General features: G+C 38.2%; 12 protein-coding genes and 2 long non-coding RNA genes across 21 annotated transcripts in view; 9 read left to right on the forward strand and 5 right to left on the reverse strand.

Annotated features, from left to right (window-relative positions):
* The first annotated feature begins 2458 nt into the window (after positions 1-2458).
* il16 (interleukin 16) lies at positions 2459-64379 on the forward strand. Of its 3 annotated transcripts, none has more exons than XM_007258145.4 (22): positions 2459-2609; positions 17482-17855; positions 23015-23154; positions 23365-23497; positions 31205-31306; positions 32573-32681; positions 33999-34144; positions 35513-35623; positions 36828-36942; positions 37211-37284; positions 38587-38806; positions 39596-39713; positions 41852-41984; positions 42431-42518; positions 44202-44716; positions 47115-47217; positions 48735-49941; positions 50722-50908; positions 55927-56028; positions 59156-59411; positions 60276-60404; positions 61720-64379. In XM_007258145.4, the coding sequence occupies exons 1-22, from the start codon at positions 2597-2599 to the stop codon at positions 61884-61886; spliced, it is 4542 nt and encodes a 1513-aa protein (XP_007258207.3). In that variant the 5' UTR covers positions 2459-2596; the 3' UTR covers positions 61887-64379. The 3 variants fall into 3 exon arrangements, with proteins under 3 accessions (XP_007258207.3, XP_022525232.2, XP_007258209.3); XM_022669511.2 differs by having other exon boundaries at positions 60279-60404; XM_007258147.4 differs by having other exon boundaries at positions 23365-23485.
* Positions 64380-65499: 1120 nt separating this feature from the next.
* Positions 65500-76436, reverse strand: stard5 (StAR-related lipid transfer (START) domain containing 5). 2 transcript variants are annotated; one of them, XM_007258143.4, is made up of 6 exons: positions 75991-76422; positions 75858-75907; positions 73794-73926; positions 73080-73197; positions 72708-72801; positions 65500-71365 (listed from the first exon to the last, which is right to left on the reverse strand). In XM_007258143.4, the coding sequence occupies exons 1-6, from the start codon at positions 76078-76080 to the stop codon at positions 71221-71223; spliced, it is 630 nt and encodes a 209-aa protein (XP_007258205.3). In that variant the 5' UTR covers positions 76081-76422; the 3' UTR covers positions 65500-71220. The 2 variants fall into 2 exon arrangements, with proteins under 2 accessions (XP_007258205.3, XP_049321548.1); XM_049465591.1 differs by lacking the exon at positions 75858-75907 and having other exon boundaries at positions 75991-76436.
* A 303-nt stretch (positions 76437-76739) lies between these two features.
* Positions 76740-113905, reverse strand: LOC103029971 (transmembrane channel-like protein 3). The gene is made up of 23 exons (XM_007258164.3): positions 111976-113905; positions 110408-110554; positions 104802-104877; positions 103238-103319; positions 102731-102837; positions 101043-101141; positions 99502-99644; positions 98918-99065; positions 97994-98037; positions 95469-95616; positions 94202-94311; positions 94038-94116; positions 92270-92545; positions 91265-91393; positions 90189-90256; positions 89149-89277; positions 84907-85017; positions 84178-84303; positions 83931-84009; positions 82971-83013; positions 81403-81664; positions 80307-80384; positions 76740-79546 (listed from the first exon to the last, which is right to left on the reverse strand). Exons 1-23 carry the CDS (start codon positions 112080-112082, stop codon positions 78667-78669), a joined length of 3471 nt encoding a protein of 1156 aa, XP_007258226.3. The 5' UTR covers positions 112083-113905; the 3' UTR covers positions 76740-78666.
* A 12476-nt stretch (positions 113906-126381) lies between these two features.
* Positions 126382-128380, forward strand: LOC125782209 (trifunctional enzyme subunit alpha, mitochondrial-like). The gene has a single exon (XM_049465589.1). The coding sequence runs from the start codon at positions 126412-126414 to the stop codon at positions 127492-127494; it is 1083 nt and encodes a 360-aa protein (XP_049321546.1). The 5' UTR covers positions 126382-126411; the 3' UTR covers positions 127495-128380.
* Positions 128381-131557: 3177 nt separating this feature from the next.
* LOC125782211 (uncharacterized) lies at positions 131558-132387 on the reverse strand. Its single transcript, XR_007424813.1, has 2 exons — positions 132175-132387; positions 131558-131672 (listed from the first exon to the last, which is right to left on the reverse strand). It is a non-coding gene; the product is annotated as an uncharacterized LOC125782211 (long non-coding RNA).
* Positions 132388-135901: 3514 nt separating this feature from the next.
* LOC103029330 (trifunctional enzyme subunit alpha, mitochondrial-like) lies at positions 135902-138715 on the forward strand. Its single transcript, XM_049465586.1, has one exon. It carries the CDS (start codon positions 135939-135941, stop codon positions 137028-137030), a length of 1092 nt encoding a protein of 363 aa, XP_049321543.1. The 5' UTR covers positions 135902-135938; the 3' UTR covers positions 137031-138715.
* A 3298-nt stretch (positions 138716-142013) lies between these two features.
* Positions 142014-145289, forward strand: LOC125782210 (uncharacterized). Its single transcript, XR_007424812.1, has 6 exons — positions 142014-142258; positions 143248-143336; positions 143810-143923; positions 144403-144484; positions 144917-144988; positions 145114-145289. It is a non-coding gene; the product is annotated as an uncharacterized LOC125782210 (long non-coding RNA).
* A 5956-nt stretch (positions 145290-151245) lies between these two features.
* LOC111192562 (trifunctional enzyme subunit alpha, mitochondrial-like) lies at positions 151246-152487 on the forward strand. The gene has a single exon (XM_049465588.1). The coding sequence runs from the start codon at positions 151314-151316 to the stop codon at positions 152403-152405; it is 1092 nt and encodes a 363-aa protein (XP_049321545.1). The 5' UTR covers positions 151246-151313; the 3' UTR covers positions 152406-152487.
* Positions 152488-153375: 888 nt separating this feature from the next.
* On the forward strand, positions 153376-154769 carry LOC111192563 (trifunctional enzyme subunit alpha, mitochondrial-like). The gene has a single exon (XM_049465587.1). The coding sequence runs from the start codon at positions 153395-153397 to the stop codon at positions 154484-154486; it is 1092 nt and encodes a 363-aa protein (XP_049321544.1). The 5' UTR covers positions 153376-153394; the 3' UTR covers positions 154487-154769.
* Positions 154770-164476: 9707 nt separating this feature from the next.
* Positions 164477-219200, forward strand: sh3gl3a (SH3-domain GRB2-like 3a). 2 transcript variants are annotated; one of them, XM_007258141.4, is made up of 11 exons: positions 164477-164704; positions 196186-196254; positions 197389-197461; positions 199804-199947; positions 203002-203135; positions 204925-205083; positions 206361-206464; positions 206688-206812; positions 208622-208654; positions 210744-210803; positions 212990-219200. In XM_007258141.4, the coding sequence occupies exons 1-11, from the start codon at positions 164660-164662 to the stop codon at positions 213193-213195; spliced, it is 1152 nt and encodes a 383-aa protein (XP_007258203.3). In that variant the 5' UTR covers positions 164477-164659; the 3' UTR covers positions 213196-219200. The 2 variants fall into 2 exon arrangements, with proteins under 2 accessions (XP_007258203.3, XP_007258204.3); XM_007258142.4 differs by lacking the exon at positions 210744-210803.
* A 1494-nt stretch (positions 219201-220694) lies between these two features.
* On the reverse strand, positions 220695-224189 carry gjd6 (gap junction protein delta 6). Its single transcript, XM_022670139.2, has 2 exons — positions 223796-224189; positions 220695-221553 (listed from the first exon to the last, which is right to left on the reverse strand). Exons 1-2 carry the CDS (start codon positions 224185-224187, stop codon positions 220695-220697), a joined length of 1251 nt encoding a protein of 416 aa, XP_022525860.2. The 5' UTR covers positions 224188-224189.
* A 3980-nt stretch (positions 224190-228169) lies between these two features.
* zgc:158785 (RING_CH-C4HC3_MARCH2_like domain-containing protein) lies at positions 228170-239785 on the forward strand. The gene is made up of 5 exons (XM_022669515.2): positions 228170-228534; positions 230166-230371; positions 232488-232692; positions 235149-235349; positions 239070-239785. The coding sequence occupies exons 2-5, from the start codon at positions 230205-230207 to the stop codon at positions 239226-239228; spliced, it is 732 nt and encodes a 243-aa protein (XP_022525236.2). The 5' UTR covers positions 228170-228534; positions 230166-230204; the 3' UTR covers positions 239229-239785.
* Positions 239757-256718, reverse strand: lmnl3 (lamin L3). 2 transcript variants are annotated; one of them, XM_007258138.4, is made up of 12 exons: positions 255957-256718; positions 254613-254769; positions 252847-252972; positions 251734-251904; positions 251214-251339; positions 249885-250105; positions 248755-248974; positions 246680-246787; positions 244843-244962; positions 244270-244380; positions 243073-243139; positions 239757-241528 (listed from the first exon to the last, which is right to left on the reverse strand). In XM_007258138.4, the coding sequence occupies exons 1-11, from the start codon at positions 256319-256321 to the stop codon at positions 243101-243103; spliced, it is 1764 nt and encodes a 587-aa protein (XP_007258200.3). In that variant the 5' UTR covers positions 256322-256718; the 3' UTR covers positions 239757-241528; positions 243073-243100. The 2 variants fall into 2 exon arrangements, with proteins under 2 accessions (XP_007258200.3, XP_007258198.3); XM_007258136.4 differs by lacking the exon at positions 243073-243139.
* Positions 256719-259980: 3262 nt separating this feature from the next.
* Positions 259981-288358, forward strand: part of adamtsl3 (ADAMTS-like 3) — a 214658-nt gene continuing 186280 nt past the window's right edge. For all 3 annotated transcript variants that reach the window (XM_022669516.2, XM_049465585.1, XM_022669518.2), the window contains exons 1-2: positions 259981-260193; positions 262214-262343. In XM_022669516.2, the coding sequence (XP_022525237.2) occupies positions 262275-262343 (69 nt within the window). In that variant the 5' untranslated portion in view covers positions 259981-260193; positions 262214-262274. The remainder of the gene's footprint in view (positions 260194-262213; positions 262344-288358) is intronic.

Here is a 288358-nt window from a genome sequence, read left to right on the forward strand (position 1 = left end):
AATGCCCAAGAGAGAAACAAAACAGACACTGGATTAAGTTTTTTGTTTGTTTGTTTCATTATATTTTTTTTTAAATAAAAACAAGTTTGCATTTATTATACATAAATCATATACATATATTAAATACTGTTATTTTATAATAAATAATTAATATAATCGTTAATATAATTAGAATGGATATTAGTATTATTAGTTGTCATTTTTATATTTTTGTCTTGACAAAATGTTTGATTTCGGTGCAATAAAATACAACAAACATGATTAAAACAATACACATATGAGTAATTAAATAAAATAAAGAATTACATTCTCAAGTTAATAATAAAACAAGTGAAAACAGACAATTCATTATAAATTCAGTATAAATCATTGTACATGCTTTTTTCTAGACATTTCTTTTCTATTTTTTAATTAACATTACATAACACTGTATATAGCCTAAAAGGATATAAGGAAGTTATTATTATATTATAGTCCTGCCAAAATGTGTGAATTAAATAAAATGATCAAAAATACATCAGTGAATAATAAAATAAATAATTGAATAAATAATAACAAGTAAATCAATAGAATAAAGAATTACATTCATCATATAACAATTTTTCGAGTAAACCTCACCGCAAGACCAAGACAAGGCTGATTTCAAGGCCAAGACTGCCCTGAGTACTATAGCAAATATAATTATTATGATGCAGGTCAGTGCACAGCAGGGTTAGATCAACCCTACAGTTACCACTGTAGCTCTAACCCTGCAGAGCTTTATCAAAGCTGTTAGCATCCCGGCTTACATACTCCAATCCTGTGTCCAGTATCTTTAAAACTGAGGTACATTTATCAGTCAGATTTGACTGAAACACAGTAGGAGGGAAAAGCTTTGGGATGAATCAGAATGATATGTGGAACATATAGAAGAAATGCTTTAAAGTGCCTCACTGGCTGCTAATAGCGTTACTAGTGAGACGCTGTAACAGAGCTGATCTGGAGTAAAGGAGCATTGTGAAATGTAGTAGGTGTTAGTTCACTGGGGAAAGTCTTTCTCTCTCTCTCTCCCTCTCTCCCTCTCTCTCTCTCTCTCTTTTTTTTCTTGTGCCGTCTTTCTGCTCTTTTTGTCTGCATCTCTTTCTTGTCTTTTATGGTCTTTTTTCCCTTTTTCTATTCTATTGTATTCCCTTTTATTTTCTTTCCTTGTCTTTCTCTACTTTCTCCCCTGCTACTTCTCTTTTTCTTTCTCTCTGTTTTACTTTCTCTTTGTCTCTCTCTTTCTTTCTGTTTTTTCTACCCTTTCTCTCTTTCTGTTTCTCTCCACCTTTTTTCCATTTTCTTGAAATTTTCCTTTTTTGTCTCTTACCTGATTTGCTCTTCACTTTTATTTCTTTCTCTCACTTTCTGCCCCCTTTTTATCCTCTACTAAATTATATCTTTTTTCTCCCCTTTCTCTGTCTTACTCTTTCTCTCTTCTTCCTCCCCTCCTCTCTCTTTACTGTTTTTTCTTGTCTTGATTGTTTTTCCCTCCATTTTTCTTTTTCCCTTCCTTTTTGTCTTTTTCCTTTCCCCTTGTTGTCTTTTCTCTTTCCTCATTCTTTATTACACTTTCTCTCTTTATTTTTTATTCCCTTCGTCCCTGCTATATCGTATTCTTTATCTCAGCATTTGCTTTTTCCCTTCATCTCTTCCTTGTCATTTCGTCTCTTGTCTGTTGTTGTTTCCAGTTTCTTTTTATATTTTCATTGTCTGTTTCTCCTTTTTTATTGTATTTGTTTTTTTCCCCATTACTTCTACTTAGTCTTTCTCTCTCCTTCCTCCTGCTATTTCTCTTTCTGTTTATCTCTACTCTATTTTCGTCTTTTTTGAAACTTTTCTTCTTTTTGTCTCTTACCTAATGTGCGCTTCACTTTTCTTTCTTGCTATCTCTTTCTGCCCACTTTTGTTCCCCCTCTTTATTCAGTTCTTTCTATTTTTACTTTCTCTCTCTCTGTCTTACTCTTTCTCTCCTCTTCCTCCCCTGCTATTGCTCTCTCTCTTTGCTGATTTTCTTTCTTCTTTCTATCTTGTCACTTTCTTTTTTTATCCCTTTTTTTCCTCCACTTTAATTTTTCCTTTCTTTTTTGTCTTTCTCCTCTCTTCATGTGTTGTCTCTACTTCTTTCTTTCTTTTTCTTTCCCTTTATTCTTTATTACTCCCCTCCCTACCTGCTATCTCTTATTCTTTCTCTCAGTCTCTCGCTTTTTTTTTGCAATACTGTTTCTTCTCTCTCTCTCTCTGATTTGCTCTATGAGAGGACTCTGTGTTTAGCTGGCTGCTGGGCTGAGGAGTGAGTGAGTGAGTAAGTGAAGGAGGGAGGGTGGCAGCTACAAGTGCCCAATCTCTGACAGCCTCTGGCACTCATTTGAGCGAGAGTGAGGGAGAGAGAGAGAGAGAGAGAGAGAGAGAGAGAGAGAGAGGAAGGGAGGGAGAGAGGGAAAAGTTGTTCCACAGAGCACCTTTTATCACCTAGCACACAGAAACACATTCTCCTCCACTTCTGCTGGACTACAGCTCTGAAACACTCCACACACACTTCCCAGCAGGCTACACGTGGACGCTCTGGTCAGGTCAGATGATCAGCTTCGGTGAGTGATTTCTCTCCTCCGTCACTTTTCTGCTGTAGAAAAAAAACATATACATGCTGGTTTGAAATGTTGAATAGAATTTGCTGTTTCCAAAATATTTAATGTACAGATAGTAAATGAACACTCCAGTGTGATCTGCAGCTCAGCCCACATTACAACTGACTGTCAGTTTGATGTATTTTTCTGTTTATAAGATAATTAAGACTAAGCTTTAGGCTCAACCCTCAAAAATACATAACAGCAGCCAATGGGAAGTTGGTAAGTTCAGCACCTGCACAAATATCTCTATTGTAAGTACATTAGATGGATTAAAGATGGATTACTGTATATCCAATCCTATTCAATCCATACAGTCTGCCTTTAAACACACGTGAAGTGAACGAATGGGTGGTTATGAAGAGCTCACTTAACAGTGTGGTACTGTTATAGGTTTCCACCACTGCAACAAGTTCTCCCAGCTATGAGTGGTATTATTGAAAAGTGGACCATTTAGGAACCACAGCAACCCAGCTGTATGAAGTCACAGAGAGAGGTTGTGTGAGGTGGTTTCTGAAATTAGTTTTTGCATGGTGGGGTGTCTTTAAAAGCAAAGCGCATAAACTGTGCACTGGCTGCATGCAAACCTTAAATCACCAAGCACTATGTCAAACATCGGATGGAGGGATGTAAAGCATACCCTCAATGGACACTGGATGTGGTGATACATGATTGTTCTACATGATTGATGCATTGAGCTTCTCTACCTGAAAGTCTAATGGTTGAAAATGTTACCTGCTTGACTTCACTGTGCCAACAGTAAAGTTTGGTGGAGGAAGGATAATGCTATGGAGTTGTTTTTCAGGTATTGCTCTCTTAGGGTGTACTCTCACTAATCATGGTTTGGTTGAATCGTACTTGGAGCCCTTTCCCCTTGCTGGCCTGCACTCATACTTGGTTTAAACAATCCGTGCCTGAGCACGCTTACGTCACTCACTGCTCAGTGTGCTTGCTAGTGCTATGCTGAATTCAGCACCCCCACCATAAAAAGCACCCTCTCTGCAGTCTTTTGTCATCTCAAGACTCGACTACTGCAACTCCCTACTGGCTGGTCATCCACTGCGAGTCACCAAACCCCTGCAACTAGTTCAGAATCAGCGGCAGCACGACTTGTCCTTAATCTTACGAAGTTTAGTCATGTGACTCCTTTGGTGCATTCCCTTCACTGGCTTTATGTTGCCGCCCAAATCAAATTTAAAACCCTGACGCTGGCCTACAAAGCCAAAAACGGACCAGCTTCTTCCTTCTCGATGGCACTGATGGTCAAAGCTAGATCTGTACCAAGAGCTCTTAGAGCTTCCAGTATGGCTCAACTCAAACCACCATCTCTCAAGATTAACAGAAAACAAACATGGACTCTTCTCTGTGCTGCAGGACCAAAATGGTGGAATGAACTTCCACTGGGTGTGAGAACAGCAAATTCACTCGCGGTCTTACTTACTCGCCCCAGTTCACAAAACAAGATCATATAGGCATGGTTGCTTGAGTTTGGTGTGGAAGGGAAGGCCCTCACAGAAACCTAACATCAACCCAAACAAACACTGTTGGGGTGATGCACCAAATATTTGGAAACCAAAAAATGTGGGCAAATGTACCAGTAAATAAATAAGGGAATAAATAAAAAGATCAAACACATTTATTAAGGAAAGAGTTAGAAAATATCCAAGCTGTACAGGACTAGTATAGTAACATAAGCTGAGCATTTATTAGCATCTATTTTTTCAACAAAAGTCAGCTTAAGTACCACTGTTGAGGTAAATTCGCAACTAAAGTCAGTAGATAGAGTAGCACTGCTGAAGTATATTCACAATTTACACTTACTGCTGAGGATAATGTACTGTGTTTTGTTGGTGTATTAGTCATGTTAAGTGTTCAATACATATTTTATATGGTAGTTTTGTAAAAGCAAGAAAAAAAACATTTTGGCTATAAAATTAGTTCAATGTTGAAAAAAGTGGCAAACTTAATGAATACCTGTGGAAAATCATGTTAAGTATTCTGCCTTTGGCCAATTATGTCATTTTGTTTCATCCTTTTGGTTATGGCCACACAATTTCATTTTTGTGCATCCCTAATATGAATGCCTATTGACTCAAGAAACCTTGTATGTACAAGAAAACTTTTGTCATAAAGATATGTGTTAGACTTGCAACAGCTGTGACCTACAGCATAGACAATATTTAGTCGCTGTTTACATTTGTACACTTTGGGGGTGGTGGTGTTGGCGATTGTGTCATACAGTGAACTCCAAACACTGCTGTTTATTTTAATAAGATCAGACAGAGAGATTAGTGAAGAAAAAATGCATTACTCACTAATATAAACTTGGCATTAATGACCAAAGAGAAAAAACCCACACTCTGTATTTACTGTAATAAAAAAAACTGCTCTTATTCACCCATACCAGTGTGAATTGTCATTGTAAAATTCACACTGCAGTCATTCTTTTCTCTGAAAGGGGGAATTAAAATACAGCCCTGGCCTTTTGTATAAATGTGCATGTATATAGTAAATAATCATATGACTATAACCTACCAGTACCAGAATTAACCCTCCTGTTATGTTCATTTGTCAAGAACAGCAATGGTGTTCCAGGGTCAGTTTGACCTGGTGCACGTTTAATTATCCAAAATATGTCTGAAACAAACAAAAAAATCCTAACAAGCAGTGTGAATATTTAATTACTAACTCCATTATTTATTATTCTATCAATATTTGGTGCAATGGCTTTCCTTACCTCCAACAGGTAATGGTTCAATTAGGATAATTCACTCTTTTTTTTTCATAAAAAAAATAATGTTCAAACTTTTTTTTTTATGTTTTACTACTTTATAACTTTTAAAAGACCTACAGACATATAAAACACATTGGTTTTACATAACAATGAAACATAACATTGCAATTTTGTTTAAGTTTTTGTAGGGGCTGTTTGCAAATATTTAAGATGAACCATTTTCATTTTATATGTTGATTACACTATTTAAGCCAAGCAGAAGAAGTTTCATACTGGAAAAATACTTTTAACTATTTTTCATAGATCTTTAAACTTTAAAGCGGGTCAATTTAACCCTTAACATAACAGTACAATAAAACAATTGTAATTTTTGCACTATAAGGCACATTATTATCACCTGTAGACTGCTTATAACCCTGGCTAGCACTGCGGGAGCAGCATTAGCACTACCCGTTAACTAAGCGCTAGCTCTTTCGACATTCAGAGGTGAGCATTATCGGTTTGTAGCCTGTGCATTAACTGTTTAAACAAGCTACATGGGACTTACCACTACCTAACATCGCCCTGGCTAACCAGAACACTCAGGATTCCTCAGTGTAAAGCGGTAATGCAGCATTAGCCAGTAAGTGCAGCTAACGCTAGCATAAATCTGCAAATCAGAAGTGCATCTTATAGTGCAAAAAATACTCTATACCACTGTCAAATTTACAGTGCAGTGATTTGTTTTGGAGTCCTTCTCTCTAGGTGTTTAATTTTGTTGCACATAAATGCCAGTATGAATTATAAAAAGTCTTGGTTCTTAAAAAAAATGTATTATTACTATAGTACAGAGTGTTTCTCCCAAAAATTGCGTACTCAAGTTTTTAATTTTGCCCTTCGATGTATATTTACATTACTTATTATTTACATACTCACCTAACCCAGTATGAATTAGTCAATAAACCAACAATATCAACCAATACATGCTATTGTAATTACGATTGTGCCCTCCAGTGTTAGTTTGCTGTGTGTTATAATGGTTTATCTCAACACTCCCAGTAAGGCATCAAGAGTACCACTGAATTTTCTACACTTTCAAGAAAAAAATTAGTTGTATAAATATGTCCCATAGAATAACACTGTACTAACAGTACTACAGTTAGTAACAGTCTAACTACAGTGACCAACACTGGTATCACTGCCAGCTGTTCTCTCTGAATAAGCCAGAGCAAAATGCTAATTCTGTGATGGAGAACACATTCTTGATGTTGTCATGCAGAATAATTCAGAGCAGATTTTCTAGTCAGTGTTTTGTACTGGATTGTTTAAGGAGAAAAAATAGGCCAGTCTGAATATTACAGTCAGAAATAAACAAATCCAGCAATTTAAGCTTTAAGTATTTTATCTAATTGCATCCAAAGGCAGATTGCAATTCAGTTAAGTTTTTTGAAAAATATAGATTGTATGGACCTGATTACACTAATTGAATATACGCAAAACCAAACGGCAAAGCTTTAGAATCATCTGTCCAAAGCAAAGTGTTGCACAAGTCCTTGTGTCCTTTCGAGATGTCAAGCAATGAAGTACAAATACTTTGTTACCTTACTTAAGTAGACATTTTAGTTATCTATACTTTACTGGACTATTTTTTACTTCTACTTGCTACATTTTCACTCAGTTATTATTACTTTTGTTTCATTACTTTTACTTTCATACTTTAAACTGTTTTGAGACAGGAACTTTTACACAAAATACGATAATTAACCCAGGACAGCAAACTAACCATCAGTCAGTTTGGGAGTGTCTTTATTATTTAATCATAAGATATAATGTTTAAAATGTTTAACATTTCTCTAGTTCATGTGTTCAGTCACTCAATACTGTGCAAATTAAGATCTCTTCATCCTCTGTATATATGTTTAAACAAGTTGAACAAGAAACAGGTTTTCATCATGGTTTGATTTGTTCAAATGCCTGTAGCTGTCAATCATTATGAGATCTTTACAGAAAACCTTCTCAAATTAGACCACGTTATACGCTCATCTGACTCTGAGGTCACCGAGAAGAAAGAACAAAGTACTTGTGAAGGACGTCCAGTAAACTAACAGCTGGACAGTAATGGCTTTTTCATACACAGTCTGAATAAACACAGCTTATTCTGGCAGTGTTACAGTGTCACTAATCACAACTGTACACAGAAAGACATGTGCGAAATAAGAGTTGCATCGCAAAGCTTTTTATTCAATAATGACATGGAAAACAATGCAGGGATTAAATTAAATGTATATGAAATTAATGTGAGGCTTTGAAATCTGGACCCACCTGCTGTTATCTTAAATTAGACAAGTCTTCCACACTGTGAAACTCATTCAGTGAATTTAATTAAAAAAAAGTGGTAAAACAGATTACATAAAACATTAACTGACAGTAATGACATTTTGTAAGTTAAACAAATATTGTATATCAAGTAATATTTAAAAAAATAAGTTATAACTTTTTAAAGCACACACTAGATGCTAATAGATTTATTTATAATTTTTCTATGCAAATTAATTACGCCCTCAAGTTTGACCCCAACTTCTGCCGTAATCTGCCCCACCCAATGGAGCCGTTCACTTGTGGTGAGACGTAATCTGGTCTCGACCTGACCCATCTATTAAATATAATTTCTTTGCTGTGTTCTGCTCACGCAACTTATAATGTGATTTATTGTGTGTGATTGTGCTTAGGTAAGTGTGTTGTTGCCATAGTTAAAGGAAGTGAGCTTAGATTAAGGAGGGATTCTGTGTGTTCATAGGTTATTTTTTGGTAGGTCTGTTACTTGGCAGTTGAGGCAATGGACCATGAACATAGTGTTAGGCTGTGCTTCTGGATTCTTGTCGAGCCAGTATCAGATTGTGGTGGTTTTGCTATTATTGTTAGTTGAGTGAGTAGTAGATCCTGGCTGAGCCCTATGCATAACCCCAGCTGTTAGGTGCAGGATTTGTCAATTTCCTGTATTATATTACTAATTACTTTTAATATTTTGGAGTAGATGTTTTGTTGACAGATTTCGGTCACTGGATGTCAAAACCCACAGTCATCCATCTATATACCAATTGGAAAAGACATTTAAGAAACAAGAATCCTTAGTTGTTAAAGTGGTGATTAATATACCTAATGTGAAGCTGACGCTGAGATTTTGGGCCTACAGTATCATTTCAAAGACTGTTCCTGGTGCTGTGATACATGCAGGACTTTGTAAGGGTTAAAGGGTTAAACTCAGACTCAGTTTGGGGGAAATGTGACGCTGTTTCTTCTCGCTGGGGTTTTTATTCCAATACACTTCTGAGGGGTGATGAGAACAGTGTGTGCAAAACGAACAGCAAACACACAGCCTGGAACCCCCCCACAGACCCCCGTCCAGCACAGACCCCCGTCCAGCCAAACAGTGTGTGCCTGATTAGTCAACTGGTTTTAGAACATGGCTAAAAGATAAAGGGAAACACTCTCTCTCTCTCTTTCTTTTTTTTCGTCTATCTTTTTTCATCTTCTTTTTTCTTTCATTTTTATTTCTCTCTTGTTTGCTTGCTTCCTCTCTTTCACTTTGTATCTTACTCTCTTACTCCTCTCCATCTCAGTCTTTTACTTTTTGTTCATTTCTTTCCTTTTTTTCCTTCTCTGGTCTCCCACTGTCCCACTTCCCTACTTCTGTTTAACTTTTCCTTCTCTCTTTCTTTTTTTCCTCTCGTTCTTACATTGCTTTTGTATCTTTCTCTTCCTTGCACTTTGTATACTTTCTCATGTGCTCTCTCTTTATTGTATCTGTCTGTACTCTTCTTTCTATAATATCTTTCTCATACTGTCTCTCTCTCTCTTTCACTCTCTCTTATTTAATCTCTCTGTACTTTCTATTTCTATTTCCCTGCTTTCTGTACTCTCTCTCTCCCTCTCTCTCTCTCTATGATTTCTTCTCTCTGTACTCTACTTTTCTTTCCTTGCTTTCTGTAATCTCTTTCTCTCATGCAATCTCTCTCTTTCTCTTCCAGTTTTTCTTATTTAATCTCTCTGTACTTTCTATTTCTTTTCCCTTGATTCCTGTACTGTCTCTGTCTCTCTCTTTCTCTATTTCATCTCTCTGTACTCTGTATTTCTTCTTCCCTGCCTTATGTACTCTCTCTCCCTCTCTCTTTCTCTTTCAGTCTCTTTTATTTCATCTCTCTGAACTCTCTATTTCTCTTTCCCTGTTTTCTGTACTCTGTCTCTCTTTCTCTATTTTGTTTCTCTGCACTCTTTACTTTACTTTTCCTGCTTTCTGTACTCTCTCTCTCTCTTTCTGTCTCTTTCCTTACTTTCTGTAATCTCCATCTCTCATGATCTCTCTCTTTCTCTCTCTCTCTCTATTTCAGCTCTCTTTTCTCTCTATTTCTTTCTTGCTTTCTGAACTCTCCTTCTGTACTCTCTATATCTCTCTTTGTACTCTTTATCTCTCGCTTTCTTTCTATTTCTCTTTCTTTGCTGTCTGTACTCTCTCTGTACTGTCTCTCTGTGTACTCTATTTTTCTGCGTCTCTCACTCTCTAACATTTAGTTTTTTTCCCCTTGCTCTCTGTACACACTCTCTTTCTTTCTCTCTCTCTTTCTCTCTCTCTCTTTCTCTCTCTCACTCTCTTTCTGAGTCAGCTGGTGTTACAGCTGTGTGCCATTACCTCAGTGTTAAAGACAGACTGCTGCTGCTGGTTCAGAGAGCTGCTGTGTATCGTGTGTATTGTGTACTTTCATGTTCAGAACAGAACACAGCTATTCACACATGATGAAGATCTGATTAGGAAGACCCTGGTACGGCCCATTTAGGACGAAACTAGCTCTGCCAGTAATTAAGTGCCAGTAAGTTATTACTGCTTAAGCAGATCCGTGTGATTCACCCTGCAGTATACTGTGTCCTTAAAGAACTGGAACACTTTGACACTGTAAAATAGGACAAGTAAAGGACAAGTACCTGTTATATGATATATAGATTTTTTTTTTGTCATATTGATATTTTTCTGATTAAACTATCCAAACCAATTTAGCCCTGTGTGAAAATGTTTTTCCCCCCTAAACCTGATAACTTTGGCTGTTCCCCTCTTGGCAGCAAACACTGTACTCAAGTTTTACCGATAACTGGCAGTGAGACTTTCACATCTCTGTGGAGGAATTTTGGTCCACTCTTCTTTACAGATTTTTTTTTTTATTTCAGACACATTGAAAGGATTTTTGAGAATAAACGTCCTGTTTAATACTTTAACTTGTCCACTCCAAAACCATCCTTTTATTATTTTTAAGCCGTTCAGAGGTGAACTTGTTTGTGTGCTTTGGATCATTGTCCTAGCACTCCTGAGCTTGAGGTCACGAACAGATGGTCGGATATTCTCCTTCAGGATTGTCTGGTAAACAGCACTACCACCACCATGTTTTACATTCAGTATTATGTTCTTTTTCTGAGATGATGTTATTAGTCTAAGATGCCAGATGTAACAGGACACACACTTTCCAAGAAGTTTCTCCTTTGCCACGTCAGTCCAAAGAATATTTACCCAAAGTCCTGAGGATCATCAAGATGGGTCTCCCATGGATACCATTTTTGTCCAGACTCTTTCTTATTATTAAATCATTAACACTTTTTTTCACAAAGGGCTAGCTTGGTTTGGATATTTTTCCCTTAATAAATGAAATCATTTAAACATTGTTTTTTATATTTATTTGTGGTTTTATTTGTCTAATAGTTTATATGTTTGATAATCTGCAAAATGTAAAATGCAAATACAAAAAAAATATGTAGGGGGCAAATACGTTTTCACGCCACTCTATATATATACATAAAGAAAACAGTAATATTTTCTTATGGCCTAAAAAACAGAAGCCAGGCAGTCAACCATAAAAAAAAAATATCACTAAATACCCAAGGAAAGGTAGCCATGGTGGACAAGTAATGGTTTACATGTACATAATGCAAATTAACGATGCCAGGAACCAATAGGAAAGATGCATGTGTTAATAAGGTGCTACATCATTTAGGTAAAATTTACTCAGACACAGCAAGTTAAATACAGTTCACTAATGTTGTTTGAGAAAGTAGAGATGTAGTAGAGAGTGCGAGTGAGTGAAGAGTGTGTCAGTGAGAAAAGGGCTCTAGGCCAGAGTCCAGAACACATTCATGAAGCACCTCTGTTATCTGAAGCTCTGGGGTGTTAATGCTGCAGAGCGTTCAGCTCATAGCTCACAACATCCTCAACACTGATAACACATAGTCCTCAACCTCAGCTCCAGCTCAAACCAGTTCAGACCCTCCTCAGCAAAACAGCGGTAATACATTACACAACAAATACACAGCTTCAATATGATCGGCTAAGCCACGTTCACAGGCATTACACAGTATGAACATATGATGTATGATATTAGGCATCAACAAACGCTAATAACAGCAACAACATCTAAATCAATGATAATGGTACATTCCAGTGCGCTGTTCAAACAGGACAATGTTTGTCCACATACTGCTGCTATCTCAAGAGCTTGCTGTAAAGAAACAGAACTCCATTAGGAAAGCCTACAACTCAATGTCAAGAAATTTCACAATAAATAAAGTATTTGTTTTAATTAAACCATTATTATTATCATCTCAAAATCATCAGAAAACAATAATATCTTATTCAAATATAGTTTTCGTATCATACTGTTATCACATGTATTTATAGAATTGACCTCTGATGCACAATGCCATATTTCAGCTTCATTGGGATTATGATTTCTGAGAAACAGTGATTTAGCTTTAGCCATGCCCCCTTTTGGCATATCGCCATTTCCTCATAGCATGATTTATACAGTTGACCTCGGATGCACCATGCCAAATTACAGTGTGAATGGGCTTATGGTTGCTGAGAAAAAATCGTAATGATCATTGAGGTTCACACTCCCATGAATAGTTTCATACTAATTACATGGGGATTGCTCAAAAACCCTAGGACTAGTTTACAAAAATAGTTTTTGCGAATTATGCTAAATAGCAAAAAAATCTAAGCGGGCAGAGCTTCATTGTTCTATCAACCTTTTTTATCTACCATAAAGCAAGGAATCAAATAATGCAAGGATTTTGCTTCTAGCTATCAGGGCATGGAAGTTTCAAGGCCTAACCCAATTAGCACCCACCATAAGGCCGATCAGGCTCATGTCATGTGCCTGAGTAGGGGTGTCAACTATTACCATATGACCAAGTACTCTGTACTAAATATAAAAACTGAAAAATCCTCCAAAAATATATGATACAAAATATATAACTAAATTAAATTCTGGACACAAAGTGGCTCAGCAGAATAAGACCTTGAAACTATGGCTTGAGAATCACAAGTTAGAATCCTAAAACCATCAGCAGCTGGAGTCCGAGAGAGCACAACTGAGCATGATCTCGCTGAGTGGATAGATGGCTCTCTTTCCCCACATCACATCCATTGTAATGCTGTCCAGCACAGGCGTCTGTTGGCTGATGTATCAGAGCTGGGGATCTGGCACTTTCCTCTAATTGGATTGGTGAAACTACATTGGCAACTATTTTTAAAACAGGCAGTGACTGACTTGTTATTAATAATTAATTGATTTTTTAATTCTTTACTGTGTGACTCAAACAAATAAGCAGTGGTGTGCCCTTATACCCCCTTTATGATAGACTGTATACTCCATGGACTGCAGTCTTCCTAACTCACACCCTGCTGGATACAGGCCTGTTTGTCCACATTTGAAGTTGGGACTGTTTGTATTTGTGTCTCTCTGCCAGATTAAACAGCAGGCCTTTGCTGGCCGTGCTGGTACTGACAGAGCCAAGACTCAAATCTGCTGCCATAATATTCCCTCTGTGTGAGTCACAGTGCTGAAGACCCCTCAGGACCACTCAACAGAGATTTCCTAATGTTTAATGATGTTTTTTTAAACCAGAGGAACAAAAAAATATACTTTTAATGATGTTATGTAATAACAAAAGTTTGGGAGAAGGACCACGCCCGAACTCTACGTTCTAACTCCACCCCGTATCAATCAACCGTCCTATAAATACCTCCCCTAACTAACTACACCTCGTGACGAAAAATTCGCAACCCACCTCCTCCCCTGCAACCCCCCTTTTTTTTTTCTCTACTCTTCCACTTCTCGTTAAATAAAAAGGGGGGATATAACTGCACGCTTCTTCAAGCACGCAGTTCAGAACTCCAGCCCAAATTTCCCTGAGTTCCCTCCCCTTTTTCTTCCTCCTTTTCTACTTCTATAAGGCGTGGTCCGCACTTAGCAAATAAAGTTTCTTGTTAAATGTTGGTCTGACTAGATAACACATGCTCATTTTGACTCTTTAGTTGAATTTGTTCTATGGAGTAATTCTGCAGAGGTTTTCACCTAATGTTTGATTTAATCATTTTGCACATGTTGATGTTTCTCATCAGATACCTATAAATATCTGTAACTTGTGAGTCGGCTGTGCTTTTTAGATAATCTACAGGTGGTTTTGTGTGCACTACAGGCATTTTGAGTAAAACCTGCAGTACCTTCTTCCCATTGGTTCTTGGCAACATTGATTTGAATATTGGGCATGTCCTTAAACCTAGACCTAGAAGGACACTAAAATTTCCCTCAGGGATCAATAAAGGATCTATCTACTTATCCATCCATCCATCCAGCTATGGGATTAAGGTGTGGACTCCACTCAATGACCCTGCTTCTATTTCAGCCACTCATTTGTTGTTTTGGCTGTATGTTTTGGGTCATTGTCATGCTGAAAGACCCAGTCACAACCACAACCCATTTTTAATGTCCTGGCAGAGGCACTCAGGCTTTTACGGTACATTTTTGGTGACTCTGGTCCCAGCTGCCTTGCGACCATTAACAAGTTTCCCCCATGCAGTTTTAGGCTGGTCTCTCACCTTCCTCATGCCCCATGAGGTGAGATTTTACATGTCTTTGTCAGTGGGCAAACTTACAAAATTTCTCTATCCATTCATTTATCCATCCATCCATCCATCCATCTATCTCACTTACCATACGGGTGTAACAATTTTACCTCAGGCTACCCTTTCTTAGAGTTTAAGTGTGCTTTATGTTTGATTGCATAGCTTCTGTGGTGATTTTATTCCATAGCTTCTGTGGTTCTGCTGGTTTAGTGCAGCTGCGCTCTTGATTTGCTGCAAGCTTATATGGTTGGTGTTCAGGCAAAAATAGTATGAAATAGTTTTTAAGGTTTTTTTTAATTTAACTCAAACCAAAAGTGCATGCATTTTATTAGTTTACTTTTTTTTAGGTTGTCCTAAAAGTTTGCAGAATTTACATTGAGCTAACTGAAAATTTAAAGTGAATTTTTCACTTGAAATTTTTCATTTTTTATTTTTTTATGTTTTATTTTTAGCTTGATTTGCATGTAAAAATAAATTATCTTACCACAATGTAGTTAGTTGGTATTTTGTTTGGAATTATTGCTAAACATAATATTTAAGGTTGTTAGTTGCACTTATTACAGTTGTTAGCTTAACTATTTTTTTATTGTTGCTAAATGCAGTAAAATCTTCACAGCATTGCTCCTAAAATTAGTAATAACCCTTCTCCGAACCATAAAGCCAGCTATTACAACAAAGACAAAATAAACTCTTGTTTTAATACCCTTTGATTTAGAAGAAAGGAAGAATAAGCAGGTGTCCTTTGTATAGATATATACTGTAATACTCGAGCTCACCACTATAATTCCCAGTTGGATTTAGGTTTACACTGCAGTAATTCTCTCATTCTTTCCCATGCTTTTCCTCCATACATGTAGAACCATTAGCTTATTAGACACGGTTCTGCAAATGCATGTACAGTGGCTCATTTATAATTCACAGCCAATGGAGTTTTGACCATGAGAAGATCAAGTCATGTCATGGGGCACAGCTGCTTCGTTCACCACAATAACAGCACAGATATCAACACAGACATTAAGAATAACCAAAAAAGACTCTTGAAAATGCAGACATATGAAAATGAGTACCCATGAATGTCTTGATGAAAACATAAATATTTTGTTAAAATACGAATTGTAATGGCTCAAAGAATGGAAGGCTTAAAATGTCAAAAAAAACTCTCAACAATTTTGATAGCTACTCTTTTTGGTTTATTGGGGTTTTCTAAACAATGGAACATGAGAGGGAGTGTGTTATCGCGAATAACATCACGGCTGTGATTTGGCCGAAGATACAGTTTTTTTTTACAAAATGAATGAAGAAAAAAAAAAAATTGCTAATGAATATGCTTTATTTCTGCCAAAAAGTAGTGAACTGTATCAGAAATGTAACCACAAAACAGAGTTTGGTTTATACGTTAGCTTGAAATCAAAATTGGGGTTTAAGGGGTTAGTAAACGTTAGGACCGTGAAATAACGCTGAAAATCTCCTCTCCTGCTCCGCGGAGTCGTCTTCATGTGAAAGCTTCGCCTTTGCGAGCATTTCTGCTTGTTTGCTGGGTGGTGTTGGTTAGCTAGCCAGCTGGACTATGGTTAGGTTAATGTAGCTTGCTTTAGCTTAGCATTAGCTTAGCTTAGCCTAGCCTGGCTGGTTATCGTTCCGGCTATCAGACTGCGGCCGAGGAAACTGCTGGATTTTTCCACAAAAGACGAGCCGGGCTGTGAGTGAGCGTGCCGTGGCTGGGCGCTAGCCTGTGCTAAGCTAATGCTGGTTGTTGCTGGTGGAGGTGACGATGCAAAAACGTCTTGTGTGTATATGCTGTTACTCGGCAACGCGTCTACGGAGTGGTACAGATTTACAGATTTAGTGTGTGAAGGCTGTGCTGTTGTCCCACAATCAGCACAGTAAGAACATTTCTCAACCAATCAGACCGTGAGGTTGGAACTAACTGTTGTAGCCTATAATAAAGGATTTTATATTGTTTTGGGGGGGTTATGTATGTGTGTATGCGTTTGTTTGCATGTGTGTTTTGTCATCAAGTTGCACCAGATCAACTGAATTCCTCCTCCATTTGTGGGCCTTTGTTTTATAAAAGGTCCACACATTCTTGCTCTTTTCTGTTTTGAGTTTAAGTTTGCCCAACTTAACTATGGTCTGGTCTTGGGTGGACAATCCTAACGTACAGTTCCTGTATTTTTTGTGCCAAAACATACATTAAAAACTAAAATAATTTGGAATTAATTTACAGCGAATTACTGTTTTTATTACACAGCAGTATGCTGTAACCTTTTGCCAGATTGAATTACTATAATTTTACACTAATTTATTGACATCTTTTTACTGTTAACTTACTGTAACATTTACAAGAAACTTTTTTTTACAGTGTGGTGGTTGTATTTAAGATGTATTTAAGATGTTTACCAGAAACGAATGGCCTTTTCATGAGACAACATTAGCAGAAGTGCTGTTATCAGATAACATATTAACATATACAGGTGTGTATATATTAAATATAAGATATTTTAAATCAGTAATTCAAATGTATTTCAGTTCAAAATGTGAAACTCATATATTATATAGATGTATTACACACAGAGTGATCTATTTTAAGTGTTTATTTATTTTATTGGTGATGATTATGGATTACAGCCAGTGAAAACCAGTAAAATCAGTATCTCAGCCAATTAGAATATTCTATAAGACCAATTGGTACCTTTGGCAGTGTTGGCAGTGTGCCAAGTCCTGCTGGAAAATGAAATCCACAAAAGTGGATCTCCATAATCTCCATAAAAGTTGTCAGCAGAGGAAAACACTGCACTGACTTTAGACTTGATATAATACAGTGGACCAACACCAGCAGATGGTACTGTTTTATTTCTGAATTTGTCAAAATGACATCTTAACTCCAGTTCTAGCTGTGTACTAGAAGTTCCAGCAATTTTTTTTTATCAGAATCTCAATTCATTAAAAAAAAAGAAGTGTTTTTTCAGCCAAGTCATAGTCATGAGGCAACACACACTTGTTTTCTTTTTTTTCTGTGTGGAGGAGAAAAGAAAAGTGCTTTTATCTGGAGTCTGTAGCCTTGGCTCTTCCTGGGAACACTCAGGATAGAGGAGGACGTCAGAACGGGACTGCTAACTGAATTTTCTAATTGCTCTCTCTATCTCTCCCTCTCTCTCTCTCTTTCTCTGTCTCAGAGCGGACCCCTCCATTAGCGGCCGTGTGGATGGGGAGAGATCCTCCCTCTGCGGCCATCATGCCTCTGAAAACCACCCAGACGCAGCAGAGGAGGAGAATGAGGAGGATGGAGAAGGCCAAGGCTGGACAGCGCTCCAAAAAGCTGGCCATCCTCTCCCGTTCCCTCATCATCTGCAGCTCCAGGACCAGCGATGACCTCCCCAGCCCAGAGGAGAAGTATGTGTACAGTGACTGGAAAGAAGACAGCAAGGGATGCCATCTGGATGGACCAATGGGGCGCCCAGAGAAGGATCTGAGCAGGAGCGCAAGCCTGCAGGCACCGAGGAGCACAGAGGAACCCAAGAAGAACATCAGGAGGTCCTTCTCCATCAGGGTGAGTGCTGCTTTAGAACTGTATTGTGTGCATATCTTGTGTAGTTTGACTAGTCATGTTGAAGATTATGGATTGCAGGAACTTGAACTTGGAGGGGATGCATGTTTTTTTTTTTTTGACTAGAAAGTTGAGAGGGAAAGGATGCCGTAGTAGAAGAATTAGATTTAACAAACAATTATAATTTAGTTTTATATACAGCTAAAAAAAAAATAAGATACCACTTAAAAAGGAGTGGCATAAAGGTATCCAAAAGCAGTGTGTAAGACTGGTGGAGTAGAACATGCCAAGATGCATGAAAACTGTTAAATAAAAACCAGGGTTATTCCAACAAATATTGAATTCGAAACTCTTAAAACTTTATGAATATGAACTTGTTTTCTTTGCATTACTTGAGATTTGAAAGCTCTGCATCCTTTTTGTTAATTTGACCAGTTCCCATTTTCTGCAAATAAATGCTCTAAATGACAATATTGTTATTTGGAATTTTGGGAGAAATGTCTGTAGTTTATAAAATAAAATAACAATGTTCATTTTACTCAAACATATACCTATAAATAGCAAAATCAGAGAAACTGATTCAGAAACTGAAGTGGTCTTCAGTTCACCCCTAGCATTCCAAAATACACCACTTTTAGGTGATGGTCCCAACAGATTTCCAATGCTAGATATAGGGGTATAGTGTTGCCCATGCAAAGAAATTACTATTTTACACCATTAACAAGCTCAAAGTTGCTTCACACTTCATTGGTACATAAATAAGAAGATGACAGTCTATGATAAGTCAAATGACAAGCACAAATAAAACTACATCTGATATGTCACCTATGCCCTCGCAGTTGTTTTAATATATTGTTTGTAATATATCTGATATAATATCATGCATTTCCACAGAATTACTTTTGTAATCTGTTCCCCTGTCCTACCTTCCTATTTGTGCTTGTCAGTGTTATTATCGTATCCTAGTTTCAAGATAGCGCAGCGCTGTTATAAAGAGGGTACATGACTGTTAATATTTTAGGGTTAAAATCCTAAACGGAACAACAATTTTGTAACTGGTATTTTAAAAATTTGTTCTAAATCACCACGGAAAAGTACTTTTTGAAGAGTGTTAAAAAGTGATGCATTAAAAGCAAGAAAACCTTTAAGTCAAGTCAAGTAGTTTTATTGTCAATACTACATATGTACAGGGCATACAGATATAGACAACATTTTACTGAGGCAAAATACACAAGACAATAGTGCTATAGTGATGGGGTGTGATTAAAGAGGGAATGAGAGAGTTCAGCATCCTCACAGCCTGGTGGATGAAGCTGTCTCTTAGTCTCTCAGTCTTTAAGAACCCCCTTAAAGAGTCTAGAGGAGAAAGAAGTTCATGAAGGTCATTTTTAGATCTGTAGAGTAGAACGACACTTAAAAGTAGAGTACAGGACCCTTAAAGAACTGTTTTCAAACAGTTTCAAAGATTAGAGTCGATCTAGTGTTAAGAACCCCTAAAGAACACCACTTAAAGAACCAATTTTTTTAGAGAGAGAGAGAGACACCATACAGAACACTTTGAAGAGGTTCTTGATCAGTTTAGATCAGTTTAGATCTAGATCAGTCTAGAGTAGTTTCTGAGCACTGATGTGAGGTATAGTGTTTTTTAATGAGCAGGAAAGGGAAATCTGGACCCACCAGCATGTGCTCAGAGTTTACATCACTTTTACAGCATTTGGCAGTCTCTTATCCTGAGCAGCTTACAGCTGAATCACATTACAGAGGTAGCATTAGAAGTTCTGCCCAAGGAGTCTATAAGAGTATAGGGAATTGATCCACATTCTGCCATGTAAAAGGCAGTGGTGTTTTCCATCAGTACTGTAACCCATGGCAAATTTTGGGTGTTACTTTTATTTTATTTCATAAAGTGCCCTATGTTTTTAAATGTTTAAAACCTTTAAAAACTGTTTAATATGGTTAAAAGATAAAAGGTCTTTCAGACTCTTTGTCCATTACGGTAAACATCATGTATTTCTTTTTTTGTGTGTTTTGTTGCACATAACACTCATTGAGACCTGTTTTCCATAACAATAGACATTTACAAACCAATGAAATAGTTTACCAGCTAATGAAACAGTAGCTTGACACCACTAACTGCACTAGAAAAAACTACAGATATAGTACAACAAGGCAGCACTCTAGCCAAAAAGGAAATGTAAGGGCATATTTTTTTATTTATTTAATCTACTTTAAATTACTTCATTTTATGAAGTTAATTGTATGGCTTAATTATGGTTAATAAAAAGATCAATATCAGTTATGAGAGTAACAATGTTAAACACAGGCTTCCAATGCAATGAACATAAAAAATAAAATATTATAAAATAACATTTAGAACTGTACTGTATTAGATTTTATATTTAATATGTTTTCATTGGCTATGCATGGTTGTTAATCATTCTTAGTACAGCTTAATGTTGAAATATAATGTAAAACACCATATATATTTTTTGTATGGTCCTAAAATAATATCATGATATTTCATCATATTTTCGCGATAACAATACTTTTGGCGATATGACAAAACACTGAGTTAAACAAATATATATTATATATTTAAATATTTTTAACTATATATTTAAACATTTTAACTCTTTTAGAGCTGAATTATCTCCAGTGATGGAAACAAATACATAAATGCTGTTCACTGTCTGTAATGTTTTTGGTTAAAATGTATTAGTCTAATATTCTAATATAAAAACTATATAGCAAATTAATCCAAGCAACTAAAATATTTATTTTTTTATCATGTTTTATATTTATATTTTTTTCATTGCATTGAAAGCCTGTGTGTAGTATTTTATATTTCATAGCAGTGGTGAGAATAAAAAATATTTCAAGAATACACTACAGCAACAAAATAAACATTTAATTTTATTACATATTTATTAAACATGTTCAGACATTGGAATTAGAGTATAATAAATATAATGTTTAAATACTATACATGTATAAACATAAATATAAAATAAATACTCATACCGACTTATACACAGTAAAGAAAAGTAAATGGGCAATATAAAGTCATTAAATGTATTGCAGATATGTACATACAGCTCTGTAAAGAACTAAGACCACTTCAGTTACTGAATCAGTATCTCTGATTTTGCTGTTTATAGGTATATGTTTGAGTAAAATGGACAACATATCTCCCAAATTAAAAAAAAAAAATACATTTAGAGCATTTATTTGCAAAAATGAGAAGTGGCTGAAATAACAAACAAGATGCAAAGCTTTCAAACCTCAAATAATGCAAAGAAAACAAGTTCATATTCATAAGTTCAATAAATTCAGAAATCAATATTTGGTGGAATAACCCTGGTTTTTAATCACAGTTTTCATGCACCGCTAATGCCGCTAATTAGCACACCACTAACTGTGTTTAAATACGTTTCTTTTTTTCAATTGTTTTTGCAGTAATAAACTGCTTGTCTGTGACATATTCATATAATAACAGCTGTTTTTTGTATATTCCTTATATTTTATTTCACAGTTAGTTACCCTAAATTACAACTAAAAGCTGTTTAAAAGTAAGTAATTCATGTATTCCATATACTTTTCAGAGGTCTTATTTTCAAGTGCTCTTATATGTTCAGATCTGGATGGTATAGCCTATACATTATATACAGTGCACTTAAGAAGCACTTGTGTTATACAACACCTTTGCATATAACCACATATTAAGAGTGTATAGCTGTTTTCTGCTCACTGATTCACAATCACATGACTCGTATGTTTAGAGGCTCTGTGGCGGCACTCTGCCCATTAGACCTGCACAAAAGAGCGCTTGTTGCAGTCCACAGGGAGCTCTCAACTTGTGCAGGTCTCATAAGACAGCCGTAATGATGTCATGGAGGCCAGAGGCGAGAGAAGTCCCACAGGCCCATCGCTGCCTCGCTGCCTGATAGGCTGATAAAGCCCCCAGCTGACCTTTGCACAACATTTAAAAGAGGGCTGGAGCAACAGTGAGGCTGTAAAAGCTCTGTGCATATACCAGTTAATATCATTTATGAGTTAGGAGAACTTTACTGACAGTGGATGAGAAAGGACTGCACTGAATCAGGGGTGTTCTCGATCTCTACCTACTGGCTTAAATTACGCTGATGCTTTTTATTAAAGCACATTACTCTTCAAGGGTTCTTCAATCATCCTGTGTTCTAGGTTTTGGATGCACAGATGCAATGTAGTCTGCCTGTATGAACTTGAAGGAGTTAAACTCTGAATAAGGAAAACAAAAAGTGAGAACATTTAGTAACGTTATGTTAATTTGAACACTCATTGCTCTGCTCTCTGGAAAGATTTGTAACACCGTTTGTAAACTGGGTTCGTATTGTTGGTTGGATTTCCATCTTCATTAGCGATAAGAGCAAAATATACCCACACTTCACTACTTGAGCCCGTTTTGTCCACAAGTTGCGAACGAGAGAGAACGTCTTTTATCTTAGCTGTCGCCATTTGCCATCCAGCCGTGGTGTGAATAAGTTTTCTTGTGAAATTGCGACTTCTTATTTGACTCCTTTGAAGGTAGTATATATATATATATATATATATATGTATATATATATATATATATATAGCTACAGGCTATATATAATATAAATTATATATAAATAATAATAATAATAATAAAAAATACTGTGATATACATTGAAACCGTCAGAATCTTGCAAAACACCGTGATATACATTTTTGGTCGTACCGCCCAGCACTAGGTTGTACATATTCAAATAGTGAAATGTTGTATTAAACATTTTACATTACAAAGCTGTTTTAAAGACATAAAGGGTAGGGGAAATATGTATATATGAAAAAAAAGGCTCTAACATTTCCTTAAGTCTTAATTCTTAAATCTGAAAGCCTTGCAATAATTTGCTAGCCCTCTGGCTGGCATGCGTCTGCTGCTACTCTCTGAACAGTTCATTATCCTGAGGCCCCTTAAACATACCATAATTAACGCTCAGTCTTGCAGTTCATGTTCCTCTAAAGCAAAGCTATTGTAGTTGTGTTTTACAGGTGTCGGACTGGTGAGGCCTTGTTTTCTGGGGGTAAGAAGAAGTGGTCTCTGTGTGCTGGAATATAGTGGTCTCCTTGTCTGAGCAATCTGATGGTTTTCATTGGGACAGGAAAGCAGTTTCTGGAGAATGTGTGTGGCTACTGGAGAGGAAGGTGGGCCGCTGGGGCCTCGGGTGGGTGATAACGACCTCCAGCCCAGTGACAATATCCTTACTGTCAGCCATGTGCGAAACGGAGGGCAATTACACAGGTAATAAAAAACCCGGCATAATTTGATCATCAGCTCAGCATTGTTTTTATTACATGTGAGTGGAAGGGTTTAATGTTTTGTGTAAATATGCATGTTCAGGCCAATAAGCACACACACATATATGCACACTTGCACACACAAACACACACACTCTCTCACATAACTACAAGAGCACTAATGGACATTATTTGCTCTTTTCTCTTTCTCCAGGGACACTTATATCCACTATGGTGAGAGGCTGGCCCCGTTTAATGGGCAGGTTGTAAATGACCACACAAAACTCCAGGCTGAGCTGGAAAGGCAGTCTGCAGTGAAGACTGTCCCCGGAACAGTAAGCGCTGACGTAAACCATTGGATTCTTTTATATTTACATGCTGTACAAACACTGTCATTTACTCATAGACTAAAAAGATGGAGCACTGAATTTATTTGACAGTGTTGCATGAATGATACCTATTATATCAATGTAATTTTGTATTTCTGTTGACATAGGTTTGCCTTTAAATGTGTTGATGACATTTACTGTAATATACAGTTATATGTTACATTTTATTCATCACCTGCAATGATGTACCCACAACTGGAAATTAGAACTGTAAATCAGTTGGAGAGTTAGGTTGAAGGAAAGAAGTTGAATATACAGTTCTGGAAAGAAAATAAGAGACCACTTAAACATTATGCGTTTCTTTAATTTTACCTAATTGATAACCTCTGGAATATAATTAAAAGTAAGATGGATGATCACAACCCATCAAACCAAGCTGAACTCTTTGAGTTTTTGCACTAGGAGTGGCAAAAAGTTATCCAAAAGCAGTGTGTAAGACTGGTGGAGGAGAACATGCAAAGATGCATGAAAACTGTGATTAAAAATCTGTGTTATTACACCAAATATTCATTTCTGAACTCTTAAAACGTTATAAATATTAACTTGTTTTCTTTGCATAATTTGAAGTTGGAAAGCTCTGCGTCTTTTTGTGTTATTTCAGCCATTTCTCATTTTCTGCAAATAAATGCTCTAAATGACAATATTTTTATTTAGAATTTGGGAGAAATGTTGTCCGTAGTTTATAGAATAAAACAACAATGTTCATTTTACTCAAACATAAACTGTATCTATAAACAGCAAAATCAGAGAAACTGATTCAGAAACTGAAGTGGTCTCTTAATTTTTTCCAAAGCTATATTTGGGATAAGTTAAAGCAATGAGTTGGAGTAGTACAGATGACTACATTTGGGATCAGTTGGAGTGATAAATTGAAGTGATGAAGCTCCACTGAACATATTTGAGATGAGTTGGAGTAATGAAGCTCTATTAAACACAGTTGAGAGGAGCATCTATTGAACATCTAAGTGATGATTCTTTGCTCTACTGTACATTTTTTTGGTGTGCGTAAAGTGATAAACGTCAATTGAACTTTTTTGAGACATAATCCAACATCGGTACCCCATTTTACTAAAATGTGCGTAGCAAAAAATATCCATGTAGAAATTTCACCAAATATGTGGGTTTCTGATCTGTGACCAGTTTTGCTTTGTTTCAGATGGTTTACTGAGAAAGCCATTGTCATAACAGTGCAGAATGTCAGGCAGAATGTCAAGCCTCTATCAGCACTGCTTCAACCAAAAGCATTTCAAATATGCCAGAGCCTCAGAAAGAGAGGACACCTCCCACAGGCTCGGCTACAGAAACAGGCCTCACATTGCTAAGCTAATGCCCCAGCCATTTTCACAAACAAAACCACTGTTGTGAGATGATGAAAAAAATAGCAGGCCACAGACAACATGCTGTTCATTTGACCACAAAATTAATCAGATGCGTTATACAAAATAAGTGGACAAACGGGCGCATTTACCGAGCCTGAATAAGCACAGTGTGTGAAGGGGGGTTAGCTAGCCAACAAACTGAAGGATACAAACAGGAAAGGTCCATCTTTGAAAAGTGAAGCTGGTAGGGAAAATGTGAGTTGCTGATTTAACCCAACTACACAGTGCAGTCAACATATTATGATGTTCTCTGTGTTTCTACATGTATTGTCTATTTTTCAGCTCCACTGAGCTTATAGAAGAAGTTTGTAGCTTTATAATTACAGGCTAAAGTCCTTCTCTGTCTCTGAAGAAGACACCACAGGGCAGGTATTATTTGGGTAGTGTCCATTCTTAGCACTGCAGTGACACTGGCATGGTGGTGGTGGTTAGTGTGGATGAATGTCAAAAGTCAGGGGTGCAAAAATACCAGGTGAAAAAAATGAGCAAAAATGAGGGAATAATGTGCGCGCTGAACAAAATATCGCTCCCGAGCTTCATTTTTCTGGGATCAGGGTCACCTCCCTCAAGGAACGGTATTGGCTGATATCTTTAGGGTTTGTGACGGACCGCCTACTACCCACAGACGGAGAAGAAGAAGGACAGCAGGAGAGTTAGATATACTAGGTAGTAGGGGAGTGACGAGACACTAATACCACGAGACGAGACGAGACACGATATTGGGTTCACGTAGGCCTGGACAATAATTCGATATCGGTATTTATCGCGATAAGAAATGTTTCAATAACGGTGATATCAGTTTTGTGGTATATCGATATGTATTAGAATCACGGACAGGCGTTTTTTACTGGCGTCAGCTCGTAGAGCTCAACACATTCAGCCCCCGTAGCTGGGCTACGTCAGTGCGTGATGACGTAACCACACAGGCACGTAGCCAAATAGGCTAGGCTAGGCAAGGCTAGGTTAAAATGGCTAGGCTCGGGTCCGCTTCGTTACGCAGCAAAAATGTCTCGCGCTGGAGACAAACGGAGCCGGGACGAGCGGATCCAAGGCTAAGGTAGACTCGGTTCGGTCGGCCCCGGATCCTCGAGGCCGGCCGCGTGTCCGCTCGCTCGGCCGCGGGTCCTCGAGGCCGGCCGCGGGTCCGCTCCCTTGCCGCTTTGCTGCAAATTGTGCCGGAGAGTGCAGCCGACCAGCAGCGGTAATGTTAATACATCTAATCTGTTCCACCACTTCAAGCAACTCCACTACAGACAATATTTTTCTTATACTGACTGAAGCACTTTTATAGCTTATGTTGTAACTAAGTTATTCATAGTTGATAGAGCCTGTAGGTTTGTTTATTTGACGGGAAAATCTTGTTGCTTTTACGTATATAAAGGCTTATTGTATTCTATATCCTAGTTGAAACACTTTTGTTTTAATCTGTTAAATTTGTTCACAAAGAATAAGAAGTTCTGCCTCTGTTGTAATTTAAAGTTATTTTTATTGGTAATAGTTATATAGGCTTATGTTTAACAGGGATGTCATGTTATTATTTTGCTATATGCAAATAATATTGAGCATTGATTTATTTTGACTACTTGTATTTCTAAAGTATTAAAGTTTTTGTGAAAGGAGGTTTCAAAGGCTTAAATAAAAATTTCAGACAGTAGTAGGTACAGATTTCCATTAGATAGATAGATAGGTAGATAGATAGGTAGATAGATAGGTAGATAGATAGATAGATAGATAGATAGATAGATAGATAGATAGATAGATAGATAGATAGATAGATAGATAGATAGATAGATAGATAGATAGATTGATGTGCATATAATGAGGGTATCTGATGCCAGCCATACAAAAAGTGCAAATACACAGTTATATAATAATTTAAATTCGCAGTGCTGCAGGGATTGCAGGGCTTCTTAGCAGTTTTCTGAGGCCTTCAAAGTATTTATATCGATATCGAAATTATATCGTATCGACTGAAATTTAAGGAATATATCGTGATATAAATTTTGGCCATATCGTCCAGCACTAGGTTCACGATAACGAGACGAGACGAGATTTAAAAATAAAATTTTAAAGAAAACTTTTTTTTTTTTTGACAAAATCATATACCGCAAACTTAACAGACTGGTTTCTCTCACACATTGATTCTATAAGGAATAGGAATAAGAATAAAAAATAAAAATACATATTTTCTAGGTCTAATATAGTGCAAACAATAAGTGCAAACCACAACCAGTCATATTAAGCCTATGGTTTGTGTTTTTTTTTCTCCTAAATCTCTTGTAATTTAACTATTCATAACCATAACCAGTCACATTAAGATTATGCTTGAAGTGCAAACAGAGACAGAACATTTTTTTAAATACAGTACAGAGCTAAGGGATTAGTACAGCTGCATATGAAACAGTCATGTGTAGGATTTACTTACAGTATTTACATATGGTTTGTGTCTTGTTGGTCACTCTGTTACCGTTTATTGTTTCCACTGGAGCCAAAATGCAGCCAGACATACAACTTAAAAGTAGCAGAAGCATCTTCTATATCAGGGGTATTTAATTATATTTAATAATTAAGTGCTATATCCTGTAAGGTTGTTTGAACTGAATGATGTAAAAATATAGAAGAAGAAGAAGAAGAAGAAGAAATGCCTCTCTGGACAGATTTTGTTTACATTTATCCCCTGTCTCTCTGTCGCGCTCGGCGTGACTAGTTTCCGCCCGTTCTCGTTTTTCCACCCGTTCTCGGGCTCCCTATCTCCTTATATTATTTATTTCCTTACCACGTCTGCACAGATCTGATTGGCTGAAGAGAGCGTTTGGTGATCTTACCCCACACGTGATTGGTCTGTGAGTTTACTGCGGCGCACAATTAAATCCTTCTCAGTAGTTCATCGGTTTGGGTCCGCATTGGACAACGTTTGGGTCCGGACCGCGGTCCGCCCATTTTCCTCTTCTGCTGAGAGCTGCTCTCACACTCGCTGCTACTGGGTTGCCAGATCCCTCTTAAAAAGTCCACATTAAACTGTTTTTTTTTTCTCTCGCGAGACAGGTTTAAGCTTGACGAGAAATATCGTCATATTTAATCTCGCGAGATCTCATGGCACGATATCTCGTCACACCCCTACTAGCTAGCTATACTAAAATCCAAACAACCGTATCTCCAGCACTGTTTGCCTGGGTTTTATAAGGGTTATAGTTACTGCTCTTAAAGGTTTTTTGCATCTTTTATCCAGAGTTTTTGGAAGTTTTATCTCTTGTGCTGAGTAAATGATTCTGTACCCAAGACCGATTCTAGGCTCGTCTGGGGAACAACAGGAACTTTTGGCTGAGCTGTGGATTGATCGCGTAATTCATGACCTATCTTTTTCTCTGAGTGAATAATTCCGAAAGCTTTGGTTTGTTTGCTGTTGTTTTTGCTATTTTATTCGGATAAAATACTTACACAGTGAGAAGCAGCAGCAGGGTCTCCTCAGATAAAGTGCTGTTTTTATATCACATAATGTTTCTCCAGGTAGGACAGAGCGAGACCAACATTTGACTACACAGAGCTGAGCTACCAACAGTCCAGTGTGTTAGTTTGCTGTGCTAAATCGCTAGCTGTACCAGTATGTTCTTTGGCAGTGCTGTTCTACACAGTGCTCCGTATTGCCTCTAGCCGTTTGACAGTATGTGAAAAAATAATACCGGAATACCGAATGAACAGATATTCCCATATGCCCAGCAGTAGTAAATCCCCTCTTTACTACTCATTCTGTCCGGTAAGTTAATAGGTGTGCCTTTAGTTTTGGAGATGTTCTCACTCAGTTTGATTCTTCTCAGATGGTTTCCGATTCTTAAACATACATATTTGGTCAATAACTGACTGTTCACTTGCTGCCTCTTCTTTCTCCACCATTTGTCAGGTGTCACTGGAAGCAGATTGTCAGTGTGGCTTATTTAACATTTTCACGTCATTGGTTTTATTGTTCTGGCTTTTCACCACAAATCACGTTAGTGGATTGAGGAAGGGAAAATGTCAGGATTTGTGTTGGAACGTCATCATCCAAGCTTGTTTTATGTGGAAATTACTATTTTAAGCTTTAATGTTATGACACAGTAAAAAAATAATTCATACAAACGATTTCCAGAGCTCTACTTTGTAACACATTATGAAAACACTGCTGTTATGGAAACTTGGTAAACACAGCAGAGGACATGAGGAAATTATGTATATCAGGCCTGGCTGGACTAAATCCTAAAGGTTACCATTTAGCTCGGTTGAAATAATGTTAAAACTGGAAATGACTACAATCTACAGTTAAATATTCCAATTATATTACATTATTTCAATAAAATTACATAAAACAGTTTATGAACTTTTTTAAAAAAGGTTCTAGGAGGATTAGCTTGTAACGTTACAGAAACAGTGTTTCAGGAATGTTCTGAAAAGGTGTGACATAATAATGATTAGCATCACAATGTTATTAGAAAGTTCCTCACATAACATTACCAGTTACTAACAGTACTAACAGTATAAAAAGGTTAAAATCAACATTCCAACATTAAAACACTGACACGAGTGATATTGCAGCAATGTTACTAGATTGTTTAAAAACATTAAATAAATACAAAGAAATTAAGAAAAGTTATCTAAAGATTTCAAAGTTTACAACAACTTGGTTGACACTCATTTACCAGTGTTTTATGATATTTCTAACCAGAATATGTCCCACTTTTTATGTCCCAGGTTTTCATTGATAACATTGTCCCAGGATAGCACTATTAGTATGGTATTTTACAGTATTTGGACACCCAAACACCATGAAAACATGTTTACAGATAGAAGTTGGACAGAACTGTAATGAGACACAAATACCGTATTTTTCCGCACTTAATTTTCCCAAAAATCATCAGTGCATCAGTGCTTAAACAGAGTTGCCAGGTTCTATTTTTTTTTTCCGCCAATTTGTGCTTGTTTAAGAATGCAGTCGCGGGTGAAAATTCCTAACGTACAAGTGTTGACTTGTACGTTAGGTTAGCAGGCAAATGTATCGAAACTAAAATCCTTTTCGATTTTAACCATAAGAATGAGGAGAACATAATGACATAGACAGAGAGGACAGAGAGAAAAGAAGAACGGGAGGGGGAGAGAAAGAGCGAGAAAGAGAGAGAGAGAGAGAGAGAGAGTGAGAGAGAGTGAGAGAAATCACAATGTAACCACAATGCCATGAAAAAAAACAATGTTAAAGAGGAATGAAGAGAGTTCAGGAGGAGTAAGTAAAAGTCAGTTTTTATTTTTTTATTTTTTTTATTTTTGCTAATTATTAAATGTTTTTGAATAGGACATAAGAACTAATTAAACACATGTTTAATGGAAATAGTAATACTGATTATAAATCCTTTATAAACAAAATGCTAAGTTGTACACTTATAGTTGTTTTGTCATTTGCTTCAAACGTGTGACAGTCATATATTTTGGGCTGGTTTAAGCTTCTAAAAGGCGGATTATAGGCTGACTTTGGGCTGGATATTTTGTAGGACCTGGCAACCCTGTGTATGAATTTGACCAGTCAGGTATTAAGTAGCAGTAAAGCCACTCTGCTGAAGTAAATTACAGAGTTATATATTATACAGGAGTTTCAGTTTAGTTCTCCATCACCAAGGCTGGGGCAGTATTAGCATTAACTGCTATCCACCATCATTCAGAGGTGAGTATTATCGGCCTGTAGCCTGCTGCTAACCTCGGCTAGCACTGCTGGTTAACCGCTAATGCTAATGCTCCAGCCTTAATACTGGTAAATTTTGGAAACTAAACTTAGTGAAAAAAACAAAAGTGCTTTACTCAACCAATTAAACAGTAGATTTACACCCAGCATTTGTTTGACTTTAAAAGAAATATTTTTTTTATTACAGTTTTGTAACAGTTTTGCTTTACTTAACTTAGTTAGCTACCCCCCACCAACACAAAGCGGCGAGACCTGCTGAATTAGATGTGCTTTATAGTGTCTCTGTAAATTCGCCTTATAATCCAGTTCGCCTTATTTGTGAAAATAGTCCAAAAATAGACGTTTATTGATAGTGCGCCTTATAATACGGTGCGCCATATAGTGTTCTGACTGAAATGTAATTTTCTGGCTGTAATTTCAAATGGAACACAGCATAGACTATACAGTGTAAACCGAGTGATTTAATCTTTTTTGAAATTGAAGTGAGTAATAAAAGTCTTCCGCATTTAGGTGAATTGTTTTGACATTTTTGTCTATTAACTACACAGCACTCTGTACTAATGTGCCTGTCTCTGATGTCTGTAGGTTTTCTCCTCGTGTGAAAGCAGTGGACCATTGGTGAATGTTAATTCAGCTGATCTTTTGGCCTACAGAAAAGAAGCGGTGGGGAACTGCCTAAACCCAAAGGTAATTCATACACTTTCAGTTCTACTGTTGCAGTTACGGTTTAGGCATTTACCACATATCATCACTGCCAGAAGATAGTAGCATCTTCATTTAATATTTTTTTTAATATGTTTCTTGTGAATCTGACAGTCGGACAGAATATTTTCATTATGTCCAAATTTCATGCTAAATGGACCAATATAAATGATCCAAAAATATTTTTTAATTTACTTTAGAAATGTGTTACTTCTTCTGTAATGATGCAATTTTGGCTATACAATATATCATCCCAACAGCAATGATATAATAATACTTATATACTAATTATATACTACAAATACTAATGTTCATTTAGCTGGAGAAATTTGGCAACTTTTCTACATACTAGAATGATGTTATTGGACATTTTGGGCCCTATCATACACCCTGTGCAAAGCCTGTCGTGATGCTCATTCCTATCTTACACCCCTACTAAAGTCTATGTTCACGTCTTGGGCCCGCGCCATTAAAATAACGTCAGAGTTTAGGAGTATACATGCACTGATAGGCATGGTGTTCTGGAAGTGAGGTGAGTTTAGGTAAATATCTGGCATGTTTCTATCTTGGTGACAGAAAACTGACAGGTGCGCCACTGACTGATTTAAACCCTGACAACAGTCAATAGTCACCCATCCAAACCTATTGTAGCTACGCAGGTGTGCAGCATGCGTACACCCCCACTCTTTACACACACAGATGGAAGTGCTGCAGCACACAAATCCAGCTTTTACATCAACAATAAACAGAATAAAAAATAAAATAACATTGTTGTACCCGAAAATTACTTGCTGGCGTACCTTCACAGCGTAAATGAGCAGGTTAGTATCCTCTGCTGGGACACACAAAAGCACAATGCTGTTAAGATACTAATGTGTGAAAGTCAGAGCTCACCTGACTCTTAAAGAAAATGGCGAGTGAAATGCTGATTAGTTTATTTTCTGTTTTAGCCAAAACACACCCATGATTAAATAAGAGATTTAGTGCATGCTGCGCAGTGTGCGGTTGATGACTTGCCAATAGGTCGCTAAAATAGGGCCCTTTATCTCTTAAAGTTTGTCAGACAATTAAAACACACAGTGCTATAGAGTATAACATACTAAGCTAAAGCTATTTCTGAGAAAATATTTAATAAGAAGAAGATTTAATAATTTATTAGTCAGTTATTCTTATCAAGTGGAACATGTATAATTTGTTTGTGTGTGTGTGTGTGTGTGTGTGTGTGTGTGTGTGTCTGTGTGTGTTTTGAAGATGCCCATTATTGAGGTATCAGAGGTTGATATGAAAAGCTGTGAGGAGGATACCAAAGATGAAAACTCTGAAGAAACAGCCTGTAAGAGGACTCGCTCCAACTCCACAAGTAAATAACATTTCATCATTCAGTATATTTCAGAAATTATTAATAATTATTTCATTCAGGTAAAATTTTTGACCTCAAGATGTACGGTATGTTATATTTCTGTGATGAAGAGATATGAAGTTTTAAGAATATGGCAGTTATACATTTATTAATTTACGGTTCTGCTAACATTTATTTGAATTGCATGATTTAAAGCAAACAGTGATATATATACCATATTTTTCGAACTATAAGATGCACGTACATTTTTTTTTTTGTCCCAAAAATCAACAGTGCGCCTTATAATCCAGTGCCTTTTGTATGAATTTTACCAGTTAGGTATTAAGGAGCAGTAAACCCACTAGGCTTTTCAGAGTTTTGAGTGAAGTTTCTCCAGCACTAAGGCTGGGTGCACCAGCATTAGCATTAGCCGCTAACCACAACACTAGCTCTTTCGCTGTTCAGAGGAGAGAATATTGGACTGTAGCCTCCATATTTGCCATGTTAAAACAAGCTACGTTGGATGAACCGCTAAATGACAGCATCCTGGCTTACCAGTATTCCTCAGTCTAGCTCTATTTATTGGGCGTTTACCTCCTGCTAGTGCTGCGGTTAGCGGCTAATGCTAATGATGCTGCATCCAGGCTTAGTGCTGAAGAAAGTTTACTGAAAACTCACCTTTTGACAAAATATTAGAAATCTAAGTTTACTGTAAATAAACCAAAGTGCTTTACCTAGAATTACAGTTTTTTTTTTTGTTTACTTAGCTTTACTTGCTTCCCCCAGCTTCCCCATTAGAAGGGAAACATGATGACACCCTTGCTCACTTCGATGTAGGCATCCTTACTAGTGTCACTTAATGCTGCATATAATCCAGTGAGCCTTTTGTATGAAAATAGACCAGAAAATAGACGTTTGTTGATAGTACACCTCATAATCTGGTGCACCTTATTAATTGATTAATTTTAATAATCCCAGAGCAGGTAATTAATTGGGTATTTTTTTTAATCACTCAAAAGTTTAACATCCACTCTAGATTAGCATCCATAATCCAAACAAACATTCTTTTAAAACAAAAGTCTTTAACTGTTCCTGTTTTTGAACTGAACATACACCCACTCATACACACAGCAACTGTAAGTGATGTTTGTAATTTATTACATAACACTTTACCCTTCAGGGCCAGGGCAGCCCAAAACGCCCTCCAGTCCACACACTGTCTGACTGATCCGTTTGTTTTGATTCTCCCGTTTTAGCCACAGCGGGTCCTCTGTAGTAGCGCTCCCTCTGATCATGTGAGCTGTGCTTATGTAACTCTGCTGGCTGTCTTGGTTTTAGGCGTTCACCCGTACTGGATCGGAGACTTGGAGACCATCATTATGAAAACTCCAGAGTTCCCGTGTCATGTCCACAATACCACAGGCTTTTACGGCAACAGGAAGTCTCTCTCCCAACAGCTGGAATTCCCTCACAGCATTCCACAGGTGCGACAGTGAGATTATGTAATATCCGCTGAATTATGACAAAATGTATGTGCCAGTATTAAATAAACGCCAGAAGTTTTATGGTTTTCTACAAGTGCAGCAGCTCGATATGAACACAGCTTTTTGAACCAGAATATGAACATATGGTCAGTGGACAAATATACTAACATAGCACAAGTCATAGGTACACCCACATCTGTATAAGATTGATGTAAGGAACACTTATAGTACAATAACACACAAAGAATTCTAAAAACCAACATAACTTCAAATATGTAATGTCCTATCCACCTCATACCCACCATCAGGCCTCAATCAGACATGAGCATTCTGCCCAGTGTTGGTAAGATGGTAACTCTACCTTTCTCTTTAAACTCTGTCTACCTCACTCTACATTGATCTACCTTGCTTTACCTCACTTAACCTCCTTCTGCCTTGCTCTCCCTCATTCTGCCTTGTTCTACCTCACTCTACCCCTCTATAGCACCCTATCCCACTCTACCTTGCTCTACCTCACTCTTCCTCACTCTGCCTTCCATCTCTTGCCGTTATTTAAGGTGTTATCACTGCTATTTTGATGTGTTTATTCTAAAAACACATATTACAATAGGGATAAAAAATACAGTATAATTTATTTCACAGCCCTACTATTCAGTTATGCCTCACTTTAACCTTTCTAAGAGAAGAAGGATGAAATGTAGCTTGGTACTTTTACAGTAAAGCACTCATAAAATCAAACAGAGCAGATTTCCAGTCAGGGGGTCTTGCTCACTTCCTCACACTGCCTTGATTGTTTGTAAACAAAGCTGCCATTAATCACCAATGTCAGCCATGTTTACAGTGACTGCTTCTGCAGAGTTTGGGAGGAAATGATTGTGAAAGATCAGTGCCCTGCTGTTCTATATCTTCTCCCGCACTGATAACCATCTGCACACTTTGTTTGGTTTGCTGTTGACTCGTTTATTTGTTTACAGCACTGCTGTTCAGCGTGATGAGAAGATTGCACAACATTGAACTGTATTTCAGAATAGAAACTTCTGTGTCCTGGATTTGTATTGGATAATCAGAGCTCGGCAGGCTGTACTGTGTAATAAGACAGTAAATCACTGAGAAAGTATAATTGAATTGGGCTGTGTGGAACAGTGAGATAGTTCCTAAACAGCACCGTGTACATTAGATCATATTATAACAACAGTAATGTTACTAATATTTCTTTTTTGAAATGAGATATGAGATATAATGAACATGCAGAGCATGTATTTCAAAATATATATTACAGTAGTTGTTTAACTGTTGTTCATATTATAAAGTAGACTACTGTTATAGTAATGAAATGTAGGCAGTTTATATATTTTTTTTCCTCTGCAGGCCATTCCCAGGGCTTCTCGCTCTCTCAGCTCAGCTCATTTAGTCCACTCCTGCAGCAGCGTACAAGCATTCATCATCTGCAATATAGTCCTAATGAAGGCTCCTGGAAAGGTAAGACAGATACACTCTGTCACGTCTTTACCCTGTTTGATTTTCCACTCACCTGTGTTCATTTGTAGCTCCGCCCCTCATTAATCAGTCCCCGGGTGTTACCTGTTCCCTTTCCCGCCTTGTGTGTGTTTTTAAGCTTCTCTGTCGTTAGTGTTAGTTTGTCAGTTCTTGTGCGTGTATACGTCTGTAACGCTGTGTGAAGGAACGACGAGGAGAGCGGACGCACACGCACGTAATAATTTATTAAAATAGAAAATAAACCACAAACCAAACAGGAACTCTGAGAATGAAACTAAATAACAAACAGATCAGGAACACAGCCGTGACAGACGTATACACGCACAAGAACCGACAAACTAACACTAACGACAGAGAAGCTTAAATACACACACAAGGTGGGAAAGGAAACAGGGAACACCTGGGACTGATTAATGAGGGACAGAGCTACAAATGAACTCTAGGAAAGAAACACAGAGAAGCCGGGTCACGTGGGGATAACACACAGAGACATGAGAACAGACAGAAAACAGAGTAAAGATGTGACACACTCACAAGCAATACAGAATGGAGGTATAGTAACACAAATATCTAGAATTAATTATTGAGCTAAAATTACATTCATTGACCCAAAAAATTGACCAACAACTCTAGGTTAAGCGAAACGCATTAGGTTTGAAGCAGAATTATATATTTGGTTTAAGAATTTCCCAGGAGTGTCTCCGCTAGATTCCAACACTTTCTTGGCCTACCCGGTTGCCAGATTTATTGGTAATGAAGCATTTATGGGAAAAGCTCAGACCCCAGCTTCGGCCATTTAGGACTGTGCAGGATCTACATGCCCAACTGCAACATTTGCAGCAAAATTATCCTACGGAACCTTTATACCTCCATACCTAACCTTACTTTGTGTTGTATCTAGCCTAGAGGAAGCTTAACATGGTTCAATTTTAGTGTTTCTCTAATAAATGTATTATTTTACTCTAATATTGAAATCACGTACATATATCATCCTTACATTTACACATAAGAAGTTTAATTCCATTCCAACAACATCTTGGTGCATTGTTTTTTGTGCAAAATCTAGAACAAAGCTCTTATAATAGTATCATGGATATGTATATGTCATATTAAGTACTATTAAATATTAAGTATTGTATGCACTACTTTATGTACTGTCCTAAATACATTCTCATCCATCCTACAGGGTCTGGGCTTCAGTATAGTGGGAGGCAGAGACAGCATGTACGGTCCAATGGGAATCTACGTGAAGACGATTTTTCCTGGTGGTGCAGCTGCAGCTGATGGAAGACTGCAGGAAGGTAGAAAGAACAGCACTTATTAAACTCCAGCTACTGACTGTGCTTTGATTGACAGCATTATTTATTTAATTTTGAAGCCACATAGTAAATCTATTGATACCCAATACTGATCGATTAGGTCAGTAAGAGCATTGAGTCAGTTATCAGTAGTTTGATTGTGTGTGTCATGTAGATATATAACATATTGCAATTTATCAGTGTGTGTTGTGTGTGTGTGTGTTTTTTGCGTGTGTATGTTTCATGTGTGTTGTGTGTGCGTGTTTTGCAGGAGATGAAATTCTGGAGCTGAATGGAGAGTCTCTACATGGTCTTTCTCATGAAGATGCTTTACATAGGTTTAAAGTAAGCCATTCATATTTCTGTTTCCATCCATTTGTCAATCCATCTATTACTTTATCCATCTATCATCTATTCATCCGTCTATCTATATTGTATGTCCATCCACCCATTTATTCATTCAAACATCCGTTCACCCATCTGTCTATCCATCTATATTTTATGTCCATCCATTCATTTGTATTATGTCTATCCAGCTATACATTTATTCTTCCATGTCTTTCTATCCACCCATCCTTCCATATGCCTATTCTTCCACATTTATTTATATATTCAAATGCCTATTCTTTAAGAAACCCATCCATCCATCCATCCATCCATCCATCCACCCAGCCTCTATTCATCCATCCATCTACTTATTTATTCATCCATGAACCCATCTATCTATGGATTTTACTGTAAATATATATATTTCCTTTATACGTGGCTACTTCAAACTCCAATTATCAAATCATCTATCCATCAATACAATCATCCGTTATTTATTATTTTTAACTGGCTACTTTCATCCATCCATCCATCCATCCATCCATCCATCCATTCAAATGCCTATTCTTTAATGCACATATCCATCCATCCATCAATGTATGTCCATCTATCCATCCATCCACATGCCTATTCATCCACATTCATTTATATATTCAAATGCCTGTTCTTCAATACATCTATCCATCCATCTATCAATGTATGTCCATCCATAAATATCCATATCCATCCAACCCATATGCCTATTCATCCACATTTTTTAACTATACAAATGCACATTCTTCTATGCACCCATTCATTCATCCATTCATACATCCATCCATCCATCAATCCATTCAAATGCCTATTCTTTAATACACCTCTCCATCCATCCATCCATCCATGTATGCCCATCCATTTATCCATCCATCCATTCATTCATCCATATGCCTATTTATCCACATTCATTTCATTATATTCAAATTCCTATTCTTCAATACACCTCTCCATCCATCCATCCATCCATCCATCCATCCATTAATGTATGTCCATCCATCCAACTATTCATGTTTGTCCATTAATCCATGCACCCATCTGTCTATGAATTTTTCTGTAAAAATGTTCAACCAGTTACTTTAGCTTCCATCCATCCATAAATCCATCCATCCACTCATCTGCCTCACATCCATTATTTTTACTAGAACAAATTTATTTTGAGTTATGGATCACTCTTATTGATCAATACTGATTTAATCACAACATACATGTACTCCTCTATTTATCTGTTTATCTATTCCTGTTCAAAGCCTTCTCCCTCCCTGTCTCCCTCTCTGCTTTCTAAAGCAAGTGAAGAAGGGTTTGCTGACGCTGGTGGTGCGGACGAGTCTGCGGATGGACGCTCTGTCGGGCAGCGGGACGCAGGCTGCTCAGCTCTGCCGCTCCAGGTCACTCAGCTCTAGCGCAGGAATCAGCAGAACCAGCGCTGACCTGGCTGAATACACCTACCTGGGAAACGCTGTCAAGGCCAGAGACCGGATCATGATGGAGATCATCCTGCAGAAAGGTTTTAATATTACACATTAATATGAATACATTTATTTCCCAACAGCTCTGGAAAAAAATAAGAGACCACTTCAGTTTCTGAATCACTTTCTCTGATTTTGGTATTTCTCCCAAATTCCAAATAAAAATATTGTCCTTTAGAGCATTTATTTACAGAAAATTAAAAATGGCTGAAATAACAAAAAAGATTATTATTTTCAGACCTCAAATAATATAAAGAAAACAAGTTCATATTCATAAAGTTTTAAAAGTCAAAATTTGGTGGAAAATCAATATTTGGTGGAATATCCCTGTTTTTTAATTACAGTTTCATGCATCTTGGCATGTTCTCCTCCACCAGTCTTACACACTGCTTTTGGATAACTTTATGCCAATCCTGGTGCAAAATTTCAAGTAGTTCAGCTTGGTTTGATGGCTTGTGGTCATTCATCTTCCTCTTGATTATATTCCATTTGTATTATTATAAATTAAATTATCGTCAGTCTAAATTCGTAGTAATTTTTTGTTCCTTGTAATCTTTAGCTTCCTTCCCGAAAATAGCAGTTCAATCTGACACTTCCTTCTAGATGCAACTATTTTTGCAACTGTTTCTTTTATGGTCAATGTAGCTTAGCCGTTTTCTTGCTTTTTGGTTCTGTTTTTGGTTCCATTTAAGTTGGATGGTTTATAGTAAAATATAGTATATTGCCTCCAAGAACAACATATATTTTAGTATCAACATAATTAACAACATAAATCATGCAGTTCTAAGAAACATTGTACAGTGAGATAACAGCATGTTTGTGTATAGAGGTTGGCGTGGGCCTGGGCATCGGTCTGTGCTGTGTGCCCTCTGCTGAGGGCTGCCCGGGTATCTACATTCACACCCTGTCACCAGGCTCCGTGGCACACATGGATGGACGCTTGAGGTAAGTCAAGTACTTACGATATACAGCTCTGGAAAAAATAAAGAGACCACTTAAATTTCAAATCAGTTTCTCTGATTTGGCTGTTTATAGGTATATGTTTGAATAAAAAAAAACATTGTTGTTTTATTCTAAAAACTACGGACAGCATTTCTTCCAAATAAAAATATTGTCATTTAAAGCATTTATTTGCAGAAAATGAGAAATAGCTGAAATAACAAATAATGCCTAAAATAATGCAAAGAAAACAAGTTCATATTCCTAAAGTTTTCAGACTTCGGAAATCAATATTTAGTGGAATGACCCTGGTTTCTAATCACAGTCTTCTTGGCATGTTCTTCTCCACCAGTCTTACACACTGCTTTTGGATAACTTTATGCTAGTTCAGCAGTTCAGCAGTTCAGCTTGGTTTGATGGCTTGTGATCATCCATTTTCCTTTGATTATATTCCAGAGGTTTTAAATTTGGTCAAATCAAAGGAACCTTTTTATGGGATAACAAGCTTAAAAGGTGCTTTACTTACCCACATTTTTAGAAAAGATAAGTGAGTAGATTAATCCAGGGGTCTTCGGGACAATTAAGTATTTGCAGCTACTGGACATCAGCGTGAATCCTGCATATAAAAAAGTGCCAAAGGCAAAGTGCAATATAGACTAGGGTACTGGTAGCGACGCCTTGCAAAATCTGGACACTGTATTATACAACTGTACCAACAGAGCATCAATAAGCAGCAGGTTATAAATATAACTAACTGATGGTAATCACAGCAGCCTTGTAACAGATCAAAAGATGAAAATGCTCCTTTCCCTCCAAACTTCTTAAACTGGCAGCTCAAGTAATTAATCTACTTTTCCTGTTAATATTAACTTTACTCTCATGACTGTATTTATGTTGCAGCACTGTTTGCGGTCCTTAACGCTATTTGTGTACATAGGCTATTTAACTAAAAGTGTGACTTATAGTCAGGTGCGCTCAAAAACATTACGGAAATTACGGTACTCAAACAACAAACAAATAATAACACACCAAGAAGTAGATGCTGGAATGATGCAATGATCCTGTGTCACATTTGCACACAATTGTTGCAGCTGGGCCTGTAGATGCTTCACACTCGTAGCTTATCAAAGCTGCTGCTGGAATGTATTATAGATGAACAATCTGGCAACCAAGAAGGCCATGAAAGTGTTTCATTTTGGCACAAACATTCCAGCAAGGAAACCCTTGCTGCACATATTGCTGTTATTGCTATTAGTCAGCACAAGACAAAATTGAAGTCTTCACCATGAACCTTCATACTGTTGTCAGACAAAAACTGCTTTCTTAGTCATGAATGAAAAATCCACTTTTTCTTGTTCTTTGTAAAATACTATAGGTCTCTCTGAGTTGAGTATGCATGCTGCACATAAAACTTCTCCTTAACCTCCATTGTCTGCAGTAACTAGTAAAAGAAAAGCCTCAGAAATACAGAAAGAGTCAATCAGAGAGATGTTAGGTGTCTACTTCAACCAGTGAGTTCATGGCCTCGCCCACCTTGGCTCGGGAGCGCCCACAGGCAGAGCTGAAGGCCCGGGCTGGTGCAGAACTAAGGAGGAGCTTACAGATTCTGTTTACAGCTGCTAGTTAGTGTTAGCTATCTTGTGTAAGTAACTATAGGTTTAAATTGGATCTCCGGTGGATTTTTAGCACTTAGTGCTGTATCTTTACAACTAGGCCTGTATCTCTTAACATTTTGTCTATTGAGTTTTAGAGCTATACATTTGACTGGGGGGAAGGCAGGAATGTGTTCTCTGTGTTCTCTGCAGCGCTGTTAACCAATCAGAGGTGATATGTTTGCATGTATGAATATTCATGAGCAAGAGCCAAAACCTGTCTTTTTTAGAGACCAGTAATTCAGTGATCTAAAGCAGGGCTAAATAGAAACACCTGAGTGCCTTTTTTTTTTTTTTCACAAAAAACGGCTCACATGGAGACCACAACTAGACATTTTAAAATGAATGAAAAAACAATGGAAAGAGAACTTTTAACAGAAGATTTATTCCCCAAAAGTGTATTGTACTGTTGTTTTTCTTTGTTCTAATCATTAAAAGCAGAATTTCTGACACTTCCCGCTCTTTTACCCTCTCTCTAAATGTGCGTCTCAGATGTGGCGATGAGATCATGGAGATTAATGACACGGTGGTTTGCAGCATGTCATTAAATGATGTGTACGCGGTTCTGAGCCACTGCAGTCCGGGTCCGGTTCAGGTCATCATCAGTCGACACCCCGACCCAAAAGTAGGTTGAACATCTCATCACAAATCTGAGTCTGCTTAGCCCTTAACCCACATTATACTGAGTGACTCTAAAGACTATTATTATTTTAATGCACATTAATAATGCAGACAGGAATAGTGTAGCTACTGATTATGCATTCACAGCATTTACATTCCATCTCTATACAATTACACTTTTTATCTCGATTATTGTAGTAGCACATTCTTGCATCTCCAAAATGTCAAATTATGGATGATAGAAAAAACTTCTCTTTCAATGTAAAGTAATGTAAAAAAGTCATTTTGGACCATTTCTTCATTTGTCATGAAGATTTGCATGATGTTAGAACCAACAATGTTTTTGTTTGATTGGGAAAACTCTCTTATGATTTAATGGTGGGTAAAATTTTACAAAAGTATTTATTATGAACAATAACTGTGTGTGTTTTTGTCTGTGTGTATGTCCAGGTTTCTGAACAGCAACTGAATGAGGCAATTGCCCAGGCGGTAGAGAACAGCAAACTGAAGAGAGACAAGAGCCAGTGGAGTATAGAGGGTAAGGATGACTGAGCACAAGCACTCTCTATAGGCACGTTGATGTTCCATCACTGGCTCAGTTAAATACAAGCTGAAAAAAGAAAAAGCTGGGGCAGTACGGAAGAAGGCAAATCAAAATACAAGGTGTGAGCAAAAATATCTCATTGCTGTCTTACACCCCACCAACAGTCTATTTTCACGCCTTCCATCTGCTTTGTTTAAATAGCAAAGGCGCTTGTAAGTGAGCCTTAAAGTGAGATGGTCTTGAAGTGTTAAGGTAAATATCTGGCCTATTGCTAACTTAGCAACGGAAAACACAGCTGCACCACTGACTGAAAACAATGTAAGCAGACGCCAACAGTCAGGAGTTCATTGCTATCTTGGCAGTGAATTGTCAATAGGCGCTTCTTCAGTGTGCGAAGAAATTCCACAGCAAAATTTAAAGTTTTAAATTAACTATTTAAGAGTTGGATTTAATACTGTCCTTGATAACATATGGCCCACTCACTATATAGTTAAAATAACTCCACAAGACTAAAGTTGCTAGAGTTAAAGTTGTAGAGTTTAATTAATAAATGAATAAATCAGAAAACAAAACATGCTTTTTTCCAAAACATCTGATACAAGACCCATGTCTCTAAAATATGTACACTGTCTGGTAAGTCAATAGAATAAGTTTCTTCTTATAAATATTTAGGCCTTATGCTAGTTGATAATCTTTCTTTTAAAACACATATTGAGTATATCACTAAAAAGCTAAAGCTGAAACTGGGATTTTATTTTAGGAACCGTTCTTGCTTCACCCAACCGGCTAGGAAATGATTAGTTGAAGCAACCTTTTTACCAGTCTTAGATTATGGGGATATATTATATAGAATTGCCCCAAAGACAACACTGCAATCATTCTGCATTGAGATTTATAACAAGCACCAAATTCTTAATGCATCACTGTAGACTGTATGAAATGAGACCATGTTGGGATCCACTATCAGTAATAATAAAACACTGGGCTGTTTTTGTGTATAAAGTAATTATTGGTCAGCTTCCCTCATACTTGTCTGAATTATTGACCAGAAATAGTTCTTTGTATAAGTTACGCTCTAATAGTAATATAACACTGGATATTCCCGCTGTTCAGTCTGAATTTGGAAAGAAATCTTTCAGTTATGATGCACCTCCAACTTGGAATGATCTTCAGAAACATTTTAGATTAGATCAGTTTATCTAACTGAAGGAATTCAAATCATCTGTCACAAGTTTTTATACATATGCTTGCTCTTGTTAAATTATTTTGTTTGCATGTATATGTGTATTTAGTTGGTTAGTGTTTTTGTGCTGCTGTCTCGGCCAGGCCTCACTTGTAAAAGAGATTTTTAGTCTCAATGTGACTTCCCTGGTAAATAAATAACCACCGTATAGAGTCATATATTAAATGTATGTTCCTCTCATCTGTGTTAACACATTTTACCCCACAGGGTAAAATAACTCTTTTGTTTTTGTTAATTAAATTTTTTAAGTTAATTTGAATTTATTATTTTGTATGTTTTCTGAACTCCCCCCAAAACTATATACCAGAGTAAAATAAAATAAAACATGAGCTATGTAAAATATGACTTGTTAGCAACATTAGCCTTATATATCCAGTGCAAACCTAAACAAGCACACTGACTGTTCACCTACATGTGGACTTTTCCTATCGCAGGTTTGAGACGCCTGGAGCCCACACATTGTTCACATAGCCGGCAGAAGTGTGAGCACTGTCTGGAGCGAAGTCAAAGCCAGCTGACCTGCAGACGGGCCCAGAAACCCATGATCCGCTCATGCAGTGAAGGTGCCTACAGTCAGCGGTGTCCAACAGCCAGCACCAACACACTGCCCTATCTGCCCTCAGAGCAAATCACCAGGGTACACAGCATGGACACCTCAATCACAGCCAACTGTGAAGCTCCAACCAATGGGAGGTTGTCCCCGGCTTTGTACGCCGAGGACGACTACAACGTACCCTACAACTCTCCAGTGAACTTTGTAGGTCAGCAGGCAGTAGATGGAGCGGTTGGGAGGCCGAGGGGGTTTAAAGCCAGACCGCGCTCTCTTCCTCGGCGGTACTGCCGGAGACAGGATGTCACCAGCGAAGAGGCGTTAACCGACTCAAGCGGCTCCAGTCAAGGTTCACCAGAGAAAGAGGAAGACCATCTGCCTTCACAATCTTACTGCCAGGTAAGACTTTCACTTTTAGGTTGAAACTGATGGTGAGCTGCTGATTTTTTAATCAAGGGTCCAACTTTTGATTAGAAACGGATTTAAATTAGCTGCAAACATCATTTCATTCAAACTAGTGGAAATTAGTGGTAATACTAATAATATGTTTTCAAATTCATTGTTATATTTCTTCATTTTCTAAATATAGTATAACTCCTTCCCACAGCAGTCAAACATAAGTGATATCTAGTAAATGGTTCAGGGAAGTTTCTGTTGCTTATATGTTCTGCACTTCTGCATTCGCTTCACATCAGTAAAGAGCAGGATGTCGCAAATCGTGACAAGTCAATTGCCCATAAATGGTAGCTGAGTGAAAGCAGGAGTGAATTGCTTGAAAGACTTGCTATCTGGTCTGCTGTCAGAGTGTGAATGCACAGCATGCTTACAGCTTTCATGTTTACAGTTATTTTCACTTTTTGAACCAACGCCTCTAATGTCTGGGTATGCACACAGAAACCACATCCACCAGTAAATGCATCTACCAAGTTACTGTAGGCCTACTCTCAAAAAAAGAATAAATCACTAATTATTTACAGTGGTTTTACAAACTCTTGTGGTCAGTTCAACTTAAATTAGTAATGTTTACCTAAAATAATTAAATTAGCATAAAACATTCCTAAATAGCTGCTGATGGAAGAATGTTTCATTAGCGGTCACTTCAGCCACACTTAATAGCAGGGATAGTGGAAACTGGCTTCTAAAGCCTTTCACACATAAACTAAAAAAAAGTATAATATAATAGATAGATATAGATATATAACGGAATAGGTAAGGTAGCCTGAGGGGGAATGACTAGACACTGATGGTTGGAGAGGGGGGAAATATGCACTGCAATTATACATGCAATTCCTGTTTTTTTTTTTTTTTGTTTTTTTTTATACAGTAAAATCATTTAGTGAATACCTGTTTAACTATATTCAGTTGTAAAACTGTACAACGGAAAAGGAGAATTTTTGGACTAATTTAAATAAATTGCGTCAATTGGAAACACATATTTGAATTACGTTTTTTTTAAATCAACTCAGTTGTTAAACCTAAATATCGGATTGTTTTCAAGTCAGCAGTTTGCATTAATGAAATTTGCATTAACTTAAATGTGTGGCAAGACAACTTAAACTATTCAATAACTTAATGTCAATAACTTAAATGATTTGAGTTTAAATAAAACACTGAACTAAGTACAGACTACTTAAGGGAATTAAGTTAAGTGCACTTTTAAATAAACAAAACTATAATTCATTAAAAAAGTTTGAACATGTATTTTTTTATGAAGAACGAGTGAATAATCCTAATTGAACCATTATCTGTTAGAGGTAAGGAACACTGTAGCACTAGCTATTGATAAAATAATTAGCAATGGCGTTAGTAATTAAATATTTACAATGCTTGTTAGGATTTTTTTGGTTCCAGACATCTTTTGGACAATTAATCAAAAGGTTAATCAAAACAGATTTCTCTCCTGCCGCCCAACAGCATAACACTGAGGAACCCTGAGTGTTCCAGTAAGCCAGGGCGATTAAATAGCTAGCAGTTCATCCCACAAAGCTTGTTTTACCACGGTAAACATGCAGGCTACAGTCCAATAATACTCGCCTCTGAACTGCTTTTTTTCTGTTAATGTACTGGAAAATTTACTGGAAACATTTTTACAGTATAGTGTCAAGAGAAACTGGAATTCACACATTAGAATTGGTATGTAAACTTTTTTAAATTTCATGCCATCTCATTCACATAATGGGCAATATTGAGGTCAGCAAAAAATATTCAATCTAATTAATGTGACAGGCTTACTGTACATACCAGCATATATTTATTTATGTAAAATTGACAAAAAATTTAAAATCCATTTTTGGGTGCATATCACAACATTGCAGTTAGTTCACTAATTTTGTCATTTTGTCTGATTCTGATGTTTTTGGTCTCTCCACATGCTTCTAGTTTTTCTGCAGTATATACAAGGCTTTGAGAAAGATCTCAAGGCTTCTGTTTAAGAAAGTACGTGGGATTCTCGCATTTCCTCTTTCCAGGCTGGTGAATCTGTTGCACGTGGGTGAAACTGAATTGTGCAGATTTATGTATGACATGAATTATACTCGTTCTTTTGTAGCGTACACACCAAGATGCTCCATCTGCAACATGATGTTGTGCTCGTGATGTTGAGTCTGAATCTCTTGACTGTGCTGGTTGCAGCGTTTGGCATGGTGCATGCTTATGGTGCGTGTGGTTAGTTGTATTGGTGGTGTCTGCATCAGTGGTGCATGTCGCAATGATAGCAAGCGGATATGTTTCTACACCTTTGTAAAAGGCTATGCACAAAGTGTCAAGATCACCCAACCATTTCCTGTTTGTGTGACAGGAAGTGGACGAATGTTCAGAAGGAACTAAAACAGCACTCTCAGAACCTGCTACTGCTGCTGGAGCGCCTGAAAACTCACACAGGGACTGCAGACAACACAAAGGTACAGAGAATGCTTCATAAGGGTATTTTTAAATGTGTATCTGTATGTTATTGGTTAATGTATAGTTGTTTTATGAATTATTTAATAATCAGGATGATATAAATTTATGTACACTTTGAGCTGTCACTATTTTCTATAATAGGTTTTACAACGATCAAGCATAACATTATGACCTCCTTCCTGTGTCTACACCCATTATCCATTATTCCACAACTCCCCTGAAAATATATTGTAGGGTATATTTTGTGTAGTTCTATAATTATAGATTATAGAATTATAGATAATTATTGTAGTTCTTCTGTTAATCCATGTTTTTCAATGTTCAGGACCACCTCAGGGTACCTACTATTTCGGGGGTGGGTCATTATTCTCAGTCAGTATTATGTAGTGACTATACTGGCATGGTGGTGGTGTATGAGGTATTAGTGTGTGTTGTGCTGGTATGAGTGGATTAGACAGAGCAGTGCTGCTGGAGTTTTTAAACCCAGTGTCTATAAAGGATTATGGCTCTTCCTCATGAATATTCATACATGCAAACACATCTCGCCTCTGATTGGCTAACAGCACTGAGAAGCAGTGAGATGAACAACACTAAGAAATGTTTTAAAATAAAGTCTTTGCAAAGTCATATATGTTTCTTTACAACATGTGTAATAATGCCCTGCTAAGTGCAGTTTAGCCACTGACCTACTCTAAGAGTCTCTATAAAACGTAAAATCCACCGGAGATCCTATGTAAACCTAGGTAAACACACAGTGGTGGGTAGTCCAGATCCAGAAAGTAAAAATCCACCATGGGGTTTTGTTGGCTGAGCTGCAGCAGAGCCACCCAAGCAGTTGAAACACAAAATTCCAGGGTGGATTTTTACTTTCAACTATTTTTTTTAACTAGTAAACCATTGGTTCCTTAGCTCTGAATTACTGGGTCAGGCATATAACTTGTATGTGTTATTTGCACAAACCACACAGGAATGAACTGCCATGCTGTTTTCAACGCTGTCAGCTCCTGTCTGAGGAGACGTGTCACTGCCCGGCATCAGCTCTGCCTGCTGGCAATCACGAGCCAAGTTGGGCATGGCCATGAATGCTAATTAACATTTTCTTTTACTAGCGACAATGGAGGTTGAGCAGTTCATGTGCAGTATGCATATAGAACTCAGAGAAACCTATAGTATTTCACAAAGAACAAGAAAAAGTGGATTTTAATTAAAGGAGACCTTTAAAGATGTTGGTCATAATATTATGCTTGATTGGCATATTTCAATGCAGTCTGTAATATAAATACTTATTTTCACAAACATTGATTGGAAACTTAACAATTTAGGACCTAAGTAAAAGCTTCCCAGACAAGGATTAAGTCTAGCCTTGGACCAAACAGCATTTTGAATTTTGAGGAGTTTTGGTCATTAAAAGACAAGTATAGTCTACAACTAGGCTTAATCCCTGTCTGGGATTAAACTCATCCATAGTGTCTTCACGTTATAGTAAAGTATTTCTGACTTTTACTTCACGATTCAGGCTCAGAGACCTCCAATCACGTGTGCAGTCCAACAAAGCGAGCAGGCCTGAGACGTCAAGCCAACGTGGACTCAAGCCCAGATCAGCAAATCGACCCTTGGGTGAAGCAAACAGAAGATAGTCCAGAGAAGCACCTCTACCACCGTAAAACCATGAGTGACCACAATGGGAATAGTGAGATTAATGGCACAACATCTGAAACCACAGATACCATCTTAAGCTCCCAATCAGAGGAAAGCCCTGGTGCTAGAAAGGGGCCTCCAGTGGCTCCGAAGCCTACCTGGGTACGCCAAAGCCTCAGAAGCATTAAATCTGGGAAGTCGCCAGCAGAGGCTTTTAAACATCCAGACAAAAGGAGCCAAGACACGGGAAGGACCTTCGGCGTTAGTCTGAGAGCCACTTCGTCGGCAACGAATCAATCAATCAAACAAAAGATCAGCTCTTTTGAGACCTTCTCTAACTCTGATGGAGGAGACAAACACGAGAGGACCAGCAGAAGACTAGCAGCATCATCTTCATCTCTTCCTCCAGCGGAGAAAAGCCAGCCTAGGTTTGAGAGGACGCAGCCTGCAGAAACCAACAGTTTTATCAAGAGACAGGACTGTGAGAAACCTTCTGAGCCAGACACTTCAGAGCCATGCCCCATCACTGAAACATCTTCAGAAGCAGAGCAACCAACCTCAGATGAAAAATCAGATGTTATCCCTGAGACAAATGATCTGAATGAGGTTGAAGAACCCTCTGAAGATCCTACAAGCCCTCCAGAAGAGAGTACATCACCTGCCAAGGAAGAGGACGAAGCAAGTCCTCCTGAGAAGGACTTGCCTTCGATTGGACACTCGCCGAGAAGATCCAGCAGTTCCAAAGATCCACCTTCAGTGAAGACCTCAACACTGGAAGGTCAAGAAGATCAAAGAAGGACATCCGCAAGCCTAAGAACCAGGAGTCTACCTTTGAACACCAACCCACCTACTGATGCCCATAACCAAGGTGGTCTTGACGGGGATAGTCTTGAGATCATTCTGTCGTTCAGCAACCAGGTGTCCAATGCCTTGATGCGCTCTATGCAGTCCCTTCCCCAGTCACCATGCCTAAAATTGGGAAACCCCTGGAGCGCCCCACCTGGATCTTCTCACTCAAACCCCTCTGAAGACGAGACTCCACTATCTCCTGTACCAGACAGTAACGAAAAGGGATTCTCTGTGAGGTATTCTTTGATTTTTCTACTATTTTTACCACGACTGTACTGCATGTTGAACAGGTGGAAGCTACTGTATGCATTCATAAGATAAGGAGTCTGTAGAAGTTTAAGGTGTAGACGTTTTCCATATAATGTTACACAATGCTTTAATATTTATAAATAGCTTATGCCAGTACAACTTAATGCAGGTGTTACCGATGACAATTGTGCTACCACTTTAGTCTGAGGGCTTCAAAAACATTTACAGACCTTGTTTTGTCTTAAAAATTATACATCCTTTGGAAATTATTCAAATTCTTCCATAAAAGTTTATAAATCATATGCCATTTATAAATAGTCAAGCACTGCTTTCTGAATGCATTATTCAGTGTTTATGTAAATATAATGAAATAAAGTGCTACTGATTTCTTTTGTTGTCTGTGCAAGAGGCATAAAACATGATAAGCGCATTCGATTCTTTCATGTGAAACCAAAGGAGGAAATGAAGCTAGGCATCTTTCAACTGATACAAGAGGCAGGAACTTATCTGAAGTTCCTGTTCGTACAAAGATACCATCACGCTAGCTCTAGGCACAATTTAAGTACGCTTAAAGAAGGCATCTTTACCTTAAAGTAAATAATCTCAAGGAAGTGCTTAGAAGACTCTGAAATTATTGCAGTCTGCACAATTTAAAGGTGAAACAAAAGTTTAAAGCCTCGTTTGTGAACTGGGTTTTGTATGTTGGTAAAATACCAAGCACAGAGGGCCAGCTTCTTACTTACGTTCTGCTTCTGCTTGGCTTACAGCCTGGCTGAGCTGAGAGAGCGCACTATTGAGAGAGGAGAAGAGAGTGAAAAAGATGAGGGTAAACCTGAACGACCCCTCACCACACCCTCTGCAGTGTGTGCCCAGTCTGTGATATCAGCTCTTCCTTCACAAGAGATCCAGCGCATGATCCAGGAAGTCAAGGATCTTGATGAGGACACCCTAAGGGTGAGTCTTTTTTGGGGGGGGCTATGGGAGTGTTACACTAAAAAATTATTGATTTATTGAACTTAGGTCATTTCCACGTAATACCTAATGACCAGGCTAGGCTAGGCTTGTCTGATTTTGTTTAGTTAATGTATTGATATACCCAGAAATATTGTCAATTTAGGTTCAATACCAGCATAACAATATTCTGTATTTTTTGGACTATAAGGCACACTGTATTATAAGGCGCACTATCAATGGAAGTATATTTTCTGGTCTATTTTTATACATAAGGCACACCGGATTAAAAACGTCACTAGTAAGGTCCTCTACATTGAAGTGAACAAGGGTGTTGCCATGTTTTCCTTCTAATGGGGAAGCTGGGGGAAGTGCCTAAGTAAAGAAATCTGTAATACTTAAGAAAAGAAATCATTCAAAGTTAAATATACATAAACACTTCTGTTTATTAACAGTGAGCTTAGATTTCCAAGAGTGTAAGGGTGAGTTTTCTGTAAAGTTTCTCAAGCACTAAGGCTGGGTGCAGCAGCATTAGCATTAGCCGCTAAACGCAGAGCTAGTGTGACATAAATCCCACCCCCATAGCGCTAGAATGAGGAAGCCGGAGTTCCAGTAGCCCAGGGCGCTATCAGCTAGTGGTTTGTTTACGTAGCTTGTTTTAACATGGCAAACATGCAGACTACAGTCCAAAATACGCGCCTCTGAATGGGAAAAGAGCTAGCATTGCGGTTAGCAGCTAATGCTAATGCTGCTGCACCCAGCCTTAGTGCTGAAGAAACTTTATTAAAAACTTACTCTTATAACTCTGTACTCCATCAAAGTGGCTTTTTACAGAGGCCAACCTCTGTAACAGGAATATCCTTGTAGGGCTCTCTGGATAAGGGCATCTGCTTTAAATGTAAATTTGCTGTAGATTACTGTGCATTACATTACTGTAGTCTACAGTACTGTATATATCTAAATGTTTCTTGACACCCCTTCAAATGAATGCATTCAGCTATTTAATCGCTGACACAGAAGGTGTATATGTGTAAGTGCAGTTCTGCAGTTAAAGTGAATTAGAGAAGTGCATTGAAATGGCAAACTGGTCCCATCCTAATGAGGAAGGAGATGTAGACAACAGCTCATTGACACGACAGGAACCTGGGTCAAACCATCCAGTTCAAATGTAATTTTCTGCACATTGAAATCTATACCAAGTCTACCCTTATCTCCTCCGAGCCTGCCGTATTACAGGAGGCTTCAGACAGAATCACATTAGGGGCTGCTGGGACCATTAGTTGGGAAATCCAGTACATAGCATAGCTGCCATCACATCACACAACCCCCCAGCACTGAAGAAGACATGCCCTATCAAGCTTTCAAGCTTTCAGGCCTTTGCTGCTCTGAGTGTATCATTTCCTTGCCCTCGCTTCCACCAAGCTAGGTAATCAAAGTGCAGCTTCCACACCTCCACACTCCCCAGACAAGCACTTGGCTCAGCACTTTGCTGAACATCTATCTGTAGGCGTTCGGCTTCTCCTGTTGATAGAGTATGTCAGCAGTGCTTTAGTCTTAAAGTCTTTTAGAGCTATTGCCTACAGTATGTAGCCCTAACATCATTCATAACATCCTACAGGTTAAGGTACCAGAAGATTTAGAGAGATGTTCTGCCAGATCATTATTTTGATAGTGCTTAAAAAAAGCTAAGGAAACAGAACATTGGCACACTGTAAACCTGGATAAGTTGAATTGACAAATAATTTGAGGTAATTTATTTTTTTTCGGACTAAAGGCACACTTAAAATCCTTTAATTTTCCCAAAAATTATCAGAGCACCTTATAATCCAGTGCGCCTTATGTATGAATTCTACCCATCAGGTTGTAAGGAGCAGTAAAGCTACTCCGATTAATTACAGAGTATAAGGGCGTTAGCGCTGCTAACCACGACTGGGTAGCACTGCTAAACGCGTCTGGGCAGGTTTTGTGGGCATAGGCGATATGACGCTAAAATAAAATCACAATATTTCATGGTATTTTCGTAATAACTATACTCTTGGCGAGATGACAAAACACTAAATTTAAAGAAAATATGGTACCACTTTAAAACAAGACTACCTTTATAAAGGCTTTATAAATGGTTTACAATTAGTTTATTAATGGTTACTAATTAGGTTGTAAATGCCTTAAAAATCATTAATAATCAGTTATAACACATACGTAGAAAGGGCAGCAATATAGATGGCTGTGGGTTCACTATTTTAACAACAGGTCATTGTTGCCCTTTCTACGTATGTGTTACAACTGATTATTAATGATTTTTAAGGCATTTACAACTTAATTAGTTACCATTAATAAACAAATTGTTAACCATTTATAAACCCTTTACAAAGGTAGTCTTATTTTAAAGTGGTACCGAAAATATTTTAAGAATACACTACCGAAACAAAATGAGAATTAATTTTTATTATTGCATACGATGGCATATGGCACACCCTTAACTGAGATATTAAAAATACAATAATTTTATATCCAGAACTGTATAAGTAAAATGAATGATACTGGACAGATCTGTAATCTGTGTCTAGTAGATATATAATGGGAATTAATATTTATTTTGTTAAAAACAGCAAAAAAGTATTACCCTGTTATGATAATTTGGGGTGGGTGATATGGCACGATATTTCAGGGTATAATACTGTTCAAAATATTCAAAAATGTTAACAAAATTATTGCGAATGATACGAGATGGCACAACCCTACTGTGCATTCAGAAAAGGCTAGAGCTGGCTGCAGGACCTTATTGGTGACATGGTGACTTTACGCACTGATTCATTGGTTGTTTCCAGCAAGACAAAAGCATGAATTGTCATCCAATATTCAATCCATGATGGTCTAGCACAGGGGTGTCCAAACTTTTTTTGTTGGGGGCCAGAAGGAGAAATATATTTGAAGTCACGGGCCACACACTCTGTAATAAAACAAATAATGAAATATACCACTTTAAAAAATACTTTTTTTCCTGATTATTTCATTTACACACCATTTTACTTGACTTACTCTCTTTATCTTTGACAGTGTTGTGTAAACTAAGATTTTTCAAATTGATGTTTAATTTCATGATGTCTCTTAATATAAAACATCTTAATTATGGCAACTTTTAGACTCTTTTGCCCGTTTATCTGCACTAGAAATGCGCACTCTCTCCACTTTTAGACTCTTTTGCCCGTTTATCTGCACTAGAAATGCGCACTCTCTCCGCTTTTAGACTCTTTTGCCCCGTTTTTCTGCACTAAAAATGCGCACTTTCTCCGCTTTAAGACTCTTTGGCCCGTTTTTCTACCCTCTCCGGCTTTTTGGCCCGTTTCTGACACCTAGCGTTCAAACTTTGAATCTCACATTATAAAAACCTGCGGGCCAACTTTTATTCTATTTCTAAAATACCTCCGTAGTTTGGACACCCCTGGTCTAGCATGACTACCTACCAAGTGTCTGGGCTGTTGGTTGATAACTTCTGAGTGCAATTATTTTTTTGATGATAAGTGTATGTATTTTTTTCTAGGACAAAATATTGTCCAAAAAATCATAATCATGATTGGCTTTGATAAATGTACTGGCAAAATAAATTATATTAGTCAGAAAGACAGGAGCTCAAGAAGCTGATAAGGGCGTGCAGAGTGGACAGATGTATCTAAGGTCAGCCATTAGCTTCCCAGAAGCACGATAACATAGTTAGCAAAGCTGACAGAGCCGCACAGATAGGCCATACCTGTCAAGTCTCCCGTTTTGGCCGGGAAACTACCGTATTTTACTCTTCTTTCCCGCCGTCCTCCCGTATTAGTATTTTCCCGTAAATTTCCCGTATTTTATTAAAATAAAAAAATATATATTATTGAGGATACAGGGCACTGACCGCGCTGTGTCTCTTAACCAATCGTGGAGCCGGTTCAAGGAGAAAGTCCCGCCTTTCAGGAGAAACAGCCAATCAGCTTGCAAGGAGGGTCAGTGTGGGGAAGCCCCGCCCTCCTCGCTGTGAGTTCAGGCAGCTAGTTGGAGCTGCTGATGTTAAAACATACATGCAGCGATTTTTCTAAAAGAAAGGTAACGGTAGTCTAATCATGGAAACTGTGATGAGATTTTTCTGATAGCTGCTTAAAAATACTCCGAAATAAAACACACAGATTAAACCTTTTAAAATAAAAAAAATTACAGCTTGTGACTCAGTTTAACTAGAAATGTGGAGAGGACCGACATTAACTGAACTGACCAGGGGTGGAGTGATCAAAAGGAAGAAGTATTAATTAAAATTTATTGTGTAGGCCCCTTAGGACTAATTTTTACTGATGGAATATATCTGGTCCATGTCCTTTTAGTAAAAGCTCATAATACCATTTTTAGGTAACCAACCATTTTGCAGAATTTGTGCACTCTTTGTTCAATTATAAATCCATTAAATGAATAAAAAATATATCATATAAAAGAGTGCATTTATTACAAAAAAGACATGAAATCTTAAATAAAAAAAAGATATAGAAAATGGTTTTTAATTTGGCTGTATTAAAAGAATGACATATGTAGGAATGTCCACAACATGTTCAGATTCTGATAATCTAATTGTAGTGTGTAAGTGGTTCACATGTGGTTATTTTAGATTTTTTGTAAACCTGTTTTAAAATGTAAGAGATACTGAACCTTCGTTGGGCTGGTGGGACGGCTTTAAGCGGACAGAGGAAAATATCCCTTATTTTTAAATCTAAAACTTGACAGGTATGAGATAGGCTACACCCCCATCTGGAAGCCATCATGGAGGCAGCTGTTATTTACACAAGCAGTAAAACTATGATCTCTTCATGAATGCTAATATATCCTCATCCAGCACGTTGTATAACAGCAGCAACTCTGGCAAATGGGTTAGAAGTTCCGCACTAAATTCTACTCTAGTAGTCGTTCAAATGAACCATGTGTTTAATTGACTGGAACATTCCAGAAAGGCTTCTTTGCCGTCTTGCGCTAACAGATTTACCCTTACTGTCATTCATCAGCAACTGGAAGACATCCACGTAGTGATTCTTCACAAGGAGGAGGGAGCTGGCTTGGGTTTCAGTATTGCTGGTGGAATCGATCTGGAGAACAAAGCGACTACAGTGAGTACGACCTCCACATCCATGTTAGCCTCCCCCACAGCAAAGCTAATCCTCTCTCAGTTAACCACAGGATTTATTTTAGCCCGGCTAATGCTAACTGACAGCTGGCTGCAGTCTAATAGAAGCACAGTTCCTCAAATTCCACTTTTACCTACAACCCCAATTCTTTAAAGGTTGAGCAAAATTGTAAAATGTAAATGTATTTAAATAAATCTGAATGCAATGATTAACACATCTTCTGTACCCATTATAAAGGACAAACGTAAGTTAAGTCTAATTTACATTGTTATTATATGTTTCTTAATTGTTCTTGGTATTTTTCCATTACGTCAATTGTGTTGGATGCCCACATTTTATGCCTATATTTACACATTTGATTTGCTATTGCACTGAAAAAAGAGAATTGTTGGACCAGCTTAAAAAAATTACTTCAATTGGTAACACATAAATAAATTAAGTTTTTACAAATTAAGTAAAGTTAGATCAACACAATTCCTTTAAGTTAGCTCAACGTAATTATTTGATTACTTTCAAGTTGACAGTTTTCATTATCTCAACTTAAATTTAAGGCAAATCAACTTAAATTATCCAGTTTATCCAACTTAATTACGTGCTTCATAATTTTATAGTACAATGTAAAACATTTCAAGTTGTTTAAACTCAGCAATATAAGTTCTCCTGCTGCCTTAAAAGGCTGAGTTAACTCAATGTGGTATTCTCAACATATTTGGTATATTATTATTTAACTGCAAATACTGACAGTATAATATTGGAGTAAACTCAGCAAAGAGTGAACTCTGTAGCTCAAAGCCAGCATACTGTGATCACTAGAAACACAGAATCAAGTTAATGTGCTCTTACAGCCCACAAACACTGAGGCCTGGCAATCAACATATATTATAATATTGCACGCCTAGGATAAGGTAGCTTTGGGCAACAGACAACACAAAGATGGTAAGTAAGGAAGAGGCCACACCCAATATGCAGATATATGGTGCCAGGAGCCTATAGGAAAGCTGCATGAACCAACACTCTAGAAAGAGCATTGACACAGGTAGTGACTAAAAGTTGGTTCAAATCACATCTTTTCATTGGTTCAACCAACATTTTTAAGTTTTCAGGTTGAAGTTCTCTGAACTCATTTTATTGAGTTATACTGGCCGATAAGTTCACTCCACTTAATAATATTAGTTTCCACTGACTAAAACACAGAATCACTTTTTAGAGTGTGGTTTAAGGCACTTCTGAACCATGCTGCAGCATGATTTAAATAAATCGTGCCTAGTATCAGTACACCCTAAAACAATAAGCTATTGACCCTCAGCCTTTTGTAGATAAATTGTTTGATTACCGGTTTTCTAAGGATTGCTTTAGATGGAGTAGAAGACTTCAATTGAAAACATTGATTGAACACAATAATCCTGCAGTCTGAGAGGGAAATTTGACCCTCAGCTTGCTATGTTAGAGGAACCCAATGGCTATGAGAACTAAGTTTACTGTGCACTTCTGCAAGTGGCCAGATGAAAGTTATCAAAAGAACAAGTACCCAGCAATTACATTCATATTTTGATCGTTGGTGCCATCAAATTCTCTTTTATTATATTCTAATATATGGGTCAATAAATGTCAATAAATGCAAGCTGACAACATTTATTAGAGACTAAATGGAGATTATTTATTATTATTTAAGTTCAGCTAGGCCCATGTGGCGACATCACTGGGGTTTTGCACGTGCGTTAAAAACAATAAATCAGTGCATTCTGTATTTATTTACATTTACTTACATTTTACACAGTGTGCCAACTTTTTTGGAATCGTGGTTGTAAAGTGTAACTAGTTTTCTTCTTCTTCTTCTTTTTGTATTTCTGTCCGTGTTTATGTGCTTGATTTTCTTTTTTTATTATTTTATTTCTAATTTGGATTGATGTGGGGAGAGAGCGCCATCTACTCACCCAAAGAGAAAAAGGCCAATTGTGCTCTCTCAGGGCTCCAATAGCCAATGGCAAGCTTGCCTCTTAGCAATCACCTAGCAATACCTTAGTAACCACTTAGCAACACCTTAGCAACCAAAAGCTATACTGCTTACTAATGCCAAGCATCACTATATGCAATGTCCTTAATAAGCAATCCCTTTACACAGCAATCACTGAGAAACACTTGAACAATCAAATAGCAAAACCATAGCAACCACCTTTGATACCACAGCAGCACCACAGCAACCTACTAGCTATAGTATCAGTTAAAAGCTTGGATACGCCTCTTCTTATTAAATGTGTTTTCTTTTTTTTATATATTTTTTACATTTAAAATTTTACATTAAAGACATTAAAGCTATACAGGAACTTGTGTGGAATTATTTCATGTCTTCAATATTATTTTACCATGTTGAAAATAACTAAAATACAGAAATAAATAAAAAAATAAATAATGAGAAGGTGTGTCCAAACTTTTGACTGGTACTGTATTATATTAACCAATTAGGCAACACCTTGGCAACCACCTGGGATACCATACACCATAGCACACCATATGAACCACTTTGTATGGTGTAGCAACACCATTGTAACCACTTAGTATACCACAGCATCCACTTAGCAACAGCACACAATAGCAACCACCTAGCAACCATTTGTTACTACACCATATGAACCACCTGGGATATCACAGCAAAAATAACTAAGTGAACAAGGTTGGTTTGTTTAGGAATTTCACTTTTATTCACAAGTTCTTTAAAGTTCTTCAATGTCCTGAACAACAGCAGCCGCTCCTTTCAGAAGTTATTCGAGTGTATTTTCCTTTCTGGATCTTATTAACTTTTGAAATCCATTTCAGCTGCTATTACCAAGCTGTAATATAATCTCAGATGTGCATCTGATCTGATATCTTTTGGCAGTCTGGTCCTGACAGCGTTTAGCTGAGTCATATTGTACATCATGTTTAAAACCTTGAGAGCTGAAGGCCTTGAGAGCTACACATCTTACACCTTAATGCTTAGTGCTTATAATACATTTAATAAATGTTCCAAGATTTGATACACTTGACAGCACTTGATCACTGTTTGCACGGTTAGCAGCTCTTTCACACTGATTGTGTCGAGATTGTGCTGATTCATTCTCAAACCTCCCAGGTTCACCGGGTTTTCCCCCAAGGCCTAGCGGCTCAGGAAGGCACCATTGAGAAAGGAGACGAAGTTCTGTCCATCAACGGACAGACCCTGAAGAACGTGAAGCACAGCGACGCGACAGCAGCACTCCGTCAAGCACGCGACTTGAAACAGGCGGTGGTGGTGGTGTGCAAGAGTAAGGAAGCAGGAGCCAGCGGAAGCAGTAGCGCTAACGCTAACGACTCCAGCTGTAGCAGCGGCACAGAGCAGAGCTTCACAGGTACTTTACACCTGTGCTGTTACATCAGTAACTACTGAAGTGTGCTGTATAGGCTGTAGTTTTATGTGTTGGTCTGCCTGTGATGAGTGTATAATAAGGGATAAGTTTGGGCTTTGGGTTTTAGGTTTAGAACCAAGGTTAGGATCATGATTAATACAAGTTAATTAGGTACAGATCTATAGAGTTTTTAGGTCAAGGTGAGGCTTAGGATCAGGACTTTTGATTTATCATACCATATTTTTTCGACAATAAGGTGCACTTAAAAGGCTTAAAACTTTCCCAAAACTTGAATGAATTCTACCAGACAGGTTGTAAGGAGTAGTAAAGTAGGAAAGCACTGCTGGAGCAGCATTAGCTTTTTCGCAGTTTAGAGGTGATTATCGGTCTGTTGCCTGCGTGTTTATTGTGTTAAAATAAGCTAAGTGGTACGAACACTCAGGGTTCCTCAGTGACTAGCGCTAGCAGTTAGCAGTTAACGCTAATGCTGCTGCACCCAGCCTTAGTGGAAATCTGGAAATCTAAGCTTACTGTAAATAAACAGAAGCACTCACCCAAATAAACAGTTTTCAGGAGAAAAAAAATTGTAGATCAACTTCCAGTGCTCAGTTTACTTTGAAAAGTAAAAAAAAACTTTAAGACTCAAAGTTTTTTTTATTGACCTAGCTTTTACAAGACCTGCTGAATTAGAAGGAAAACATGGCGACACCCCTGTTCCTTACTAGAGTCGCTTAGTGATCTGTTCTTATACTCTAATACATTTTTTCAATCCATTTCCAAAGCTCAGTATATTTTCTTTGCTACTTATCAGCTGTTAGCTGTTAAACTATTAAATGAATATGATAAATATGATAATTTTCTTTTCAGCAGATGAAGGTGGTGAAGTTCTGAATCTGGAGTTGGAGAAGAATGCAGGTGGTGTTGGGTTTAGTCTGGAAGGAGGGAAAGGCTCTATTCATGGAGACAAACCTCTGGTCGTTAACAGAATCTTCACAGGTAAGACATTTTACACAGTACATTACACAGACCACTTTATTAGAAACTTCTCCCTTGTAGCTTCACCTTTCTGTAGAAATAGATGCTGTAGCTCTTCTATAGTGATTCTGAGCAACACCTGAGCAACACCGTGTCTAATACCAGCACAACATACACACATGAACATTAAATGAAGTGCTGAAGGGGTCAATTTACCTGGGACCGGTGTATATGTTGAGGGTTAAAGATCAATATCAGATAATTTAGAGGTCTCATTTCATTGTTTTTTCATTCATGTTAAAATATCTAGTTATGGTCTCTAGTATGAATGAATGCCATGTGAGCCTTTTTTGTAAAAAAAAAAAAAAAAAAAGCACACAGGTGTTTCTATTTAGCCCTGCTTTAGAGTACTGAATTAGTGGTCTCTGAAGAAAAACAGATTTTGGGCTCTTGCTCATGAATATTCAGAGAGCAGAGAACGCCTACCTGCCTAATCTTCCTCCATGTTGGCGATCCTGAAACCCGAGTCTGCGCAGTAGAGACCAGAGGAGGGAGAAAGGCTGTGGAGAGACAGCCTACTCATTTGAATAACCCCGCCCCTGAGGGCTGCAGAGCGGTCACAGGCTGCAGAGTGGAGCGGAGCTGACGGTCTGTTATTGGTCCCGCCCATAACCAGCCCTTTTACAATAACCACACCTTTTTTGAATAGAGCTGAATAACATTTTAAAAACGAATTCTGTGGGGATATAAAAATTGAACAATATAAGCAGAGGTTACACTAGCTGCTGCATTTAAATAATGGAGGTAGAAGTACAGTATATTAGAAAAAAACGTGATTGAAAGTTGTCTGTTTTGCCACTGAAACCTATGGGGATGGGTGGGGTTACACAACTTTCTGCAACCGAAGAGCAGGGGGCGCCCGACCTGTGGTGGCTTCACTTTTAAGAGACGATGCTCGGTGCTTGGGAACTGTCGAGTTGTGCTACCTTACCCTAGTGTATATTTAAGGCCTCTGTAAAACGCAGAATCACCCGGAGATCCAATTTAAACCTACAGTTACTTACACAAGATAGCTAATGCTAACTAGCTGGTGTAACGAGATCTGTAAGCTCCTCCTTAGCTTACGAGACGCTAACGAGAATGTCGGCTCTGCTGCTTCAGCTCTGTCTGTGGACGATCCCGAGCAGAGTGGGGCGAGGCAGTGAACTTTCTGAGCGCAGCTATTTTTTGATAATGAGTGTTTCTGATCAACAACAGCCCAGTGGTCAGAAACTGACCAAAGATAAGACCCATACCTGTGCAGTAGTTATTATGTTTTGTGTGTGTGTGTTTGCAGGCAGTACAGCTGAAGAGAAAGGTCTGCAGGTTGGTGATGAGCTGCTGCAGGTCCAGAGCTCCGTCCTTCAAGGCCTCGCAAGGTTCGAAGCCTGGAGTCTCATCAAAGGCCTTCCTGAGGGTCCATTCACAGCCATCGTCAGGAGAAAGAAAGAGGAACAGAACTAATTCCATAACTGAAGTACTGTAAACAGCCCCCCCAAAGAGATAACAATTAGCACCTAGATTAAGACTTGATTAGGTCTTAAACTACAGTATTGAACAACAGATTTAATTTAATATTACATTTAATCATTTAGATAAATGTATATAGCAGATTTCAATCACCCAGTGATGTTTACAGCGGACAGAAACACAAATGTAATGTAACATACAATAATAATGGTATGTCTGCTTCTCTCAAAAGGACATTTGTGCTTTTTTCCATCATGTTATGTTTTCATTAATGTAACATCTGCTTTTATTACAGTTTTCACAGTTAGTTAGATAACTTCAGCCAAAAGTCAAGTTTGTCCAATAGGAAAGAAGCTAACGGACATTTCTGCAAGACATTCTCCACTTTGGACATATTTCTACTGAGAAATAAATTTATATAAATCTAAAAAACCTGCTAGACATTTTATATAATTCAATCTAAGATTAATACACATCCTGAAAGCCACAGTAAAAAGTGCTACACTGAATTTACTGTGCCAAAAGTTATGGGATATGGTAAATGCAGTATGTAAATTGTTCATGAAGTAATACATTAGAGAACAGCTTGGAAACGTCCACATCTGTTTCTGTATGTTTGAAGCTGGTCAGCATGTTCATGGGAAAGTTATGTGAATTATGGGAGTTTTCAGAGTTGTGGCGGGCATTTAACATTCTTTAATCCATTCGATCTCCTGTGATCGAGATCCTACAGCGTCTGGCAAGAATTGTCCATGAAAAAAGACAAGCAAAAGTCACATTCACATTAATGCAGCATGAATGAGGCCCCACACACGTATCCCACAGGTCAGTGCAGCGTTTTTTTAGCAGCGATTTTTGTTGGTACTCATTTCAGCAGAATGATGCTTGTAGACAATGCAATGCAATCTTCACAAAGTTACTTCACATACTTGTGTTTGGTAAAATCGTCCTATTAAAAGATGACGTTTCTCCCAAGCTTTTTTCTCCTGCAGTATCTTCCTATGTTTTGTACCATCCATGTATCTGTTCTTTAATTTTAACTAGATGCCCAGTAATACTGATAAAATTATATATATATATATTGGCTTCTTTATTTCAATGCTATCACCACCATGCTTCACTTTGAGGAGTGTGTGTGATGGTTCAGAAATTGGCAGGGTTAAATACCGTATTTTTCGCACTATAAGCCGCACTTAATATCCTTTAATTTTCTCAGAAATTATCTCATGTATGAATTTTACCAGTCAGGTTGTAAGAAGGAGTAAAGCCACAGCAATATACAGGAGTTTAAGTTTAGTTCTCCAGCAGTATTAGCATTAGCTGCAAACTGCTAACTCTCACTTTGTTTAGCACTGCTGGGGCAGCATTAGCATTAGCCGCTAACTGCATTAAGCGCTAGCTCTTTCGCCGTTCAAAGGTGAGTATTATCGGCCTGTAGCCTGCTGCTAACCCCGGCTAGCACTGCTGGAGCAGAATTAGCATTGGCAGCTCAGAGGTTCAGCTCCAGTGCCCCTTATGTAAGAAAATAGACCCGAAAATACACGTTTATCGATAGTGCGCCTTATAATACGATGCTCTTTATAGTGCAAAAAATTAGGTAGTTGACAAAATTATCCCCTCAACATGATGCTACCACCACCATGCTTTACTTACAGTATTTGATACGGTTTGTTGAGGAATGGCTGCCCAATAAGCTTTTTTTTCAGATTGTTATGAACTCCAGATTTTTGTGGACAAATATAGTGGGACTCCAGGTAATGTGCATCAGTGCATGACATTTTTTTGGTCATTTTTGTGCTCTTTGATCAGATTTCAATTCAATTCAGTTCAACTCAAAAAGCTTTACACAGTCTTATTGTTTCTTTTTAATGGAAACAAAAAAAGCATAAGCACATGTAAACCGTGTTTTAGAACAAAGCTTCTATGCGTTGTGTTTATGAATGCACTGCTTATACAGTAATTACTGCCTTTGTACTGTCGTACAAACACAAGAGTCAGGGATTCATGGGAACTTGACTGCACTCAAGTTTGCCTGTTTTGATAAGGAGATTTGCACAGACTCTGTACATATAGATACACAAAAACATTTGTACGGTATCTAACCAAGAGTATTTAACCAGATTAACCATAATGAACCAGGTCGTTTTCATGGAATGTGACGTTTTCACAAATGCATGCAAAAAACAAACAATAAAGCAAATCAGGGTCTTTAAATTATGGTTTGAAGGACTTTTGAAGACAATGCAATAATTTCAGACCAAACAGATTTTATTTATTTTTAGGTTCTTAAAAGGAACAGTGAATGAAAACACAGGTCCAAAATAATTTGAATTGAAGCTCCCAGTAATGACTGGATGTTGTTTATCTTTTTTTTTTTTTTTGTACAGAGGAATTTCCTAATATATGAGATGATGCTGTTTGACTGAGTGTAAAAGATTACTGTATCATTTCTTTTCCAAAAATACCCCAATAAAATCAATGAATATGCACAGCAACAACCTGGTATTTCTTATTTTATTAGTTCGGAACAAGCCATCAACTTATGAATACTAGGAGGAAACTTAAAGATGGAACAAAGGAGAAGATGGGGGGATGGAGTTCAAGCAGGGGATGGAGAGAAACTCTCCAATTGAGCTAGTAATGAGAGAAAACAGAATTAAAAGGATGAGAGAGGGTGGTGGAGGGTTCTAAAAACTTGTCAAAACAGGTATGAAAGACAGATTGTATTTATAGGATGGTAGATAAAGAGGCGGGGCTTCATGCATGTTCCTCCTGCCAAACGTTTATTACGAGTTATTTAAAAAAGGAAAAACGCTTACACATAAAGACATAGCTGCAACAAGAAAAAATGTGTCAAGATATACCAATGGTCATGGAGTTCATGTGATTTTTCATTTCTTTTTCTTAATTATCATCTCACTTTTCTCCCTAATTAAGCTATGCCAATAATACCACCCACCCTTTTTTTGAGGACTAGGACATGCCTCTTCTGATACATTTGAAGTCAGACGCCTCTTTTCAAACTCCTGCTAATGCAGCATTGCCAAGCAGCATCACAGCGCGCTCGGAGGAAAGCGCAGCTACTTCACCCAGAGAGAGTAAGGCCAATTGCGTGCTCTCTCAGGGCTCCGGCAGCTGATGGCAAGCTGCATGACCAGGATTCGAACCAGCAATCTCCTTATTATAGTGGCAGCACCTTAATCTGCTGGGCCACTCGGAGCCCCTGCTCATGTGTTTTTTTTCATTATTGATTTGACAAAAATGCAACAGCTAGTATAACCTCTGCTTATATCGTAAAATTTTTATATCCCCACAGAATTCGTTTTTTAAACGTTATTCTGCTCTATTCAAAAAGGTGTGGTTATTGTAAAACACTTTTTCTTTAAGAAATAAAATTCTATTTATAAAATTCTATAATAACTCAGGTTATCTTTGTCTATATTAAAGTTTGTTTGATAATCAGAAAAATATCAGTATGACAAAAAAGCAAAAACAAGAGAAATATGTAGGGGGCAAATTCCCATTAAGGCCACTGTATATATACAAAGTCAAGTATACAAACAAAATAAGAAATAATAATACAAATAAAAATACAAAAACAATGATATGATGATAAATCTGAGACTTTATTTTAAAACACAGATACACTGTATACTTCAAGTTTACTTCAATTAAACTTAAAACTTAAAAACATTATTTGGAAACATGAACTTGAATTGCGTACGGTATGAACGTGCCAAAAACATGCAATCAATCAACTGGCACAAATGATCATGCTCTTTGATACAACACCAGTGAATACACGAGATATACACAAGATATACACAGTAATCAGACTTGTGTGTGAAAGAGAACATTGCAATGGACCAAACATCCAAATCACACAATCTTAAAAAAAAAAAAAAAGAAAAAAGAAAAGAAACAGTGATTTGAGTTGATTTATGATTACTATTGATTATCAATTACATATCAAAAACATCAACATACAGTAACTACCGGACAGAATGAAGGTTGATGCACTTCACTCAACATTGTGAATTAAACTTAACACAGCAGTTGTTTCAGTGAACACTAAAGACATGGTCCCTTTGTTATTGTGCAACTTGGACATTTTCTATTTGAAAGTAAAATACAGTCTATGACTAGATTTAAACTCCTTCTGAGAAACCAACCCATAGAGATACAAGCTTTTAGTCAGCAGTGTGTAAAATCACAGTGAGTTTTCTCATCCTGACCACTGATCCTTTACTATTAAAGTGACAATAAAAAATATGCATGGTCCCTTAAAACTCTGAATGTAGACAGACAAAACATGTCAAGACAAGTTTTGCTTCTTCAATTTTACACTGGATGTAGCTAACAAATTAATGGAAGTCTAATTCACTTTATTGAAGGGCAGCATTTATAAGACTACATGACAAAATAGCTTTTTAATGGTAAATAACATACAGCACATCCACATTTACATTTATAAATTCCTATTGCAACAAGTGTTAAGTTTTTTAATGATTAGATTTTTCATTTTAAAGTGCAAAGGGAAAATAAAAAAGTAAATAACCAGCAGAGAGCGCTAATCTTCTCTTGCATTTGCCTTTTGATTTTGACACTTAAAGCACCGCCCATGCCAAAAATAAATCACAAAATGTCAATTTGCTATTGATTTTTCCATTTAGTGTAATTTTTTTTTAAATAAGTTTATTTCACATTTTCCCCATTTTCTCCCCAATTTACCCCCTTGTGTTTTCATTTTAATTCTGTCAGACATGCAGCCTTATGCAAGGAACATTAAATTACATTTTTTAATTAATTCAAACATTAACATTGCATTTTGATTTAAGTTTGGACATTTTTTAATTTTTTTATTTATTAATTTATTTATTATGCACTTCATCAAGAAAAAGCAAGGGGAAAGTCAAGCTTTTAGTTTTCTTTTTACAATTAGATTTTTAATTTTAGATTTGACTGTGAGATACCCGTATGGTAATAAAAATTAAATGACAAAAATCCTTTTTAATTAAAATTTTATTTTTGTCACATACGGGCCGTGCTCAAGTGAAAAATGTATTTGCAAATTAAGTGATTTAATTTCGTTTTTAACTTTGTCATAATTTATTCACACATTTGAAAATAGAAAGTGCAAAACGGTATTTGCATTTTCATTTTAGTGTTTTTATTTAAGTATTATTTTTGGCAGGATTTGTCACCCATACACTTAATACTAGCATTAGGCTAAATGATGGGCAGACAAAGGGCTGTCTAACCTACCCAGTGAGAGAAAGGCCAGTAATGCTCTGGGTCTGGGACACCCGGTCATGTGTAGCTTTGACATCACCAGGGCCTGAACCAGCTATTTCCTTATGTAAGAACCAGCTCTTAGACAGATGGGCCACCCAGGACCACAAAGGCTGTCAATTCTGATGCCATTTTACAACAGAAAATGTCATGAAAAACTTATATAACTTCGTATAGCCTTACAAATGTTGCCCTTTAGTGAACTGACACTGTTTTTGTACTTTTGGAGACAGTGACTAGCCTTGTAGCTTCAGTGCAAAACTAAAGAAGCTAACTTCTAACACTGTATTTGCCTTGGCTAATTGACTACATCTGGAGAAGAGGCAGTGAACCACTCCTTTGTGGTTTTTTTATTACAATTCAGAAATCCTACCTGGCCTACGTGTTCTCCACAAGTTGCTGCCATGTTATCATCTTGTTAAAAAAAACTGGCAGTTTTACTAAAAGTGCAGGCAGTAATGTTAGTAAAATTAGTGGTTATTTCCAAATATTCAAGTTCAATTCAACTATTTATTTCTTCCTTTCTTTCCTTAACAGCATTAAACATGGACGTACATGTAAACAGAGAAAAAGGGCAGTATGTGTTCTAATACATTTGGAATGCCCACTAAACCCAGCACCTTTCTAGTTTCCCTCCCCTTTCAAAAAGTGTCTTGGTCCCTGATGGCTTTAATTAAAATGAACGAACATTTACCACAATTAATAAAATACCAGTTATGATTCAAGATGCAAACACATAATATCCTTATCTTAGCATGAAACAGTCATAAAAACAGATCAAAGTTTCATACATACATAAACAATTTTTTAAAAAGCCTAAAGTTGTTACTATCCTTTAGTAGTCCTATCACAGAAAAAAAGTGTTACTGACAATGTATATTAATTTCCCTTAACAACAATGAGACCTCTAAACATGTTTAAAAGGATGGAATGATAAAAGGACAAATTACACCACCCAACTTTTCACCAAAGTACAGAACACTTTGTAGTCCTTATCTGTAATCCTTGGTTAATTATTTTCAGTCCAGCAGTGACACTGAGGTGTTTAAAAACTCCAGCAGCACCGCTGTATCTGATCCAGCAAGTCACTGTCACCGCAGTGCTAAGAATGACCAAAATACCCAAACATTACCTGCTCTGTTGTGGTCCTATGGGGACCACCACAGGGTAAACGAAGTAACAATAAGGTATAAAGAGAAACAGAATGATTACAGTCTGTAATTAGTGGAGCTAAAAAAATTACATGAACAGCATGTAATTTGCATACACATATATAGAGCTCTGGAAAATAGAAACCACTTAAAAATGATGAGTTTCTTTGATTTTACCAAATTGAAAACTTCTGGAATATATTTAAGAGGAAGATGTATGATCACAAGCCATCAAACCAAACTGAACTGCTTGAATTTTTGCACCAGGAGTGCAGGCATAAAGTTATTAAAAAGCAGTGTGTAAGACTGGTGGAGCAGAACATGATGCCAAGATGCATGAAAACTGTGATTAAAAAAACAGGGTTATTCCACCAAATATTGATTTCTGAACTCTTAAAACTTTATGAATATGAACTTGTTTCATTTGTATTATTTGAGGTTTGAAAGTTCTGCATCATTTTTGTTATTTCAGCCGTTTCTCATTTTCTGCAAAAAAATGCTCTAAATGGCAAATATAAAATATTTGTATTTGGAATTTGGGAGAAATGTTGTCTGTAGTTTATAGAATAAAATGCTAATGTTTATTTTACTCAAATATATACCTATCAATAGCAAAATCAGAGAAACTGATTCAGAAACTGAAGCGGTCTCTTAATTTTTTCCAGAGCTGTATGTATATAAATGACATGCTGTTCACACATTCAAAAGTATATTACGTTCAGTTCCTTAATATAAACAATTCATTAACAATTTTCACCTAAATGTGAATGTGCACAATATCAAAATGATTAATTTATACAATAAGCAAAAACCTGCCTTACTTTTAAATGGATATTTAAATAAAATGTATTTTTGGTCAGTCTTTTCACTATGAAATTCTGAGGTCACAAAAATGGAGATACTGGGTTTTTGTGGGAAAAGAGAAAAGATTAAATAACATACACTTTTCAATCAAGTAAACTTTGTGCGTCAAATTCAAAATGCAATATGTATATATAAACTGAGGTATGAAATGGTTGAAATATGATGACCGACTGCAAAATGGGGTCACATAGTTGAGCAACAGTAGCTGTTTTTCTTTACAACAACATGGCTAGATATACAGTACTTTAAACTCTCCTGCAGACACCTGTGCATGCGTACCTACTGCAGGAAGAAATCAAGGCAACTGGACCTGCGGTGGCATTTAGAGGAAGTTTCACTGTACGTTTAGGGGCTACATCAGTCCGTCCTCAGATAAAGGAAAGAATATTTTGAAGCAAGCAAATATAGGTTCTAATTTGTTGTACTGTAAGACTGCAAATATAATTTCATGTAATTTTTCAGGACTTGAAATGAGATAAACTGTTGCAGCTAAAACTACATTGGTTTAATAAAAGAAAATCATTAAAGACGCATTGCATGACCTTCAGTGATCTTTCAGGCTATATTCACACAGCAAATAAAAGGGTCCCAAACTAAATCTTTTTCATCATGTGTAACACAGATACGTTATTTGAGTGGCACTGGAAACAGCACAAACTTTTATAATTCAAATTTGGAAATTTAAATTAATTTGACTTTTATGTCCAGGACACGAAAATAAAAGCAATGAGGTGATGGGAAATGGACAAAAGCAATGAATAAGGGGTTTAATTTGTTGGATAGCAAGGTAATATTTGGGGTGATGTCTCAGTTTCAATAATATTACAAGACTAGGAACACTGTAAAATGTACTTAAATTCTACAGAGAGTTAAAGTTAAAGTAAGTTTAAGATGCATTGTGCCCTATCGTACACCCTGCGCAAGGCATGTTGTCGTTATGCTGTTAAAATAGTGTTGGACTTTATGAATATATCTACGCCGAAGGGTGTGGTGTATTCAGGTAAATATCTGGCGTGTTTTTATCTTGGCGGTGGGAAATACGGGTGCGCCACTGACTGATTAAAACCCTGACAACAGTCAACAGTCAGCTGCGCAAACCTATCTTAGCCATGCAGGAGCGCATGTACAACTCAGCTTTTACCTCAACAATAAGCAGAATAAAGAATAAACTAACATTGCTTTTTTCTTTAAATAAGCTGCTGGTGTACCTTCACAGCATGAACACGCAGGTTGGTATCCTCTGCAGAAATGTGCAAAAACGCCGCACTGTTACGATATAAACACGGAAAAATCAGAGTGCACCTGCTTCTTAAAGGGAATAACGTCTGGCACACTGATCAAATACACACTCATAATTAATTAAGAGAATTAGTACGTGCCTTTTGCACGTTTGTGAGTCATGCAAGGCGTGCTTTTTGCACCTTCACAATACCAAAGACACGCCCTAAATCAATCTGCGCTATAGATCAGTAAAAAAAAGGTTCTACAGTTTTAAAAAGGATAATTTTTTTGTATTTTTTTTTAATACAGCCACTTTAAATCACTGATAGTGCCTGTGATGCTGGCAAAGATGAAACCAAAACTTCTTGTGAAGCAATGTTCTTTTGTTCATGCAATTTAGTATATGTGCCCAAACTGTTAAGACGTATGTCAGATATGGGTCAAATAAATGAAAAAGTATAAACATGGTGAGACTTGGTGGACTTTAATTAGATGTAGGCCACTTTTACCTGCAGTGTGAATGTAGCCTTCGACACGGACTGATCCTACTGTTCTGCTTTCATTAAGAGCATGGGGAAGTTACAGTTACAGAAGAGCTTTTTACTTCTAGTAGGGTGGAAAGGGTTTAGTTTGGATGGAAATATGATATTATTGGTTAATACTAGTAAGCCCTGCCCATTTGTACATAGTGAAATAATCAAAAATCTAAAGTAATTTTATCTCGATTAAAGGTTATGCAAAAACAACAACAAATACAGGATGAATCCTGCTTAGATTTTGTAGAGAAAGTGCTTTTAGTGCTATTTGAGAGATTTGACCACTTTAGTGAGGTTACTGTAAAATTCAGTCATACTGGACGGAAAGAACGAATCCACGACTGAACGGGGAAGCAAACCTCCGAGATCCGTCTGGAAAAAGCTGATCAGCTTGGTTTTATTTGCTTCCCTGTGGCCCAAAAGAAACAAAAAAACAGAGAAAAAGAAGGTTTTATTAACCGTTAATATTATAATTAACTAACATTAAACAGACGTAGCTAGTTAACAATAAACTTCAATATTGTAAACAAAATTCTGTCATGACAGAAATCAATTTCATGACATGGCAATTATAAACTTCAAAAACCCATTCCAGTAACATTTTAAAAATATAGCACTGATAGATAAAAAAATCTATATTTAAAATTACAGATGAATACATTTTATTAACACGTCTTTGTTTGGAAAAATAATCTATGCAAAAATATGGGACAGTTAGTAAGTCTAAGCAAATATGTCCAAACACAGCCTGTAGTAAATACTGTATTACAAACAGTAGAATGTAAACTATAAAACAAGTATATTATCACGCAACTGTTTATTTACCTGCTGATTTTACTGAAATGGTCAATTATAATAATACTATATTTTTTGCACTATAAGGCACACTGGATTATAAGGCGCACTATCAATGAACGTCTATTTTCTGGTATACTTTCATACATATGGCGCACTGGATAATAACAAGCATTTTAGGAGACACTATAAGGAACTTCTAATTTAGCCGGTCTTGAGGAACCCGCTGGGTGGTGGTGGTCACGGGTAGCTAAATAAGTTAAGTAAAGCTAAGCTGAGCAAACGATATTAGCTAGTGGTTTGTCACACGCAGCTTGTTTTAACACAGTAAACACTCAGACTACAATTCAATAAACTTACCTCTGAACGACAAGAGAGTTAGCAGGGTTAGTGGCTAATGCTAATGCTGCTCCAGCAGTGCTAGGCGGGGAAGGCAGCAGGCTACAGGCCGATAATACTCCCCTCTGAACGGGCAAATATTGAGCACGGTTAGCGACTAATGCTAATGTTGCTCCAGTCTCTGTGCTGGAGAACTAAATTGAAACTCCTGTATAAAGCTGTGCTTCAGCAGAGTGGCTTTACTGCTCCCTACAACTTGACTGGCCAATGCATACTGATGATTTTTGGGATGCAGGATTTTAAGTGTGCTTTATAGTGCAAAAAATATGGTAATTTATTATAAAAAATCAACCCAAAACTGCACACTTTTCATAAAAATGTTTTAATTGTATACATCTATAAGACTTATATATATAAGAATAACTTTATTCCTATTCATTTAGAAATGAACAAGCTGATCTGAGCACTGCTGAAACTATTTTAGATGAGGCAAGACAGGTAAAGTAATAGTATAGTTTAGTGCTGCCACCTGCTGTGTGCTACTGGAACTACACCATGTCAATGCAGACACTATAACTGGTCAGTAAAACAGGGGGGAGACTGTTGGTATTTCTTACCCAGGAACTGGCACACAAAAGCAGCCGCAAGGATGATTAAACCCTCGTACGTAGCCAGGCTGAGGAGGACAGGATGGATGGTTTACATGAGTGGCTAATAAGACACAAACATAAACCCAAATAAATAAAAAATCAGTGGGCAGTGAGTGTGTCTATCTGTAAAAACATCTATATAAACATTAAGTGTACAAAAAGTACTTATATAGTAATAATCTAACATATTGTTTAGATGCAATTCAAAGGCCACTGCATAGTCACATTATAAACTCACTTTAAGTTTTCAGATAAAATATGTGTATTTAAATAATTTCTAGAGGGTTGGCTTATCTAATTAGAAAATGAAACAAACAAAAGCAGAAATCCTTCACGCACCATTTGACGTAACTGTGCCGTCTTCATACTGCTTAACTAAAATAACATCCACAAAGTCCCGCGGTGATATAATGCCCATAGCAGCAGAGGGAGTGACAGTTCTGCACACCGTTACGTCCTGAGAACAACAAAAAAAAAGAACCTGTTACACTCAAACAGAAACATGTAGGGCAACAAATCCCTTATGAGAAAGAAGCACTAATTCAACTGATATGCTGAGAAGGAGCAAAGGAGGTGGTCTTAGTCTGGTCCCAAACAAACTCTGGAGCGGTCCGCTTGCAGTGAGAAAGTGATCCAGTCTCAATCTGACCCAGAAATCAAAAATCCTCCTTTTTTTTTTTAGCTAAACTGCTGATAAGGTGCAATTTAATCTGATATATTAGCCAGATAACGCTAATTAACACAGCTGTGAACAAATGTTTTCTCTGCTCCATGCTGTTTACACATTTATTGCAAATGCTGAATTATTCATAAAAGATATTGAATAATGATTGACAATGTAAATAATACACAGTGATTCTAAAATAATACTAAATACTCCACAGCAGCTACTGAATATATTAAATTAGATATTAAATAATTTAGATTAGATACAGTATGTTACAATTATACAATAAAATGATAGTAGAGTAAATAATTTATGGTAGAAACTGGAAAACGCACAGAAAATACTGAACTACTGAATACACTGGACTGTATGCAGGAGAAACTTACTGAAGAAACTTGTTCAAGCAGCTCAAACTTCTTTACATTGTTGTCCCATTTCACACGAAGCCCGTTGGGGTCCGGTTTCAGGCATTCCCACACTTTCTGCGGACTGCCATTCACTATCCCCTCTCCTTTATACCTGCCAGAGCCAGACAAGTACATCACTGACCGAGCATCGGCACAGATCACCACTAATTCTACTGATACTGGACTAGGAATAATAAGAGATACTAACAAGAGCTGTTCATATTATACACAATTCACAGGGACGATACACATTTACAAAATATAATCAACATTATATAGGATTACTTTTCATCTGCATTTCCTGGACAGGTTAATGTTACAAGAGGAACCGTGCCACACATTTATAACACACAAATAAATAATCAATGAAGCACAATTATATAAAATGCAACAAATACACATTTTTAGATGTCATACGCAGAAATAGCTGTGTGTTCAATAACCATGTTTATGGGGTAAAGGTAACAGTCTAGTGCGCTAAATTTGCTCTGGCCAAATCAAACAGTCCTCAGGGACCACCTTTGGACAGTCCTGCCATATACCATCTTCAATTTTAATTACATGTATAGTTTTTCTGTGCAATTTTACAGTACACGCTGAATTATTCACAGTTCATACTAAATATGTCCAGAGCAGTTACCAAGTAATACATAGTATACACTGAATAATTCAAAGAGGATCCTGAATTATTCATTGTAGATATTACTGAATAATTCATTGTGAATCCTGAACGTTTTATGGAAGGTACTGAATACTTCAAAGTCGATATTGTGGAACCTGAATACATACTTCAGATTCTTAGTAGATACTGAGTAGGAGTGGAAACCACAGGGCATCTCACGATACGATACTATCACAATATGTTTCTCACAAAAACGTTATCAGGATACTGTGATTCTGCGATTCTTAATATATTGTAAGACAATTCCTATGATACTTCACAGAATTTGTGTTTCTGAAGAGGATAAATACTACTAAATAATTAAATACCAGGAATCATAGATTTTCAAAGAACTTGACAACCAATGTTCTTCACCACAGGGGGTTTCAATAAAAATAACAATATTTGATGCCACTTATCAATAATGTATTGCAGATATAAAAAAAAGATGTGATATCACAACATCAATAATCCAATTTCACAATTCCAGCCTGATAAATTCTGGCATTGCCACCTTGGAATATGCCTGTGCCATTAGGGGAGAAAAAATCCATTGATGGAATAACCTGGTCATTCAGTATATTCCTGTAGTCAGCTGACCTCTTTCTAAAGCCCTACCCGGACGAGATTTGTTTCTCAAAAGGTCCTGGGGTAATTTTCTCTTTTATGCGGGGTCCTCTTGGGATTTCATTCCTTCCTGGAATGACCATCTATGTGTTTTTCTCAGATGTCCTATTAGAAAATTACAGGCTGAATTATCTACTGTTTTTCGCTGAACTTTGTGGTCCTCCAGTAACTTTATTCCCGTCGGGACTCACATCTCTGAGTTTTGTCACCTCGCGTTTAGTAAAATACCTATTACACTTTGGGCCCATGTTTACACAGAGATCCATGTAAACAAAACAGTGAGTGGAAATGGAGGAGCTACTGAATGCGATGTCGTGACCGAGAAAGCCAAAAAACTATTTTCAGTTCCAGTCCATATGCAAGAGTTTTATCACTGAATATAAGTGTGAAATATTTTTTTACCGACGTCCCTGAGAAATTAATCCTGTCGGGTTAGGGCTTTTGAGCACATACTGTTGCTGAACCTAGACCTGACCAACTGCAGCAACCCTAGATCATTTGCTTAGTAGATTCCAGGTGGCGACTTTTTTTTTTGACCAGGCAAATGATTTATAGTAGATGCTAAATAATTCATAATGGATACTGAATAATTCAAAGTTGACCTGAATGATTAAAGTAGACATAATTCATATCATATATTATATAATATTTAATATTTTGCACAAACATCAAAAAAATAAGAATGGGGTCATCCAGAGAGAGAGAGAGATTATATAATCAGTCGTTTCTTCAGTAGCTAGCGTTGGTGTACTTACACGTTTCCAGTAAACTCGGCCGATGGTCTCCAGTACACCACAACTTCACTCTGGACACACAGCAAACACGGTTGTGTAACTTTAACACATCACTGATCACCGGTAAATCCGGTAAACGCGGAGGCTGACTCACCGTTTTCTTGCAGCTTTTCCAGCCGGACTGGTCTCTGCTGTAGCCCAGAAGCAGCTCCGCCACCCAGTTCGCCTTCTCCTCATAATCCATTACAGCTCTGAACCAGATCCTCCAGCACTACACACCAGATGTCAGTGCACCACACACACACACACAAGCACACTAAACTACTGCGAAACCCCTAATGGGAGCTCACCACTCATTCATTCCAGTTCAGCTGCTGTGATCACTAGTCCAGATCTCCTGTTCCAGAAGCTGATCAGGACGGTCGATCACTGACACGCTGATAATCCTGTAAAAGATCTCCAGCAGGATCACAGAGAACCTCACTGTCCTGCTCTGCTTTCTCTCCCTATAGAAAAATTCACTTTTTTTCAGGACGGCTCTATTTCCTCAATGCGCTGCACGTGACAGTGCTGCATTCTGGGAAATGTAGTTCCTCCTGCCTGTGGGTTCTGCACCGAGGTTTAAAGGTTAAACCAGAGAATCTCAAATAAATAAAACATTAAATAATACATTAAATTAATTAATAAAATGAATAAAGGGGTTAACATAATAGTCTAAAACATTTATAATGACTTATAAATAATATTAAAATGATATGTCATGGAAAACAAAAATTATACTTAGATTTTCCTCAAAAAAACTGAAAGTGTTGTAAACAGTGAGTAAACATTGAGACATTCAAAACAATCTATATACCTGGGCTTGTTTCTGTCCGACATCTGATTTTGTTCAGTGCATTTCCAAAAAAAAAAAAAAAAAAAAAAAACGTTGGAATCTCTAATGAAGAAAAACCCACTAGCTAACAGTGTTAGCTACTCGGTTAAATATAATGCTGTTAACTTTAGCTATCTAGCTAACAGTGTTAGCTACCCGGTTAAATAAAATGCTGTTAACTAGCTAACAGTATTAGCTATCCGGTTACATAAAGTGCTGTTAACTAGCTAACAGTATTAGCTACCCGGTTAAATATAATGCTGTTAACTTTAGCTATCTAGCTAACAGTGTTAGCTACCCGGTTAAATAAAATGCTGTTAACTAGCTAACAGTATTAGCTATCCGGTTACATAAAGTGCTGTTAACTAGCTAACAGTATTAGCTACCCGGTTAAATATAATGCTGTTAACTTTAGCTATCTAGCTAACAGTGTTAGCTACCCAGTTAAACAAAATGTGGGTTGTAAGATTCTTATGGCATTTGTCCTGCTTCAAGCACATCAACTTCATGACAGGGCTGTTCTCTTGCTGCCTACTACTGTATATCCCCCCCTTGACAGGTGCCATTGGTCCAAGATAATCAGTGCCATTTACTACATCTTACAGTGGTTTTAACATTATGGCAAATGCCTTTTAATCTTTGCATTGCATCAGTACAACTAATATTGTACAGACTAAATAATATGTATCAAAAAATGACAATGTACTTTCAATCATTGCAAAGTAGAACTCCTATATTTTGGACACTGTGGTCTGGCATATGTGCTTTACAGTAACCTCTACTGTAATAAATGTACTTTGTTCTTACATTGTACAGAATATATCAACATCACATTTAAACAAAATGTACATTTGAGGTGTTCAAAATAAAGCTCTTACATTTTGTTCAAGGTGGCATTCTCTACTGCATGTGCTTTACAACAAAGCAATGAGAATCTATATACTACCCAAAACCCACATAACAATGAACCATGTGCTCCATTTATAACACTATTATGAAGCTTAGGCTTCTAAAACATTTATAATGACTTCTACCAATAGTATTTATATATTCTAAAGGCTTATTTTTCATATGGAAGACTCCTTTATAAAGGTTTATGTCTGTTGGAAAATGTATTTGTAAAGGGTTTATAAATGCATACATAGGTTTATATCAGTAGGAATAAGTGTTTTAAATTATTCTGTATGTATGTATGTATGTATTTATGTATGTAAGTAGATATGTCAGTTGGAGTTTTTAATGTTTTTCTAGGTATATATCAGTGGGAATAAGCCTTTATAAATATTTATGTAGGTTTATGTCAATTAGAATCAGTGTTATAATAAAGGAAACAGATACAACATTATACCCTTCATAAACAACTGTTGTTACAAATACTTACCCAAAGTAGCTGTCGTTTGTTTAGGTGTTGCTCTGTAAGTACATTATTCAATGTTTATACAGGTGTTATAAAAACATATATTGTTGCTGTGCTCAACAAAGGGTTTATTTCTCAGGCAGATATATACATAATCACTTGTGTGGTCTGATTTTAGACACTGGGTTTTGCCACAAGAGGGCATTAAAGTGGTTCTTCTGTTTCCCTATATGAAAGTGCTTTACTTTTGGGTAGTGTACCTCTTGGTAAGAGATTGTTGACTGCTAGACATGCCTTTACTACACAAAAATACAGTTTGCCTAGTTGACAGACTTTGAAGAGGGGCATCGCTGGACATTGGACTGAGAGAAACATTATGGTAATTTTTTGAAGAAGTGCCTGCAATCAAAGCCATCCATCAGCCAGCTACCTTCACCCTTGTTTGTAGTAGTAGCTATAGACTGGAACTATGTTGTCTTTACATATATCATTTTTACATTCACACATACACAGTTTCGTTCCTTTCCAATTCCATTCCAACCTTTACAACTCTTTTACGGTGTGTCATATTTATTTTGTCTGTGAGCATATCACACAAATCAAACATTTGAGCATACAAGGTCATTGGATCCAGTTGTATTAATTTCTTCACTGGTTTTGGACTTCTTTTTTGTTAGCTTGCCACTGTGCTTCAGATATTTCTCTTTGTTGTGGATGACCTGAATGTACTGGTCAGTGCTGCTGTTCTGCTGATCGCTACTAGATGCTAACGAGGCAGAATCAGATTCGGTTAGCGATGGTTCCCCCTTACGCTTGCTCTTTGGCTTGACATGAGGTTCTGCATGCCTATGGGCCGTCTCCGCAGCCTTGAGGTTCACCCAGGAGCTCTTTGGATGAGAACTTTCTTCCTCCCAGTCTTCACCATAGTCCTCCTCTTCCTCTTCTCCTCCGTATAAGCTTTGCGCTAGGCGGCTATCCATGGTGTCTCCGATGTAAAAGCGAGCAGGCTGGTGGAGGTCAGAAAGTGACCTTTGCCTGTGGGACTTCCCAACCGACACTCGTCTGCCTGTGTTCTTTGCCTGCGCTTCTTCTTCCTCTTCTTCTTCCTCGCTGAGGTGTGGCTGTTGGCTGCGGTGGGGCGTGCGAGGGATGTAGCGCTTGATGTTTCGAGGGTACAGCTCCACAATCTCGGGTTCGTCCACCAGACGATAGTGTCGTGGGATGCGAGTGGTGGAGCGAATTAGCTTCTTGCGAGGTTCTTGCTCATTTACAATGACGTAGCGGGTGGTGTGTGCCCGTCGACCTATATAGCTCTGGGCCGTGACGATGCCAGGCTCAGGCCGGACAGGCCTGAGGCTCTTTCTGAAGAGCGGATCTGAGTGGATGTTCTCTGTGTAGCGCATGGTGGGATTGTAGGCCATATGCTGATAGGACTTGGAGCGGCATGAACCAGTCATTCCACCCAGATAGCCTGGATGCCTGAGAAACACAGACAGAGCTTAGCTAATGTGTGGCTAATGATAAATAGACAAATAACTAGGATTAAATCAGCAAAAAACTGAATTTATGCTACATTTCTGCTACACTTTATAAATTTAGCCAATTAGTCTAGCCATGTTTACACACCAAAATAAGAAAAAGTATCATATAAAAAATATTTTATATTGCATAGCAAACTGGCATGATTTGAGGTGAGTGTGTAATGATTTAAGCATGCAGGTAGCATGATGCTAATGTGTAATTGTAAGCTTTTGTTACTTTTTTTTTTTTAGCTACAATAGCCTTGTAGCTCCAGTGCAAAACTTTATATTAATGTATGTCTTAGAAGCTGCAGTAATGTCCATACTAATGGTTAATTGTAAATGTAAATATTGTTTTATAGGTAGTTTTGACAACTCTCATCAGGTCTAGGTAACCCCCTTAGCCCCTTAAAAAATTTAACAGCCTTTAGTGTCTCTCTACATGGTGGTAGATGGTCCTAGATGTCTTGTGTTGAGCAAATGAATGATGATTCTGCCATGAAGCCTTTGAATGAAATCTGCTGGTGATACATTTCTGACCTTGTTGAAGACATTCAAAGGCAACACAATGCACATTTAGGGTTCAAGGGTCAAATACTAAGCTGATACACTTAGTGACTGCATTAGTGTCACCATTAGTCTAGAAAGAAATGTCTGAATCTTTGCATGATTAATTAACTGCACTGTAACTTCAGGATATGTTGAAGAGAAATCCAAACCTGACGGGAATGGGAATGTACTCCACCCTGTGAATCTGCCTCTGGGGAATGGAGGGGCCGCCAAACATTCTGTAAGCACTACACACGCAGAGATGGAAGCCAGTGGAACTTAGCAGAGCAAAGATGAATGGGAAATAAAAAGCAATGTAATGATGTTTGATAACTAGGAATGGGACAGTAGACAATTATTACCTATAGAGAGAGAGTAAATTTGCTCTTACAGCCTCATTGGTTTCCCTGCGGTAATGTTACTTTAAGCATTTTTGCCTCACTTTAGAACTCTCCTAAAATAGCTATAGGCAAGGAGAGTGAGCCTGGGAAGATGAAATAACTAGCAGGATGCTAGCCAGTTGCTAGATTAAATACAAACCAAAACAGACCATACAACAGTCTCTTTAGCTAGCTAATAGTGCACTGTGCACTTGACCCAGAGAAGACTACAACACAATATTTCTCAAATGTGCTTGTGGTGAGCCATATGGGGTTCAAACATCCAGTATGCAAATATATGGTGCCAGTTCAGGACATGACACCTGAAATTATCCCCAGCTCCACAATATGGCAACCAGTCCTGTTTAGAGCAGGAGCCTGAGTGGTGCTACTGAGCATGCTAACATCTAAGTGACGTATTTATATTTTCCTAATAGTTTAAAAGTATCTGAACTCAAACAATGAAGTTATTGTTTTAATTTATTTTTTTATTTATTTAAGTCATTACAGCTATTTAGCAGAGTTTGCAGTGTAGAGGTTTAAATGCAGTTTCTAATATTTGCTATTTTGTTTACTTTTTTCTGCATTTATATAGTAAGGTTTTCTATAATATGTAACACTGTTTTTTTCTCTGAATGATAAAAACATACTTTTTATTTATTTCCATTTTGTAGAGGGGAAAAATCTGAGTTACAGTAACCACATGGCTTAGCACAGAATAGCAAAGCATAGAACAGTTTTTTGCTTTAGCGCAGAGACAAGAAGCTCATTTAAATTATTTAGATTCGAATTGGTATGATGGAAATTCCTGGCATAACATTAAAATTGTCAACCGTACCATCCCTAATGGTTAGTCAGTTACGTGTAAGGAGTTATGAGGTCAGACCTGTTGGGTATGTGCTCCAGTCTGGGTTTGGGTCGGACCGGGACAGAGGGGCTCCTGGAGGCCCCAGCAATCCTGACTTCAGCCCGAGAGGCAGACTGGGTGATGGTGCGGATGCTGTTGCCCTGCCGAACTGGGGACTGGAAGTTGGTGACGGTGCCATTGCGGCGTGGTGGGGAGGTGGAACGGGCAGGTGACTCCATGCTGGTGATATCACTCTCCTGTTCGGGCTTTTTGTCACCACCCTCAGGGGAGTGGAGACTTGCTGGTGGAAGACATGTACATAGAATAAAAGCACCATGGGACAGATTTACAAAATAGTATTCAAGTCCTTTGCATATTCATAGAGGAGCTTACTTGACACTTGACAACTTGCAAACAAATGCTCAAAATGACAATATTTTTATTTGGAATTTAGGAGAAATGTTATCCGTAGTTTATAGAATAAAACAACAATGTTCATTTTACTCAAACATATACCTATAAATAGCAAAATCAGAGAAACTGATTCAGAAACTGAAGTGGCTCTTTTTTCCAGAGTGATGGGATAAAAAAATAACCTCGATATATTTAAGAGAAATTGCGATATACAACACAAAATGACAAAAACCTTAAAAAATTATAATTTTAAAGTATTAGTATTTATTTATAACACAAAAACATTGCATGTTTAAATAGCAAATGTATATCTCTGCGTCAGATGTGATATTTTCCTGACTCAGGACACTGCACTGAATTATGTCGTACAAGATGAGGAAATAATAAAGTCATGCTGCTATCTTTACTGGTGATGTTCCTGATGATGGCAGAGCTCTTATCCACCCTTTACCCCAACATCAGGAGAATGCTGGGAGCTCACCATCAAGCCACTGGCGCTCAGAGGGAGCAAAATTGGCCCTGCTCCCTCCAGGTGGGTAGATGGCACTCTCTCCCCACATCACTCCTAGGGTGATGTCCACAGCACAGGGCATCTGTGAGCTGATGTATCAAAACCGAGCCGCTGCGCTGTCTTCCAAGCGCACTAGCTACTCGGCTCAAAAAGAAGCGGTGGCTGACTTCACGTGTATCGGAGGAAGCATGTGCTAGTCTTCACCCTCCTGGTGTGTTGGGGCATTACTAGTGATAGGGGGAGTCCTAATGAGTGGGTTCGGTAATTAGCCATGTAAATTGGGGAGAAAATAGGAAGAATTAGAAATAAAATTATATAAAAAAAAGGAAGATCTGTAAATACATTTCTGTTGCCATCAGCATCTTCCATTATTTTGTGTGTGATGTATTGTCTAATTTCACAAATACAGTGAAACCTCCAGTAAAAACCACTGCTATGTTACTTTCCAAAGCTAAAGCCTATAATTTATAGGACCTAAAGCAGTATATTAACAACTCATACACATGCACATACACACACACTGAATTATGCTGAGATCTGTCTGTAGAGAGTGTATACAGTAGCTGCAGATCTGTCTGTACTAGTAATGTTATTGGTATGGGATTTCGACAGTTTTAATGCAGTAATTTGAGGTAATTCATTTAACCAATACTAGCAACCACAACAATCCTGAGAACTTTACCTGCTGCCAACTGGAACACTTTCTTTTTGTCATCAGTGCGTTCCTGTGGCAAAGAATATTACAGAGATTATTTTGCACACCATTTAAATACCAACATAAAAATCAATATCAAATCTTCAAAATAATTTGAATAAAACAATAAACATTTTCATCACATTTCAAAGCTAAATACCTATTTATTTTCTGAAATTTCTGTATAATGCTTGCAGAGATGCACTGAAAATATTTCGGGACTCATGTCAGTCCTGATGCTGTCAGTCTGCCTGCTCTAGACTCTGAATTTAACAAAAACTCCAATTCCCAGCATGCCCTCTGACTCTGCTGATCACGTGACGCTACAGCGTTCATATTCTCCGAGCTTCCGATTGCACACACCTGATCTGTCTTGTATAAATACCAACCTGTTTCTATTATTTCCTCGTCGGTTATTGCATCTAGGTTTCTAGCTCTTCTTCTAAGCTTGCAACAACTCATATAACTCAAATAAACATGAAGCAACTATAGATGGCAAAAAAACATGGACATGGGCTAGAGGGGTATAAAGCAGTAAAACTATGTTTTCATAAATGATGGAGCTCCAATCCCAATGTTTTTGTCCAAATCCACAGATCATGAAGTGTTTCCTAAGGTGATGGCTTGGGAACACTAAGTTGAGAGGTATTATCTTGCGAGTGAGGACTGGCTTTTTCCGATCCACAGTGTCACGTGTGCGTGATGTGCATAGTGGACAACCCACTGGGTGGTTATGGTCGTGACTGGAGGCATCTGGCTAGAATTGTCCATGTGAACAGACATGCGAATGGCAGATATTACATCCACATTTAGGTGAGAATTCTTTAGCTTCAATGGAGCAAGGCAAAAGCCATGGGACACAATAGTTCCTGTTTCATGATATGCCGTCAGTGTTGAGTACATACTAACCCCAATTACTCAGTACTTAATGTTCATGGTTTTACTCACAGTCTGTAGCTGAAGTCTCAGCTGGTTATTGGTGAATTTGAGGGATCTGGCGATGGCCTGCAGGTAGTAGATCAGCATGCTGAGAAAAAAATGACAGTGAGGAAGTGCTTTGTAAACAACAACCTTGGAGAGGTCAAAGGGCACTGATGCATAAGCAGAACCAGAACATTTGTCTTGTAATGACCAGGATATTAGTTTTTTTTTTAATTAGCTAATTTAGCCTAGCGTGACTGAGAGGACCACTTACAAGAGCAGCAGAACGGCAGGCAGGACGACCACTGGACTGGTGACGTAACCCATCACCTTACTGAACCACAGCGGGAAGTCATTGTCTATGGTCTCCGATATGATGTCATAAATCTTCTCTTGACCACTACAGAGACGAGAAGGGAGATGTTTTATGATTCATGAAAAGTAAAAAAAAAAAAAAAAAAAAAAAATCAGCTAAAAGGCCAGTTTTCATTTTACATACATGACACACTTAGTGGTTTATTTCACGTTACACCCAAAACAAAAGAGAATTTATACATATGCCTTTTTTTGATCGTTTTGATCAGAGCAAGCCATATTTTTACGCTGTGTGATGCATAATTGACAATGCACTAAAGATCACTAAAATAGGGACCCTAATGTTTTGTCAGGTCATCTCAATACTAGCCCTTACCTGCCCCTCAAATGTGTTGCAGGCCTGCAATGCAGGAACTGATGCATATTAACAAATAAATTAAGCTACCAGACAAAACATGAATATTCATACTGTCTACAATCAAATAAAAGTCAACGTAAATGTAAAAAATACTACATTTTCATTAATCTTGCACACTGTCCCATTTCTTCTAAACTGGGTCTATAAATGTAATCTTGTTTACAGTCAGTGCGGTCTCTGGCAGAGATTAATTGTTGAGGCTTTAATGAAAGTGGTTTAAATTGTGCATATTTCCCTTCAGATGGAGCTTTATTAGGCTGGTTCATTTACCTAAAAGGTCCGCAGTGCTGCGACGGCCGGTACCTCACTATTGCGAAGATGGTTGGCAGCATGCAGAGAAAGAGCATGAAGAGGAGCATGGCGAGGTAGAAATTATTTGATCTGCAAAATAAAGACACAAACCAAAAAAACATGTTATTTGCTATATAAATTGTATATGACATTGTGTTTGGGGAGAAAATGCTCAAATGCAGTGTTATGTTTTACCACCCTTTTATGGATTCTCAGAAAAAAATGCTGATTTTCCTTTTTTAGAGGTATTTTGGGAAAAAAAAATAAAACTCTGCTTTTCTTGTTGGTTTATTGCATCACAGTGGCCTTCCAGACAGTGCAGCACAATCTCTCACCAATGCAGTATCTCTGCTTGTGTGATGCAGACCCTTTATAGACCCGTGGCTTCTGCAAACTGCAGAGCAGACCCCCAGCTACACAGTCCTTGAGCTTTTGCACACTGCAACAGGCATGATAGTTTAAATATAAATCAGCTATTCATCTGTTTTGTTAAATTTCAGCCAAAATATGCAATCATTTCTGAAATTCAGTTGATCCTGCAATCTGATCAGATCCTATCTGCAAATTAAGGATTACAGGAGCTTTGAATGAGGCACAATGTAGAGACTCCTTGGTCACAGGAAACTGTAGATTCTTATTCAACTGCTAAACTATGGAGCAGGCAAACAGCTACAGAAACTCACAGAAACTAACAGTTTGGTTTAGCCAGTCTGGCATTTGTTTTTTTTTATGCGATGTCCGATTCATTCTGTAGAATGTGTAAAAAATAATGTGACTTGGGGTTGAAACAGAGGACTTTTAACACCATTGACTGGATACCCCTTTTAAGAGTTTAAGAGTATCAGAACTCAGTGGGGAGCTAATAAACACCAAAACAGTAAACAGTGCAAAATAAGCCGCTCATTTCTGCTGTGTTTTCACTTTGTGCACCGTAGTGCAATTCTACACAGGTGTGCTTGAAGTTCAAAAGCATTTTAAACGTGTTTGATTCCAATACTTAATGTACATTTCATCTTGGGAAATGATGTACAAAATAAAAATCATGAATGATAATGAATTTCAAGTTTGACTGCTGGAAAAGTTACATCTAACCTCGACGATTGATACTGGTCCCCAAAATCTTGATTCAGATCATGTTTAGTCAAGATAACTAAGAGTGTTTCTATTCTAGGGCCCTTTTATGTTCTTAATGTCTGTTGTGTTAAATTCTCTATCCACAAATTTAAACAATTATCCCTTTGGCCTGGATACATAAGCACCAGTTATGCCAAGACACATTTTGCACGGGATTCCACTTACAAACATTAACTTTTCAGAATCTGCTGCTCAATGTGACAACCCTGTTCAAAAAGGCTTCCACTGGTATCACACACTTGACTGGAGAAGATCCACTCAGTCTCTGATGAGCTGTTTCTGGTTCTGTGTCTGCAGTGGAGGCTCTCTCTTTGCTCTGAGAGGGAAGGAGATGCCAGAGAAAAGGAGAGCGTGAGTAAATGAGGTGTGTTTGAATAAGTGGAGGTCTCGCCGTCTCAATTCACATCTGCAAGTGACTGATAAGCCTGGGAGAGCACTCGACAACACAGCTATTAAATATATCAGCGAGAGAGAGAGAGAGAGAGAGACAGAGAGAGAGAGACAGAGAGAGAGAGACAGAGAGAGAGCCAGAGAAAGAGAGAGAGAGAGAGGGGGGGGCAGAAAGAGAGCCAGAGAAAGAGAGAAAGAGAGAGAGAGAGAGAGAGAGAGAGAGAGAGAAAGAAAGAGACAGAGAAATTCAGAGATAGAGAGAATGCCAGTGAGAAACAGTAAGAGAGAGAGAAAGGGAGACAGAGAGAGAGAAAGATACACAGGACAAGGGAGCAAGACAGAAAGAGAGATTGCGAACAAGAGAGCAATGAGGTGTGACAAATGACTGCAATGATTACATCCCTCCCTCCTTCCCCCACCTCTTTTTATTACTTCTTTTCTTCGCTCCATTTCTCCCTCTTCTTTTCTGTACCTTCCTTTTTTTATAATCCCAAATCAGAAACTGTCTTGTACATTTACTTTGACTCCTTGGACTATTTATTTAATTGACACTATAAAAACCCCAAGATGTTTCATGTTTAGAATTAGCATTAGCATAATTTAGCATTAGTGTAAATAGCATAGTTAGCATGAGCAGCTAACATTCATAAATCTGACTGACTAAAATAATTTCTCATATTTTCTTCTAGATTTAAATGAGAAAAACTCAGCTAAAGCTATTGGACAGAAAGCAAAAAAATGGTCAGTTTATCAGCTTATTATTTTCATTGTCTCTCCATTTGACTCTTAATTTAAAAATAGAAAATTGGACATAATGAGGTTTAAAACGCATTTAATATGAAAAAAATAAATGTATTTTCCAGTTTTCTAGTTTTAAATTTCTGCCCTTCATTGTCTGAATTGAAAAAATAATTTCTACATATTTTTAATTGGTACAATCCAGCCTGTTTCTCTTATGATGCAAAAATAAAGAAATCTCTGAATACACTGAGTATATTTTTCCCCTGATTTCCTCAGGTTTTCCAACAAAATCTTTTTTTATCATTTTGGGCTGTTAACTTTCTGTTCTTTTCTCTTCTGTCTAAATGTAGTTCTCATTCTTTCTCTCCTTACTCACTCAATTCATCTTTTTCCATCTCTATCTCTGTCTGTCTCTCTATTGTTTCTCTCTCTTATATCAATCTATCACTCTTACCCTTATGCTCATACTCTCTCTACCTCTTTTTAGCTGTCTCATTGCATTCGCTTTGTTCATACACTTTTATTTCCCTTTATCTCAATCTGTCTCTTCTTCCTCTTACTTTTATCTTACTTTCTCCTTTTTTCCCTTCACTTCTTTCTCTTTATCCTTATGTTCATGCTCTCTCCCCCTTTCTCTTTCTTTACTGCTTACTCTCCTCATTCTCTCTCTCTCTCTCTTTCTCTGTCTTTAGTATATTGAAGGTGTAATGGGGCATTGATGGTCTCAGTGCTGAATGCTGGCTGATAAAGTTGTGGCTCATGGAAAATTAATTTTAAGTGGTTGAAGATGAGAAATAAAATAGAATAAGTTCTCCTCACTCATCCCACACTGACTGAACTCACTGACACTTTTACCAGCAGAACATCCACATCAACCTCTCTTTTAATCTAAAATGTATGGACACACTTGTCCATTCTTATCTAATTTCTTAAAATGCAATTTTATTTTGTTCCTCTCAAAGTTCAAAGTTTATCAGTCTGATGACTGTTAAAGCAACACAGTCACACACAGTAGCCCTCCCCCCCCAAATAACATTGTGCAAACCACAGACAGAAATTAAAGCACACTCTACCCAAACTGTGGTTTCTGACACTGTATGACTATTACTATGGCTTATCTATGAACATGGACAAATGTGAAGATTTTACACTAATAGACAACTACTACTAAAGACTACTAGAAAAAACTATAAGAGAAACAAACAGTCAGTCGTCAGAGCATACACCCCTGTTAAACACACACACAGAATAAAAAAACATTGCTGCTCCCTTAAATGAGCTGCTGGCATTCTGTCACAGCATGATCGCGCAGGTCATTATCCTTCTGCTGAGACGTGCAAAAGTGCTGCGCTGTTAATATATCAGTGCACCAAAGCCAGGGCGCACCTGGCTCTTCAATGAAATGGCATGTGAAACACTAATTGGTTTATTTCCAATTATGCCCAAACCACTCCCAAGATTAATTAAAAGAATTAGTTCATGCTTACTATACCAAAAAACACAACAACACGCCCTAAATCCAGCTGATTTAATAATTGTTCAAAAACTAGCTTCTAGGCCATCAGAAACCTGCCAGTTTCTGATGTTTCTTCTCTTCTTAGATATTCCAGCATTAGCTGTCAGTGATTATTATTGAAATGTAAAAGCCTTTAGGAACCACGGTCATGTAAAGTTACAGAGCAGGGTGTCCGAGTACTGAGGAGCATAGTGAAGAAAAGTGCCCAATGTTCTGCTGACTCAGTAACTGCTGTTAGAGCTGCAAAGGAAAGACTGACAACACTATAATGCCTGTGGAGTGAGAATGGGTTATTTGTATTCAGGTGTGCCAATGTTCTTGTCCATTTAGTAAAACACCAAACATGTCTTGTCTCTTCAACTAGACCTGGGCAAAGGGTAAAAAGTAAGTGAATCCATAAAACTGCTCTCAGATCATCAATAACCAACATGTCTCCTGACCTGGAGGCTCGGAAGACCTGCTGATGTGGCACATTGCAGGTGAGCACAGCCCAGCTCCTCAGGTACATGAGCCCAATCAGCTTCAGGACATTAAAGGCTGGCAGACAAGGTGAGAAAAACGCCCCCATCCTGCAGGGAAAGAAAAGACATAAAGAAAAGATTTATACACACTTTTATCTGAGCTCTCTCCTACTGTCAGCTTTGGCCAAAGACAAGTTGTTATAAAGAGATTAGAAAGCTGAGGACCAGTGGAGCACTCTGACCTTGTGAGCAGTGTTGGTAAAATCTGCTGGAGTGAATAAAAGGGGAGGGGGGGGGGGGGGGGGTTACAGCAGTGTACTATGTATAAGTCAACAGATACCTCATATATAAGTGTTCACTGGATGTTGTTTCAAGCGTAAAAAAGAGGCATTATAATTCAGTTTCTGAGCTTAAGTGGAACCTTTTGTTAATATGTAATATTCTAGCTCACGTTTTCTGACCGCGTGAGACTAAATTTCTTCAGGAACTATAGAAACAATCCTTGCCAGCACTGCTGGAGCAGCATTAGCATTACCCACTAACCGCAGCTCGTTGTATCAGGCTATAGCCTGTGTGTTTACCGTGTTATAACAAGCTACGTGGGACGAACTGCTCGCCCTGGCTTACTGGAACACTCAGGGTTCCTCAGTGTAGCACTGCCAGACGGCATTGGCCGCTAACCGCTAGCTGCTAATGCTTATGCTCCAGCTTTAGTGCTGGAGAAAATTGGGAATCTAAGCTTACTGTAAATAAACAGAGGTGCTTTACTTACCCAAATTAACAGTTTACAGAAGAGAAATTTGTGTAGATTAACATCCAGCGCTCGTTTGACTATTTTCAAACTGCCGAGCCTCACAGAGCACTCAGAGGAAGGGACAGTGACCCTTTGCAGTGATTTGGGGAACAAGTGCCATCTACCCACCCAGAAAGAGCAAGGTCTTTCAAGGCTCTGGTAGCCGATGGCAAGCTACATAAACAGGATTTGAATCTGCAACTTCCTGATACATACAGATACGTACCATATCATTCCCTGGTTGTATATCAAGTGAAGGACATTTTCAGCTATCTTGAATTCACCATATTCAGGCTGTAAAACAGGGGCAGATGAAGGTCATTTAATATAAGAATGAAAGATATTGAGGACAATGAACATAATATCACGAAAGCATAACTTAGACTAATACCTCTAAAACTGAAGTGCTTTTGGTGCTGCATTGATTTTCTGAGAAGATTATTTTGTGAGTATTTATCACATATGTAATTAGAACAGACACCCATGTCAGAAGAAACTACATACACTGTAGATGTATACTGCACAATTATTACTGACAGACTGTAAAATAATATGATAAATAATGAAAAATATGAGTACATGCACTGTAATACTGGATAATAATTCTAAATTATAACTGTCAAAATTAAACACTACACACACTGGATTCAAATAATGCTACATTTGTTGATACTATACTGTTACTGTAAACACTATACACATTGCTGATTCATACTGGATTCCAATCGCTGCATAGTTAATACTGTGATATGGTATAATCTACACACACAGCAGATTCATACTGGAATAAAATTACTCTCCAGTTATTACTGTCATACTGTATAATCTATACTGTGAAAATTACATACATTGAAAATACATACTCTCAGAATTAAACACTACACACACTTTACAAATTAGTACTGGAATTAAAGGATGCCTTAATGTTTATATCATAAACACTACACACATAGTATATATTCATACTGGATTAAAATCACTCAACAATTCTTGCCATCATAGTGGTAAACTGCAGATTGTAAGTTCATACTGGGTTACAATCCCTTTATAGTTAATACTAAAATACCATGAAAACAGAACGCACTTGAGATTCATACAGGAATAAAATAAAAAAAAACACAATTATTGTTGCCATATGGTAAAACTCCACACTCTGCAGATTCATACTGGATTAAAATAGAAAAATACACACTCTGAAAGTAGTATTTTTGAAGTGATTCACAATCTATAAAAATACACACTGTAATCCATACTGGATTAAAATTCATACTGGAAAATCTTCTGGAAAAAGGTCATACTTACAAACTTGCTCTCCAGATCCCAACAGCAGCAGTCACTCAGGTATCGAACCACCAGGCCCCGAATGAAATCGATCAGTAAAATACTCGCCACGGTAAAGATCATGTCTATGATTGAGAGCTTCAGCATTTCCTGTGGAACAATATAGGCAGTAAACACATTTAGCTACTCTTCTAACTACTATTCTAGCTCTGCTCTATCCTTTTCCTCTGTAACTCTACTCCTCCAGATGAGCCTCACAAGGGCTCCTGAAGGAAGACTATTAAATCAGCTCTATGGATTTCATCCAGCAGAATTGATGCATGCTGTCTTAGTCTACTGATAGTTTCATTAAGTAACTGTCTGGCTGTACGATTCAATCCGTGTATCCAATCCATAGCCATTTCATTCCCATCCAAGGGGAAACAATTACTACAGGACAATACATTTTCATTTTTTTTCTTCTTGTCAGTGTTAATGTCCTATTTACGGTAGCTGTTCAGCCAACACAGGGACGTTGGTCAGCTAAGACGTGATCTAGTGCTGCGGCAGCTAAGTGCTTGTTAGCTTGAGTGCTAGCATTAATGGCTTTGGGTTAATGGGGAGTAATGGTCCAGATACTGTATGTGGGACAAAACAATGGGAATCTTTCATATTGAATGAGACAAGAAAACACTGTTGGTGGTGGAACATTCTGTGCACCTATTTGTATTTATGTGTATTTAATATCTTTTCAACAACTGCCTTGTATTTAGCATATGGGTAAATTCGCTTATTGACTTTTGTTTTGTATTGTTTGCTGAAAGAAATTATTTAATCAAAGTTCATTTTGTATTAAATCAATAGTACGTTAAAATAATATTTAGCATAAATTAGCCATACCCAGTTAGCTGCTGATTAGCTTGCTCGGTATCTGAAAAAATCATATTATTACCTATTAGTAAGCAATTGAGTTGTACACAGTGTTTGACATTGTTAGCCCCCCTAGTGCAGTGTTAAGTGTTCAGTTTCTGGTTCAGGGAAACACACCTGCCCAACGTACGTCTCCCAGCACTGGTCCTGCTGACTTTTGGTATTGAACCCAAACGAAGTCGTCTGGTTCTGCAGGGTCAACGCTGGTGCTGGTGGAGCAGACAGTAAAGCCCTCTTGATGCTGATAACGGTACGGTTCAAGTCTACAACAGTTGTGGTGAAGGTCGTATTCCTCCCCTCTGTGATCTCTGGAACAATCGTAGACAGGTTTGTCTCGGCAGGCTGGGATATGGTGGCGAGGTAAGATGTGGAATCAGACCAGTTCCCTTGAATCTGAGGCAAACAATAAGAAAATGTTCTGCAATAGCCCCCAGTCACACAAGACTTGTATTTCTTCTATTGCCATGGAGGGAGGGGCTTGGGGTCCAGAGTACTGGTCAAATTACTGTTTCAAAAACTTTTTTTTTTATCACTGATAGACTTGTCAAGATAACCGCAAATTTTTAAATGACATTATGTCCCAGAAACACATGTGATAAATTATATTATTGTCCTTTTATAACCAATTAATGAGCATTTAATTAATAATAGTTGGAGAGAGGTATATATTTTTTGGGGTGTGTGGCACATCGTTTTTAATGCATTGGTCATTGCATGAGTCGCTAAAACATTAAAACACGAATGGAAGTTTTTTTTTTTTACGTTTAACATGTCATCTGTTTACAAATCATATCCATCCATACCTTTAAAAGAATGTGTTTTACTCAAGAACAATTCCGTGTTCATTTAGCGGTATAAGAATAACCCCATCTGCTGATGTTAGTTTTACTTTGCACTGTGAATTTGCGTACCTCCATGTTTATATCCGAATTCCGCTTTTATTCCTAAATTCCGTGATCCCGTCTGTGTTCTCTACATAGCGCTTAGTGTCTAATTCTTGTGAAACCAGCAGGCCAAAATGGCGGATCTTCAACTAATCTAGTGGGTGGAATTCTGATGAGGGTTGACAGGTGAGGGGAGGTACCAGGGTGGTTCTACTCAAATTTCCTTTTTCTGACATCAGATTAAGAGACATCAACCCAATCGGCTTTCTCACACCAAAATCTTTCAACTGACTTAAACAGAAAGACAGAAAACAGGTGGATGGTGTTTATATGAACATTAGAGATCCAAGTGGAAATGCAAAAGCATGCAAAAAGAGTGAGTATTGCATAATACACTGCCTGGCCACAAAAAAGGTTGCCACAAAAAAAGGTCACACACTCTAATATTTGGTTGGACCACCTTTAGTTTTGATTGCAGCCTGAATTTACTGAGTTCGGTAACATCACAAGGTTTATTTCAATCCAGTGTTGCATTAATTAATTAAAGATCTTGCAACAGCATTGATGATGGTAGAGTCTGACCGCTGCACAAAGCCTTCTCCAGCACATCCCAAAGATTCTCAATGGGGTTAAGGTCTGGACTCTGTAGTGAACAATCCATGTGTGAAGATGATGATCTCATGCTTCCTAAAGCATCTTTCACAATTCCAGCACCATAAATCCTGACATTGTGATCTTGGAAAAAATCCATTGATATTCAGTATATTCAGGTTGTCAGCTGACCTCATTCTTTCAGCACATACTGTTGCTGAAACTAGACTTGACCAACTGCAGCATCAACCCCACATCATTTACTCATTTGAAATGCTTTTTTTGGAATTCTTGTCTTGGCATTTTCCCCGACAAATCCCTAAAACTTTATCAAGCATAGTTTTCTCTAGAGGAATTCAGGGAAAGCACATATTCATCAAGTAAAAGAAGAATAAAAAAAGATCACTTACACCAGAGCTCATGCTGTTTACTTTGTCCAACAGGGCGATTATCAGACTGTAGAGGTTTCCAAGATACAACACCAGCACCCTATTCAAAATCAGATCAGAAACTAATATTAAACAACTATGCTATCAATTTTATTTGATTTTTGGACACTTTTGATAGCTCAGACCTGCCCAGCTGGAAGCGGAGGCTGGTCCTGGGGTGGTACATCTCCAGCTGAGCCACCAACTCAAAGGCAGATGGAGCGATCATAGTGATGAGAGAGACCACCACACTCACCTATAGGAATGAGATGGCATGCAATACTTTTACATCATGCATTTAACAACATTATGACAGTGATCACATTTGAGCAATTTGTAATTCTATAATTAGAGACTGAAGTCTTGTATCTGTTTTTTTGCATATTATTTTAGCATATTCTCCTCATACTTTGTTCTTCAATGGTCAGAATGCCACAGGATAGATCACTACAGAACAGCTAATATTTAGGTGATGGATCATTCTCAGCATTGCATTAACACTTGCATGGTGGTGTGTGTTAAGCCCTATCCGGTTGAGATTAGTTTCTCAGGGTGTCCTGGGGTGATTTTCTCTTTTATGGGGGGGTCCTCTGTGATTTTATTCCTGTCCAGAATGGCCATATATGTGTTTTTTTCTCAGACGTACTCAAAGAAAATTGCCTACTGCTCGCGTTTAATAAAATAGATATTTGTCCAGTGCTGCACACTGTAATTACACTTTGGGGGTGCATTTCCATGGAGATCCAAGTAAACATAACAGTGAGTGGAAATGGAGGAGCTACTGAACGCAATGCCATGTGACCCAGAAAGCCAAAAAACTCACCTGAGAATCTAAATATTGTGCTGATACAGCAGTGTTGATGAAGTTTCTAAACACCTCAGTGTCACTGCTGGACTGAGAAATGTCCACCAACCAGAAATAGCCAACTGACCAGCATCCTGTGACCACTGATGAAGCTCTAAAGGATAACCTACACAAACTGTGCAGCAACAGATCAGAGCTACTGTCTCTGACATTACATCTACAGTGTAAAGGAGTGTATAATAGAGTGGACAGTGAATCCACGCAGTGTTTAAAAACTCCAGCAGCACTGCTGTGTCTGGTCCACGTGTACGAACGCAACACACTCTAACACACCCCCACCATCTCAGTGTCAATACAGTGCTGCAAATGATCCACCAGCAAACAATAGCCACCCTTTATAAAGTATGCAAAGAAACAAAGGGACTGTTGTCTTTAACTCTAAAGTGAACAAGTGAACTTATATGCTCAGTGGAGCTGAAAAAATGGACAATAATTGCAGAAACAAGAAGGGGATTATAATATTCTGACTGGACTATTCATTTTGGATCACTGCCTGAATGTGTGCCACATTAGGAAATAAAACATGGTGAGCCATGCTTTGGTCAAACCTCGTTTTTTTCCCACAGTGTTAGCTCTGCTTTCTGCTGCTCTAGCTTCTGCGAGCGGTCCACCACAAAGTAGATGATGTAGATACTGCCTGCCAAAGACAGCAGCACCAGGATATTGGCTAAGATCCTCAGACTGATCAGAACCGCTCTGTGTGAGGAAAGAAAGACAAGAGATTACACTCATTCATAAACATGAGGACGATTTCACAAATGTTACACATTAGGGAGGTCTTGCAAAATGAATTGAATTATTCCAGATGACGTGACCTGAACCCAATCCAGATGGTTTGGGGTGAGCTGGACCACAGAGTGAAGAAGGCAAAGGGGCAACAAGTGCAAAACACCTCTGGGAACTCCTTCTTTCAAGACAGTTGGAAAACTTTTCATTTCAGGTGACCACCTCTTGAAGCTCATTGAGAGAATGATGCCAAGAGTGTGCAAAGCAGTGATCAGAACAAAGGGTGGCTATTTTGAAGAAACTAGAATATAAAACATGTTTTCAGTTATTTCACCTTTTTTGTTATGTACATAACTCCAGATTGTGTTCATTCATAGTTCTAATGCTTTCAGTGAGAATTTACAATGTAAATAGTCATGAAAATAAAGAAAATGCATTAAAAAAAAGAAAAGGGGTGTTCAAACTTTTGGCCTGTACTGTATATCCATATGTTAGCTATTTGCACCAATATATTATTTTGTTGCCTCAATGTGGTAATGTGTGTCTCAATATATTATCTAATGAACTCAAAATAATAATTTGCAGCCCCAAATACATAGAAATTTGGACATATTGGTGGAAATGTCCCCTAAAGTAATTTATGTCTCACTGCTAGACAGTGTCTAGTGCTTACTGTTAAAGCCCTGGGTTTTAGAGACTCAAGTTCCTGTTGAGAGAGAAATGCCTTGTTCTACGGCTGCCTAGTTTGGGGAATAACCGGTGGAAAGGCCGATGTTGAACAAGATTTTTCCAAGCTGCTTGGGATTTGCTGACTGTAGCACACCCAGCTGTGCTCCTGTTTTCTCAGATGTGCTCTCTGGTGACCAAATTTAAGTCATTGTTTTCTTTTCAAGAAGCGAGCGATTGTATCAGTGTGTGAACGAGTGTGATAGCGCTGCTCTTGGCGTTAGGCCTCAGACTGAGCGCTCTGATTTACTCGCCTCCACATCGACTGCAATCGCAGCACAACAGCAGCCGCCGCAAAATCGTATTTCATACAAACGGCCTGCGCTGGATGACTACTGCTAAATCCTCACTGAGCTGCTTACACATTAAAGTGGATTAATACCCTGTGAATATTCATATATCTACAGTACCAGTCAAAAGTTTGGACACACCTTTTTCATTCAGTTTTCCTACTATTGAAATGAATACTGAAGTCATCCAGACTATGAAGGAACACATAAGGAATCATGTAGTAACTTAAAAGTGTTAAACAATCCAAAATACTCTGTGAAACATTTTGGTTACTCTTATTTGGGGAACTGTTAACTTGCGCTTTTCTGATGATCTTGTGCAACAGAGGTCAATTTTGGGACCCTATTTTAGCGATCTTTAGACGAGTCGTCAATCACACACTGTGCAGCTTGATTTAGGGTATCTTAAAGACGTGAAAAATGTATTTTCCCGTGGGTAGAAACACGCAAAAAAAGGCATGTACCAGCAAGACAATTGTGTGCTCACTGCCCGTAGTCACTAATAAATGTGTTTACTGCCATATATGGGTAAAATGTGAAGGCTGAATTCCACTGTACTGCTGTGCAGCTATAAAGAATGAATTCAACATAAACCAGACTGCCGTTAAAAAAGTTGAAAAAAAAAAAAAACTGCACCTTTAAGGATGTGTTGGATTGCAATGTTGTTCAGAAGAAAGATAAAAGAAACCAGAAACAAAAAAACTGTTAAAAATGGCTAAGCACTGCCTCTATAATCGGGAGACCGCTGGTTCGAATCCCGGTTATCCCGGCTTGCTTTCTACTGGTGGGTAGATCGTACTTTTTCCCCTTATCACTCCTACGGTGATGTCAATCAGCACAAGGAGTCTGTGAGCTGATGTATCAGAACCGAGTCGCTGCGCTTTCCTCTGAGTGTGCTGTGATGCTGCACAGTTCGAAAAGTTGCGGTGGCTGACTTCACATGTATCAGAGGAGGCATGTGCTAGTCTTTACCCTCCTGGTGTTGGGGCATCACTAGTGATAGGAGGAGTCCTAATGAGTGGGTTGGGTAAAAAAATAAAATAATAAAAAATAGAAAAAAGGTAGGGTCATTTATGCTGGAGCATTAATGCATTCAACATAATGTTGGGCTTTCAAAGTGTCTGTAATGAAGACCACTACACACACAAATTTGTTGGCTGTCTCCACCAAGACAAAAATGTGACTTGACACTGAAGATAACTCGCTATCAATCGATAGAGTCGCTCTATGACTTCCCTTTAGTTTGCAACTATTTTATAAGAATGAATGAATGTACATTTAATAAAAAGTGATACAGAGAAAAATGCTCAGAAACTGGAAAAGGCACCTACAGGCTTGTTTCCTTCTTTCTCTCCTGCTCTTCCACAATGGCTTCCTGCAAAACCGTAAGTCAAGACTGTTTCAGACAAAAGAAATGTTCACTTAACAGTAAGAAGGAAAAGCAGATTCACAAAAAACACACATCACACGCAAACAAATCCAAACTAAATGCCCCTGCAAAGTTGTCATTTGCATATACTGTGTGTAATACACTAAGATGCCAAAAATCACTGTATAGGAGTATGTATATTGCTCATTATGGGCCCTATTTTAGCGATCTATAGTGCACTAGTCAATTGTGGATCTTGCAGCTGGATTTAGGGTGTGTCGGTGTGTCTATGGTATCGCATGGCGCAAAACATACTCCTTGCGCAGTTTGAAACGTGCAAAAGGCATGTACTAATTTTCTTAATTAATCATGGATGTGTTTTGGGTGTAACGTGTAATAAACCAATCAGTGTGCCAGTTGTCATTCCCTTTAAGAGCCAGGTGAGCTCTGACTTGTGTGTATGCATCTTAACAGTGCGGCACGCTGTGAAGGTACACTGGCAGCTCATTTAAGGGAACAACATAAGCTGCTGGAACAACACCTATTTTTACACTTTTTTATTCCTTATATAATGTAAAGCGCATTGTTTCCCCAGTAAGTTAAATAGTGCTTTTGTTGGGTGTTCCTAAAAAATTCTACAACTTTTTTTTTTTTTACTGTAAAATCAAACACACTCATGCAGAACTCAATAATCTCCAAGTGCATGACAGTGTTTTTGATGTGTAATAAGCCCCTAATGGTGCGCTCCCCTTGGGGAAATCATCACTAATACTACAGAACATAAAGCTCATGGGTGGATAACGCTGTAATGAATTGGATCATGGAAAAATGAACACTGAGAGACTGAGCGCAGCGGGTGCTGCTGTGTGTTATGGGGAGCACTCACTCTGATGTTATTAACGATGGCCGCTCCTTTGCTCTCGGCGGCCTCGGGGTTGCCGATCAGGTAGTCCCAGGCACAGAAGATTCTCCAGCAGAAGGTGTAGTTTTCGTCGGACGCGCTGGCCAGACTCAGGCGCGAGTTTCTAGCCATCCTGAAAGGAAAGAAACACAGCATAGCACTGGACTTTAAAGGTTGGATCTATAATTTCTTTGTTTAAAAAATGTATATGTATATATACAGTGGTATAAAAAAAGTTTAGGCACCGCTTATAAATCTTTATAAATCATTGGTTGTTGAGATCAGTGATTTCAGTTAAATATATCATAAAGCAGACGAACCCAATGATACCCAAGAAGTTAAAAATTAAGTTTATAGGAGTTACAGAAAGTGTGCAATATTTCTTTAAACTTAATTCTTCCATAAGCTTTTTTTGTCTAATATGCAAGTTCAATATGAGATTAATACAGTTAATAAAGTTCATTTCATGTGCTGTTACAATTACATGACTGATGTCTCAGTGTTATCTTTTCTATTGATTCTATATATTTTATATAATCAGTGATTATAATGATTACTCTAATGATTACTTTCTTAACAGAGTGATGAAACTGTAGGCAAAAACAGCCATTCCAACCAGAAAATAGGCCAGGGGCAGGCGGTAACCAGCGCTGCCGATCTTACGCACATTCCCATAGTACCCATAGAAGAGCACTGAGTACTGCAGATAGCCCTGAAATTAAATAACAATAAAACACTGAATCAGAGAGAGAGAAATAGGCACAACATAGAGTCATACATCATTCAGAAGTGTAGTTCATTATTTTGTTTTTATTTATTGTGCAGTATTTAAGTAGCTTTTTATACATTCTAAATTATGAAGAAATATGAACTAGTAAATAATGATATTTAAAAATTTAAAAATTACTCAAACCATTTAAACAAATAGATTTGAAGTACAGATACACTGAAATAAAAAATCCCTAATCAGTAGAAAGATGTAGATGAATCTTAAGATTTAAAGATTTTTTTTTACCATAATATTTAGGTTCTACAAAAAAAATTAATACAGAGTAAAGTTACAAAAAGCTGAACAAACTTTTTTACAATTATTTCTACAATTGCTATAAACATTCCTTTAAAAATTAACATTCAGACTAAAAGTAATTTAAAAATAATTTTCAGAATAAAGTTATAAATATAATGGTACCCAGAATGACAATTACATGAAAAAAGTAATATTTAACATATGCATATGAAATAAATATATAAAAAAATATATTAAAAATTAAGTTATAATGCAATTATTTCTTAGAACTGAATTCTTTTAACATCTTTTAACATACAAAAGTAAATCATCCAAAGTATAAATATCAGAAAATTAACATCCAAAACAAAGTTGAGTCATGGCACATTTGTTACCATAATAATTATTTATATATTATATAATTATTTAAAGAATAATATTATAAAGCATATCTAGGATAATTAAGTAGTTATATTTTATTATTATACACCAAATATAAAAAAAAACAATTGATAGATGTATGGATAAACATATAAACAAACAAAAGATTTAAATTTGTGAGTTATTGCTTGTGAGTTTTGTTTATATACTTATTATACATTTTTTGCAGCGCCATTAAGCATACAGGACCACATTGTTTTAAACACAAGGTTCTCTGAAAGACTCTCCTACCTAGCTGCTCCACATTTTAGATGTAAAATCATACAGGATGTTGCCCACAGGATGCTGTTGAGTCCAGCTGTGACACTAAAGGGTTTAAAAACTCCAGCAGCACTGCTGTGGCTGATCCACTCATGCCAGCACTACATACACTAACATGTCGCCAGAATGACCCACTACTCAAATAATAACTGATCTGTGGTGGTCTTTCCTATGGGATCCTGCCCACTGTAGACCAGGGTGAAAGGTGGATAATAAAGTATACAGAGAAAGAGATACAGGACTACAGTCTGTAATTATAGAACTACAATGTGTCCTATATGCTCAGTGGCGCTAAAAAAAAGGATTAATGGGTGCAAAAACCTCCTCGGTGGTCATAATGTTATGCTTAATCAGTGTATATCAGTATATTTTAACATAACATAGAAAAAAAATAAGTCTTGCCCCAAGTGACCAGATGGTGTCCAGGTCCTGAGCCGAGGCAACCTGGTCTTTAGGGATGGTCTTACTGCGAGTGGTGCCAAACGGAGCTCCGGCCAGCAGCTGGAGGAGAGAGAGAAAGAGAGAGAGAGAACCGGAGGGACAGAGGGAGGATGAATGATAGAGGAGAACAGCTGGTACCTGCGCAGGGAAATTGCTTTGTGTCCCTGTGTCAGAGAGGAGATAAATCTCACCTGTTTTTACTGACAAAACACCACAGCCGCAGATGAGGGGTCACAGTAAAGCCCCCAAACACAAAGCAAACTTTTGATGGTCGAGTTTAAAGGGACATATAACATTTTAACACCCGCTGTTCTGTATTAATGTCATAAATTTCTACTCCTAGCGAAACAAAGGCAGCTGTGATACAAGCTAAGAACTTTCTTTGCAGTAATTCTATATAATTCTATCTTTTATAGATAAACAAATAAATACTGCAATAATACAGCAATATTAGGGGTAGAGTTCTGCTCTTTTAAGAGAAAAAATTCATTAAAATTTTTTATCGACACAACAGTAAAATTAAATGTAATAAAACCCAATCTGCACTAACCCAGCAACAACTTTTATTTAGTGCCAGGCTCCAGACTAACATGGTCCCACCATCCTCGGTACAGGAACATTAGCACTTTTTGGACACTTCATGCAATAAAAAGTTGTTTATTTGGACGGATATGAGTTGCTTATGAGGAGACCAGTTTCTGATTGAAATATAACTGGAAGGTTTCCTTTTGTTAAGCGCAGAGTCTGTTTACAGGTAAGGCCAACTTAAGGCCTATCCGGACAGGATTAGTTTCTCAGGGGAACATCTGTAAAAAATATTTCACACTTCAACTCAGTGATAAAACTCTTGCATCCGGACAGCAATTGAAAAATCAGGAGGGCCAGTGAGTTCTTTTGGCTTTCTCAGTCATGTGACATGACATCGCGTTCAGTAGCTCCTCCATGTCCACTCGCTGTTGTATTTACGTGGATCTCCATGGAAATGTGCGCCCAATATGTGATTACAGTGCGTAGTAGTGGACAAATAGCAATTTTATTAAAAATGTAAAAAAAAATTACAGGTCGCCAAAAATTAGGTAATTTAGCTTTTTCAGAGGAATAAAATTACAGAGGAGCCCTCATTGAAAAAGGAAAATTATCGCAGGACCCCCTGAGAAACTAGTCCTGTCTGGATAGGGCTATAGAGGCAATCACCTTGCTGGTAACTCTACGCCAACCTTAGTTCTCTCCCCATTAATGTTAGCTAGCTCGCCGCTGATGTTAACTCCGCTAACCTTAGTTCTCTCCCCAGTAACATTAGCTAACTAGCCGCTAACGTTTGTATGTGTTTTCCCATTGCCGTTAAACGCACCATCTAAAAATATAATACCTACAGCAGATTTACAGTGAATTTAAGACAATTTAAAACGTTTTTAAAAGATTCTGCTCTTACCATTACATGAAGGAAAATTGAAATGTTCCTTTACATGTGTAAATAATCATTTTATATGATAGAGAATATTTTGCTTATGGTTCAACAAACTTTGCAAGTTTCAATATATGACATCCAAAAAGGGGTCCAGCTGTTTTCATAAATCGATGAACCTTTGCTCAATTTAAACTATTTATTTGTTAAAACATGGTAATGAAAAGTATGAGGAATCACCAACCTCAGGCAGAACGATAAATGCTCCAGTCATTATGGTGAGGACGATATTAATGCCGAAAAGCCACCGCAGGAAGATGAAGTAGGAGGCCACACCAGATCCAAAGTGACCTGCAGACAGAGCAAAACGCACTTTGACTCCAAAACAAAGATCAGAAATTATGTGGAGTGTTCTCCAGATTTAGCTACTTGAACACTGGCAACTAGCATAGGAGAAACTGTGTTCTCTGGAATTGTGATGCTCCATTCACTAACTAGAGAGGAGGTGTGGAGTTACTACGCCTAATTTTGTAAATAATTTTTTTTCTCTTCCTAAATATCACTGTTTTCCTCTGCTATATGATATATTTAACTGAAATTGCTGATCAGAACAACACATGATTTATAAAAGAAAATCATGAAAATTATCAGGGATGCCCAAACTTTTGTTAATACCAGTGTATGTCAGTTAAGTTTTAAATACTCATCGTAATAAAAGATTAGACCAAAATACACTGTAAAACATTCTTACTTTCAATCTTTTTAATCCTCATCTCCCATGGAATAAACAACACAAGAATATTGTAGAGAACTCTTGAAATCTTCTTCAGCAGCTGAAAAAACAAACAAACTCATTCAGCTTTATACAAATACAAAATTGCTATTTATAGGTATATGTTTGAGTAAAATGAAAATTGTTGTTTTTTTTCTATAAACTGTGGAAAACATTTCTCCTAAATTCCAAATAAAAATATTGTCTTTTAGAGCATTTATTTGCAGAAAATTAGAAATGGCTGAAATAACAAAAAAGATGCAGAACTTTCAGACCTCAAATAATGCAAAGAAATTAAGTTTTAGAAGTTCAGAAATCAATATTTGGTGGAATAACCCTGTTTTTTAATCACAGTTTTCATGCATCTTGGCTTGTTCTCCTCCACCAGTCTTACACACTGCTTTTGGATAACTTTATGCCTGCACTCCTGGTGCAACAATTCGAGCAGGTCAACTTGGTTTAGTGGCTTGTGATCATCCATCTTCCTCTTTATTATATTCCAGAGGTTTTTATTTTGGTAAAAATAAAGAAACTCATAATTTTTAAGTGGTCTCTTATTTTTTACAGAGCTGTACATCAGATGTGTCTTTAGTTAAATGGATTAAATACATTTGGATTAAATTGGAAAGACATTTTCCTCCCTTTAAACAATTAATTAACTGTGAACATGTTTTTCACTTATTCACTTTATTTGTTGTAATAATGAAAACACATTTCTGTGTATTGAGTTTATAATAATAATAATAATGAAGTAGATCGTGATCGGGCAATATCAAATGTAATAATCACGCCAGGCCTATTGTTACCAGTATACAGGATATAGCTGAGCCATACTGCCCTTTACAATCTTTCATCACACACACACACACACACACCGCATAATGGATTTCATGATGCATCAACCAGATGTGTTTCAATCTTGGAGATAAGACACCCAAGAAAAGCACACATTTTCCAAATAAATGTGAATTGTTTTGGATCTCAATAAACCAAGAAGCCATCAGCGTAATTAATAATTCATCATCGGATCCACTCGCTGAAAAGTCAATTAATTTTAATGCTGCCTGGGTAGCCTCTGCGAATGCCACTGGAACATTTTAATTAAAACGAGCCGTAACACCAGGCCGTAAATCTGAGCACAGTGTCGGGGAGAGGAGGAGGGCGAGAGAGAGAGAGAGAGAGAGAGTGAGTCATGAAAAGGTGCAGGACCTTAACCCAACACATTAACAACCAATACAAGAAGAGAACCTTTAAACGTCTACAGTTCATACTGCCATTTTCATAAATTATTAAATGTAACTAAATAATGTAGTCTCATGCAAGTCCTTGTATCTCCATTATAGCTGTTTTACTTTTTGACATAGTGTAAACCTTGCAACTGTTTTTTATACTGTCTCCAGTTTTATTAAACATAAAACCAATAGAAATGCTTTTTCTGTGAGATTTGATTTGACCTCAAACACATCATCCCTGGCAGGAGTTTTTGACAGAATGGGAGCTGAGAGTAGCTAAACTGAATTAAAATAAGTATTTTTATACATACATCTGCCCCTGCAGCCTGGTAGCCCCGAGTCCTGGTCAGTCTGCCCTCATACTTCAGCACGATTTCTCTGGCCTGCCTGAAACAAACAATTACACGCACATATTAGAATATGGGGTCATGTCTGTGTCCCATATGCAAAAGTCTTGAGCCTCTGGAAAATAATGCCATTTTTTTATGTAAACTGTAATTTTCAATTAAGGTCTGTTTATGTTCCTTTTTATTTTCCTGTGAAGCAGCAATTTTAGGAGATAATAAATAAATAATAAAACCTTATATACACCGACATGTCAAAAGTGTAGCACAGGAGTACATGAATTAATTATGAAGTGTTTTTTGGGGGACAGCTTGGGATCACACACACCTGTATAAGTTGTGAGGTGTTATCTTGTGAGTGAGATTGAACACTGGCCAGCATACTCATGGCAAGACGTTGTGAATATCTGGAGTTCGAGTGAGGCTTGAAATTGGGTGTCACCAGACTGTTTTGGGAGGAGGAACTTACCTGAAGCTCCTCCTCCTTCTACTTTGTGTCATGATGTGTCTCTATAAATGCAAACAATCAAGAGTCTGTGGCAGAAACTAAACCCACATTCAATGTGGGAAGTTCCATGCACATTTTTAGGAGGTCTATGCAGTGTTTTGTAGCTTCAATGACAATAATTTTGCAAAACAACAAAAGTGGCTGACCTAATTTAATAGTATTTTTTACATATTTGTTTGATGCCAATTTTCCTTTGGTTGTCCTAGATTACATTTTCGGTTCTAAACATGTATATCTATAACAAAAAACACACACACACACACGTATGTATACATCTCAAACACAAGCACACCTACACACACACACACACACGCACACACATAAAAAGATAGATGTGCACACACACATGCAGATTTCCAGAATCAGCAGTCTGGGCAATAACACATTATTCCTCTCTGTGATCCTAGCAGGGATTTACTGCAGTGATAGGCTCTGATGAAGCCATTAATACTGAGCTTTACTGCCTTACAGGCCTCATCACTACTGTAGGCATTCCTTCGGGACTCACACCTCGTTCTCAGCTGGGTTTACTCTCAATGCAAGTTTTACACACAAAAAAACCTGTAAAAACCCCATTCTGGCTCTCTCCTCAAATGGGTAATAAACACATTACTGCATTACTCCATTACAGCAGGCCATTATCTGCACCGTGAGAGCTCGATGAGGGGACAAACGGACAGGCTAAATGAATATAAAGGGCTCAGGCTGGGAAGAGCCTTTTTAGATATATTTATAGGCTGCTGGTTGTTCTTTCTCAGGCTGGGGGGGGAGGGGTCAGTGGTCAGAGCTTAATATCAGAGACCAAACGCAAAAGCGCTGCATCTACTGCTTGCTTATGGACAGCAATAAACTTGTCAGGTCCTGGGTAAAAGTTGCAGGGCTAGTCGGCCGGTCAGCAGCTTTGTGCATTATTGCCGGGTCTGAATATCGCAGACCTTGGGATGAATAAAACGGTGCGCGCGGTCTCAATCCTTTTTATATAGTAGTGCTTACGACTGCTGGGACACGTGGTCAGCATGTAGCAGGAATTTATGGCTAAGATGCCACATAAATTCCTGCGATAATGCATAAAAATTGATTTTACTTAATGATATGTCACTGACAAACTGCAAACAATCAATATATAAAAGGCTCTACATGTGACTTAGGTTATATATACGTAAGTAACTGTTTTTTAAAAAATCAACTGGATCAAACAACACAAGCAAATTAATAAATAAATAACAAAACATGGGGCTCTATTTTAGCGATCTATTGCGCAGCAGTGAATTGCACATCGCACAGCCGGATTTAGGGAATGTCAGTTGTGTCTTTGGTAGTGCTGGGCGATAAAACGATATCGATAGTTATCGAGGAAACTATATATCGCGATAAGTCGGGGCGAGAAATTCGATAAACTAAATTTTCTATTTCCCGTTTAAGTAGCGTTGTGAAAAGGCGCAGCACGAGATCAGGCAGCACGCTGAACTGCTGCTCAGCCCAGTACAACCCCTCCCCTCCCCTCTCCACCATCCCCCTCCGCCCCACCCCCCGAGCCCCTCCACTCTGAACTCCTCACATAGCGGCTCCTTCTCTCCCATTTACTGGATAAACTTCATTTATACTATTCAGCGGCGCTACACTGGAAAACTCACCTTTTAAATATGAGGCATGCGTCTCCAAGATATTTAGAGAGGTGAGCTTGTTCAGATTTCTGAAGGCAGGTAAACGCTGCTCTGTTTGCTGCTAGTTAGATTAGCTTGTCTCCAGTTTAAAGTTAGCGATGTTTAGGTGTAAAAGGGATCTGTGCAATCTGTCATCATTAGCTAAGATGCTTTCACTGCTTTTTACATTCTAATAAACTAATGGGTAACGCACGTTAGCCGTGTTAATCCACGTTTCGTGTAAATTAAGGTTAACTTCAGCACGAGTGAGGGGTTAGTATATAAACACACAGAAAGGAAGCACTTTCCATCTTTTTTCCTAACTCTCACTGTTTCTGTTAGAAAACCCTGAGGGCAGCATTCTCCTCTGTCTTTGTGTTTTATAGTTTTTAACAGATAGAGAGTCTGTTATGCTGGATATTTTACTAAATACAGAAGATTATATAATCTGTCTAGCTGTATTTGAACTGAGCTAAACATTGCTGTTACTGAACTGGAGTTTTAAATACACTTAAGTAATGTAAGTCTAGTCTACTGAAAGCCAGTAATGTTAGTATAAATCTGTACTGCAGTAGAAGTGGATCATTTCAGAAACTTGACTTTATTCCTCCCACCTCCATTATAGGCCACTTTTTTTTTTAAATATTTAAATGTTAGCTTAATTTAAATGAAAAAAAAAACTAAAGGCTCTTATTTAAAAAAAAACATAAGCAGTAAATTATCTAAAATTACAACAAATAGAAAATAGAAAAACAGTAAAACATATGTAATACATACTTTTTATATGACCAAAATTAAACTAGACTGAAATCTGACTAAAACTAATAATATCCGATAGACTAAAATGTAACTAAAACTATTATACATTTTAGTGAAAAGACTAAGACTGTATCAAAATCACCTGTCAAAATGAACACTGTGATATACTCTTGTATTTTGCTTTATGTAGTTGCCTGCATTCAGGGAGGGGAATGATCTTTTGATTAAATATAATTTTATAAAAATAAATAAAGTGTTATTGCAATTTAAATTAAACAGACATATAATGTAAAGGGTCTTACATATTTTTTAGTTTATATATTTGTCCCCTTTTTAAAATTAATTTAAAAGCTGTACCCACCTGGCAAGATGTTAACATCCTAGTGTCTGTCCACAAGGCTCTGAGCCTGCTAGTGATTTTGGCCGTAACTCCCTTATTCTGTCACTTCTGAGTAAAAATAGAAACCTTTAAGTGTAACAGAAAGTGATTTGATTTATATCGTGATACATATCGATATCGGCTGATATGAAAAACTATATCGTAATAAGATTTTTTTCCATATCGCCCAGCCCTAGTCTTTGGTATCGTAAAGGTGCAAAAAATACGCCTTGCGCGGGCAGTACTTATTCTCTTAATTGTGAATTGGTGTTTTGGGGGTAACAGGAAATAAACCAGTGTGCCAGTTGTCGTTCTGTTTAGGAGCCAGCTGCGTAATTATATGTATATACAGCTCTGGAAAAAAGAAAAGAGCGTTTAAAAAATTATCTTTGATCTTTTGTCTTTGATTTTACCAAATTAAAAACCTCTGAAATATAATCAAGAGGGATCACAAGCTATCAAAACAAGCTGAACTGCTTGAATTTTTGCACCAGGAGTGGCATAACTTTATTTAAGAGCAGTGTGTAAGACTGGTGGAGGAGAACATGCCAAGATGCATTAAAACTGTGATTAAAAACCAGGGTTATTCCACCAAATATTGATTTCTGAACTCTTAAAACTTTATGAAACTTTATTTTTTTGTTATTTCAGCCATTTCTCATTTTCTGCAAATAAATGCTCTAAATGACAATATTTTTATTTTGAATTTGGGAGAAATGTGCGTAGAATAAAATAACAGTGTTCATTTTACTCAAACATAAACCTATAAATAGTAAAGTCAGAGAAACTGATTAAGACACTGAAGTGGTCTCTTCATTTTTCCAGAGCTGTATACTACACAGTTAAATGTGCATGCATAGGAACACAGTGTGCTTTAGCAACCATTAGCATTTTTTGCGAGGTAATAATCACGGCTGCTGCTCATCCCCAACGAGTAATAATTGTGTATTTACCCTGCAACGCTCTGTTAGCATTACACTGCACTTAATGCTGCAGCTGTGAGTTCACAAATTAAATAACCTTTTGCTACATAATTAATTAAGCTCAGTTTGATCATACTAAAATAATTTAGCTGCACAACATTGATAATATGCAAGTGATAGTGTCCGTTTATTGAGATGGGCCGTTTCCCAAAAGCTTTGTATTCTTAAGAACATCTTAACTAGTAGAGATAGTATTTAATGTGAAACCAATTACTAATTATTTAACTAGTTTTCTTAGCCTGCATCAACTTTAAGTGGTTGTTAAGGTGCCTAAAAAAAGGTGGTTGCTGAGTTGTTGTTAAGTGAAAATTGTGATGGTGCTAAGGTGTTTCTTAGTGGTTGCTATGGTGTTAACCATGATATCGCTGCTTTTGTAGTGCTGTAACCTTGCAAAGCTGTGTCTTGGTAGTTGTTTGAAATGGTTCATATGGTTGATATCAAATGGTTGCTCTGGTACTTCCTGTGGTTGTTTTATGTAACGAGTATACAAATAATGCAATTATAATATATATTGTCTACATACAGCTCTGGAAAAAATAAGAGACCACTTTGTTTTTACCAAATTGAAAACCTCTAGAATATAATGAAGAGGAAGATGGATGATCACAAGCCATCAAACCAAACTGAACTGCTTGAATTTTTGCACCAGGAGTGACAAAGTTATCCAAAAGCAGTGTCTAAGATTGGTGGAGGAGAACATGCCAAGATGCATGAAAACTGTGATTAAAAACCAGGATTATTCCACCAAATATTGATTTCTGAACACTTAAAACATTATGAACATGAACTTGTTTTCTTTGCATTATTTGAGGTCTGAACGCTCTGCATCTTTTTTTTTTATTATTTCTCATTTTCTGCAAATAAATGCTCTAAATGACAATATTTATCTTTGGAATTTGGGAGAAATGTTGTTCGAAGTTTATATTTATATTTATATAAATAACTCAAACATATACCTATAAATAGCAAAATCAGAGAAACTGATTTAGAAACTAAAGTAGTCTCTTAATTTTTCCAGAGCTGTATGTACAGATCATAATGTTTTATTGCGATTATTCTTTAAAGTTTGGAAAGTTGCAAAGTAATCATGTTACAGAAAGTTTACAAAGGCTGGGAATCTATTGGAGGTTTTAATCAACTAACACCACTAATTATTACATAAATAAATTACTATTCATTTTTTTCATTTGAGTTCTACATTCCATAATACACTGCTTTATACTGGGTGCATTTAAATGCATAACATAAACATATCAAGCAAATACAGTAAATACATTTAACCCCTGCAGGTACTCACTCACTTTAAGGCTTTGAGTTTGCGTCGCATTGGCCACGGTCGTGTTCGTATGTTGGCGATGATTTCCTTCTGTACCTGAATATTCTGGAAAAGCTCTTCGGGGTCATTACTGTCCACCCGCTCTTCATCCTTATCTTCATCATCGGAGGGTCTGGAGAGAAGATATTTAAATTAGAATGTATAAAATAGTGAAATGACTAAACATTTAGAATCTTTGTCTTTAGCAATCTTTCACTGAAATAATATAATTTGTGATCAGCAGTTATTTACTTTTTACACATTTTAAAGCCTTTCAACATGTGAACCCTAACAGTTGCTGCTACATTCTTTTTATTTGGCAATAAAATGTTTTGGCTTTGATTTATGGCCACAGAAATTATTATGGCATCAAACTGTCAAATAAAAGGTAGGCCCCTTTTTTATGCGCGATGATTGCATGTAAAACGGCATGATTATTAACTTTATGATTCTCTTAAGACATTTCACGTACCTGAAGCCACATAAACTACTGTATGTGTGTGCATTTATGTTCAGCACTTATGTGCATTTATGTTTAGTGGCTTAAAATGAAGCTTTTAAAAATGTGTGAAACAATATGTAGAAACATCACATAATGTTATTGGTTCGCATTTGTATGCATTTGAATTGGTTTAGAACTCTTATATGATGTATCGGTTGTATTTAATGCTTTAAAGGCTCTTTACAAGTATAAATATACATAAACCTCATAAATATTCTCAAAATATATTTTTTAATAAAATAAATGCTCACATACAGAGATGTACACATTACACCTACCAGTGGAAGGCTATGATTAACCTCTTTTTTCATTTAAATTCTTTAGATTCTATGGCACTGGAACTGCAAAGATAATTGACAGATAATGGTATTTACATGTTTGGACATTTCTGCACATAATGCACTTTATATCCAACATACTAATATTGCCTAATTCTTGTTACTTGCAGTGCACGTTAAAATTACTACTTTTAAATCCCAATTTCTATAAACTTCTGATTCCTATGTATTTTTTATTCTTATCTTTACATTATGCAACATGGGACAAACAGTATACAATCAATATAGAATTAAAAATGTCTATATAAAAATGCAAAACGAGATAAAATTGAGAATAAAACAAGATTTGACACACTGCCTTATTAAGCATTCTAAGTAGAAACCTTTTTTTTATAAACAAGAGAATAAACCTATTAAACAGGTATAGAAACGTTACACCTTAACAGGAACCAAACTTAATCATAAACATTTCTATTTATTTTTTTTTAATTTAACGTTTAATATGATTTTTCTTTTGCACACTTCACGTATATTATTTATTTATTTGCTAGCTTATTTATTTAATATGCAATGTGCTAAATTAATCAAACAGGCAGGTTTTAGAACGTACGTATTTACACTTTCACAGAAACTCTCATATTGTGATTTTACTCACTTTCCACCTCATTAGAATCACCCACCCTACATCTCAATCAGCCATAACATTAAAACCACATTATTAATATTGAATATAGACTCTGCAGGTCTAATTATAATAAATTATGTAAAACTCACCCTGTGTTGTCCTGGTAAGGTGAATAAATCCTTCTGCAGCTCTTCCTCACACTTTTGTGCCGTTTGGAGGATGTTAGGGGTCTGGTCAGTGCTGCTGTTTCACTCATGACTCCAGGGTTTAAACTTTCCTTTGAGTGTGCATGTGTTAATGTGTGTGTGTTTGTGTGTGTGCAGCTACCTGTCTGATTCGATGCTGTACTGAAAGGCTGCTCTGAGCTCTTGGCTGTCAGTTTAAGCAAACCCACTTCTGTCCAATCACAACTGCTTCAGTCTCTTAAAGGGCCAGTGCTGCATATTAACCTCTTAGTGGGCCAACACTGATTTGCTTTTATAGTTCTGCCCTGGAGGTAATGAGACAAATGTATACTGCAAAACAATTATTTAAAGATTCTTCTTGAATACAAATAATGGGAACTATAAAAAAAATGCTGAAAGTCAGATAAATGTCATTTATTTATATCACATTTTTTTATGTTTTTTTATTATTATTTTTTTTTACAACTGACATTGTCACAAAGCCGCTTTACAGGAATCTTGTATCCACAATATATAGAAAACCAATATAATCGCAGATAGCAGGAGCAGGACAGCCCAGTGGTCAGTCTGGTAGACATGCAGTTGGTCTGACATGGGTAGTGGACGAGTACAGTGATAAATCATTAAAAGGGTAAAGGGATTTAATTATTACTGATTACATATATGAAGTATAGAGAATGTTAACATCATTAGAACAACTCAGCAGGACTGATTATAAAAGCCTAGCTAAAAGAAAAGAGAATTCATCCATTCCATGATCCACACACCATTAAAGTCCATAACGTCCATCATTTGAAAAGTCCATATATAGGATGATTAGAATTGAATGCTCATTGGCCGCTTTATTAGAAACAATTATCTTACATCTCAACTAAAGCCTACTCCATTCAGCTATAACATTAAAATCACCATTCAACCAATCCAGTTCTGGCTCATTCAGAAGCTTGTACCTGGGCAGAATCCTTTGAAAGGTTTAAAGCTGACCAGAAGCCTGTGGCTAAAATAAGCCTGTTATTCGGCAGAAGCCTGTATTTAGACAAAAGCTGGGCAGAAGCCTGGGTCTGGGCAAAAGCCAGTGAAAAAGCCTGTGAATGGACAAAAGCTAAGCTAAAACCTCTGAATTGACAGAAAACTGTGGCTAGCAGAAGCCTTTACCTGTGCAGAAGCCTCCGAAAGGGCAAAAGTTGGACATAAGCCTGTTCCTGGAAAAAAGCCTGTAAATATGCAAAAGCTACAAGCCTACAAAAGGCTTATCATTGGGCAGAAGCTTGTGAATGGGCAGAAGAATAAAGGTGAGGAGATGCCTCTGCCTGGGCAGAAACCTGTGAACGAGCAAAAACCTGTAGTTGGGCAGAAACCTGTCTCTGGGTAGACGCCTCTGAATGCACAATAGCTGGACAAATGGAAAAGCTGGACAAAAGCCTGTAAATAGGAAGAAGCCTGCCGTTGGGCAGAAGCCTGTGAAAGGGCAAAAACCTGAGGCTGGGCAGAAGCCTGTGACTGGGAGAAGCCCGTAAATTTGCGAAACTGGAAAAAAACAAGTGAATGGGCAGAAGCCTGTATCTGGGCATAAGCCTGTAAATAGGCAGAAAATATGTGGCTAGGCAGAAGGATTTAAATGGGCAAAAGACTGTAAAAGGACAGAAGCATCTGGCTGTGCAAACTGGCTGGGCCTGTGAATGAGCAGAAGCCTGTGGATGGACAGAAGCCTGTGATTGGGCAGAAGACTATGAATGAGCAAAAGCCTGTGAATGGGCAGAAGCCTGTAAAGGGGCAGAAGCCTATGAATTGGCAGAACTCTTACGGCAGGGCAGAAGCCTGTGGATGGGCAGAAGCCTGTAAATGGGCAGAAGCCTGTGAATGGGCAGAAGCCTGTGAAGGGGCAGAAGCCTGTGAAGGGGCAGAAGCCTATGAATGGGCAGAAGCCTATGAATGGGCAGAACTCCTATGGCAGGGCAGAAGCCTGTGAATGGGCAGAAGCCTGTGAAGGGGCAGAATCCTGTAAATGAGCAGAAGCCTGTGAATGGGCAGAACTCCTATGGCAGGGCAGAAGCCTGTGGATGGGCAGAAGCCTGTGAATTGGCAGAAGCCTGTGAAGGGGCAGAAGCCTGTAAATGAGCAGAAGCCTGTGAATGGGCAGAACTCCTATGGCAGGGCAGAATTCCTATGGCAGGGCAGAAGCCTGTGAATGGGCAGAAGCCTGTGAATGGGCAGAAAATATGTGGCTAGGCAGAACCCTGTGATTGGGCAGAAGACTATGAATGAGCAAAAGCCTGTGAATGGGCAGAAGCCTGTAAAGGGGCAGAAGCCTATGAATTGGCAGAACTCTTACGGCAGGGCAGAAGCCTGTGGATGGGCAGAAGCCTGTAAATGGGCAGAAGCCTGTGAATGGGCAGAAGCCTGTGAAGGGGCAGAAGCCTGTGAAGGGGCAGAAGCCTTTGAATGGGCAGAAGCCTATGAATGGGCAGAAGCCTATGAATGGGCAGAAGCCTATGAATGGGCAGAACTCCTATGGCAGGGCAGAAGCCTGTGAATGGGCAGAAGCCTGTGAAGGGGCAGAATCCTGTAAATGAGCAGAAGCCTGTGAATGGGCAGAACTCCTATGGCAGGGCAGAAGCCTGTGGATGGGCAGAAGCCTGTGAATGGGCAGAAGCCTGTGAATGGGCAGAACTCATATGGCAGGGCAGAACTCCTATGGCAGGGCAGAAGCCTGTGAATGGGCAGAAAATATGTGGCTAGGCAGAAGGATTTAAATGGGCAAAAGACTGTAAAAGGACAGAAGCATCTGGCTGGGCAGAAGCCTGTGAATGGGCAGAAGCCTTTGAATGGGCAGAAGCCTGTGGATGGGCAGAAGCCTGTGAATGGGCAGAAGCCTGTGAATGGGCAGAAGCCTGTGAAGAGGCAGAAGCCTATGAAGGGGCAGAGACCTGAGAATGGACAGATGCCTGTAAATGGACAGATGCTTGTAAATGGACAGATGCCTGTGAATGGGCAGAAGCCTGTACCTGGGCAGAAGCCTGTAAATGGGCAGAAACCAGTGAATGGTCAGAAGTCTGTGAACTGGCAGAAGCTTGTGAATGGGCAAAAGCCTTTAAATTTTCATATGTAAAAATTGATTTTTGGTGTAAAAGGGGGTTTACTAGAGTCCTTTCATCTCTTTTCCATGTCCTGTGCTGCCTCCTGCTGCTTAAACCCAAGGTAGTGTAAGTCTATTTGTGGCTGGAATGTGGAGCCTGTCTTCCTCTGGATCACATACATCCTACTGTGTAAACACATATAATTCAATATTTGCTCTAACATTAGCCATATATCTTTTGGTATTCTGTTATTAACTGTTATTTTCGCTTCTGTTGCCATTGTTTTTTTTTTAAGTGTTATTTCAAGACATTTTATTTTAATTGAATACAATACATTTGGCAAGTATATTTTCTGTAGCTTCATTTGCTAATTTTACTCAATAACATATGTACACAATAGAGACTTATTTTTTTCAGTTTCACAGTTCTGAGATGTTGAATGAGAGAAGTTGACCCTATAAGCTTTTGTCCAAAGGTTTAAATAGACAGACTGTATTTCCTCTGTATATGTGAATAGAATTTTAAGCAGACCCACATGCTTTAATACATCCAGTTTTCCTCATAAAGGGGCCTCAGGGTCTACTTATATTGTAGAACATTGCTGTGTAGAAGAAAGTAAGAGTTAATGCCCCTCTTTAGGGAGAGAAAATGAAAGCTCCTGCATGATAATGTGGTAATGTGCCATATGCAGCTATGGCTGTCCGTTTCATTCTGCTGTTCAGTGATATAAAGCAGACGGTGCATGGAGCAAAATGGCAATAAACGAGCAAAGACTCTTTCATTTATACAATTAATATATGCAATATATGGAAATGTAATCATCATTTGAACAACATTGACAGACGGAAGTAATTTAAATGAAAACCAAAAATCAAAGAAACGGGTAAAAAATCAGGGCATTATTTTAACATACATTCAAAGTCAGTGTTAAGTGTGTGTGTTTACCTGTAATAAACTCCATATATGATGAACTCTTTATGGGATGGGTTATCGCAGGATACTATTAGGAACTTCTACAACTCCATGATGAGACACCTGGCATGTTGCGTTAAACATGTGTTGCACACTACTTCTATATGTTTAATACGACAAATATTGCCCACACCAGTCTTAATTACTAACAATTTATTGTTTCTGGTAACCTTTTTTTGCTACTCAGCTGATCGACATCACTCTAGGAGTGATGAGGGCAAAGAGCACCATCTACCCACCCAGAGAGAGCAGGGCCAATTGTGCTTTCTCAGGGCGCTGGCAGCTGATGGCAAGCTGCATGACCAGGATTTGAACTAGTGAGTTCCTTGTAACCTTTGACTTCCTTTTGAATTGCATTCAAATCTGACCATTCCTTCTTGGAGGTGTTGTTGGGCTCAGGTGACCAGGTGAGATCCTCAGAAATGTGGACACTGAAAGCTGCCCACTCTCTCCACTGTCTCCTGCTTCATGCTCAGGGATGTGTCCACTCTGTTCTCCAGCATAAAGTCCACAATCAGCACATTGCGATGAGATGCGCATATGCACACAGGTTCTAATATAGTCTAGCCTAGTTTAGTTTATGCAAAGAAATACTGCCAACAGGATAGGACTTTCTGTTTTAAAAGTGCTCCATCCTAAACTAACGAGATGAGTTTGAAACTGGGGGATGAGAGTGTATGGTAGTCATCCAATGCCTTAACTTCACTAATGCCTTTGTTGCTAAATGCAATCAAATCCCCACAGCAATGTTCCAACATCTAGAGGAAATATTTCTTTGGACAGTAGAGACAATTAATCCAATAATGAAACAACGAAAGATCAAGTGTCACAATTCTTTTATTCACACAGTGTACTTTGGTCTGTAGTGTCACCTGGTCAATTTGAAAGTATATAAAGAGACATGAAAAGAGTGAAAATAATTCTGAATGCAGATTTGAAATCACACACACTGCACACACACACACACACACACGCACACACACTGCACACAAAAGGATAATGCTAATAGGATTTACAGTTACTCTAAAAATACCTTGTAGCTTTCATCATATTAGATTTAGGTTTATTGGGCCATTGTGTTGTGCCTTGGTGTCTAAAGGGAGGTAAAAAGCTCAGATATCAGCTCTCAGGGTGGGACATAACTGAATCTAAATGAATCATACTGGAGTGTGTGGGACAAAACAATCAATCAGTAGGAGTTCCTGTTACAGAATTTAAAGGGGCCCTCAAATGGCAAACTATATTTACAGTTAGGCCCACAAATATTTGGACAGTGACAACAATCTTCATGTGCATGCAACCACCCTGGATTTAAAACAAAACATGAGATATAATTGAAGTTATAGGTTTAATTTAAAGGGTTGAGCAAAAATATCATATGTGTTTAGGAATTAGTCATTTTTCGACAAAACCTTCTCATTTCAGGGGCTCATAAGCAATTGAACAAATTACCTTTACCAAAAATAAAATGTTAATTTTTAAAATTTTCGTTTTAAAGAATCGTTTGCAGGCAATGACATCACCAAAGACTGGGTTGCTTTGCAAGGCCTTTACTGCAGCTGTATTCAGGAAGCATATTACTTTTTCAAAGTAATTATGTCATCACTGCTTCTATACCACATCTGGCATTAGAAATCGCGCCGATAGGTTCAAGGTTTTCTGCTCCGGAGAGTTCTGTTTGATGAGAAATGCTTTTGTACTGGGACCAGACAAGCTTTGTATGTGCATTTAAGTCACATCTAAGTCAGAAAAAGGGACAAATTTACATAGTTTAATAAATGCATTCATTATAAAAGGGTGTCCACAAACATTTGAACATGGCACGTGGAAGCCACCAAAAATGTGTTTAGTGTTTTAGTGCGTGATCTTTGGGTTCCATGCCAAAAGTCATGGGATTGCAGTTTGTAAAATGATCATGAAGTTTTACCTCTGGGAACAGCCATAGATGTATATGTTGCGAGGTGTTGTCTTGTGAGTGAGATGGAATAAAGGCCAGTGTGCTCATGGCAAAGCAATGTGAATTATGGGCGATTGAGCGCAGATTGATAGTGTGTGCCAGAAAGCGTCAACCATCCATGTTTAGTGTAATATTCTTTAGCTGTCTTGTGTTCAGAAGGTTGTCTATACCTGCATGTCAATATTAGAGTAATGATGAAGAATTCAAACATGTAGAACTGCAAGCAAATATTATGGCTCCCCTATTGAATGTCTGATTATTGGTGAATGTCTAGAAAATGACTAAAACAAACTGCATCAACCAGCACAGTGGAACTACATTAAATGGGCTTTTAAAAGTGTGCAGTAAATATATAAAAATCCTGATTTGTGACCTCTCGTGTCTATTCAAGGTCACGCCCAGTGATCCAGCTTTTAACAAGTCCTGTTACTTGATGGCAGGAGAGAATATCATCATCGTCTTTATGGTTACTGAGGGAGCTCATGAGTGAGGACAGCAGCCGTCGCTATAACTCTCAGACACAATCAAGCCGGGGTAAATTGAATGGCGAGGCTGTGAAAGATCCAGCGGTGGGGTGGCCGTGCCCTTCTATAAATACAATACTGGCCTTTATCTATTTTACAATAAAGTGGATTTGCAACTAAAGGACAGGTCAAAGACATTACAGGCTGATAGAGTGAGGACTGTGATACTGGTGTTCAACAGCAAAAAAGCAATATGCATAGTAGCTATTAAAAAAAGATCCGTTTTTACAGACATTATTAACCCTTAATTAAAATGTATTTGTAATTAAATAGTCAATTACATATTGACCATTTGTTGTCTTTCCACAGAACAAGACACCGCACAAAGATTCAGCATGGCAGATACTATTATACACAGACACTCTATAAGACACTTCTATCAAGCTGTCTACCAATAGTCAGAAGCTCATCTCTTGCTGCACAGTTTCTGTTGATCAACCTCTAGTTCACAAGACGCTGCCCACAGGAAACTGTTGGCTGGATAATCCTGGTTGGTGGACTATTTTCTGTCTAGCAGCACTTCTGTCTGATCTATTCTGATCCACTGACACTATTAGTGTCGCTGTAGTGCTGAGAATGACCCATCACCCAAATAATAGCTGCTCTGTGGTGGTCTACACTATGGGGTTCTGACCATTAAAGAGCAGAGTGAGAGAAAGATAATAAAGTATACAGAGACACAGAAGGACTACAGTCTTTACTTATACTACAAAGTGCTTCTACATGATCAGTGTAGCTGATACCTGCCCTAATGTTATTAACAAAATTAATCCAGTATGTATCTACTGTGTGTCAAAGTAGTGTTTATTTGAGATTTGAGATTAACCAGTTAGAATCTAGTTTTACAGCTTGGTTTGAACCCAGTATGAGTATGCAGTGTGACTTATTTTCGCATACTGAACAAAATATCTGCAAATTAAACTATGGATCAGCAGTTTTTACAACCGGCAGTGTTAACTGTGGAGGGATTTTAAAAATGTACAGTCTTACTGTATTACAAATGAATCTGCAGTGTGTGTACCATTGTATGATCTACTAATTGTATGAATCCAGTATGAATCTGCAATCTGGCTAGTTTTTACATTCTAAACAAAAAAACATGGAATTATCCACTATAAATCTGCATTATTAAATTGGCTTATTGGCTTGGAAAAGCCAACTTACTGTTCTTCCTAATCTTTTTCTCCTTATTATTATTATTATGATAAAATGCCAACTTATTGTTATTCTTAATCTTCTTCTAATTGTTATTCTATTTGCATTTTTTTTACGCTACTCGTCCTACAGCTTTCAAGTTACAACCATGCTGCTATTGCTGGACCTATTCTGAATACGTTGCTTGTGCTTTTTGAAACGATACTTTGTACAGTTTTCGTACATTTTCCCATAGGATTCCATTCAAAAGTGACCGTAAACTTTTGTCAAGAATTTTAAATGGCTCTACAATTCCTAAATGAGAATACTCGTAAAAGGTTTTACGAAGTTTCAAATGATATTCTGTGTGAACTGATTCGATTAAGGGTTTACGTAAATTATTGTACAAATTTTCCTCCTTGGAATGAATGGGGGACCCTATCGTTATAAGCACACTTTTCTAAGCTAACTTTTAAAGTTCGTTCTTGCACTTTTCTGCCTAGTTTACAATCTTTGCAGTGTTTTAACCCAGTACTATGCAGCTTGTGTAGGTTTTACAAACATAGTTTATTGTGGAGCAATTTTATATAATTGAATCTGCAAAGTGGACAATTTTTACATTTAGTCAGAAATGTATACGAAGTTAGTTTAATCCAGTATGAATCTGAAGTGTGTGCATGTTTTATGGTATAACAGTAATTCTGTAGAGTGATCTTATTCCAGTATGAATCAGCAGTGTGTCGTTTTTATGATCTGATTAAAATATTATCTCTCTGCAGTTCTACTTTGATGTATACAACGTTGTGACTAATATGACTCGGCCGTATTGTGTCCTTCTTCCAAAAGAAAATCTCATTATACTGATGATTCATCTTTAATTCAGATTCATTTTTAATTTCTCAGAAGCACCAGCAAGACTGTAATGATTCAGCATGACTTGGCTTCTGTAAGGAAACACAGTGCTGCGACAAAGGGGGGGTTTGTATGACCTGAATTTAACTGTGTTCTGAGTTTACAGGGATTATCTGAGCCTAAAGGGGTTTTATAATGTGTTATGATGTACTGCCATCTAGTGGAGCTAAACATACAAGACATCAGTAAAACCCTTTATTAAAAAACCCATTTCCTGTACCTTATTAGTACTTGGACCACGTTATTAGAAGCACTTTCACTGTACTTCCACTTACTGGCCATTTTATTAGAAACTCAATCCTATCTTGTGAAATATTTGACTTCTTTGCCTTGGAAAACAGGGTTGCTTTCACAGTGTGTTTTGGGCCACTGTTCATCTGTACTGTGAAGCACCGTCTAATCAAATTTGGTGCGTTTGATTGAATCTGAGCTAATAAAATATATCCCTGTGTGTGTTGTGATATTAAAGCTTTCTGTTTTAACATTGAAAGCTTACAATCAACACATAAATACTTGATTATACCACAGTCAGTTCCGATCCCGCAATGTGATTGGCTGAGAGGCGCTTTATGACATTATTTGTGACATTATTAGCTGGTAATGCACTGTAACCAAAGCTCTCCATGTATTACTCCGCCACATACAGGTAACTTAGCAACGATGCAGCTCTTACAAACCACTGGATGCCATAGACACAGTGCAGAAACACCATGTCTCCAATAGGCAGCGCAGACAAAGAAGCCCACAAATAAATAAGCCCAGCGATTCGAAATTACGCATTATTACACACATTATCAGCCACCAATATCAGGTTAAGAGTTGTTATGATTAAAAATTAAAAGCTCATTTTATTTTAAGCTGAATGTAAAATGGCCGAAAATAGGGGACTCAAGTAATTTCGCAGGTCTTGCCACTTGGGGGTGCCGAAGTAAACAAAACTTTAATTCTTAAAAAAAAAAAAAAACATTTTCTTCTAGTGAAACAAGCACTGGACTCCTGAAAACCATTTATTTTTTCGTCTTTTTTAGCTCAAAATCTTTTAATAAACAGCGATAGTGGAACTGGTATAAGGGTGGTTCTTAGATTATGTGCACTTTTGGCCTTGTGAAGTTGAGTGATACAAATTCAACTCACACAGCTTAATATGTTTAAATAACCATTGTAGTATTGAGATCCATTAGATTTCAAACTAAATTTACAAGACTAATTGTTCTTTTTTACATTTTATCTGTCATTTCCACCTCATTTCACTTAACACATATAAGCTGTTACATTATTCCCTTAGGATGTTTTTTTTTTTTACAGAAATTAATCTAAGCATGGTTTGCTGCCAAGGCTGATGTGGCCACTGACTATTTACAAGGTCCCCATGACATCAGTCGAAGGAATAGAAAAGTCTGTGAACAAATACCTTCGAAGGTGGCTGGGAGTACCACCTAGCTTCACGTCAGTAGGGCTCTACATTAGGGAGGGTCAGCTACAGCTCCCTCTGTCCTCAGTAATCGAAGAATTCAAGGTGGCAAAGTGTAGGTTGGTGATGATGTACAGGGAGTCCAGGGACGAATGGGTCCGGAGTGCAGGTGTCACCACAAGAACTGGAAGGAAGTGGGCTGCAGATACAATGGTAGCACAGGCGGAGGCTGCACTGAAGCTAAAGGATATCATCGGAAACCCATGTATAGGGAGACAAGGACTTGGATCTACCCACTTCCAGCAGTGGGGTAAGGCAAAAGGAAGGCAGAGGAGGGACATGGTCCAAGCAGAAGTCAGACATGTGGAGGAAGAGAGACGTAAGGCAAGAGCGGTGGAATTGGCATCGCAGGGAGCCTGGACCAAGTGGGACCTTCCAAGGCGGAAAGTAACTTGGGCTGTGCTGTGGAGACTGGAGACTTTCCGTATTTCTTTCCTGCTTCTGTCAGTTTACGACTCTCTCCCAACTCCATCAAACCTGCACAAGTGGGGGTTGAGGGAGGACCCACTGTGCAGGTTGTGTGGAGAGAGGGGAACAATGGCACACATTCTGGCAGGATGTAAGACAGCACTTAGCCAAGGAAGATACAGGTGGCGTCATGACGAGGTCCTCACAGTGCTGGCAGACATCCTGGAGCAAGAGAGGCGGAAGGAAAGACAAACCCAGGGGAGAGCAGTAACAGCAATCCAGTTCATCAGGGAAGGGGAGAAAACATCTGTGGCGAAAAAGGGGAAAGGTCTTCTGCAGGAAGCACAAGCATGGGAGATGAGGGTGGATTTGGGCAGGAGACTCACTTTCCCACATGTGGTCCAAACTTCATTGAGGCCCGACCTAGTCTTGTGGTCTGAGGAGGGCAAGAAAATCATCCTGATTGAGTTAACAGTCCCATGGGAAGAAGGATGTGAGGAAGCTTCAGAAAGGAAATTTTCCAAGTACCAGGACCTGGTCCATCAGTGCAGGGAGAAAGGGTGGAAGACTTGGCTTTTCCCAGTGGAAGTGGGCTGCAGGGCACAGTCAGTGTGGAGGACGGTTACTTCCCTAGGAATCACTGGAGGGGAGAGGAAGACTGCAGTGCGCAGGCTGGGTGAGGCAGCAGAACGAGCCTCTTGTTGGCTCTGGAGTAGACGGGAGGAGATGAGCTGGAAGCCAGGAGAAGGTGGGCAGTGACTGGCCATCACTGCTGACCCGCCGGCTGGAGGGCGTTGTGGTTGAGGGTCGAAACGCCCAGGGAAGGTCGGACACCACCTGACATCTTCTCCTGGCTGAAGGCTCCGATCACTAGGTGATTAGGAAAGTAGCATCTGTGATGTATTCATCAATCATGATGACGTTTCACCTTTCAGGAGAAACAGACAATCAGCTTGCTGGTTCTGTGGAGCGCGGTGTGCTAGTGGGAAAGATTTTTTGAAATTTTTGTTTTGGCAGGGGGCTGCAGCTGACGTTAAAACAAATATGGATTTACTGAGATTTTTCGAAGAGAAAGGTAACAGTATCTAACCATGTAACCTGTGATGAGATTGTTTCTCATAGCTGGTTAAAAAGACATGAATCAAAACACACAGATCAAACCCACTGTGTGCTTCATGAAATAAAAATGTTTTTTTTCTAGACTTTGGGGAAGAAAGTAATGCTTTTGCACATTTGTTGAAAAATATTACTTTACCACTATCTTTACAATCAAACATCCGTTTAGGCCATGTGAAACCACGAGGCCAACTTAAAAATTTTAAATACCAATGATGCGCCAGTAGAGAGCAGGATTAGGCTGGGCAAGACGAGTTTGCCATTTAATGAATAAACATTGAGAAAAAATGCCTGTTCTGCGTATTTCCAGTTGCCCTAACTCCAGATTATTAAATAATATGTTGAAGTTGACACCAAATTATAAAAATAGACCAATTACACTGCGAATAGCCCAAAGAAGCCACCATGATGGTAGTATCTAGTTTATGAAGAACTAGTAAGTAAGAATAAGGAAGTAGTTCCTGAAAGGTGTGCTGTTTTGGGTCACGCAGGGGGGCAACAACATAAGACACTTTTAGAGAAGAATTGCTCTTTCACATCTGGGTCCGCTAGTGGGCACTAGTTCACTGAAGATTGATGAGATACTAACCTTTACAGGAAGACCCCTTTTTCATGAGGTATTAAATCATTATGACACAAGTATGAATAAATAAATGCACATATATATGAATGAATGAATGAATGAATAAATAAATAAATGAATAAATATTGTCAAAAAAAATATATATATCAGGATTCTATTTCCATATTTCCATGCATGAACCTTTGTTTGGGGCTGTTTCTGCATTTATTGGAAAAGCCAACTTACTATTCTTCTGCTTCTTCTTCTTAATTATTATTCTTATTATTGTTATTATATTCGCGTTTTTTAACGGAAAGAGCCTACTGAACTACATTGCTTTTGCTTTTTGGAACGATACGTGGTATGGTTTAAGTACGTTTTAAGGTTTTTAAGAACAGATAGAGGGCTTCTTTTTTTATTTGTTTATGTCAATATTTATTTCTTTTTTCATTTATTTATTTCAACATTATTTATTTATTTCGTAGAGCCGTGCTGCCCCGAACGACCCGACCGCCACCCCCGATGCGCGCCCCTTCTCACGGATCTCCCCGGCTACGTGCTGCTTTGGGACCTCCCATCCGTCTCTCCGGGCCCCTGGCAGTCGCTGCCGTGGGGGAGCCATCCCGGCGCGGTGCTTCGACCGGACCTAACATAAAAGTTACCGGTTGCCTCTGTCTGATTCACCAGTTCACCAATCCTGCTTTAGAGCGAAATTATGACCATTTACCTAATTAAGATACAAATGCATAAATAAATACATTTTAAAATGTGGAAATACATAAATGTTGTAATATATAATTAAATAAATTAATATAGAAACACTTCAATCATTAAATATATAATTAAATAAAATGTATTTTTATTTATTCATTTTTTATCTATACATTTTATTTATTTATTTATATGTGCATTTATTTATTTATACTTATGTATTTTTTTCTCCTACATCGTTTTGTACATATATATTTTTGTATATACATTTGAATTGGACCGGACAGTGTTTAATAGCTCATTTCTGCACCCAAACACAATTACAGTTGCAAGAAAACGTATGTGAACCCTTTGGGATTACTTGGATTTCTGCATAAATTGGAAATTAAATGTGTTCTAATCTTCATCTCATCAAGTTCCAGCAATAGACAAACACAAAAAAAATATGTTTTCATGGTTTTATTGAACACTACACGTTAACATTCACAGTGTAATGTGGGAAAAGTATGTGAACCTTTGGTTTTAATAACTGGTTGACCCTCCTTTGGCAGCAATAACCACAACCAAACGTTTCCTGTAGTTTTGTAGTTGTGTTGTAGTTTGTAGTAATTTTTTTACAAACATTTTCCAGAAAACAATTTGTGTTGCAAAACTGTTTGGCACTGATCTTAAAAAAAAATCAGTTTACTAACATGGAAATAATGTGCTGTAGAGTTATAACTTCATTGAACTTCAGTAAAAGTCCATTTAAAACAATGTCACTTGTGATGCTGCAGTGACGTGATCACAACATTTAAAAACATTAAAAAAGTTCTAGGAATATCCAGAAAACATGACAGATTTAATGTTCTAAGAATGTTTATTTTGCTTATGTTATGTCTCCTATAAAATGTTTTGCAATGTTAGGGGGAATAAAGGTCTAAAAGATTTACAGTATTTACAGCATCCGTTACTGACTAATGTGCATTACAGGGAATCTTTTGAGCCTTTTATTTATTTATTAATTTGCCTCTCAGGTTAAATTTAATTCAGTTGTACAGTTTCAAAGGCTTTCTTAGCAAAAAGTAATCAAAGTTCTGGCAGCAAAAGTTGCCAAACAGTTACCAAACATTTACAGAAAATTACTGTACCTAATTTAACAATTACGTCCTTTAAAATTACATACTAGTAATAATTCTAAACTGAACATCTCTAATTAACATAGCCACTCCCCATAGACAGCTGCATTGCATCCCATTCATTTCAATGGAGAGAGCCGCTGAATGCAGCCCGGCCTCCGGTAAAAAAAAAAAAAATCGGCAGAGCTCAACTTTATTCAAATGATCCCGCCGCCGCTGCGTTCAGTCAATCAGGAAACAGCAGGCTATGACGTCACACACAGGCGAGCTCATTCACATGTATTATGTGGCCAAATGTATCAGGTAACCTTTAAGTAAAGTGTAGTGGAAAGTTCTCCCATTCACTTTATACAGGGGACACTTGCCTGTTATGACGTCATCACCGCTCAACCTGTTATATGTTCCACCTCGTGCTGTGAGGTTGAGGTTACTTTCTAGATGGCTGTACAGATAGCACTCACGGTCGTGAACAGACTTGCGGTCCCAGCCAGAAGCACAGGATTTTTAACTAGTTTAAAAAAAGGATTGGGCATCGCTTCCCTCTCCAGCACCATATGTTCAGATTTATTTGGAAGATCATTCAGTGCGGCGTCTCACTTAATGGGTCGAACGCATGTGGACTGGAAGGCTAAGGGGGATGTGGCTGTTGTTTACGTCAATGACCCGAAATCAAAGGTGAACAGGTGGTCAAGTCACATGCAGAAGGAGATGATGGAGGTTATGGATGAGATCTGGACCAACGACTCAGTCGGAAGTGCTGTAGTAATGTCCTCCAAGCCGAACTCTTACATTACAGGAATCGACTTAAAAACGGTCCTGGACTGTGAAACTGAGAAGGAAATAGCTCGCCTTTCTCTGAAGCGGCAGAAGATATTAAAACTAATTGAGTGCTCCCCCAAACCTATTGTTGCTGCTATTGATGGATGGTGTCTTAATGCTGGATTGGAGTTTGCCATGGCCTGCCAGTACAGAGTGGCCACGAGGAACATTGAGACGTATTTTGGCTCCCAAGAGGTCATGCTGGGTCTTATGCCTAGTGCTGGTGGAACACAAGGACTGACTAAATTGATTGGACCTGTTGCTGCCATTGACTACATGACGTCAGCTAAACTAATCCGAGCAGATTTGGCAAAACAAATTGGTTTAGTGCATGATGTCGTCAAACCAATGCATCCTTCAATTTTAGAGACCATAGCTATAGGATTTGCTCGTGGAATTGCTAAAAAGAGAATTCCATTAATTTCACAAAGCAACGGGATGCTGAAACCAGAGGATTACCATTACAGTTTTCCAGCAATTAGGAATAAAATGTACAGGGATATGTGGGAATTGCATTTAGACCTGAAAGCCCCCACCCATGCACACCAAAAAATCATTCATACCGTAAAAGCTGGTATGGAGCAGGGATCGGAAGCAGGGTACCGAGCAGAGGCGCAGAACTTTGGCGCATTAGCAATGACACGTGATACAAAAGACCGGATTAGATGGTACCAGAGGCTCTTGCCGTATTCAATGTGGTAAAGAGTCATTCGGATTTATTCATTTTTATATTTCATACAGAAAATAAGAGATTTTATATTTATATTTTGTAGAGAAAAGTATAGAGAACAAGAACAGATTAATCGGTGAAACGGCTGATTTATTTATTTATAATTTATACCGAAAATAAGAGACTGTATATTTATACAGAAAATAAAAGATTATATATTTTTATTTTATAATCTCTAGAACCAGGGGTGGGTTTCCCGAAAACGATTAATCTTAGCAAATAACGAGTGAAATAATTGAACTATTTTAGCTAAAATAGCTTTTTTTATCTCAAATGTAAGTCATGGAAATCATTATATTCGTTATATTCTACCAACTTTTATATTTCCAAATATATAATATAATATGGTTTTGTAGATTTATGTATGGGTTTCTTAACATTTACATTTATTCACTAGTTTACGGTCTTAGTGGCTAAAATTTAAGATTTAAAAAAACGCAGAGAGAGATAGAGTGGCAGCAATAACAACAATATCAAAAGGGAGCAAAAAACATCAACTATAGGGGATTAGTTTCTGTCTCCATGACTCCGTGAGTGCTGCCTGAGTCACCAAGTGGAGTTTGGAAAGCTGGAATGGCTTTTAAAACGGAGCGCCACTGCAGCGAGAAGCAATGGGTTTTCTATTTTGTGCATTGTAATACTCTGTTTATCTGTTGTTAAAGACTTTCTTTATTCTTTAGACGAAATTATTAAAATAATTATATTTTAATAATTTCGTCTAAAGGCGAACTGTTATCTGTTAGCCTTTTTTTCTTCTCTCCTCTGTCTCAACCTCACTTTCCAAACCTACTTCCCTCACCTCTTCAGTCTGCCTTTAATGCACACTGGAAAACAGAAAAAAGGTCTAGGAGACATATATTTTTAATGGGTAATTTTAATTTTATACTAGTAATATTTGTTATACTGTCTTTAATTTGAGCCCCCCCCCCCTTTCTTCTATGTGCTTATTAGAAATATATAAAAAAAATCACTGAGCTAATTTTGTAAATATTGTAGTTGGGATAAATTTGTATTTAGGGATGAGCGAACAAACTTAAAATATATCAGTAAAAGACAGATATGCAGACATCCAGGCCGTTAGCAAAGCTACCAGGAAAAGAACTAAGGTTAGCGGTGAGCTACCTAACTGGACAACAAGTCTTGACTAAGACTATAATAAAAAAATATTTTTAAGCTGAATTTTACAACTGTGGTTCTGGAACATGTCAATTGGAGACCCCCTTTGTGCTTTGTAAGTGCCACTGGGGCATCCCACCCTACCTGGGGTAAATTACAAACCAAAATCTTACAAAGTTGTTTTTGTGGGGTTTTATATTATCAGGCACCACTTTTAAAGATGTAGCCAAATCAGATAATGATGAATGGACATTAATTATTATTAATAGAGAATACTTGTCATTATTATTATTAGTAGTAGTAGAAGTAGCAATGGTGTTAGTGGTAATATTAGTATTATAAATATCATCACTACAATTTAATTGATTATTTCCTCTTTTTTTTCATATGTGTAGGAAGCTACAGAAGAGCTAATGCAAATGTTATGTTGGCTTTGTTATGCATCACAATGAAAAAAAAAACATTAAATTTGACTCTTAAAATGGTGCAAGAACCCTGATTTAAAAAATATGTTTAAAAGTAGGTGCACTGATTCCTTTAATTTTCTCTCAAGAAGGTCTTTATGTATTTAGTCTATATTTATTTATCATACAATTAAATAAATGTATAAATGATGAACCAAACAGAATTAGAAAAAAAGTTGCTTACATTGACTTATATTCATATTAATAAAGGAATAAGCCAGGGGAAAATACTCATTTATGTTACTGGCACTCATTCCTATTACTTTATGTTATGAGTAACAAGGCTCAAATTTCTATTTTAAAAAAGAAACAAATAAGATCTAAGAATTAATTTAGGTAACAGGAGAGAGCGTTGAGATTGACCTCCTCAATAAGATAAGATCAAATATACAGAAAAACAAATGAGGGAACTTAATTGTGGTCTTTCTGTTGTAGATGTGACTTGTAGAATGTTCCAGATGTTTCAGATAGATTGGCATAGATGGGATTTAACATCACACAACAATGCAACAAAAAAATACATCTCAGAAGGATTTGATATTTCATGGTAAAGTTTATAGTTAGAGAGTGGGGATTGATAACAAATGCTATTTTTCAGTGTTCTTAGTAGTTTTAATTAATGTTTTTAATTACATATGTCACTTTTGCAATTGCAATGTTTTTAGGATTCACAATTCAGTCCTTTTACTTTCTCTCTCTGCAGAGCTTGAAGGCTTGTCCCTTACATGAAGTGGGAATGTAAGTTTTGTGCATTTTTCAATAACGTACAAAGAAGAATACTACAGCACTACAGGGGATTATCGAAGGTGTTCAAGCTTTGTTGTATTTATAAAGACTGTTCACACCCAAGCAGAGTTCAAAATTAAATCTAAAAGAGCATGTAAAAGAAGCTCTTGCAATTGTAACTAAATTGTCCTGTGATTTGTGCACTTTCTCAGAGCCAAGGGACATTTAATAAATACTTCAGTCATCTAAAGACTCATTTGAGACAGGAAACTTGTTAAATGTCCTTTTGCAGGTTGCTTATTCCAATCTAGTGTGCTGTCGACCTTTACTGCTCATAGAAGTCAGAATTATAAATTTTCTTCTTTGAAACTTTTCGACCAGAAAAGGTAAGCTGTACCTTTTAGTACAGCTTACAGGTTCAGTACCTTTAATAGAACAGGGTTTTGGTTCAGACACTGTTCTTGAATCTGATTTTGTATATGAGGAGAAACCTGAATTTCAACATGGAAAGACCATGTACTCTGTTTCTTCGCATGCAATTGAATTCAGCTATGCAGGAAATAATTAATAAGGTACATGACATTGGAGAATTTGCTTATTAAAACATAAAAACAGTAATTGATAGTTTTAAAAGAAAATACTGTCACAGTTGATGCCTCAGTTGTAGCTTCATTGACTGAAGAATTAAAACTTTGAACCCACTCAGGTACGGGCCTCTTGTGACTGAATTAAAACAATTCTTCCACTGTGATGTTAAAAACACATTGCCAGTTATCTCCACACCCAACACCCCCAACCCATTATCTCAATAAATACATTTGTTGTTTAAAGTAAGGGAATTGCTTTATTTTAGTGTTAAGTACATTGGCTTATGTTTTAAGAAATACAAAGTAAAAACAAAGGCAACAACAAAGGCAACAATTTGCATGAATTTTTCTATGTTGAGATCATATCTCAGTTCAGATATGATACTACAATAAGCATAGTGACAAAAAGACAGCAAATGTTAAGACAAAACTTAATTAAATTCAAAAGAAACTTCACACGTTTGTTGAGCTATATAAATGTGTGTATGTGTGGGCAGAATTAGACACTTAACTATAGCTGCGGTCCAATCTGAAGGGAGCTGCCTAGGTAGTCATTGCCTTCAAAGGCAGCTCCCTCGTTCGGCAGCATTTTCACCCATAAGGGATCTTATAAGGCAGCGCGTTCGGGACACGCTCTGGAGTCAGCATACGTCATCACGTCTAGCGCGCTGTGCCCGTGAGCTTGTTTATAAATAACTAAAGTTAATGATCACTTACCTCGGGATAAATCTCAATGCAGCGGCATCTATTTCTCTTTTACTCATCCAAATATTACAGATATTTAAATATTCATGATTTACTTTAATTATACACTTTTCCTCACTTCATTCTCAGAGTATGGTCAGTTTTATGTATGCATTTATTTTATTTTTGATTAGATGCTTTGTAGAAATGCATGAGTAATGAAACCATAATATAATAAATATTTTGTATGAGCCAGAGCTAAATTATCAAACTAAGCTACGTTTCACACAATAGTACATTCATACACAGTCAGCTAATTTTTATTATATCTTTATCTTTTAGTTGCATAAAACACATGATTCATAAACTTTATTTTTTTTTATTTACCCATACCCACTAGTTGAGATGTGATACTACAATAAGCATAGTGACAATAAACACACAGCAAGCAAAAATAATAATGTTAAGAGAGAAAACTTTATTACATTCAAAGAAAAAATATATATATTCATAAAGGGAGCTAACGCTGCCTCCAGCCGGTCTGAGTTCACCTTCCCCGGCCCACGTTCATCCCTGTGGAAAAAATAAATCTGAATTAGTAACAGCGGTTTATGGAGAACACGCTCATAATTACACTATTTACACAGTAAATCACTCAGTTACAGGTAACTCTAGTTATTCCCTCTAACAATTAAACTATTTACACATTAAATCACTGAATTACAGGTTATTCTACAGTGTTACACTATTTACACAGTAAATCACTTAGTTATACGTAACAGTGACTTAAATCAGTTAAAACTTTTTACACTGGACGGCCAGGGTGTCTTTGTTTCCTAGCGGGGGTTTCCTCAGCGCTGCAGCCGCGTTTGGTACTCTGTAAGTAGGCTAGATGCGTGTTAGCTTACCCGGTAAATTAGCGCGATAAGCTAACGGTAGCTTCCGCCGGTCAGGTCTTACATTAAATGAAGTACAGGCGAAAATAACGATGGAAAACAACTTAAAACAGTCTAAAATATGCTAGTTTGATAAACCCACGCAGCGGTGAGTGGAAATACAGGAGGGAATTACTTACATTTGTACAGAAACTCCCTCGCAGTGCCGGCTCCGTCCGCCATGTTTTTAAATCTGAGCGCTGGAACTCTGAGCTGGTGAAATGCATCATGGGATTGCCTTCGCCGTGAAGGATACATCTCACGCTGCCTTCAGAATCGGGGTAAAATAAGGCAGCTGCCCAGGTAGGCAGCACATGCCACCTTCCGAATGGGACAGTCCTTTTCTCGGGAGCGCGCCTTATATTTAAGATAATCTTATTTGCAATATTTTGTTAATTCCAATTTTGTCTTCTTGTATCCAACTGAAAACAATATCAGTGAGAATCCTGACCGACCCCCCAGATCTGATATACAAAGCACTACAGCCAAACCCAGAGAAAGTCATATGATGTATTAATATTTAAATCAAACCTAGAACATTGTCTTCGCTGTGCTAATGTGATTATTTATGTATTTATTTTTTATTGTGGTCTTTTGTTAGTCATTATGTTAAACCTAATAGTCTGTCACAGTTTTTTCTGCTGTGTAGCAAAGGAAGATCTGCCCTGAAATCTGAACACTTCATGGTTGCAGTTGATCAGACTGGTACTGTTGTTTGCAACATACTACTGCCTCAACATCAGATATCCAGCAGAAATGGCAGCAACTCTGGAGGTAAAACAGTTGTAAGTATAGTGCTTGCCTCCCCATCTGTCCAGCTGCACACCCCCAAATCCGCCAATGCATACCCGCATATCTATTCATGCATCCATCCATACATGCATACATATGTTCAACCATTCATCTAATCGGGCCTATAATACAATGTGCTCATAAGGTTACTGTTAAAAGGATGACATATGATAAATTTATGATCAGTGTTGCCCTTTCATATTGTTTTTAAGCCATAGTGTAAAGTCAGTTCATTTCTGGATCATCCACAGTATTTGTAGTGATCAAAATGATTAATATCACTATTAATAATTTTGTTGAAGCACTACACTCAAATGTAATTGTTATTTAACAGGTGCTTTTTCAAGAACAAGCCCGACAAGGGGAGGCAAGTGGAGAAAAGGAAGTCCAAGAAAACACAGCCAATCAATCCCAAAGTTATAATATTGACCTTGAATAATTTGTACATTATTTAGAAGCTAGTACCCAATGATTGGATTTTCAAATTACACATTTACATGTTTGTTTTGTATTTCCATTAGTATGGGGGTATCATATTTTTTATTATTTATGATAATGTATTATAATATATTTGTAATATTTACATTTTATTGATTTAATTTAATTTATATGTATGTATGTATTTATTTTATGTATATATTTCCTATTTGTTTTATTTGTATTACTTGTATCTTGGATGGTTTCATATTTCCATTTATATGTTACAAAAAAAAATGTCCAAAGTGTTTAATAGAGTGGCTTGTTGGTTTTATAAATTACAACAAAACAGAAGCAGGCACCACTTTCTTCTGCATGTGAAAAGTAATCATGAAATGATATGGAAGCCATTGTTAAGTTTTTATAATAACCTCAAGAAAGAAATGGTATTTTGTACTTTGAATTTTAATAAAAAACTAAAATGGAATCAATGTGGCGGTATAACTTTAACTGTGTATTGTGAAATATTTTCCAAATATTACTACAGGTAATTACCATTACTATATTACTACATGTATAAAATTTTAATGTAACAAATTTAGAGATGGAAATTGCGTTTATTTTGACTGTTTATTCTTGGATTTAAATAATAAGACAAATTCCTTGCAATATGCCTGATCACCATTTAAAACTTATATATTTTTATATATAATATATTTTTTGTGGATTTTCTATATAAACTGTCTTAATTTAGTTTAATAACAGTAGTAATATTCTGTACTTGAACTTTTTATCATTGTTAAAGATAATTATTCCATTTTTAAAGAGAGTATGACACTATTCTAAGAATTAAATGTGTTAAAAGTACAAGATTTCATGTAATTATAGTAAAATTTCTTGTAAAATGACTAATTCCTTTTTATAAGGAGTATATGACACTTTTTTAAAAATTAAAAATATGTTAAAAAGTAAAAGATTATATGTAATTATAGGACAGCTTCTTGTAAATGACTTTCAGTTTTATAAGGAGTGTAGGACCTTTTTTTATTAAGGCATGTTAAAAGTGAAAGATTTCATGTAATGATAAGGCAGTACAATTAGACGTTAGAAGTTAGATTAAGATTAATTAAAATAAAATCAGGTAAATCAATTAGATTATTTTTTAAATAACTTGAAAACGCTAATTTAAATGCATTTAATATGCATTTAAATATGATATTCTACCATACCTGTCAAGTTTTGGACTTAAAAATAAGGGATTTTTTCCGCCGCCCCAACAGCCCAAACGAGGAAAAAAAAAAATATATATATATATATATATATTATATATTATATATTTTTTATTTATTTAATAGATTTAAAATTGAAATTGAAGGGTGCACAAATTTACAAAAAGGACATGGATCAGATATATTCCATAAGTAAATAATAGTCCTAAGGGGCCTACACAATTAATAATCTTTCATTAATACTTCTTTCTATCGTTCAGTCCACTCCTGATCAGTTCAGTTAATTTCAGCCCTCTCCACATTTTCTCTCTCTCCAGCTCAACCATCTCTTCTACCCCTTCTAAATAATACATTACATTACATTATAATACATTACCACAATACTTGAGATTTAAACAAATTCTAACAAACCCTAAAACTAGCCCTGAACTAATAGAGTTTGGAAATGATAGTTATTGGCTGATCAGGCACATCAGGGCAGGGCATTATATATATATATATATATATATATATGTAGATTTTTCTCAAACCCTGAATATCTATCTAGCTAATTCTAAAGTTAAGCTAACTGAGTCACAAGCTGGATTTTATTAAACACACAGTGGGTTTAATTTATGTTTTGATTCAGAGAAGAGTCTTTTTAACCAGCTATCAGAAACAATCTCATCACAGTTTACATGGTTAATTACCTTTCTTTTAGAAAAATCTCCGTATATCCAGATTAGTTTTAACGACAGCTGCTCCGACTAGCTGCCTGAACTCACAGCGAGGGGAGGGGCGGGGCTTCCCGCACACTAAACTGCGCTCCGCAAAACCAGCTAGCTGATTGGCTGTTTCTCCTGAAAGGCGGGACTTTCTCCTTGAACCGGCACTACGATTGGTTAAGAGACACACAGCGGTCAGTGCATTGTCGCCTGTGGCCTATATATTTTTTTTATTTAGTATAATACTGGAAATTTACGGGAAAATACTAATACGGGAGGACGTCGGGAAAGAGGAGTAAAATACGGTAGTTTCCCGGCCAAAACGGGAGACTTGACAGGTATGTATTCTACACATGTGCATGTTATGTTAGTGCAGCCTGCATGTCTTATGTCATGTTAAGTACTGGCAAATGTTATTGCTGAATAATAAGGCATTGCCTTATAAATGCATTATTCAATGCATTTTAATGTATTATGTAGCCAGTATGTATAAGGTAAAATACATTTTTCAAATACATTCAAATAAAAAGTAATGTAATGTAATGTTCTCAACCGATGCAAAGTTCTAGAATGTTCTCTCCCATTAACTCTATACAGGGGACTCGTTCCTATTATGACGTCATCACATTCACTCTAAGAACTTGCCTGTTATGACGTCATTCCGCTCACAGTATATAAGAACATTCAGAGGAGCAGAAGTCTCTAAAAGAGCGCTGCTTGTTTGGGTTGTATTCCGTTGGTTGGATTTTTTAAGCTTTCAAGATGGCTGCACAGGTAGCACTCACGGTCGTGACCAGACTTGCGGTCCCGGCCAGAAGCACAGGATTTTTAAATCATTTTAAAAAAGGATTGGGCATCGCTTCCCTCTCCAGCACCATATGTTCAGATTTATTTGGAAGACCATTCAGTGCGGCGTCCCGCTTAATGGGTCGAACGCATGTGGACTGGAAGGCTAAGGGGGATGTGGCTGTTGTTTACGTCAATGAACCGAAATCAAAGGTGAACAGGTGGTCAGGCCACATGCAGAAGGAGATGATGGAGGTTATGGATGAGATCTGGACCAAGGACTCAGTCGGAAGTGCTGTAGTAATGTCCTCCAAGCCGAACTCTTACATTACAGGAATCGACTTAAAAAATATCAAGGCCTGCAAAACTGAAGTGGAAGCAATTCTTCTTTCTCGGCAGTGGCAGGGCATGATGAAAAGAATTGAGTTCTCCCCCAAACCTATTGTTGCTGCTATCAATGGATTGTGTTTTAACGCTGGATTGGAGTTTGCCACAGCCTGCCAGTATAGATTGGCCACGAGGTGCATTGAGACCAGTCTGATCAGCCGTGAGGTCAGGCTGGGTCTTATGCCTAGTGCTGGAGGTACACAAAGACTGACAAAATTGGTTGGACCATACAATGCCTTGGAGGTGATGCTGGAAGGTTACCGAATCAACGCAGATGCGGCAAAGAAAATGGGCCTGGTGCATAAGGTGGTTGACACAAAGGATTTTAACTATTTGGAGGACATAGCTGTGAACTGTGCTCGAGGAATTGTGAACAAAAGCATTTCACTCACTCCACAAATGAGCTGGGCCATGAAACTACAAGATTTTAATCATAGCTTTCCAACAGAGGCTATGTTTAGGGATGTGTGGGAAAAAGTCGTGAAAAGGGAAACGTACTTCACTGCTCCCCTAAAAATTATTGAGACTGTGCAGCTCGGTGTACAGCAGGGATCCGCAGCAGGGTACCGAGCAGAGTCGCATAACTTTGGCGAATTAGTAATGAGCCATGAAACAAACGCGCTGATTAATCTGTACAGGGACCTGAGTATAGCGCAACTCAAAAGGAGAACTTTAAAATAAGACAACTTTAATTGGTCCTCATTTAGATTAATTTTTAATACAATTTACACACAAAATAAAAGATAAAATTATAAATTCGAATACAAATAAATAGAAAGTGTAATCCCAGGTCGCTTGTTATAAAAGATTTGGAGGTAAAACGGCTGGCTATTTTAGAAGCGGGTCTGAAGTCCGCTCTGGTAACAGTCGATAAAAGAGACTAATTGGTCCTCCGATTCAGATTTAATCTCGGCGTCCGAATCGGAGATGGAGAGACTGGAGGCAAATGTTAGTTCGATATTTGCAGCTCTAGATTCGTTTGCCTCCAGCCACCGCTTCACTGAACGACCATAAACTAAAGGGAGTGTTCACGCAAACACGCCTGCTCCGCAGATTATATTAAACACCTCATAGACTAATACTGAAGGAGATACATGTAAGGAAAGCAGTGCATCTTTTAAACGCTATTAAATGTATGTGCATAATGTTCCATCGCTTATTTTGTCCAGTTTAGTTACAACATGATGTTGCTTTTCAAGTGTAATTTATTCACTTCTTGGGCCAGAACAAATAAACATCAGATGAAGAGCTCTAGTCTCCTACTTTAACCCTCCTATTATGTTAATTTGTCAGGAACACCAATGCTGTTTCCGGGTCATATTGACCTGGTGCATGTTTGGCCATCCAAAAGATGTCTGAAACAAAAAAAAAATCCTAACAAGCACTGTAAATGTTTCATTACTAACTCCATTGCTAATTATTCTATCAATATTCAGTGCAACGGTGTCCATTACCTCTAACAGGTAATGGTTCAATTAGGATTATTCACATTTTTTAAATAAAAAATGCATGTTCATACATTTTTAAAAATGTTCACTACTTTGTTACTTTTCAAAGACCAATATAAAAACATTATGAAAAATACGGAAAAATACTTTTAACTATTTTTCCTAGATCTTCGAACTTTAAAATGAGTCAATTTGACCCGTAACATAACAGGAACTGTAACTAGCCTGGCCCGAGCTGATTCTATACCCAAAATGTTTATCTCAAAATCTTCTCAGGGCTTAAATTAGACATTAGAAATTTGTCTATCTACTGTCAGACAAATGTTGGCATGTGTTAAATGTATTGTAGAAAACACGTGCTAGTGACTAGCATAATGTCTTGACACCCCTTGTAATGAATACATTTAGCTAAGTGGGAGAACCCATTGCTGAAAGATATGTACAATTGCACACACAGCTTGTCTAGTTATAGAAAAATACTGCCAAAAGAAAAGGCCATTCTGGAGCAGATAAACATGAATATATTGGCAGTATGGATTCCCATGTGCGTGTAACTAAAATGGCAAAACCTTAAACACCACACAGTCAGCAGGTGCACAGTTAATCAGTCACGGAATACCTCAGTTTTTACTCAGTTTGGTGCTGGAATGGTGGTGCTTGCACATCTCCCAGTAGTAGACGAAGAAAATATTGATTTAGTTCTATACCTATAACACTAGGTTTAACAATTTATTCTCATAATTATGAAAATCAGCGCAGCACTGACGAATGAGACCACTTGGGTGCGGTTTGGCCACGCTGAAGGGCTGAGTGATGTCACCCATTAAATCATTTTCTCCTAATAACTCAATAGCTAAAATAGCACAACCGTTTATTTTAACGCCACAAACCAGCACAAAAGCAGCACTAAGGAACGAGACTACCTTGGTGCGATTTGGCCACAGATGAGGGGCTGTGTTACATAACAGGTAAAAAAAATAAATTGTTTAATTTCTTAATAATGATATAAGCAAAAACGCTCATTTTTGTTGCACAAAAGCAGCACTAACGAACGAGACCACTTTGGTGCGATTTGACAACAGATGAGGGGCTGTGTTACATAAAAGGTAAGAAAATAAAATGTTAATATCTTAATAACCATAAAAAAACAACGATTTTCCTGCACAAACACAACATTAACCAACGAAAACATTTAATTCCGTTTCACACAGTGCCCACAATAAAATCAGGCTTGTGAAAATACAATACTTTTAAAGTAATCATTATAAATACATATTTAAAATAAAATCATGTAAAGCATGCTAAAAAAATGTAAGAAAAAAAAGTAACATATTAACTTGAGAAAAAGATCTCCTACGCGAAAGTTGCAGTGTGCATGATTTAAAGCATGTATTACAGTGGCTGCATGTACAACAGAGCTGGGGGAGAAGATTCTTGCGATTCTCCTGCAAAGACTAAAAATGGAAAAGAAACTCAATAAATACAGCTCAATAATCAACACATAACACAGAAATAAAACTACCTCTCTGTAAAACAATGTAACATTTTGAAAACGCAGACCTTCCTTTTACTAAACAAAATCTGTTTTTAGATAAATTTATAGACCCCAGCTGGCACACAACCGACCTTCAACGTTGAAATGTGTTTCGAATATGACTAAAGTAATGTTTGTTGTTGTTTCAACGTTGAAGCAACGTTGAATCAACATTTAATGTTCAATGGATATGCTAACGTTGAAATGTAAATGTTGAATCAACATTTAATGTTCAATGGTTGTGCTAACGTTGACATTTTAGCGTTGAATCAACATAATGTCCTCAACCTTCTGCTTTTTGAATCAGCATTTTCCATTTCATCACCATATAATTTCTAAAAACGGTTGGATGGAGGGATTAAAGAGTGATTTACTTCTATTTGCAGTAACTGCTTTTTAATTTAACATAATGTTCATGTTCTATTTGTTTTACTGTTTTAGTGTTTTTAAGATCTGGGGTGGGTCTCCCGAAAACGATCAATCTTAGCGAATAACGAACAAACTAACGAATGACGTGAGTAAAGGACGAGCCAGGTGTGCAAGTGTTTCCCAAAGAGCTTCGCCCAGATGAACGGCAACAATTTTGGTTAGAAGCGCCGGATTATTAAATATTACCTGCACATTCACTGCAGAGTACCGTTTACAATACGTGTTGGTGTAATTTAGGACACCACAGGCGTCCCGTGCACCGGACCTACAGTACCAGGGATTTTCTCAATAGCATGGAAACATATTGTGTTGGGCTGTAATTTCCGGCCTGTGTATAGTTTGCGTGTATGGCCAGTGTTGGGCACGTTACTTTGAAAAAGTAATTAGTTATAGTTACTCCTTACTTCTCTATAAAAGTAACTGAGTTACTAACGGAGTTACTCCACTATAAAAGTAATTAGTTACCAGTAAAAGTAACTATGCGTTACTTTTTATTATTCGCCCGTCAAAAAAAGGAAATCTATTATGCATTTACTATTATTATTAGAAAAATAACAAACGAAAAATTGACCCAAAATGAACCCAAAATATTGATAAAAATATAATCTAACGAATTTCAAAAAAACCAAAACGACATTCTCCACAGAACCAAAGAAAATTACTAAAACTTGTAATACTGAAAAAAACGGAAAAAACGGAAAAAACGCGTCTGGGGATGAAATTAAACAAACCAAGCCACACCCAAAGGAAATACATATATATAAACAAAACAAAATAATGGACAAAAACAACAATCTAATGACCGTTAAAATGGTATTAATATAACAGCTTCACCAAAAGAGAATAGAGCTTAGATCGGGCCCAAAAAATCCGCCCCGACCCAGCCGGAGCCCGTGCACGTTCTGCCCGAGCCCAAACCATGAACTGTCATTATGAGCCGGAGCCCCCGATCCGCACCATAAACTGTCTGTTTTCGGGCTGATTGAATGAGCGAAATATAATCAGAATTATGTTAACTAACACTGTAACATACTATTATTTAATTTAAATGATTTTTAAGAACAGCTACACACAGTGCTGCAAGTCAAACACGGAGGCGTGCGCCCAGAGCTACTTGATTACATTTTTCATTTTATTATAGTTTAATTTTATTTTATTTTTTTTCTGTTCAGTAAGTTTTAGGGTGGGCTTGCTAGTTTTTATTAGTTTTCACACATCTCATCAGAGAGATCAATCTAAGAAACATGAGAGAGAAAGAGGGAGAGAAAGAGAGAGAGAGATTTGCCTGTTCTGGTATGAGCTACTCACAGGTAAATGTTGTCACACACTGTATCTCCTGTTTCTCTTTCATCTGCCTTGCACGCATATTGTAATACGAGGCTGAAGTTGGTTTGATATTCGCAGCTCCAGATTCGTTTGGCTCGATATTCGCAGCCTCGTATTCCCCTGCTGAAGTTGGTTTGATATTCGCAGCTGCCGCTTTACTGAACCACCGTGAACTAAAGGGAGCGTTCACAAACACCCGCTGTTTATATTAAACACCTCACAGATCAACACTGAAGGAGATAGAATGAAGAAAAGCAGTACATCTGTTTATTAACAATGTAAATATACAATATCGTATTAAATGTAATTTTGTATATTGTAAAATATTTATTTTAATTACTGAATTTATAATTATATATTACAATAAATAATTAAATATATATTTAATAAAATTATATTTTAAAAGCCATTGCGCTCAAAAAATATGAGGCAGATGTTCAAGTGTGATTTTGAAGAACTTTTTCATGTTGGGCCAGAACAAATACACATGATCTGAAGAGTACTAGTCTTCTTCTTTAAGGAAAACCTGGAATTAGCCTGGCCCGAGCTGATTTTATACTTTAAAATTAACTGGCAACGTGGCCTACCGATCCATAATGCACAAAAAAATTGAATATAAAGCTGATGTTCTAGTGTGATTTTGAAGGACTTTTTAATCTTGGGCCAGACCAAATACACATGATCTGAAGAGTACTAGTCTTCTTCTTTAAGGAAAACCTGGAATTAGCTTGGCCCGAGCTGATTTTATACTTTAAAATGAACTGGCAACATGGAATAACGATCCATAATGCACAATTTTTTTTATGTAAAGCTGATGTTCTAGTGTGATTTTGAAAGACTTTTTCATCTTGGGCCAGACCAAATACACATGATCTGAAGAGTACGAGTCTTCTTCTTTAAGGAAAACCTGCACCCTAAAAAATGCTGGGTTATTTAAACTACCCAACTGCTACGTTACTGAGGTTGGGTCAAAAATATGGGTTATTTTTTCGTTTGTTGGGTAATTTTAAACAACCCAGCGCTGCTGGGTTTGCAGTGCGGACCTGAGAGAGAACATGCACGTCACGTCAAGTCACGCCCCGCCCCGCCCCGCCCCGCCCTGGACGCCGACCGCACCATTTCCCTCCCGCTGGAAGAGGCTCCTGTGGGAAGTAAATGGCTGAAATAAATATGTAAGTAAAGTGCTTAATCTTGAGTTTTTATATAAATATGTCGATTTAATGCTAGACACCAAGTGTTTAGATTCATTCTCCCTCACAAATTGAGGCTGAAAGACGTACTGTGAGCATTAGGTAAAATTAGCTAAAAATTAGCTTGTTAGCTAAATTGCTAGCTATGCAGTGTTTGATAACTGGGTAAACCTTTGGACAAAGCACCTTCGGCTGGACTAGTTTCGAGTTGCGATAAAGGGAAAAAAATGCTTTTGTGGAATTATGTTATTTTAGCTAAGGTAAGCCTCTTAATATCAAATTAGCATGTTAGCTGCGCTAGAGATTTAGCTAGCCAGCTAGATAACTAACTAGATTTTGCTGACTAACGCTAGTTTTTACTTTTTACACTGAACATAGGAAGCTATTTTATCGTCCTTACTGCTAATTAGCTGGATATCTAGCTAACTAGCATCAGTAGGCGCCATTTCATCGTGCAGATGAGTTGAAACTGTGTTTTTGAAGTTGATAAACTCTGCTTGAGTGACTTGCATTAAAATGTACAGTATTTGAACTAATATTTAATATATAATATATGATGCATTTGCATTTAATTAATTTAGCAATTTGTTCCACTATCCTACTTTTTCATGCTGTGTGTATAAGCAGTGTTTTTAATAAACTACCTGTGCACTATCTTTCTCAGTGCCTTGTTTTAAACGTTAGAGCCCTTGGAATCTAGCAATGAAGTGTGGAGCTACTTTGATATTGTAAATGATGTAAAAATGTAAAAGAAAGTCCATATTACACTGGCTTTCTCCTTAAAGCTATATGCAAATGCTGAAAAGTACCTTAAAAGGAAGGAACATAGATTTTAGTACTTAGTTGCTTTCTAATTTTTCTTGAATTATATTTTAAGTCTAGCTGGAAGAAAATACATCTTGTTGGGTTCCGCTTTAAAAAATAAAATGTTAGTTGATGTGGTTTTGTTAATACAATTTATTTTTCTTCAGTTCTGTTAGATTTTCCTGTTCCATGGATTCATTTGTGAAGGAGAAATTACATGAGTGGAAACTGGACTCTCTGATTCCTAGGTCTGAGTGTAAGTTAACCTTCATATAAATAACTTGAAAGTATTTATGATGGTCATTTCATGAATGAATGAGTCTGCGGCAAAGTATTGGTTAAGGTCTGATCCAAAGTCTGAGCTTATTTTTCTTTTTTTAGAACAAAGAGTACCAAAGGTACAGTATAAATGTCACAGTGAAATTTTAAGGGGAGTTTCACCAATTTTATTTTTGTCATTTACCCAGTGATTGAATATGAAATATTAAAATATGTATTTAAATAAAAGTTTAAAATATTTAAACTATATGACAGCAAACTTATTCATTTTTGCTTCAATCTTAATGTTGTTCATTATGTTTGAGTTAATTTCTGCTCTGGTACAAACTCAGGGGCATTATTTTAACCAGAGTACATTGTCATTTAGAATGAAATTGGTGATCTCAACTTCAGTTCTGCAAAAGCATTTATTTGTTGTCTTTTTTTTATTGCATGCACACTTCTTCTCAGATGAAGAAATGAAAAAGGAGTTTTCTTTTACTGGACGATGCTTCCATTGTGGCGCTAGTTCCTGTGATTGGTCCCAGACTGAAACTGAGGTGACACCTCAGAAAACTGAATGAGGTAATTAGACAACAGTCTACTAATGGGGTATTTGGGGTAGAAAAAAAGTGCTAACTGTAGGGGTACAGTCAGTGCTAGAGTGGCTAAAATCTCTCTATTCCCATAAGCCGGCTGGTCATATTTTGTCTTTACAGAAACACACCAGGGATACACGGCTGTAGGGGGAGATAGTGTGTGCATGTGAAAATAGCTTTGCCAAATTTAGCAATTTTTTCATCATGTACATATATTCCTGTTAATACTAACTTGTTTCTCGACAGCCAGATATCTGCCAAATTAGGTTATTTAAAAACTGATTCCATCAAAAGATTTAAACTGAAGATAAGTTTTTTGATAGATTTTTAGTTTATTGTCCACATCTGCACTAATGTTTTAAAGATTGTATGGTCAAGAAAAGTTGCTGAGAAGCCATGAAAAAGTCATGGGTTAAAAAGTATATTAACCTTGTATTATTCCTAATATAATGTTTTTCTTTTCAGATGCGCAAGGTGAAGAGGATAGAAGAGCTTCCGTCCGAGCTACAAAGAGACAAAAAAATAATAATTTATTGATCTGCAACCAGTAAGTTAATATACATTGCTGTGAAAAAGTATTGGCCACCTTACATATTTATTTTCATTTTGCCTTTTTGTCAGTTGCATTTTTTTAGACTAATTCACACATTTTAACAATATAATCTGAGTAATTTTAAAACTATTTAAAAATAAATCATTTACTTTATTAAAGGAACCAAAATGGCCCTATGTGAAAGTATTGCTCTACACAAGTCTTGTATTACATTAGCGTCCAGTCGTGTTGCAAAGATGGTCACATAGTGAACTGACTTGTCTATAAGGTTTTAGATGAAAGCGTTCTCTTCTGATGTAAAATGTATTGTAATACAAACATTGGATTGATAGCAGCTTATGCTCAGCATGCTTTATTTAAGAATGTTAGTACTAATTCAAAGCAATAAAAGTACTAATTCTGTTTAAATTCTCATCTTTACAACAGGTTGGGACCATTATGGGGAGTTCCTGTCCGAGGCACAAGTCACAAGACCATACCCATTTGTTTTGGCTCTAGGTACATGCCAACATACATACCACTGTATAGTATTTTAATGTGCAATGCAGGTTTCATGTGTTGAGATTTTTTTGTTCTCTGCTGTTTCAGCACTGTAGGACTAATAAAGGATTATCTTTTTGTAGGAGATGATCGGCACTGCTCGCAATCCTTTGTGGTCATCAACAGGGAAAAGAAATGTTGTTGAGGAATGTTTATGAAATGGAAATGAAATGGTTGTTGTTGATGACTGTTGTTAAGAAATTACTTTGAGAAATTATCATGAGATGTACTTATTCAATAAAGCATTTTATTGTTGGTACTTAAGTATTATTTAATTTTTTTCAATGTTTATGGTGTAAAAAAAACTTGCATTAAAAGGTCTAAATTTTACATTTATTCGTACTTTAAAATCAACCCAAACTTTGGTTAAGTCAACCCAGCAAAGTAGTTAAAATTACATAGCGTTTGGGTTGAATGCTTAACCCAAAATGCATGGTCAAATGAATAACCCAATATGCTGGGTCAATTCTACCAAGTGCTGTGTTTGTCCAATATTGACCCAGCGCTGGGTTGTGAAAACAACCCAATTTGGGTCAATTTCTACCCAGCATTTTTTAGAGTGTGGAATTAGCTTGGCCCGAGCTGATTTTATACTTTAAAATGAACTGGCAACATGGAATAACGATCCATAATGCACAAAAAAATTTAATATAAAGCTGATGTTCTAGTGTGATTTTGAAGGACTTTTTAATCTTGGGCCAGAACAAATACACATGATCTGAAGAGTACTAGTCTTCTACTTTAAGGAAAACCTGGAATTAGCCTGGCCCGAGCTGATTTTATACTTTAAAATGAACTGGCAACATGGTATAACGAGCCATAATGCACAATTTTTTTTATGTAAAGCGGATGTTCTAGTGTGATTTTGAAGGACTTTTTAATCTTGGGCCAGAACAAATACACATGATCTGAAGAGAACTAGTCTGCTACTTTAAGGAAAACCTGGAATTAGCCTGGCCCGAGCTGATTTTATACTTTAAAATGAACTGGCAACATGGAATAACGATCCATAATGCACAGAAAAATTTAATATAAAGCTGATGTTCTAGTGTCATTTTGAAGGACTTTTTAATCTTGGGCCAGAACAAATACACATGATCTGAAGAGAACTAGTCTTCTTCTTTAAGGAAAACCTGGAATTAGCCTGGCCCGAGCTGATTTTATACTTTAAAATTAACTGGCAACATGGCCTACCGATCCATAATGCACAAAAAAATTTAATATAAAGCTGATGTTCTAGTGTGATTTTGAAGGACTTTTTAATCTTGGGCCAGACCAAATACACATGATCTGAAGAGTACTAGTCTTCTTCTTTAAGGAAAACCTGGAATTAGCCTGGCCCGAGCTGATTTTATACTTTAAAATTAACTGGCAACGTGGCCTACCGATCCATAATGCACAAAAAAATTGAATATAAAGCTGATGTTCTAGTGTGATTTTGAAGGACTTTTTAATCTTGGGCCAGAACAAATACACATGATCTGAAGAGAACTAGTCTTCTACTTTAAGGAAAACCTGGAATTAGCCTGGTCCAAGCTGATTTTATACTTTAAAATGAACTGGCAACATGGTATAACAAGCCATAATGCACAATTTTTTTTATGTAAAGCTGATGTTCTAGTGTGATTTTGAAAGACTTTTTAATCTTGGGCCAGAACAAATACACATGATCTGAAGAGAATTAGTCTGCTACTTTAAGGAAAACCTGGAATTAGCCTGGCCCGAGCTGATTTTATACTTTAAAATGAACTGGCAACATGGAATACCGATCCATAATGCACAAAAAAATTGAATATAAAGCTGATGTTCTAGTGTGATTTTGAAGGACTTTTTAATCTTGGGCCAGAACAAATACACATGATCTGAAGAGAACTAGTCTTCTTCTTTAAGGAAAACCTGGAATTAGCCTGGCCCGAGCTGATTTTATACTTTAAAATTAACTGGCAACATGGAATACCGATCCATAAAGCACAATTTTTTTATGTAAAGCTGATGTTCCAGTGTGATTTTGAAGGACTTTTTCATCTTGGGCCAGAACAAATACACATGATCTGAAGAGTACTAGTCTTCTACTTTAAGGAAAACCTGGAATTAGCCTGGCCCGAGCTGATTTTAGACTGCACAATTAATTGGCAACATGGCAGCACAAAAAAAATATTATTTAAAGCTGATATTCCAGTATGATTTTGGACTTTTTTTTTTCAGACCAAATACACATGAGATGAAGTGTTCTGGTATTCTCAAAATCAATGCTTTATATTCATTATTTCTGTGCAAAATGGCTTTCATGTCATGTTGCCAATTCATTTTAAAGTATAAAATCAGCTCGGGCCAGGCTAATTCCAGGTTTTCCTTAAAGTAGAAGACTAGTACTCTTTAGATCATGTGTATTTGGTCTGGCCCAAGATGAAAAAGTCCTTCAAAATCACACTGGAACATCAACTTTACATAAAACATTGTTTATTATGGCTCATTATACCATGTTGCCAGTTAATTTTAAAGTATAAAATCAGCTTGGGCCAGGCTAATTCCAGGTTTTCCTTAAAGTAGAAGACTAGTACTCTTCAGATCATGTGTATTTGTTCTGGCCCAAGATGAAAAAGTCCTTCAAAATCACACTAGAACATCAGCTTTACATAAAAACAATTGTGCATTATGGATCCGTATTCCATGTTGCCAGTTCATTTTAAAGTATAAAATCAGCTTGGGCCAGGCTAATTCCAGGTTTTCCTTAAAGTAGAAGACTAGTACTCTTTAGATCATGTGTATTTGGTCTGGCCCAAGATGAAAAAGTCCTTCAAAATCACACTGGAACATCAACTTTACATAAAACATTGTTTATTATGGCTCATTATACCATGTTGCCAGTTAATTTTAAAGTATAAAATCAGCTTGGGCCAGGCTAATTCCAGGTTTTCCTTAAAGAAGAAGACTAGTTCTCTTCAGATCATGTGTATTTGTTCTGGCCTAAGATTAAAAAGTCCTTCAAAATCACACTACAACATCAGCTTTATATTCAATTTTTTTGTGCATTATTGATCGGTAGGCCATGTTGCCACTTAATTTTAAAGTATAAAATCAGCTCGGGCCAGGCTAATTCCAGGTTTTCCTTAAAGTAGAAGACTAGTACTCTTCAGATCATGTGTATTTGTTCTGGCCCAAGATTAAAAAGTCCTTCAAAATCACACTAGAACATCAGCTTTATATTCAATTTTTTTGTGCATTATGGATCGTTATTCCATGTTGCCAGTTCATTTTAAAGTATAAAATCAGCTCGGGCCAGGCTAATTCCAGGTTTTCCTTAAAGAAGAAGACTAGTTCTCTTCAGATCATGTGTATTTGTTCTGGCCCAAGATTAAAAGGTCCTTCAAAATCACACTAGAACATCAGCTTTAAATTAAACTTTTTTGTGCCTTATGGATCGGTATGCCATGTTGCCAGTTAATTTTAAAGTATAAAATCAGCTCGGGCCAGGCTAATTCCAGGTTTTCCTTAAAGAAGAAGACTAGTTCTCTTCAGATCATGTGTATTTGGTCTGGCCCAAGATGAAAAAGTCTTTCAAAATCACACTAGAACATCAGCTTTACATAAAAAAAGTTGTGCATTATGGCTTGTTATACCATGTTGCCAGTTCATTTTAAAGTATAAAATCAGCTCGGGCCAGGCTAATTCCAGGTTTTCCTTAAAGAAGAAGACTAGTACTCTTCAGATTATGTGTATTTGGTCTGGCCCAAGATGAAAAAGTCCTTCAAAATCACACTAGAACATCAGCTTTAAATTAAACTTTTTTGTGCCTTATGGATCGGTATGCCATGTTGCCAGTTAATTTTAAAGTATAAAATCAGCTTGGGCCAGGCCAATTCCAGGTTTTCCTTAAGGTAGAAAACTAGTACTCTTCAGATCATGTGTATTTGGTCTGGCCCAAGATTAAAAAGTCCTTCAAAATCACACTAGAACATCAGCTTTATATTCAATTTTTTTGTGCATTATGGATCGGTAGGCCACGTTGCCAGTTAATTTTAAAGTATAAAATCAGCTCGGGCCAGGCTAATTCCAGGTTTTCCTTAAAGTAGCAGACTAGTTCTCTTCAGATCATGTGTATTTGTTCTGGCCCAAGATTAAAAAGTCCTTCAAAATCACACTAGAACATCAGCTTTATATTCAATTTTTTTGTGCATTATGGATCGTTATTCCATGTTGCCAGTTCATTTTAAAGTATAAAATCAGCTTGGGCCAGGCCAATTCCAGGTTTTCCTTAAGGTAGAAAACTAGTACTCTTCAGATCATGTGTATTTGGTCTGGCCCAAGATTAAAAAGTCCTTCAAAATCACACTAGAACATCTGCCTCATATTTTTTGAGCGCAATGGCTTTTAAAATATAATTTTATTAAATATATATTTAATTATTTATTGTAATATATAATTATAAATTCAGTAATTAAAATAAATATTTTACAATATACAAAATTACATTTAATACGATATTGTATATTTACATTGTTAATAAACAGATGTACTGCTTTTCTTCATTCTATCTCCTTCAGTGTTGATCTGTGAGGTGTTTAATATAAACAGCGGGTGTTTGTGAACGCTCCCTTTAGTTCACGGTGGTTCAGTAAAGCGGCAGCTGCGAATATCAAACCAACTTCAGCAGGGGAATACGAGGCTGCGAATATCGAGCCAAACGAATCTGGAGCTGCGAATATCAAACCAACTTCAGCCTCGTTATTGTAATCCCATACATAATTCTGCAGTTTCTCAGTGTTTTCTGTCGTATTTTGCGGCTAGCGCGAGCGCTTTACACAAGAACCAATGGACCACGAGGTGCCGCGAGCTGGGCACAACACCGCCCGCTGTACAACTCCGCTGTACAACAGGGCTTATAAATAAATTAAACACGAAAATTAGGGTATTCTATCAGTAATTTCAGTTCGTTTTAGTTAGTTAAACACAAAATACAGTTCGAGATAGATATGTTTTTTTCCTTTTAATTACCGTTTTTATTAGATTCAGTTAACACAAATGTTTTTTCACTTTCAGTTTTCGCTATTTCGTTTGCTTTAGTGAACAATAATAATTGGTTACTTAGCAACATTGTGATTATCACACCAAAGCTTTATATAAAATAAAAATAGGAGCCCGATTTCGGGTCGGTCCTCGGGTCAGGTCGGTTCGGGCAGAGAATCTAAGCTCTAAAAGAGAAAGCAGCAGCACCACAAAAACCGGAGCAGCTAAAAACCGGAGCGTCCTTAATTCGGAACTTGGGCTGTCCACGACAATCACTGAATTAATTAGAGCAAATCGTCACAATTGTGCCTCACTTCACCACCCCAAACCACAGGCACAGCGGTCAGAAGTTCACCGGAAAGAGGAGGGGTTAACCAGGGCAAAGCAAAGTTGAAACAAAAAAAAAGTTAATAGAGCAGCTAAAGTAACGTGCAGTAACGGGGTGTCGGAAATGGTAACGGGGTTATAATTACAGTCATAGTAATTAGTTAGATTACTCGTTACTGAAAAAGTTTTAACGCCGTTACTCCCAACACTGTGTATGGCAAAGTAACGGCCTGGTTACAGAATACACAAACATGGACTATGAGCATCATCTGAAGGAATTCATCGATTGCATTAATTGCAGCATTAATGTCAAAAGCTCTACCTGGATTTAATTATTTATTTGTGGGGTTGATTCAAATATGCTAGAAGAGCTAGAAGAATACTAACTTTATGGAAACTCTTAAAATTAACAAAACAAAAAATGTCAGCTAGCTCCGGAATGTGTAACTTTATCCTATAAAATGTTTTGTAATGTTCAGGGGAATAAAGGTCTAAGAGATGTACAGTATTTGCAGCATCTGTTACTGACTGATGTTCATTACAGGGAGTCTTTTGAATCTATGCCAGTTATTAATTTATTGATTTGCTCCTCATTTAAAATTCAATTGAATTGTACAGTTTAAAATGCCTTCTTAGCAAAAAGAGGAATGCAATTAATTAAGATTAATTAAGAATAATTAATCCAAAAGGCTGTAATTCAATTTGATTATTAAAGTAATTGTAGACAGACATTTTGGACATTTACCCGTAGGGTAGTAATACATTCAGAAGTGTCCTTAAACTTTTGGACATTTTGGGGGTGGGGGGAGGGGTTGTACAGGGCAATAGCGATGACGTCATCGCCGCTGCCGCGCGCGTTTGAGGGTGATGATCATCGCCGCTCACGCCTATATAAAGGCCACCCCGTGCTCTGTTTCGGTTGTATTCTTGTGATTAAAAAGCTTTCTAGATGGCGGTACAGCTAGCACTCACTGTCGTGACCAGACTTGCGGTCCCGGCCAGAAGCACAGGAATTTTAACTAACTTAACTAAAGGAGTGGGCCTCTCTTCTCTCACTAGAACCATATGTTCAGGTTTATTTGGAAGATCATTAAGTACGTCTTCCCACTTAAAGGATCGAAAAGTGACCTGGGAAGCCAAGGAGGGTGTGGCTGTTGTTCACGTCAATGACCCATATTCAGAGGTGAACACATGGTCAGCTCAGACAAAGAAGGAGATGATGGAGGCTATGGAGGGGATCTGGTACAACAGCGCAGTCGAAAGTGCTGTAGTGATCTCCGCCAAGCCGCACTGCTTCATGTCAGGGGTCGACGTAGACATGATCTCGGCCTGTAAATCTAAAGAGGAAGCAACTCTCCTTTCTCGGCAGTGGCAGGGCATGATGAAAAGAATTGAGTGCTCCCCCAAACCTATTGTTGCTGCTATCAGCGGATGGTGTCTTGATGGGGGATTGGAGTTTGCCACAGCCTGCCAGTACAGATTGGCTACGAGGAGCAGGACCAGTCTCGTCAGCCGTGAGGCCAGGCTGGGTCTTATGCCTAGTGCTGGAGGTACACAAAGACTGACTAAATTGCTTGGACCATACCATGCCTTGGAGGTGATGCTGGAAGGTGGCAGAATCAACGCTGATGAGGCACTGAAAATGGGTCTGGTGCATAAGGTGGTTGACACGCTGGATCTTAAATATTTTGAGGATATAGCTGTAGACTGTGCTCGAGGAATAGTTGACAAAACTATTCCAATCACTCCAGAAAAGAATTGGGCCAAGATAGCACACAATTTCTATAATAGCTGTCCAAAAAGTCGGTACTCTATGTACTGGAATATGTTGGAAAGAGTTATGAACAAGGAAACAATGACGACTGCACCCCTAAAAATATTAGAGACTGTGCAGATTGGAGTGGAGCAGGGACCAGAAGCAGGGTTCCGAGCAGAGTCGAGGAACTTTAGCGAATTAGTAATGAGCCCTAAAACAACTGTGCTCACCTCACCATACCAAGACCTGATTATAAGGTACCTCAAAAAGAAAACTAGAACATAAGATTAGTTTAATTTAATTGGCCCAATGAAAAAATCTAGAAAACATAGCTAGACTAACTAAAACTAAATCTGTCTGCTGCCTCTCCCCCTCTCGCTGCTGCATCGAATCAAAATCAATAAATCTTCAATATATATATATATATATATATATATATATATATATATATATATATATATATATATATATATATATAAACACATCTAAATTAAGTTATTTATATATATTTGTTTCACATCCACCTCGTTGGTATAGGGGTATGATTCTCACTTCGGGAGTGAGAGGTCCCGAAATCCCGGACGAGCCTTGATAAACACAACAAATATATGTATACATTATATATATATATATATATATATATATATATATATATATATATATATATATATATATATATATATAATGAATATTATATAAAGATTGATTGATTTGAACCTACTAAATATTAATCCCATTGTTTTGTTTGATAAACACAACTAATTTAAGTTCATACAATAATTACATTGAATATTATAAAGATTGTTTGATTTAAACCTACTTAATATTAATCTAATTGTTGTTGTTTGATAAACCCATTGGAACCGTTGGACTAGATCCCGGGTTCAAAACCTGGACAAGCCTTGATAAAAGCAACTAAATTAAGATCCACCAACTATTTTTTTTAAATATTATATAAAGATTGATTTATTTGAACCTACTAAACATTAATCCCATTATCTGGTTTGATAAACCAAACTAAATTAAGATCCACCAACCTTTTTTATTGAAAATTGAAGATTTATATCTACAAGAATTAATTATCAATTAAATGCACAACTCTTTGGACACTTTACTGGTGTACAGGGCAAGAGCGATGACGTCATCGCCGCGGCCGCGCGCGTTTGAGAGAGGGCGAGGGTGATGACGTCATCGCCGCTCACGCCTATATAAAGGCCACCTCGTGCTCTGTTTCGGTTGTATTCTTGTGGCTAAAATTTATTTCAGCTTTCTAGATGGCGGTACAGCTAGCACTCACTGTCGTGACCAGACTTGCGGTACCGGCCAGAAGCACAGGAATTTTAACTAATTTAACTAAAGGAGTGGGCCTCTCTTCCTTCACTAGCACCATATGTTCAGGTTTATTTGGAAGATCATTCAGTACATCTTCCCACTTAAAGAATCGAAAAGTGACCTGGGAAGCCAAGGGGGATGTGGCTGTTGTTTACGTCAATGACCCACATTCAGAGGTGAACACATGGTCAGCTCAGACAAAGAAGGAGATGGTGGAGGCTATGGAGGGGATCTGGAATAACGACTCAGTCGGAAGTGCTGTAGTGATCTCCCCCAAGCCGCACAGCTTCATTTCAGGGGTCGACGTAGACATGATCTCGGCCTGTAAATCTAAAGAGGAAGCAACTCTCCTTTCTCAGCAGTGGCAGGGCATGATGAAAAGAATTGAAGGCTCCCCCAAACCTATTGTTGCTGCTATCAGCGGATGGTGTCTTGATGGGGGATTGGAGTTTGCCACAGCCTGCCAGTACAGATTGGCTACGAGGAGCAGGACCAGTCTCGTCAGCCGTGAGGTCAGGCTGGGTCTTATGCCTAGTGCTGGAGGTACACAAAGACTGACTAAATTGCTTGGACCATACCATGCCTTGGATGTGATGCTGGAAGGTTGCAGAATCAATGCTGATGAGGCACTGAAAATTGGTCTGGTGCATAAGGTGGTTGACACGCTGGATCTTAAATATTTTGAGGATATAGCTGTAGACTGTGCTCGAGGAATAGTTGACAAGACTATTACACTCACTCCAGAAAAGAATTGGACCAAGATAGCACAGGATTTCTATTATTGCTTTCCAATATTTCGGTACTCTGTGTACTGGAATATGTTGGAAAGAATTATGAACAGGGAAACATTGACGACTGCACCCCTAAAAATATTAGAGACTGTGCAGATTGGAGTGGAGCTGGGACCAGAAGCAGGGTTCCGAGCAGAGTCGAGGAACTTTGGTGAATTAGTAATGAGCCCTGAAACAAACGTGCTCACCGCACCGTACCAAGACCTGATTATAAGGTACCTCAAAAGGAAATCTAGAACATAAGATTAGTTTAATTTAATTTAATTAACTAAACACTACTAAAAACAACTACTGACTCCTCCTCAACCCCCTGCCCTACAGGAAATTCCCCCGTTCTCCAGGAAATATAAAGATCTGGATATATAAGATACACCAACAATTTTATTGAATATTATATAAAGATTGATTGCTTTGAACCTACTAAATATTAATCCCATTATTTTGTTTGATAAATACAACTAAAGTAAGTTCAACCAACAATTATATTGAATATTATAAAGATTGTTTGATTTGAACCTACTAAATACTAATCCCATTGTTTTGTCTGAAAAACCCAACTTAATTAAGTTATATATATTAAGAGATATATATACATATATGTATATATATATATATAAACATCTGCGTAGTACAAAATAAAATATTCCAGCTAATAACAGCTGCTAAAAGACTCAGAAATAAAAATGCTGAATACAGCAAGTGTAGAGAAACAAAATATTAAACAATCCTTTCAGTTTACAAACAATTATATTTTGAGAGCAAAACATTAAAACATTCTTGAGAATAAATAATAAAAAAAGTAAAAATAAACCTGACATGTGCAAATAATTTTGTAGATCAGAACACAGCAGTAAACAGAACATACCAATAAAGTGAATATGCATAAATGTAGGTTTTGAAGAATCAAACACTGTGCAGCATATTTACTGATTTACCACTGGCAAATTTGCTGTCAGATACCTACACCAAAATTTAAAAAATGAAAAACTGCTCGGTGCAGTTTGAAGCAAAAATACTCACAGCAACTAAAAAATATTTAGAGATCCTAATTCAAAATACACATAAAGGGTCCACTGAGCAAAACTGTATTTCAAGCATGAATTGTATTCTTTCAGTAACAAAACTATTTATCACTGCCAAGTTTAGACAGAATAAATTAGTCTTACCAGTCAAACCAGAGCAAAATAGAACTGGTAAAAACTCTTTCTCCCCTAGTCATGCATGTCACACAGCAATATGGACACAACATTGGGAATTAATTTATGTACTGTGACTATAGATTAACCCTTTTCATGAACAGAAATAAAAGGAATCTGAGAATAATCTGTTATGCTCATTCTGCTGTGGGATGGGCATGGGACAGTCAGATTATGACAGAGAGTTATAATTTGGCACATCAAAGCAACTTGCAAGTAACATTCTACAAACCAATTAAGATGAAGTATAGAAAGACTCAGCCCACGTAACTGTTGGCGACAGGATGTAGTAACGTTACTAAACTGCACTGTGAAACCAGAACTAACTGGACCAAATGTGTACAATTTAATAAACACATGAACCTTGAACTCTGATCCAGACTTTTGGATGTGAAAAAAAAAACTTTTCTATTCTAAGATTTGGATAATAAGAATACCTCATGAAGTGTGTCCTTTTTTGCTGAATCTTTATTTTTGCAGCCCCTCCTCTTGATGACACCAAGTCATTTAGTTTTGTGCAACGAATCCTCCAATAGAATTAGAGCCAACCCCCCAAAACACTTGTGTGCTTAAAGAAGGTATGTAAAATCCTTCTTCTTATAAAGTCACAAGGTCTTTCAGTAGGGGCTCCTAACACTGTATTATATCTCTCTTGCAGAGAATGAATAAGTAGATTTATGTGACTGAGGATCGGAGCAAAGGTGGCGCATTTGCTATGAGCTTCTTTACCCCCCTTTTTGCTACAACCTTGTATAGCAAAGAATCACAGTTTAACTGATTTGCCTTTGCTTCAGATAGAATTAATGCAATAAAAAAATCCTTCTTGCAAAATGTGCATTTTTGAAACGTGTTTGTAAAAAAAACTGCATATTAACTGCATGTTAATATGTGTATCGTTTCTAAACAGTCACGTTAAATATTCTTGCATTGCAGCTTCCCTTAGCTCTCCTATTGACTGTTGACATTGTTCATGTCACTATTAGGCTTATAATAATTTTAAACAAGACTAACTAAGGGTCCTATGTACACCATGCGCAAGGCTTGCAATGGCTCGTTTCCATGGTACACCCAGTCAACAGTCTATTTTTATGCCTTGCATGCCTCCTTGAAATAGCGTTGGACTTTTGGAATACATTAACGCTGAAGGCCGTGGTGGTCTAGTGCTCAGGGAAATTTCTGGCGTGTTTGTATCTTGGCAGCGGAAAAAAAAGACTTCTGTGACTGATCTAAAATCAAAGGTCAGCCGCGCAGCCAAAACTGGATCACGATCACCACACACACTGCGCTCCCCATTCACTACACCACACACCATCAATTCTTTACCACCTTTACCTTTAGCAAAAAATATATAGCAGATATAGACATTCTGCTTGTTTGAGAATTTTAACAGATGTTTATTCTCACTCAAATGCTGGAGTTTTAGAAATAAAAAATACAAGAGAAGAGCACTTAGACTGAACATAGATTTATTTTATTTGACTTTACTATTCTTTAACTGAAATTCACTTTTATTTTTTTTTACATCTGAAAAATAAAAGCACGTTGTCAGTCCGGCGTCTGGTGATGCCCTTCAATTATATAAAACATTTGACATTAAAACATTTGAAATACACAGAAATATAAAGCTATATGTTAGCGTTCGTTTTTTATCACCAGGGCAAATGTATTAAAATATTAAATATGTTAATAAATTCAAATCTCGTCCAGCTTCTAAAATGTGCAGCCAGGCATAGCGGAGCTTGGCGCATTGCGCCGGGATTACCTGTTTTCTTACAGTTTTTCCACATTGTATACACACAAAATCTGGAACTATGCACACAAATCCAAAAACATGAAGCTCATGTGTCAACATTGTGACTCCAAACTGCTAAACTCTTAACACAATTCCATATGTTCTCACTCAAATATCCTTCTAAATCACAGCTTTGCAAATCGCTAACACAAATTGCATCATGTAGTACACCATGGTCACCTAAGAATCACTGACCTTCAAATACATAAATACAGTTTTTCCACATTGTATAACTTACACACGAAATGTGGAACTATGCACACAAATCCAAGAATATGAAGCTTATGTGTACTAACGTTGTGACTCCTAATTAGAGATGGACCGTCTTTTATCTCGATCGGCCGATCTTGGGCGGGGCCAAATGCCACATTAATGCCACACAGGTGCCAGGCAAACCTGGTACAGATTCCCCTAATTACATCCACGCCTAAGCAAACACTGGTAATTTACGCTGATAGAAAATGAACAGAAGAGTGTTACTGACCAAAAAAAAAAAAAAAAGCTTTTCAGGAGAGGTAGAAGTTATAATTAATAAATATAAATATTTATTAGACACCAGAATGTTTATATTTATATGTCAATAGCGCAGGAATGTGTAACATCAGCCGCCTCAGCCTGTTTTTCTCAGTCAGCTTACTGTTAAAAATCGTATTTACTTACTGTTAATATATAATATTTTAATAAGAACAACAGTAACATAAATCTAACGCTCTAGCTAGAGCTTAGATTGGGCAAAAAAAAAAAAAAACAGCCCGACTCTCTCCGCCCTCATAAACTGTAATTAAGAGCGCGGATCTGATTTAAAATCCACATTTTTTGTAAGTAACGTTACAACAATAAAACAGAGCTTTTAACTAAATTCACAAATAAGCTGGAAAGAACGAAATCTGTTTTAATGATGTTAATAAACAGTACAGCACGAAAAAAGCCTATACTCACAGTTTCACTGCAGGGAGGGACGAGGACGTGAATCACTTATCTAACCTGCCTGTACTGATTTCTGCCCCCAATAACCCTTTTAATAACCTCCAAATAGCCTTTAATAGTCTTCAGTAGCCTTTAACAGTCTAACCACTAAACCACGTAACTTAGTTATATATAACTTAGTTATATAGCAGCGCGCCAACTGACCTGTTTGTAGTGTAATCCGAGCAGTGACTCCGTGACGGCTGCTCCATAATGCTGTTAGTTGGTTGGGCTGAAAGATGAACTGTAGAGAGCTGTATTATCCAGTTAGTGGGGTTAAAACCTTTATTTTCTTTTCACTAGGTGGCGGCATGATCCTACAGAGATAAACTTAAGAAAACTAAAAACGCTCCAGACTGGCTGAGCTCTGTAGCCTGTGGCTGGGCTGTAGCTCTGTAACTGAGTGAAGAGAGCGGGGCTTGTGCTGCTGCTGCAGCTCCGACTAGTGGTTGGATGAGGAACTGCAGCTTCTTGTAAGCGAGCAGTTTCACCGGCCATCCACACACAGCTTTGATTACAGTTTTTCCCAAATGTTTAAACGCGTTTCTAGATTGGCTTAGTTTCTCAAAGCACAAACACAAACTGAAAATTATTAACTGCTATTAACTCCAAAACTCCAACACACACAGCTATTTATAGTCAAGTCAAGTCAAGTAGTTTTATTGTCAATGCTGCATATGTACAGGACATACATAGAATTGAAATTACGTTACTCTCCTTCCCAATTTTACAGCAAGTACAGATAATGGATAATAAAGAAAAATAAAGAAAAAGGGGAGACACTATGTGTACAATACAGCAGCAGGGACACAGACATACATGAGACAGAACAAGGTGCAGTAGTGGTGGGGGTGAAATAGATATATAAATAGAAATAAAAAGAAATAAATATATAATCTAAATCTAAATGAGTGGGAGACACTATATGTACAATACAACAAAAACACAATAGACATTTGTGAGACAGAAGATAATAGTGCAATATTAATGGTGATTAAGATCAAGTGACAATATAAATAGAACCCGTATAACAGTAGTGCAATGTTGTATCTAGCTTAAGGCTGGTAAAGTTCTTAAAGTTCCCAGTTCTTGGGGAATTAAAGTGTGTATGACAGTGCAGCGTAACAGTAGTGCAGGTATTGGGTGTGTAGTGCAGGTCCTTTTACAAAAGTTACAGTACTGTGTGTGTTCTAGTGCAGAGTTCAGTACTGTGTTGGTGGGAGGATGTGGGGTCAGGATGATGAGAGTGTGTGTGCTGTGGGCAGGATTGGGATGGGGGGTAGAGCAGGAAGAGAGTTCAGCATCCTCACAGCCTGATGGATGGGGCTGTCTCGCAGTCTGCTGGTCCTAGACCCGAGACTCCGCAGTCTTCTCCCTGATGGCAGCAGGCTGAAGAAGCTGTGTAGTGGGTGGGAGGGATCTCCTGCCAGACAGAGGGCTTTCCGCGTGAGGCGGGAGCTGTACAGGTCCTGAAGGAAGGGGAGAGAGGTGCCAACGATCTTCTCAGCTGCTCTCACGATGCGCTGGAGGGTCCTGCGGCAGGATGCTGTGCAGGCCCCGTACCACACGGTGAAACAGCTGGTCAGGATGCTCTCGATGGCCCCTCTGTAGAAAGTGGTCATGATGGGGGTGGGGGCTCCAGCTCTTCTCAGCTTGCGGAGAAAGTAGAGACGCTGGTTTGCCTTCCTGGCCAGTGATGCTGAGTTGGTGCTCCAGGAGAGGTCCTCTGTGACGTGCACACCCAGGAACTTGGTGCTGCTCACCCTCTCCACAGCAGTTCCGTTGATGGACAGAGGAGTGTGCAGTGTGTGAGTTCTCCTGAAGTCCACAACAATCTCCTTAGTCTTCTCTGTATTCAGAGAGAGATTGTTGTGTTTGCACCAGGAGGCCAGGCGGCTCACCTCGCTCCTGTAGTGTGACTCATCGTTGTTGCTGATGAGACCCACCACCGTCGTGTCATCCGCAAACTTGACGAAGAGGTTGGAGGTGTGTTCTGGTGTGCAGTCGTGGGTCAGCAGAGTGAACAGGAGTGGGCTCAGTACACATCCTTGGGGAGCCCCTGTGTTCAGTGTGGTGATGCTGGATGTGTTGCTGCCAACCCGCACTGCCTGTGGTCTACCAGTCAGGAAGTCCAACAGCCAGTTGCACAGGGAAGTGCTCAGCCCCAGACTGTCCAGTTTGTGTATGAGCTGTTGGGGGATGATTGTGTTGAATGCTAAACTGAAGTCAACAAACAGCATTCTGACGTAGGTGTCTTTCTTGTCCAGGTGTGTGAGGGCTGAGTGGAGAACAGTGGAGATGGCATCATCGGTCGAGCGATTTGACCGATATGCAAACTGGTAGGGGTCCAGGGAGGAGGGGAGTGAAGACTTGATATGGTGCATGACTAGTCGTTCGAAGCACTTCATGAGGATGGGGGTGAGTGCAACCGGACGATAGTCGTTGAGACAGGATGGCGATGCCTTCTTAGGGACAGGGATGATGGTGGTGGCTTTGAAGCATGTGGGAACCACAGCCTGAATCAGAGAGGTGTTGTAGATGTCCGTATAAACCTCTGCGAGTTCCCAGGCACAGTCCTTCAGCACACGACCAGGAATGTTGTCAGGTCCAGGAGATTTTCGAGCATTGATCCTGCTGAATGCTCTCCTCACACTGTCTTGGGAGAGCGTTAGCACCTGGTCACCAGGAGGAGGGATGGATTTCTGGGCGGGTGTGTTGTTGAGTGGCTCGAACCTTGCGAAGAATCCATTCAGGTCGTTCAGCAGAGATGTGTCGCTGTTGCAGGTCTGTGGATGGGGTTTGTAGCCTGTGATAGACTGAATCCCTTGCCACAGGTTCCGTGTGTCTCTGCTGTCGCTGAAGCGTTGGGATATCTTCTTGGAGTACTGCCTCTTAGCTTTCCTGATGCCGCGGGACAGGTTGGCCCTGGCTGTCCTCAGGCCTGCCTGGTCTCCAGCTTGTGGACCTCTCCTGTCAGCCATGGCTTCTGATTAGCCCGAACAGTGATGGTCTTGAGGTCGGTTACATCATCAATGCACTTGGTGATGTAGGCAGAGACAGTTTCTGTGTACTCCTGAATGTCCGTGGAGTTGTTGTGGGTGGCAGCCTCTCTAAACATGTTCCAGTCTGTTGTGCTGAAACAGTCCTGAAGTGCCTCTGAGGAACCCTCTGGCCACACTCGTACCTGCTTCAGAACTGGTTTGGAGACTTTAACCAGTGGTCTGTAAGCTGGCACTGCTTATCTCTTGCAGAGCATCAAATAAACACTGACAAAATAAATATTATCAGACGTATTTGGTTGTGTTTTTGGCTTCATGAGGCCACTGTACAAATTCAAATGCATATATCCATGGAAACATGTTGGCTTTTTGTTCTTTACATTTATTTGGTGTGGTGTAAGACCCCCCATGTAGCATTTTTAGTACTACATGTATAGTTTTTCCCAAATGTTTAAACACATTTCTAGAAACTTGGCTCAGTTTCTCAAAACACAAACTGAAAATGATTAACTACTTTGTTGAAACTCCACAAATCTCTAGCAAAACTTATTCCTTCCACCAAAACAACACACACAGCTATTTATATGCTTATCTCTTGCAGAGCATCAAATAAACACTGACAAGATAAATACAGAGCACTATTATCAGACGTATTTGGTTGTGTTTTTGTCTTCATGAGGCCACTGTACAAATTCAAATGCATACACGGAAAACAATCACAGAATAATAACGCTTTGTAAAGTGGGCGAAACCAGGCAATACGCGGAACAGGTGTGTGCGCAATGTCCTTAAATCAGTACTCCGGACTTCCTGGAGGAAGCCGTGAGGTGTCACGTGAGTGTGTGTGTGTGATGTCAGCGGGTGGTGCGTTCTGGGTAGTGTAGTTGTTGGACTGCAAACCTTCGTTAAAGCTCGGTGTGGAAGAAACAGAAGCTTCTACAGCACCAGACGTGACAAATTGTGTAATCCCATATTATAATAACATAAGTTGTTACAATTGCATAATTCCATATTATAACAACTTGACCTCTTACGAAGGTGTAATTCCCCGTGAAAATGGCACAATTTATTACAATTGCTTAATTCCATATTATATAGTATTTTGTTTTACTGTTGCGTAATTCCATATTTTAATTTGTGACTTGTTACAAATGCATAATTCCACATCAAATTTCCACAACTTGTTATAGCTGCTTAATTCCATATTATAAGTATATAATTTGAAACAATTGCAAAATTCCATATATAACTACTTGACTTTTTACAGTTGCATAATTCCATATTATAATTCCTGACTTGATACAATCGTGTAATTTCATATTATAATTACTTTACTTGTTACAATTGAATAATTCCATGTCAAAATTCCACAACTTGTTATAGCTGTTTAATTCCATGTTATAATTACATAACTTGTTACAATTACAAAATTATTATTATTATCATTATTATTATCATTTATTTAATTGTTGTTAATTACATTCTAAAATATACTTTGAGTTTTATTAATAAAAACATAATTTTCTAGACGAGTGGTATTTTGTCAAAATATGACCTTACTGCCAGCAGACAATGAGACTAAATAATGAAGCTTTGACAACGTTGTGATAACCTTTTGCAGACAATGTAAACGCTGTTTGCTGGAAGATACTCATCATAATCCTCTGTAAAGTCACGTTTGGGACACTGGGGGGCAGCAAAGACCCAAATTACAACCCCAAACTTTACAGAAACCCTCTGTTCCCACACCGGCATCTTCATCACACTGACTCTGCTCTTCATCACACATCCAGCTCATCTCTACTGTCCTTCTGGAAACATTATGAGAACATTATGTCCTTTAGTCTCAGTACAGCCAGGGTTTAGTCTAAAGGCTTGTTTTATAAAGGGGTTCCTCGGTTGACGTCTACAGGTTTCCACTCATCCACGCGATTTTTTTCAGCAACAGCAGTAGTGCTCGCTTCCCACCCGTTTCCGGTAAGCCACGCCTCCCACGCTGTGATTGGATAGAAGAGGGAGTTGAAGTTTAAACCATCCTCTAATAAATGTACTGTAGAGGTAATAAATGTTCCAGGGCAAATAAACTACGATTACCCAGAAACTTCTAGAACTGCGTTTTTAAAGATCCAATATCTGATATTTTTAACATTTCTAATTTTTACTTACACAATGTCTGTTTATACATAATAAACAGTCGTGATTCATTTTTTTCTCTGAATAACTTTTCCTGTGCAACAGGAATACAGATTAGAATATTACTCAATTAGGGCTTTTCACGTTATACAACCTGTATAAAAAAAAAAAAAAAATAATAAAATCTCCTTGAATCCTGTACCTCTTCACAACTTTACAACTGATGCTCTCAAACACATTAAGATGACAAAACATTAGAGTAATTACTGTTTGACAAGCTCAGCACAGCTGTTAACTGAAAGCTATTCCAAGCTGCCATCTAAACAAGAGGTGCCATTTGGAAGAATCTAAAATATAAAACATATTCTGGTTTGTTTAACACATTTTTGATTAATAAATATTAGATTTTTATTTTGTACTTTGGATGACTTTATTGACTGTATTACTCTACAATGCAGAAAATGTTTTATTTATTTATTTATTTATTTATTATTTAAATATTATTATTTATATATATTTTTTTTATTATTATTGTTAATTTTGTTTTGACAATCATAAAATTGGAAAACAAATGAAATCTATCTATCTATATAAGGAATATATTATTCAGCCTTAAGCTTTTATACCTCTATGTTTGCACTAATGTTTATATGAGTCCTGTTCATACTGGTACTGTCATTCCCTCTTTAATCACCCCCATCACTATTGCTCTATTGTCTTGTGTCTCTTGTCTTGTCTCACGTATGTTTGTATCTGTGACCTTCTGTGACCTTGTTATACTGTACATTAAGTGTCTCTCATTATTTTATTTATATATTTTATCTTGCTGTACTTGTTGTAATAGCAAGGAAGGAGAGTAACGTAATTTCAGTTCTCTGTATGTCCGGTACATATGCAGTATTGATAATAAAACTACTTGACCTGACTTAAAATTCATCCTGATTTGAGGTTCAGGTAACACTGATGCTACAACGTTAGCTTTCAGGCTGTGGTTGCCACGGCAACGCGCGAGACCTCTCTCACTGTCCAATAGGCGGCCGACTTGTAAATTTGAACCGCTCACCATTCAGAGGCGAGAGGCGGGACGTTCCTGGCCAATCGCAACGCAGGGGGCGAGGATAGAGGAAAACGGGTGGATTAGTGAAGAAATAACAGTATAGAGCCACCGAGACATGCAGCCAGCAGCAACAGCAGCGGCGGAGCGTTCAGCACTCATTCAGAGAGGAGCCCGGCTGCTGTGATTCCTGGGCAACCTGCGAAGGATTATTTTACATTTCTGAGCTGTTGAAACTTTTTTCGGACTCTCCGCTGCTCAGTTCTGCTTTTCAGGATGTCTGTAGCGGGCTTGAAGAAGCAGTTTCATAAAGCCAGTCAGGTAAGGAGACGCCCCTAGTTCCGTTCTGTTGTTTTCAGAACAACTTCATGATCTTTAGCTTTTGTTTTCAAACATTTAGCAGTTTATTTTACCCCCCATTCAGTAAAACACTCCGCCTCAGCTGCTGTGTGTAGATGGTAGAGTAGCTCAATGGTGTGCTGCTCCAGTTGTTTTCTTCAGGCTGAAGCAGCAGCAGAGATGCGCCATGCAGTTGTTGTTTTCTTCTAAAACCTACTTTACAATGTTTTTTTTATTACATAATAAAAATAAAATACGTTCACAAAACGAAGAGTTCCTCTGTTTCTACTCTTATTTCTCTTCTAACGCCACGTTCATGTGTTTTTTCTTGGCTCTGCTCTCACTCTTTTGTTGATTATTAGCTGTGTTAGCTAGCTCCAAGCTACACAATGAGAAGATAGGACTATTTAACGTTACATCTTCAGCATTATGGCTAGTGTTAGCTTTGTTCATGTTATGTTGGATGTTGTTCACCTTGTCTAGCCCTGAGCTTCAACAGGAGAGCAGTTTTGGGGGGATGAGTATAGAATAAGCTGATTGTCAGTGCATAACTGAAGCTGAACACCATTAAATCCATCATCATGACCACAATCAAGCCACCTACACACACAGGCCTGAAGAGATGAGAACAGAGGGAGCATAGCTAACCTAGCTGCTCCTCACCACTTCTTTACAGCTTTCAGATTCTCTAAAATGATTAAAACACTGATAAAACAGTTATTTTGTGCTGCAGAATTGCCACTATTAATACTATATTCATGATCTAAATTCAGTTATGGAGTAAAAGATATGGCTGTATTTTCTAAACAGGTGGTTTTCCATCCTCAAGGTTTTTGTGAATTTTGAAAATAACAACAGAAAACACGTAAATATCTTTAAAATGTATTTTTTTTTTCAGAATTTCACTCACACCAAATTGCGAAAAGTAGCAGGAACATCTTGTTCATGTACTCTTTGTAGCTCTGCTCTCACTCTTTTGTTGATTATTAGCTGTGTTAGCTAGCTCCAAGCTTCACAGTGAGAAGATGGGACTGTTTACATCTTCAGCATTATAGTGTTAGCTTTCTTCATACCTTGTTGGATGTTGTTTTCGGTGCATTAATGAAGCTGAACACCATCAAGTCCATCATCATGACTAGCATCATACCACCTACACACACACAGGCCTGATGAGAACAGAGGAAGCATACCTAACCTCATTATTTCTTTACAGCTTTCAGATTCTCAAAAAATATATAAAATACTATGAGATATACAACGGTTAAAGTGGACAATGTGCTGTAGAATTATCACAATAAACATGATGCTTCTTTTTATGATGCTTCTGATCAGGTCCTGTTATATATTAAGCACAACATATGGCTTTCACTTTTCTTATGGAGAAGCTTGTCCATTTTTCTTTCTACTGAAAAGCAGAGCTATCATACTGGACTATTTTAATATTCTTAAGTCCTACTTGGACGGGATTAGTTTTTCAGGGGGTCTTGGGGTAATTTTATAGGGGGTCCTCTGTGATTTTATTCCCGTCCGAAACGACCATGTATGTGTTTTTCTCAGATGTCCTTATAGAATATTACAGGATGCATTGCCTACTGTTTTTCACCAAACCCCATCCAGACAGACTAAGTTTTGAGTTTTGTCTCCTCACGTTTAACAAAATAGCTTTTTGTCCACTGCCACGCACATTTCTACAGAAATCCACACAAACACAACAGCAACTGGAAATGGAGGAGCTACTGATCACGATGTGATGTGACCGAGAAAGCCAAAAAACTCACTGGTCCTCTTATTTTTTCAATATTAGTTCGGATGCAACAGTTTTATCACTTGAGTAGAAGTGTGGGAAAAAAAAATCACAGACATCCCTATTTGAAACTAATCCCATCCAGATAGGGCTTTAAACAGACTGAAAGTCTGTTATAATATCTTCAAGCTGCATTCAACATGGATTAATGTGTAATTAACTAGTTGATAACATGTAAAGACAGATCACAATACATGATAGATACGTAGATTCAGGGCTCTAACAACAGCAGACCTGACACAAACAGCATGTTTTCCACCCACAAAGTTTTTTTAATATTGAAAATGTGCAAAAATAAAAGTGGAAGAAAAAAGGCTGAAAAACACTCAAATATATATAAATGATTACACTAGAATGAGGATGAAAATCAGAATATTACTCAAGCAAAATTGCAAAATATAAACACCTTGTTTATATGCTCTTTGTGGTTCTGCTCTTACTTTTTTGGTGATTTAGCAGTTACCTAGCTCCAAGCAACACAATGAGAAGATGAAATTAGTATAATGGTACCACCTTTGTTCATGTTGTTGGATGTTCATCTTTTCTGGCTTTGGACATAAACAGGAGAGCAGTTTTTAGGATATATGTGGAGTTAACTGGTTTCTCTGTACAAATTAAATTAATTATCGTTATACTACCTACTTACAGGCCTGTAGAAATGAGAACAGAGGGTGCCTAGCCAAACTAGGTGCTCCTCATGACATCTTTGGCTGTCAAAACTCATAAAAAATAAATAAATAAAAAAACCTGTGGGGTCATTGTAGTGTTGGTAACTAACACCACAATACATTCTATAAATATGTGTTTTTAAAGAACCGGTGGCTCAGAGTAAACAGAAAGGTTTAACAAGCATGCAGGGTCTAGGATCCATCTGGATCCATCTGGTCATCTTGTTGTAGGAAGGAAATGATGGCTTGCAGGTGGCCTAAGAGCCGAGCAGGAGCAGGTGTGGTGGATGTCATTTGGCAGGATCTGTCTTCTCCTGTGGAGGTGATGGTAGGGGCTGTTGGTGTAGGACAGTGTGGCAAAACATGGCATCAGTGTGTCAGACTAGGGTTTGTTTCCCTAGCCAGGTAAGACAGGTATCAGGTAGGGCATCGTCCCACACAGCTTGTTTTATTACGGTAAACACGCAGACTACAGTCTGATATACTCAGCTCTGGACAGCGAAAGAGCTAAGGCTGCGGTTAGCGCTATTGCTAATGCTGCTGCACCCAGCCTTAGTGCTGGAGAAACTTCACTGAAAACGAACCCACGCTTATAACGCTGTTCTTCAGAGGAGTGGCTTTACTGTTCTTTAATACCTGACTGGTAGAATTCATACATAAGGCACACTGGATTATACAACACACTGTCAAGTTTTGGGAAAACCAAAGAATTTTAAGTGCACCTTATAGTGCAAAAATTTTATGAAAATGTTAAGTGCATCTCTGAAAAATAAACAGGGGCCTTTCCCTGCCCAGTTTGGTTAAACACAACATAATCTCCAGTGCTACACTGACAACAGTAGGTTTAGGGTTGGCATATGGGGATTAAGTGTGGACAGTGATTATGGGCTGCAGAATGACCACTATAAAACAGTATTACCATTATCCCGACTTAATTATAAAGTACCACATATGGTTCTATTTTCTACACTGGACGTCTTTACTGTTCTTTTGGAAGAGTGGGTTTATTTTTCTCTACTGGACAACAGAGGTAACATACTGAACTCCGCATTTTTTTCAAACAGACTGAATTAGTGATTTATACCTTGACAACAAATGTCACCAGTTAGAAATCCAAAGACAATATATGGAACTAAACAATAAAATGGAGCTTTAACCATAAGTGCAATTTGTAACTTAAATTGTGCAGCAAATCTTTTTTTCCAACAAAGATCCTTTTAGATTACTAGATCTTTTTAGCGTTCCTTAAATCCCTAATTCAAAGCAACTGTACATCTGTCGTTAAGTTTAATAGTTGGTGGATTAACTCCATCCTTGAATATGCTATTCTTTGTTCCTCCTATTTTTTTGGGAATTACTACAATTGCTCCTACAAAGATACTATGATACTGTTGTGCCCTGAATTTTGCAGTTGAAGCTGTGTTTGGTTGTTTTTTTGTAGTTTAGTGTATTTGGCATTCTCAAAGCATTCCCACACTAGCTAGCCATCTATATGCATTCACACTTGTAGGATTGTGCACATACAGCTCTGGACCACTATAGTGTCTGAATCAGTTTCTCTGATTTTTCTATTTATAGGTATATGTTTGAGTAAAATAAACAAGTTCATATTCATAAAGTTTTAAGAGTTTAGAAATCAATATTTGATGGAATAATACTGGATTTTAATTACTGTTTTCTTGCATCTTGGCATGTTCCCCTCCACCAGTCTTACACACTACTTTTGGATGACTTTATGCCTGCACTCCTGGTACAAAAATCAGGCAGTTCAGCTTGGTTAGATGGCTTGTGATCATCCATCTTCCTATTTTCCATTATATTCCAGAGGTTTTTAATTTAGTATAATCAAAGAAACCTTTTCCATTTGAAGTGGTCTCTTGTTTTTTTTTTTTTTACTACACTTTGCAACCCTGCTCTCATGCTGAAATACTACCCGTACCATGTTTGACATATTGTTAAATGCCTTGAACAAATTGAACTCGAACAAAATGTTGGTATCTTAGTTGTATGATGATGCAAAACATTCCGTCTAATTATGGTACTCTAATTTGCCTTTCCTGCATGATGAGTGCTTCTCTCATTCTACAGTTATCTATAGAATATCTGTATAAACGTTATCTCTTTTCTGACCAGAGCATAGTGTTTGTGCTACTCTCTGAAAAGCACATTGTGTATCATAATAACAAAATTTAAAGTGAAAATTATACAATGTCATCATGTCAATCATCATTGGATATAAGTGTACATCACATAAAGTTTTTTGCTGTTACTCTGCCATGTTTGACAGATTATATTGTATTGTATTTTTCAGACAAAATGTTGATACTATTATTGTATGATGATACTAACATTCACTTTAACTGTATGTTAAATACATCAGTCATTATACAGTTGAGTAGCAATAGTAACTGTATTAGGCATTTTCTGAACAGAGCACATGAGTGTATTTTGCTGCGTGGGGGTTTTGACCTTTTAAACCATTGCTTATCTTTTAGTGCACTGCTGTTTTACTAGCTTTGTTTTTAAACCCCTGCTGCTGTAATTACCTGACGCTATAGATTTGATCCCCAAAACACCAGTGATTTACTGTGAATTAGCTTTCCTGTTATTGGGTTTGAACAGAATAAATTCCACTCTTTGGCAACCCCTGCTGAAAACACAGTGGGCAGGGATTGTACACAAATTAGTAGCTGTTTTATGTGACAATATACTGAATGAAGGCAGCAGAACACTGTGCTGTTGAACTGCCCGCATTTTTCCTCTTTTAGTCGTTACACTATCCATTAGTTATGGATTTAACTAAATTTAAATGGATAAAAAAAATATCCATTTGTCATATTCAGATGCCATTAGTCATGCCGGATTAGTCATATCACGAATGCTTAACTTGTCACAGTGTACTTTTTACTTAATTTGTGAGATCTATTAGCAATTGTTGAATAGTGTTTTTTGATGCAGTGCTGTCTGAGGGATCAAAGCTTAAGCTTGTGCATGGACCTTTATGCACTAAAAAGCCTTCTGTTATCTTAAAAGATTTAATAATATCATGCACTGTAGAGGAAGAAATATGCAAATCCGTTTTAATCTTTGTTTTAATAAACATTTTGATGATTTTCTCACGCATTTGCTTCCAAAATACTCTTGGCTCTATCCTAAACCCTGCACAAGATGAGCTGTGATGCTTATTGTAATGTTACACCCCGCTAGCAGTTTAAATAGGTATGGTGCTTGTGAATATATCTACGCCAATGGGCATGGTGGTCTGGAACTGAGGTGTGTTCTGGTAATTTTCTGGCATCTTGCTATCTTGGCAACAGAAAACACAGGTGTGCCACTGACTGATTTGAACCAAGACTACAATCATACGGTAAACTGTCATATGTTCATTACTATCTTGGCAATGCGCATACACCACTACTCTTTACAAACACACAAAAGCATACACAGCATTGCACAAACCCAACATTTACATCAAGAATAAACAAAATACTAAATAACATAACGTTGCTGTCCCCTTAAATAACCTGCTCACGCACCTTTACGGTGTGAACCCGCAGGTCAGTTTCCTGTGCTGAGAAACGGAGAAGTGCACTGCCATCAAAATACCAGTACGACAAAGCAAATGATACACTGATTGGTTATTTCACGTTACTCCTAAAACACACCCACAATTACTTAAGAGAATTAGTACCACCATTTGTACAATTTGAGCCATGCGCAGCATTCTTGTTCCCGTTGTTAGCTAGCTAGATAGCTAAAATAGGACCCTAAATGAAAGTTAATGTATCAAGCAAATTTTTTATAGCTAAATATGAATAGGGATATGAATGTACAGGGTGAAAATGTCTATTTTTTTTTTCAGACTGACTACTGTTAGCTTGTTCTTTTTGTTTTGTCCACCTAGAAGCAAATCTGTGATATTTCAGTCTTGATTTAATACAGAATTTGTATCGTATCTGTTGTTTTTGCAGGCTTCAGATCAATGCCATTCTAATAGACAAATTGATTTCCCATCTCTGTGCTGAGATTCTTGTACAGAGGAAGGCTTAAGTGCTTTATCCTGGAAAAGTATAGGTGGGAAAGTGGCTTGGCCCTGGAACTGAGTGCTAGTACAGCTTTGGGTGAGGCAGACTGCACCGTATAAACAAGAGCATGGTTCAGATAAAGGTGAGCATAATCTAGAGTAAGTGAATCATTGCTAATTTACACTAGCACTGCGGAGAAGATTACATTCATACATAACTATATTGAGCTTATGGAAATTATTTCCTTTATGTACATTTCTAAATTTTGTTTGCTGAAAAAAAAAGACTTGTGTTGCATCATCCAGTCATGCCACATATCATAGGACAGCCTCCCATTGAAACTTTCAGTGATTTCTGAGTCGTTTGTCTGTGCACATTGGCATTTTTTTGCCAGACACTGCCGGTAACAATCATTACCACCCATTGTGCTATCCACGGTGGGTGGTAATGCATTAGACATATTCCTGATATAAACGTATGTATGTCTATGGATTGAGGAATGTTAAATGCCCACACAACTTGAAATTCTGCACCCATTATGCTAGGTTCACATTACAAGATTTTAGCCCAGTTTTTCAGTCGGCGACTGAAATTCAGCTTAGAGGCAAATTGCATATCTCGGCCAGTCACATAGTGTGAATTACTGAAAGACGCTTGCTAAGCCGCTGACTGATCGCTGACCAGTTACAGACGCCTGGCAAATATTTGGAATGCTAAATATCTGACTCAGTCTGCGACTGGGTGTTCGGAACAGCACCTACATACTGCCAATGGAATTACGGAAAAAGAGAGAAATAAAATTAGTTGGCGAGCTGTTCCTGGAGATAGAGGTAGAGCATGTTTTAAAAGGTTTATAACTGGAGTTCAAAACTATAAACCATGTTGTCTGCGGTGCTAAAATATTTGATATATAATTCTCTGTTAAGGACATTAGTACATATTTTAGTATAAAAATGATCAGATATTTATGATTTTGATCAGTTGCTTCATATTAACTCATTTTGGGCTCACTGCAAGTGGGTATTCTCCTTTTTGGAGATTCTCTGGCATGTTCTCGTAATAAACATGTTTTTTGGAGAGCAGTCAGGTGACTCGGGCTATTTGTGTCCTTGTATAGTCGTGTAGTGTTGTGGAGTCTCTAAAACTGAAGGACTTGCAATTACAACCCAACCAGTTTTGTAGAGTGTACAGCGCAACGACTGGCGACTCAGTTACTTTTGTTGGAGTAACTGAATTGCCTTTTACTAGATTTTGGAACATTGCTCTGAGGATCTAAATTTACACTCATTTACCTTTTACTGATTTAGTGCCTCATATTATATGGGCTGTACTTCTGTACAGGTATTAGACAAGCTCTGTGTGGGTGTTTGCACATCTGTGTCAGCAAAGGGTGCAACTTTAAGTATCGTATTTTTCACAATATAAGGTGGGCTTAAAATCCTTTAATTTTCCCAAAAAATCCTCAATGCGCCTTTTATTCTTATCTTTTAGTCTTATGTATGAATTTTACCAGTCAGGTTGTGTGGAGCAGTAAAGCCACTCCGCCAAATTGCAGTGTTATTCAGGAGTTTCAGTTTAGTTCTCCAGCACCGAGCCTGGAGTAGCATTAGTTGCTAACCAGTATTTTCTCTTTTAGAGGGGATTATTGGCCTGTAGCCTGCGCCTAACCCTGGCTAGCACTGCTGGAGCAGTTAGCTGTTAATGCTAATGTCCCAGTCTAATGCTGGAGAAATTTGGTAATCTAAGGTTACTGTAATTAAACAGAAGCGCTTGACTCACTCAAATAAACAGTTTTCAGGAGATAAATAAATAATATATATATATATATATATATATATATATACAAATAAAACATATATGACATTTTTGATAATCATAACATTATTCATTGTGCTTATGCTGTCAACAGACTTATTAACATGAATAAACTGGTATGTCAGCTTTGTTTTAAAATGTTGGTTTTGGTTTATGTTAAAATTTTTACTAGATATTTAGGTAAGTATTTGCACATTTGTTCCGCAATATTAATGTTTTAAAGAGTCTTAATATTCTAAGTTCAGTTCACTTTAAAATCATGCAGTTGCATTACTACACCGTTATCATAATATCAGTGGCATAAAATGCTCTTAAAATGGTAATAATGTCGTTTGCCGTAATTCTTGCGACCTATTCACACTCACATCTCTTTTACATAAACTGATTCCACTATAAATCACTAAAAGAACAATTTGAAGCACCCTTTCTTGTTTGTAAGTGTAGTAAAAATAGCCAGATTAGCCAGAACTTCTCCGATTTCCACAAACGCTGTGGTTCTTATCCAGTCAGAGTGATTCCAAGCAGAGGCTTTGTTTACTCTACACTCCAGCATGACTCCAGCCTCATTCAATATTGATCACAGCTGATCGATTCAGAATGTCCACTCCTTCAGAAGAGCTGTTTATTATCCACATCAGTGAGTGCTTCCACAGTTTGCACATTGAGAAGGCCTGTCTGCTCCTGCGGGTGAAGCCAGACGGTGCCTAGTTTATCTCTCTGAGAAATGTGAAGAATGTAAACTGCTCTTCAGAGCCAGAAGTTGTCTGTTTTGCTGCCGCGATGAAAACAGGAGTGTCTGTCTCTTATTAAAAACAGCTGTTCTCAGAATAAATATGTATATTTCTGAAGTAGAGGACAAGTAAACATGTTCATACATAAAATGTGCAGTTTATCACATTTCATAATAGTATTGAAGACATAAGAACTATGAAGTAATACATATGGAATCATAGGGGTTGAGATCTTATCTGTTAGATTGTTCTTGTCCTCGGTTTCAGTGTAGCTTTACCTAGTTTTGCAGTTCTCTTTGTTCTTTGTAAGCTTCATGAGAAACCACCTGAAAATCTTTCCCAGCCGGAAGAAAAAACATACCGAGCACATATTCAGGTTCCAAAATCAATGTATCCCATTCAGATTTTTGTGAAACAGACAAAAATAAATTGCACTGTACCAAAACAGCAAAAACATGTTCATATATTTTGATCAGAGATGCATAAATACACATAGTGATACTGGATATTTGCCTGATTCACACTTTTTTACTTGTACTCATAATTGCAAATCAGGCTCTGATACCAACATTCGATACTGTGTGCCTAGTGCACAATGCTCCACTAACAATTAGACAACTTTTGTTGTGCACGTTGCTCCTGCATGGCTAAGATAGGATAGGGTTGCTGACTGTTAACTGTTATCAGGGTTTAAATCAATAAGTGACACACTTGTATTTCCTGCCACCAAGATAGAAATAATACAGGCATAAAAAACTGTTGACGGAGTGTAAGATAGCAACAAGCATCCCAATGTGTTTTGCGCAGGGTGTACGATAGAGCTAGTAATCTACGGTTACAAGGTCCTGAGCATATTGGCATGTGTAGTAAGCGCAGGCTACAAAGGAATACATTCATTCTTTGGATAAAATTTCACATAGCTGTTGGCACACAGACCTTCTTTCACTTTCTCAGAATGAAAGTAGATGCACCAAGTCACAGCTTGCCTTGAGCTGATTTTGTCATGTTTAGACATTTATGAGCAAAATGATAGCAGTTTGTTTTTAGATCAGAATGTCTTTAAGAAGCAGAAAGGTTTCAATTTCCATTTGACTGGAAAAACAGGGCTATCAGGGTATCTACAGTTCCAGCCATCTGAATTATAACAGGGCATCAGTAAGTAACTAGCATAGAGGAACATTATTTACTGAATGTTTAATTATCTATTTGTCAAGATATGTTGCTGAATTTGTGCATTTTGAAAAACTTTAAGTTAAAAAAAAAGCAGGCCCTCTTTATTACTAACATTTGTCACCATATTACTAATAAACTACTAATAAACTAATGCTCTGAGAAGGCCCTACTGAATAGGCTGGCCATTCCCTCACTGAATATAAACAGTATCTCAGGTGTGAATTACTGTGTTTTAACCGCTGATAATGGATATTGATGATTTCCATCAGCCTGTTGTAGATTTATGGTGTGCTGTGTCCGCTCCGCTGTGGCAGTGAGAAGGATTGGCTCTGTGCCCTGAGGCAGAAGAATGTGCCATTACTTCTAGCTCTAGGCTTTTAAGTGACTTTTTCTAAAACACACCCTTCACCTCACTTGATTCACGGTGTCATTTGATTCATATCTTTGGCTCTACATCTTACAGGCCTGCAGTGAACACCCAGCCCAGCAGATATTTCCAAAGAAGGGATTATATCCCTACAATCAAAAGAAAGAGACGGCTTACAGTAAGCGTTAGCTTTTATCTACATAAATGGCAGCAGCATCTAAAAATGCAGGGATTACTTTTACAAGTGTTTGTTGAAACAGATCCAAGTTAGCAACCTGCATATTACATCACATTATCTATCACTTATTCAGGTTGGACTAGAGGCTGATCCAAAACAAACTCTGGAGCAGTTTGTTTAAGTGACAATATGGTCCAGCTTCATTCTGACCCAACTATCAAATATAATTTTCATGTTTGAACTGAATGGCTGTTCAGGTGCAGTTTAACCTGATTAACTATATTGGTAAAAGTACTCACTCGCTAAGTTAAGAAACTTAAGTAAAGCTAAGCTAAGTAGACAAAACTGTATTTCTTAAAAAAACATGCACTGTATGTAAAAATACACAGATTTCTCTCCTGGGTGAGTAAAGCACTTCCGTTTATTTACAGTAAGCATAGATTTCCAGATTTACACTAAGGCTGGGTGCAGCAGCATAAGAATTAGTGGCTAACTGCTAGCGCTAGCCTCCCAACAGCACTACACAAGGGAACCCTGAGTGTTCCGGTAAGACAGGGCTATATCAGCCAACAGTTCATCCCACGTAGCTTTTTTAACCCTGTAAATGCGCAGGCTACAGTCTGATATGCTCACCTCTGAAAAGAGCCAGTGCTTAGCGTAGTTAGCAGCTAAAGCTCATCCTGCTCCAGCAGTGCTAGCGGGGTTAGCAGCAGGATACAGGCCGATAATACTCACATCTGAACAGCGAAAGAGTTAGCGCTTAGCTTGGTTAGCGGCTAATGCTAATGCTACTCCAGCCTCCTTTATACATAAGGCAAAACGGATTAAAAGGTCCCAAAAACACAGATTGGCCTATCTCTAGTTAGCAAAGGTTTATAATAATTTTAAGCAGGACCGGGATGTTTCATTACTTCAAATGAACACATTTAAGCTAATAATGAAAAAAATATATGGTTTAGAGTTTACTGCTTCTTTATAGAATTGGGAGTGTGTTAAAAAGGGCATCGCCTCCCTCAAGAGAATTCTACAGCACTCTTCCAATAAATTTGGAGGGAACTGTAGGAACAATCAGTGTGGGTTCACTGTTAGAACATTTCTGTTGCCCTCAGTGTATTTGCCATGGTACTAGGCCTGACTGACTAACACAGAAAAGCAGAATGAAGAACATGGTTGGAAATTATTTTAGACAATACAGGAAAGGCACAGTAGATTTCCTTTTTGTTACAGAGTTGTATTGTCTTCAGTCTTTGGAGAGGAAAGCAGTTAGAGCGCCTGTTTCGAGAAAAAGCTCTTTCATAATCAACTGTCCAGACCCTTCCTGCAGTACTACTGCCAGAAAGCAGGAAATTACATTGGAAGAGAAAGAACATGTGGTCTTTATTGTCTTCCTTCATTCTTGGCCCCCTATGGAGCTCTTGATTCTTCCTGTGGCTTTACTAGCCCTCCTACAGGAGCTCCCTTTTTATTGCATTTACTTCAACAGAATGCACTTCAAACATCTGGGCAATCATACCACTTCAGACTATTTATATTAATAAATATTGTAATAAAAAAATAATTTTTGAGCGTTCATATCATATACTGTAGAAGAAGAAGAAAAATTTCACACTATAAGGCGCACAGTATTATAAAGGTGCACAGTGAACGTGTCACGGAAATGGGGGTGACCCAGGCAGGGTGACGAGGAAAGCGGACACAAGTGCAGGTAAGGGCGAAATAAATAAATAATTTATTAAATAAATAACAAATAAACAAAGAAACAAGAAAATGCGTAACAAAGATAATAAACCAATAACCAAAATAAACAGTGAAACAAGATATACTAGAAATAAACTAACAGGGCTAGGGAAATATATACAAGGGAATAAACTAATAAAGCTGGAGCAGACACGGAGGCTTGAACAGCTGGAGCAGACACGGAGGCTTGAACAGCTGGAGCAGACACGGAGGCTTGAGCAGCTGGAGCAGACACGGAGGCTTGAGCAGCTGGAGCAGACACGGAGGCTTGAGCAGCTGGAGCAGACACGGAGGCTTGAGCAGCTGGAGCAGACACGGAGGCTTGAGCAGCTTCAGCAGACACAGAGGCTTGAGCAGCTTCAGCAGACACGGAGGCTTGAGCAGCTGGAGCAGACACAGAGGCTTGAGCAGCTTCAGCAGACACAGAGGCTTGAGCAGCTTCAGCAGACACGGAGGCTTGAACAGCTGGAGCAGACACAGAGGCTTGAACAGCTTCTGCAGACACGGCAGGAGTCCGGGGGCGCGGCTCAGCAGCTGAGAGGTTTTCGGAGCTGGGCGCGTAGAGATCCAGCGCTGCTGCTGTGAGGCCTGAAGCCGCGGGTGAAACAAAAACCCGGACTGGATCTGCAGCCTCGCCGGTAAAGTCCATAGCAAGCAGCGCGGGGCCGCCGGTAGAGACCGGCGCGGGAAAAGTCTCTAAAATAGTCCCGGAGCACGGCTGGGTTGCCGCGGAGATAGTCCCAGAGAGCGGCTGGATCGCAGCGGCGAAATCCAGCTCTGCAGCCGCCATGAAAGCCGCTGCAGCTTTGGGGCTTGAGAGTGCGGTTGCCGCAAAATCCCGGACTGGATTTGTAATCCTGGAGAGCGGCTCAAGCACCGCAGCAGTCCCGGAGCGTGGCGTCTCAGCCGCGGGCTTCACGGAGTGCGCCGTCTGGGCCGCGAGAGTCACGGGGTGCGGCTTTGCAGCCGCGAGAGTCACAGAGCGCGGCGTCTCGGCCGCGGGCTTCCCGGAGCGCGGCGCCCCGGCCGCGGGCTTCCCGGAGCGCGCAGTCTCGGCCGCGAGAGTCACGGACTACAACGTGAAGAACAGAGGCTATGAAACACTGAGAACCTATGAAACACAGAGAGAGACGAAACAACAGGGGAAGGTGCAAAGACCGACGGAGGACAAGGTGGCAGAGGAGGGCTATTTATAGTAACATAAAACACACTAGAATTGGAAACACCTAGGGAAGGGGCGGAGCTACAAATGAGAAACACATGGTGGAAATCTACTGACAGGAGACACAGAGAGGCACAGGTCACGTGGGGAAGACACACAGAGACATGAGACAGGGCTAAGACGTGACAGAACGTCTATTTTCTAGTCAAGTTTCATACATAAGACACACTGGATTATAAGGTGCATTTTAAGAGACAAACGATCGCTGGATGTTAATCTACACAGATTTCTCTCCTGAAAACTGTTTATTTGGGCGAGAAAAGCTCATTTGTTTATTTACAATAAACTTAGATCCCCGAATTTCACTAAGGCTGGAGCATTAGCGTCTGCGGCTAACCGCTAGCGGTTAGAAGCTAATACAGTCCGACAATGCTACACTGAGGAACTCTGAGTGCTCTGGTAAGCCAGGGCAATATTAGCTAGTGGTTCATCCCACTGTTTGTTTTAACACGGTAAACACTCAGACTACAGTCCTATATATTTCACTTTGAGGGGCAAAAAAGCTGACAAGGTTAGCGGGTAATGCTAATGCTGCTCCAGCAGTGCTAGCTGGGCTTAGCAGCAGGCTATAGGCCGATAATACCTCTGAAAAGGAAAATAGCGGTTAGTGGCTAATGCTAATGCTATTCCAGGCCCTGTGCTGGAGAATTAAACTGAAACTCCTGTATAACTTTTCACTTCAGCGGAATGGCTTTAATGCTCCTTACGACCTAACTGGTAAAAAAATTATATATATGGCGCACTGGATTAAAAGACGCACTGACGTTTTTTGGGAAAATGAAAAGATTTTAAAGTGCGCCTATAGTCTGAAAATACGGTAAAGCAAATTATTTTTACTTTTTAAAAATGAGAGAAAACTAGACTCGCCAAAGGAATCAAAGGAAACACTTGTTGCATCATGGTCACTAGGTTGAAAATAATATATTGTTTCTATCAAATAAAAATCTGTATATCCAGAACAGCTACTTTAGAGGAGGGTTATAAAACCTTCTTGCCTGCCAATGAAAGTCAATGTAAAAAAGTTTATTTCAGATTTCTGTTGGTCAATTCATTAAGAAATGTTGACACAATATAAGGGGGAGTTAGTGTGTTTAGTGGTTTACTATGCTATACCTAGTGGTTGCTAAGGAGTTTCTAGATAACAAGATAATGTGGTATTCCTGCTGCCTGCTATAGTGCTGCATTATGTTATGTGTATTTTCATTAATTGCTGAAATGTAATGCAAAAATACCAGTCCTGCTTAAAATTTGTATAAACCTTTCCTTACCTTTTATTGTTGCCATTTTTGCCTCTGCAGCACCCTTGTAGGTTCAACTGTGCTATAGGCGAGGATGATGTGTCCGTGTACTCTGCTACGCAGATAGTCTCAATATGCAAATCAATTATCAATAATACTGCCCCCCTTAGTGAAGTTCAACCATCTGAGTTTCACTGCTATGAGAGGTTTACTGCTCAGCCCATTCAGCGCTTCCTTCAGCCCCACCCCTAAACCCATACATCATCCAGTGCCCCTCTCAAACTACTAGCATTTTTACATTTGAGCTGAAGGTGGAGTCAGCTAAAATCAGGAGGTTTAGTTACAGGCTCACCTTACCAATATAAGCATAATTACAATATCATACACCTTAATATTTTTTATCATAACATGCATACTTAGTTTATAATAACAGCCTCACTGCGACTCCTGTTTATCTGTTTGTTTCTAATCTCAGCTTTACTTTGCTTTACTTTGCTTTTTACTTTGGTTTGGTGATACTGGTGACAGGGTCATGATGACCTCACTGTAAACTCGATGGGAAACGGCCTGTTCTGCAGCAGAGCCGACGTCAGGCTGCTTCCCCGCTGTTATCGTCTGCAGTGATAGCAGTGAATTACTGTAAATGCAGCTGGACGTCGTTTCCTGAGCCTGAATACACACACGCGCGCGCGATGCACAGCTGTGTTCCCCGTTGATTGTGATCACCTCCTTTATTTGTGTAGAACTGTTTTGCCAACTGGCTTGGATATTGTGCCATGACGTACTGCTGTGTTATATCTAGCCATTTAAACAGAGGTCAGATGATAACTGAAGTGCTGAAGAGAAAATATGTGAATATGTATGTTTTATTATACTGTACTGATTTTAATGGAATATATTGTGCTGTCAGATTACATCGCCCAAGTGTCATACAAGTGCTTTTGTTAAAAAAAAAAATCTGCTATTTAGATAAGTGACAATAAGAAAAAATACAATATTATCTATTGTATACTATCATGAAGTTATCCAAAAGCAGTGTGTAAGACTGGTGGAGGAAAACATGCCAAGATGCATGAAAACTGTGATTAAAACACAGGTTATCCACCAAATATTGATTTCTAAACTTTATGTATATGAACTTGTTTTCTTTGCATTATTTGAGGTCTGAAAGCTCTGCGTCTTTTTTGTCATTTCAGCCATTTCTCGTTTTCTGCAAATAAAGGCTTTAAATGACAATATTTTTATTTGGAATTTGGGAGAAATATTGTCCGTAGTTTATAGAAAAAAGAACAATGTTCATTTTACTCAAACATATACCTATAAAAAGAAAAAATCTGAGAAACTGATTCAGAAACTAAAGTGGTCTTTTAATTTTTGTAATTCTGTATAGTCCCAAAAATAATAGCGATAAACAATTATGATCTATGGCTCATTTATTTTAATCAGCAAAGAAAAACACCATGAGTAATATTGAGGTAAACAAAAATTAAAGCGTTCATGTCCATATGTTTTGCAATAGCTCGATTATTATTGTAATGATAAAATATCATTATATCACCCCTCACTGGATGTTACATGTGTTTAAATTGAAAGTGAAAGCCAACAGCAGTCTCAGACCTTTGCCCTCCATCTCTGTACTATTTAGAATGACTCAAGACACGACTTCCTGTTACTCTTGTGTTTTGGTGAGCTGTGTGGTCACCGGAGAGCCAGGACTACGTGACCTAAAACAGAAACACATAATCAGGACGTCAATTGATAGTTGATGTACCTGTATGAAATTACAAAGCATATTATAGGAGACATTCACATAGGCAGTATGTTTTCAAAAAAATATATATATACAAGTATTATCAAAATGTATATATTACTTTAAATTTGAGCATGCTTTGATCCATTTTTTTCCAGAGCTGTATTAACTGCATTCTTAAGTATGTTTTAGATATAAAACATCAAGCGGTGATTGCAGACTTTTTACAAGGCTTTGTCAGCAAGCCACAGTTACAGTGTTCATCAGAAGGATGTCAAAAGAGTAGTTTCAGTGGGTGGTCTGTATTACCATATTGGGCTAATTTTCTTTCTCTGTGATAGGCCAATGGCTAATTTTACCCTGACCTAGTTGGTTGCTTTGGCGTGCAGAGTGTAGAAAGCCTCAGAAAGTGTGTGAGGAAAGGGACCCAGATTTATTCCACCAGACCTACCTGGGCTACCCCGGAGATCTGGGTCTAGAGGACACAATTAAATATACAGTATGATGTAGACAAACTGTACTGGATGTAGGCCTGTCACGCTAACAACATTTTCAGGACGATATATTGTCCCAGAAATAATTGCGATAAACGATAATATTGTTATTTTAAAGGGCCACTATAGAAAATGTGTCTTTTCCTGTTTCTGGGCTCCCCTAAGGAGCTTTAAGAAAATGTGCCACAGTAGTAATATACTAGCATAATAATACTATAACAGCATTTTACAGTGAAACTAACTTTTTATTATTAAAGACATTCGGCTTCCAATATAAAAAATATTGTATCCTCAATAAATAAAATAAATACAGTACAACCACCCTGGGACTCTGTGGGTTCTGAGGGAACTTATTATTAAAACAACCTTTATAAACAAATAAAATAACAATAAATAGATTAAAGTATATATACATATTTATATGCTATAAAACACAAATTAGCTCAAAAACACAAGTGTCCATCAGATCAAAGACACAGATTGCTCAGCAGGCCATAGCTCTTGCTGTGAATGTATTTTTTTAATGTAACTGTCAGTCAAAATTCTGTCTGGGGCTTGAGACAGTATTCATATTTAATTTGCATTGATGGGTTCTCCTCGCTCATTTGGCTTAAAGTCGAAATACTCCCACACTGGAGCCATGGAACTTTAAAACAAAGTCTATATGGACTGGACTACTCTATAGGTTCTCTAAATCAAATCAAATTTATTTGTATAGCGCTTTTTACAACTGGTGTTGGCACAAAGCAGCTTTACAGAAACATGATTACAGGACAAAGAATCAGGCAAAACATTAAACATAGAAAATACAGAATACAGAACCCCCAGTGAGCGCTGAGGCAAGGAAAAACTCCCTCAGAGCTGCAGGAGGAGGAAGAAACCTTGGGAGGACCAAGACTCACATTTAAGGGGGGACCATCCTACCACTGGTCAAACGGCTTTTAAATTAAAATTTAAAACGTCTTTTATACATCCACATAGATTTTATATATTCAGGAGTATAATAGCGCACCACTAATGGCTTGGGTGTAATCGGTAGTGGAGAGTAAGATGGACGATGAGCAGCTGATCTGTGGTGGGTGGTGGATGGAAAAGAGCTGACTTCAGAAACTTCCATCAGTCTGGCCGGACAGGAGACGCGAGAGGCTGAGGGTGATGGAATTAGTTTTGACTGGATTTATGTAAAATGGAGAATATAAAACAGTATCAGAGTGTGGCTAATGACCCCGGCAGAACTGAATAAAACAGCCTAACTAAAGGGAGAGAGCCAGAAGGTAACATAGACATGGAGGCTCCCTGAAACACTGGCATCCACCCACTCCACCGTCCACAAACCTGAGTGACCGTGTGCAGTGGGAGAACAACAGCACCAGCATCTCAGTTTACCACAATTCCCTCTGTCTAAAGCTATTTAGTTTTGAGAAAGTCCTATTAGCCTTGAATACGTTTGGAGGCACCACACACACACATCTGCATGCCCTACACTCATTTCCTAACCGATAGATATCACTGTCTGGCAGATTCGTCGAGAGCCAGCAAGAGAGCAGCACAGCGTGATTGCTGAAATCTAGCTTCGGTTCATACTCATTTAAACAGACCTATGCGGAAACGCAATGGCCATTATTGACGACTGCAAAAATTGTCGTACGATAAGATGATAATGTAGGCCTAACTGGATATTTAAAGAAAGCCTGACTGAAGAACATAAAGTGGGTTCGATTGAATGGTATTATATAAAGAAAGATAAATCCACACAATATTTGTATAGGGAGCTCAGATACTGTGCCTTGAAAAACACTTCTTAAACTTTAGACCCATAAATAAAGATTTTGTTTGGAATGTTATGTAATATACCAACACAAAGTAGCACATAAGTGGGAATTTAGAAGAATATGAAACATAGTTTTTACAAAATCTAAAAAAAAAAGTGTGGCATGCATTTGTATCCAGCCCCCAGTACTTTTACTATACATACTCCATACCCCTAAATAACATCCAGCGACCAACCGCCTTCAGACCTCACCTAATTAGTAAATAGAATTTACCTGTGTGTAATTTATTCATACATGTAGACAAGCAGGCAGAACAATGTGCTGTGGTCAGATGAGTACAAAGTTAAAGTGTATGCTAAACAATTCATGTGGTGGAAAACACCGCACATTATTAGGCATCCTTACCAGTAGTGATGAGAAGATCCACTTTTTTCAGCTCTGATCCGATTCTGATATAAAACAGATGTAAAACTGCGGATACCGATACAAATACCGATAAAAGGGCTCTTTTAGTTTATTATTAGTACTATGTTCAAGGCTACAGAATGAGGCTGAAACAGACCACACAACCCTTTGAAGACTATACACAAGGTTATTTAATTTAAAGGCATTCCAAAGTCATTTATTTGACACACTTTACATACAAACACACAATTAATCACTGTTTTTTAATAACAGATTGTTTTCTTAGTGCTGGTTGGAGTGGGTAGGATCGGTTATTTAATGTTTGATGTGGATTATGGCTATAGTTCACTAAAGATAGTTACTTATTACATTCACAATGCTGGAATGCAGCTGTCGGCCCAATGCTAGCTAGGCTATAAGACTGCAGATCTTAATGGAGAGGGCTAACGGCTAACTGGCAATGCTAACTGTATTTCTGAACTAAATGAATCGCTGCTTTTAACAACAGATGGGTGTGTTTGTGCTGGTAAGTGTTTGTAAATCGCATTATTTTTCTACGATATGTGGATTATGACTATAGTTTACTCCAGTCGGTAGTTGCTACCTTTACAACACCAGAATGCAGCTGTTGACCGGATGCTAGCTAGGCTAACAGAATCTGTTCACCCCTCGGTCCAGCTCAAACTGCGGGCCAAAATATGGATCGGTAAGTGGATCGGTCGCACTCGTCCAATATCAAATAGGTTAAATTACGAAAAAATCTGCCACAATACTAGGGGTGTCACGATTCTCTAAATCCTTGATTCGATTTCATTTTCGATTTGAGGGTCACGATTCGATTCGATTCTCGATTTTCTTGTTTTTTTTTCTTGTTATTATTTTATGCCTCATAAAATTTAAATAATATATTTATTATTATTATTATTATTATAAATATTATAAATATTATTATTATTATTTATTAAGATATATATGGTAATGCCATCTAGTGACTTTTTTTGGTAGCAACAGTGTGCACTATTAAAACAAGCAGTTTATCAGAGCTGTGTGTGGATGGCTGGTGAAACTGCTCACTTACATGAAGCTGCAGTTCTTCATCAAACCACTAGTCGGAGCTGCAGCAGCACAAGCCCCGCTCTCTTCACTCAGTCACTACTTCAGTACAGCCCAGCCACGGGCTACAGGGCTCAGCCAGTCCGTTTTTACTGTTTCTGTAAACAAATAAAGGTTTTAACCCCACTAACCGGATAATACAGCTAACTACAGTTCATCTTTCAGCCCAAGCAGCTAACAGCAGCAGGTTAGAACAGCCGACACGGAGTCACTGCTGGGATTACATTATAAACAGGTCAGTTAGCGCGCTGCTAACCTCAGGATGTTTATAACTACGGAGTTTAGTGGACACACCACGGCCGCCAGGTAAGTCTTTTAAAGGCTACTGAAGACTATTAAAGGCTATTAGAGGTTATTGAAAGCATTATTGGGGGGCAGAAATCAGTACAGGCTGGTTAGATAAGTGATGTGGTGAAACTGTGACTAGCGCTGTCACAGTGATGTTTATTAACGTCTGCGTAGCGCGCTGCGCTATTTGCGTAGCGCGCGCGGGAGGGATCGTCGATCCTCTTTTTGACTTCGATACTCGAGACCATGACCTCATTTCGATTCGATTTCGATAAAATATCGAGATCGTGACACCCCTACACAATACCGATATTGTATCGGATCGGGCCTATCTCTACTTACTAGTGTCACTTAATGCACCTTATAATTATAATGTATGAAAATAGACATTCATTGATAGTGCGTCTTATAGTCCAAAAGATACAGTAAAAAAATATTAAAGTTCTCTACATTTTCAAAGTGTTACAGTATCGATATATCACCCCCCTATTTGACTTTTCTAAAGTTACTGTGGTGTTAGTCCACGTGGTGGTTCTAATCAAATGAATAGGGTAAACCTGTGGTGAAGAATATGGGTTGTCAAATTCTGTAATACTGGCAGGAATAAATGATCTATTTAAGAGTATTTTATCCTCTTCAGTCACACAGATGCTGTAAAGTATTGTCGAGAATTGTTTTGTGATAAATTAAGTATCGCAGGATCGCAGTATCATGATATCAGGATCTGATAATATTGTATTGTGAGATGCCCTGTGATTCCCAGCCCTACTCCTTGTAATCTACTGCAGAATATGGTTGATGAATCAATCCGTCTATACTGAGCTGCTCTGGTCCCTATATTTAGAAAGGCCTTCTCCACTCTAATGTAAACACATCAGCAGGACGGCGTTTCTATTCTTCTGTTGTGTGTTTGATGATTACCGCCTGCAGGTTCACGCTGACCACGCTTTGATGCTTTGTGAAGCTGTGTATCTAACCACAGACAAAGGACACATTAATCATGTTTCCTGACCAGAGCTGCTGCCGTCCCTCACAATACGCTGGTTTTGTGGTTTGTGTTTGACCTGGGGGTTCAAATCTGCTTCAGAAAGTTTGAATGCTTCCTCTTCGTTCAAGCAATGAAAAATCTAATCGTCAAGCAGGATGTTGAGGGGCTGGGCTTTCCTCAGGTCAGGGCCGAGTGATGCGACAGAAATAAAATGCTGAAGATTGATAATAATTGCTGTAGTCATTATTGCTTATTGACCCCACATGCAGTCAATCTGCCAAGACATGTTTACAATGGTAGATGCTAGGCTAACATTGCTAACAAACACTAGAATTGTTCTGTGTTCCATTGATCTAAGATGTCAGAGCTTGGAATGACTTTCACTGTGTTCCAGTTAAACATTACGATATGAGTTATTATTGTTAGCATTATCCCAGAATAGCATTGCTAGAGATATCAGTTAATAGCGTAGTATGCAGTATTTTATGCACCCAAACAGCATGAAAACATGTTGACAGTACTATTTGTACAACTGACTTAATGAAACACTAATAGATTAAAGTGTTAGTAAATGTCCGCATGGATGAAGGACCATCACCCACCTTCAGCTAAACCTTTCCAAGACTGAACTCCTGGTTATACCAGAAAAAACATCTATCCAACACAACTTCACCAAAACCATTGACCTACCGAGTTCCCAATGGTGAAACAAAAACTACCTTCTACTACCAGAGCAGGAGTATCACTCACTATTTTTAAAAACTCCTGAATGACAGAGTTCTTCGAAGAGCACCTACTCTCTAACAAACTAACTACTTCTAACCTCATTTCCTTCTTGCCCTCCTTTCCTCCTCCATCTCACTATTTCCCTTTGGCCTCCTTTAGGCCCTGTCTAAAAACATTTTTTTTTTAAACCTTGAACTTCTATATCTTTTCCTTTGCTAAATGTACATCATTTTCGTAAGTCGCTGTGGACAAAAGCGTCTGCCAAATGTAATGTATAGTAAACTAAACTGTATAGTACTTACTGCATCTACAAGGCTTTCCTAAATTCCGAAGTAGGATATCCAACCCGTAGGAGCATTCCAGGTAAAATGTTCTATTTTGCACTAGGAAATGTTGACATCCAAGATCAAATAGAACATAGCATTAGACTGCCAACAGTCCCAAACGTATTGTGTTCGATAATTAACTTAAAAATGAATGAGAAAACAAATATTTGCCTGGTGATGATGATATTGTGCAGTAAAGTGTAATTGCAGCCATATTAGTGATCCAGGCCTAATAGGGATTAGGCCTGGTGCTAGACTATATATTCCTGTCAATGGAAAATCTCCATTTAAAATGCTGTAAAGTCTAAGGGTGTTTTCCCTCGAAGGTATATGTCTTTGTTACATTGTGTACAATAAAGTCCACTAGATTTGGTTTCGCACTAAAGAACTTTACTTTATCCTGTCATCACCAGCTACGTGGGGGGAGTCTCTCTATGCTTAATATTAATTGGTTTGTAGAATGTTAGTTATTGAATGTTAGTTGGGTGAGTTGCTTTTCGCGGTGTTGTGATAAATTCCCCCTTTGCAAGCAAGTGCGCCCTGCAGTAGAATGAGTATGAAAGCTTCTCCTCAGATTCCTTTTATTTCTGTTAATTAATAAGGGCTAATTGTCAATTACAGTAAATAACTCTAGGCTAAATCCCAACCCAGGAAACTGCCACAAAGAGTGCTAAAATGGAACTTGTACTAGTGATTTGGGATGAGGCCATCTTGGCAACATGTTGAAACATATACTTCCATAATTAATGACGCAGATTCTATTAAGAACTACAGCTCTACAATTAGGTGCATTTTTTCCACCAGGGTTGTAATACTAAAAATAATAATAAAAAACTTTGTGGAGGATGTGAAAAACCTGCACTATATATATCAAATATTTAAGTTACATTTAAGTTATTTCGAAGCATTTCTATTGGTCCATTCATCAAAAAAAGTGTAAAGACCAACTGCCAAATATCAAAAAGTATCAAAAATATCTGCAGAAATTTAGGCAATTTTTGCATGACAGTGACAATACAAAAATGCAAGATTACAGTACATTGTGAGTGTTTGGAACTGAAAGTGCAGGTTTTAAATGGGGAATATGGAGAAGTTGGTGGGTGTATGTGTGTGTAGGAGAGTTGGTATGTGTGTGTGTGTAGGAAAGAGATCTGCTGTGGGATCCACAGAGCACTGCAGAAATCCAGCTTCCAGCAGGTTCTGGACTACAGCCAGCCTGCAGATAAAACTGGGAGTGTATGAACTCCTGTACGAAGTTCACACTCAGTGCGCCAGCATGCTAACAGTGTGGATGATAATGCATATAGCAGCACAGTACTTTACTGAGCTTACTGTGGTATTATGGTCAAAAGCAGTAATAAAAAAAGAGTAGAGGGGACCTCCGCTTATACCACGATAATGAATAAAATTACATTGCTGTTCCTGTACATTACCTGCATGTGCAACTTCACAGCATGAATATGCACATCTGCTGAGAAGCGCAGAAGCGCCAAAGTCAGTGCGCACCTGCCTCTTAAAGGGAATGGCAAGTGAAATTCTGATTGGTTTATTTCACGTTATGTCCAAAACACGCCCATGCCCCAAAATATTTATACCTGCCTTTTGCATGTTTCAAGCCACACAAGGCATACATTTTGCTTCCCGACGATACCAAAGACACACTGACACATTCGAAATCAAGCTGCATTGACAGGTAGCCTGTAGATAGCTAAAATAGGTTCCTATGTGTTTTATTCTAAACTATATTTTATAGAATTTTATATAAACATTTTTCCCATTTTCTTCCCAATTTACACAGACAATTACTCAACCCACACATTAGGACTTCCCCCGTATCACTAGTGATGCCCCAACACCAGGAAGGTGAAGACTAACACATGTCTCCTCCGATACATGTAAATTCAGCCACTATCTCTTTGGAAACTGCACTCAGAGAAAAGTGCAGTGACTCGGTTTCGATACATCAGCTCACAGATGCCTTGTGCTGCAGACATCATCCTTTGGAATAATGTGGGGAGAGAGTGCTCTCACCCAGAGAGAGCAAGGCCAGTTGTGCCAATGGCACAACTGCAAAGCTACATGAACAGGATTCGAACCAGCGATCTCCTGATCATATGGCAGCGTATTCTAATCTATTTTGACCAAATATTATCTGTTCTATTTTTCCTGTTCTGATGTTGTATGTACTTTTTGGTTTTATTCTTCCCTTATATTCTATTCTATGTCTAGTTCTAATTTATTCTATTCTGTTCCACTTTCTATTCTGAGCGTGTCTCACAAACTCTGTACCTGAATGTGCTGTGATGTCCGCTTTAGGGCCATGTGACCTGTCTGCTTTCTATTAATGTGGCGGCTGTTCACAGTGACGTAGGTGCAGAATGACGCTGGTCTTTATAATTGCGTAGATGCTAGCTGTCAGATCCCAGCAGTACAGCGCTGCCTTGTTAGATCCTTCAGCACTTAGCTATTCTTAGTCTATGTTTCACACGGTGTCGCGCTGTGACATGCTAATGCTGGTGTGTTTTGCACTTTTTTTGGGTGAGAAAATGTTGCTGCTGAGAAAAGTTCTGCTTGAAGGAAGTTTGTATTTTTTCCACACCAAGGCCTTTACTTATGTTTTCCTGCTTCTGACAAGATCTTCAGATTTAACTGGATGCTCATAACGATGGATGTAGTGAGAATATATACCATGAGCAATACTTTTCTACAAGAATCGGGGTTGCACATTTGCACATCTGTGTCAGCACTTTAAGAAGCACAATGCATTTAATTTCAGAACATCACAGAGAATTGTATGCCCAGCCCACACCTCCCCAGATGCGTAACTCACTCAGATTGCCAAGTTAAGGAGGCTGAATCCACACAATCCCATGCAAGACAAATCATACTCTGCAAGTTAATCAGCTAATGAATAGGTTTGGAGTGTTTTTATTGTTTGCATTATAAACCGGCACATGTGAACTTTATCTGTAGTTAGCTAACCTAGCTCCATGCACCGCTAGCTGCGATAGCCTATGTTTAGCCTGTTATTCAAAAATACACAACCTAGAAAGTATGGCCCTAAAATAGTATCCTAGTATTACAGGGTATTTTTCCATAACAAAATTATTATAAATAATTTTGATTTAGTATAATTATAGCAGTTTTCTACATTCAGTAGAAAGAAAAGTATATAAATGTCTGTTTCATAAACAGTAACTTAACTTATATATAGTGTGACAAAATAAAAAATGTAACGAAAATGAAGGATTGTTTTAAACAATAAAAAATACCACCAAACTAAAGTGAAGCAAATTTAGTGCATGCATATAAACAGTACAGTAATACAGTAAATAGCAAAACAAATACGGTGTGGATTTTTTTTTGATTGTGTCAACGACTTTGGTGAGATTATCAAGTATGATACGATACAGCACACCCCTGCCTCTATATATCAAAACAATTTTTCCAATTATAACAAGAGTGAGGTCAGGTGTTGATGTTGGATGATTGGGTCTGGTTTATTTCGTCTTATGTAATGTAACCATGCACTGCGCCAAGCACTGGCTTGAGGGGATTATTAAAGCCCCAAGCATTTGGCTGCGGAAGTCTTAGGCTCATGTCTTTGTGGTTGCTTCAGAGTGTACAACTAAAGTTCACTTATTGGAGGCGCTGTCTGTGTATACCTTCAAACGTATTGTGTTGGACAGCAGTGTCTTGAATAACTTTGTATTGTCCAGTTTCTCTACTGGGGGCACTTTAATTTTGGATCTTTGGCGAATAAGTTATTTTTAAGGGCTAAATCCATCACAGTTAAAGGAGCTACATGCATTGTGGTCTCATTTCCTTCCCTGGTTCAGTCTAGAAGGTCGATGCTGTTTCCCTTATTGCTGTTCCTTGTCGTTCCCACGGATCTGAAATGACTAATAAATCTCCGACAACATTAGTAAGACACAGAGTTTCTTTTTTAACTCAAATTGACTTGCCTCAGCAAGGGCCTATTACACAAGGCAGTGGGTCTTATGTAGGGTTATGTGAAATGTTGAGTCATGTTGAGGTCAGGCTCTTTAATTTTAACTAACACTCTAATGATAATGTATTTTAAAAATCCTGTTTCACTCCCCACTCACTTGAATTTAGTAGTACTGCTTGTGGGTGTTTAATGTAGCTATGTGTGGGTGTTTTGGTAACCTCAGCCTGCACTTGTTATGGAGCATTGGAAATGGAATGACAGAGAGAAAGAGAGAGAGAGAGAGAAGCATGTTAGAGACTAATGGCTGGCTTTCTTAAAATCAAAATGACACTTTTATCCAATTATCCCCTTCACTCAGCTGTAAATAAACAGTCAAGTCAATCATGCCCAGTATCTGAAGTTTGCTTCTCCAGTTTTGCACTGAAGAGGGCAATGTTGCTATCTTTTAGGCTAATCACTTTAAACCAGAGTAGTTTACAAACCCAGCTAACAGAGAACGTTATAAGAACGTTCAGCTTTGTTTTGGAAAGGTTCCAGAAAGGTTAATCTCTAATTTTACAGAAATAATGTTTCAGGAACATTCTGAAAACATGTGGCGTAATAATGTGTCAGGTGCAGTAAGGAGAAGACGTGGAGAGCAGGCGCAAATGCGAGATATTTATTTAAGTAAAAGAATGAAACTAAACAGAATATAGGAGCTAGAACTTACTGAAACAGAGAACAAAGAACATGCAACCTTAACGGACGAAAAAAGAACCGACAAAGAAAACAGGAAACACAGGGCTATAAATACACACACAAGGCGAGGAAAGGAAACAGGGAACACCTGGGGCACGGTAACAAGGGGGCGGAGCTACAGACAGTACACACAGCAGAGCACATGGAGGAGATAAACAAACGGGAGAGCAGTAAAAACAAGAAGACAGAACAGAACAGACATGAAACTGGGCCAGGATGTGACATTATGGTTTGCATCACAAGGTTATTAGAATGTTTCTCATATAACGTTCCAAGCTAGATAGGTCTAGTGTGAAGTTTCCACAATCAGTGATGGTTTGGAGAGACATGTCATCTGCTGGTGTTGATCCACTGTGTTCTATCAAGTCTAATGTCAGTGCAGTGTTTTCCTGGGAAATCTTACAGCACTTCATGCTTCCCTCTGCTGACAACTTTTATGGAGATGTGGATTTCATTTTCCAGCAGGACTTGGCACACTGCCCACACTGCCAAAAGTACTAATTGGTCTTATATAATATTCTGATTATCTGAGATACTGATCTTTTTGGTTTTCATTGGCTGTAAGCCATAATCAATAACAATACAAAAAAAACATAGGTCACTCTGTGTGTAATACATCTACATGATATATGAGTTTCACATTTTGAACTAAATTACTAAAACAAAGTACCTTTTTAATTATATTTAATTTTTTTGAGATTGAGCTTCGCAGCAATGGAGCTGTGACCTTTGGAATGGTTGTGCTCTATCCAGGAGTTTTGGCAAAAGTTGTGTAATTGATTAAGAGTTATGGTGGCAATCTTCAAACATCTTGACTTTACTAATGTTCTTGTTGCTGAATGCAATTCAATTCTTACAGCAATTCCAAATTCAAAATCTAGTGGAAAGGCTTCACTGGACAGTAGAGAAAATTACAGATCTATTTTTTTTAATATAAAACCCTAGATTTCAGAAGAAACAAACAAGCAAATGTACCAGTACTTGTGTTTATATAGTGTACATGACCTCAAGCTCTCCAAACATGAACAAAAACAGCCATTGTTCACGTGTGAACACTCACACCAAGAATGTAGAGTCCCACAGGAGCTACATGAAACAACAGTCTACTTATAATGAGAGCAGCTGATTAAAAAAAGGCTAATCACTCCAGAACAGCAGCTCTCACTGAGTCTTTAAAGGGTAAAAACGTTGAGAAGCCAGAACATGTTTGCTAAATTAGCCCCTCACTGGAGTTATGTAGCTAATGTAACTAACAAGTACTGGCAGCCTATACCTGTAATATTAGCATGATGATAACTGCATGCCTAAAGCTTTATGTGTTTTTTAATCTCTTTTAGGTAATAAGTAATAAGCACTGGCAGCGCTAGTCAGCAGTGGCTAGCAGCGCTAGCCAGCCCAGTGTAGTAATACTAGCCAGAAGCGATTAGCAGCGCTAGCCAGCCACATTAAGTGCTAGTAAATGCTGCCCAATAGCGCTAGACTGAGGAACCCTAAGTGTTCCGGTAAGCCAGAGTGCTATCAGCTAGTGGTTCATTCCACGTAGCTCGTTTTAGAACGAGAAACATGCACACTACAGTCAAATATACTTAACTTTGAACGGTAAAAGAGCTAGCACTGCATTAATGGCTAATGCTAATGCTGGTGCACCCAGTCTCAATGCTGGAGAAGCTTCACTGAAATAAAATCCACCCTTATAACATTGTACTTCAGCTGAGTGGCTTTACCTGACTGGTAAAATTCATAAAGAGTACTATCGATTTTTGGGAAAATTAAAGGATTTTAAGTCCGCCTTATAGTGCGCCTTATAGTATATAAAAAAACTTTATATGTGCAAAAAAAAAGTAAAATCATATATTTACCTGTTTTAATTCTTACTGTATTTCAGTGGAAAAACAGCTTAGCTAATAAAATGAAAGCCACTTTTGGTTCTGCCAGCTGTATCTAAAGTTTTATAGCTACATCATTGTATAGCTGTTAAATCACGTTGTGCAGCACACACAGCCAGCCAACTTCAGGTATAAATAAAAGGTTGTAGTTGATGGAAACACTGATTACTTCTTGATTAGCCCACTTTTACCAACTTAAAACAAATAAAGAATTAACAGAAGCAAAAGACACTTTGAAACCTACACTTTTGTCCATACTTTTCATAGTTTTACAGGATACTATCTAGTGAGGAGGAATGAGTCACTGGTCAATCTGTCGTCTATATTTAAAGTTTTAAGGCTACATCTGAGAATAGCTGTAGCATGTAATGGAAAACGGATTTGTTTTCTATTCTTGATTTTTTATTCACTTGAAACAAAGAGTAGAGAAGCAAAAATTACTTTGAATGCTGTACTTTGTCTATACTTTTGTCTAATTTTACAAGATGCTAGTTGTTGAGGTATGACATTGCACTGTGCTTACCTCAAAAGTGGGATATTGGAGTAATATAAGGTTACACCCAAGTTGATATAATTCCAGTTAACATTGTGATTATTGAACACTATTTTACAACGTCCAAAAAACTATTTGTTAAAGACTTTGAAGTGTACCACAACTATTTGGCCAATAAATTCCATTCCATTTAGCATATAACATTGTTAGCAATACAAGTTGATGAGGCATTATATGGTATTTTGCACATCCAAACAATATGCAGTTGGGTAGTACTGTGTGTACGACTTACTTTATACGACTTAAATAGATAGAAGTGATTATAAACTGTATAATACTAATACTTTTACTACTGTTAATGTGCAGGGAGGCCATCTTGAGTTCGGGAATTTGAGGTTGGTGAGACTCTCCTGAGTTTCCTACTAGAAAATTCAATGTGTGGGCACGTTTCAGTTGAAATTTTGATTTTGGAATTTGATTGAATGCAGCATTTATTGCAAAACAGTAGTTGACTGAAACACTTGATTAGTTCTCAATTCTTAGTCCCAGCCCACAGCCAAAACCACCCCGCCTTCTGCCTCGCTGTGGAGATGTGGGCAGATGCAGAAGCCAGAACAAAATAATAAAAAAAAAAACAGATTTCTGTGCATTATTGAGTCGAACTTTACAAACTCTTCATGTTGTTTTTACCAAAGTTTATCAGTAATTTAAAATGTATTTATGAAATGGTTATCAGAAATGGTTTCCAGCATTTTGGTCTCCCCATTCAAGCATTCTACATCCCTGCCCTTCTTGGCAGGAATGTTATCCAAATTTTGTTGTGCTACGTTCACAATGTTAATCTTCTTACTGAGTCTAATTCATGCTTATTGAAACTGGTCAGGATTTTAGTTATTGCTTTAACAGCTTGCAGTGTTCACAACAGTTTCACACACTTAGCTAAAAGTGTTAACTGCTAAAAGTTACAGAACATTGGGTGTAAATGTATTTTGCAATCCTTTTTTTGTGGTTTGTGCATTAAGTGACTTTCAGGGCATTAGGTTAGGTATTATTTACCCTGCTAAAAATCCAGCTCAAGACCAGCTGGTCATTCAGTTGTCTAGCTTGTTAATAAGCTGTTGAACAGCAAAGGATTTGTTTTTTTTCTGGATGATATGCTGGTTTTGACCTGGATGTTTTAGCAGGGTGTTTGGGGACTTAGCTTCACTGACATTACATGACATTATAAAGTCAAAGCTGGCATTTGAACATTTAATCATGGTGGAATCCGCATTATATTAAGGTTGTGTTTGACTTTGTTCAACATCTTACAGCATTTAATGAACTATAGATTCTACACTGTACACTTTAAAAAAATGTATGGTTCTTTGAGGGTTTATGAAAGAAAATGGTTCCATATAGATCGGTCAACACTCAAAAACAATTTGTAGCTGAAAAGCTTTTCAGGGCATGCAATTACACGCAATTACATTCTGATCAACGCCATTCTGCATTATGCCTCCAAACCCCTTGTCTAATTAACACTCTCTCTTTCTCCCTCTCTCTGTCTCTCTCTCTCTCTCTCTGACTATCAGTTGTTAAGTGAGAAGATAAGTGGTGCTGAAGGAACGAAGCTCGATGAGGACTTCATGGAGATGGAGCGGGTAAGGACTGCTGTACAGTACCAGTCAAAAGTTTTAAATACCTTTTATTCATTGTTTTTTTTTGTATTATTATTTTATTGTTTTCTGAACTATAAATTAATACTAAAGTCATCCAAACTATAAAAAAAAACGTGGAATTATTAGGTGAACCAAAAAAGTGTTTAACAAACCAGAATATGTTTTTTTAAATATTTTACATTATTCAAAGTAGATTCTCTTGCTTAAATGACAACTTTGAACATCTTGGTTGGATTTTTTTAGTCAGCTTCTTGAGGTAGAGTCACCTGTAATGTCTTTCAGTTAACAGCTGTGCTGAACTTGTCAAGAGTTAATTACTTGAAATTCTTGCTCTCTTAATGTGTTTGAGAGTATCACTTGTAAAATTGTGAAGAGGTAGAGTCGGTATACAGTGCATAGCTCTATTTGAGTAATGTTGAACAACTACTGAACTGAGTAAAGAAAAAAATACTTTTAAGAATTTAGGTTTAATCAATCCAGTTTTTTTAAGTACCCTCAGGTGCAGTAGCAAAGAGCCTCAAAAAAGTTTTGATGAAACTGGCTCTCATCAAGGCCGCCCAGGAAAGAAAGACCAAGAGTTTTCTCTGTTGCTCATGATAAGTTTATCAGACTTACCAGCTTTAAAAAACTGCAAGTTAACAGCACCCCAGGAAAAGAGCCACCTAAATGCTCAGTCATTCTTTAAACAGTTTTCCTCCTGTTTCTCCTAAATATTTTAAAAACTAAATAGCAGTTTAAGCAAATTAATTAGTGTGTCACTCATGATTCTGAGTCCCTTTTTAAGTGCTGTTTTTCTTGTATTTTGTTCACCTTGCTCTCAGATTAAAAAAAAATCCTTATTTAAAAATACCTACTCATGCCCCGTCTAAAGGAGAACTGATGGGGAAACCCAATGTTTTTTTGTTTCCTCTGTTTTTTTGTTTCCTTTGTTTCCTTTTTTTGTTTTTTGTTGCAGAATAATACTACAGATTGTTTGAACAAACACAGTTCCTCCAGGGTTTTACAAGTTTTTACACACTTGACCTAATTCAGCTGCATTGTTTCAGGTCTGTTTGCATCATCCTCTCATTTCTCTTTGTTTCCTCTATTCTGAACATCCTTTTTTTTACTCTGCAGAAAATAGACGTCACCAACAAGTCTGTTTTTGAGCTTCTGACCAAAACCACAGAATACCTCCAGCCAAACCCAGGTAAGAGAATGCAGATGCAATCACCTCAAACTCACGTAGCAGTAAAACATATGGACACATCTAATTAGGAAAAAAAGAAAATTTAAGTATTATAAACATTTTTTAAAAAAGGTGTGTTTATACCTTAGATTGGTTCCCTGGCCTGGATGCACTGAATATTTGCCAATAAGGCTGACTTAGCTAACTGTGCTAAGTGCTATGTCTTATGCCATTCAAAGGGGTAGTGTATCAGACTGTAGCCTGCTGCTAACACTAGCTAACACTGCTGGAGCAGCATTAACATTAGCCAATAACCATGCCAAGTGCTAGCTTTTTCGCCGTTCAGAGGGGACTTTATCGGACTGTAGCCTGTTGCTTACCCCGGCTAGCTCTCAGTGTAGCCCTGTCGGATGGCATTTACTAGCACTAACTGTGGCTAGCGCTAGTGGTTAGCCTCTAATGCTAATGCTGCTGCACCAAGCCTTAGTGAAAATCTGGAAATCTAAGCTTACTGTAAATAAATGGAAGAATGGACAGATATCTGTAAATATAAGCGTCCAGCACTCGTTTGCCTTCGAAATAAAATGTTTTTTAAGAATTTTTTGTTTACTCAGCTTAGCTTTATAACTACCACCACCCAGCTGCGTGACCTGGTGAAATAGAATGAAAACATGGCGGCACCCCTGTTCCTTACTAGTGTCTCATAATGCACCTTATAATCTGGTGCGTCATATGTATACAAATAGACCAGAAAATAGACATTTATTGATAGTTTGCCTTATAAGCCGGTGCGCCTAATAGTGCGAAGAGGATGGTAAGTGTTTTTTATTTTTTTTTAGTATATATATAATTTTTTTTAATTGCAGGTTTGTAATTGTTTTTTTCTTTGAAAACCTTAATTTATTCAGTATTGATAAAGTGACCAGAACACATGCATTCAGCCTTCTGCCAAATGTTTCATTGTGATCAGCTTTAGTTTTAGCTAAAATAATAAATTCAGTGCATCCCTAGTCTGGACAAAACCAGAAAATGACATATTGTAACACTTTAATCCTGACAGAAGGCTGCAAGTAGAGAACTGCACAAGGCAGGTGTGTCTGCAGGTCCTGTGTGATCCACACAATAACTAGTGTGCAGAAATTAATTTGCAGCACCGCAGTCACAGTGGGCAAAGATCCAACGGGTTTTGGGTTCAAGCAGACGGGTAATGTCTCTCACAGGGAGCAGCAGAGCTTGAGTAGCTAGCTCTCAAAATGCAGACTTGAAAATATACCAGGGGCTGTCCTTTAATAAAAAATAATAATAATAATAATAATAATAATTATGTAGTGATGTCAGGCTTGATGCAGTTAATGCAAACAAACAAAAGATTTGCAACTAAATTTTAATTAAAATATTAATATTAAAATTCTAATATTCTACTCACGGTAAAATGGATTGGTTTATACAAAACGTGCTATCTTCTGAATTGTGTATCAGATCCAAGTGTAAAAACCTGGAATTAAAAGCTGAAATGTTTATCTTTAATATCAAAAACAAATGTCTAATTTAATTAAAACTAGCAATAAAATATTTAGTTTGAGCTGCTTTTGGAGAATCACCACTAGAACCTGAGATAAAGACAAACTTTCCTTCTGATGTTTGATTGTATAGCTGAGACACAGCTGATTCATCTCTCTGGTTGTCATTATGCAACCACATCTGTGATTGAACTAAATTTATTAATAAAACAAAGAAAATAACATTAAAGGCATTGCATTAATCTGAACATACTTAAGTATTTGTGTTTTAATTATGTAATAAATGAAAACAACAACAATCAGTGTATGAAAACTGTATAAACTACAGATTTACACTATTTTTATTTCACCTATTTTTTCTCTTTTTTTATCAGTCATTTTTCTAACCAGTTGTTTCATTTTCCTTTTGTTTCTTCTTAAATATTAAATAAAAACAGCAAATTGGTTAGTGTTGCACTAAAGATTCTGTGTCCCTTTTTTAATGCTTTAAATGTTTAAAGTTTTTCTGGTGTATTTTGTTTGTTTTTTACCTTGGTCTCAGATTAAAAAAAACTTACCAATACGTACTATGTCCAGATGTAAAAAAACTGGAAATAAAACCTGAAATGTTTGTCTTTAATATTAAAAAAAATGTTTTCCATATACAACAGAAATAAAGGAATTGTTTTCACTGTTCTAATTCTTATAGAGGAAGGTGGATAAAAATAAAAATTATATTTTCTGAACTCTGGTTTTAATTTGTGGTTTGAGTTCTCTCTCCTCTAAAGTAGTCATTTGATACCGGATTGGGAGATTTGTGACAGGAAAGTCAGATCTTGACTTTGTGTTTGGACTCATTTGCAGCATCACGAGCCAAGCTGGGAATGCTGAACACTATGTCTAAGATCAGAGGGCAGGTGAAGACGACCGGCTACCCGCAGACGGAGGGGCTTCTGGGGGACTGCATGCTGAAATACGGCCGGGAACTTGGAGATGAGTCCACATTTGGTATGGTACAATATATTTTTACATAGGAAGTATACTCTTCTTAGTTATGTGACTAAAGGCTGTAGTCTTTTGTTTGTTTCCCTGCATATTTTATTATTATCCACCTTTCACCCTGTTTCTTAATGTGACACTGTGACACACTGGCAGGGTTGTGGAAAGAGTGGAGCACAGCAGTGCTGCTGGAGGTTTTAAACACTGTGTTTACTCACTGTCCACACTATGTTTGTAGGTTTGTAAGGGTCTAGGGGGCAGAGTAGAGGAGCATGGTTGTTATACATAGGCATCAGAATAGGTTGGGATTAATGACTAAACCCAAGCATGAGTAAATGATATAAATGTGAGATGATACAGAACATTCAGCACTGGGTTGAGTAAAATTAACATTGTTGTTTTATTCTGTAAACTACGGATAACATTTCTCCCAAATTCCAAATAAAATTATTGTAATTTAGAGCATTTATTTGCCGAAAATGAGAAATTAATTTTCAGACCTCAAATAATGCAAAGAAATCAAGTTCATATTATAAATTTTAAGTGTTCAGAAATCAATATTTGGTGGAATGATCACAGTTTCATCTTAGCATGTTCTCCTCCACTCGTCTTATATATAATCTGATATACAGCTGCAGCTAAATCGGTGGAACAATTGGCCACATAAATTGGAGAGAAAAATGTAAGAAAATCAGAAATAAATCTTTTTATAAAAACTCTAGCAGCACCCACTACACAAATAATACCTGCTCTCTGGTGGTCCTTTGGGGTCCATTGAAGAACAGCTTGAAAGGAGGATAATAAAGTGCCAGAGAAACAAATACAGGCATACAGTCTGTAATTATAGAACTGCAAAGTTCTCCTACATGGGCTCCGGGTGGTCCAATTGGCTAAGCTCTGCCACTATAATCAAGAGATTGCCGGTTCGAATCCTGTTCATTTAGCTTGCCATCGGCTGCTGGAGTCCTGAGAGAGCACAATTGGCCTTGCTCTCTCTGGGCGGGTAGATGGCGCTCTCTCCCCACATCACTCCATGGCAGCACAGGGCGTCTGTGAGCTGATGTATCGGAACCAAGTCGCTGTGCTTTCTTCAGAGCGCGCTGTGATGCTACTCATCAGTGCTACACCAGCAGCAGTTGGAAAAGAGGCGGTGGCAGACTTCACATGTATCGGAGGAGGCATGTGCTAGTCTTCTCTTTCTTTATGCTGGGGCATCACTAGTGATAGTGGGAGTCCTAATGAGTGCGTTGGGTAATTGGTTGTGTAAATTGGGGCAAAAATGAGGAAAACATTTGAAATAAAATTATATATATATAAAAAGGGGCTCCTATATAATCAATGGAGCTGATAAGATGGACAGTGAGTATAGAAGCAAGAAGGTGGTGTTAATGTTATGGCTGATATGTGTATCTAAACTATAAATTGGTGTTTTTGTGAAGCAAGCCAAACAAGAAGTACATACTCTAAAAAAACAAGCTTTTCACAACAAAAAAGCACAATTTTTTGAGTGTGGGTTTGTCTGTATCGTATGCCACATCTCTTTGGCCTTGTCCACTCTTCTCTGATGGGCTGCAGATAGATGCGTAGTTTTAATCACTGACACTGTATTGATATTGCTTCAACCTCACAAACGATATATTGCGTCGGCACTTGAGCATTCTTTTTTTTTAGTAAACAAGAACCACAGGCCACAGCAGCGGATATCCTGCTCTAGTGATGTCGAAATCATTGTCTGCTTCTCACACACACACACTCTCTCACTCTCTCATGTCTTTCACTCCCTGTGTCTGAATAAGGCTTCCTGTAATGTGGGTTTACACAGTGGGTTTACGTGCACAAGCCCAAAGCTCAGCTATCTAACTGTAACTCAGGGCTGACACCTAGTGCTCAGTGTGGTCAGAGCTCCAGATGCAACTTTACATTTAAAGTTTTTTGTCATTACTGTCATTTGCTGCACAATTTAAAGGTAATTGCATAAGTAATTACATATTTTAGTGCTGGATGATATGACCCTAAAGCATTATTAGGATTAATTGAACATTCATTTATTTATTTTTTGGTACATTTCATATGACTAGGCATTATGTAATGTTTTAAGTGGATAGTACATAAACACATCCAGCTCTGGAAAAAAAAATAAGAGACCACTTAAAAATGACGAGTTTCTCTGATTTTACAAAATTGGAAACTTCTGGAATATAATCAAAAAGAAGTTAGATGATCACAAGCCATCAAACCAAGCTGAACTGCTTGAACTTTTGCACCAGGAGTCTCTCCAAGACTGGTGGAGGAGAGAATGCCAAGATGCATGAAAACTGTGATTAAAAACCAGGGTTATTCCATCAAATATTGATTTCTGAAATCTTAAACTTGAATATGAACTTGTTTTATTTGCATTATTTGAGGTCTGAAAGCTCTGCACCCTCTTTGTTATTTCGAACATTTCTCATTCTCCGCAAATAAATGCTCTAACTGACAATATATATCTGGAAAATTACATTGTTTAAAAATTGATTCAAAGTTTTAAACTAAATATTCTATATCATGTTCTTTGATGAAAGTATGAACCACTGTTTACAGGTTAAACATTAGAAGTGCTTACCAGTGTATGGAATCAGCTCAGAGTTAATTCAGTTATACACAATAGAGGATTTGACACATTTTTACTATTAAAGATTTTCAGCATTGCTTAAAGAATTTTTTATATTGAAATAAATTTTAAGTAATATATAGACCATAATCAGTTTTGACATGGATTTTTTGTTTTGTTTTATTGTTCATGTCTACACTGATATTTTAAAGATTGTATGGTCATGAAATTACCTGTGAAAAGTCATGTAAATTGTATTGGTTGAAAAGTGTATGAACCCTGCTATTGTCAATGCAGTGTCACCACTGTGTTGAAAATGGATCACCACCCCAGTCTGTGAACCACAAATTCTGAACAGTGAACCACAAATTCTCAGTGATGAGTGTAGCTGAATATTATATGAAACTGAACTCTGTACAGTGTGTGACAATCACAGCAGTAGCTGATGGGATTGTGTGTTTGTGTGTTTGCAGGTGCTGCTCTAGTGGACGTTGGTGAAGCTATGAAACAGATGGGAGATGTTAAGGACTCTCTTGATATCGGTGTGAAGCAGAACTTCATTGACCCGCTGCAAACCCTGCAGGACAAGGACCTGAAGGAGATCGGGGTAAGAGAGCAGTGCAGAAACAAGACTCTTTCAGACACAGATCGACAGTATCTGCCTCTGTGTACAGTGGTGCTTGAACGTTTGCTTTTTAGAATTTACTATATTTCTTCATAAACTTGACGCAAAAATGCATCAAATTACTATGACGCTAATAGTGCTAAAATATTAGATTTAATTAGACATTTATTTATTTATTTATTTGTTGAGGAAAATGATTTATTATTTCAGATCTCAGTGAAACTGAAGTCAGGTGCTTTTAATCAATTGGACGTTCACACTGCAAAAAATCCATTAGCAATTTGAGAAAAATAAATTGAGAAATATATGTTTAAAGAAAGGAAAAACAAATCTGCCAGTGGGGTAAGCAATTTTTTCTTAGCAATCATAAAGCTGTTTTCTGGCTTAAATTCGTATACAAGAATCAGAATAACTTGACTGTCACGCCTACTGGTCGTTCCGTCATTCAGAGATCAGCATCTCCGGTCTATTGACTCCTCCCACACACACTCTATATATACCTGAACTCTAACTCTGCCTCCTTGCGAGGTATTGCCACTCTCCGTGTCTCTATCAAGTGTTATCTGTTTTTTTGTATGTATTTTCAGGTTTCGACCCTTTGCCTGTCTGACTCTGATTTTTGCCTTGTGGATTTTGTAATCTGGTTTTTGACATTTTTGCCTGTTTTTTGACTCTGAGCTTGCCTTGTGGACTTTTGTTAATAAACTCTGCATTTTTATCTTTAATCCTTGTCCGAGTGTTACATTGACGACTGCTTTCTTTTTGGGTCCCACTTTATAATAAGTGTCCCTAAGTACTATGTAGTTACACGGTAACAATCCATGTAACTACAGTGTAACTACTGATGAAGTACACATTGCTACAGATTAACTACAGAGGCACAGGTTATGAATTACACATGTGTATTAAGGTTAATTTTGACGTGTACCAGGGTGAGTGTACTTACACAAGTAATAGAGCAGGTGTACTTACACATGTGTAACAACGTGTGTGTACTCAATCAGCCCTAATTACATACTAGACAATAGCTGTTGGATAAGTTTATACTCAACTTATCACACACACTATTACACATGTGTAAGTACACACACACTATTACACATATATGTAAGTACACACACATTGTTACACACGTGTAAATACACTTCCTCTGTGTACTTATACAAGTCAAAATTAACCTTAATACACATGTGTAATTACATAACCTGTTCCTCTGTAGTTAATCTGTAACAATGTGTACTTCATCAGTAGTTACACTGTAGTTACACGGATTGTTACAGTGTAACTACATAGTACTTAGGGACACTTATTATAAAGTGGGACCTCTTTTTGTGCTATTTTGAGTCTAATTACTTAACATAATGTAAAAAATCTAAGTAAGACTGAATAAGATCATTATTCCTAAAATAAATAAAACAATCATATACTTACAATGCTCATTAAGTGTAAACATTGTAATTGTAAATTGTAAAATTCTTATTTTTGCCTTGAAATATTGATACTGATGCCTTGATAATTTCACTTTCACTAATTTCACAGTGCATTATTTGAATAGCTGTTATATTATGTGTTTTATGACTTTTGTGAAACCTTGATCGAGATATAGAAAAATATAGAAACATCATTCACAATCATGTCTCTCTATCTGTATTTTTATGTGTTTTTTAATCAAGCTGTCTGTCAATGTTCATAAGTAGATTATTACGTAATACATGCAGATTCTGAGATGCTGTAAACTGCAGTGTTGCTCTCTTTTCCTTTTCTGCCATAGCATCACCTAAAGAAGCTGGAGGGACGGCGGTTAGATTTCGACTACAAGAAAAAACGTCAGGGGAAGATTCCCGACGAGGAGATCAGACAGGCAGTGGAAAAGTTTGAGGAATCCAAAGAACTTGCAGAGCGGAGCATGTTCAACTTCTTAGAAAACGATGTGAGTTCTTCAGGAAATCTGAGCTTTGGCATTTGGGATAGTTATACTCAATGCAGGCCTAACAGCATGTACAAATTTTGCTTAATGGGTACGCATTTCGCGAAACAGTTACGCATTTTGAAATCCTAGTATGCTTGTTCCATGTTTTAAAGAACGCATATCATTTGATTTCCCTCTTGTTGTCCCAAGTTTGTCTATAGTGGGTGCATTCAGGGCCGCTCATGCTGTTTATTAGCTGTCCGGTTAGCAAAGACAGTAATCCTGTGAAGTAAGCTACATGTGGAGCTATCAGCTTCATTCATCCTCTGTTCATTTTCTTCCAGGCTTTTGACACAGTGTCTCTGTGCTGAAGATAGAGAAATACCAGCATTAAAAAAACTTAATAAAGATGGTGATTAATAAATGTTTTTGTGATTAACAAATATAAATAAATATCATAAATCATATATTATAAATATCATTCAATTTTGCTAATGTAATGCTGATTATTTTACTTACATTTAAATACCCATTATTAAAAGCTTACCAAAATCTTGTTTACACATACGTGCAAAGTTTGATATTTGCGCTGGTGATTGTAACACTTTGTTTGTTTCAAGTAAATAAAAATGCCTTGAACATGTAGTTTCCATTAATATATTTAATAATTATTATCATTTAAGTATTTCAGACTAGAATTATAAAACTTTTACAAAGACTTGTTTGAATAACACAAAATGCTAAATATAGAACTAAATATAGAAATGATCAAAATACCAACAGCAGTATGAATGGGATATGATTTATGAATATGATTTTTTTTTTATACCTTTAGTCCATATAGTGTTTGTATTTTAAAAGAAGGAATCAGAAATACAGGAATCACACGCATACTATTGCAAAAGTGGTACTGATTTGAGTGTCTGGGTGTTTTAAAGCATGTTTTAAGCAAGTCTTTCATTTAATTTCCCTAAACCTGAAGACTCTTTCAGTGAAAACAGAATACAGTAAAAAAAAAGGAATGTGATTCCTGTGCAAAATTAGCAATTACTGTCCGACATACAGGAGTGCGTAACTTTGTACTGTTAAATTTTATAAGTGCAACACAGAAAGTGCAGCTTACCCTAGTCACCAGTAAATACTTTATATGTCTACATGTTTGTGAACGCCCCTAAGAAACATATATATATATATGTATATATATAGGGGTGGTTGTAATGAAGTGGCCAGTTGATGTATATGTCACTTGAATGAGTTCTTAGTGTTATTCATTGTAATACCTTTTTCCTCACCTCCAGGTGGAGCAGGTGAGCCAGTTAGCATCTCTGATAGAGGCAGCACTGGAGTACCACCGCCAGTCCTACGAAATTCTGGAGGATCTCAACAGCAAACTACAGAACAGGTAACTCACCTGCTGCTTTCACTTCCCTTAATCTTAGGAAGCTACAAACAGTAAATACAGTTCTGGTTTTATTATCCATATTTCAAATCCTCTGAACATGCCTCCACTTGTTCATCCGTCACATATATTTGCAGTTATCTGACAGGCTATATAACTGTAGGTTTATTGTTAAATGGTCAATATCTCTCTGATCTGTTCTGTTTTGTAACTGTTCACACTCCAGGATAGCCACAGCGAACAGCCAGCCCAGGAAAGAGTTTAAGCCAAAGTCCATCATGTCCAGCTTGGAGACCATTGATAACAACCAACAGAACGGCCTCTCCTACAGTTCCTCTCTAAAGTCCTCAGGTACTGCGCCTATACTACACCTGTAGTTCAAATTCAAATTCCTTCTCAGTTCCTGCATGAACTTGAGACCTTGTGATCACAAGTATTCACTTAAGTTCAGACAGTTCTCATAGTGTTTGCCAGGGTTCACAATGTTATTTGTACACTGCATAATTTCAGCACTAAGGGCCCTATCGTAAACCCTGTGCAAGGTGCATCATGATGCCCTGGGCCCACACCGTTAAAATAGCAACAGAGTTTAGGTATAAATCTACACCGATGGGCGTGGTGATCTGGAAGTGAGGTGTGTTCAGGTAAATTTCTAGGTTGCAGGAAATACATGTGCGCCACTAACAGATTAAAACCCTGACAACAGTCAACGGTCTATATGTAAAGAATGTGCAGGTGAGTATCCTCTACTGTTAAAATACGAACGTGCCAAAGTCAGAGCATGCCTGGCTCTGACTTTAAAGAATGGCAACTTTTTACATCATGCCCAAAACACTCATGATTAATTAAGAGATTTAGTACATTCCTTTTGCTCATTTTAAGCCGTGCATGCTGCACAATTGAGTGGTGTGCTATTAACCCTTAAATTGGGCCCAAAGTGTGTAAATGTGTGAAGCACACATTCGGACGTATTGTCCACAGTGTCACATGTGTACCAGTAATATTCATTACTACCCACAGTGGACAGTGCAGTGAGTGCTAATTATCGTGATGATCGGCAACATTCGACTGTGCATGCGTACAGATAAGCAACTCTGTAATTACATCCATATTCAATGCAGGAGACCCTAAATAAATTCTACAGAATTCTTTAGCTTCCATGGGACATGGAAAAAGTCATGGGACACAATACTGTCCTGTTCTGGTTCTGACATAGTAGTGTACAGTTCATGACACTTCTAAGATACTAGGCTCACAGCTGACAAAACTGTTATCTTGATCTGATCATCTGTGTATGTGTGTGTGTGTGTGTGTGTGTGTCTGACCTGGGGTGATGAAGAGAAATGGGAGTGAGATATTTACATTTCTTAAACCAAGTTAATTGATCTTTTAACAAATGATTCACCGTTTTAATGCACTTGACTCTCTATTAGATGGTGCCACCTGCTGGTCACTATTACTATTACTACACCTGCCTTGTATATACTATCACTGACCAGTTCATCAGAAACATCTAACATATGTTTACTTTGTAGGTGTACAGTTTATAGCCCATCTGATTGTAATCACCAATTACCAGTTCCTCTCAACCTCACCATCACTGGGGCTGTTCACACTTGTTAGATGTTGGGTTAAGAAATTGGGTTCACCATCAAAATATATAAACTGTGCATCTATATGCAGTAACAGTCAAACGTTTGGACATATCTCTTCTCCTTCAGTAGAGTCACCTGAAATTCACCCGAAGTTTTCTCAGCATCTTGATGAAGGAGTTCCTGGAGGTGCTGAACAATAGTTGCTGCTTTTCCTTCACGCTGTGAAGCTTCAGCTTCCAAATCACCTCAAGTCACCCATCTCAGCTGGATTTAGATCAGTTGAAAGTGAAGGACAAACACTTTTTTACTGTTAACTGCATAATTCCATATGTGCTCCTTAATTGTTTCCATGTATTTAATATTAATCTACTATGTAGAAAATAAATTAAATAAAAAATAAATAAATAGAAAAACATTGAATGAGATGGTGTGTCTGAACTTTTGACTGGTTCTATATGACCTACAGTCTCTGACTGTTTGCAGGTGTTTCTGATAAAGTGGCTAGATTTTTTTTCTGAATTGAGTAACTGATTGTCATGAACCTGTGTCCTGTTATCTGTTGCAGATCATCAAGTCACCCACAGTGTAAATGGAAAAAGTAGGTTCTTTACTCATTTCCTGTTTGTTAGATTGTAGTGGAGGGTAATGTGTTAACCGTTTAGAGTGTATTAGTAGGTTTTGATTTATTTTTTATTTATATTTTATAAGGCGATCTATAAGGCGATCCGGATTATAAGGCGCACTATCAATGAACGTCATCCATTTTCTGGCATTTTCATAAATAAGGAGCACCAGATTATAAGGCGCATTAAGCAACACTTGTAAAGATGTCTATATCAAAGTGAGCAAGGGTGTCGCCATGTTTTTCTTCTAATGGGGAATCTGGGGGAAGTGCCTAAGTAAACAAAAGTGTAATTCTTAAAACACAGATTTCTCTTTTAAAAATTGTTTATTTGGGTGAGTAAAGCACTTCTGTTTATTTACAGTAAGCTTAGATTTCCAATATTTTGTCTAAGGGTGAGTTTTTAGTGAAGTTTCTCCAGCACTAAGGCTGGGTGCAGCAGCATTAGCATTAGTTGTTAACCGTAGTGCTAGCGGGATATAAATGCCGCCTGATAGCACTACATTGAGGAACCCTGAGTGCTCTGGTAACCCAGGGCACCAACAACTAGTGGTTCTTCCCACGTAGCTTGTTTTGACACAGCAAACATGCAGACTACAGTCCGATATACTCGCGTTTGAACGGTGAAAGAGCTAGTGCTGCGGTTAACAGCTAATGCTAATGCTGCTGCACCCAGCCTTAGTGCTGGAGAAACTTTACTGAAAACTTACTCTTATAATGCTGTACTTCAGCAGAGTGGCTTTACTGCTCCTTAATACCTGACTGGTAGAATTCATACATAAGGCACACTGAATTATAAGGCGCACTGTCCATTTGTGGGAAAATGAAAAGATTTTAAGTACTCAGAAAAATTCGGTATATATTTGTATAAATGTATTAGTGTTTTGTTAGCCAGACTGGCTGTTTGAAACATACTGTATCTTTAGTGGTTAAAGTGAGAATCAGACTGAAAATAGATAATCTTGTTTCTGCCGATCGCTTCAGGGAATGAATGAAAACAAAGGCTCTGTTAAGACACAGAAATAGATACACTGTACGTCCAAAGGTTTACGGACACTCCCATTCTTACAAGCACAACTGTAGAGAAGAACTAAAAAGTCCCATTGAAATAGGACTCTCCAGAGCAGATAAACAAAAATCGTACAGGCTAGAGGGATATAAAGCCCCCAGTATTGAGCTGTGGAGTAGTGGAACTGTTATCTCTGGAATGATGGTTCTTCCTCCAGTACTTCTGGAAGGGATAAGTTAGAGAGTCTGAGATGAGGTGGGGGGCTGTTCATCCATCATCCTGTCATCGCTCATTCTCTTCTCACTGAATTCTATCAATTAATTTTTAAAAACAATGCTCCAAAATCTACAAATGCCCTCCCAGGACATTAATGATGGTATTTTTAATACCCTTGATTTCAGTACTTTTGTTCTTTTTTGTGTTTCTAACTGAACATAACCAGCAGAGCCCTAAATGAGTCATTGTATTTATTGTATGTAGTTTTTGGATTGTAATCACACCCATGTTCATTCATGACGCACTATATTGCCAAAAGTATTCACTCACTCATTCCAAATCATTGAACTCGATTTCCAGTCACTTCCATGATCACAAGTTTATGTAATAAAACACCTAGACATGCAGATTGCTTCTACAAACATTAGTATGCCACCTGTGCAACAAGTGCACTACTTAAAATTCCATAGTCATATTACACAGTGATATTATAACATTAACAAAGTGGAAGTGTCAGGAAACAAAAGTAACTCACTCTGTCAGTGGAAAAACAGTGCACAGAGGTCACTAGCTTTCTGCAGTCCGTCAATACACATCACCAAATTTCATGTGGCTTCAGATTAGCTCAATAACAGTAGAGCGTAGAGAGCTTCATGGAATACGTTTCCATGGCTGAGCAGCTCCATCCAAGCCTCACATCACCAATCATAATGCAGACAGGCAGATACTTTTTCTTCAGTATAGTATAAGTGTGTGTTTTATTTTTGTGTGTGTGTGTGTGTGTTATTTCTGTGTGTGTATATGTGTGTATCTCATGCATGCCCTTTGTCCCACTCTCAGCTGATCATGTCTCCTACATTCCCCCCATGACACACACGTGGCCTGAAAGCCCCAGAGACAGTGAGTATCATCAGATGTGTATTCCCTCTTGTGCAGACAAAATTGGAAAGTATCCCATGAAGCAGGTTTTCAGGTTTTTAGACCAGTGATTCGTTTTGCATGTTCCAGCTTAGGATGAGTAGAACTGGCTCATATTCCTCCTAAGCATAGTGGAATGTGGCATTCCTAGGATTCTTATTATCTTATCAGTGAATGAAATAAGTGTCTGTATTTTAGTTCCATTTCACAGCCAAACTGATACTAAGCTATTGGTGCTTAATCCAAAATGAGTAGAAAAGGGTGATGTATAAATCAGGTAGGATAGTGACAGAAGGCTGGAAGCAGAGGTCTGTACAGGGTAGGATTGATCCATGCCCATGCACAACCATTGCTGCAAGAACACCTACAAGATTTAGTGAACACTTGCAAAAAGTTACTGTAAGCCTTACAGTAAAAGTGGGTCAGGTTTAACTCAACACACCCCTGGCTAATCCTACGTATCTTACAGTGCTTTCATGTCTTTGCCCCTTTCTTCGAGCCTGAGCAACTTGGCGAGCTAGAGTTAAGCTAAAGCTAAACCTGGAGAGCTAAATCTAAATCATACAGCAGCTAAACACTGCCATGATATCAGAGAGGTTACAGTGCAGGGTGAAGGGGACACAGGGCTGCCTCTCCCAAGTCGTACATAGTGTTTATATATGTGAGCTGGTAACATCATTACATATTCAGATCCTCAGTAAAACAGCAATTGCAAATGCAGCTTGCAGTTTGTCAGCCAGTGGTGGTGTTTACCATTGAAGACCATTTGAAGAACCTTTTAAGTCAATTTTAAATCATTTTACATAACACATTATTTGAAGAACCATCTGTCTCATTCATTGAAAAGAACAAGTTAAGAATTAAAAAAAATACCAAATATACAGTACCTGTCAAAAGTTTGGACACACCGTCTCATTCAATATTGTTTTTTTTCCTACATTGTAACTGAATATGGAATTAATCCAGACTATGAAGGACCACATAATGAATCATGTAGTAACTTAAAAGTATTAGCCAAACCAAAATACGGTTAACTGGTAACTCTGATAAACTTAAAGGAGACCTCCGGTGTAAAATGGACTTTTGGTGTAGTAAAACGTGATAAAAAGTATTTACCTTTTATGAAAAGCACACCTTCGTTCTCCCACAGCATGCCGAGATCCAGACATTTTAACAGTTTGTCCAAACACCCTTCAGACTGGGGGACACGGGGCGTAATTTGCCTCGATAAATCGCCTTTTCCACCTTTATCCAGGCTCAAAGTAGCTCCACACTGCCTTGCTAGAATCCGGAGAGCCCTGACATTTAAAATGAGGCATTAATAACTTAAAAAGTGCACAAGAAACTTATTACAGCTTATTAAAAAACACCGTTTACATCTTATAACGCGAGCTTCAGCTCCAAGCGCCGCCATTACTCCTGGCACCGGCTGCTATGCTATGCGGCGTCTTTGTATATATATATATACATAAATTATTAGCGTCTTTGGACAAAATGTTAAAATGTCTGGATCTTGGAATGCTGTGGGAGAACGGAGGTGTGCTATTCTTTACTTTTTATCATGTTTTACTACACCGAAAATCCATTTTACAAGTTCAAGTTCTCCTTTAACCTGTGCAACAGAGGAAACTCCTGGTCTTCCTTTCCTGGGGCGATCCTGATGAGAGCCAGTTTCATCATAATGTTTTTGATGGTCTTAGCAACTGCACTTGAGGATACTTTCAAAGTTGTTGAAATTGTCAAGTAATTTAAGTAATTAACGCTTGACAAGTTCAGCAGAGCTTGTAACTGAAAGTCATTCTAGGTGACTCTACCTCATAAAGTCAACTCAGCAGGAGGTGCTACTTTGAAGAATCTAAAATATAAAACATATTTTGGTTTGTTGAACATTTTTTTCTTGCTTACTAGTAATTCCATTTGTTTTTCCTCATAGTTTGGATGATTTTAGTATTAATTTACAAAGCAAATTAACTAAACAGTAAGTTTTTTTACCGTATATGCCAGGGTCCAGCCTACCAATTTATGCATTGTTTGGGAAGCCTTTACTCTATAAAATAGACCTTCAAATGTTTTTTTATAAAATATTTATAAACATGACTCTTTAGAGAAACTGTCTACTGTAAGAACTCCTTAGTAACTGAGATCCTACTGTTTTTTATGTCTCTCAGAGACGGAGCTTCACATGGACCAGCCGTGCTGCCGCTCCCTCTACGACTTTGAGCCGGAGAACGAGGGAGAGCTTGGCTTCAAAGAGGGCGACATTATCATTCTCACCAACCAGATCGACGAGAACTGGTACGAGGGGATGATCAACGGAGAGTCGGGCTTTTTCCCCATAAACTACGTGGATGTCCTAGTACCCCTCCCCCAATAAGCCTTGCCATTGGCTGGCCAATGACTCAGAAACGTTCCTCTGCCGCTTTCTTCTCCATGGAAGTGCTGCGCTTTACCACAGACGTTCTCAGACGGTTTATTTTTCAGTATTTATTTCTCTTTATTTTCTCCTTTCCACAGTTTTCGATGGTGGAATGCAGTAACCTGTGTTGGCTTCTGATTTTAGCCGTTGGCTTTTGCTCATTGGTTGTTCTGAAAACGTGTTGCATCCAGTAGGGTGGCTGCATTCGTCTCTTAGGTTGTTTTTTTTTTTGTTTTTGTTTTTGGAGTCTGTCTGCTTGTGGTGTCTGCCTTATGTGATGCTGAGACACATGTCAATGGACTGTGAGTATATGAATGTCTCCTGAATCTCTCCAAGAAATGAATCTTTCCTCTCGTTTTGTGTTTCTCTCTCTGTCTTCAGCCTAGTTGGACCTGGATAAGTTTTACTTGTAACTGAATCGATTACTATTCGGTAGAGCTTTAATTGGGCCTCAAATTGTGGCTTAAACCCAAGGTTGACCCGATCCTACCTACACCACGTTTTAAATCCAAACCTCGCACAGATCCAGCAAACTAACTTTTGGTGATGCATGATGGGAAAATTTTAGAAGATATGAATAAATGATAAGTAAATTAGTATATTTACCTTATTATATTACGTAACCTCGCACTGACTGATTCAGAAAGCATGTACTGTTATCACTATTGATTATAGTAGTGCTTTAATGTAATTTTCAAAAAAAAAAAAAAAAAACTGTTCTGAATTCAGTGGTGTGAATATCCGTAAAACAGCCTTCTTATTGGTGTAATGCAGCATCCAGTCACTCAAAGCAGGAATTGAACCCCAGTCTCTCTGTGGTAGCTCACTGACAAGTAGTGGTGTTATCCACTGCGCCACACCAAACACAGATTACAGTTCATGTAAAATCAATAACTCACTTTATTTTATCAGAAATTGAGTATTTTCTCTATTTCTGAACAGTAACAATTGGCTTAAATATATATAATATATTATAATAAACTATAATAAAGTTTTTTTTTACAGATACAGGCATAAAAGTACCATATTTTTTAATCAATAATAACTGCCTTTGGTAAAACTAATCCAGACCCAGTATTAGTCTGCTTATGTCTCTCTCTCTTCCTCTCTCCCACTCTCCCCTTCTCCCTGTATGTCTCTATTTACATGTGACGTATTGTGATTATAGGAGATCATAGTAGCCGTCACAGTGTTGTGTTGAACAGGGCGGAGACTGAATACTCTCACTCCCGCAAGTGCTTTTTTTAATTCCTGTTTTATTCCTTTTTTTATATTTGAGACAGTGGTTATATTGCACTAAAGCTTTAGAGTCCACACCCATTCATGTGGCACATTTCTGTGTTTGTCTTTGAACATTGCACTTTCTACTGTATCTCTCCCATTAGTCCATTAGTACAGAAATATAAGTATTATATATCTTATATATATATATATATATATATATATATATATACTGTGCAGAGGTTTTGACGCACCTAAACATTAAATTAATAAAAAATTGAGAATTTCTATCATGAATAAATGACATTTTACTGTAAAAAAATCCAGGAGCCCTATCTTACACCCTGCAAAAGGAACGATGCGATGTTCATTGCTATCTTACACCTCGACATGAGTCTATTTTCACGCCTTGGATCTGCCCAGTTAAAATAGCAACGGAGTTTGTGAATATATAGCAACGCTGATGGGCATGGTGATCTGGAAGTGAGGTGTGTGCAGGTCAGTTTCTGGCATATTGTTATCTTGACAATGGAAAACACAGGTGCACCAGTGTCTGATGAAAACCCTGACAGTCAACAAACAGATGTTCATTGCTATCTTGGCAACACAGGTGTGCCGTGCGCTCAGTGTACGTACACCCCCGCTTGTTACACACACAAACAAAGAGTGTAACAGTGTCCAAACCCAAAATTTACATCAACAATAAACAGAACACAAAATAAAATAAGATTGCTGTTCCCGTAAATGTGAATGTGCACTTATTAAAATACCAATCTGCCAAAGTCGGAGCACACCTGGCTATTAAAATGAACGGCAAATGACACACTGATACACCCAAAACACACCCATGATTAATTAATGAAGAATTAATACATGCCTTTTGTGTGTTTTGAGCTGTGCAAGGTGTACTTTTCCCGTCGTAACAATAGCAAAGACACACTGACGCCCTAAATCTAGCTGCACGATTGATGGCTCACCTATGGAATACCTATGCTACCTATGGACCCAGATCACATTAGAACAGATGCAGGTAATAATAAATACGAAACAGTACAGTAAAAGGAAGTAAACATGATTTTTTTATTTTTTATTAGACATTAATGATATGAAGATTATCCAGCTTTTAATTCAAATTTTTACCGGTGCCTAAGCTGTGCACAATAGTGTACATATACCAATCAAGCATAACATTATGACCACCTACTTGTTGCCTTGTTTACACCTATTATCAATTTTTCAGCTCCACTGGACTCCGAGATCACTGTGGACTTTTTTCAGTCAAGCATTTAATCATATTTGCAGGCAGACAACCGTTCATTTCCTATTGGAGGACATGAATTGTAACGAGAGTTGATATTTTTGTCTATTTCATATAAATTAATAATGATGGGGTGAAGCGACATTTTAGTCTGATTGGCCGAACAAATTCTTCAGACCAATCACAGACACGGGGTCCGACTTCGGCAGCTTTTGCTCTGTACGCTATTGATTCTTAACATACTTTCAAATTGCCAACAGGGGGGTTCTGAACATGACAGAGGGGCCTATTTCGTTTTATGTATGATGTTGTATGATGATAAAGCTTGGAATAAAGGAGGGGCTAGCTCGATAGGTAGCTTGCTAGCATGCTAATCGGCCATCGCTGATACATGCCCACTTGCGACAGAGCAAACAACTTTAAACACAACCACAAGAGACACAGGAGACAACGTGGGGCCTGCCAGTGTAAACGCAGGGTGAGGGATTTAAAAACACCAGCAGCACTGCTGTGGCTGATCCACTCGTGCCAGCACAACATCCACTCATAAGCTCACAACCACCACCATATGCCACTGTCATTGCAGTGCTAAGAAAGACCCACCACCAAAATGATTGCTGATCTGTGTTGGGCCTGTGGGTCCTGACCTTTAAAGAACAGGGTGAAAAACATAATGGGATAATGGGTGTAGAAACAGGGAGGTGGTCATAATGTTACGCTTGATCAGTGTATATACTGTATAACAGATATATATATATATATATAAGAAAGACTGATATCGATATGACTCATACTGACTTGGACTGTATGTAATGTAAGAACTATTTGCTTGCCTTGTAAGTGATGTTTTGCCCAATTTAAGAAGATGTAAAAGAGCTGTTTTTCGTTTCACGTTCTCAGTGGAGGAATCCTGATCATATCCAGCTCTGAAAAACTTGCAGATCTTCACGGCTCGACTGATTCTTTTACAAACTGACCACAAGAACACTTGTCTGAATGGAGTGTCTTAAAGTCACCAAAAAGTGTTAATAGACTGTGTTCAGCTACGCCATAATCTAGACTGTGTCTTTGTTGAACTGCACTGCTTGTTTTTTTACGTTATCTTGCGTGTCTGCTGTGTGGACACTGCGGTTTCGCATGCCTTCAGAATGATTCCGATTTTACTTTGTCTGTTTTTTTTTTTGTCTCTTTCTGCTGTCGTTGCTGCTCTTGCTGGTCAGATGAATGATTATCAGAACTGAAGAAGGAGACGAGAGGCTTATTAACAGTATTAATCACGTCAGATATTTTCCTGTGGAGTTACAGACAGAGATCTGATTCTGAAGTTCCCTTTTTGAAGTAAACATACAGAATTAAGTCATTGAGCTCAGGACACCCAGTCGTTAAGTACATTTACAGGAAAACACCAGGTTCTCCTGATCTCTTTCTGACGCATTAGGGGTGTGTAATCAGTTACCATAGACAATAAATGGATCATTCCAGCACATAAAAAAAACAGAAAAAATATTGGTGACTTAGAACACAGTTATAATAGAAGTCAATGGGCAGCTGCTGACTTATTAAAAGCAAACATTTAAAAGAAAACGGATGAATTCTAAAGTCATAGTTGTTGATTTTTATATATATATATAATTTTAAAAGTGGTTCATAACAATTATTTAAAATGTTAATCTACACAGATTTCTCTCCTGAGAACTGTTTATTTGGGTGAGTAAAGTGCTTCCGTTATTTACAGTATGCTTACATTTCTAATATTTTGTCTAAATGTGAGTTTTTTTCTCCAATATTAAGGCTGGGTGCAGCAGCATTATCATTAGCCTCTAACCGCAACGCTAGCGTGAATAAATGCCGCCTGTTGGCGCTAGACCAAGGAACCCTGAGTGTTCCGGTAACCCAGAGCTCTATTAGCTAGTGGTTCATCCCACATTGCTTGTTTTAACACGGTAAACACGCAGACTACAGTCTAATATACTCACCTCTAAAAGTTGGAGGAGCTAGAGCTGCGGTTAGCGGCTAATGCTAATGCTGCTGCACCCAGCCTTAGTGCTGAAGAAACTCAATTGAAAATTCATCCTTTACTGCTTATTAATACCTGACTGGTAAAATTAAAACAAAAGGTGCACTGTCAATTTTTGGGAAAATTACAGGATTTTAAGTGTGCCTTAATGAATTATAATAAAAAAAAATTATAAAAATTGCTATTTTTTTTATATCAGAGTACCATATCTCTGCTGTTTAATATTATATATGTATATGATCCGTTTTGTCTGCCTCCATCACGTTACAGTGATTATAACTCTAGCCTCGAGTCAGGGGGCACAGAGGAAAGTAAATAATCAAGGCTTGTTTTTTTTAATCCCTTAATTTTTTCTGTGCCCCTTAAATGAATCAAAATTAACACATTCATTTGACAGCCTTAATTAACATACAAACACAAGCCAATAAAGTGCAGCATTAGAAACAGGAATGTTACAATCCATTATTTTTTTTCTCAATTAAATCCAAGTACTCAGTACTGGTTTGGTTTGATCACAGTATTTTTTATAAATAATACAAATATAAAAATACAAATATACATATTTAGATATTCTTTCAAAATTAGAGGAATTAAAAATTGCTCCTGCCTTTGTTTTGTTTCTGCTCAGGATAACGTTGGGGAGTTTTATATTTGCTCACATAGACACACGTGAAGCAATTAATTGCAGCAGCCTGTTGTCTTCTATTGTAAAAGTGTTTAAAATGAATGGTTGTCCATGCTTATATAGTAAGTAAAGTATCAATGCTACATTTCAGGTCCAGGACTGGTGTGCAATGAAACAGAGGACCTGTAAACACTGAGGTATTTTTGTGTATTATGTAAGTTTTGTATTAGTAGATGACTAAAGAATACTAGATATTGAGAAAAAAAAGTTTGTTATTGTAATCTAATAATTTAATTTGAGCATTTAACAAAAATCCACAAATTAGTTAAAAAAACAGTCGCTAAATATTTAAACATTATATGCATCCCGATTATGGGGGATGTCTTTGGTAACTGATTATACGATTTATCCACAGTAGATGTTATGGTTAAAAACACTGGATTCCTCCTTTAATATTGTACTTCTTACCGTTTCTGTGCCCTCAGTGATTGCAGCTTGAGACGCGCAGGCCTTAATGTGAACTTTTCTTGTATACAGCTCTGGTGCTCAGGCGGATTTAGCTTGAATGAACATTTTCCAAAAATAGAATGGACTTTTCACTACCAAACACTACTACTGACCCCTGACCCCTCTCTATACCTGCCACTGCCTGTGTCTTTCCAGTGTTTTTACTCCAAATCCCTAACCCAGTTTCTGTCACTACAGTACTCAGTGAGGAGAGAAGGACATGGGTGGTCTGTCTTTTTGTTTTTCCTTAGTATAATTTATACAGAAAGTGTTTTATAGATGTAAATGAATATATTACATACTGTATATTGCATAAATAAATGACAAATACTGTAGACTTGTTGAGACTGACATTTGTTTGTGTGATTTCCAATTTGTGTGGTTATTTCCTATTTAGTCAGGGCTCCAGACTAACATGGTCCCACCCTCCCGGGCACGGTAAAAATATCAAAGCTCTTTCTGGATGCTTTCAGAGTGGCAAATCTACGGTGGCCGAGAAAGCCCAACGCAGTGCAAATTGAAAAGCGCTGCAAAAGCACAAAACACATCCATCAAAATTACAACACAGGCGCAGCAAATAGAAAAACGCGCTGCAAATAGAAAAACGCGCTGCAAATACAACCACAACACAACGGAAGTGAGTCACAACACAACGGAATTTTCCCGGGGGACCTTAAAAGATGCTGTACCAGCTAAGCTGCGTCTTCAGTAACGTCTCGGACTTCACTATGTGTACAAAGGACAATAAGTGGCAAACAAGGCGTTTTGTGAAGCAGAACTTTTAATAATATGCACACAACCGTGGTAATCACAGGTAATAAACATAACTTACTTTTCAGAAGCTTGTTTGCCACTTATTGTCCTTTGTATACAGCTGGTACAGCATCTTTGTGTTGTGTTGTGGTTCTATTTGCAGCGCGTTTTTCTATTTGCAGCGCGTTTTTCTTTTTGCAGCGCGTTTTTCTAGTTGCAGCGCGTTTTTCTATTTGCAGCGCGTTTTTCTAGTTGCAGCGCGTTTTTCTATTTGCTGCGCCTGTGTTGTAATTTTGATGGATGTGTTTTGTGCTTTTGCAGCGCTTTTCAATTTGCACTGCGCTGGGCCGGTGAAACCGGTTATACTGTAAGTTGTTTAAAAGCAGATCGACTGCCGACTGAAACATATGATTGGGAGCTTTCCTAATGCCGCAGTGTAAACAGAGCAATACAGACACTTCAAATAAAAAAGTCTTTATCGTTGATTACTGCACACATTCACTGTGGCAGTTTTTCAAAAAGCTTTTGCAATGTCACAAGACTTATTTCAATCCAGTGTTGCATTCATTTTTACTAAGATCTTGCAGCATTGATTGATTGATTGGTTTTACAAGCGCCATGTTTCGTTTGATGGGGGATCTGTACCTACTCTCTGTGGCAAGTCAGCAGATGAGGGTTTTGTGCTTCTATCGCAGTTAAGCTAGCTTGAACTAACTCGTTTGTGTTTTGCCATTTAGCGCAAACTAACATTAACGTGTGGTAAACACTCAACCCAAACATGTCTTAGCTAGCAACAGCTTATTTGCATAAAAGTGATAGAGCCCTTAAACGGCTCATTCTGAAAGGAACTGAAACTGGCAAGTCTGAGATCTCTTTATGTTGTCTATGAGTCTTGTTCTTAAAAAAAAAATACAATGTCATCAAACACCAACTTTTATACTGTAGGTGTCATATAATTAAATAATTAATTTACATTCAGTACATTCTGAGATGGTGGTTAAATTGCACAACTTTAAGACTTACCATAAAGTTCACAAAGTCTGAAATGTTCATTTATATAGCTTTTGATTATGAACTCATATCCAAACCTCAGCACCTCTCGATTTGGGCGCTTTCCCTTTATGGGACTGTACTTTCCCTTTGGATGGCTGTACTGGTTTGTGCACGGCTTTCTGCACCGAGTCTTCCCTCCCTTCTTTCATTGGAGAACAGTTTCCAGCACACATCCAATCAGGCCTGTGATCCAGCACCAAGTCCAAAGTGGGCAGAGACGTGGTGCTGGTTACGTCTCTAAAGGTCAGAGAGGTCATGGACTGTCCGTCGTTGTTTGGAGGTCCGTAACCGTCCTTCTTGCTGATGGACCTCTTGATCTTCTTCCAGCCGAGATGGTTGAGCTCCAGGAAGTTCAAGAAGATGCAGAAGGCTCCCACAGAGAACATGAAGATGAGGAAGATGGTCTTCTCTGTGGGACGGGAGACGTAGCAGTCCACCCTTTGTGAGCACGGTGGGACGGTGCATACAAAGTGAGCCGGAACGCGGAAACCGAAAAGAAGCCACTGGGTCACGAGGAAGCCCACCTCCAGCATGGCACGAAAACACACGTGGAAAACGTAGATTTTGGACAGAACGCCTGAAGAGCTTCCATCGGGAGGCCTGTGGTCTAAAGAGCAGGTCAGGGACACACAGGCGTTTTTTGGAGCGCTCTTTTGGGCAGCGCGGGCTCCGATGCCCTCCAGAACATTGACCAGGCTGTGACCCAAGTGCCTGTGGGAGGTAATGGAGCAGCTGTCTGAATCACAGCTCAGGCCACAAGCTTCCTTGGTCTGGGAGCAGGTCAGCGACACACAGGCGCCCTTCTGGATGTTCTTGGGAATGTTCTGGCCTCCGATGCCCTCTAAAACATCAGCCAAGCTTTGGCTCAGGCTCTTGTGGGACCTGAGGGAAATGAATCACAATGAAATATCAAAATTAAGGATAAAATTATGATTATACTGGTACATAGTTTCTTGAGAAGAACTATTTAAAGTTTTGAAGCTGTTCTGACCCAGTTGTTTAGGCATTATTTGGCTCTTATAGATTTTTACACTTGCACATTTTTCCTGCTTTTAAAAACACATCAATGCCCAGGTCAAACAGAAAAAGATGGGTAGCACTTATAGCGCTTTTCCACCAAAAAAACTTGTTCAGGCTTGTAAGTTTCATTCAGGCTTATAAAAACTAGAGCTGCTCAAGATATTGTTTAAGAACCATCATGGCGATGTGCGCATGCGCAATAGTCACATTACAGGACGTACGATGTCACTTAAATCAAACACGTCCTGTTGCAATGTTTTGATTTTTGACACAAGAAGTAGATTTACAGTTTAAAAAGCCATTTAAATGCCAGATTAAAGGGCCAATTACTGTTGTTTTGTTGTTTTCCTCGGGTTTTAGAAGCTCAGCGCTGACTCAACTCTTGATTGGTCCAGACAAGAGACAGCACACGGGTGTGGGCGGGGCTGGTGATGTCACGGGCCCTATATTGTTTAATATCACGATATGGATCAACGAAAAAAGGACATTTGCAATGTAATTTTTTTCCAATATCACGCAGCCCTGATACAAACTGTGGTGGTTTTCAGCAAAGCAATTTAGGACCGTAGGAGGAAACCAGAGTCTACAGAGGAAGCCCAAACAAAAACACCACCCAGATAGGGACTTGAACCCAACACCCCAGCGCTGGGAGGCAAAAGTGCTAACCACTGAGCCACTGTTACCCTTGTGGTTACTCACAATCTGCAGTGTGTCTTAAATTTCCATTAATTAAATGGAATCCAGTATATTTCATGTTTTGTCCGTTCAATTTCATTTCATCTGTTAATATACAGCCGTTATATTATTGTGGACAGGGTCAATTTAAGGTTAAAATGAGGTGATTGTCTTCTTGACTTGATACAAAATCAGTAAACACAAAAGGCTGAGACTTTGAGAGGTAAAGATAAGCAGAGGATCTCTAATTTGTAACAAATACATGAAAAAAAAAACAATAAAATTGTACAAAAACAATGTTCCTCAAAGTGAAAGCAGTTTGCATATTCCTCCCTCTACAGTTAATAATATATTCAAACCTTTCAAGGTAGCTGGAACAATTTCAGTGCATAAACAGCGAAAGCACATGTTTTGTACTGCATCAAAAAACGTCATTTATAGCTGATAGAGCCACATGGGTTTTATTCTTTAGCAAACCTTTGTTAAGCACTACAATACAGAGTTACATTCACAAATAAAATTTAAAACTTTACTGTGCAAAACTGAAGGCTCATGTTAACCATGTCCAAAAAACAACATCAATTTCTGTGTGTGTTTTAGTGAAAATGTGCACTGTGGTCTTTTTGAAAGAAATTGATGTTGTAATGAATTAATTCTGGCTGTTTTTAACACAAAGTGTAAAAGCCAGGGTCTGTCATGGAATAGGGTTGGCCCAATCCACTTCTGTGAGGCAGCTTTTATGCAGTGGAAAGTACCTGCATTGCTCAACAAGATAATGAAAATCCACATGCTGCAGCTGCACACATTGGGCCTGAAATGCATTGAAATGGACATCAGTATACAGCTCTGGGAAAAAAAATGATTTTACCCAATTGAAAATATGGAATATAATCAAGAGAAAGCTGGATGATCACAAGCCATCAAACCAAGCTAAACTGCTCAATTTTTTTTGCACCAGGAGTGCAGGCATAAAATTATCCAAAAGCAGTGTGTAAAACTGGTGGAGGAGAACATGATGCCAAGATGCATGAAAACTGATTTAAAACTAGGGTTATTCCACCAAATATTGATTTCTGAACTTTATTAATATGACCTTATTTTCTTTGCATTACTTTTTCTTATTTTAGCCATTTCTCATTTTCTGCTAATAAATGCTCTAAATGACAATATTTTTAACTCAAACATATACCTATAAATAAAGTGATCTTTTTTTCTGAAAGATACAGCAGGCAGATGTTCTGGGGATGTTCTGACCCAGCTGTCTAGCCTTAACAACTTCAAGTATCTACTGTATCAATACTTCTTTTAGAGATGTTAATGACTACCAGAATACCAGTGCAGACACCAAGTTCTACTGTCACAAAGCTGACATTAAAACAGTGTAAAAACAGTATTATAATAGCAACAATTGTTAATAAATGTGTCTCACTGTCCAAGTGAAGGTGTCCTCTTGGACAGGTTGTGCCAGGTGTAGATGATGAAGCAGAGAGAAGGTGTGGACACAGCGATGATGTGGAAGACCCAGAACCGAGGCTGAGAGATGGGCGCGAAGGCATCGTAACACACGTTGGGGCATCCAGGCTGCAGAGTATCACACACAAACATCTCCTGCTCGTCCGCGTACACGTCCTCCGCCGCCACGGCGACCACCAGCAGCCGGAAGATCACCATGACGGTCAGCCACAGGCGGCCGATCATGGTGGAGTGCTGGTGCACGGCGTCCAGCAGCCGCTTCAGCAGAGTCCACTCGGTCATGGCTCTGAGAGGCCGATGAAGCAAGGCCCAGTAGAGCACCCCAAATAGATCCACTCTAGTGTCCATCACTGCTCAGAGCCATCCCTTCTTCATTCAGAGATAAGGCCCCAGTGCCGGCCACTTCACAGCAGGTCACATGGTGCCTCCTCCTGTCCTCTCTTGTCTTCAGAGCTCCATGTTTAAAACCGTCCAGGGAGACGGCACTCTCCTACTTTAGATAGCGCTCTGATAGCCCTGGCTGATGGGGTTCTTTTTAGCCCACCGCTGTCTGAGGAGACGGGGGCTTCCTGTAAAAGGGCAGGGGTTTAAAAATATGCTTTAGATAACAGGTGCTTTTATAAATGCTGGCAAACTGTTCTATAGTTTAGTCTTTAGCAGGGGTGTCCAAACTACGGGGTATTTTAGAAATAGAATGAAAGTTGGCCCGCTGTTAAGCAGGTTTTTATAATGTGAGATTCAAAGTTTGAACCCTAGGTGTCAGAAACGGGCCAAAGAGTCTAAAAGCGGAGAGGGTGCGCATTTCTAGCGCAGAAGAACGGGCCAAAAAGTCTCAAAGCGGAGAGGGTGCGCATTTCTAGCGCAGAAAAACGGGGCAAAGAGTCTAAAAGCGGAGAGAGTGCGCATTTTTAGCGCAGAAAAACGGGGCAAAAGAGTCTAAAAGCGGAGAGAGTGCGTATTTCTAGCGCAGAAAAACGGGCCAAAGAGTCGGAGAGGGTGCGCATTTCTAGCGCAGAAAAACGGGGCAAAGAGTCTAAAAGCGGAGAGAGTGTGCATTTCTAGCGCAGAAAATCGGGCCAAAGAGTCTAAAAGCAGAGAGGGTGCGCATTTTTAGAGCAGTAAATTGGACTAAAAGTCTAAAAGTTGCCATAATTAAGGACTTTTATATTAAGAGACATCCTTAAAATTAAACATCAATTTGAAAAATCTTAGTTTACACAACACTGTCAAAGATAAAGATAGTTAGTCAAGTAAAATGGTGTGTAAATGAAATAATCAGGAAAAAAGTATTATTTAAAGTGGACAACCCCTGGACTTTAGGCTGTAAGTAAGGGCCGACATCCAGTAATTCTGGATTAAACTCAATGATACAGGATGTGTCCCAATTGCATAGTTTATCCACTCATACTCAAATATCCACAATTCATACTCACAGCCAGTGGTATTTTTAGATTGCATCCCAGTTGCATATTACTTACTAACAATAACTAGTTTTTAAATGTTAGTATGTAATGGCAAAGATTCTGATAATCAGTATTTGAGTATGGTTATGATGGACACTATTATCCCACAATGCAATACGAAATGCAAAGGGGGGAACTACAAAAATATGGAATTATATAAGACAAAAATACAGGGTGACTCTCAATCCTTCTTTCTTGGGATGGTCCTGATGAGAGCCAGTTTCATTATAATGGTTTTAATGGTCTTTTCAACTGCATTTAATTTTTTTTATTTTTTCATATTGAATGACATTCGTTTTTTTTACTTAGTTGAGTAGTTCTTGCCATAATCTGGAGAAATTGAAGTAATTAACTCTTGACCAATTCTTCTTAAATTTTAAAATCACAGAGAGACTTTTAGGCAAGGCAAGGTAAGGCAAGTTTATTTATGTAGGACCTTTCATACATAATGGTCATTCAAACTGCCAAATTACAAAAACATGTAACAACAAAAATGTAAATAAAATAATAAAATAAGAATAAATCATGGATAAAACATGATTTAAACAAATATAAATCAAACAATAATTGTAATTGAAGAAAATAGTTTAAGATCATTGTTAAAAGAAAAAAAAAAAGTAAAGACAAAACATTATAATTAAAATAATATTCAAGTAATAAAAAAATAAAAACAAAAAGCAATACTAACATTGTGCAAAGCAGAGAAAGTTACACAGTGTGTTTTAGACTTTTTAATATTAAAAAATAATTTTATAAAATTAAAATAACAATTACACTGTAAAAAAAAAGAGCTGTCATTGCCAGAATTTCACAGTAAAATTGTCAGTAAGAAATAAGATGTTGCCAGAATTCCATCTTTAAATACATGGTTAAAATGTGTGGGTCAATGTCAATACAGTATGCATTTTGTGTCTGTAGTTGTTTAAATTTCACACAAACACTGTGTAACAATATAATTTTAAGATTTATTCTGAATTTTATTTTATGTAAATACATTATTTATAGTGTGTTATTTTATGCTTTTTGTGAGTAATTAAATTATGCAAAAATGAAATCCATTCAAAAAAAATCTATTTACCCTCCCTTTACTACGATTCTTTTTCCAGCTTCTCTCTAAACCTGGACACCTAGTGGGCAGAAGAAGAGCTCTTCCACAATACAGCGCCTGGGCCTCCCCTAGAACAGCCTCGAAAACGTCTGAGAAATTATCCACCCTATCACTCCTTTCATTAAGGAATTCCATGATGTCCGTCTCCACAGGCCTTTAAAGCAGCAGCTGAATAGGAGACAAGATTAGCATGAGCGAGAGAAAGAGAGAAAAAAGAGAGAGAGAAAGAGAGAGAGAGTGAGGGAGTATGAGAGGAGAATAAAGAAAGATAAAGAAAGAAAGTGAGAGAGATTTGATCTTTTGTCAAAAGCAAAATCCTCCGCAAACACACTGAGTCTCCTGCGTTTCCTCTTCAGCGCTTTCATCTGCGCTTTCCTGCAGACGCAGACACGCAGCCGCCCATAAATCTGAATGGAAGTGACTGACTGCCCTCACGGCTGATTTCCCTAAGCTCTCTCTGGTGGGAGTTCACTTTCTCACATTTCAGAGGAAATCACTCGTTCTCCTTTTCTTCTGTTTGCATTCACCGCTGTCTGGTTGCGGCATTAAAGCCCCATGTTTCTACACCTACAATATCTGTCTGCCTCAGAGGCCATATGCCCGTGTCTGGAGGATTTACATACATAAAGTCCTGGAGAAAAATAGACCAAAAGCAGTCCAGACAAAATTCAGGCCTCAGGGTGCTAGCGCTGCTTTCAGCAATGAGTCTCAGGAAAGGTGCCCTTTGTACAGACAGAAAAGTGAAAATGATTCAACCCTTTAATTACCATGCATTAAACATAATAACTATAAACAAGCATTTTGCTCTAAAATAGCTCTTTGTTCTATTTCAGATATTTTTACTGATATTTTTCAGATTATCAAATAAACTTTAATATCAGACAAATTCAACCTGAATAAATATTAAAAAGCACTTTTTAATTTATAATTTTATTTATTAAAGGAAAATAAATCTATCCAAACTAATCTAGCCCCTAAACTTAATAACTTGGTTGTGTTACCCTTGGCAGCAACAACTGCTTTCAGAGTCTTTCGCATCTCTGTGGAGGAATTTTGTTTCACTCTTCTTTACAGAACTGTTTTAATTCAGACACATTGGAGGGGTTTCCATTATAAACATCCTGTTTAAGATCATCCACAGCATCTCAATCAGACATTCGGAGGTTAACTTTTTGTGTGATTTGGATCATTGTCCTGCTGCAAAACCCAAGTACGCCTGAGCTTGAGGTCACGAACAGGTGGTCGGATGTTCTTCTTCAGGATTGTCTGGTAAACAGCAGATTTCTTGGTTCCATCAGCAAAGCATCACCAGAAACATCACACTACCAACACCATGTTTTACATTCAGTATGATGTTCTGTTTCTAAAATTGTGTTAGTTTTATGTCAGATGTCAGACAAGACTAGCTATGATCATCTAAAGCCTGCTACCAGCACAAAAGCTAGCTAGTCTTGAGCCTGTTTTTTTTTTTTTTTTTTTCAGAAAAAGTTCAGAAAAATCAACATGATGTAGCCAAATGTGTTTTCCAAGAACAGTTAATCCAAAAGAAGAACCCAGTCATTAGGAACGGTTGGGTTTAAGGCTGTAACATTTGATGTGTACAGTTTCTCTGTAAACACCTGTTTGAACTTGGCTAGCCGGTCTTCAGAAAGTGCCCCAGTGTCGGACAATAAAGGCTGCTGGCAGTGACTAACTGGATTAGTGTGGTTTGGGTTGAGGAGCGGCTTCTATAGCTCGGCGGTGTTGATGTAAAAAGGATTTCCATTCGGCTCGTCTGCCCCCGTGCTAATCCCCGGCTATTCTCACCCGCGACCTTCAGCTCAATGCTAATCGGACCAGCCAGAAAAAGTGTCTGGGGAGAGTGAGCAGAACGAGAGCGAGAGAGAGGCCGGGAGAGAGCAGGAGTCAGTCACACTGTTCCTCAGTCCTCTGGGAGTCTTACACTGGTTAGTTGATAGAGTTTGGGAGAGTTGTGAAAGTATGTTGCTGCTAAACTTCAGCTGGCATTTTATATGAGGAGCTGCATCTGCATCTGATTGGGATGAATGAATGAATGAAGCTGAGCCACTCTGGAGTTTTGAGAATTTTCTTTACTGTACTCAGATAAAGCTGGATGGCAGGCTGGTAAGTGTAATTTAAATGACAATTTAAGTTTATAACTCCTCAATCAGTATTGTATGACAGGAAAAGCGATGCTAAATGTTTTCGTATAGGGGAATAGAAAAACTTAGCCTTCCCCCTTGAGAAACTTACTGAGTGTGAATTGTTAACAGTGGTGATGCCTAAACCAGCGGTCCCCATGACTACAGCAAGAATATTAATTTGTCATTTTATTTATTCTCACATTCTAATGCATCTCAAACAATTAGAAGAACAAAAGTTACAGCCAAGGAAAACCCAGAGATCAGGATCTCAGAAAATTTGGAAATTACGTAAGACCAATTGGTACTTTTGGCAGTGTGGGCAGTGTGCCCAAGTCCTGCTGGAAAATGAAATCCACATCTCCATTAAAGTTGTCAGCTGAGAGAAGTATGAAGTGCTGTAAGATTTCCAGGGAAAACACTGCACTGACTTTGGACTTGATAAAACACAGTTCATGCTTCCCTCAGCTGACAACTTTTATTGAGATTTCATTTTCCAGCAGGACTTGCAGAAACAGAGTTAAACCAGTGCAGAGTGCAGCAGAAATGCACACTGCCAAAAATTCAAGCAGTTCAGCTTGGTTTGATGGCTTGGGATCATCCATCTTGTTCATGATTATATTCCAGAGGTTTTCAATTTGGTAAAATAAAGGAAAAACATCACCATTAAGTGGTCTCTTATTTTTTCAGAGCTGTATATTCCATTATTTATGCTGCATAGGCACTCCCAAAGTTTTCTCCAACAGGTCAAAACCAGTTCAAAACTAAGTGGCCACTGTAGCCTGAGCCACTGGAAAACACTAATTCTATGACAGCTGCAGGACTTAAGGTGGAACTGAAGAAAATGAAACCAACATATTTAGCTATTTATTCTCCAGCTTGCAGCTTTGTGACACCTTAAAAAAAGTGTAGCAGTTTTGTCCAGGCACCTGTAACTGATTAACTGTTTAATTAGTGCATTGTAAATGTTAAATAACCTGGCATTAGTGTGATTGTCTGAACATAACATCAACATTTAAGGTAGACCTGAAATTTAGCACTTGGAAGTAACCAATTCACTTTTTTAAAGGTGGAATGGAATAGCAAGAAACATTCAAGTGCATTTGGGGGAGTTTATTTGAGTTCTAGACAAAATAAAAGTATCATTATACATATGTTCACTTCACTTTTCTGCTTCAGAGTTTGATTTGAGCATGTTTACTGTGGTGCTACACAGTTTTTAAGGTTATGGAACTTCTGGGCTTCTCTAAATATTGTTGCATAGCTATGATGTGATCCTAGACTATTATTTGTTACCAATCCAAGCTAGAGTAGAACAATTACAGGTTTACCCAACAGCTTTTCGTGTCCTGAAGGATTTCATTGAAGTTTTGCTTCATCTTCTGATGGATGTGGGACACTAAAGCTCCCGTACTCGAAGAAAGGTATAGACACGGGCCCTCAGTAATTTGTGGGGCCCTGCACAGCATGCATAATAAGAACATACACGGCAGTCTGGCTCTGGGTATTGTCCATTTATTTGGGTTCCAATTTCAATCCTTGTAGATGAGTGTGAACTCTTGCCAGAAGAAGCCCTGCTAAAACTGACTGAGGATCTTTCACTTTCTCCCTCAGTGAAGGTGTGAGGTATGAGGGGCAGGGTGTGTAGAGGCCATGCAGGGTGAGGAACGGTCAATAGGGCCTGATGGAGGTCCAGCAGGGCTGGAGAAAACAGAAACACAGCATGAAGCCGAGGAGGCTCCCACGGTCCTGTTGCAGGAGGTCATCTGCTCTCCAGCTACTGCACCATCATCCATGGTCTCGGCAACCAGCTGCAGCAGGTGGGTCACTTTGCACTGTTTATAAGGTTTCGGAACATACTAAAAATAATAGGTCAGTGATAAAACCTTACAGTTGTTCAGTAATCTCTAATAGATCAGCATCTCCTGGGAAAATTCAGATCTGCGCATAATATGTTGGTTTTTGAGATCTTCTCACCAAGTCTGGTTCTATTTAAGTGATTTCTTCATTCTATAGGTCAGTGAAAAAAAAACTCAGCTTTGCTTTTTTAACTCCCAATTTAGCTAGGTCAATTGGCACTTTTATCCAACAAGATTATTCCTATTAGATAGATAGATAGATAGATAGATAGATAGATAGATAGATAGATAGATAGATAGATAGATAGATAGATAGATAGATAGATAGATAGATAGATAGATAGATAGATAGATACTTTATTGATCCCGAAGGAAATTTAGCAGCCAGTAGCAGTTACACAACACAGTCGAAACAAACAGTACACAGTAGAAACAAACAATAAGTATTATAAAATAAAATAAAAGAGCACAGTGAGGAATATAAGACTCTAAGCTATAAAATTATAAACTGAGACTTAAAAATATATACATAAATATATAAATACAAAAAAACTATACAAAGTGTGAAAGTAATCAGTCATAGATATGAGGTAGTGCAGTAAAATAATAATTTAAGTATAGAAGGTTTCAGCAGATATGACAATATTAAACATAAACCTGTGCAAGTATTGTATTTAAGTAAGGTGCGTAGTGTAGTGTCCAGGAGTGCAAAAGTACAGGATGTACAGTAAAGTGTCCAGGAGTGAAAAGGTACAGAGTGTACAGTAAAGTGCCAAGTGTCCAGGGATGCAAATGAACAGTATATACAGTAAAAAGGCAAAAGAGTCCCAGGGTGTAGATGTGTAGGATAAAAAAAAAGGCTGATTAAGAAAGCACATTACAGAGGTGGGCCAATGTGGTGTTAGAAGTCTAGCCCATAGACTCTTATTGGTGTAGTTCAGCATTCAGTCACCCAGACCAGGAATTGAACCGCACTCTCCCACACGATGTGGTGGTTAGCTCACTGGCAGGTAGTGGTGTTTAGCTCACTGGCAGGTAGTGGTGTTATCCACTGTGCCAGCAGGTCAGCTGTATGTCCCCTATCACTGGTGAAGCTACAACACGAGGAGAGTGAAAACTAGCACATGCCTCCTCCAACACGTGAAGTCAGACACCACTTCTTTTTTAAACTGCTGCTGATGCAGCATTGCTCACTTTCGGAGGAAAGTGCAGCACTCGGTTGCATGACCGGGATACGAACCACCGACCTCCCGATCATAGCGGCAGCGCTGAGCCCACTGGGCCACTCGGCGCCAAATTCAGCTTTTCAAAATCTGCAGTTAATCACAGCTAATTCAAAGGGTTGCAAGTACTTTTCCATGCAGGGCCAGATTTGTTTGAATTGATTTTTTTTCCTTAATAAATGAAATCATATTTTAAAAACGGCGTGTTGTATTTAGTCAGGTTATCTTTGTCTGATATTAAAAGTTTGTTTGATAATCTGAAAAATTTAAGTATGACAAAAAAGCAGAAACCAAAATAAATCTCTAAGGGGCCAATTACTTTTTTCACACCACTGTATGTGCAAAATTGCTTTAACTAAAGCTTTAACTATGGGGACAAAATGGGAATTTAGTACTCATGTAGTACATCATCAAAATAATGTTGCTTCCTGAAGGAATTAACCAACAGAACTGAAACTTGGTGGGTAGCCATGTTTGTAGACTTTGGTGAAGAATGGCACTGGGTCATCTTCAGTGATAAATGACCAACAAATCAAATGTTCAGACACTTTGACAGCACAGTGTTACGTGAATAATGTGCTTCCAATTAATTACAGTAAGCTTAGAATTCTAGTAGCTTGTTTTAACATGGTAAATATATATATATATATATATATATATATATATATATATATATATATATATATATATATATATATATATATGTGTGTGTGTGTGTGTGTGTGTGTGTGTGTGTATGTTTTGCAGTATCAGTTTTTTTTTAGTATTGTGCAACACTAGACCACTAGACAGCTAGCAGCTCTTTACTCATGCTCAGCTAATCTCTGCTCATTAACACAATCTGTCTCCCTCAGTCTGAATGGAGAGGAGCCCTTCTGCCGGATTTGTCACGAGGGCCTCAGTGCAGGGGACCTGTTATCCCCGTGTGAGTGTGCAGGGACACTGGCCATGGTGCACCGGGTGTGTCTGGAGCACTGGCTCACTGCCTCCGGCACCAGCCACTGTGAACTCTGCCACTTCGAGTTCGCATTGGAGCGCCTGCCAAAGCCTTTCACTGAGGTAAACACAGCACTCACCACTAAACACTGAAATACTCATTCAATGTTTTTACTTTTTCCTACATTATAAATGAATACTAAGGTCATCCAAACTATGAGGGAACACATAAGGAATCAAGTAGTAACTTAAAAGTGTTAAACAAACTAAAATACACTGTGAAGCTTTTGGGTGCTCTTAACTCTGATCAACTTATCCTGTGAAACAAATTAAACTCTTGATCTTCCTTTTCTGGGGTGGTCCTGATGAGTGCCAGTTTCATCGTCATCATGTTTTTGACAGTCTCCGCAACTGCATTAAAGGATACTTAGGGATAGTTATTGATTTTTTTTCTTTACTTAGTTGAGTGGTTCTTGCCATAATGTGGGTTAGAATATTAAATCAAATAGAGCTATTCACTGTATACCTGTAACTCTACCTCTTCACAACTTTACAACTGATGCTCTCAAACACATTAAAAGAGGCAAGAAATTCAAGTAATTAACTCTTGACAAGTTCAGCACAGCTGTTAACTGAAACCATTCCAGGTGACTCTACCTCATAAATCTGGCTGAAAAAAATCCAGCCAAGTTGTACAAAGCTATCTCTATCTAAACAAGTGGTGCTGCTTTGAAGAATGTAAAATATAAAACATATTCTGTTTTCTTTACCACTTTTTTGTTAACTGAATAATTTCATATGTTTTAGTTTAGTATTAAAATGATGTAATCAAAATTATAAAAAAACAATGAATTTAGGGCATGTACAAACTTTTAACTGGTACTGTAAGTGTGGTTAGAACTTGGACAATGTTTGAATGTTTTTATAACTTTGTTCTGAATATTAATGTTATTCAAAATAATTGTATTTATAAAGTCATTATGAATATTAACATTCTAAGAACATCCTGAATATTAATGTTATATTTAGAGCTTTATTTTTAATATTAATACCATTAGAACAGATTTATGTAACAACATTAGTATATTACTGATATATCATTAGTGAAATCTAGTAATCATGAGTTACTGAATAATAATTATGAAAGCAGATGAATGTTGCAATTTCATACATTTATTATAATATTTTTTTTATTAAAAAAGTAATTTTGAACTTGTGAACAGCGGTGCTCTGAGCTCACGTCCTTGTGTCCCAGGCCAAGCCGCAGGCAGAGTTCACATTGCAGGGGCTGCAGCAGCTCGGCTGCTTTTAACCACTAAAGCCACTTAGCATGTAATGAGATTAGATGGCGCGTGTAGTCCAGCGAGGCCTGGCCGGGGCTTTCTGCTTCCTTAATGTTCTTTATCTCGCCCGTGTGGACTGGCACACAGTAAGCTGACGATTACGGCCCGTCTACTTGGGCCCAGACATAAAAATCCAACGACATCACTCCTCCTAGTGATGCATGCTTTACAGTGGTCCAAGGACTGGCTCTAAGCTACTCTGTAGTGCTTCTACAGGGTAAATATGAGCTGTATCTACTGTGTGAGATGGTATAATGAGGCAAGAGGGGGTTATAACACAAGCCCGGTTTAGAAAAGGGGCGTTATGACAAAGGCAAAGAAGTAATTCTTACAGTTACTTTGACTTTAGAATGTGTGAACACAAGATGCACTCACTAACAAAAATATTCTACACCAATAAGGAGTTGTTGGAATAAAATGATGATACATACAAATGATAACAATACTAGAGTAAAAGGATAAGTTTATTGCGGAGAAACTGTACAAGTAAAAAGAGGCGCTATTACCCTGTTGGGCACCTCTAGTCTGAAAACAAGATCCAAATCCAAACTTTTTTCCAAATCCAAACTTTTTTTGGAATGTGTTAGAATGCTGTGTAGAAATAGATGCATATTAATAAATTAAGTGAAGATTTTTTTTAGCTTTATTTTTCCAAAAAATTATTTATTATTGCGCATTAGTTCTATAGTTCCAACATATACATGGAATGTATAATCATGTTATGTTGCCCTTTAATCTCCTGTGATAAACTGTAATCAGCATCTAAATAAAGCAGAGTAAGGTTGGTCCTCCTAGCCAAAGCTCGTGATGGTGCTGGCTACTATCTACTATCCAAATAGAACACTGATGTCAGTTATCTTAAGAACCACATAAGTAAGCCAGAAGCCTACTCGAAGAATGTTCTGTGGACGGATTAATTCAAAATAGAGGTGTTAGGTTTTAACTGAAAGCATTGTATTTTTAGAGAAAACACTGTAGTCGAGCCAACATAAGAAATTAGTCTTAACTGTTAAGCATGGGGGTGGCAGTATTATGGTTTTAGACTGCCTTGCTGCCCCGGTTTATCATTTTTGATCAAGCCAGTGGGTCATGCAGCAGGACAAGAATCTTTAATTTCACATTTCTAATTGTATTACTACAGTAAAGAACCTTTTCAATGATTCTCTAATTTTTCAGATGCACTGGTATAATGTAAAATAAGAGTTGTTCTGATTGTGTCTGTTTCTGCTGTTTTAGTGGCTGGCCACTCCATCCATGCAGAGGCGGACGCTGTGCGGGGATGTAATCTGCTTCCTGTTCATAACACCTCTGGCCAGTCTGTCCGGCTGGCTCTGTGTACAGGGAGCTCTGGACCTCTACTACAGTAACGGCATGGAGGCGTTCGGACTGCTCATGCTCACACTGGCCCTCTTTACCATCTACCTCTTCTGGACTGTTGTAAGTTTACTGCATAGATTTGATTAAAAATGTCCATCTTTTGCAAATTGTATTCAATCACTATATATATATTTACACAGCAGTAGTCAAAAGTCTGAACAATCTCTGTATGAAGGGCTAACAAGCCCTATCCCTCCAGCCTAACGAGAAACGGGACACCCCTACTACACCCCTCTTTGTGTGCATGCGGGCCTTGGGATGGAATTGGGCCTTGTTAATTATATATTTTTCTTTATAGTTTAGATGACTTTAGTATTAATCTACAATGCAGGACATTTTAAAATAATGAAAAATCTTAGTTTGTTCAAACTTTTGACTGTTACTGTTTATATTATGAAAGACAAAATGACAAAAACAACAAAATGGCACTTTTTTTTTTAAGATTTCTGTGGTGGTTTACTTGCTTAGTTTAGAACAAGTTGACAACAAGTACTGATCAGTGTTGCCAACTCTGCGACTTTGTCGCTATATTTAGCGACTTTTCAGACGCCCTAAATATCTATTGAACCATTAAACTATTTGTCTATAATAGGTTTAAAAATAAAATAAAATAAAAAATAAAACTAACAAACAAAGAAAAAAAAAACACAAAAAAACGTAGAATAACAGTTCCAGCTAACTGCTGCTCTTATAATAACATTTAACAACATGGCAAAAAAACTCATGTATGTAATTCACGTAAAAATTAAGTTATTGTAAAAAAAAGTGACTGCCTATTTAAAAAGCAACAGAAGTTGTTCATTTGTTAAAGTTCATTTGTAACATTTCTAACATATTTAGAGTGTTTTGTTCTCTCCCACAACCTTAATCCAAAAACATGTATTATGCAAATTATGCGATGAGGTCATTTAGCGACTTCTAGACTTTTAGGACAGCCAATAGCTACTTTAATTACTGAGGAGTTGGCAACACTACTACTGATGGCATGCCTTGCTGTTCATTATTATATGTATAGTGTGTGAAAATTACTCAGAGACATGAGACCTAAAACACCAGCATGCAGACCGGAATCCACACTATTACTGTATTTTTCGCATTATAAGGGGCACTATCAATAAACATGTATTTTCTGGGCTATTTTTATGCAACACCAGTAAGGAACAGGGATGTCGCCATGTTTTCCTTTATATTCAGCAGGTCTCAGGGCTAGGTGGTGGAGGGGGATAGCTAACTATGTTAAGTAAAGCTAAGTAAACAAAACTGAAATATTTTTAAAAAAATCCTTTAAAGTCAAATAAGCACTGGATGTTAATCTACACAGATTTATCTCCTAAAAACTGTTCATTTGGGTAAGTAAAGTGCTTAGTTATTTACAGTATCCCAGATTTCCACTAAGGCTGGGTTTAGCAGCATTAGCAAATAACCAGTGTTTTAGTAAGATTTTACTTAGCAGTGTGTCACATGTAGCTTGTTTTAAACACAGTAAACACACAGGATACAGTCTGATATACTCACCTTTGAACAACAGAGCTTACACTTACCGTGGTTAGTGGATAATGCTAATGCTGCTCCAGCAGTGTTAACCGAAGTGAGCAGCAGGCTACAGCACGATCATGAGAGGCAAAAGGGTAGCACTTAGCGTGGTTAGCGGCTAATGCTAATACTCTGTGTTGGAGAACTACACTGAAACTCCTGTATAACGATGTTCTTCTGAGGAGTAGCTTTTTTTTGCTACTTACAACCTGACTGGTAAATTTCATACATAAGGTATAAATTTCATACACTGGATTATAAGGTGCACTGACGATTTATGGGAAAATGAAAAGATTTTAAGTGCAGCTTACAGTGTGAAAAATATGGTAATAACTAAAAAACACAATGCAACCACCACCATGCTTAACAGTTGGTACAGCTTTCTTTTTTTTTTTTTTAAATACTGTAGGTCTCACCATTAATACTCCAAATAACTTTGTCTCATCAGCAGTGTTGGGCACCTTACTTTGAAAAAGTAATTAGTTATAGTTACTGGTTACTTCTCCAAAAAAGTAACTGAGTTACTAACGGAGTTACTCCAATATAAAAGTAATTAGTTACCAGTAAAAGTAACTTTCGCGTTACTTTTTATTATTCAAAATTCAAAATTCGTCAAAAAAAAAGGAAATCTATTATGCATTTACTATTATTATTAGAAAAATAACAAACGAAAATAAACCCAAAATGTTGTCAAAAATATAATCTAACGAATTTCAAAAAAATAAAACGAAATTCTGCACACAACCAAAGAAAATTACTAAAACTTGTAATACTGAAAAAAGCGGAAAAACGCGTCTGGGGATGAAATTAAACAAACCAAGCCACACTCAAAAGAAATATGTATATATAAAACAAAACAATAGACAAAAACAACAATCTAATGACCGTTAAAATGGTATTAATATAACAGCTTCACCAAAAGAGAATAGAGCTTAGATCGGGCCCAAAAAAACGACCCGACCCAGCCAGAGCCCGTGCACGTTCTGCCCAAGCCCTACCAAACCCGAACCATAAACTGTCATTATGAGCCCGACCCGAACCGCCCCATAAACTGTCTGTTTTCGGGCTAATTGAATGAGCGAAATATAATCAGAATTATGTTAATTAACACTGTAACATAGAAGCATAGAACTATTATTTAATTTAAATGATTTTTAAGAACAGCTACACACAGTGCTGCAAGTCAAACGCGGAGGCGTTCACGTGCGCCCAGAGCTACGTGATTACATTTTTTATTTTTATTATAGTTTAATTTTATTTAGTTTTTATTTTTTCTGTTCAGAAAGTTTTTGGGCGGGCTTGCTAGCGCGAGCGCTTTACACAAGAACTAAAGGACCACGAGTGCCGCGCGCTCGGCACAACACCGCCGCTGTACAACTCCGCTGTACAACAGCGCTTATAAATAAATTAAACACAAAAATGAGGATATTCTATCAGTAATTTCAGTTCGTTTTAGTTAGTTTTATAAACACAAAATACAGTTCGAGATAGTTATGTTTTTTCCTTTTAATTACCGTTTTTATTAGATTCAGTTAACACAAATGTTTTTTCACTTTCAGTTTTCGCTATTTCGTTTGCTTTAGTGAACAATAATAATTGGTTTCTTAGCAACATTGTGATTATCACACCAGAGCTTTATATAAAATAAAAATAGGAGCCCGATTTCGGGTCGGTCCTCGGGTCAGGTGGGATTCGGGCAGAGAATCTAAGCTCTAAAAGAGAAAGCAGCAGCACCACAAAAACCGGAGCAGCTAAAAAGAGCTTAACGTCCTTAATTCGGAACTTGGGCTGTCCACGGCAATCACTGAATTAATTAGAGCACGCAAATCGTCACAATTGTACCTCACTTCACCACGCCAAACCACAGGCACAGCGACCAGAAGCTCAAGTTCACCGGAAAGAGGAGGGGTTAACCAGGGCAAAGTAAAGTTAAAACAAAAAAAAAGTTAATAGAGCGGCTAAAGTAACGTGCAGTAACGGGGTGTCGGAAATGGTAACGGCGTTATAGTTACAGTCAGAGTAATTAGTTAGATTACTCGTTACTGAAAAAAGTAGTAGTTTTAACGCCGTTACTCCCAACACTGCTCATCAGACCATGATTAATTAACAACCACTAAAACAGGTCCACCCAAAAGCAAATTCATATACTCTTCTTTCAGATGTATACAGATCTTGTATTTATTTTTACTACTTAAGGTCAGTCCAGAAGCACAATTTTCCTTTAAACACATGCGTCTGTCGCCACAGGTGTCCCTGCGTTACCATGTTCACCTGTTCAAGAGCTGGAGAGAAACCAACCCCAGAGTGAGGCTGCAGACACCCAGACCTGCACAGACCCCCCAGCGCCAACAAAACCTGGCACTGCACTTCTTATTCAAGGACAAAGGCAAGGAGACTGTGGTGTAGTTGCTGTGGAAGGACACCTGCGAGGACAAGATACCAGCACTGAGATTAGACCGTGACCGTGGCTTAGACCTGATTGTACAATCAACTTTTAAAAACACATCAGTGAGCCAGCCAACCCCGGTTAACGCTGTTAATTGTTTTGACCAAAATTATCGACTTTTGATGGATTACATGAATATCTTGTTTATCAAGACACTCTCAGAAACTCATCTGGAGCTGTGATTGGCCAGGATCCTTATGGCACACAGTAAAATATGCATTGTAAAAGGTCAACAATTACCCAATAATGAACAAGAGTGGATATAAGGCCTTGTTTTGAACTGGAATAAAACTGGACATTCCTCAAGGAGTAAAAAAAAAATTTAAAAAATGGACCGCAGCACAAATCAAACGGAGGAGGAATATTTCCATGTTTAAACGCTGAACTGTTCCTTTCCATGACTGTACTGGAACTGCATTGTTATTTATATATGTGCTTTAATAATCTTCTTTTAGAACAGCTGTAGATAATCAGCAGAAAACCAAACATCCACTTCATTGCAATCTTTATTAAGTTTACAAATATAAAAAGTACACATGTCAGCAACATTAATGCAATAAATAAGCAATAACGGGATTGAGTGTCACACTTTAAGGGCAAAAGATGTTGAGATATCGAGATAATCAGAGAAATCAGTTAAGAGTGTTGGACAAGTGGCTTGTTGTAAAAAAAAAAAAAAAAAAAAAAAAAAAAGTACAACCAAAAAATGGAACAAAACCAATAAATAAGCTTCTGACAATGTTTTAAAGTGTTCTCTTCACTGGAGTCGTAAAATTAGCAGACAAATGGAAAACGAAAAAAGACTAAACAAGGCACATCAGGGACCAATTCAAGTAATGTAGAAATGGACAGAGCTCCCTTAAAGGAGAACTCTGGTGTGAAACTCTGGTGTGAAAGAGGACTAAACTTTGTTGAATATCCCACCTCCTTTCTCCAGCAGCTTTCTGAGATCCAGTTATTTTTTTACAGTTTGTCCAAACACCCTTTAGAATGGATAATATGGGGCATATTTTTCCCCTGCAGATGAATAGCTTTTTCCACCGTTATCCAGGTTCAAAGTAGCTCCACACTTCACTGGTAGAATCCGGAGAGCCCTAACATTTAATACAAGGAATAAGAACTTAAAAAGTGCAGAAGAAGCTTTTTGAAATTTTACCACTTTTACCTTTACCTTAAGATGGCGGCGCCCGAAGATTAGCTGGCACTACGGGTTCTAAACAGTGTTTTTTAATAAGCTTCTTCTGCACTTTTAAAGTTATTATAGCCTCGTTTTAAATGTTAGAGCACTCCGGAGTTTACCAATGAGGTGAGGAGCCACTTGGTGATTTATCGGCAGGAGCAAAATATGCCCCATATTATCTATTCTAAAGCAAGTTTGGACAATCTGTAAAAAAAATTACTGGATCATGGAAAGATGCTGGAGAGAGTGGAGGTGGGATAATCAACAAAGGTTAGTACTCCATTATCAAAAGTCAATTTTACACCAAAGTTCTCCTTTAACTTATGGATTGGTCATATTATTATTCTAGGGTTTACTGAAATTTACCAACCAACACAGCTACTTTTGCTATTTATTAAAGGCACCATTAGAATCTTGCCTCTAGATTAGTTTTCAGCAGCAATGCTGGGCTTTTCCTAAATAAGAGCTTTACCACCTTATACAAAGTAATAGCATTAGCTGTAGCCTTAATAAGTGCAAATATAGGGATACTGTGGCATAACAAGGTAGACGTAGTGTGGTATTGAAAGGGCACAACTTCAAGATCAGAGATCATGTGGCTAATTTAAACCTAGGCCTAGAATCAGCACTGGCACTGCAATAAAGTCCGAGACGTCAATAGCATAATAGGAGCTTCCCCAGACAGAGATTAAGCCTAGTCTTGCAATATACAGCATGTGAACGGAGATTTTACACTAAAAATGAAAATGTACTTTACAACTAGGCTTAATCCACCCATTAGACACCATAAACGTTGACAATGTACAAGAGGCTGCTGGGTGGGATGGGTCTCAGCAGCGTATCGAGGCCCAGTCTTGTCCTTTTCATTTCAAATAAAGAAATTTATTGTGCAAAACTGTCTGATCCAGTATCAGATGTCCTCCACGTGGAAGCCTAAGTAGAAGAAAGTCTTCCATTCTATGAATTGTGTAGATACGTCCATATTTTAATTTTGAATCTCACACCCCCACCATACTGGTCATCTTAGATGGGCAAGTGTCACATGACGCTACAGCTGGCCTCCTGGTTCCCCATATGTTCCTGTAAAAACATGACACATTGTTTAACTCACACATACACATCATTCTAATACTGTCGCTGTCCAATTAAGATTTACATTTTGACTGGGGGTAGGACAAAATATTGATATTGCGATAAATCATATCGATATGTGGCGTCAAATATCAATATTTTAATTGAAACAACTTTACTTACTAAAGTTACTGCTTCATTACTCTCTTACATGGTCTACATTATTGTACACATAAGTACAGTTGCTACCCCCTAATGTGGGGCAGTAAGCCAACCAAAGCTTTGGCAGTAAAGCAAAGCATTAAGCTGGATGCCAACGGGATGGAATGGGATAGGATCATTTTACATTAAAGCCTTCAAGGATCTCACAGAGCACAGCAGCACATCACCACCGCATGAGCAGATGAGGAGGAGGAATGCTGGAGCCACGTACATGACAAGTTAATAGTAAATGAATTCTATTTTTTTTTTTAATTCTATAATCTTCCTACACCCTGCTCGGGTAGTTCGCATAATTACTGGGCTATAAACCACTACTTTTTTTCACATGCTTTGAACACTGCAGCTTTTATACAATGGTCCGTCTAATATAATATTTGTATTTGTTTACAGGCTAACGAGCTTCAGTGCTTTACTCACCCAAATAAACTGTTTTCAGGAGAGGTAAGTGTGTAGATTAATGCAGGACTTATCAGGACAATTAAGTATTTGCAGCTTTCAAAATTTCAGAGTAAATTGTGCATTTAAAGTGACTTTCCGAGCTGAGTGGAAGCTTGGAGGAAAAGCGCGAGAAATAATTTACCAAAAGAGGTGTGCCGAGATGCGAAATTCTGCCGGGAGTCAGAATTCGGCACACATCTTTTGGTAAATTATTTCTCCCCTAGCAGTACGTTAATTGAGAGGAGTTAAATAAGACATGTCTTATATTTAGTAAATTCATATCTCAGCTGCATTTACTTTAACTGTGATGGCAGTTACAAAAAAAGAAATGAATCCGATCTTTTTAAAATGTAACATTTAAAGCCTTTTTTAAAGTCTTTTCTGACACTGACGTTGCATAGAAGTATGTGAGAATCCCAGCTGTGTGTATATTTACATTACATACACTGTTATTGGGTTAATTCTTCATGTAAACACTAATACTTTTAATAAAAGGTAGATTGTGTGTTCCTTATACAACCGCATATTTACTTCTCTAAAATCTTTAATACATACAGACCTGGCAACCGAATTACTGAATCTCAACGTATTGTTGTGTCTACGTGCGTCCGCGAATCCGCATCTTGGCACACCCCTTGCAGTATGTAAATTGATCATGAAGTGTCTCCTCAGGGAAAGGCTTGGGAACACCCACACCTATATAGGTGTTAAGGTGTTATTTTGTGAGCACGTTTGAACACTGGGAGATGGAGCGGGGTCTGACGGTGGGAGCAGATGGACGGGACATTCAATATCCAATTTAAACAAACTTCAGGCAGCAGGCTAGAAAGCGAGCAAAGCCAAGCATCCATGCAGAGCACAGAAGCAGGTGGCAGCTGTGGCGGTCTTCTCACCTACTGCTCCTGCTGGTCACTCAGCAGATCAGGAGAGAGAGCAGCATTTCTTTTTCCTTCTTTTGGGCTTTTTTTTTTAAATAAGAAAAGAAATACAAAAAAGATATTAGCTGATTTTATATAGATGGACACTAATTTAGGTACCGTAATTTTGTCTCACTATCCAGTGTGCCTTATGTACGAATTGTACCAATCAGGTTGTAAGGAGCAGTAAAGCCACTCGGCTGAAGTACAGCATTATAGAGGAGTTACAGTTTAGTTCTCCAGCAAAGACTCAAAACTGGAGCAGCATTAGCATTAGCTGCTAACTTCGCTAAACGCTAGCTCTTTCAGCATTTATAGGAGAGTATTATTGGCCTGTAGCCTGCTCCTAACCCCAGCTAGCCCTGCTGGAGCAGCATTAGCATCACCCACTAACCGTACTAAGCGCTAATTAGCTCTTTCGCTGTTCAGAGGTGAGTATTATTGGACTGTACCCTTCCCGTTTACCTTGTTAAAAAAAAAGCTATGTGTGGGAAGCACTCAGGGTTCCCTAGTGTTAGCTGTTGGGCTAGCCTTAGTGAAAGTCTGAAAATCTAGGCTTAGTGTAGATAAAAGGATGCGATTTACTCACCCAAAACAACAGGAGAATAATCTGGGTACATTAACATCCAGCATTTGTTTGACTTTAAAAATTATGCCTTATAATCTGGTGCACCTTGTATAGGAAAATAGACATTTACTGATAGTGCGCCTTATAATCTGGTGTGCCTTGTATAGGAAAATAGACATTTACTGATAGTGCGCCTTATAATCTGGTGCGCCTTGTATAGGAAAATAGACATTTACTGATAGTGCGCTTTATAATCTGGTGTGCCTTATAGTGCGAAAAATACAGTACCTTAGAATTTACTCTTTGTACTGTTCTGTTCTGTTGCATTCCTGGTGAAGAAATCATGAGCACCAGTTAACGATAAACAGTTGTGTTCTGAATTCTGGTTTGCTGGTCAACACACCAGAAGGGTTATCGTTCTTAACGTCTTGGCTGCCAGCAACCAACACTAGTTTTATAAACTATGTAAAAAAAAAAAAAAAATCTTCATTTTTTTCTGACAGAAATGGGTTTTAGCTCTGGTTTAAGAGCTTCAGGAGGTGCTGAGGTGTCCAAAGTGAGATGTTGAACCTAGCAAGCCTGGAATGCACACTAACGTACAGTACCTGTCGACGGAGGTGAATCTCCGAGCCCACGCCGCTCTCTTCATCAACTTCTACATCAGAGTTTCCCTCAGCTCGGCTCTGCACACACACCACGCTTCGCTCCGCGGCCTCCTAAACCACACATACGCCAAACACACTTGAGAGCACAGCTAGAAATGGGCACTCTAGACACCTTATGATTCGATTAAATCACGATTAAGTCTGCGATCTGGTTATAAAAAGCACAGCGACTCTGTTTTTTGTATGCATTTTGTATTTTTTACTTACAATTTAGACAAAAGGTATTTTTTGGGCATTGGCATCGAATTCAAAGTATTGTATGGTCAGCAACCTTTTTTTTTTTACCAAGCCCTAATTCCATCAACTATTAAAACAAACAAAGCCTTGGATGAAATATTAAAATATCCAACACAGTGTGTTCCAGTTCTGGTCCTGGATGAATCAGACACATTCAAGAAAGGAAACAACAAACTAATCAGAGCAGCAGAATCATTAGAGAATCATTAGCCTAACCCAAATATAGATTTGGACGTTGCCCCGTTGTATTCAATCCCATAATGAATCTCTTTTTACCTCATTGTGTGCGTTGAACAGTGAAACCAGGACATCACTGACCGCTCCCCACGTCTTCAGCCCACTCAGTACCAGATCAGTGGGAGGATTGGGTTCCACTCCAGCTCCTGCAGACCAAATCTGAACAGATACATCATAGGTAAATGTTTAATAGAGAGCTGTTTATATCTTAAAGTAGAGCTGGGCCGTACGACCAAAATGTATATCACAGTATTTTTAACCCTTTTAAATATTTTCATACGGTAGCTTAAAGTAAAGGATAATATTAATGCACACCGAACTGAATTAATTTGTTAAGTGGAGAACCAAGACAACTGTGACTGATAAACAGCTACTTAAATACTGTAATGCCTTTAATGGCTTCAATAATAAAATATTGCAAATTGATATTAAACTTGTGTCGTTGATTACTTAAAGTATTGAGTGTTTTAGGTCAATATATACAGGCTTTTTGCACCATTTAAAAAGTCAAGTTTAATGCTTTTTAAGACCTTTTTTAGACCACTATAAACATAATTTAAGACCCAAAAATGTAGTCATATTTTCTTTGGTAGAAAATATTTTGTTGTATTGGAAATCGAAACTTAACGTAGCTAACTCGCCACTAATGCTAGTATGTTAGCTATCTCTCCGCTAACCTTAGTTCTCTCTCCAGTAATGTAGCTAGATAACTCGCTGCTAACATTAGTATGTTAGCTAGCTTACCGCGAACGTTAGCTAGCTACCCGTTAACCTTAGTTTTCTTTCTGGTAACATTAGCTAACTCACCACATGTGCTTTCCCACCGGCATTAAACGCACAGTCTGAAAATATAACACCTACAGCAAATTTACAGTAAAGTTAAGACAATTTAATTACCCGGATTTTAATTTACCCAGACTTTTTTTTTTCCCCTAATTTTTCCCATTTTCTCCCCAATTTACACGGCCAATTACACAACCCACTTATTAGGACTCCCCCTATCACTAGTGATGCCCCAACACACCAGGAGGGTGAAGACTAACACATGCCTCCTCCGATACATGTGAAGCCAGCCAGCGCTTCTTTTCGAGCTGCTGCTGATGCAGCATTACCGAGCAGCCAGCGCGCTCTGAGGAAAGCGCAGCAGCTCGGCTCCGATACATCAGCTCACAGACCCCCTGTGCTGCGGACATCACCCTAGGAGTGATGTGGGGAGAGAGCGCCATCTACCCACCCGAGGGAGCAGGGTCAATTTTTGCTCCCTCTGGCGCCGGCAGCTTGATGGCAAAGCTGCATGACCTGGGGTTTGAACCTGCGACCTCCTGCTCATCGTGCTTTAGACCGCTGGACCACTCGGTGCCCCTACCCAGACTTTTTAAGGACCCGAAGGCCTGTTTTAGTGTTTATGGAAATATTTAAAATATTTTGTTGTTGGCGTATCTCTTTTTAAGGTCTATTGTTTAATTAGCAGAAAAACAGCTGAAGAATGTAATGTCTGATTCCTTCATATATTGTGTAATTTTGTGGGACAAAGTAAACCCTATACTAATCAAAGCGTTAATTTAAAGCCTTAAATGTTTTATTTTATACGTACTCCTAACATTTAAGCAAGTGACAAACCTATATTAAAGCCTAGTCATGCAAAAAACTATAAATAAATTAATACCAATGCATTCATGTCAAAGATTTTCATTTGCAAATAATGGTTACTGTGCTTATTATTATTATTTTTTTTCACAATTTGGAGCAACACCTTTCTATGAGGGCGTTGTTGGAGACTGGTGGGGGTGAAGAGAATCAAAGATGTATAACGCCCTTCTTTAGGTCATGGTTAATTAAGAACTTTGTAAATGTGTGTACGTATCTGTATTTTTACCGTCACTGTATCTTCGGCACGCAGGATGCAGGACTTGGGAATTTTGAAGACAACATCAGGAGTACCAGACTGCCTCTTCCTCACCACCCAGCCCCCTAGTGACTGATCCTGCAAACAACAACCATTACATGTTATCTTAATATCACACACGGTCAAACGGTCAATTAAACTGTTTATGGTAAAACTCAGGATTGTGGTGTAAACATCAGAATTAGGTCTAAACATTATCTGGAGCTGCACTTTTATACAGAATACACAGAGTGATCTAGTTTAAGCTTTTATTTCTGTTATTGTTGATTATGGCTTACAGTCAATGAAAAAAAAAAAGTGTCTCAGAAAATTTGAATTTTTATAAGAACAATTGGTACTTTTTGGCAGTATGAGCAGTAGTAGATTAGATTAATTCTTGAGACCAAAAATGTGTGGTCTCGGTCTTGTCTCTGTCTCAACCTTGTTTGGAATGGGTCTTGTCTCGGTCTCGGGGTGAGGTGGACTCTGAGACTGTGGACGAGACCGGCCGAGTCGGAGTCCTCTGTCTGAGGTGAAGTTCATTAGAAACTAAACCTTTTTTCTGTTGTTCCTGAACATCAACAATTCATTCAAACACACTGAATTAGTCCTTTTTCTGTGAGTCTAAAATTTGCACACAGAAAAAAAACAAGCTTCTCCGACTTTCATTTAGTATCCAATCAATGAACACTTTAATTTTAAATAGTCTGACCTTAAGTTAAATGTGCTCTTTTTCACCGACTCACTGGAGTTATACTCTTTGGTTATGTGAATCATCATGAATTTGTATGCAGGACTTTGGGAAAGAAGAAAAATTCAGCAGTATGTAAATTTTACCTCAGGGACCACAACAAATTTATTCCAAACATTTAGAAAAAAAAAAAAAAAAAGAGAGAAGTACAAACTAGCGAGATAACTAATGTTAGCTAATGTCACTAATGTTACCGGGGAGAGCACTGACCTTAGCGACGAGCTAGCTAACCTTAGCATCAAGCTAGCTAACACACTAATGTTACCAGGGTGAGAACTAAAGCTAGCTGCAAGCTAGCTAACCTTAGTAATGAGCTAGCTAAAATACTATTGTTACCTATGAGAGTACTACAGCTAGCGATAAGCTAGCTAAAATACCAATGTTACCAGGGAGAGACCTAAAGCTAGTGATGAGCTAGCTAACACACTATTGTTACCAGGGAGAAAACTAAAGCTAGCAATGAGCTGGCTAACCTTAGCGATGAGCTGTTTGAAGGCAAATTGGGATTGTTTTTTTACATTTTATAATAAAAATGAACAGAATGTGTTTCAGTTGACTTCATGTGGTGACTTCTGATAAAGTTTTAGAAAAGATACAGATTAAGCATAATTTTGAAGAGGAGAAGATTTTTAATTTTTATTTAAGTTTTTTTTTTTATCTTAATCTTATCTCGGTCTCAGTCTTGACTCTAACTCAACTACTAAAAAGTCTTGGTGCTGATTTGGACTTGGCTCTAGTGGTCTTGACGACAACAGTAATGGGCAGTGTGCCAAGTCCTGCTGGAAAATGAAATCTGCATCTCCATAAAAGTTGTCAGCAGAGGGAAGCATGAAGTGCTGTAAGATTTTGTGGGAAAACACTGCACTGACTTTGGACTTGATATAACACAGTGGACCAACACCAGCAGATCACATGGCATTCAAATTTTTTGAGAAGCACCAGTATAGCCTTATATTGGTCTTTTCCACTAGCTACTTAAAAATGATCAATAGAACTGTACAACTCAATGAGTTATTATTTTTGGCAACACTTTAAGCTGTTATTTAGAAATTCTGATGTAGACGGTTTACAAATTCTTAAGAAAATTCTTAGAATTACATTAGTGAATGAGGCCCACTACCTTATGGGATGGTTTCCCAGAGAAGAAAGAAGCCCAGACCTGAACTAGGTCACATTCTGTGTGGAGATTTTCCATTACAGGGGAAAAAAAAGGTAGTTCATTCCTAGACCTAATACCAGTCCGGACATTCCTCCCAAAGCCTTCTTCTTCAGTAAGACGTTCTAACTCTAATCAGCTGTTGTGAAGAGGATTTACCGTGTCAGAATTGTTCCTGAGTTTTATGAAGTTTCCCATCAGGTCGATCTCGTCGATGGACACGACTCCACGGCTGGACGAGTGCTGTGACACTTTGTAACTCGGTGAGAGGCCTGAGGCGCCCTCGTGCTTTCGTTTCTTGGAGCCGGCTTTGCGTGTGCCCTGTGCGTGTGTGCGGGAAATGGAGGAGTGCTGGGATGGACTGGGGGAGAGGTTCAGTCTGAGAAAAAAAAAGGGGACAGAAGACAGAAAATAGGCAAGAACCATAGCTGTAATAAATGTAAACTTTTTCATTTTCTCTGTTTTCCGCTCATTTCCCTGCTCAACAAGGCAAGACCCGAGAAGGCCCAAGCCAGTGAATATTGTGCTTAAGCCCGACCTGCCCTATAAACGGTCATTATAAGCCCAAGCCCAATTTAAAACAGACATTCTTTAGTAAGTAGAGCGTTAAATCAGATTTTTGAAAACATTTTCGGGCTGTTTAAATGAGCAAAATCTGTTCAGAATGATGTTAATTTACATTGCAACACTGAAGAAGCATAGATTCATTATTTAACAAAGGTTTTTAAAAACAGCTACATTTAAGAACAGCTATAACATTCTAACATTCTAAACACAGTTTGATTTGTTACTTAGCTACATTGTGATTATCACACCATAGATTTATAAAAATAAATAAATAAATAAAATAAAACAGGATGCCTACACACGCCTTCACACTTTTTTTCTTGAGCCTGACCCGAACCGGCCTGAGGAAAGTGGTTGAAAAATCTCGATTTTGGGTCAGGCATCGGGTCGGGTTCGGGCAGAAAATCTAAGCTCTAATTTTGGTGCGGTTGCGGTCAAAAGCAAGCATTGTACGTTTCAGAAATAAAGCAACAACTGTATAAGTCCTTCTCATTTATCCTTTCAATGTGTCCACACACATTTTACCAAAAAGAAATGCACAGTGACTTGGATAATTTACTTTAATCTAATTTTAAACTACTTAAAGAAAAAAAAAATTGTTATTATTCGAGTGCAAATATAAGTTTTATTCATTTATTATTGTTATTATTATTATATATATATATATATATATATTTTTTTTTTTTTTACAGTTGTCAGTTACTGAAACAGGGGCTTCCTACCTCTTCTCTTCTCCCTCCAGCATCTTGCGGTAGGCATTGATCTCCATGTCCAGCATCAGTTTGAGGTCCAGCAGGCTCTGGTACTCCTCCAGCTGGGTCTGCATCTGCTGCCTCATGTCAGCCATCTCCTGGTCCTTCTGCGAGAGCCGCTGGTGACTGACCTGCCGCTCGCGATCCAGCATTCGCTCCAGCTCCTGCACTCGCGCCTCCAGAGTAGAGTTCTGACCCAGACAGAACACACACAGCCCAGATCATTCCATACAGTTAGAACAACAACAGCAACCTTAAGTACACTGACATGCCAAAAGTCATGGGAAAGCAATATGTGAATTGATCATGAAGTGTTACCTCAGGGAATGGCTTTGGCCTTCTTACTACAGATAGTGAGCTTTTATTAAGTTATCAGTTTTTGTGATAACAAGAGTATTTCTTTTAATAGCCATCTAAATAAAAAGTGAAATGAATTGAATTGCTATAAAAGGGCCTTTCTTTTGAAATGACACGCCAATGTTGTAATATTAACTGAGTGAAGTCATGTACTATAATGATTAAATGAAATTACCCTTTGAAACCAAATGGATTGTTTTAATAACAGTCCAAATATAGAATAAAAAGAATAAATGTAAAACATTAAAGAGCCTGCATTTTAAATATGTGCAATGGAATATTTAGACTATACTGTTTATATATTAATTAGCTGATACATAATTATGTACTCAGTTTATTACATATAATTGATCTGTGGAATGAATGATGGATCCAGTAAATCAAACAAACATTCAAAGGAAAATACAGCGTAGAAGATATTTTAATACATTTTAAAGGGTTTTGTGGCCTTTATTCTGAAATCAGTCCCCCTACATGCTACTGCCATAATGTTTAGTGTAAGTGTGATCTAGGAAATGGTGTGGGGACTAGTTTGAGTGTTTTTACAAGTTGAGGCAGGCTTGACTGCAGGTAGTTTAGGTGGGCTCCATCTCTGGCTCTGACTTTTGTTCCCATTTAACTGCTTGTCACACTGGTGCGACCTCTGAATTTTTTTTTCATCGTGCCATTTAGAAACTAGGTTGCACATGTGACCAAACTGGTCACACTCAAGAGCCCTAAAACATGGCCATATTGGTTTCAACAGCCCTATTGTACACCCTGTGCAAGGCACATTGTGTTGTTCATTCCTTTCTTATACTCCACTTAAAGTATATTTTTTGCATCCTCACGATACAAAAGACATACCTACATGCCCTAAATCAAGCTGCACGATGCACGGTTGATGGTTCGCCTACAGATCGCTAAAATGAACATTAAGACTTTGGTGATCACTAACCATACCTGTGTTTGCAGGTTGCTGATCTGCAGGGACTGGGATTCCAGTCTGAGTTTAGTTCCAGCCAGCTCCTCTTTAGTTGAAGTGGCAAAATCGCTGTTCTTCACTGCAACCTGCTTAGCGTTCTCCAACTGCAACGCAACAGAGGTTATATGGGTTACTTCAATAGATTGCATAAAATGAATACAGGCACCATTCCCACCTGGCATTAACATGTGGTTTGGTTGATTCAATCAAAAATGTAAAAACACAGGGGCCTTATTAGATTTTTGCTGACTTTGTGGAAAGAAAAGTGACCATAACCAGTCAGTCCTCCATCCTCCTCCGGAATTTAAGTTGGGTATATAATCACAAGCAGCCACAGTAGATACATTTAGAATGCCAAGTGTGAACTGCTATGTGGTTTGCTGATCATTTGTAAAATCAGATCACCCAGAATGCATGTTAACTCCAGAAATAAAGTGGGTCATTGATGATCCAATTGGGACAATGATGTGGATTTTTGTTCTTGAGCCGCATTTCTACCTTGGCACTGAAGGTCCGCTCCAGGTCGTCCTTGTACTGCTGAATCTGGGCTTCGTGCTCTTGCCGGAGCTGCTGCATGGCCTCTGCAAGCTTACTTTCAAACTCCTTCTGCCTCCCCGAATCCACCTCCACCAGACGGGTCTCGTGTCGACTCCGCATCTCCCGCACTTCCTAACACACAGCAAGTTTTCCTTATAATGTTTATACAGACTGAAGCTGTAACAAATACGCATTACATAAAATACAGCTAACAAGAACATCTTTGCTCAATGCAGGTTTGGCCTCAGCTTGATGGTCAAGGTGGTTGGAAAAACACCGGACCTCGGCCTGGTTAACCATCAAACGTTTTGCATTATAGGGCGCATTTAAAATGTAATTTTCCCAAAAATCATCAGGTGCATCTTGTGTATCAATTCTACCAGTCAAGTTGTAAGGCGCAGTAAAGCCACTCCGCTGAAGTACAGCTTTATACAGGAGTTTCAGTTTAGTTCTCGAGCACCGAGACTAGAGACTGGAGCAGTATTAGCGTTAACCGGGCTAAGCGCTAGCTCTTTTGCCGTTCAGAGGTGTGTATTATTGGCCTTTAGTTTGCTGCGAACCCTGGAGAGTACCGCTGGAGCAGCATTAGCATTACCCTCTAACATCGCTAGCTCTTCCACCATTCAGAGGCGAGTATATTAGACTGTAGCCTGTGTGTATACTGTGTTAAAACAAGCTACTGTGAAGAACCGCTAGATAATATTGCCCTAGCTTACTGGAACACCAGTGTTCAGGAGAGAAATTTGTACTGAAGGATTACAGTTTTGTTTACATAGCTTAGCTTTAAAGGTCTCACCACTGCTGAATTGGAAGGAAAACATGGAGACACCCCCGTTTCTCACTAGTGTCACATAATGCGCCCTATAATCATGTGCGCTTTGTGTATGAACATAGACCAGAAAATAGATGTTCACTGATACTGTTGCACTGTTGTACTGTTGTTCAAGCCGAGTAGTTATGCAGCATGGTCTATATGGTCTATCTTCCTGGTTGACTAGCTTATACTGGTTAAGAGCGAAGATAGGTCTTTACGAACTTCAAGATTAACCATTTTGAACTGGAGAATTTTCTCACCTGTTCAGTGACGTGCTTCTGAAAGTCCATCTGCTCCTGGAGGGTCTGAATCTGGTTCTCCACGTCCACACGCCGAAGCGTCTCTGAATTAATCTGAGTTTTAGCATTCTGCAGGGCAGACTCCAGCTACAGAACCAGAGAGAAACAGCATGAGTGAACACAACATAGCAATATATTAACCAATCAAATCCCACGTCACCCTTAAACAATAGGAAAGAAATATTAGTTTTAAGATTAAGCCTTAAGACCAAAGGGGAAACAGCCCGTGAGTGCATGTTTACCTTTAAAACTAATAGATAATATTATGATAAATTCAAATTTACAGAGTTTACAAACTGTGATGTTGGTCATCAAGTTATTGATATGATTAAGTTATATCAAACACCTCCATTAGCAGTTTATTTAAATTTACTCTCATTTAATCTCAAATTAGAAAATGTTGGCACTGTGTGGAAAATGCAAATAAACAAGCAGTGTTATTTACTTGTACATTTACTATGTATGAACCAGAGATATTTCATGTTTTATCTGCTCAATTTTAACACATTTGTAAATACAGAAGCATTCCTGCCTGTAACACATTCCAAACAAAAGTTGGAATTGTAAAGTTTTTAATATATTTCTTTTCACAACATGTAAAATATGTTTTGGCACTGAGAACACCAAGCAATGAAGGGTTTCAGGGGTTATTTTATAATAGTCTTGCTGTAAACACTTTTTTAAATCTAAGCAATATTTCTACATTTCTTTCAAATATGCTTGTTTGGAAAAAAAAAAATCTTTATATAACGTGTCACAATAAACTCAAAATCAAATTCACACTAACAACCACACTATTATCTGATTCTCCTGCTTGCTTCATTCTATGCAGGTATTGGTATCCATGAGGAAAAAAATACTGTGATCATACTTGTTTGGAAAAATGGTATTGATGCATCATTAACCTCTGGATAAGACAGTGTTGTGGAGATAGCATTTATTGTTCAACGATCTCACTGTAACTTTACATATTAATGCTGCCTCACAAAAGTGTACTGGAAAAAAACTCATATGACAACAGATCAAGGCTGATCAATGGAGTTATTGCTGTAAACACTCTGGATGGTCATTTTCTTCTGGCCCAGAGCACATAGTGCCAATGTCTTTCAAAAAAAAGGTAATGCCATTTCTGGACATGGTAAACATCAGGCTTCTTCTGTTTAAATGTAAGTCTGTATTGTAGAGCTTGTTGTTGATAAAGGTTAATAAAGTAATTTTTTTGTTCTAAAGTAATGTGGTTCTATCAGCTATCGTTGAATGGTTGTTCTTGATGCAGTAACACCTGAGGGGACTAAAGATAACAGGTTTTCAGCTTTGGCTTGTGCCTTTACTTTTAATGCACTGAAATTCCAACAGATTAAAATAATTAAAATATTATTATTAATAGTTTCCTCTTATATTTGTTGCTAAGCTGAACATATAACTGATTCTCTGCCCCTCTTTGCTCATCAAAGGCCTGGATGATGACCAAATCATGATTACAACCACCTGTTTAAAACTCACATCATTATTTAGGCATTTCACTTCATTACAGGCCCTAAACGGCTACATCACAACTTTTCTGGGATTAGTTACAGGCCCGAAATGCAGGAATGGATGTATATTAATAAATAAAATTAGAATTTGACTAGATTAAATATGAAATATCTTCATGGGTTAATGTATTTTCACACTGTCCCAACACAAAAACAGTTACATAATCTATGTAGGTCTTGGATGGGACTCACATTATCCACATGTGTCCTCAGATCTGCTACATCAGTTTCCAGCCTGCGGTTAGCAGCAAGCAAGTTAGCATAGTCTGCCTCTTTGGAATTCAAGGCAGCTTCAAGACTTCTCCACCGCTCCACAGCATTACTCAGCTCGGCCTCCTTCTTGTTGTTCCTGGAAGATGAGAAAGACTGAGCTTATCTGTGAAGGAAGGCCAGCAGCTGTACTCATCATCTGACTGATTAAAAACATCAGCCAAAGAATTTTAAGGCTTTGGAAAATGGAGTTAACCAAAAAAGGCAAGGGTTTCTTAAATTCAGACCTTTTGGTAAGGTTCTGATATTTTGGTTTTCTTTTGCTCTTTTGAGAGATCACTTTGGTCTTTCATTAGATGCTGGGTAGGGGTGGGCGATATGGCCCTAAAATAACAACATGATATACGATATTTAACAGTATTTTCATGATAACGATACACTTGGCTATATGACAAAACATTGAATAAAAAAAAAAATTAACAAACTATTTCAACAAAATGAGAATTAAATGTTATTATTTCATACTATATGGCACACCACTAACTGAGAAATTAAAAATTACAAGAATTTAAGTCAGATTTGTTACAGAAGTCCATGACTCTATGAATGTCATGATACTAATAATGCACTCCATATATCTCCATATATCCAAGATTAAAGTAAAATGAATGCTACTGGACAGATATAATCTGTCTCTAGTAGATATATAATGGGAAATGAGAACAGTGTGAATTTTTCTTTTGCTAAAAACAGCAAAAAAGCAGTACCCTGGTGTGATAATTAGGGGTGGGAGATATGGCACGATATTTCAGTCAAATATTGTTCACAATATTCAAAAATATTGGCAATATTATTGTGTATCCTACGATATGGCACACAAAAGATTTAAAACATTATTTATAAGCCCATGCGTTGATATTACGCTCTGACCTCGTGTCCACACAGCTTCAGGGGAAACTGAGACAGACACTGAATTTCGGTTTCTTTGCATGGGCAACTCTATGCCCTAATCACTAACATCGTAAGCCTGTTAGTTGGGAGCATCGGCTAAAAGCACTGTGCTTTTCACAGTTTTCATGCATCTTGGCATGTTCTCCTTCACCAGTCTTACACACTACTTTTGGATAAATTTAAGCCACTCTTGGTGCAAAAATTCAAGCAGTTCAGTTTGGTTTGATGGCTTGTGATCATCCATCTTTCTCTTGGTTATATTCCAGAGATTTTCAATTTGGTAAAATCAAAGAAACTCACATTTCAAATGGTCTATTTTTCCCCCAGAGCTTTAGTTAGCTATTTACAGCAGTAGCTGAAACAGCAGGTGCTTACCTGGACACTAGTCTGCGGTGGTCCTCGCACAGCTGGCTGTACTCTATCTGCAACCTGGCCCTCTCGTTGGCGGTGGTGTCCAGGGTCTTTCTGGCGTCTGCCAGCTCGTTCTCGTACAGCAGCCGGACGCTCCTCAGCTCGCGCGTGGTGGTCTCCTCCTTCTCCTCCAGCAGCAGCTGCATGGACGACTTATCGCTCTCGAGCTGCCGCACGCGCTCGATGTAGTTGGCCAGGCGGTCGTTGAGCTGCCGGAGGTCCTCTTTCTCCTGCAGGCGGCTCAGGCGCGTGGGGCTGACCGAGGAGGGCGTCGCTCCGGCGGCTCGGGAGCCGCGTGCAGCCGCCGGTGCTGGGGTGGAGGTGATCATGGCTGCTGTTGCTGCTGATAATGATGATGATGATGATGATACCGCACGCGCTCACAAACACGCTACACTCAAATACACCAGCTCACTTTCTCTACAGCCCTGAAACCAAAGCAAACCTAACGGCGGCAGCCAAAAGCGTCCAGACAAACTCCAACTCCTCCCAGAGCGCAGCAAACTACAGCCAACTACTGCTAACTACGCTGCACAGTCATGCACCCGCAGCGCGCGCTCGGTCCTGACTTGGCTATGTCCTCGTGCGGTGAACTCCCAGCAGCGCGCTCTATAACCCCGCGCGCTCCCGCGCTCCTGCTGCTGCTGCTGAGAGGATACAGCAGCGCTCGCGGCCTGCTCCGCCTGTTCAGACCCGGATCAGCGCGCGCGCGGCTGGGCAGGCTCGGCCTCGATGAGGCGCTGATGTCACATCCCAAGACCTCGCGCAAATTCCACCCATTTAAAGGGAACGGGGGATCCCCCACACCCAGCTGGCATTTAAACGTTGTATTAACGTTGATGTTATGGTTGAATCAAAGTCGGCATTGGTGTTGAATTTGAAAAATAAATCAATGGCAAAGTTGTTTCAACGTTGTATGTTAAATTTTACAAAAAACAGAAAATTCCATGGTTAAGAGTGTTCACAACACAAGTGTTCAAAATTATTTTCTCTCCATTTTCTTTCATTCCATGGTTAAGAGTGTTCACAATTGTTCAGACCACCGCATAAAACATTGTCAAGAACAAGTGGCATAGGTTTTTATGATCCATTTTTTTCCTTTACCTTTAAAAAAAGTTATGGTCATATAGGTGAATATAAACCGTATTTTATATAGTTTTACAGTTCATTATTATATATTTTTTTACTTTTTCTTTGCTTTAACTGATATTTACATGTTTTTTTTTTTACATTTAAGCAGTTAGCATAATTTGACAAAACACCGGTTCCCGAGCCACAGATGCACAGGCTACACTGATTCACACAGGGTCTCTCCTGCTAACCAAAATAAACATTGTTAGGAAATATTTAGCTGCGCGACCATGGAGAAGAAAACAGCGCAAACTATGTGTAATAAAATCAGCGCAACATAAACACAGCGAACATTATGAGGCATTTCTCTCCCCACCAAGACTTTCAGTCCGAATAGTGCGAGGACCTCTAAACTTGAATAGTCTTTCCTCTTGGACCAAAGTGTAATGAGCTAAAGTCAGCAGAAGAGGGAGACACAACTCAAAATTTCATTTTTGGACTGTGTGATTGCATATCAAAAACTATAGACAAGGCATTGGTTGTGCAGCTGGTACAACCTTCTGCTATTCCAAATAATAATAATAATAATAATAATAATAATAACAATAATAATAATAATAGTGAAGGTCCTTCACTATTATCATCCTAGTATTTCCAACCCTAGTACTGGATAACCCTGTGGTCTGCAGAGTTCACATAAAATAGATGATTCAGGAAGAACCCTTAACTCAGCATAAAATATACTGGAAGAAGAATAAAACAGTTTGGGGAACTAATCATGCAGGGAAGTGTTCATGTCATCTTGCTAAAATTGCATTAATTATATATTTTTTATAAGTTTTATAAGTATAAGTAAGATTTATCTAATTAAAATAACTGTTGCTAATTGGTTTGTTGTCTATTTGCCTGATTTGCTGTTTTTCAATAGTTTATTCTTGCTTAGTGAGAGAAATCTAAAAGCTAAGTTAAGAACATTCTTATTTTCATTTATGAGCATAACCACATTTATCACTGACAAGTAAAAATGTTTTTGAAGAAGATTTGTAATGCTAAAAGTTTCATAATACATATTTAAAATGTAAAATAGTAAAAAACAACTCGATTCTGATACATCAGCTAACAGATGCCTGTTAACTGCTACATTTCGGGCTTCAAGTGGCCCAGCAGGCTAAGCTCTGCCACTATAATAGGGAGCTTTCTGGTTCGAATCCCGTTCATGCAGCTTGCCATCAGCTGCCGGAGCCCTGAGAGAGCACATTTGGCCATGCTCTCTCTCTGGGTGGGTAGATGGCGCTCTCTTAAAAGGGTGATGTCAATTAACACTATTGTTAGGTTGAGAACATTTCGTCTTTCCCATTATATCTTATAATGTATGAGTATAACCAAGTTTCTCACTGTGTGAAACAAGTAAAAATGTCTATAAAGAGGATTTATAGTCTTAGAAGTTTTATACCACATATTTGAAATGTGAAATAGGCAACAGTACTGTATATAGACCGCATTTGAGACAGTTTTATTTAAAAGACGTTGATGTTTTGAGATGAACCTCAGAGGAAGCCAGGTCAGTGTGGTTTGTCGTGCTGAGTCACGGTTGAGTCGTGACTGAACCGCGTCGCTATGACAAAGTAAGCTGACTGTAATCGAAACGAGGTGGAATACACAGAACCTGCGAGATGCAGAGATTGGCAGCAGGAGTTAATTAAAATCATGACTTCCATTTTCACTGCCAACTTCTATTCTGCACCTTGTAATAAAGCGGCGAGTATGCAGGCCTCTGGCAGTGTCTGCTGAGCGCTTTGATCAGACGCTCATAAGGCAATGCCTAATGATGAAACCTGAAGTACAACATGTGGCTGTGCTCTGAAATTGATCCAGAAAAGGTTCTTGAGCTGATTGGTCCTGAGAATGTTCCTTAAGCTTTCTTATTAATGGTTACTTGGGGGGGCTCCGTATGGTCCGGCAGGCTAAGCGCTGCCATTATTATCAGGAGATCACCGGTTCAAATCCTGTTCATGTAGCTTGCCATCCGCTTCCCAAACCCTGAGAGAGGACAATTGTCCTTGCTTTCTCTGGATGGGTAGATGGTGCTCTCTCCCCACATGACTCCAATAGATGATATACATGACTTCAATGGATGATATCGATCACCACAAGGCATCTGTGAGCTGATGTATCGGAATGAGTCGCTGCGCTTTCCTCCGATCAGGAGGCACTATGGAAAATAGGTTATCGCTACTGTTTCTAAATGTCTATGGAGCCAAATCAGGGAAAAAATGTTTTGTCAATTTGAAAAAAAAAAAAATTAAAACTGAAAGTTTAAGTATTAAGTTTAAACTTTGAAAAATACAAAATCTATTTAAAATAAAAATAATTGTATCAAATGTATTTTTTTTAGTTTATTTATAATTTTGATTCAATCTGGGATTGTGGAAGACAAACAATTTTGTACTGTTCACTACACAATTCTATATCTCTCCCTTAATTGTTCTGTGTACGTGTTTCATATTAATTTAAATTACACATTTAGCAGAAATTGACTTTATAATTGGAAACAGAATTTGAATTAAAATAAATTAAAATAAATAAAATATAATTAATTTATATAATTAATTATTTAATATAAAAGACTGAGAAGAAACTGGAGTCATTAAGTAAGTATTTAAGGTACAAATATTTGTATTGATATGAATACTACATTTTTATTTATGTATTTTAAAGTATTAAAATATAAAAATAAAAAAAGATCGATAAAGAAATTATGCTTATATTAACACTGGAGTGTCTGTCGCTGTTATAATTCTGCAGCGCCGCCTGGTGGAGCAGTGGAGCAGCGCAGCCCACAAACTTCCCTTCTCTCTCTCTCGCTCTCTCTCTCTACCTCTCTCTGTCTCCCTCTCTCCCTCATCTCTGTCTCTCTCTCTCTCTCTCTCTCTCTCACGCCCCCCGTTCAGCAAGCGGCAGCAACAGCAGCAGCTCTCACAGCTCGTGCACCGACCGTCCCAGCAGCACATCTGCCCTGCGAACACATCTGCACCGCGCGCATCTGCTGCGCATTTCCACAGCACTTCAGCGCGCGCTCCGTCCTGCGTTGGGAAAATGGAAATCCTCCAGCCTGAGTTTGCAGGGAGAGGTGAGCGCCAGACATCAGCATGCACGAGCCGCTGTCTCTCTCTGTACGCTATACGTAGGGGTGCGCGCGCGCCTGCGTCAGCTGTTTAGTTCACTTTCTCCTTTGTGGGTTGCTGATGTTTGTATTTGTGTGTATGTGTTTGTGTATAAGAGATAGAGTGATATACATGCATACATAGAGAGAGAGAGAGAGAGAGCGAGAGATAGATTCAGATATAGAGAAACATATATAGAGATACAGAAAGCATGGCAGAGCATCCCAACTCCATATGCATGACTAAACTGTGAAGCACGAGACTGGAGACTGTCATGCAGTACCTGTCCATAAGGACTGAATCCTAATGCTCCATCATGCAGCTGTGCTTGATTCTGGTTTTACGATGTTTGCTGCATTGTGAATAAATGTTTATTATACAAAAAAATCAGAAAAATATTAATTTTAAAAATGTATCCCATGATTAAATGGTTAGATTTAAGATTTAAAGTAAAGTTTTTAGAACTGTGTCAATCATCCCTGTGCCTGGATATCTACCTTCTGTTGAATCAAGTTCCAACCATGATCTGCCACACCTGCTCTAACTAAATTCTGCAGAAGTCCTTGATTGGCTGGATCAGATGTATTATGCTAAACATACACTGGACGACTTCAAAAAGACTCTGAAAAGCCTCTAAAAAACGTTGAACAGACTTAAGTCTGACACCCTCACTCATCTAAAGAAACAGATTGTTTAGTCACAGATTAAGATTTTGCAAAGACTAGGGATCTTGCTGGGTAACTATTTGCAAGACTACATCTAGATTCTTCATACAATTATTATTTTATTATTTTTTATTTATTATAATTGTAAATGGGAAGACACTCTTGCTCACTCCACAGCTCCACCAGTTTCTCCTCCTTTTGTACACTCCGGGAGAACCATGATATCAGAGCCATCGCCAAAGTTTCATCCACGTCCTGTTCCGCCAATGTTCCCGCGCTTGCCTTGTTGGTTGCTCTTGCTCTCCTATTGGTTGTTGGCTTTGTTTACGTCACTATTTGCGTGAGCCAAGTATCAAGACTTACAATAGTATTAAACAATATTAATTTATTTGAAGGTAAATGGTATGCAGTTGTGTTGGTTTCCCTGATGGAGTGTTATTCTTCCTCTTGGTGTTGGGTTGGATGGTGGACAAGTGTTTCCACCCAAGAGTTGCTGTGTTATAAGAGAACCAGTTGTTTTTGATGGTCTCTCTTGTTCTAAATAAATAATTTAGATAGAAAAAAAAAGAAATTTATTCTGTGGTGTAGCTCACGCTTTATAATGTCTTATAGATTCTATGAAGTATATATATAGTTTTGGGTGAAATTCAGAAAAGATACAAAAATAATAGCAGAATAGTTAACAATTTTGAGAGTTGTTTTACTATGTGGGGAAAGAAAAACATCACTGATTGGTGGAAACTTCACACTAGACCTCAAGCAAGCTTGGACTGTGTGTCTCTCCACTCTTCCTCCAGACTCTCTTGATTTACAAATTAAATGTAAAATTTACTGATTAGTGACGGTTTGGAGAATCATGTCATCTGCTGGTGTTGATCCACTGTGTTTTATTAAGTCTAAAGTCAGTAAAGTCAGTGTTTTCCTGGAAAATCTTACAGCACTTCATGCTTCCCTCTGCTGACAACTTTTATGGAGATGAGGATTTAATTTTCCAGCAGGACTTGGCACACTGTCCAGACTGCCAAAAAGTACACATTTGTTTTCTATAATATTCACATTTTTTGAGACACTATTTTTTGGGTTTTCATTGGCTGTAAGCCATAAACATCAACAATAAAAGAAATAAACACTTAAAATAGATCATTCTGTGTTTAATCCATCTATATCATTTTTTTGAGATGTGCTAGTATATGTGTGTGTAACAAGCAAATGCTCATCTGGTTTGGGTTGGGAGGGAATGCTGATGGATCTATTTTAGTGGAATTGTGATGTAAGTCACATCCCTTTACTTTTGAACTGACTGTGCATCTCTTCTTCACAGGCTGATATCACACTGTAGGCACACTCAGGCTTCCAGGCTGGAGCGGAGCGACGGCGCGAAAATGGAGCTGTCACTTTGCTGCGTGTGGCGGATCAGCGTTGCTCTCGCGCTCATGGCGTCTGGCGCTCAGGTATGACTAACTTTAGCTGTGCACTTTATTATCGGTAAATGACTTTAACCATTCGTAACAGACTGTTTTCGGAATGTATAAGAGAATATGCTTCCTCTTATAAGCTCCATTGATCATATACAGTAGGAGCACTTTGTAGTTCTAAACTGTAATTACAGACTGTAGTCCTGTAACTGTTATCTCTGCATACATTATTTTTATTGTTACCTTCCTTTTACCCTGTTCTTCAATGGTCAAAACACCACAATACCACCGCAGAATAGCTATTATTTGGACACTGGGTCCTTTCATGAGTGTATGTTGTGTTGCAATGAATGGATCAGACACAGCAGTAGCTGCAGTGATGCTGCTGGAGTTCTTAAACACTGGCTGTGACCGAAATGGCTCCCTCCTCCCTCATTGTTGCGCTATATAGGGAGACACTATTTAGTTCAGGATGTAGCTGTAAAGCAGGAGTGAATTCGGACACTACCTCATCATCATGCGCCAGCACCGGCCGCATACAGCACACACACACACACACACACACACACACACATGTGAGAGTATAAGCTGTGTTTAAAACTCCATAAACACATTGAAACTGAGCTCTGAATTAATGTTAGTGAATCTCTGAGCTGATCATGGGAGTAATTAATCTCTCTGACTGTTACATTTACGCTGTTTACAAACATAATCCTCACACTAATGAACTACATGGAGAAACACCTGAAACTAACAGCAGAGAGCGACTCGCAATGTTGCCAGATTGGTTGGATTTATGCTAAAATTCAGGTGGGTCTGACAGTGTCTGGAGGAAACGCTGTGCTTTGATGGGTGGACTTTGTTCGTTGCTTGAGAGCTTATTTTTATGAACTGCAATTACTTTTACTTGATTCGTGTGACCTATGATACAAAGCACAAAACACGTATATAATACAAACATGAAAATAAATTTATTTAATATATATATATTGTTGGAATAAACCTTGTAATATTATTGATATGACGAACATCAGCTGTTCATCAGCTGGTGGTTTTCTCAGCATTTTGGCGGATTTGAAACACGTTTTACTCAGTGACATTTATCTGAACACCACTGTAACAACCTGGCAACCCTGGTGGCTCGCTGTCCGCTCCGTTTGCCTGTTGCTTAGTAACGAGACTCGCAATGCATTCTGGGACACATTTTAGCTCATGTAGTAAGCAGAGATGTTTCCTATAAATCATGATGCATTATGGGAGTTTATAGTGCCCTTAAAAATAACGTTCGAATTCACCCTTATGAAGACAGAAGCTCTGAATTCGTTGCTGTACAGTTTCTCATCAGTTTGGTCTTCCTCTAGTCTTCTATCAGTGGTCTCAAGACACTGCCCACAGGATGATGCTTACAGGATGATATTGGCTGGATATTTTTCGGATAGTGCAGAGATCTCCAACTTTCTACAGAGTCAAAAATACAGACCTGAAATGAGGTGTGTTCAGGTCAATTTCTGTCAATGGAATCTTGGCAATGGAAAACTGCGCCATTGAAATATCAATCTGCCAAAGTTTGGCAGAGCTCACCTGGCTCTTAATAGCAATGGCAAGTGACACGCTACCTACTTTATCACGCTTTACACCCAAAACACACCCATGATTAATTAAGAGACGCCCAAGGTGTATTTTTCTGTCGCTACAAGAGCAAACACACACTGACACATCCTAAATCATGCTGAGAAGTGCGTCGTTGAAGGCTTGCCTATATATCACTAAAATAGTGCCAATAGTATTTACATGCTGCTTCAAACCCTATCCACGATGTGGTCCTTTTAAAATGAATTTCAATACAAAAGCAATCCAGTATGACGTCATGTGATACATTGCTATTCTCCCGGCCTATTTCCAGCCTGTGCAGTGAAACATTTTCAGAATAGGAATTATTACTGAGCCTCTTTTATGACAGTGACAGACATCTCTGTATCCTTTTCACATTTCAAAGCAATTTCCCACCTGATTCCTTTTAAAACACTGTACTGACTGGCAGCACATGACCACAGGCGATCTGCGAGCTCATTTTACATTCATACTGATTCTTTGAATGCTGATTGCTAAATAGAGTCTCTGGCCCTGCGCTACTCCGCTGTGCGTTCAGAAGGTGGACCAGTTGAATGTCGTCTCTCGTTTTATACGACACTGGACACTGGTGCCAGTTATATATAGAGTCCAGCGAGAAGCTTAATGGAAGAGTTGGCATGCACATGAATGCGGGTATAATCCGTGACAATAGGCAGCTGAGGGCCTCTCGGTAATGGCAATTTGCACCGCGGAGCTGCCGAACGGAGTGGCCCGGTTCTCTTTGTCCGGCGCTGGTGGGTGCGCGTACGGAAATAGCAGCTGAAACCTGAGGCCATTCTTTGTGTACCTGAGAGAGGGTGGACGGCAGAAGGACGGAGGAATGGTGGGCAGAAACGGAAGGGGGTCCTGGTTTCCTGGGTGTGGCAGTGTGAGGCCCAGAAAACTGTATTTTATCTTTTTTTTTAAGATCAATATTGGTTATTATCAGTTATCAAGTATCAAGATTAATGTTGCTAATTGGATGATATGGTGTTGGTTGGGTATTTTTGTGTTGCTTAAATTGTGTCTAGGTGTTTGATTTAGTGTTCCTGAAGAGTCCCATTGGGCCCTATTTTAGCAATGTATCCGTCTTTGCTTTCCTAGCGACAGGAAAAGTATGCCATGTGCGTCTTGAAGCGCTTAAAAGGCATGTACTAATTCTCTTAATTATTCATGATTGTGCTTTGGGCGTAATCTGCAATAATATCAGCATGTCACTTGTCATTCCCTTTAAGAGTCAGGTGCGCTCTGACTTTGGCGGATTGCTATTTCAGTGGCGTAGTTTTCCATTGCCAAGAGAGGAATATGCCAGAAATTTACCTGAACACACTTCATTTCGAGACCAAACCGCCCATCGGCATAGATATATTCACAGGCACTCTTGCTGTATTTTTCTTTACAGATCAATATTGGTTGTTATCAGTAATTATTATTTAAATGTGGGTAAGATTGATGTTGCTAATTGGATGATATGGTGTTACTTAGTGGGGACTGGGTGGGTGTTTTGGTGTTGCTATGTTGTTGCTAGGACGTGCCTAGGTATTTGATTTAATGTTCCTAAAGGTTCCTATTGGGCCCTGATTTAGCAATCTATCTGTCTTTGCTATCATAATGACTGGAAAAGTACGCCAAGTGCGCCTTGAAGCACTCAAAAGGCATGTATTAATTCTCTAATTAATCATGATTGTGTTTTGGGTGTAATCTACAATAAACCTATCAGCATGTCACTTGCCATTCCCTTTTAGAGCCAGGTGAGCTCTGACTTTGGGGGATTGCTATTTCAATGAGGCAGTTTTCCATTGCCAAGATAGGATTGGAATATGCCAGAAATTTACCTGAACACACCTCATTTCGAGACCACGACATTTCCAGATATATCCACAGGCACTGTTGCTAGGTGGAAGGTGTAAAAATATTCTATTCAATTTTATTTATAAAGCGCTTTTTTTACAACAGAGAAAATTACTCTTTAATTGCAGTTGTTGCCGCCAAGGGTGGCAAAACCCATTTACTAGGTTTTGAGGGCAAACACTTTTTCACACAGGGCCAGATTGGTGTTGATAGTTTTTTTTTCCTTTAATAAATAAAATTATTAGTTAAAAATATATTTTCTCAGGTTATCTTTGTTTGATATTAAAGTTTGTTTGATAATCTGAAAAATATCAGTACAAAAAAGCAAAAACAAAAGAAATCACCACTGTAGCTGGTCGTAGTCCCGTGGTGGTCAGCAGCATAGGCAGTTCTCATTCTGTTGGAGACCATCATCCAGCAGTGGTCGTCTTGTTGTCATGGCTATGGATACCTGAGCGTTCCGCTAAGAGAAAGTTTTTATTCTGTTTTTTCTTTGTTGGGCATCCCAGCTCTTCATACAAACTTTCTGATGACCCATGTGTTATCTCCATTAGTCCTGAAAAGAACAGGGGACATCTTTCTTTTTTATTAATATTTTCATTGTGAATTATTCAGGATTTTTTTTCTTTTTTGAGGACTCTCTGCAGTAATCTCCAGCACTAATATTTGTTCAGTGGACTAAACCTTTTTGTGTGATTTATGTGAGTGTGAAAGCCGCCGGGAGCTGAATGAAACAGGTGTCCTGCTTTTTTCTGCTTCACTCTTTAACCTCTGTCTGACAGTATGGCCTTCCTTACACACACACACACACACTTTTTTGCTGTATGGATTCCATGAGCTATACCTGTGTCCAGGCTTGTGTTTGGAGTTAGAGGATTTCCTTTTCCACTTCCACCTTTGATGGGGTGTGTTTTTAGGTGTGTGTAGGTGTGTGTATGTCTCTTTAAATAAGCTTATTTCTACACTTTTGGTATCTGGAATTGCTCACTTTTTCACAGCATAATACAACCTTGCCTTTTAAGACTTTTAAGAAGTCAAGAAAAACCTTAACAAATGACCTTGACACTGTTTAACCCCAAGTATCTACTTTAAAACATCCAGTGTTTCCTCTAGGATTTATTTCAGCAGCAGAAGCAGGCCCACACTCCCCTGCCCCACTTTAGGAAGAGCCAATAAACACCAACTTGAAATTATTATTATCTACCTGCTTATAAAATATGAAATAAAGTGTTTAAAGTGCTGGTATGAAAATGACACACAGGCCAGATTCAGGACAAACACCTGAAGATAAAAATCTCCTTTTATTACTAAAGCGACTAGGCTTACAAAAGTAGAGAGGGACAGGCAAGGTCAGTAACAAAATGGCAGCAAATATAAACAACATACCAGAGAGTAGTTAGGCAAAGCATGGTCAAGCAAGAAAAATCCAGCCAGCATTACAAGGGAGTAGGTAAAAGAGGAGTACAAAAATTATGAAAAAAAAAGTTGGCAACAGGTAAAAATAGAAAGGGCAAGCAAAAGACGATAAACAGAGACACAAAAAAGGGTCAGTTACAAAAAGGCAAATGCAATTAAATGTATTAAACTAAATTAAATACTCAGCCCTGAGCACTGAAAACTAAGGGGTATTTATACAGGGGATGACAAGTGAAAACAACAGCCTCCTTTGCTGCCTACCGCACTCTAACTTAACATTTGCTAGTTTAATCCAATCACATGTCTCCACCTTCTTTACTAAAAGCCCTCTACAGACTGTAATCGTAATTTCCTGACATTTTATTAAATTCTAAAGCAACTGCGAAAAAAAAAATAAAAAATACCGCGCTGCTGAAACACTGACTTTGCTAATAATCAGGTTAACCATTGGGCGACCATCGCTGTGGTACAACTTGTTGAACCCTGATGAAGGAAACATCATGCGTTCTCTGGAGTAATGGAGCTCCATCTAGTAGCTTGAGTTGGCATGAGTTAGAGCTTCAGAACTAATCACCCAACATCAGAACATCAGTGATGCTCTTTAAATGCGGTCAGATTCTCCTCACAGTAACGCTCCAACATCCAGTATAAAGAATCCTCAGAAGAGCAAAGGCTGGTACTTCAGCAACGAGAGAACCCCCCCTCCCCCCCAAAACACACACACACACACAAACCCCAGTGATGTATGAGTGATTCACTGAGCTCTTTAATAACTGTCACTTTCTGCCAGCTTCATAAACCAGTCTTAGAAGAAGAAGCCATCCTCTTCTCTTCTATCCATTCTGTTCCTCTGCAGACAGTCTGCTCTTCCTCTACTCCAGATCTCAGAGCTCAGAGGATTTACGTCTGAAAAGAGAATATTGAAGACTCACTGAGAGTGTAATTTGAAGATGACACATTAGGACAGATAGGATTCTGAAATTTGAGAATTCGTGCTCAACTTGCTGTGTGGATCATGACAGGCAGATGATGGATTATCCTTATGTCTGATAATCATGTTTTAGAAAAGAACAAGTTCATATTCCTAAAGTTTTAAGAGTTCAGAAATCAATATTTGGTGGAATAACCCTGGTTTGTAATCACAGTTTTCATGCATGTTTCTTGGTATTTTCTCCTCCACCAGTCTTACACACTGCTTTTGGATGACTTTATGCCTGCACTCCTGGTGCAAAAATTCAAGCAGTTCGGCTTGGTTTGATGCTTTGTGATCATTTATCTTCCTCTTGATTATATTCCAGAGGTTTTCAATTTGGTAAAATAAAAAAAAACGTATCATTTTAAGTGGTCTTTTTTTCCCCCAGAGCTGTACATGACACCTATGTATGGAATTATAGTAAATGCATAAACTAAATAATAATACTGAGATATAGCTGATCATAATTCCATCGTCTGGCTTTATTTGTTTACCTTTACCAGCTTTCTAAAGTATCCCCAGCTCCGTTCAGAAAAGACAGAGCTATTGTTTGCTAAAGTAGGACACTGACCTGTTTTAAGGCTATTTTCAACAATTAGGCTAATGCTTTTGTTATTTTAAATGGATTAGGTGTGAAATGCTCAGTCGTTTTGGTCAAAGGTTGTAAAACACAAATGACAAATACATGGGCATTTGCATATTTTGTGTATTAACAATTCGTTTTATTCCAAAAGGCAGAATAAAGAGTCTAATTTATCCTTAGCTGTCTCTATCCTGCATTCTTTCTATTTTATTTATCTCAAGTATATTTATGTTTTTTTTCCGGTGTTTTTTTTTTTACCAGTAACTGTGTATTTTTTAGTGTATAGTATTTAGTGTCCTCAGTGGTCACCAGTCCAACCCATAGACTGTATATAGCTGGACAGAGCATTGTCTCTCAAAAGTGAAGCCACCACAGGTCGGGCGCCCCCTGCTGTTCGGTTGCAGAAAGCTGTGTAACTCCACCCATCCCCATAGGTTTCAATGGCAAAACAGACAACTTTCAATCACGTTTTTTTCTAATATACTGTAATTCTACCTCCATTATTTAAATGCAACAGCTAGTGTAACCTCTGCTTATATTGTAAATTTTTTATATCCCCACAGAATTCGGTTTTTAAAACGTTATTCAGCTCTATTCAAACGTCGGTTCCGCTCCGCAGCCTGTGACCACAAGGCAGCCCTCAGGGGCGGGGTTATTCAAATGAGTAGGCTGTCTCTCCACAGTCTTTCTCCCTCCTCTGGACTCTACTGCGCAGACTTGGGTATCAGGATCGCCAATATGGCGGAAGATTTTGGCTTCATTTTCACTGAATGAATGGGAACGGCGACACGGCGTCCATCTTTTTTTACAGTCTCTGGTCCAACCAAACCACCTGGTTCTACTGGTTCGAATCAGGTCATCTGAGCTTTAAAACAAGTAATTACGTTAAAACATTAGTTGAGTGGAAAGTGGGAAACAAATTTCATAGCACTGGAGAGAGTTGTCTAATCTACCCCTCCTTCCTAGACATAAAGCTCACACAGGTTGCCAGGTTGAGGACACTGAACCTACATGAAAGAGTATATTTGTATGTTTTCATATATTTTAGTGTACTCTTTGCTGCTGAGGTAGTAAACAGCTGTGGCCCGTCTGCTTCTCCAATGTGATTGATTGCAGTTCATGCTGGTATGCTGTTGCATGATGTTGCATGGTGTTCACCGGCACTAGTCTGGATCACTTTACCTTAAATCTCAAATGCCTTGATTAACTCAATTGCATGCTGACCACTGAATATGAATGCAAATGCTTGAATGTTAAAATGATTCAAATTTCCATTCCTTCCAGTGATTGTGATTAGGGGTGGGCGATATGGCCCCAAAATAATATCATGATATTTCATGATATTTTCGCGATAACGATACTCTAGACGATATAAAATAAACCCTAAATTATGAGATTATTTCAAGAATACACTACTGCAACAAAATACAAATTTAATTTTTATCATGATTTGGCATACCTCTAACTGAGATATTAAAAATGCAAGAATGTTATCAGATATGTAACAGAATGATTCAGAATATCATGATACTAATAATGCACTCCAAATATCTCCATATATCCGGGATTAAAGTAAAGTAAATGATACTGAACAGATATAATCTGTCTCTAGTAGATATGTAATGAGAAATGAGAACAGAGTGATTTTTTCTTTGGCTAAAAACAACAAAAAAAAAGTATTACCCTAATGTGATAATTAGGTGTGGGTGATATGGCATGATATTGCAGGGTATAATATCGTTCACGATAGTCAAAAATGTTGGCGATATTACTGCGTACGATACGATATGGCACACCCCTAATTGTGATACATTATCTAGCTATACTTAGCTAATATTTGCCAGAACTCGGTGCTTACCTGTTTAGGTGGTAATCAGCTAGCCAGATCAGAACTTGTCTTGTAGTACTTCTGGTCTCTGTTGAGCTTGCTGTCGTGTTCCATACCTGGCAGCACGGGGTGTGGAAATATGTTTTCCTAACATCTGATCACACATCCTGATCATTTAATGAGTTAGCACAGAGGGTATAATACCTATTGGTCCAATAATGATCTGAGACATTTTAATCAGGGCAAAATGTGATAACTGGACAACTGGGTCAGAAATCTCACAAACATTAGGCAGGTCTTATAGGATATCCCAGATTACAGATGTGATCCTTGGAGGCTTACTTATGAGCTACACGTACATAGGTAGTGTGTAATGCTACTTTATTCTCTTAATTAATCATGGGTGTGTTTTGGGCTTAACATGAAATAAACCAATCAGCGTGTCACGTGCCATTCCCTTCAAGAACGAGGTGCGCTCTGACTTTGGCGGATTGCTATTTTAACAGTGCATCGCTTCTTCGTTTTTCAGCACAGCAAACTGATCTGCGCATTCACACGATGAGTATGCGTGAGCAGGTCATTTATAGGAAACAGCAATGTTATTTTATTCTTTATTCTGTTTATTGTTGATGTAAAAGTCGTGTTTGCGCCCTGTGACGCGCCTACATGAATGCCGGTGTATGCATGCCAAGGGTGCTTAGCGCACCTAAGATAGCATAGATAAGATAGGAACTGTATAGAGGTCTGACGGTTGACTGTCGTCAGGGTTCTAATCAGTCGGTAGCGCACCTTTGTCTTCCGCCACCAAGATAGCAATTCGCCAGATGCGTATTTACCTGGATACACACCTCACTTGCAGACCACCACGCCCATCAATGTAGATTTATTCCATAACTCTGTTGGTATTTCAACAGCGCATGTGCAAGATAGAAGATAACAGGTGCAAAATAGACTCTTGGTGGGGTGTAAGATAGCAATGAGCACCTCAATGTTCCTTGCACAGGGTGTAAGGTAGGGCCAAGTCTGGCACCACTACCCATCAAGTTTCCTTCCTGTTCGTTGATTTATTCTAGGTTCAACTATTGGTTTGATGTTGAGTGTACAGTTGAAACATTATATTGAACATGTTAAACGTTTACGTAGAAGGACTGAAATGGAAAATGATTTCTCATAACCTGCTCAAATTGCTTTTGTATCTCATTCAAAAAAGCCCTGCCCACCGTGTGACTGCCGTGTTTATGGAGTGGGCAGCTCCAGCAGTGACCAGAGCTGTAGGTAGGGTCAACACTGGAGCTTTGCATGAGGCCAGCAGAGAAATGTGCTCACTCAGAACCGATTAAGCCAGCCGAGAGCAGCCCTGTCCCTTTTGTCATCACTGGCTGGTGCTTTACAGATGCCTGTCAGTAGTGTGTGTGTGTGTGTGTGTTTGTGTATATGTGTAACACAGAGGTGTGAGACTGTGATCTGGGAGCGTTTGCTGTTTGTAGCTGCAGAGAGTTTGAGCTATGGGCTGTTTGAACAGCTGAGACACGTAAAACACCGACTGGCTCCACACACTAAGCTGCAGGAGAAGATAGGGGCAGGGGTTAAACTGGGATTTAGGAGGTGGGTGGAGGGCAGTGGGGGGGCTCTGCTTCTTTTATGGCTGCCAACAATGTGGTAACAATACGTGTGTGACAATACGATCTTTCCTAGCAACTGTTGTGAAGTTGGACAAGCTTCCTAGAACACTGGAATAAATCCCATTCAAACCTAATTAGAGCCTGTAACTACGCTCATTTTACAGAAGCTAGTACACGTCTATGGGCTCTACAAAACATATTCATGCAGTTCTTTGCACAAAAATCACTCCCACATAAAGAGATCTCACCAGCTCTATTCTTGCCAGTTTCTTCAGTTCCTTTTCAGAATGAGCCGTTTAAAGGCTCTGTCACTTTTATGCGCCCACAAATCTGCTGATTCGACATGAACAGTAGGTACAGATTCCTCCATCAGACGAAGTCTGCTGGCTAAAATCCTGCTGGGTACTTTCCAAGGTTCAAGGTTTAATGCACTTTTTTGGAGTGTTCATAAGGGCAGTAGAGCCCCAAGTGGAAATACCCAAGTTTTGCATAGTTTGTCCCCTTAAAAAAGGATTTTTTGACAATACATATATAAACCCTAGATTGACTTTTAAAATTAGCCTATTTTCAGTATTTGTGTAAATCCTTTACCCTAGTTGGTAGCACAAGGGCCACTGGGCTTGTCTACAAAACATATTCTCAAGAGATTCCTCACTCAGATGAAGTCTGCTGGCTAATCCTGCTGTGTACTGTCCAAGGTTCTTAACCAGAATGACCGACATGGCGGATCTTTAACTGATCTAGTGGGTGGGGCTCTGGAGGGGTTTGACGTGTGAGGGGTGGTGCCAGAATGGTTGTATGCAGGTCTTCTTTCTTATTTTGACATCACAATTAGGGAGTCATTTAAACAAACGGCTCATAGAAGCACATAGGTTCCTGACACCGAACTCTTTCAACTGATTTACAGAGTGTTCATAGGAGGATTTGAGGCCCAAATGAAAATAAAAAAAAATGTTTTGCACAATTTGTCCCCTTAAAAAAAAATGATTTTAGATTCTACCAATAGAGCTAGGCTAATTGTCACACCCATTCAGCTGATTGTCAGCTGTATATCCCCCATGTGAAGTCAGCCACCTTCTCTTTTCAAACTGCTGATGCAGCATTGTCGAGTAGCATCACAGCGTGCTCGGAGGAAAGCGCAGCGACTCGGGTTTCGATACATCAGCTCACAGATGCCTTGTGCTGATCTACATCACCCTTGGAGTGATAATGGGGAAAGAGCGCCATCTACCCACCCAGAGAGATCAAGGCCAATTGTGCTCTCTCTGGGCTCCGGAAGCTGATGGCAAACTTCATGACTGGAATTGTAACCAACGATCTCCCGGTCATAGTGGCAGCACATAGCCTGCTGGACCACTCAGCACCCAAAAGTATTGCAAACAAAATATTGCCCAACTTCAATATATTAATATAAATTAATATTTTCTCACACCCCTTTTTTAGAATGTATTATTTTAGTACTGTCCATCTTCTGGAGTTGTAGCCTCGAGCTCTCTTTAAGGTTAAATGTTAATAGCACACTCTAATCATAGTAGTATTTGCTGATGTGTAACTTAAATTACTTAAATTAATAAAAGCTATTAAATCAGTGAGATTAGTTCACTGCTGGATCACTGTAGAACAGCCCTTGGTTAAATTACATAAACACCAGATGTAAAATATGAATTAAGGAATAAATGTAATGAATATGGTTATTTAATCATTCTCTCTCTGAACCGACTGCAGCAAGGGTCAGCTGCTTGTTCTTGAAAGGAAATCCGCTGATTGGGATTGTTTATATTTGACTGTGTGAAACGCTGAGCCTTGCTGGAGACTGACATTATCTGGAGTTTAGATCGAGGTGGTCCTGTGTTCCCGACTCCGTTTCACAGGCCCTCTCATTTGCTGGACTTTGATTTCTGCAGACAATCTGACCTCACGTGAGCTGGCATATCTGAGCCTGATTTCACTCAACATTAGTACATTTGTTAGTGTGAGATTTTCAGCATTGATAATGAGTCTGAGACTGCAGATCTTTCAGTTATACATTACAAAGTAGAATATTTTATTAAACCAAGGCAAGATATTAACATTTGCCAGTGTTTTAATGAAATTCAGTGTTTTTTATGGTATATGTGTTTTTGTGGTATTCAGTGTTTCTGAAGTATCCTGTGTTGTTTCTGTGGTTTTCAGTGTTTTTGTGGTATTAAGTGTTGTTTCTATGGTTTTTAATGTCTCTGTGGTATCTAGTGTTGTTTCTTTTGTGTCCACAGTTTCTGTGGTATCCAGTATTGTTTCTCTGGTATTGAGTGTTTCTGTGGTATCCAGTGTTGTTTCTCTATCCAGTGTTTTTGTGGTATCCAATGTTTCTATAGTTTCCATGGTTTCTGTGGTATCCAGTATTGTTTTTCTGGTATTGAGTGTTTCTGTAAAATTGAGTGTTTTAGTTGTGTCAGTGTTTCTGTGGTATTGTGTGTTGTTTCTGTGGTTTTCAGTGTTTCTGTGGTATTGAGTGTTGTTTCTGTGGTATCCAATATTTTAGTGGTATTCAGTCTTTCTGTAATATCCAGTGTTTCTGAAGTATCCCATGTTGTTTCTGTGGTATCCATTGTTTCTGTGGTATCCAGTGTTGTTGCTATGGTATCCAGTGTTGTTTTTGTGGTATCCAGTGTTTCTGTGCCTTTAGTGTTTCTGTGCTATGCAATATTGTTTCTCTGGTATTCAGTGTTTCTGTGGTATCCAGTGATGTTTTTGTATTATCCACGATTTCTGTTGTATCAAGTGTTTCTGTCGTATCTACAGTTTATGTGGTATCCAGTATTGTTTCTCTGGTATTCAGGGTTTCTGTGGTATCCAGTATTGTTTCTCTGGTACCCAGTGTTTCTCTGGTTTCCCATGTTTTTGTGGTACCTAGTGTTATAGCCACTGTAATCCCTGTTTTTATGTTTTATCACATGCTTTGATATTTTAGCCTGGGTAAAAAAATAAATTAAATATAATGTGTTTAAGATTTTGAAAAGCAACAAACATTGCTGGAAGGATTGGACTTAGTTTTGTTTTGAATGGGTCTCTATGGGTTCATATGTGAACTGGAGCACTTAAAATATGTAAAGAGTACTTTATACAGTGGGAATCTCTTTTATGTTGTGACAGACATTGGTACGCTAAATGGGGGAAGCCAAGGGGCCCTGAATTTCCACTGGTACTCCTGGACAGAGGCATTAAGAGTTAGATTTTAATCAGCTGTTTGTACTGTAGGTAATTGCATAACTGGCACATAATCAGCTCTACAATATTCATTTAGTTTTTGTTTTTTTAGCAAACAAATTATAGCTGAAATGATCTCCTGAAGTGAACTTTTACCTGTGTTTGTAACTGTTATTATTAACCTGTCAACCCTTCACTTTCCTTTCTGGCACAATAAGAGTTGAACAGTTCTAGCTGTACCAGAAGCAGCTGCTTGTAACTGCAATTTTTACAGATAAAGCATTAAATCAGCACAACACACAAATACATCTCTTTACTAAAGTAACACCCCTGACTAAAGCGAAATCATTTGGAAATGAGTCTTAATGAATCCCACATGTGGTGTCAGTGCTGGCGCCAGGTTTTTTTTTTTTTCAGCACTGTGTTTGGTAGAAAGAGAAGGTAAAGGAAATGGAGAAGACAGGAGCAAAGAGCAGCAGAGGAATGGAGCTGCAGAGTGCATACCGCCTGAGCTCACCGTACCTTTTTGAGCCGCTAATGAGGGAAGTCACTTGCACTGGAAAAACTTGTGCTGAAGGAAATTTGAGGGATTTTTTTACTCGGATGAAATAGAAGGACACATTTTTGTCTTTAGTTTTTACCTTGGAAATTTGGAATAGATTGGGAAATAATATTTAATTTTTGTGTAACAGAGGTATATATTACAGGTGCATACAATATTTGGCAACTGAAATTATCCAAATCCATTCATATCAAATAATGACTAACTAATTTTAAGTCTAATTGTGCAGTGTTGGAATGTCTGCTGTTGTCCTTCACAACACAATACAAAATACATTAAGGCTATTTAATAAATTTAGTGGTAAAAAAAGTTAATCTATAATAGTCTATTATAGATGCCTCATAGATGCTCAATTAACGTTTAACTAACATTAAACTGCACGATTAAATGCAACTAATCTTTAAGGTGAAAGTAAATAATAAGGCGAAGCGTAAAATATGCATAGGCTAAAGCATAGTGGGTGTGGGGAAAAATAGGGTATGCATAGACTTTGGCATAGTGGACGTGGCAAAACGTAGGTTATGCCTAGGCTATGGCATAGCGGATGTGAGGAAATTAGAGAATGTGTAGGCTCTGGTGTAGGGGACATGGCAACACATAGAGTATGCATAGGCTATGGCGTAGGGGATGTGGCGAAACATGTAGGGAATGCGAGGGCATTGCGTAGGTGTAGTAGCAAAACGTATGGGTATGGGTAGATTATGGCGTAGGTGGCGTGGCGATATGTTGATTACGGCGTAGGTGGTGTGGCGATACCTAGAGTATGCGTAGTGGAAGTGGCAATACGTAGGTTACAGTGTAGGGGAAGTGGTGATACATAGGGTATGTGTAAGGGAAGTGGCTATACGTAGGGTATGCGTAGATTACGATGTAGGGGAAGTAGTGATACGTAGGTAATGCGTAGGTTACGGTGTAGGGGAAGTGGCGATACGTAGGGTATGTGTAGGTTACGGCCTAGGGGAAGTAGTGATACGTAGGGTATGCGTAAGGGAAGTGGCTATACGTAGGGTATGCATAGATTGTGATGTAGGGGAAGTAGTGATACGTAGGGTATGCGTAGATTATGATGTAGGGGAAGTAGTGATACGTAGGGTATGCGTAGATTACGATGTAGGGGAAGTAGTGATACGTAGGGTATGCGTAGGTTACGGCGTAGGGGAAGTAGTGATACGTAGGGTATGTGTAAGGGAAGTGTCTGTATGTAGGGTATGTGTAGTTTACGATTGTAGGGGAAGTAGCGATACGTAGGGTATGCGTAGGTTACGGTGAAGGGGTAGTGGCAATACGTAGGGTATGTGTAGGTTACGGCGTAGGGGAAGTAGTGATACGTAGGGTATGTGTAGTTTAAGGCGTAGGGGAAGTGGTGATACATAGGGTATGCGCAGATTACGATGTAGGGGAAGTGGCGATACATAAGGTATGCTAAGGTTACAGCGTAGGGAAAGTAGGGATACGTAGGGTATGCATAAGGGAAGTGGCTATACGTAGGGTATGCGTAGGTTATGGCGTAGGGGAAGTGGCAATATATAAGGTATGCCTAGGTTATGGCATAGAGGAAGTGGGGACATGTAGAGTATGCATAGGGGTAGTGGTTACAGTGCAGGTTCAGTGCAGAAGTACACCTTTGAGGAGCTCATGAGGTGTAACCCTCAATGTAGCCTCCTCCTTTCCGACAAAGGTGAAAAGATCACTTATCTGCCCTTACCACAAGCATTCACCCCCCCATATGGACGGACTCTCACACTCTCTCTCTCTCTCTCTCTCTCTCTGACTCGACATGACCATCTCTCTCTCTCTCTCTCTTTCGTAGAGTTGGGCACTGAAAGGCTCTTTCATTGAAAGGTACAGTGTGGCCATTCACTGTGGTCAGCTGTAAACAGACACGCTCCCGATGTGCACCCTCTGCACTGCTAATCAGCTGGACAGGATCCTCTCTCTCTTGCTCTCTCTTTCTCTCTCTAACTCTCACTCTTTCCCTCTCTCTCTCTCTCTCTCTCTCTCTCTCTCTCTCGCTCTCTCTCTTGCTCTCTCATTCCCTGCAGTCTCCTCACACACACACCCTCTCTCTCTCTCTCTCTCTCTCTCTCTCTCTCCCTCTCTCTCTCCGTATCTCCCTGACATATCAAATAGGCTCCGGCACTCATTGCATAAAACTGTTTATTTCTCCTGTCAGGCAGAACGAGCTGTGAGCTTTCAGACAAAGACTCTGAGAGTGCCGGCTGCTGCACTGCTGCTCTCTATCTGGGTCAGGAAAGCGTCTGTTGGCAGTCATTTAGGTTGACTTCTAATAAAGACATTGTACTGGATGTATGTTGCTTTGCAGGGCTTCGGCCAGAATGACTCAGTTCTCTGAAACGAGGCACGAGGCAGTTTGTGAGGCACAAGAGGTCCAGCCTCTTCAGTCAATCTTTATTTTCATTCAGAGTTACATGGGTTACATGACCATCATCAAGTCAAGAGGCTTTTATTGTCATTCCAACTGAGTACAAGCACACAGTACAGTGAAAGTAGTGTACTGAACTGATACAACACTGAAAGAAATACAGTACAATACACACATACACAAATTGTGCAAACATAAAATTAGCAAAATTACAGAAAATCTCTAGGCACAATTCGAATTGACTATGTTTCAAAGGACTGATATCTCATTATATAACGATTATTAATATACAGCTCTAAAAAAAAAAAAAAGACCACTTAAAATGATGAGTTTCTTTGATTTTACGAAATTGAAAACCTCTGGAATATAATCAAGAGGAAGATGGAGGATTACAAGCCATCAAACCAAACTGAACTGCTTGACATTTTGCCCCAGGAGTAAAGGCATAAAGATATACAAAAGCAGTGTGTAAAACTGGTGGAAGAGAACATGCCAAGATGCATAAAAACTATGATTAAAAAACAGGATTATTCCACCAAATATTAATTTCTGAACTCTTAAAACTTTATAAATATGAACTTGTTTTCTTTGCATTATTTGAGGTCTGAAAGCTCTGAATCTTTTTTGTTTTTCTCAGCCATTTCTCATTTTCTGCAAACAAATGCTCTAAATGACAATATTTTTATTCGGAATTTAGGAGAAATGTTGTCTGTAGTTTATAGAATAAAACCAACAATGTTCATTTTACTCAAACATATACCTATAAATAGCCAAATTAGAGAAACTGATTCAGAAACTGAAGTGGTCTCTTAATTTCTTCCAGAGCTGAATCTTGATGCATCTTTTTCTTCTATATAGAAGTTTTACAGGATGACTCCCTGATACTTTTAAAGTAAAGTATCTGTAGTGATCCATAATGAATTAACTTCTGAAGTCAGATGCTTGTGGTAAAAAATATATAAGGCCTTAATTCTAGGGACAAAAAACTAAAGCCATAATGCAAGTGATGATCAAAACCAGAGAGAAAATAAACCGATTTGCTAGACAAAAGAGAAAACCTGAACCAAAAAAAGTCTGAAAACCAGAATACACAGTAAAAACAGAGCAAAAGGGTTAGCTGGAAATCAAGTATGAAAAAAAGAGTCAATACATGGAAATCAGAAAAAGAATGTGTAGTATGATGCAGGATAAACAGTGGCAATACATCGCGAAAAACAATACAGACAAACAGGTTTATATACATGTACGAATTAGTAACAGCTGCAAATTCTTCTGGGGATGCTGAGCGTGGTGACAAAAAGTGTTTTTGTTAGTTAAACTCTAGTGCCGACTTTTTTAACAGTATACAGTTGTTTTCTTTATACTTTTTTTTTGCGGATTTATTTTAAGTCATGTGCTTTGTTGCTATGTCTCTTTACCTATCCTTACCTGAGAGTGAAGCATTTCACAGGGAGCTTTGTTTTGAGAATAGTTATTTTTCTCACTTTAGCTTTTTTATGCTAGCTTTCTAATCAGTTTACTACTGTCCATCTTTTTCTTTTTTGATGTCCTAGAGGTCTTTTATAGACGCTCCCTGGCTCTTGTATAAAACTCTATGATCTCAGTGAGTGGATGGTGCTCGGCGTGGGCTGCTCGAGTCAGTGAGTCATTTTCAACTTGACGAACAGCTGTAATCCACTCAGCTGGCAACGACGAGAGCCTTAACACCACGGCCGCTAAACACCTCCTTCCTCCTCCTCCTCCTCCTCCCCCGTCCTCTGGAGGGCTCGTTTCTTACCACACGTTAAAAACTTCCAAACCGAAGCTCAGCCACTGGAGTTAGTCATCCACTTCTCAGCCCGGCCTCTTTGTGGGTTCTGTGGTGAGGATGGTGTGAATTATATATGTAAAGACTATTAAATTTTGAGTAAGTGATGATGAATTCAGCATCTCCTGAAGAAGTTACTGACTGAAGCTTCCCCCTGTAGGCCGGGTCAGATCAGAGGTGGAGCCGGCTGTTTTGAATTCCAGGGGTTTGTGTGTTTATTTGCATGTTCAGCCAATAGAAGTATACCATGGCCCGGCCCATTCACACTGTACATACAGAATAGTGTTCCAGGACTGCATGCAGTTTTACTTTAGTGACTGATCTAAATGTCTAGTTTTGTGCTAGAATTTGTTTAACCAACAAATTTGATCAACCTACAAAACAAATCGAATTACTATTTTAGACTTTATCAACAGTCATTTTCACACCTTGCATCTGCATCATTTAAATAGCAATTACACTGATGGGTTTGGTAGTCTGGAAGTGAGGAGTGTTCAGGTAAATTTCTGCCATATTGCTATCTTGGCAACAGAAAACACAGGTGCACCACTGACGTATTGGAACCTATACTACAGTCAACCTACAGACATCGTTGTCCTTTGTTGCCCCTCACAGATTTCTTTTGTTTTTGCTTTTTTTGTCATACTTACATTTTTCAGATTATGAAACAACTTTAATATTAGAAAAATATAACATAACTTAATACAAAAAGCACATTTTAAATGATGATATTTGAAAAATGTATTTGGCCCTCCCATGAACTGTAACTCCATTAACTTTGATTAACTGCATTTTTTGAAAGCTGAGTTCAGTTTCACTAAACACAACCAGGGCCGTAGAATCAAGAAATCATTAAATGAATAAACCTGTCTGGAGAAAACAAGGAACACTGGTGAACCTTCCCAGGAGTGACCTGCCTACCGAAATGACTAACTGTTATTAACTGAACATAAAAACATGGTGGTGGTAGTGTGATGGTCTGAAGCTACTTTGCTGCTTCAGGGTCTGAACAACTTGCTTTAATAGATGCTTTTTACCTGAAAATCCTGAAGAAGAATGTCCGACAATCTGTTTGTGACCTCAAGCTCAGGTGTACTTGGGTTCTGCAGCAGGACAATGACCCAAAGCACAAGTGATGTGATCACACTCATCATCAGTCTGAATCTTAGGAAAAGAAGGTATCATATTTAATTCCCTGCTAGTAGCTCTGTATGTACAGGAGTGTGATTGGAGGTTTTGTTAGGGGTCAGTAATAGTCCAGTATGATTTCTTTTCACTGGATACAGCATTGTGTCGCTATCACCAGTGCATTAGCTCTTATCTGCTCAGCCCACGCACAAGTCCTGAGCTGCATTTCATTTAAAAAACGTATTAAAGTGCTCAGTGAATGATGGCGGGTAAAGATCAGGTCCTCTGGAGCTCTTCAGACCCTCGTATTTCAGAGGGCAAACACAGCGCAGGTCATTTACTGCAGCAGCCAAGCGTTCGGACAGAAGCGGAGCAGCTGTCATCAGAAGCCCATGTTAACCCCCGCTTCACCTTTAGGGCCTCGTCAGCCACCTCCCTGAATTACTCAGCAGCATTATCCCTGAACATGCTGGCTCCTGGGTGACCCCGCTGCTGTGGGTGTGTGTGTGTGTGGTGACAGTGTAGCTGCTGTAATAGGATTGTCTTTCTTTTGGTATTCTGGCCTAAAAAAAACCTACAGTACGTTTAATATGTTAATACCCTGTTTTACGCACTATACGGTGCACTTAAAATTCTTTAATTTCCCCCAAAATTGCCAGTGTGACTTGTGTGATATTTGAATTCTACTTGTCAAGTTGTAAGAAGCAGTAAAGTCACTTTTCAGTGATTTTTTTTTTCTTTAGCACTAAGGCTGGGTGCAGCAGCATTAGCATTAGCCGCTAACCACAGTGCTAGCTCTTTCACCATTCAAAGGTAAGTATATTGGACTGTAGTCTGAGTGTTTACCAAGTTAAAACCAGCTACGTGGGAGGAACTGCTAGCTAATAGCGGCCTGGCTTACCGGAACTCTTAGGGTTACTTACTCTACGGCTGCTAACCACAGCTGCTAACTGTGACTTGCGCTGCTGTTAACTGCGACTTCTGCTGCTTGCTACTGTAAGGAAATCTAAGCTTACTGTAAATAAATGGAAGCGCTTTACTCACCCAAATAAATGGTTTTCAGGAGAAAAATCTGTGTAGATTAACATCCAATGCTTATTTGACTTTTAAATAATTTTCTTTCTTTTTTTTTTTTTTTAAGAATTACAGTTTTGATTACTTAGGCACCCACAGAAGGGAGACCTGTTAAAATTAGAAGGTTAACATGGTGACACCCTTGTTTCTTACTATTGTCACTTTATAATGCGCCTTATGATCCAGTACGCCTTATGTATGATAATAGACCAGAAAATAGACATTCATTGATAGTGCACCTTACAGTGAGGTGCACCTCATAGTCCGTAAAATAATTTAATAAAATACATTTTCGGCTGCATTTTAAATGAGGGTAGCCCTCAATGTATTCCCGAGTGAAAATAAAGGTTAATCGATTGATTTATAGTTTAGAAGCGATAGCTTTAGTCACATTATTTATTCAAGTTACAGTCATAGATTATTAAATTAATCTGCAAAATATGCAGTTGTTTACTTATCTACTATTTTAATTGAGTGAGAGAGAGCCCTATCCACATTATTATTAGACGATCTATCCGATTACCTGATTTATTGCCAAAATAATTGTTTGATTACTCGACAACTAGAACAATTAAGAGCAAAAGTCCAAATAACATTATTAATAAAATGTACATTAGGCTACTGTAATTAATCTAAAATAAATTTGCTAAATTTACTCAATTAACTAATACTGTATAAGAACAGTATAATATAAGGTCAATCGCCTTTTAACTTTCACAGTTCTAGTATTTGGTCCGATCTTCATCTCTGCTGTTTCCAGTGGAAAGTTTTTTTTTTTTCTGGCTCCAGATTCCTGAAGTCTTGGAATAGAAGGCAGTTGTACTTCATCTCCTGCACTTAGAGGAGTAGCTGGGCCAACACTTGAGCCTCTTGAAGTAATCTGTCAGTCAACGTCACTTTTCATCATGCCGCTGCTCCCCAGTGATGGAGCCGTCGCTGTGCTGCGTCGTCTCAACCTCCTCATCTCCAGCTCCCGCCGCCGCGTCTTCAGGGATCCTGCACGTCTGTTAAACAGCTCATATCCTCAAGTGGCTCTTAATTGTTTCAGGAAACGGGCTGAGAGTGTGTGTGTGTGTGTGCATGTATGTGTGTGTGTTTGTGTGTGTGTTAAGCAGCCGGCAGGGTTTCTCTGAAGTTGCCCAGGCGCCCTGTGAGCATGCTGGGAGCAGAGTCGTAACAGGTGTTGTGCTGATAAGAGTGCTGCTCTGATGAGTGTAGCCTTCTTCTCCTCCTCTCCACTGTTTACCAACCCCTGTTTCATCTGATCAATCTATTAAGTGCCGGAAAAAGATAAAGCTCTTAATTTATAGACCAGTAAAGACATACAGCTCTGGAAATCTTGGCATGTTCTCCTCCACCAGTCTTACACACTGCTTTTGGATAAATTTATGCCACTTATGGTGCAAAAATTCAAGCAGTTCAGTTTGGTTTGATGGCTTTTGATCATCCATCTTCCTCTTGATTATATTCCAGAGGTTTTCAATGCAGTAAAATAAAAAAAAAAAAATCATCATTTTTAAGTGTTTTGTTTCAGAGCTGTATTTTGTAAATATCTGTATATTGGAAACTATTCTATTGTGTTTATGTAATGAATTATATCAGATGTCAGTATTTAGTCTAACAGGTTGTAGGGAGGAATAAAACACTGATTAGCAGTAAAGACACAGGGTGAAGTGGAGAGGTTCCATAGCTCCTCCTTTCACATGTTTAGAAGAAGGTGAAAAAATGTTATTTATGATATTTAGGCTGTGTGGTGAGAACAGACTTTTCCACTGTGAGATCAAAGTTGCGGCCTCGGCCGCTGACACCAGCTCTAACTCAGGTAGAGGGTTTAAACAGAGGGGCTTCAGCCAAGCGTGGAGACCATGCAACAAAATTTACTGTCACATCTGCACCTACGCATTCTGCGCTTTCTTTTAAAATGGCTACTTCTCTGGCATTGGCTGGTGGAATTAACCATAGAGGTCTAATGGTCTTACTTTAATTTTAGCATACTTTTAGTTTATTTAATTAGTTTTACATTGAATTCGTAGTACATTACTTACAATGATCAGTCATAACGCTAAAAGCATTGGGGCAAATACAGGTATTGAGTGGAAGACTCAAGCTTAATATACCTAAAGATGGAAGATGGATGATCAAAAGCCATCAAACCAAGCTGAACTGCTTACATTTTTGCACCAGGAGTAAAGGTATAAAGTTATCCAAAAGCAGTGTGTAAGACCGGAGGAGGAGAACATGCCAAGATGCTTGAAAACTGTGATTAAAAACAGGGTTAATTTACCAAATATTGATTTCTGAACTCTTTTAAAACTTTATGTATATGAACTTGTATTCATTGCATTATTTGAGGTCTGAAAGCTCTGCATCTTTTTTTTGTTATTTCAGCCATTTCTCATTTTCTGCAAACAAATGCTCTAAATGACAATATTTTTCCTTGGAATTTAGAAGAAATGTTGTCCGTAGTTTATAGAATAAAACAGCAATGTTCTTTTTACTCAAACATATAACTATAAATAGTAAAATCAGAGAAACTGTGGCAAAAAGGTCAAAGAAATCTATACACCCAGTTGATCCTAACAGTATCAAGCTTTATCTATATGTGTCTATGGAGGCAAATGCTGAATATGTATTTAAATAACCAAATAAATACAGTCATGCTAACAACAGCTGAACCAGGATCTAGAACCATCTGATCCAGGATCATCTTATCCTCCTCCTCATAATAAGAGCTGTGGTTACATAAGCCTCGAGAGTGGCCAGGAGTGTCTTTGCTTTTGTTGGGTCGGCTTCTCTTGAAAGAATCACGACATTTTTCTGGGCAAGGCCGAGCCTTTCACTTCTCATCTTCGCTGTGAGGATTCGGGCCATGGACGTGGACCCGGCGCTCTGGCTCCGATGCTGCTCTGAGACAATGCGGCTTTAGTTTCCTCACACGGCGCTCGCTGAAACTTAGAGCGCACTTACGCATAAAAGCTGCACACCTGCACTCGCCGCTGTAAATGCCAGTGGCCGTTAGAGTGACCTTTTGTAATGAGTTTGTGCAACGCTGGGATAAATAACACCAGTTCAGTGCTTCTGATCCTCTCTGGTGTCAGCTCTGCATTAGAGTGAAACGTAGGGGAGGAGGAGAGTAGAAAGAGTAGAAAAGAAAAAGAAAGCCAAAAGTTTATAGAGATAAAGTTAAAATGAAGGAAGTGTAAGAAATACAGTAGCAGTTCTCTGTCTTTCCTAGTCTGTCTCTGTCGTTTCGACCCTCCTGTCTGTTTATTTTCCCTTGTGTTCCTGCATGTGACTGTAATCTGTAGCTCCACCCCCTCATTACCTATTCCCCAGGTGACTCCCATTTCTGCTTCCCTTCATTCCTCCATCTCCCAGCGTTTCCTGTTTTCTTTGTCGATTATTGTACATCAAGTCAGGTTTTCTTTTTCCTTAGTTTTCACTATTCCCCTTGTACTTTGTGTTTCATAGTTTTTTAGTTCTTTTGGTTGTTTGTTCCTGTTCCTGCTTCACAAACCTGACACTGGGTATGATTTGCAGATGTGCATGTTTTTTTTTTGGAGAAATCAGTTCATTTTACTATTATTATGTTATCATACTATCAGAAATTATTTTATTTTAGGAACCCTATTGTACACCCTGTGCAAGGCACATCGCAAAGCTCATTCATACCTTACACCCCGTCAACAATCTCCACGTCCTGCTCCCAAGTTGTTTAAATACCATCAGAGTTTAGTAATATATCTACACTTATGGGTAGGGGTACAGGAAAAAATTGATTCGAGCTCGAATTGCGTTTCTAACATTGAACGATTTAATTCTCATTTTCAAAAAAACGTTTTTTTTGTTGCAGGTGCAGCTACTGTCGCGTGGAGCTTTTTTAACTGTCGCACGGAGCTTTTTAACTGTACCGTGGAGCTCAGCTGCTGTGGCGCGGAGGTTTTAACTGTCGCGCGGAGCTCATACAGTCTCGCGGAGCTCACCTACTGTCCTGAGGAGATCTTTAATTGTTAAAGTGCTCCGCAGAACAGTAGATGAGCGCCGCAGTAAAATTAAAACGCTCCGTGTGACAGTAGCCAAGCTCCGCGGTACAGTTAAAAAGCTTAGTGCTGCAGTAGATGAACTCTGCGAGACAGTAGCTAAGCTCTGCGTTACAGTTAAAAAGCTCTGCGCGAAAGTAGATGAACTCCGCGAGACAGTACTGCCTCTCCCTATTAGGCTACAGAGGGATGTGTAGTGTCATGTTACGGTGTTTGTTGTTGCGCCGCTAAAGTATGGAGGATGAAGAAAAAGAAATCCAGCCGATTTGAAAGATCGAATCGTGACCCCAAGAATCGATTCTGAATCGAACTGTGGGATTCCCAAAGATTCGCAGCCCTACTGATGGGTGTGGTGGTCTGGAAGCGAGGTGTGTTCAGGTAAATGTATGGTGTGTTGCTGTTTTGGTGGCAGAAATGAATCAGAAATTAATCTAGACAACAATCAATTGTCAGAATCCATTAAGCTGCTGGCATACCTTTACAGCGTGAACTCACAGGTCAGTGTCACGCTGTTAAGATACGAACGTGCCAAAGTCAGAGCACATGCGACTCTTATTGGGAATGACTGCTGGTACACTGATTACCTTTTGCGTGTTTTGAGCAACGCAAAGCATATTTTCTGCGCCCTCACAATACCAAAGACACACCGACACGCCTTAAATCCAGCTGTGCGATACACAAATTGCATCACTCCTGATGTGATGCTGGTTATCATGTTATCAAGCTGTGGATCTGCTGCTTAAACCTCATAGTGATTCTGATTCTGCACCAGTGACTTTGTGCTGCTGGATAGCATGATCAAGCAGGTTGACCGTGGACAGCCTGTCCATGCTGGTCAATAAAAAAATGCCCAGCTTAAACTAGTTGCTTGATAGTTGCTCAACTAGCATATTGACTGTTGCTGTTGTCTATGTGATTTGCAGATTAATAACATGTATATTGCTTAATATAATTTTTTTCTCACATTGTTTTTTTTAGCAGTACCCTTGTTGGTTCTCTTATTTAACATGTAGTTTGATGTTTTTCCATCATATATATATATATATATATATATATATATATATCATCATCTCCTAATGGGCTGGCATGTTAATTTCAGTTCTGTGTGGACTGGGATATTTTCGAAATACACTGTTGGTGTGCACAAAGACATTTTTGAAAATGCATATCTGGATTTGTGTGGATCAGGCTACAGGTGTGTGTTACTGTATTTCCCAGGTTTTACAGAGGAAAGCAGAAAAGCGGTTTCATTTTTGCTTGAATTTGAACAGAAGTTAAAGATGTGTTTGTATTGCTTTATTAAATGTTGTGAAAGACTACAGCAGCAGTAAAACTGTACTGTGTGTGTGGAGCTTGCTTTCCATTAGTGTGATCGGCTAAACGTACAGTAACGTCTCTGCTTAAATATGCAGTACCACAGTAACACATTAAAACTCAAAACGTGGAGATAACCGGAGATCCGATTTCAACCTACAGTAACTTACACAAGATAGCGAATGTTACCTAGCTGGTGTACACAGAGCTGTAACCTCTTTAACTGATGAGACAGTTTCAGCTCTGCTGCAGCCTGGCTTTAGCTCTGTCTGAGGGCAGTCACGAGCCAAGGTGGGCGAGACCATAAATACTATTTCACGAGTTGACATAGACACGATGCTTTTCCTAATCAACTCGTATTTCTGAGGATTTTCTTTTCTAAGCTACTGGAGACAATGAAGGTTGAGGAACAGGTTCATATGCAGCATACATAAACAACTCAGAGAGACCTATTTTATTTCACAAACAAAAAGAAGAAAGTGCATTTTAGTGGAAGGAGACCTTTAACACTCATCGAACCGCAGTGTCTCCTGTGTACTAGTAAACAAACCAACAACTTCGGCAAAAGTCACGAAAGCAGATGCTAGTTCCTGTCCTATGACATGGAGCATGTCAGTGTAGTGAGTTCAAAGACATTTGGGACATGACGACAATCTCTGCTCCTCACAAAAAT

The sequence above is a fragment of the Astyanax mexicanus genome, chromosome 16 (genome assembly GCF_023375975.1).
Source record: "Astyanax mexicanus isolate ESR-SI-001 chromosome 16, AstMex3_surface, whole genome shotgun sequence".
NCBI classification, from domain to species: Eukaryota; Metazoa; Chordata; class Actinopteri; order Characiformes; family Acestrorhamphidae; genus Astyanax; species Astyanax mexicanus.

Excerpts from the sequence above, each read along its gene's own strand:
- il16 (XM_007258145.4), top strand. Across the intron at positions 36,943-37,210 it reads TGATGGAAGACTGCAGGAAG|GAGATGAAATTCTGGAGCTG; the intron begins GTAGAAAGAACA and ends CGTGTTTTGCAG. Across the intron at positions 41,985-42,430 it reads GTCGACACCCCGACCCAAAA|GTTTCTGAACAGCAACTGAA; the intron begins GTAGGTTGAACA and ends GTGTATGTCCAG.
- stard5 (XM_007258143.4), bottom strand. The coding sequence starts at position 76,080 with ATGGATTATGAGGAGAAGGCGAACTGGGTGGCGGAGCTGCTTCTGGGC. Across the intron at positions 72,802-73,079 it reads CGGCACAGTTACGTCAAATG|CCACTCATGTAAACCATCCA; the intron begins GTGCGTGAAGGA and ends GTGTCTTATTAG. Across the intron at positions 71,366-72,707 it reads TTTTGTGTGCCAGTTCCTGG|GGAAGCAAATAAAACCAAGC; the intron begins GTAAGAAATACC and ends TTTGGGCCACAG.
- LOC103029971 (XM_007258164.3), bottom strand. The coding sequence starts at position 112,082 with ATGAGTGAAACAGCAGCACTGACCAGACCCCTAACATCCTCCAAACGG. Across the intron at positions 90,257-91,264 it reads GGGATCTGGAGAGCAAGTTT|CCTGAATATGGTGAATTCAA; the intron begins GTAAGTATGACC and ends CCTGTTTTACAG. Across the intron at positions 80,385-81,402 it reads CTGGAGCACATACCCAACAG|TGCTTACAGAATGTTTGGCG; the intron begins GTCTGACCTCAT and ends CTGCGTGTGTAG.
- LOC125782209 (XM_049465589.1), top strand. The coding sequence starts at position 126,412 with ATGGCTGTACAGATAGCACTCACGGTCGTGAACAGACTTGCGGTCCCA.
- LOC103029330 (XM_049465586.1), top strand. The coding sequence starts at position 135,939 with ATGGCTGCACAGGTAGCACTCACGGTCGTGACCAGACTTGCGGTCCCG.
- LOC111192562 (XM_049465588.1), top strand. The coding sequence starts at position 151,314 with ATGGCGGTACAGCTAGCACTCACTGTCGTGACCAGACTTGCGGTCCCG.
- LOC111192563 (XM_049465587.1), top strand. The coding sequence starts at position 153,395 with ATGGCGGTACAGCTAGCACTCACTGTCGTGACCAGACTTGCGGTACCG.
- sh3gl3a (XM_007258141.4), top strand. The coding sequence starts at position 164,660 with ATGTCTGTAGCGGGCTTGAAGAAGCAGTTTCATAAAGCCAGTCAG. Across the intron at positions 199,948-203,001 it reads TGGAGATGAGTCCACATTTG|GTGCTGCTCTAGTGGACGTT; the intron begins GTATGGTACAAT and ends GTGTGTTTGCAG. Across the intron at positions 208,655-210,743 it reads CCACAGTGTAAATGGAAAAA|CTGATCATGTCTCCTACATT; the intron begins GTAGGTTCTTTA and ends TCCCACTCTCAG.
- gjd6 (XM_022670139.2), bottom strand. The coding sequence starts at position 224,187 with ATGGACACTAGAGTGGATCTATTTGGGGTGCTCTACTGGGCCTTGCTT. Across the intron at positions 221,554-223,795 it reads AGGACACCTTCACTTGGACA|GTCCCACAAGAGCCTGAGCC; the intron begins GTGAGACACATT and ends CATTTCCCTCAG.
- zgc:158785 (XM_022669515.2), top strand. The coding sequence starts at position 230,205 with ATGCAGGGTGAGGAACGGTCAATAGGGCCTGATGGAGGTCCAGCAGGG. Across the intron at positions 230,372-232,487 it reads TCGGCAACCAGCTGCAGCAG|TCTGAATGGAGAGGAGCCCT; the intron begins GTGGGTCACTTT and ends TGTCTCCCTCAG. Across the intron at positions 232,693-235,148 it reads TGCCAAAGCCTTTCACTGAG|TGGCTGGCCACTCCATCCAT; the intron begins GTAAACACAGCA and ends CTGCTGTTTTAG.
- lmnl3 (XM_007258136.4), bottom strand. The coding sequence starts at position 256,321 with ATGATCACCTCCACCCCAGCACCGGCGGCTGCACGCGGCTCCCGAGCC. Across the intron at positions 254,770-255,956 it reads CACCGCAGACTAGTGTCCAG|GAACAACAAGAAGGAGGCCG; the intron begins GTAAGCACCTGC and ends CTCATCTTCCAG. Across the intron at positions 251,905-252,846 it reads AGAAGCACGTCACTGAACAG|GAAGTGCGGGAGATGCGGAG; the intron begins GTGAGAAAATTC and ends GCTGTGTGTTAG.